Source organism: Astatotilapia calliptera, chromosome 7 (genome assembly GCF_900246225.1).
Source record: "Astatotilapia calliptera chromosome 7, fAstCal1.2, whole genome shotgun sequence".
In the NCBI taxonomy this organism is placed as follows: Eukaryota; Metazoa; Chordata; class Actinopteri; order Cichliformes; family Cichlidae; genus Astatotilapia; species Astatotilapia calliptera.
In genome coordinates, this window is record NC_039308.1 from 112,682 (window position 1) to 332,500 (window position 219,819).

Consider the following 219,819-nt stretch of genomic DNA (forward strand, 5'->3'; position numbering starts at 1 on the left):
CGAAGCTTTTCAACACAGTCCTCTCCGGTGACATCTGGTGGTGAAAATTTTGAAGAACAGCTTGAATCTGCAAAATAAAACGGACTGCTCAATCATCACTGCTCACTCAAGAGTGGAGTTCTCTCTGATATTGGGCCACCGTTCCGTTGCTTTGAACATGTAATTGGTTTTGTTTTCTCGATTGGGGGGCTGAAAAAAATGTAATGCGTATTTGCGTAATACATTTTGATCAATAAACTTTCCCTATTTAAACATGCACTATGGTGGCCTTTCTTTGCTCATAACTCCTTGATGTTGGTAAATACAATAAGTGAGCAATATATATAATATACATATGAGAATGCACAGCACATTATGGAGTATGCCCCTGCTGTGAAGTCCTGCCTCCATCTACTTGTCATTTAATCACTGGACAGCTGGACAGGTTCATACAAAGTATTAGATGAGGCCAATTGTCCTATACATATTTTTGACCTAGGGGTGGGATTGATTGTGAACTGGAAAGGGAAAATGCTTAGGGAGCTGAGTACGGCTGCATCGTCACTGATTTGTAGAATCATTTTGATTCGATACAGGATCCGATTCAATTTGATTGGAATCTGGAAAGTTTTGCCTCAGTCAGAAATATTACAATTCTGATCATTTAACAGTATATATCCATAATTTCGTATCTAAAAGAAAGCTGACACATGTGAGACTTAATTAGAGATGTAAACAGAGAGTTATGAAACCTGCAGCTGCAGAAGCCAGCGGAAAAAAAGAGGCAAACACAGCGCGGACCCGACGACACATCAAAATCTGACTCTGACGCGTCGGGTCCGCGCTCTGTGTTCACGTTTGTATGCAGAATCCGTAAACCTGCTCCCAGTTACTGTTTTAGCTGTATGGTGTTTGACGACATGTTGTGAGGTTTAACCTGAGATGCTGGCGTTTCAGGCATAATAACGTTAATTTACAAATCGACACGGGATTTTAATGAATCAATATCACTTTATTCAATTTAGCATGGATTGTAATCAGAAAAGCGATAATCAAAACCCATCCCTAATCAAGAACTTGCAAAGTAAAAACATGATCAATGTAAGGTAGCCTTTTTGTTATTTACAGTTAACAAGAGGATTAGTGTTACTGTGCGCTGGCTGAGTCTGTTTCTTTTCTTAGAAATAGTTTCTCCTGCCCTGGAGAAAATCCACTTGCATGGAACAGAAGAGGCTGTGGAGTGCAGGAACTACACTGCAAGCTGGTAGATATGCAGGTATTCCTGGGTCCTGCAGACTATCACCTAAAAACAATAAACAAAATGATTTTCTAAACTGTAGCAATGTAATGTACGTATAGTGTCAAATACATTGTTGTAGTCTTCATCAGCTTTAATTCACATGGAAGTGTTCCTAAAGTCATATGCTGTAATGATATTTACATTATGAAAACATGATTTTGGACATTTCAGGTTTTTCACTTCGGCAGATAAAATAAATTGAGCAAAATCAACTCAAAATATTCCCACACGCCATAACGTCCTCTCTTCCTCGCTGGCTCCATATCTGTCAGTGGAATGATCACCTCGTCGCTATCTGTCACCCTCAACACACTCCACGAATCCCGTGGATGATTCACTTCCTTATATCCGTTTGAATCAGGTACCGAAGCAGTTACGTGCGTAACGAAGCTTCGGACGTCACTGGTCACGTGACTTTTGCCAAACGAAGCAAGCCTCGACACAGTGCTTCTGAACCAGTGTGTTGTTTTTTTCGACACACGCTCCGGAGCGTCAGCTTCAAGCGGGCCATCACTACCTGTCGTCATCCAATAAAGGATCACTTTTCTGTTCAAACTTACACTACTCGTCATCATCTGCTTTTGGGTCCTGTTTCCATTCACATCGGCGCACCCCGCCGTGACATAAAACTATGAATTGTAATTTTAAATGCTTTAAAAGCAGGTAGAATAGCATACGTAGAGAAGTATATTTCTCCTTTTTTTAATAAAGAAGCAAAGACAAAAAGTAAAAAAAAGAATCAGGGCAGGATTCGGTGGCTGAATTCTCCGTCCCCACCAACGCCACAACCAAATCTACACCCTTGCTGGATTGTATTTTTTCTTTTAAACATCATCTTAAGACTCATTTATTTAGACTAGCTTATAATTAGATTTGCAGGAGAGAGACCTAATATTTAATAATCCACATTTCACTGTTTTACTCTTTGGTTCAGATGTGGATACTGTATTGTTCTTTCTTTGTGATTGTTTATGTTTAAGTCGTTTTTTGCTGGTTTTTAGTTTGTTTTTTTTCTGTTTAGGAGCTGACACAGTCTCTATGGAGATGGGGTTTTGGGGGGGGGGGGGGTAACATAAACTGCAGAGAGGCGTGTAAGACTGCAACTCTGCTTCCTGCTCCCAACGCTGGATAGTCATATTTTGGGGGGTTTAATAAATTTGTCCATATTTCTAGAAATGAGAGCTGCTCCAAAGTGGGATGGATGCCGTCTCTCCTAACAAGACCAGGTTTCCTCCAGAAGGTTTGCCAATTATCTATGAAGCCCACATGTTGGAGTAAAAATCAGGTAAATACCTGAGCGGTGACCATGGCCCACTTGTCCGGTGAGTCCAGTAACAGAGGTTTGTTATCTTAAACTAAATACGGACAAGCATTCAAACTTTTGTAGGCATTCATATCTTCTCCAATATAATTTGAGGGCTTGTTGATAACATAATGATATAAGACAGACAGAATGCCAGGGTTACGCTCCACAGCATCAGTAAACACACTCGGAGGGCACAGATCAACGTCCATCTTCAGGCCTTCTTTGCCCGGTTTCTCCACATAATGAGCAAAATGAAAGTGTTTTACTTCCTCTCAGAGTATAAACACTCTTTTGTTTAATCATAGTTGCCTTAGTTTATTTAATTTACATGATGTTTAGTAGGTTGTTGTTTTTTTTAGCAGGATTATCAAATGTCCAAAATGGCCCACATGTTAATGTTAGGTGGTGACTGGTCACATGTCTGCAGAACCTCTGCAGGTTTAGGATTCCTTTCAGATCTCTTCATTTAACATATGGAGCACTAAATAGCCAGGGCCCACATCATTTATCTCAGCTCCCGCTGCTCACTGTCTACGTTCACAGCTCCAGGCTCGCCAGGCCAGCAACCATCTGTGTGGATGGCTCTGGGGCCAGCTCACGCAGCCCGGTCAATCTTCAGTCTCTCACTCCACCAACAGTTTAGTATTTAATGACGTGACATAAAATATTAATTTCGCACTGACAAGAGGAAGGAAGCAGAAAAACTTGAGATGTTTGAGTGACCTCTTCTCTTAAACCTCACACCCTCTCTGTCATTCCATTAAAGACAGTTTATTACCCCTGGAGGCCCTTCAAGCAACACTAATCACATCCCAGTGGCCAAGACCTTGAGTGGGTGGTACAATGACACTAATACCAGGTCCTGTTTTAGTACCTGCTTGGCCGGGGTTTATAGCCATCCGAGCAGGTACTAAAATGTGACGACGTTGTAGTGAAAAAGGGCTTTTCGTCTGCGACACCAAGGCTGTGCAACAGTCTAACACAACACTACGTTTAGCTGACTCTGTGGAGTCTTATTTTCTGTTTGTGCTGTTTTGGTATTAATGTACTTATTTTATCCTGGTGCACAGCTCTTTGTGACCACACCTCTGTGAAAAGTGCTTTATTATAAATAGACTCATCATTTCTCCTCAAAGCTTCATCGTGTTTCACATCGAGCTCCCGGAAAAGTCATCAGACAGAGACAGGAATGTTTTTGTTCTGCAGCAGAAATCACATGACAAGCAATAAGTCTGATCTGCTACTGAATTATCCTGTGTGGATATCATAAAAAACTTTATTTACATTGGGTCCTGTTAAAGGAGCATCGATAACATGAAACTAGGAGGAAGTGACTCTCCAAAAGTTGATTCTGTTCATCTGGACGCAGCGTTTTGTGGGAGAAACGTTTCATCACTCATCCAGGTGACGTCTTCAGTCTCAGCTGACTGCAGATTTCCAATCTTATAAACAGGACATTTACACAGTGACTGAAACCAGCCCACTGAAGGAACAATGGGCTGGGAGGTCAGTTGCGTCATCATTATTATGCAAATTCACATGACCATTGATCAACAACCACTGATCAAAGCTCATTGATCAATAACGGGAATGGCTGCAATCACAGCATTGTAAGATGGTGACAGATGTACCCTTAGGCCCCTCCTCCATTCAGAGATGGTCTTTCCCTTTTTTCACGTAAATGGCCTCCTTGACTCCGCCCTCAAACCAGCGCTCCTCCCTGTCCAGGATGTTACATCCTCATCCTTGAAAGAGTGTCCACTGGCCTGTAGGTGTGAATAGGCTGCAGAGTCCTGGCCTGACGAGGTGGCTCTTCTGTGTTGTGCCGTCCTCTTAGCCAGAGGGTGTTTGGTTTCCTTCGTTTCTGTCACACAAAGCTGTATGGGACGTTTCTCGCGGTTAGTATCATGGTTGCTAGGCAACCTGAACAGCGCGACGATGGCTAGACCGTCCCATTTCACAAGCCTCTCACTTCCGCACTTCTCGTACTTATAGTACGCACCGTACGTAGTACGCGTAGTGCGCATACTTCAAGCGCGCGACACAGCCACAGGCGTTCAGGTGGGGGGTCCGAAACACACACCCAGCCCTGCCCCCTGATTTCAATCCCACCTGCAACAACAAAGAAAATACGTGTGTGCTTGAGAGAGAGAGAATTGGGGGCAGGGGTGAGGAATTTCTTTTGTCTGTGGACCTGAGAGGGAGGAGGGGGAGAGTGGGGGGGATTTACCGAGTTTAAGATGAAAAAAACTTTTTATATGTTTCAAACAGCTGCAGAGACACCAATCAATCAGTCAAATAACGGCAATTAACGATGAGGAGGGCTAACAGCTGTTTACTCTGTGTGTGTGTTGGAATCACTTTATTCTGCTCCAACAGTTTGAACTCTTTAGTTCTTGGTGTTTTTCTTTCTGCGAGCACAACCACGTTACTCGGGCCGGATGTTTTAATTTGAAAGTCAGCCGGTCTGTTCGGAGGAGGAGTTTGAGGGGAGCTAAGGAGGTCCGAGGAGGTCCGGGGGGTCTTCAGACTGTGAGGATTTGCAGCATGTTTCAGCTTCAGCTCGCGCTGCTGCTCGGTAAGTTAAATAAAGTTGAACTTTTCCAATTTCAAACTTTCCTTAAACACGTCAGGGTTTGATTTCAAACATCCAGAGTTGTATCTTCGTGTTTCTTTGTTGAAAATTACAAAATGCTGCTGCTTCCTCTCAGCCGCTCGTTTCATTCATGATGAAATAATCTAACATGAAAATAAGTGTTAGACACTTCGGGAAACTTTCAGAATAAAATGGGCTCGGAGGGCTTTTGTAATGAGTTCTAGTGGAATAATCTTTAGGAATTTGTCCACATGTTTGATGTGTAAAAGAATTCAGAAGCTGATGATCATGAAACTCAAAGCAAACGCACACATTTTGTCAATGTGTGATAAATAAAGTTTAGTTGAAATCTGTGCAGTTTGTTTGTAACATGTGACTTTAAACATGTTTGGTCCTCTCAGAGATCAGCTTAGTGATGATCAGTAATCTGCAGATAGTCACTCGTGAAGGTTTGACTCACTGATTTTTCTCTCCTCATGATGTCCTCCAGAATACAAGCCCAGGAGAAGCAGCTCTGAGTTTAGTTTCCAATCAGCTGCGCTTTGTCTCTTTAATCAACAAATGTGGGCGGGGCTTCGTTAATCCTGTGCTCAGATTTTTACCATTAAAGCTTTTTCTCTCAGGTCTGCAGGTGTTTACCTGTGCTCAGGAGGGTGGGGCCGCGGACGACATCAGCCAACCCGAGCTCAGTGATGTGTGCACTGAAGGCAGCTGTTACCCAGCAACAGGAGACCTTCTGATTGGCCGAGCCCATCAGTTGTCATCCACCTCCACCTGTGGAATGAACCGACCCGAACCATTCTGTATCGTCAGCCACCTGCAGGTAAATTTAATGGTTAACAAGATCATGACTGAAGGTCTCAGAGAGAAAAGTCCAGAGAGACCCAAGAAGAACACAACTGGGCACCAAACGTCTTATAAAAGGAGGTAAAGGCAACACAGGGGGCAGCTGTGGTTAAAGGGGCACATCGCCCAGCAGACTCCGCCCCCAGGCTCGGCCTCTCCGTGCGCCTCCGTGCTGCATGCCGGAGTGTACCAGTCTATTTAGCTCAACAATCAGGAACTCATCACTGCTTAGTCTTTAGCTTCTTTCAGAAATACTGAAAGTACTGTAACTTAAAAACTGAGACAAGTCGTTGGTGACCTCTGACCTCTAATAAGATCCTATATGAAGGATTCAGGATGAATTTTCCATCGAAGTCCAAAGAATGGGACATTTATGCTATGAGTGCTCAGGTAGTCTTCATACATGGATGAAGTGTAAGCGATCACTTCAGATGTCTTTATCGGATTAAACGTTAGGTGGTCTAATTAGGTCTGAGTATCGCTAAGAGTTCAGTGCAGCGCTTTTATCAGGGGCGTTTCAGTACCGGAGACGCAAGCGACGTTACCGGAGAATCCAGTATCATCAGACAAACTCAGCCATCCGGTTTAAACGACCTTCAGCTCAGTCCCACTCCGTGTGTGTGTTACAGTCTGAAGTGTTTCCTGTGCAAAATGAGCTCCCTATAAGGAAACCATGAGCGCTGGCTGCAGACAGATGTTTGTCCAGATGTTCCTGTGGAGAAAACACAGCAAACTCAAAGGTCACGCTGTTTTCATCCAATCAAAAGTCAATAAACCACACAGGCTGATTGTAAACATCAGGTTTTAATGTTTGAGGCAAATGTGTGTGGACATGTGTCATCCGTAGCTAATAACAGCGTGTTCGCTCCGAGTCGCCTACATTCTTCCGTCATGTGACTTTGATTATACATCCTCTAATTCCTTCCTTTCATTCAGTCCTTCGTCCCAGATCCTCGCTCTGTGGTTGCTGCTTGAACATCAAAACTATAAAATGTATTGGTTGTTTTTATAATTCTGTCCAGAGGCAGCAGAGAAACAGGGACGCTTCAGTTCTCAGTCGGACTTGATGTGTCTGTTAGTGCTCCTCTATGTAAGAGCGGCGTGCAGCTTTTTGTCTTGAGTGGCTAGTAACACTGTTTCACTGTAAAAGCCCTCATCTGCCCCCCTTTGTAACCTCTGCACTGCATCGCTCGGGTTTGGTTTCCCCCCTGAGAGAAGCTGAAACACGTTGGGCTGTCCGGGAATCAAGCAACTTTCTGACATCTCTTAATGACTGAGACGTTCCCGGAAGGAAGTTTTCCAAAGTTTTGTCACTAACTCTAAAAACAAAACCAGTGAGAAGCTTGCATTATTTCAGGTGAAGTCAGACTTTTCTTATGTGGGAAGTTTGTGGTCAGAAAGTTTCCTCTTATCTGCAGTAACTTACGGCACTGAGGAATCCGAGGAATTCACCTCCTGTTAACCTTTTCCTCCCCCTCTGTCTCATAAACCAGGAGGAGAAGAAGTGCTTTGTGTGCGACTCGTCAGAGCCCTACAACGAGCTGGCCAATCGCACCGACAGCCATCGCATCGAGAACGTCGTCACTACGTTTGCCCCAAACAGACTGAAGACCTGGTGGCAGACTGAGAATGGTGAGGAAGAACATTCAGAGAGGCCAAAGGTCAGACGTGTCGTTACAGGTTTAAAGACTGAGAGCTGCAGACAGGTTTTCACTGTCAGAAGAAAAGATGTTTGTGGCTAGGCTGTGTTTTATCACCCTCTATCCTCCACTCCTCCATGATTACAGGTTCTCAGGTTGTGGGGCGGGTCCCTGCTGGAGGCCATGTAGTTATTCCCAGGGGTGGGGGATGTTCAGCTTTAAAAAGCCCCGCAGTGAGGAGGCAAACAGCCGACCTGCCATTTGTCCAGGTTCATCAAACAGATAGTTTAGTTTTACTGCAGAACAAACCTCTTACAGGTTCATACAACACATTGTGCTCTTCACCACAAACCCAGTGTGGTAAAGTAACGCTAGCCAGGCAGCTTCATGTCTTTGTTAATTTTCCATTACTCGCTGTATCTGTAAGTCTGCGTTGATTGGCTGATGGTAGGTGCTGTGAGCTTGTATTGTTGCCTCGGCCGAGCTCTGCTGCCCAGATGAACTCGCTGTTCCCGTGATGAATCAGAATCAGAATACTTTATTGATCCCTGGGGGAAATTATTTTTTGTTACAGTGCTCCATTTTAAACCAACAAGAGCGAGTGCGTCTGCGCCGCGGTGTTTTGTGCAGAACCAGGTACTCGCTGCAGTGTTTGAGCTGTGGACTCCTTTATGGTGTCATCCTCTGACAGTGGGCATGTTAACACAGATGATCTGCTGTTACCTTTGGTCGTCACTCTTTGGAGTCCTGTTGTCCAATATAAAGCACCTTGAGGCGACTGTTGTTGTGATTTGGCGCTATATAAATACAACTGAATTGAACTGTAGGTTCTTGGACACAGATTTAGTTCTTTTCTCAGGTCCGATCATGTTAATGTGCAGCGACTGCAGCGTGTTGTTGATTTCTGGGCTCTTTAACCGATGTGGCGCACAGAGTCTGATCTACAGAGTGTTGGTAACTGATGATCTGTTGTCTGTAGGTGTGGAGAACGTCACCATCCAGCTCAACCTAGAGGCTGAGTTTCACTTCACGCATCTCATCATGACCTTCAAGGTGAGTTCTACACATGCAGCAGGGGATTCTGGGTAGTTGACAGGTGATTCTGGTCTCTATTAATCTGAAGAACCAGGTGCACACAGTGATTGAGGAGTTGTTGTGTATTGAAAGGACATAGCAAGTACTCCATAATGGGAAGGGTTACGACCAGGGCTGGACTGGTCGGGCATTACACAATGCAACTGTCTTCTCCCATACCTTTGCTGTGTGCTCACGTAGCTTGTAGAAAAAGTTTAGTGTGGAAGAAAGTGGAGCTGAAAGTCTGAGAAAACAATAAAATAATGAATTAAAGTGAAATTACTAACATGTTAGCTGCTGCACCGTGAACAGCAGTACCAGTAACAGCCAGTAACCAGACCTCACAATCACAGGAGGCTACAGCTGCACCAGCTGAGGAGAAGTGAGGAAGAGGAGGTGAACATGGTAAGAAAACAGATGGAGGGAATCGGGAAGACAGAGATTCAAGGATTCAGGCTGCTTTGACCATGAGTCACTACAAACAGCTTAAGTGTAGACTTTAATTATTGTCACATGCTGCAGTGCAACTAAGGACAACAACACCTGCACCAACCTGATTATGTATCAATAATCTGAAATCAAACAGAATGAAATGTTTGCATATGACGCCTCTGGTAGAGGACTGAGCTTGAAGGATAAATCCTGCCCACAGCGCCAGAGGGGAAATCTAATTGGGCTTTTGTCAGTGATCATGGTGCATAAACCAGATTTGTGCAGTCCAGCCCGGGTCTTCACCACGCCATCATCCTCACCACACGATCCTCAGTTTGCCCACTTTTGTTTTTATTTCCTCAGACCTTTCGACCTGCTGCCATGGTGATTGAGCGGTCAGCTGACTTCGGGAAGACGTGGCAGGTTTACCGTTACTTTGCTTATGACTGCGAGTCGTCCTTCCCGTCCGTTTACCGGGGTCCAATGAGAAAGGTTGACGATGTCATCTGTGACTCGCGTTACTCTGACATTGAGCCATCCACTGAAGGAGAGGTACATCTGCTGCTCCTGCTTCTGTGAATAATACTAACATCAGTATTATTCACACTGCTGCGGGTAATGCTGTTTGTTTTGTTTCCTCAGGTGATTTTCAGAGTTTTGGATCCAGCATTCAGGATCGATGACCCCTACAGTCCCCGAATCCAGAGTACGTCTCCTTCTCTGCGTCACGGAGACTGAATAAGCGTAGGGGTGTTAACCAGTTATTGATGAATTTTACTGGTTCTTTGTTTAGACATGCTGAAAATCACCAACTTGAGGGTGAAGTTCACCAAACTCCACACACTTGGAGACAACCTTCTGGACTCTCGTATGGAGATCAAAGAGAAGTACTACTACGCCATCTATGACATGGTGGTCCGAGGAAACTGCTTCTGCTACGGACACGCCTCTGAGTGCGCCCCCGTCGAGGGAGCTGGGCAGATAACAGAGGGCATGGTGAGGACAATTACGGACTGTATTTATATGGCCACGTTGCTATGACGACAGCCATGCGCATTAGGAGGTACCCGATTGTAACAGGAAGCCCAGTTGGTCTGAGTGGGTGCTAATGGGAAAGTGGCTCCAGGGAGCGTCACGCAGATACCTGCCAATTAGTGTCTGTAACATCCAATCAAATCAGGGACTCTAATTAGCTGAGGTGAGGCCTAGCAGACACCTAGCATCTACGTCCACCTGTGAGTCAAAGAGGCCACGCCCCTAGTAATCAACACTTTAAGCTTAAAGCAGTTTAAACATGTGAGCAAACAGCATATCAAGTTGTAAACATGTTGACTTCTGCTGTGAAATTCAACATGGCAGTCTGTGGGGACCGAAGTGTAGGCTTTGTGCTTTGGCGTCGTTGTTCTTTCATAAGCAGCTGAGCCGGTGGTGAAAGTAAACCATCACCAGCGTAGAAAAATATAAAATCACACAGACACTGGAAGAAACGGTGCAACAGGCAACTGACTACATGTACAAAAAACCCCAAACCCAGCTTATGACCAGTAATGTAAGCGAACGCTGATTGATTATTTGTGACTGTGTTTCAGGTTCATGGTCACTGCTTATGTAACCACAACACTAAAGGTCTGAACTGTGAACAGTGCCAGGACTTCTACCACGACCTCCCCTGGAGACCCGCAGAGGGACGCAACACCAACGCCTGCAAGAGTGAGTCTGCACCGGTCCATACTGGGCAGGGCCCATAATCACTACTGGGAGTAGTTTAACTGTCCCCCTTCTTCTTCTGTGGTGTCCTCAGAGTGTAACTGTAACCAGCACTCGGACGCGTGTCACTTTGACGGGGCAGTCTTTGCGGCTTCGGGAAACGTGAGCGGAGGAGTTTGTGACGACTGTGAGCACAACACAGCTGGAAACAACTGTGAGCAGTGCAAACCGTTTTACTACCAGCATCCAGAGAGTGACATCAGAGACACCAACATCTGCCAGCGTGAGTTCATGGCCACTTTGACTCTTTTTTTTAGTGTCAGAGTTTGTAAACCGTTATTTTACTGGTGCCAGGCTAAAAGTTAAAAGCATCTACCCAAAACTTCCATCGAGGTTGTTTTTTATGGCTCTTTTGATCATCTTCTTTGTTCTTTGAGGACTTTTTGTCCTCAATCTTTGCTTTCACATCAACAAAGAATTGTTGGCTGTTTTCTGAGGAAGTTCATGTTTCATGATGACACAGGCAGACACGGATAGGAGGTTGTTTTGTCAACAGGAAGTAGATTAAAGGCTGGATCTCAGACTAAACATGGAGGTGGGTTTTTGATGTGACACATGAAGGTTTGTGGTTTCCCTCAGGCTCAGACCTGCCCTCCTCACAGAGGATCAGTTCAACTTAGCTCGCACATCCCTCTCTGAGGGCTGAATAAGCAGCACCTTCTGTTATTACTGCCACTGCATTTCTTTAAAGTAGCAAAGGATTGTGGGTGATGTGACTTCAACGTTGTAGAGAGTTAAAATGTGCTCCAGAGATCAAAGATGGAGGCGGGAGTTTAATTTCCAGGATAGAAACGAATCTTATTTTGGGTCAAAGTCAGAAACGTTCACGGTTTTTATGATGATGTCATTCCACGGCACTTATATGTCCATCATTTAACTTATTGAATTATAAAATGCTTCAACATATCAGAGAGGTGCCTGCGTCTGGGCTGGTGGTGGCGCTGTAGAGAAGCTCACAGTGTGTGAATCATGTCCTCACCTGTCTGTGGATCCGTGTCAGTCTCACACCTAAACACGCCCTGTTGGCAAAATTGCTCCTGTGGTTCTGGTTAAGCTGGCTAAACGTCCTGTTTCTGCAGCCTGTGACTGCGACCCCGTGGGCTCTCTGAACGGAGGACTCTGTGACGGCACGACGGACTTCCGAGCCGGGCTGATCGCCGGTCAGTGCCGCTGTAAAGCCAACGTGGAGGGAGAACGCTGCGAGCGCTGCAAGCCGGCGCATTTCGGGCTGAGCGATGAGCCTGAAGGCTGCAAAGGTACAAAACGTAACGAAACACCTGCAGGACCAGCTGATACCAGATTACTCCCACACAGACACCTCACGCTGTAAAGCACCTCGAGGGGGCGTGGCTGGGACTTAACATTGTTGTTATGAATGAAGCTGCGTTGCCTTGGTGATGTACTTTTGTGTGTTACTGTGTTGGACAGCGTGTACCTGCAGTCCTCTGGGAACTCTACCTGGAGGAAACCCCTGTGACAGAGAAACAGGAAGTTGTTTCTGCAAACGTCTGGTGACCGGGCGAGACTGTGACCAGTGTGTGGTGAGAAACCCATTCAGACCATTCATTCTGGTTAGACTGGAGTCAGACCAGCAGCAGAAGGAACATTCGTGTCGTCTCACACCTCACTCTCAGCTCCCGTCTCTGTAAGGCTGCGCTGTTTTCTGATTGGCTGGTTTTCACGAGTTGAATCTGTTGCAGGGGCAAACGGGATCTCTTCTAAAGAAAGATCCCGTTCACACTGCAGTGAGTGCGACAGGATGAAGAAGGACCAGTTCATATTAAACAAAGCTCCCAGTATGTCATACAGAGCTGCTCCAGTCCAGTTAGAGGATAACCAGTTCACACCAGCAACAGAAGTCTTTAAAGGCGGCTGGCTTTGGGAGGGACGTTTAATGCTGCAGAGCCTTTGTTGTGGAGCCACATTCATGCTCTCCATGAAGTCATCGGGTTAATGTTTGCTTTTGGCTCTCTGCTGTTAGTCAGCCTGAGCTTTGAGCTCTCAGACATTTACCCCGACGTAAACAGAAGACACATGTCAGGACGTGAGGCGCGCGCGCACACACACACACACACACACACACACACACACACACACACACACACACACACACACACACACACACACACACACACACACACTCTGTAAGATCAGTCTTGTTTAATGAGATTTATGCAAAACACACTATACATCACATTAGTGCAGAGAGATGACTGTAAACAGTGTGTGTGTCCAGCCTGAACACTGGGGTCTCAGTAACGACATGGACGGCTGCAGACCATGTGACTGCGACCTCGGAGGCGCCATCAACAATCAGTGAGTTAGGTATTATGTCACATTTGCTCCGTCGGGAGTTGAACCAACAATTTTATTTTGTTGTGATGTTTGTATTTCCTGTCTGCGTGCAGGTGTGATCACGTGACCGGTCAGTGCATCTGCAGAGATCACATGTTCAGCCGCCGCTGCGATCAGGTGGAGTCTGGATTCTACTTCATTGCTCTGGATCACTACACCTACGAGGCTGAGGATGCAAAGTTTGGACCTGTGAGTGTCCTTTCAGTGTCTGACCTTACTCTGGGTTACAGGGCGGCTGTTACAGGTGGACCTGCAGTCTGTGAGGATTAGTTTCTCCTCCTGCTGGCTCGCACATTTCATCTCCATGTCAGTTCAGCAGGATTATGTGAGGTGTTGAGGGTATTCATCAGCTTTGTGTCTGCATCTCATCTCTTTAGGGAGTGACGGTGGTCCAGAGGCCACACCCTCAGGACCGTAGTCCCACTTGGACAGGCATCGGGCTAGCCAACGTACCAGAGGGGGCCTTCTTGGAGTTCACTGTAGACAACGTCCCTCACTCAATGGAATATGACATCCTGATCCGCTACGAACCGCAGGTGTGAGTCTGCCATTGAACGTGTGCGTCGTCATGTCCCGAATCAGTGGGAGAATTTTGGCACTTATCTCGTTGTTGTAGCCTTTGTTGACCCGTGTACCTGCCTCATCTGTTAGCCTGAAAAAGAAGATAAACGTGCACGCGCCTGCTTATTTATGTGCATAGAGGTAACATCTCTGTGTGTCTGTCGGCTCTGCAGCTGCCGGACGTGTGGGAGGAGGTTCTGATGACGGTGATGAGACCCGGACCGATCCAGCCGGACAGCCGCTGCATCAACACGGTGCCCGATGACGACAACCAGATGATCTCGCTTCACCCAAGTTCACGGTCAGGAGAGAAGTTTCTAAATCATGACAAGTTTTCGACAAGAACCCGGTCGAAGTGTGAAATATAAGAGCACCGACTAGTTCCTGCAAGCCTTATCCCTTCTTCACCCAGCTGATCTCAGCCCATCATCCTGTCACGCTGACCCTCTGCGTGGCCTTTGTCTATCTGCTTATCTCGCCTTGCTGGGGTTTCAGTATCTAACCCGATCTCTCCCTACAGGTACGTGGTTCTTCCCAGACCGGTTTGTTTTGAATCAGGTCTGAACTACACCATCCGCCTCAGCCTGCCACTGTACGCTACCTTTGGGGATGTCCAGGTTCCATATACGCTGATCGACTCGGTGAGCGTGCTTAGATCTTCTACTTCAGGAAGTAGAGCGTGAAGTCAGTCAGTTTCTTCAGTGCAGATCAAAACCACATTCAGCCAGCCTGGTTACAGAAAGTGAAACATGCTCATTCCTGACCTGGTTATTTGGGATTTTTCTCAGATCGTGCTGATGCCTCACTGTAAGAACTTGGAGATATTCACAGGCTCAGAGGGCGGGGACTCGGGCGGGAATGTCGCCTGGGAGACTTTCCAGCGTTATCGGTGCTTGGAGAACAGCCAGAGTGTCGTCAAGACGCCGATAACTGACATCTGCAGAAACTTCATCTTCAGCATCTCCGCCATGTTGCACCAGGGAGCTAAAGGTAGCACAGCTTAGCACTGTGATTTCACTTTAATAACCTCGCTTCCTGGCTGGAGTTTAAAAGAAAAGGGCTGCTTGTGAGACACTCAGGGCTTAGAGCTCAGGGCAGTGTCTGTATTTATGGTGACTTTGGAGGGGTTGGGGTTTCCTCACGGAAACAAACCTCCCGGAAGAATCAGAGAGAGTCAGAAAGAGAAGGGGAAAATATTTCTGCTGTCCAACTCTGGACAGGAAGGACTCCAGGAAGGAGGAACCAGAATCAGATTCAGAGAACCTTCCAAACATTGAAGTTTAAAATCTGAAACAAAAACCTCTTCCTCATTCCAACGCCAACCTTTGATCCCTCACATCTTTATCCCCTTCCCCTCCTCCCCCGCTTCACGTTAATCTCTGTCACTCATCCTCTCACCATCGCCTTAGGCTTCACTTCCTCGACAGGACCCGGCAGGTTCCTCCTCCTCCTCCTCCGCATTCCTTGCGGTCATAAATCTATTGTCACTGAGGCTTTAGCGTCTTATCGTTATTCTGACGTGTCTCCTTGTCTGATGCCATTTCCCAGAATGCCAGTGTGACCCTCAGGGCTCGCTCAGCACCGTGTGCGACCCCCACGGCGGGCAGTGTGAGTGCCGCCCCAACGTGGTCGGCAGGAACTGTGACAGGTGTTCTCCGTCCACGTTTCAGTTTGGACCCAACGGCTGCCGAGGTCAAAACCACCTCCATCTATAATCAATGAAAAATCTGTTTACAGTCAGCGCTGAAGCTTTACTGACGCTGACCTCTGTGTGACCTCGTCGTGCGTGTCTTTCAGCGTGTGGGTGCGACCCTCAGGGTTCTCTCAGTGTGTTCTGCGATCAGTTGACCGGACAGTGTTCCTGCGTTCCGGGTGCGTACGGTCGGCAGTGCGACCGCTGTCTGCCGGGTCACTGGGGTTTCCCCGCCTGCCGCCCCTGCTTCTGTAACGGTCACGCCGATGTCTGCGACCCCGACAGTGGCCACTGCATCGATTGCAGGGACCACACGACGGGACGCGCCTGCGACAGGTAACTTACCCACCGTCCGTCAGCCAATCGCCATTGGGTTTATTTAGCAGGATGATGCCATCGGTGCTCTTGTCTTTCAGATGTCTGGATGGTTACTATGGTGACCCAGCACTGGGGTCAGGTGACCACTGTCGTCCCTGCATGTGTCCCGACGGCCCCGGCAGCCCGCGGCAGTTTGCAGGAAGTTGTTACCGCAGCGATGACTCTCAGCAGGTCACCTGTGTCTGCAACACAGGATACAAAGGTGAAAACTTTATTTACACAGACGCTGACACAGAGGTAAGACCTCATCACAGATATTTAGATGCAGATGCTTTGTTGGTCGCAGCGTCAGTCCAGCTGCCATGTTGGTCTGGTTGAGGCGGGGATTCTGGTGCGCATCTGTTAAAATCATTGAAAAGCATGCCAACACAACACCTGTTTCAGTCTACTGACGACAGCATCGGCAGTATTTCTGATACTTTATCATCAGTGTAAAATTCAATTCAATTCAATTTTATTTATATAGCGCCAAATCACAACAAAAGTCGCCTCAAGGCGCTTCATAGATACAGAGAAAAACCCAACAATCATATGACCCCCTATGAGCAGCACTTTGGCGACAGTGGGAAGGAAAAACTCCCTTTTAACAGGAAGAAACCTCTGGCAGAACCAGGCTCAGGGAGGGGCGGAGCCATCTGCTGTGATTGGTTGGGGTGAGAGAAGGAAGACAGGATAAAGACATGCTGTGGAAGAGAGACGGAGGTTAATAACAGATATGATTCAATGCAGAGAGGTCTGTTAACACATAGTGAGTGAGAAAGGTGACTGGAAAGGAAAAACTCAATGCATCATGGGAATCCCCCGGCAGCCTACATCTATTGCAGCATAACTAAGGGAGGATTCAGGGTCACCTGGTCCAGCCCTAACTATATGCTTTAGCAAAAAGGAAAGTTTGAAGCCTAATCTTGAAAGTAGAGATAGTGTCTGTCTCCTGAATCCAAACTGGAAGCTGGTTCCACAGAAGAGGGGCCTGAAAACTGAAGGCTCTGCCTCCCATTCTACTTTTAAATACTCTAGGAACAACAAGTAGGCCTGCAGAGCGAGAGCGAAGTGCTCTAATAGGGTGATATGGTACTACAAGGTCATTAAGATAAGATGGGGCCTGATTATTTAAGACCTTGTATGTGAGGAGCAGGATTTTGAATTCTGGATTTAACAGGAAGCCAAAACAGGAGAAATCTGCTCTCTCTTTCTAGTCCCTGTCAGGACTCTTGCTGCAGCATTTTGGATCAGCTGAAGGCTTTTCAGTGAGTTTTTTGGACATCCTGATAATAATGAATCACAGTCGTCCAGCCTGGAAGTAATAAATGCATGAACTAGTTTTTCAGCGTCACTCTGAGACAGAATATTTCTAACTTTAGAGATGTTGCACAAATGGAAGAACGCAGTCTGACATATTTGTTTAATATGTGCGTTGAAGGACATGTCCTGGTCAAAAATGACTCCAAGGTTCCTCACAGCGTTACTGGAGGCCAAGGTAATGCCATCCAGAGGAAGAATCTGGTTAGATACCATATTTCTAAGATTTTCAGGGCCGAGTACAATAACCTCAGTTTGATCTGAATTAAGAAGCAGAAAGTTAGCGGCCATCCAGGTCTTTATGTCTTTAAGACATTCCTGCAGTTTAACTCATTGGTGTGTGTTATCTGGCTTCATGGACAGATAGAGCTGGGTGTCATCTGCATAGCAGTGTAAATGTATGCTATGTCTTCTAATGATGCTGCCTAAGGGAAGCATGTATAATGTAAACAGAATTGGTCCTAGCACTGAGCCCTGTGGAACTCCATAATTAACCTCAGTGTGTGAAGAGGACTCTCCATTTACATGCACAAACTGGAGTCTATTAGATAGATATGATACAAACCACTGCAGCGCAGTACCTGTAATACCTACAGCATGTTCTAATCGCTCTAATAGGATATTATGGTCGACAGTATCGAACGCTGCACTGAGGTCTAGCAGGACAAGCACAGAGATGAGTCCACTGTCAGAGGCCATAAGAAGATCATTTGTAACCTTCACTAAAGCTGTTTCTGTGCTGTGATGAGCTCTGAAACCTGACTGAAACTCTTCAAATAAACCATTCCTCTGCAGATGATCTGTTAGCTGTTTGACAACTACTCTTTCAAGGATGTTTGATATGAAAGGAAGGTTGGAGATTGGCCTATAATTAGCTAAGACTGCTGGGTCTAGAGATGCTTTTTGAGTAAAGGTTTAACTACAGCCAGCTTGAAGGCCTGTGGTACATAGCCGATTATTAGAGATAGGTTGATCATATTTAAGATCGAAGAATTAATTAATGGCAGGACTTCTTTGAGCAGTTTTGTAGGAATGCTACAGTATCCAGAGTCGTACGTAGTGAGGAGGTGAAATTATTAACAAGATAATCGACCTCTGTTGGGGTAGCGTTCAGATAGCTGCTCTGCTCTGTGTTGGTACAGGGCATTGGAGATGATAACAGTGGGTGGATTATATTCTTAAACTTAGTTACAGCACTTTCAGAAAGACATCTACTTTGATAAAGTCTACTCTCCACCGCTGTGTAATCAATTATTGTAAATGTAAATGTTATCAGGAAATGATCAGACAGGAGAGGGTTTTCAGGAAACACTGTTAAATGTTCAGGTTCGATGCCATATGTTAAAACAAGATCTAGAGTGTGATTAAAGTGGTGGGTGGGCTGGGGTGGACAATGTTAAGCATCAGGCTTTCAAATGAATTAAAAATCTGTCTTGGTCTTTCATTAATTAATAGGCTGGTGTGAGAAATTGCTGCCACACCTCCCCCTCGGCCTGTGCTTCGAGATTTCTGGTAGTTAGAATGGCTCGGGGGTGTTGATTCATTTAAACTAACATAATCATCCTGCTGCAACCAGGTTTCTGTAAGGCAGAGTAAATCGATTTGTTGATCAATTATTAAGTCATGTACTAACAGAGACTTGGAGGAGAGAGACCTAATATTTAATAATCCACATTTCACTGTTTTACTCTTTGGTTCAGATGTGGATACTGTATTGTTCTTTCTTTGTGATTGTTTATGTTTAAGTTGTTTGTTGCTGGTTTTTAGTTTGTTTTTTGTCTGTTTGGGAGCTGACACAGTATCTATGGAGATGGGTTTTTGGGGGGGTAGCAGGAGGAGAGAAGCTGCAGAGAGGCGTGTAAGACTGCAACTCTGCTTCCTGGTCCCAACTCTGGATAGTCATATTTTGGGGGGTTTAATAAATTTGTCCATATTTCTAGAAATGAGAGCTGCTCCATCCAAAGTGGGATGGATGCCATCTCTCCTAACAAGACCAGATTTCCTCCAGAAGGTTTGCCAATTATCTATGAAGCCCACATCGTTTCTGGGACACCACTCAGACAGCCAGCGATTTAAGGAGAACATGCGGCTAAACATGTCACTCCTGGTCTGATTGGGGAGGGTACCAGAGAAAACTACAGAGTCCGACATTGTTTTGGCAAAGTTGCACACCGATTCAATATTGATTTTAGTGACCTCCGATTGGCGTAACCGGGTGTCATTACTGCCGACATGAATTATGATTTTACTGAATTTACGTTTACCCTTAGCCAGCAGTTTTAAATTTCCTTCAATGTCGCCTGCTCTGGCCCCTGGAAGACAATTGACTATGGTTGCCGGTGTCTCTAGCTTCACATGTCTGAGAACAGAATCACCAATTACCAGAGTTTGACCCCCTGCGGGTGCGTCGCCGAGTGGGGAAAAACGGTTAGACACATGAACGGCTTGGTGGTGTACCTGGGGCTTCTGTTTAGGACTATGTTCCTCCTCACAGTCACCCAGCCACCCTCTTTCCCCAGCTGCTTGGGGTCTGCCGGGGAACAGCTAGCGGGGCCTACGCTATCTTCGGCTGCACCAGCTACAGGGGCCTGGCTAGCTACGGGTGAATGAAGGGTGCGAAGCTGAGTCTCCAATTCAGTAATCCTGGCCTCCAGAGCTGCAAATATGCTACATTTGTTACAGATATCATTACTGCTAAAGGAGGCCGAGGAGTAACTATTTTAAATGGTAAATGGTCTGTATTTGTATAGCGCTTTACATATCCAGTCATCCACCCATTCACACACTGGTGATGGCAGCTACATTGTAGCCACAGCCACCCTGGGGCGCACTGACAGAGGCGAGGCTGCCGGACACTGGCGCCACCGGGCCCTCTGACCACCACCAGTAGGCAACGGGTGAAGTGTCTTGCCCAAGGACACAACGACCGAGACTGTCCAAGCCGGGGCTCGAACCGGCAACCTTCTGATTACAAGACGAGCTGCCAACTCTTGAACCACGATCGCCCCCATTAATACCACATATATGTTATTGAAAGCACAGTACATATTTTAGCACAAACATGTCTTAACAGCCGGGGTTCCCTTAAATAAGCATGAATCTCTGGCTGCTGATTGGCTGTTAAGTTTAAAACTGTATTTAAACAAAGTCAAACCTGAGGATGAAGCTCGATGTGAGGCATGTTGTTGGTTCAGGTGATGATGTCACACCTGAGGAACGATCACCTGTTGGTCATAAATGGTGTCTAGCTCTCACCTGGGGTGGCTGTAGCTGAGGAGCAGGTCACCTGGTCTCACTCAGAGCGTGGTGGTTCGATCGCTTGCTGCTCCAGCCTGCCTCCCAAATATCCGTGGGCTAACCCCATGTTGCTCTGCGATGCGTCCAGTATGAATTGGCGTGTGATTGTTATGCTCCCTGTCTTTATAAGAACCATTTACTTGTCCTCTGCAGGTACTCGCTGTGACGAGTGCTCGCCTGCTTACTATGGAAACCCCGAGGAGGCGGGTGGGCAGTGTCAGCCGTGTCAGTGCAACAACAACATTGATATGCTGGACCCCGAATCGTGCGATGCCCGGACCGGTGAGTGTCTGCGCTGCCTGTACCACAGCGAGGGTGCCGCCTGCGAGAGCTGCACGCTGGGTTACTATGGCAATGCCCTACTCCAGGACTGCAGGAGTAAGTATGCTGGGGTTACCATGGTAACCACATTCACAGAATCAGGCGAACGATCGTCGCTGAACCTTGACGGTTGTGTACCCGCAGAGTGCGTTTGTAACCGGCTTGGCAGCGTTCCCTCCAGCTGCCCGTCCTCTGACTGTCACTGTGACCGCAGCAGTGGTCAGTGTCACTGTCTACCCAATGTGGTCGGCCAGCATTGCGACCGCTGCGCACCTGACACCTGGAATATGGCGACGGGCACCGGTTGTCAGACCTGCGACTGCGACCCCAAACACTCATACGGGACATCCTGCAATGAGGTGAGCAGCCCCTGGCGATTAACGGACCGAAAGTCCTCGAGGTGAAAACAAATGTTGTATTTCATTAAAGGTTTGTTGTGTGAGCTTTATAACCGCAGATCTGATGGAATTGTACTTCTGTGCTCCGTCAGACCACACGTCTGACTGTAGTTTATTTGTTCACAGATCAGCGGTCAGTGTTCCTGTCACACCGGCTTCGGAGGAAGAATGTGCAGCGAGTGTAAAGAACTGTTCTGGGGAGACCCTGAGATCAAATGTCACGGTAGGCTTGCCATGCCATGTGCTCGTGAGACGGCGTGATAGATGTGATGGTGTAATAAAAAATAAAGCGGACTCTTTTGAGTTGTCAGTGAAGCTCTGAGACCTGGAACAGAGTCCCGATCTGTCAGGCCCCAGGTCAGAATCCGGTTCAGAGTTTCGGTGCAGAGTCTGGGACTTGTTTCTGACTGAGATCAAACTGCAGACGCTTTTATTGTGGGATCCTTTCAGCTCCCAGCATCCTCGGCTGCTGCAGCTCAAATTAAACCCAGATGTTTTGAGGCCCAGCTTCCACAGAGATGGGACCGGTCTGTCCGTCTCAGCCTCCAGAAGTCCACAAAGACGCTTTGTTCAGTAAAGGTGAAGGTCAGGAGGAGGAGGTCTTACAGAAACAAGGAGAAGAGAGGAAGAAAAGCAGAACTGAGACAGCAGCCTGGAGGAACACAATCAGTCCCTTTGTTTGTTTGTTTTTTATCAGTTCACATGAGAGAGTAGCGCCCTCTGCTGGAGATGAATTAAACAGCAGTGTAGACATTATGTTTCCTTCAGGTTCTTGAACTCGTCTCCTGTCAGAGCCGTCGGGCAGAGCTCCACATCAGTCATCCAGACTAACCCTAAACCCTGTGACTCTCTGGCCTTTGAGGGCTTGCCTGGTCAGAGTGAATCAAATTTAAAAAAACAAACATTAGCCTGAATTTGTTGTTCCTGCAGCAGAATAAAGCTTCAGATGTTTGATTGGAGCCAAATGCTAAACACATGTTCTTAATGTGCAAACAGGAAGTCACTGTGAAACTGTGCTGGAGTCAAGTGTGTTTTTGTACTTGAGTGCGTCTCCTGTAGTTGGCCCGGCAGACTCATTGGTTATTGTTCTCGTCTCCTCAGCCTGTGACTGTGACCCTCGTGGGATCTCCGAGCAGCAGTGCAACAAAGTCAGCGGTCACTGCATGTGCGTGGAGGGCGTGTCCGGGCCGCGCTGCGACACTTGCGCTCGCGGATTCTCAGGAACTTTCCCCAACTGCAGCCGCTGTCACCAGTGCTTCGCCGAGTGGGACAACATCGTTGGCCAGCTGACCAATCAGACACACCGCCTGGTCAACAAGGTAAACGCCCTCAAAGCTAGCGGCGTCAACGGGCCGTACAGGAAGTCCATTGAAAGCATGGAGAGGAGCGTTGCCGACATCCAGACCATCCTAGATGGGAATCCGGCATCACAACCGCTAACGGAGATCCAGGAGCTGCTGCAGGAGGCCGGGTGGGATTGCATTTATTCTGATTAATCTGTTTCTCTCAGACTCAGTCACCAAAAAGGTCAGGAACACCTTCTCTAAGTGCAGTCTGACAAATTTACACCAGAAAAACAGATACGCTGTTCGAGTGTCTGTCGACCACTCTGATGATCTCTGACCGTGCTGATGAGACCTGAACATCAGCAGAGGTGATACAAGTACAGACAATCTGTACTTAAGTAGAAGTACAAATACTACTGTTAAAAAATACTGCAGTAAAAGGTGAAGTACTGTTTACCCTCCTTACTGTTGTCTGTTTTCATGATTTCAGACATCGCAGCTGGAATTCAATCAGTTTTCTTCTCTGACGTGAGCTAATAATCAGCTATGTACCACAGGCCTTCAAGCTGGCTGTAGTTAAACCTTTACTCAAAAAGCATCTCTAGACCCAGCAGTCTTAGCTAATTATAGGCCAATCTCCAACCTTCCTTTATATCAAACATCCTTGAAAGAGTAGTTGTCAAACAGCTAACAGATCATCTGCAGAGGAATGGCTTATTTGAAGAGTTTCAGTCAGGTTTCAGAGCTCATCACAGAAACAGCTTTAGTGAAGGTTACAAATGATCTTGTCTCACTTATATTTCCTCTGTATAACTGAGACATGGTTAAGGGCAGGTGAGTCCAGCGCTTTCACAGATCTCTTACCGGAGGACAGCTGCTTTTTAAACTCTCCTCGAATATCAGGCAGAGGACGACTAGCGGTTGATTTTAAGAAGCAGTATAAATGTAAACCACGGTCCTCATCAACTCAGCTTTGAACTGAGTGTGTTTGAGCTGGGTCGCTCTCACACAGTGCTCTGTGTCGTGGTTTACAGACCCCCAAATACAATCAAGACTTCTTAAACGACTTTTCTGATCTGTTGGCTGAAATTATGCCAAAATATGATCGTGTCTTTATTGGTGGGGACTTATTCACGTGTGCTGCCCCGACAAGCCAATGGCAAAGGACTTTTTAAATCTTATTGACTCTTGATCTTGTGCAACCTGTGTCTGTGCCTACACAAAAATATGGGCACACGTTGGGTCTTGTTTTAACTCAGGATTTACCTGTCTCTAACCTCTAGAGGTTTGTGACATTGTATGGTCGCATCATAAGCCTGTCTTGTTTGAGGTTTCCCTTGTACCAAAGTTAATCCTCCTCCTGTTGTTGCTCGGTGCTGTCCTATTTTGAACCCTTCCTCTGGTTTTACTCAGTCTGCCAAACCGTTTTAGATTCAGTGGCCCCCTTTAAGCTTAGGCAAGTTAAAGCCAAATCTGAACCCTGGCTGAATGAAGTGTAGGAGAGCTGAACGTAAATGGGAGAAGGAAAAACTTCAGGTGTCGTACCAAATATTACATAATTACTGGAATTCGTATCAGAAACATTTTGCTGCTATTATTCAGGCAAACTGCCGTAAGCCTCGTGCTTTATTTAAGACTATTGACAGGGTCCTTCATGCTCCACAGACGGTTGGTGTCGAGTCCTCTCAGGAAATTTGTGAAAACTTCCTGCACTTTTTTATTGATAAAGTGCTATCTGCGCAGACTTCCCGGTCCGTTCTCGACCCTTCTGTCCTTAGCTCTGCTGTCTTTGACAGGTTTGAGCCCGTTTCTCACCTGAAGCCCTAAATTACTTCTCAGTAGACCCTTTGCTCAGGTGTCTTGATGAAATAAGGGCCTGCATGGCTTTGAACTTTGTACATTTTAATGAGCAGAAAACAGAAGTGATGAGGCCACTACTATAGATCTTGGTTCGCTGGCACAGTCTGTTAAACCAGTCATCACTAATCTGGGAGTTAAAATGGAGGCAGATCTTAAACTTGAAAGCCAGCTCAGAGCTGTTGTAAGATATAACTTTTTTCATTTGAGGCAATTAGCTAAAGTAAGGCCCATCTTATCGAAACGGCTTTGTGAGACAGTAGTCCACGCCTTTGTTACATCTAGGCTGGATTATTGTAACACACTTTATTGTGGGGTTAGCGATGCATCCATTAGGCGTCTGCAGGTTGTGCAAAATGCTGCAGCACGTCTTTTGACTGGGACAAAAACGTCTGTGCACATTACCCCCATTTTAATTTCACTCCACTGGCTACCTGTACATTTTAGGACTGTTTTTAAATCCCCCCACCTGTTGGGTAACAGGCATCTCTGAAAACATTAGAGCACGTTTGGAAATATGTGATGTCTTGATGAACCGAGCAGGTATTTGAAGTTCACACAGAAACATTCTCACACGAAAATATCTTAAAAGTTTATTTTGTGACCCAGAAAGAGTAATATTTCAAACTCCGCCACGCTGTGTTCCTCCGCCACTGCCTGGTTTGAGTTTTGGACAAAATGCATTCTGGGATATTGCATTTCGTCATTTCGAGCTGATTGGAGACCAGAACAGCCAATCAGATTTTTTTGCACAAATATAACGGTGTAGAGAAAGAGTTGAGCAGAAATGTTGAGAGCGCGAGCAACACATTGCGAACAAGTGCAAACGCAAAAACTGAGCGAGAGGGGCTGCTGTGTGTGTGTGTGTGTGGATAACAGCAAACACTGAAATACAGTTTTTGCACGCAGCAATGAATTTTGTTCATTCAAATTTAGCTTTTCTTCGCTCAAAATAAATTTCTCCTCAAAATGCAACACTTGCACCTGCAAACTTTTTTTAGGTGCGCTCAGAATAGCGGCACAAAAATAACGCCATATGCATGAAGTGTGATTTTTATCGTGGTGAAAGCAAAACTAAGACGATGTTTACGTGAAGCGTAGTTTGGATCTTCTTTTGCTGCTGGTTCGGTCAATATTGTTCGGAGAGAGATCAAACCTGCAGCTTCTGAATCGAGCGCAAAAAGGGCGTGAACACAAAGCGCGGACCCGCCAAAACATCAGAATCGGCCAGCTGTCGGCTTTCAGCCTGACCGTGTCCGTGCCGTCGGGTGAGAAAGCCGACAGCTCGCTGATTCTGATGCGTCGACGGGTCAGAGCTTTGTGTCTGTTCTCATTTACTGTTTTAGCTGTTTGGTGGTTGTTGAAATTTTGTGAGGTTTAATTCGAGATTCTGGCGTTTCGAGCAAAATAAATTAATATTTAAAAATTGATTCAGGATTTTAATGAATCGATATCACGTTATCCAAGCCAGAATCGATTTTAATCGAATAATCCACCCCTAGTGGAAGCCTATCCTTTTCCAGATTAAAAGTGAAATAATCTAGAATATTGTGTCAATTAAATTAGGTTAATATTTCAAAATATAACAAAACCTTTTTTACAAGCCAGTAAAAATATAGATGGGCCATTAGGTCATAAGAACTCTTAATTTGGGCGAATCCTCACCACCTCTCATTTAAACTACATATGTGCTCTCAATCTCATCTCCTTAAAGCTTGGGTTCTCTAAGTGTGGCCTGCGGGTCGTTAGTGGCCCGTTCAAACATTGTTTTTGGCCTGTGGACTTTGAGAACTCCTGCCAGCAGAGGGTGAGAGTCTGCTGAGCTGGTAAAGGCGTGTGGCGATCTCCGGTTAGCACTTCATCAGAGTGTTTTGGTGTTTTATGAGGAATCATTAATCTTGGTGGTCCAAAGATCCAAAGGCCGTTTGCTGAGAACACTTTTGTTGCAAGAACTCTGAGCACTAAAGCAGCTCATGCTAACCTCGGACCCGTGTTTGTCCCTCAGTGACCTGATGGGAGCCCTGAGCCACACATTGAACCTTACTGAACAGACTCTGGTCCAGGTGGAGGACTTGGACTCTGCTGCAGGAACTAAACTGGACACTGTGATGTCAGAGGCACAGAAACTGGAGGGGACAGTCCAGGAGCTCCTGGACCAGGTCGAGTTCATCAAGAACTCCGACATCAGAGGTAAAGGGTTAAAGGTCACAGGGAAACTAGGTGGGCCAAGGAGTACTAAAATAGGTAGTACAGGGATTTCAGAATTTAAATAAAGTTGCCTTCAGCTGATTTTGACTTTCTGTGTGTTGCTAGGTGCCACAGACAGCATCACTAAGTACTTCCTGCAGTCCCAGGAGGCCGAGGCCCGAGCTAACGCCTCCACCATCGACAGCGGCAGCCCGGTTGAAGCCTCTGCTGCTCTACGGCAGCTCACAGAAGACAAACTGAACCAGACCCGAGAGAAGTTCATGAAGAGACAGTCTGAGCATGCTCAAAAACTGGATGACCTGGCAGGAGAACTGCAGAGTCTGGACCTAGCAGAGCTCAGCAGCAAGGTGGGAGAGCGGCACAGGTCAGGTTGTCAGAGTTCGGTGTATTACAAACACAAACGTTTGTTAGTTTCAGTATAAACGCATGAACACTGAGTGTTGTCTGTCCTGGTTCTGCCAGACCTGTGGCAGTCCATCTTTGGGTCAAGACGCATGCGGGTCTTCTTCCTGCGGTGGTCTGGGCTGCGTGAATCCCGAGGGCAGGGCCAGGTGTGGAGGAGAAGGCTGTAGTGGTGCGGTAGCAACGGCCAACAGTGTCCTGAGGAAGGCTCGGGACTCTGAACAGGAAATTGTCCATGCCATGGAGGAAGTGGAGAAGCTGTCTAAGATGGTGGGTGTGAGCCCTGCTGCTCCGTGTTCACTCCAGGTGAACTGTGCTGGGTTTTCTCACCTGAGTTTTGTCCTCAGGTGTCAGAAGCAAAGCTACAGGCGGACAAGGCCAGGCTGAGTGCTCAGAACGTCCTGATGAAGACTAACAGGACCAAACAGAAAGTTGACCAGAGCAACGAAGAGCTGCGCAGCCTCATCAGACACATCAGAGACTTCCTCACCCGTATGTGTCACTTCCTGTTTGGTTCAAATGCCTCCGTAGTTACGGTTACATCAGTTTTCCCTGAGACAATCAGGAGAGATCATTGGAAGGAAGTGAAACTGATTCATTGACATAAAGACTTCAGTTAAGGTATTTAGCGATTAGGTTCTGATGACCCATTGAAGCAGAGTTGCATGCAAGCTGTGACAGGGACCCCGTAGAGTCTAGACATCGGTGGTGGAGATGAAGATGGAGGCTTGGATGGAGCCTGAGCAACATGGGAGAGGGTTAGGGGGGTGGGTTGCACAAAGGTGCACTGAGACTGAAAGTAGAGTCCAGGCTGATTAGACTGCAGATGATTGGACTAGAGCGGTAACGTTGTGTCACTGTGAGAAAGTGATGTAATCGTAGATGAACCACCAAACAGCTGGACAGCAAACAGATGTGTGACTACAGATCTTCCTTATTGAACTTAACTATAAGCTTCTTTTTATGAACGCCATGTCTGATGGTGACCATTATGCTCCCCGCCCTCTTCTCCTGAATGGAACGCGTTTTTATTTCAGGAAAAACTAAATCAGTCTTAAACTGCTTTCATTTCAAAAGCAAAGATCACATTTCATGTGGAACAAACAGCCCTCTTACATAATATTAGCAGGCTTCTTACAGCCTGCTCAACCGTCACATGACATTACGGGAAAAAAATCAATCCAGGTTATAGCCGACACCTGGATCCAAAGCTGCTTCTAGTGCATGATACAACCAAAACTCCCTAGCTGATGGAAAAGCAAATCAATGTTGAGTTTTGTTCTTGTATTTCTGCAGGTCTCATAGATCCTGTTTAACAAACATGAACTCAGAAGCTCTCTGTCTGTCTGTGCAGCAGCATTAAAGGATCCTAGATCGTGTAGTGTACATGAAATCATCAGAAACTAAGCCATCTACTCTTGTGTGTCTGGGACACTCTCAGAGGCCGACGCGCTCACAGACTCGTTCCTTCGTGTCATCTGCTGCGTACGGCACATTAAAGAAACCGCTAACGAGCTGAAATTATTTCTGAAAACTGGTTTCTGATAACTTGACAAGCTTTCAGACACGGTTGGATAGACTGAGAATAATTTCGGGTATTTATTTTCATTGATCGGAGATTAAAAGTTCTTTTTAAAGAGGCTGGCTGCAGATAAACTGACTGCATTTGTGGCACTTCAGAGGACGCTGCAGATCTTGAGAGCATTGAACTTGTGGCAAACGAGGTTCTGGACATGCAGATGCCAACCACGCCGGCTCAGCTGCAGAACCTGACCGACGAGATCCGGCAGAAAGTGGGAGAACTGGGACATGTGGAAAACATCCTGCAGGAAAGTGCCGACGACATCCAGAGGGCCGACAAGCTGCTGGACGAGGCTCGCCAAGCCAGGTGAGATTTACCTGTCCATCAGTAATGTTTGCCTGGTTTGCTTTAGCTTCAGGGGATGATATCTTACAAGTTCTCCAGACGGAAATCTGTCTTTCTTTCAGAAGGGATGAATGCTGTTGCAGCTCAACAGGATGCTTTTGGTAGCCAGTAATAAGCTTCTGTCTGATATCTGAATTCATTCGTTCATAGTTTGTCTTCCTGGCACGGACCCAGCCTTTAAGTATACTCCACAAACTGATCCTGTTCTTGAATATCTTACCCATTTTGCTCTCTTCTGTGACAACTTGGATCTTCTTCCAGACCTCTGCAAATCAGTTGCATATCGGAAAAACTCGTGCTTGCGTACACTTGTTTCAAATTATTGTCTTGAAATATGCTGTTATTTTCTGTTTGTTTTTGGTAGTGTTTGCATGTAACCCATTTGTGTCTGTGATGAGTGAATGGATGAACCTTCTGCCCACAGCTGTACGCGTTTCTCTGCTCACACACAGCTACATTTGCTTTCCTTCCTTTAACCAGCGGCTTCTGAGATGAAGAATCTCTTCTGTGTCAATGCCCTGAGTGGACACGTGTAAGAGTGGCCGAGCTGGGTTCAAGCCAGGAGACCCTGTGAGGCAGCGGTGCTAACCACTGAGCTACTTCACTGTGGCCAGTTTGGATTCAGGAGACAGACACTATCTCAAGATTAGGCTTCAAACTTTCCTTTTTGCTAAAGCATATAGTTAGGGCTGGACCAGGTGACCCTGAATCCTCCCTTAGTTATGCTGCAATAGACGTAGGCTGCCGGGGATTCCCATGATGCATTGAGTTTTTCCTTTCCAGTCACCTTTCTCACTCACTATGTGTTAACAGACCTCTCTGCATTGAATCATATCTGTTATTAATCTCTGTCTCTCTTCCACAGCATGTCTTTATCCTGTCTTCCTTCTCTCACCCCAACCAATCACAGCAGATGGCCCCGCCCCTCCCTGAGCCTGGTTCTGCCGGAGGTTTCTTCCTGTTAAAAGGGAGTTTTTCCTTCCCACTGTTGCCAAAGTGCTGCTCATAGGGGGTCATATGATTGTTGGGTTTTTCTCTGTATCTATGAAGCGCCTTGAGGCGACTTTTGTGATTTGGCGTTATATAAATAAAATTGAATTGAATTGGCTGCATTTAGCTACGTGCAGTGAATTAAAGCGACCCTGCCTACCTTCCTGTCCTGTCGGCCATGATCAGAGAGCTCCGGCTGCCTTTTTGTCAGAGTTTCTCAAAGTTTTAACAGCTGGTACAATGAATTAATGATTAATAAATATTGATAGCAGCACAGTTTGTCTTATCAATACTGCTGTACTTACTAACAGGTCAAATTTATTGATTAAAAGACCTGAACGTAGGGATGGGAATGGAGGAGAACTGGTTCCCAGTAGTCCAATTCCTTGTTCCTATCGATCACGCTTATCGGGTCTTGCAACCTCGCTACAATCAGCTGATTTCAGTTTGTGTGTCAGAGGAAAATAGTGGTGCCGTCTCCAGTGGAGACATGACTTTTATTTTTATTGCATTAAAGGATGAGAGCACGATGGTACAGTGGAGACTGCTCCAGGACAGAAACGGCTGAGTGTGTGCAGACCTCAGCACCCAGAGCCTGGACTTCAACAGGGAACAAACTGTTGAGCAGTCAGGCTGCAGCCTCTGTCTGTTCATGCTTCTACAGTAGAATCACCATGACGACCGCTGTGTTCATACCTGAACACTAAGAGAAAGATGATGTGTGTCCTCATCAGGACAGGCTTTGTGTCTGTGTGGGGCTGAAGCCTCAGGTTTATAGTGTTAAATGATGAGTTTCAGTTTATTTTACGGAGAAACTTGAAAATAATGTAACAAATTTCTTTCTCCTGGGTGTAACTAAGTAACGTACTGCATTACTTTAAAGAAAAGTGTTCTGTGTAATATGTGCAATAATTACTTTGTTGAGTAACAGCGCTGATCACAACAAACACCTCCAACATGCACAAACATGTGACCCGCAGCAGGGGCGATCGTGGCTCAAGAGTTGGCAGTTCGTCTTCTAATTGGAAGGTTGCCGGTTCGAGCCCCGGCTTGGACAGTCTCGGTCGTTGTGTCCTTGGGCGAGACACTTCACCCGTTGCCTACTGGTGGTGGTCAGAGGGCCCGGTGGCGCCAGTGTCCAGCAGCCTCGCCTCTGTCAGTGCGCCCCAGGGTGGCTGTGGCTACAATGTAGCTGCCATCACCTGTGTGTGAATGGGTGGATGAATGTTGTGTAAAGCGCTTTGGTGTCCTTAGGGACTAGTAAAGCACTATACAAATGCAGGCAGTGTATGTGACCACAGATCACAGTGAATGTCCATGAGTGTAATGTCTTTGAGATGGTGGAGCCAATGAAAATCAATAGGAATCTTATCTATTCGATTAGGAATCGAATAGATAAGTGATTTTGATAATGGAACTGGAATCACTAAATTCAGATTCCCTGGCCTACCTGAAAGTTTCACCTGTCCACTGAACCTGATCAGCTGTCTTCCTGCATTCCTCAGCGAGGAGGCGCGTGATGTCAGAGACTCTGTGGAGAAAGTGAAGCGAGCACTGGAAGAAGCTCAGAGAGCTCAGACGGCTGCCAGCAGTGCTATCCAGCAGGCCACGGCCAACATCCACAACACCAGCCACCTGTTGTCCTCGGTGAGTCTCACGGTTACTGCCTGTTGACTCTGCACACGGCTATTTCCTATCAGAAACATGCAGGTAACATGTCAAATGCCCGTGTTGTGTTCAGGTGGAGTCGGAGACGGCAGATGCTGAGTTAAAGCTTTCAAATGCCACCCAGAGGCTGCAGAAGCTCGAACAGGATGTGACGCTGCTGAAGGACAAAGCTGTGAACGTTACTCTTAGTGCCAAACTGACCAATCAGGAATCAGTGAGCGTCAGAAGCACGGCAGAGGAGCTGAAGAAGGTGAGCTCACCTGTGTGATCATTAGAGGCTTTCAGGTTGGTCTGTTTCCTTTGTAACATTAGGTGTTTGTGTTAGGAGCTGGACGGCGAGCTGAAGGAGAAGTATGCCACCGTGGAGCAGCTTATTGGTCAGAAGACGGGAGGCATGGTTGACGCCAAGAAGAGGGCACAGTCACTTCAGCAGGAAGCCAAAGAGCTGCTGCTGCAGGCCAGTGACAAGCTGCAGCTGCTGAAAGGTGACACCACACTGTACAGAAAATGTTTCAAGCTGAGCAGGCGGGACATCCCTTCATGTATGCTCTTCCCATTTCAGATTTGGAGAAGTCTTATGAAGACAACGAGCGCGCTCTGGAGCAGAAGGCAGAGCAGCTGGTGGAGCTGGAGGCAGCAGTGAAGGGGCTGCTGCAGGAGATCAGCCACAAGGTGACCGTCTACAGCACCTGTGTGTTTTAGGATCGAAGGTGACCGAACGTCTCGAAGACAAGAACTGCTCCACTTGTATTTTCTTCTATAGTTTTTACTTCCATGTTTAATCCTCGTGTTAATCTCAATAAAAAGATCAAATCAGACTCAGTTTGCTGCTCATTTATTTCGACAGGTAATTTTACCTGATTGTCACCAGCAGTCGGTAAAACTGAACTCCTGGTTAAATATATAATTCTGCATATTTCCAGTTTACAGCAATGACACGTGAAGGGGTGAAAGCAAAGTATTCTATATATTGCACGCCCTTTGTTAATTTAGATTGTAAGATTGGTCAAAATCTTTGCTTCTGTTACTTCATTGTTACTTCATTTTCAGGGGCGATCGTGGCTCAAGAGTTGGGAGTTCGTCTTGTAATCGGAAGGTTGCCGGTTCGAGCCCCGGCTGGGACAGTCTCGGTCGTTGTGTCCTTGGGCAAGACACTTCACCTGTTGCCTACTGGTGGTGGTCAGAGGGCCCGGTGGCGCCAGTGTCCGGCAGCCTCGCCTCTGTCAGTGCGCCCCAGGGTGGCTGTGGCTACAATGTAGCTGCCATCACCGGTGTGTGAATGGGTGAATGACTGGATGCGTAAAGCGCTTTGGGGTCCTTAGGGACTAGTAAAGCGCTATATAAATACAGGCTTTTTACCATTTTCATTTTGTTTCTTTTGCAATATTTTATTTGACAATTCCTGTAACTGTGAAGTCGTGTGATCCGCAGCTGAGATTGGATTAATTTAATAAGCTTTGTTTTTCCAAAACTATGGCCATTACCACTACTGTGCTGCCTGTGCAGGTCAGCGGCCGGCCCGGGTTCGAATCCTTTGCCGCATGTCTTCTCTCTCCCTCTGTTTTCCTGTCACTCTTCACTGTTGCTATCAAATAACACCAGAAAAAAGGGCCAAAAAGAAAAGGTTAGCATCAATTAGCACAGAGCTAGCTAATGTCAATGTAACTCAGGGGGCTGTTACTGAGATTGGAGATGTAGACTGTTGACCAACAGGTGATGAAAGTGGAGAAATGGGCCCTGTACTGAATAAAGATGCACTCAGCTGCCTGGTTAACTCACTACAGACTGTTGTGCTAATGTTAGCACTGTCCTGATAACAGTAATTAGGCGTGTTATGGTTACAGTAGCTTTGTAGCATCAGGTAACATTAGCGGGTCGCACAGAATGAGGACCCAACTCAAACTGGGAGAGAGAAGACAAAACTGAATGGTCGGCAGTAGTGTGTGTATAAACACCTGGGGAATGAAAAGAGGCGTTCAGTGCATTCATCTCTCCATAGCCTGAGGTTACAGCTGCATGGCTTAGAGCGGTTAAGGGTCATTCACTTCTCCATGTGATGACAATGATCTTAAATGTAATTCTGGATTTAAAAGAAAACCAGTGAAGAGAAGCTAATATGCACATCTGTACACTGAAGGACATATTCTGGTCAAAAATGACTTTTCCAGCGTCGCTCTGAGACAGATATGTTTCTAGAACATATCTGGAGCTCCATGACTAGGCTTCATGTGTGAACAACACTCTCTGGTTCCAAAGGGTTCTGCAGCTGGGACCAGTTGGTTTACACTCCGACGACATCTTTTTCATACCATTAAGAAACAAACACTCAGAGCTGCAACTACCAGAAACTGGCATTGTTGGCTGTGTGGCAGGCAGGCAGGAAAGAGCGGGACTGGAACTCAAAACAGCTTTATTGCTGGCAAAACTCACAAAAGCAAAGCAAAAACAAAACAAGACTTTGAACCGAGGTGCAGGAAAACTGGACAAACACACAGCATGTTGAGGGTACGACGCAACAGAGAGCAAAGGCAAACACGGGGCTTAATTTCACCTACATTATATAATTCACCAAGTAATCCTCCTCAGTCACTGCTCTGTTTCCACACAGGAAGCTTCTTTCTCACCACTCATTTCAGCTAATTTGCATACTGAGTCATATCTCAGGAAGTTACCGTGACAAGAGAAAGACAGATTTAAATCTTACCACATTATTAAATTATTTTGAATTTTCTTCCTAGAGTAATCACTTGTTTTGCTCAATCGCCACAAGAGCACTTCCAATTCACTAATTACTTCAAGCTTTAAGTGTGTTAACTTCACACTATTCTATCCCACCACAGTTTCTCCAAAAATTACATAGTTGTTTTTTTTTTCCTGTGGATATCACAATAGGAAAGTATGCAGTGAACTTTTTTTTTATAATTTTGTCAAATTCACTCTATTTATTATGGAAATCGTGGAAATTGCCAGCAGCTGTTTGATGAAGACAAAGTTTGATGTTTAGGATGAAACACGACCTAAACATACTTATTAACCTAAGCAATAATAAGTAGGTGATGAGGAATGTGAAGCCAAAAATGAGTTAAAAAAAAGAAATCTAGCTGAAAGTGTGCAGAGTTAGTCAGTCAGATGGGTTTTCAGGGTTTTCAGATGTTTTTATCATCTGTGAATAAAAACATCTGTGGATGTTTTTATCCACAGATGAACAGAGTTCTTATAAAACAACCAACAGCTTCATTCCTGTGTTTGTGTCTCTGTGTGTGATAGAGAGACTGTTTCCAGGAAATCAGGATGTGGGAGTCTCTTTGGGAGAACACGGTTCCCAATTCTGTTCCTTTGTGTGTGTCTTGTAACTAATGTGGGAGGAGCCATTGACAAACAGCTGGAGCAGAGAGCTGATCACTGAAAACAGATTCAGACAGAGAGACAGACAGAGCTGTATCAGTGAGAGGTGGGACGCCGAAGACAGAAAAATGTCTTTTTTTGATTTCTGGAGCAGCACGAAGGAGAGAGGTGCGCTGCTGAGGAGAGCCAATCAGCTGAGGCTGAATCCTTCACAGCTGTAAGTCTGATTTAAACTGGTTTTCAGTGAAACGTGTGGGACAGTGATAGACTTTGGTTCACAAACCTGCACTCCTTCCTCTGTGTAGAACTGCACTCCTAAAATGCTATTACTATTACGATCGTGGCTCCAGAGTTGGGAGTTCACCTTGCAATCGGAAGGTTGCCGGTTCGAGCCCCGGCTCGGTCAGTCTTGGTCGTTGTGTCCTTGGGCGAGACACTTCACCCGTTGCCTACTGGTGGTGGTCAGAGGGCCCGGTGGCGCCAGTGTCCAGCAGCCTCGCCTCTGTCAGTGCGCCCCAGGGTGGCTGTGGCTACAATGTAGCTGCCATCACCAGTGTGTGAATGGGTGGATGACTGGATATGTAAAGCGCTTTGGGGTCCTTAGGGACTAGTAAAGTGCTATACACATACAGGCCATTTATGACAATGGAGGATATTTTTTAGAAGCATTGCTTTAGCAAAAAAAGTAAGAAAATACTAAGAAAAATAATACCACAAATAAAACTGTGTTATTGGCACATAAAGTAGGTGGTTTATGGTTATATGGATCAAAATTAATGCTTCATATGTTTCTTTTACGGTTTCTTCTTTTTTACTTTTTGCTTTATTTGAGAGTTTTAGCATCTGAGAGTGGAGAGGAAAGAGGGGCAAAGTGTGCAGGGGACAGGCCTCTCTACTTTTACAATTAGGCTTAAAACTTCCCTTTTGATAAAGCATATCGTTAGGGCTGGATCAGGTGGGCGGCACAGCATTTCAGAAAGGATTTGTATTGAGTTTGTATTGAAGACAGCCTTTGTTCTTTATCATTCACATCTCTGCAAAGTTTTCCTCAATGAACACATAAAAAACACACGTACAGCTACGCACTCTAGGTACAACTACACGTCAAGAGTCCTGAATGTGTGAAGAGGAAGCCTTACGTAACTTACAGGGAGTGCAGAATTATTAGGCAAATGAGTATTTTGTCCACATCATCCTCTTCATGCATGTTGTCTTACTCCAAGCTGTATAGGCTCGAAAGCCTACTACCAATTAAGCATATTAGGTGATGTGCATCTCTGTAATGAGAAGGGGTGTGGTCTAATGACATCAACACCCTATATCAGGTGTGCATAATTATTAGGCAACGTCCTTTCCTTTGGCAAAATGGGTCAAAAGAAGGACTTGACAGGCTCAGAAAAATCAAAGATTCAGCAGCTCCTAAATCTATTGTCACCTGTTTAGCAGGAGTGGGGCGGGTGGAGGTTTGCCCACAGTGGTCATGTCATGGGGGGATCCGGTGGTTTGTCTGTGAATGTCACATTCCCGTGGCAGCGTGCTCTCTGCTCGCTCAGATTTGAAGTTTCATCTTTTGCTGTAGAAAAGAGTTTTCTTCCCACGCAGAGTGTACAGCAGACGCTAATGTTTGTGTCCCTTTTTACGGATTTAAACTGAAAGTAATGTGATTACTTCCACGCTTTAAACGCTGCGTGGTCTTACTTTCTCCATCGCTCCATATTATCCATTGTTGATCTGCACACGTCTGTTACCAAGAATGTCGCACACGCTTATGTCATTCTCATGAGACACTCTCACAAACAAAATCACGGTTTAGTAGCACAGTAACGCAGCGTGCTTATGGGAAAGTAACAGTAATCTAATTACTTTTTTTGCAATAGTAGTCCCTTATATTACTTGTTAATTTAAAAAAAACTAATTGGATTACAGTAACGCATTACTTGCCTATCTCTGGTGTCTTAAATCTGACAAAATTAATTTCACACAAATACATTTAACTGATTTCTAAACGTGTGCGGTCTGTGGCGCCCCCCTAAAGTAAACCCGTTTAGTGCTTTAGCTCGGGCTTATATCCCAGAGTGCTCACGACTTAATGAATGTTTTCTAAATAATCGGACTGTCATGAGACAGGTTAGTTTCAAACAGTGAAACTAACCTGTCTCATGATGGTCCGATCAAAACATCAAAATGCCACCCCTATTTTCCCCGTAGAACCCTGCTGCTAGGTGACAACAAGATCCGGGCAGCACTGCAGGATGACAGCATGGTGTCTCTGCTGCCACCTGTGGGCACGGAGGTCTTCAGACACTTCACGACGGCCTCACAGGAAGTCCAACAACAACATGTAACTGGGGCAAAGGAGCGAAAGACGTGGAAGAATAAATGGGTACTGATCAAACTTTCAGCTGTCAGTAACTGATAACTAATAAGTGCACTCGATAACGCTGATCAACGGCATGACGGGAAGGTCCTGTGTGTAACCTAGGTAACTCAGAAAAACCTGCCCAAACCAGCTGCTCACCTGGAGACTGGAAAGTCACTCCCCTTAATCTATGGGGACCTGCCCCCTCAGCTTCTCAACATCCCATTGGAGGATCTAGATCCCTTCTACCAATCACGCAAGGTCTCTGACCTGTCTCTTACCTGTCTGTCCCTCACCCATTTGTCTGTCTCTTACTTGCCTGTCTCTCACCTGTCTGTCTCTCACCTGTCTCTCTGCAGACCTTCATGGTTCTCAGTAAAGGAAACATCATTAACAGGTTTAGTGCTGACTCGTCTTGTTACCTGCTGAGTCCATTCAACCCGTTGAGGACCCTCGCCATCAAGACCCTTCTTCATCCATATCCTTTATGATGTCATAGTGTCAGGAGCCTCTGTGTGGTCAGGTTTTAGCTCTCTGGACCAGGTGAGCTGAGTTTTCCCTGAACTCTCACACATTCTTCAGTATATTCATCCTACTGGCGATCCTGGGCTTCGGTGTTCTGGAGTTCAAATTTCCTGTGGTGAAGTAAGACACACACACACACACACACACACACACACACACACGAACACACACACACACACACACGAACACACACACACACACACACACACACACACACACACACACCCACACACACACACAGATCTTTCATCTGGAGCAGAAAAACACGACTAAGTGATGAACAGGGCTGTTGATGGCAGCATCGATGAGTCACAGCATGAGAATGGTTTTAAAGTCTAAATCCATGCTAAGGCTCAAAGACAAAGAGCCAGTCTGTCCTCAGTCTGTCCTCAGTCTGACAGCAGCAGCACACACAGGTCTGTAAAGGTCAAACTGACTTTGCTCGCTGTTGTCGAGACAGGAAATGCTCAGAATGTTCTGATATGTGAACAGATTTGTCATACAGACAATTAAGAGACGGCTTAAAAGGCCTGTTGTGGCGTTTGTCCATCGAGGCAGCTTTTGTGTGACTCGTCCATTTAGGAGAGATCTGCGGTGGAAGTGTTTGCCTCCTCTTCAGTACAGGGAGTCCAGAATTATTAGGCAAGTTGTATTTTTGAGGAATAATTTTATTATTGAACAACAACCATGTTCTCAATGAACCCAAAACACTCATTAATATCAAAGCTGAATGTTTTTGGAAGTAGTTTTTAGTTTGTTTTTAGTTTCAGCTATTTTAGGGGGATATCTGTGTGTGCAGGTGACTATTACTGTGCACAATTATTAGGCAACTTAACAAAAAACAAATATATACCCATTTCAATTATTTATTTTTACCAGTGACACCAATATAACATCTCCACATTCACAAATATACATTTCTGGCATTCAGAAACCAAACAAAAACAAATCAGCGACCAATATAGCCACCTTTCTTTGCAAGGACACTCAAAAGCCTGCCATCCATGGATTCTGTCAGTGTTTTGATCTGTTCACCATCAACATTGCGTGCAGCAGCAACCACAGCCTCCCAGACACTGTTCAGAGAGGTGTACTGTTTTCCCTCCTTGTAAATCTCACATTTGATGATACCAGCCCAAACCAGTACTCCACCTCCACCTTGCTGGCGTCTGAGTGGGACTGGAGCTCTCTGCCCTTTACCAATCCAGCCACGGGCCCATCCATCTGGCCCATCAAGACTCACTCTCATGTCATCAGTCCATAAAACCTTAGAAAAACCAGTCTTGAGATATTTCTTGGCCCAGTCTTGACGTTTCAGCTTGTGTGTCTTGTTCAGTGGTGGTCGTCTTTCAGCCTTTCTTACCTTGGCCATGTCTCTGAGTATTGCACACCTTGTGCTTTTGGGCACTCCAGTGATGTTGCAGCTCTGAAATATGGCCAAACTGGTGGCAAGTGGCATCTTGGCAGCTGCACGCTTGACTTTTCTCAGTTCATGGGCAGTTATTTTGCGCCTTGGTTTTTCCACACGCTTCTTGCGACCCTGTTGACTATTTTGAATGAAACGCTTGATTGTTCGATGATCACGCTTCAGAAGCTTTGCAATTTTGAGACTGCTGCATCCCTCTGCAAGATATCTCACTATTTTTGACTTTTCTGAGCCTGTCAAGTCCTTCTTTTGACCCATTTTGCCAAAGGAAAGGACGTTGCCTAATAATTATGCACACCTGATATAGGGTGTTGATGTCATTAGACCACACCCCTTCTCATTACAGAGATGCACATCTCCTAATATGCTTAATTGGTAGTAGGCTTTCGAGCCTATAAAGCTTGGGGTAAGACAACATGCATGAAGAGGATGATGTGGACAAAATACTCATTTGCCTAATAATTCTGCACTCCCTGTATAATGGAAGCACTTTACTGTCTCAGACCCGCTGTGTTCCCGAGGAGGGAGCAAGCATCGAAGCCGTTTGGAAAGGGCGGGGGGATGTGTGTGCATGTCCAGAGTTCAGATGAGACAGTGTCCTTCGCCCTGCCAGGCTAAATAAACAGTCTTCCAGCCAACCCAGGTGGCCTTGTAGGGAATGGGAAGGAACAGACTAAACACAGTCGTTATCAGGGTGTTGTTGTTTGGCTCCAGCCTTGAGCCCACAGCTGGCGCCGAAGGGACAGCTGCATTATGATGGTGATTTTTCTTTTATGCGGACAACTCATGAGAATTTCAAAGCTGTTCTTTAACACTCCGACACTGGTCTCTCAATCTCCCGTTGCAGAGCCGCGAGCTTCTCCATGATGTTATCAAACTTGCGCTCCGTGGTCTTGTCATTCTTGTGCTCAAAGAGCAGATTCTGAGACCTCACGACCGCAGAGAGCTTCTCCAAGATGTGATCCAACTTTCGCTCAGAGGTCTTATTCTGAGTATTCATGGCAGCCATAAGATTCTCCAAGCTCTTAACCGTGCTGCACTCAGTGAGCCCATTCTGAGACGTCGCGCCTCGTCCCATTGTTTCAATCCCAGCGGGCAGCCTTGGGGGGGTTTGAACAGCCGGTTCCACTTTCTTAATTCTCCGATAAGCCAGGGCCAAGCCAGCTCCGATCAGCAAGAACCCTGTTTTCATGGTTCCGAATAGGTAGATATCTTCAGCGTCCTCGATCCACAGTCCTGCCAGGCACACGATCCTCCATGTCTGCCACCCGTCCATTGTGTATCCGGCAGGGAAGGTCCCTCCAGGGCACTCGGGCTCTCCCGAGCCCAGACTTCTCTGGTGTGAAAGCTCTCTGTCTCACGTTTATGTGAACAGGTACGTGTACATGGCAATCTTCGTGTTTGAGGCTCTGGTGAAAGTCGTGGCAAGAGGCTTCTGTGTGGGACGCTTCACCTTCCTCAGAGATCCCTGGAACTGGCTGGACATCATCATCATCAGCACCCTGTAAGGCTCAATAACACACCTCACACTCTCACACAGACTGTATGTACAGCCATGAATCTGCATTCTTTCTAATGACCAGCAGGGGGCAACTTCAGGTTGCACAAACAAAATTCAGTGTAATCGGTTTTAGATTTATTGGAAAACGGCTGACATGAAGTTGGTGAGACTTATTTCTCTGCCGTGATTCTCCGACACGTACAGTTATTGGAAAAGAAAGTTTTCACAGGACGATCCTGAGAAAAAAACAAGTCCGGCCTTATTGCCTTCATGGGAATTAAGAGGGTAAGCAGCCCCAGCTCCTAATCGAGCCAGACTGATTAGTCATACAGAAAATGATCACATCAAGCTGTTGCTGCTGAAGGTGTCTCTGCAAGCTCATTGATGAGGTACAATTAGGACTGCTTATACTGTGAGTTTGTTAATGGAAGAGCTCCTCTTTGTTCACTTCTTTAACCTCCTAGGACCTGGCGTCCACGTGTGGACATCACATTTTGGGTTATTTAGACCGAAATACTCAATTTCGCTCTGCAACGGCCTGATATCCACTCACGAGGACATTATACTCCTACTGTTCTATTGAAATTTTAAACAAATATCCTCATATGTGGCTTTCATTTTTCTTAGAAACAAAAATTAGGTAAAAAAAAATAATTTGGTAATTCTTTATTTTTACATTCATCAGGTCCCAAAATGCCCAAATATCAAAGAGAAATTAAAAATGCATGCCGAGGAAGAGTTCGGATCTTAGGGGGTTAATGTTGGTTACAGATTAACGTGATCCAAAAAACAGGAAACAGTATAAAAGAGCTTTCACAATAAGAGCCTCTCAGTCCTGAATAACAAGGCTCACTGCAGCTCAGAAAATACTCAAGAAATGTGATCCACCGATTGAATCCCCTCAATGCTGGACGTGACCTTTACAGTTACACCAACACAGTTCTTGTCAGTGTGGTCTCATATCCATAGATCCATGTCCGTGCAAATAAGGTGGGCTTTTTCCAGCTGTGAAGATGAAAATTATCTTTTTGCTGCTTTCACATCCATCCATCCATCCAGTTTTCTTCTGCTTATCTGAAGCTGGGTTGCAGGGACAGCAGCCTAAGCAGAAAAGCCGAGATCTCTTCACGATGTCCTTGGCCTGCCCCGGGGCCGTTCCTTTGTTATTACCCTTATATTTCGAGTTTAGTTGTTCCTTGGTTCAGGCACTGAAACTCCTTGTTTAGGTCTGGGACTCTTTCAGTGTTTGAATCCAGGATGACATCAAACACTGTCCCAGCAAACTGACCACACAGAGACTCTTGATGTTTCTTAAGGCTTGGTAACAAGCTAACCTCCTGTAGCTGAACGCTCGCTGTGCTGCTCTGCTTTCCTGTGTAGCTTTCCTGTGTACGTCTCCTCTACCTTTGTCACTGATAAAGGTTTTAGATTTATATTAGGACACTAACTGTCACGTCCTCATCACCGGCTTTGCTTCTGTATGTTCTGCTCGACACACTTTGGCTTTTTCCTGCTCGGCTGTAAATGTGTCTTTATGTTTTACAGCTGCTTTAATCACTGCTTCATAATGATGATGATGATGAAGGTGGTGATGATGACTCTGTGTCTCAGATTGGTGTCACAGTTCGTAGATTTGGGGAAGTTTGCTGTGCTGATGACGATTTCTCTGCTGCTGAAGATCTTCACATGCAGCCGAGGTGTGTGTGTGTCTGTATGTGTGTGCGTGTGTGTGTGTAGGTGTGTGTGTGTGTGTGTGTCTGTGCATGCACATGCGTGTGTGCGCATGCATGTGTGTGTGTGCGTGTGCATGTGACTTGTATTCACAGCGTGGGGCTGTCTTCACAGGTCTGAAGAAGACAGTCGAAGCTCTTGTCCAATCGGTGAAGAGGCTTGATTGTGTCATCATCCTGACGTTGTTCTGCCTTAGCATCTTGGCTATGATTGGTTTACAGCTCTTCATGGGAACCCTGAAGAACAAATGTGTCATCTGGTCGATGAACACAAACACGACAGAGTTCGATTTCCACAACGACACCACCTCTCCAGGTATGATGGTCGTACCACGTCCTGATTGGCCGGTTAGCCTTTTAAGACAGTTAGATGGCTGACTCGCAGGTCTTCTTCCAACATTACAATGAAAGCAGTGGAAAGAGATCTCATGTGAGATAAATGGTAAATGGCCTGTATTTATATAGCGCTTTACTAGTCCCTAAGGACCCCAAAGCGCTTTACACATCCAGTCATCCACCCATTCACACACTGGTGATGGCAGCTACATTGTAGCCACAGCCACCCTGGGGCGCACTGACAGAGGCGAGGCTGCCGGACACTGGCGCCACCGGGCCCTCTGAACACCACCAGTAGGCAACGGGTGAAGTGTCTTGCCCAAGGACACAACGACCAAGACTGTCCAAGCCGGGACTCGAACCGGCAACCTTCCGATTACAAGGCGAACTCCCAACTCTTGAGCCACGATCGCCCCACGATCAGGTGAACCTCTGAGGAAAAGTCTTCAGGTCCAAAAACAAAAAGTCCAAAAACAGTTTTATTTGTTGTTATCAGATTTTAAAATCACCCACAATAATGTAGATGCTGAAAATTGCGGAGTAAATGTGACCTTGAATCTGTCATTGAGAGTATTTCCTGGCTCAGTGATGTATTAAACATGTCCGTGAAGACAGCTCTGCAGCACAGTCCCTCAGTGCCCGTCCAGGGATGTTATCAGGACCTGGGGCTCTGCGAGAATTGATCCTGGTATTAGAAAGTTTAGAAATGTTCAGCTGGCTTTGTAGTGCAGACTTCAGCACCTGTCATCGTTGCCACCCCTGCCCTTAAATTAGAAAGGTGAAACATGATCTGTTTGTACGGTTTGGATGTCTGTCTGCCTTCTAGAAAACTATTACTACATTCCTGGACATCCTGATCCTCTGGTGTGTGGAAACCAGTCAGACGCTGAGTAAGTAAACATGAGTCTCTTTCATTCACTGACAGCAACAACAATAAAAACAAACTGTTTTTTATGTGTTCAGGTGGTGTCCAGATGGTTTCAACTGTGTGAAAGCAGGAAGTAACCCAAACTTCGGATACACCAGCTACGACTCGTTTTTCTGGTCTCTGATGTCACTTTTCAGACTCATGATGCACGACTTCTGGGAAGGCCTGATGCAGTTGGTCAGTAACTCACCGATGACCACATGCAGGCTCCTCCCAGTACTCCGGTTGTCTCATCTGTTTCTCTCACCTGTCTGTCCCTTTGCAGACGTTGCGAACTGCAGGAAAATCCTATCTGATCGTCTTTCTGTTCGTCTTCTTCCCGGGTTGTTTCTTCCTGCTCAGTCTCATTTTGGCAGTGGTTGTTGTGACACGAGCGGAGCAAGAAGAGACTCAAGATGCCGAGGCCATACAAAGAGAAGAAGAGTTCGGACGGATTGTGGAGGTGCTGAAGAGGAGAGAGGAGGAGGAGGTCAGTAAGGACTCATTGCTTCCACAGGAATTAGGAGGGCAATGAGCAGCCAAATACTAATCAAGTCTAATCAGATTTAGTTCATTGGTTGGTCATCAGTAAGTGTGTGCACCTCTTTAACAGCAGATTTTGTCAGTTTGCTGTGGAGCATCCAGGTGTGTGCTAACACAATACCACATTCTCTCCAGGACTGGGTGCTGCACCTTCAAAAAAACAAAAGCAGGAATCAATGATCCACACACGGGAATAAAGTTGCTTCTTATTTGCTGAACCTTGTGTCACATGTTACAGGTGCAACTTTTTTACGTCTACCTAACTTACAGCCCTCTCTTCTTCTGAATTCTTACATTTATCTCGACTTCTGGAACAGACTCAATACCGCTGTTGGGTCTGCGCTACAGCAGGCCCGCTGGTTCAGACTGATTCCCGTGAAGAAATACAGAACAGCAATCGATCGGTTTTCACATGCTACAGCAAGGGGAGGATCTCGGAGCAAACCTTCTGCGCTCGAGCTCAGATTACTCCAAAGAACCAGCCCCCGCTTGCAGACTTTTTTTGTGTGACACACAGTTTACACAAACACCCATTGTAAAAAACCCTATGGTCACAAAAGGTTAAAACACTGTGTGTGTGTGTGTCCGCATGTGCACGTGAGTGAGTGTGTGTGGATGGGGGTACGTTTGTGTGACTTCCTGCTGAGGATGTGCCTACAGTTACACTATAGCCCCCCTCACCATTCAACAGGCTGGGGAGGGCAACAGAAACAGAAGGATGTCTCTGAGCATACAGTTTAAGGCCAGGCTTACAAACTTAAGTACAATAATGGCAACATTTAACAATTTCAGCCTAACAACCACCTTTCCTGGCCTCGCCAGTATAGCAACACACAATGCCCTATCTCAACAATCAACCTACTCTGTGCGCTTCTCCAGAGAAATAAACATGAACTTAAGACGCCTGTACTGATAATAACTGTTATGCATATATAAACAAATGATTCATTATGATACAAACTCCGTCCCAAACTCCACCAACTGGGACTTAACTCCTCTCTGTGCAACTGGATTGTGGACTTCCTCACTAACCGTAGACAGAGTGTCAGAGTGGGTAAGAACACCTCTTCCACCCTTGTGGTCAATACCGGTGCCCCTCAGGGGTGTGTCCTGAGCCCTCTGTTATACACTCTCTTCACCCATGACTGTACTCCCTCCTGCCCGTCCAATCTCATTGTTAAGTTTGCTGATGACACTACGGTGCTCGGACTTATATCCAACAACGATGAGACAAACTATAGGACAGAGGTACAACAACTAGAGTCATGGTGCCACGACAATAACTTGGTCTTAAACACCAAAAAGACCAAGGAGATCATTGTAGATTTCCGGAGGAAGGGTCATAACAACCATCTGCCTCTCTTCATTGGCAGTGAGGCGGTGGAGAAGGTGAGCAGTTTTAAATTCTTGGGGGTAACTGTGACCGAGGACCTGTCCTGGGGCAACCATATCACTTTAGTTGTACGGAAGGCCCAACAGCGCTTCTACCACCTGAGGAGACTGCGGAGCGCACACATTCCCAGATCTCTGATGTTGAACTTCTATAACTGCAGCGTTCTGACGTATGGATTTCTAGTGTGGTTCCCCAGCTGCACCAAGGCCGATCAGCAAGCACTCCAGCGGGTGGTGAAAGAAGCTGGCAGAATTATTGGAACAAGTCTGCCAGAGATCAGTAATATCTTCCCCACTCGCTGTCTGAGGAGGCCAGAACATCCAGACTGGCCAACAGCCTGTATCCACAGGCTGTGAGGCTCCTGAATTCTCTACCCCCCCCCCCCCCTCTCATGGACAATAACCATATTCAATTTCTTAATAGCACTGAACTGGTTTAAGGATTGTCTTGTTGTACTGGAGTCACACTGGGTTAAATACTTATACTTGGGCTTTAAGGGGTATTTATTATTTTTTTCATTATTTTATTTACGGGTTGTACGGAAGCCCCAAACGTAATTTCATTGTTCTCTGACAATGACAATAAATAAATAAATAAAATAAATAAATAAATAAATAAAAATACCACACTGGGCATTGCAGCAAATTCACGGCAAGAACTGATGCTCAGAGAAACCACAGAGAAACCCCAGTTACTGTGGCTGAGGTCCAACAGCCCCACCTCAGACTCTACAGGCCTCATTGAGCAGGTTGATGGGCTCCATGGCCACGACAAAAGGGAGATCAGAATCGCCTTTATTGGCCGTGTATATGCGCAGACACATACGAGGAATTTGGTTCGGGTAGATGACGACTCTCAAGCACAGCAATTTAAATCACAACAATATGTAAACAACACAATAGAAACAATATAAAATAACCATAAGGTGTGTGTCTCTAGGAGGAGAGCCACACCAACAGCTGAGCTCTGACAGCTTGGAGCACTGGCACACTAGGCCCAGGTGTTGCCAGTGTTGCTAAAACATTCCACACCTGTACAAAATATACTGGAATAACACGAGTAGGTCTATTATCGGGCTTTAGTTCTGTTCATATATCAAACACGTCCTATTCTTCATCTAAATATCCTTCCTTCTGTGTCTAGCATGTGACCAATCCTGCAGACCTGTCGGCAGTGTGCATTTAAAATCCAGCTGTTCCAAAGACCTTTCACCAGCTTCTTCTCAACTTATTGTGTCAGCCATGACCTTTCTGACACAAAATAACCCTGTTTGGAAACTGTTCAGAGTACTGTGGGATGGCTCTGCTGAAATCGTCATTTAGCATAACTGAATTTGGGTGTTTTGTTATGGACAGCAGGCTTCCAGCAGGGCAGAGACTCCAGAGCAACAGGACTCACTGCAGAAGAAGAAATCAGCTGGTATACGAGCTACTAAGCAAGAATACGTTGAAGGTAAACAGATATTTACCTCCACCTCTTTAATCTCCACCTTCTTTCATTGGGACAGGACAACACGCTCCGTTACTGAGAGCAGTCACAGGTACACAAACACGAAGAGCTGAGGCTCTGCAGACAACTTAATGCTGACACAGTTTGTGGCCTCACAGAGTAGCTTTGTGTTGCAGAGGCAGAGGAGCACCACCGGCCTTTGTGCTGCACCTGCACTGACGCCTTCCTGAAGGGGGACTGTTGTGGCTGCTGGCGATGGCTCAAACAGCAGTTTCACACTTTTATCACGAACCCTTTCTTTGACCTGGTCATCATCATCTGCATCATTGTTAGCACCATCTTCACAGCCATGGAACATTACCCTATGATGGTGGAGTTCATGGAGACCCTGGCCATCGCTCAGCTGGTGAGTGTTGAAGAAGTGTCTGCAGACCCTGTTATCTCCTACTTGGTTAATTTAATGGCAGCTTCTTCACTGCAGGCTAAAATCAGGACTTTTCCATTCTGCTCCCTTAGTTTGGTGTAGACTTGATCAGTCGGAGGGACCATATGTTCTTCTTCGATGTGCCTCCATGACCAATTTAGTGATGAATGCTTTTAGCGGGTTCTTCAGCCACCTAGCAAGAGTGGTTTAAAATGTCCACTCAGAGCAACTACATCACAAATGGTAACAAACCAACGGTACAAACCTGTAAACGACCTGCATAACTGAGAGGAAAAGCAGCACAGTGAGGTAAAAATGTAACGGGGGTACAGTATAAACCTCTGGCAAGTCTCGAGAAAAGTAAGGATCAGCTGGGATTCAGAGGGAGCTTTACTGAGGTTTATTTACATCGTGAGTCTTTGCAGTAACAGTGATGCCTGGTCAGAGTGATCTACCTTTACATGGGTGACATTTCACAGGAAAATTATTGTTTTGTTGGAACTTCTACTTCTGCACGGGACTCGGTGTGTTCGAGGTTTTTCGTCCGCCTGTCTGCCGATGGTTGGATGAATTGGATGCAAAACATGCTTCTACCCTGTGACCTCTGACCCCTTTGAACTGTGCAGGTCTTCCGTGTGATCTTTGCAGCTGAGATGATCATCAAACTTGTCGCACTGGGCCTGCATGGATACTTCCAGGTCAGATTTGTAGTTTCTTCTCAACAGTTCAGCGATCTGCCATTTTCAAAGAAACATTTGTGATTGTTTGTTGTCGTGGTTACAGGTGCGCTGGCATATCTTCGACTTTATCCTCGTCATCATTTCTCTGGTGCAGCTGGGACTGGCTGACGTTGAGGGTCTATCTTTGCTGCACAGTTTTCTTCCGGTTAGTATAACATCACCATTACCGTCACCATCATCATCTGTTCTCACGTATCTTTCTGTTTGTCCAGTTTCGAGTGTTTCGGCTGGCCCGTTGGTGGCCGATGCTCCACATGTTTTTGAAGATCGTCTGGGCCTCAGTGGGGAACCTGACTCTGGTTCTCTTCATCACGGTCTTCATGTTCTCTGTGGCGGGCGTGCAGCTGTTCCAGTCAGACTACAAAGCTAACGTCTGTCGCATTTCTCATGACTGCCAGCTTCCTCGTTGGCATATGGAAGACTTTTTCCACACCTTCATGCTTGTCTTCAGGGTCTTGTGTGGACTGTGTTTAGAGTCTTTATGGGATTGCATGGAGGTCTCGAATGATGGCATGTGTGTGACCTTCTTCATGATTGTCCTGATTGTTGGAAAGCTGCTGGTGAGTCTCTTTACACTCAACAACCTAGAATGACCCAGTCCACCTTAGTCCATCAGGAGTTTTTGAATGAGTTCCTGGTCTGTTTGCAGATCCTACATCTGTTCCTGAATTTATTGTTCATCAATGTTCAGCTGGTGGATTCAGAAGACAAAACAACAAACATTCTGCAGAGTACCATGAAACAGACCAGAACCTGGATCCCCAAGAGAATCTGGACTTTGTGGGGGAAGAACTACGCTGACCAAGATCACAAAGGTGGTTTTTGTTTGTATATTTGTCTTTGTAGGTTCTCAGTTATCCAGGTCACAGTAATCCAAGGAGCTTGTTTTGTGCCATTACTTTATTGCTGTTTTGGGGGTCTGCATTATTAACATGGAATGTAGATATAACACTGGCACACCCACAACGAGGTAACATATTAGTCAAAGTCAAACTTTATTGTCATCTCCGCTAAATGGCAAATGGCCTGTATTTGTATAGTGCATTACTTAGTCCCCTATGGTAATGGTAAATGGACTGGTTCTTATATAGCGCTTTTCCACTCTTCTGAGCACTCAAAGCGCTTTACACAACTTGTGCATTCACCCATTCACACCCATTCGCACAAGCACAACTGACATTCACACACATTCGTACTCCGATGAATGCGTCGGAGAGCAATTTCGGGTTAGTATCTTGCCCAAGGATATTTGGCATGCAGACTAGGGGAAGCCGGGAATCGAACCACCAATCTTCCGATCAGTAGATGACCTGCTCTACCACCTGAGCTACAGCCACCCACCTATGGACCAAAAGTACTTTACACTGCATTCAGTCATCCGCCCATTCACACACTGGTGATGGCCAGCTACATTGTAGCCACAGCTGCCCTGGGGCGCACTGACTGCTACAGCCAGTGCAGCATATAAAGACAAGACAACGAGGGTCCGGTTACATCAGTGCAAAAAAAACCCCTAATAAATGGATATAAAAGGAGTAGAAAAATAAATATACACTTAAGACTAAGACTTAGTGAAGCCCTGTCTTGAAGCCTGAAACTGGATGTTTACAAAATGTATGTGTTGAGTGAGGGTTAGATCTGACTGCGACAGTGAGGGACTCTGCTCACTACTCATTGGTAATAAGATATAAAGTGGATTCACACATAGCAAAATCCGTATGGCCCAGATCTGGCCCACACAATGTGTTTACACATGGCCCACTTACCCAAAGAATGATGGCCTAGATTTGGTGGCCTAGATCTGGTTTGCCAGAGGTGGCCCACACATGGGCCAGCACAAGACCAGTTGCAGACACACTTGTGGTCCTGATCTGGCCCATGTGTGGATTCCCCCTGATCTGGGCCACAAAAAGGGACGTCGTTCTTTGCGGTATATGGGCCATGTGTAAGTTGTGTGCAGCCACGGGCCAGTTGAAGACACACTGCTGGCCCAGAACAGTTTCAGCTCTGGCCCCAGATGTCAGCCTAATGTGTCCCTTAATCAAGCCATGTAATAACAACATAATGGTGTGAAATGAACATGGCAAAACTCTGTTCAGATAGTGAATGGACTGATTCTTATATAGCACTTTTTTACTCACTCATATTACTCAAAATGCTCTATACAACATGCCACATTCACCCAATCACACACTTTCTCTAAACTGAGTGCTTCCTAACTACATTCCTACACATTCACACTCTTGACATGCAGACTGGAGGAACCAAGGGTTGAACCACTAACCTTCGGATCAGTGGGTGACCTGCTCTATCTCCTGAGCTGCCGCCACCTAGTGGTAAACATGAGTAAACCCTCACTAGGTTTTGGATAAAGTGTACACTCACAAACCTGTCAAACCTGCATTTGAAACGTTGGCTACCATAGCAGTATAGCATTGCAACATGGGTCTTCTAACTAAAATAGGAAATAGGAACATAAATAGTGCCATCATTGCCAGACCTGGCCCACATCTGGTTGACACACACCCTGCCATGACACCAGTCAGTCAGAAGTGCCAGTTTGATGCCAGATCCGGGCCAGACCTGTGTGCTTTGTGGGTTGTAGTTCCAACCTAAATCCTCCCGTGCTTCCTTCTCGTCAACAAGACTTCAAACTAGTGACTGAGACCATAAATTCATTAGTGAGCTGAGAGATGAGGTGAACACGAGGCTCATTTTTATGGGCTCAAATTGTGGTCATAAATATTTTGTACTTGTAAATCAGGATTTGTATATGTAAAAAGAATTTGTGTGTGGACAGTCTTGTCCTGTGGAGGTGGCTCTTCTATGTTGTGCCATGCGCTTGTGAAGTGGCTGTTCGGTCTCTGCGATGTAGAGGTCTGGGCATTCCTCGCTGCACTGTACAGCATACACCACATTGTTAAGTCTGTGTTTTGGAGTTTTGTCTTTCGGGTGAACCAGTTTTTGTCTGAGTGTGTTGCTGGGTCTGAAATGTTTCTGATCTTCTTTTTTGTGCCTCTTTGCTGACTTTAAGAACGCCCAATTAGCATAACCGCATGTTTTGAGTGCTTGCTTTACATGTGTGTGTTCCTTCTTTTTACCTTCAGGCTTAGAGGGAACATGTTCTGCCCGGTGGTGTAGGGTCCTAATTACTCCAGGTTTGTGTTCCAGAGGGTGATGGGAGTCAAAGAGGTGGTACTGGTCCGTGTGTGTGGGCTTCCGGTAAACTTCGATGTTGAGGTTGCCGTTCTCTTCAATGTGCACAGCGCAGTCCAGGAAAGGCAAACAGTTATCCTTTGTGTCTTCCCTGGTGAACTTGATGTTCTTATCCACGGCGTTAATGTGCGCAGTGAAGGATTCCACTTCTTGTGTCTTGATTTTGACCCAGGTGTCGTCCACATATCTGTACCAGTGGCTGGGTACTCTTCCTTTGAAAGAGCCAAGAGCCTTCCTTTCCACTTCCTCCATGTAAAGGTTGGCTACAATAGGTGACACGGGGGAGCCCATGGCACAGCCATGTTTTTGTCTGTAGAAGCCTTCGTTGTATTTGAAGTATGTTGTGGTGAGGCAGAGGTCTAACAGGGTGCAGATCTGGTCGGGTGTGAAGTTGGTCCTGTCTTCCAAGGAGCTGTCTTCTTGTAGTCGTTTTCTGACAGTCTCCACGGCCTCCGTGGTGGGTATGCAAGTGAAGAGAGAGACTACATCAAAGGACACCATGGTTTCATCTGGATCCAGGGTAAGTTTCTGGACCTTGTCGGTGAAGTCGGTGGAGTTCTTGATGTGGTGTGGGGTGTTCCCCATGAGAGGTGCAAGGATGGTAGCAAGGTGTTTAGCAATGTTATAAGTGGTTGAGTTTATGCTACTGACTATGGGTCTGAGTGGGACAGCTTCCTTGTGGATTTGAGGAAGTCCGTAAATGCAGGGTATGGCATCCCCTGGGTAAAGGCGGTGATATGTAAGGCGGTCAAAGGTTTGTCCTTTTCATGGTCTTGAAGACAAGCTATAACTTTCTTTTTGTAGCTGCATGTGGGGTCTCACTTTAAGGCTTCATAGGTATTGTTGTCACTGAGGAAAGTAGTGATCTTTGTGTGGTAATCTGTAGTGTTTAGGACCATGGTGCATCTTCCCTCATCAGCTGGTAATATAGTGATGTTGTGGTCTTTGCTCAGGGAAGCGATGGCCTTCTTTTCTTGTATTGTGAGGTTGGACGGAGGGACTTTGGCACTGGAGATGGTGGCTGAGACTTTCATCCTTATTTGCTCTGCTTCTGTCTGTGATAATTTATTAATCCGTATGGCAGATTCTGTGGCTGTGATGAGGTCCACTATGGGCAACTGTTGCGGGGAAAGGGCAAAATTGAGTCCTTTGGCTAATACTCTCTTTTCAGGTTCAGTGAGGTTCCGGTCTGAAAAGTTCTTAACCCATTTCTCCTGACTGTCTTCAGTTGTGTTTTCTCCGAGTTGTGTAGGTTCAGAATGAGGGGTGTGTGATTTTGAAAGCAAGATGTGAAATTTCCTGCGTTGTCTTTCTTTTCCTTTAGAGTGTTGGGCCCGCTGAGCCTTGTCCACAAACTTGTAAACCTCTTCTAAGATTGGAGAGGGTAGAAGGGTTTCCAGTTCCTGCAGAGTCTGGCTGATCTTGATCTGGAGGGCATCTAAAGTGAAATGGACCTGTCTTATCCTTTCACTTTAAAGCTGACTTTGTGCTCTCTGTAGAATCAAGTCTGCTCTGTATCCCCTGACAGTGGATCCAAGGCGCAAGCTCTTAGGAACAACTTTGCTTTGTCTGCATCTTAGGTTGAAATGGAGATGGTTCCTATAATCCGCTAGTTTCCTTGATTCCCTTTCATACTCCCGCACCAGTTGAAGGGTGTTCCTCCCAAAATGTACGGCAATATGTCTGTGAAGGTTCTCAGTCATGCAGGTCATCGTAGTCTAAGGAGCTTGCAAAGAAAAGCGTCTGGAATTCTTTAAGTTGCTTGAAGACTTTTCACCTCTCATCCAAGAAGCTTCTTCAGTTCTAAGGTCAAATGACAAAAATGATAAAAAACTGGTTCACCCGAAAGATAAAACGCCAAAACACAGACTTAACAATGTGGTGTATGCTGTACAGTGCAGCAAGGAATGCCCAGACCTCTACATTGGAGAGACCAAACAGCAACTTCACAAGCGCATGGCACAACACAGAAGAGCCACCTCCACAGGACAAGACTCAGCAGTCCATCTGCATCTAAAGGATAAAGGACACTCTTTCGAGGATGCCAATGTTCACATTCTGGAAAGAGAGGACAGATGGTTTAAAAGAGGAGTGAAAGAAGCATCTATGTCCACTGTGAGCGACCATCTTTGAACAGAGGCGGTGGTTTACGACACCAACCAATGGAAACCAACAAAAAACAAGGAGCAAGAGTCCAGAAAAACTGACAAAATCAAACTAAATCCAACACGAGCCCTAAAAAGTTCTGGGGGCTGACCGTGCGGGCGGCAACGGTGGCGACGGGCAAGCAGTTCTGGGGGCCGACCGTGCGGGCGGCAGCACAGGAGTCCAAAGTAAAACAGTTCCGGAGGCCGGCCGTGAGGAAGAGACTGCGGTAACAGAGATCAGGAGGCCGTCCACGACACCAATGACGTCCGGCGGCTGGCCTGGAAAGTGGCCGGCGATCCCGAGGTGGCGTGGCAGCCGCAGGACCAGGCGAGGCAGAAGAGGAAGCCGGAGCTGGACCAGGCGGAGCAGGAGCAGAAGCCGAAGCTGGACCAGGCGGAGCAGAAGCAGAAGCCGGAGCTGGACCAGGCGACGGCATAGGCGGAGCGGGAGCAGAAGATGGACCAGGCGACGGCATAGGTGCTGCAGGCGACGAAGCCGCAGGTGGTAGAGCAGGTGGTGGCTGGACGGGCTCCTCGGGCCCTCCAGCCGACGTGGCATGAGGCTGGATGGGTTCCTCGGGCCCTCCAGCTGACGAGGCATGAGGCTGGACGGGCTCCTCGGGCTGTCCAGCTGACGTGGCCTGAGGCTGGACGGGCTCCTCGGGCCCTCCAGCTGACAAGGCATGAAGCAGCGTGGGTGCTGCGAGGTGCCGAGGTGGCACACCCAGGCATCCAGCTACAGATGCAGGATGAGCAGTTATGGAGACCCCTGGCAAAACAGAGAGCTGAACAGGGGGCTGAGCCGTTACTCTGGCAAAAGAAAGATGCCGCTGACTCTCTGGGAAATTTAATGTAACATTACACGATTCATTTCCCACCACTTTCAGTCACCAAAGGGGCTAGTTTGACCACATGAGCTGCATTTATAACTGAACCGTTCATAGAAACATGATTAATCAGTTCATGGCTAGGTTCCTGGACATCCATTAAGTCGGCACAACTGGTCAAAGAAGACTCATTCACGTTCATTTTGCAGTCATGTGGTGAACCTGTAACCTGATCAGAGTCTGTGCTTACACATACAGCAGTTACACTTATTTCTGATGGGACGGCTGGCACTAGGTTAACGCCAAGAGTCTGAATAAACTCTTCTGTGATTGGTTTGACAGAGCCATTAGCTTTAGCAGTGACCACATTAGTCACAAACAAATCAAAAGTGACGCTGTCAGAGGGGATTGAAGCCTCATTACGCTCTGACTGACAGGAATCATGCGGCTTGGCCTGGTATTTGGCAGTCTCAGTACTGCATTCCCCAGCTAGCCCCCCACCAGAAGCTGACTTAGACAGAGCCTCTGAGTCATCTATGAATGGAGGTGCAGCTAACACAGTGTCTAATAGAGCTGTGGCTGCCAGTGGTGGTGCAGACTGTGAGCTTACTACATCAGTAGTACTCCCAACCAACACCCCATCTTGAAATGATTTAGAAGAAACAAAAGAACATGATTCCAAATTTACACAAACGGAAGGTAAAACATGATCATTAGAGACAGTATCGGAGGCCCAGATCTCAGCCTCAGCATTCACTGTGCCCTGAGGGGAGCTGGAGCTACATGGTTCAGACATGTGTCCCCCATCTTCTTCTGGGGGGCACAATTCCCTTTTAGAGTTCAGAACATAGACCACATTGCCATTACTGTTCTCTGGACCTGGAACACAAAACTCAGGTGAATTGTGCTTGTTGAGTACAGGAGTGAGAGCATCACTCAGAGGTCGCTTTGAATTGTTTTCCTCTGGTTTACACAATAATTTGGTCTCACACAATTCATAACAAGTGTCACGGCGACGGATGGCCGGTACTGAATAGGACTCAGGTGCAGAAACCCAGAGCGGAGACAGTAGATGATTTAACAGTTTATTACGGTTAAGTGCAAAGGGGAAAAAAGAAACGTGGCAAAGACAGAAAATGACGAGACGTGGAGCCTTGGTGTGGCGTGCCCAGGGGAACGTGGCTAGGGCGAGGGAACGAGGCCTGAGAAGCGGAACGGAGCTGAGTGGGGAACAGTCACACTGAGGGAAGAGGATATAGGAGTTAGGCAGGTAGTGAAGGCAGCTCAGAAGTGGCCAGTATAAGAGCAGCAATTCTTACTTGCAGTTTAGGGACCTGGAGTGTTTGAGAGGGGGGTGATGAAGATCCAGGGGAGGCTGAGTGGCGTGGAAAGGCTGACCTGAGATCCGGGGCTCCAGATGGAGTGTGATGGCAGGAGGGCAGGCAGGTGAGGCACAGAGGGATTTCCAGAACGATCACTAGGTATCCCGAGTCCGGAGGTGGAGTGTGAGCCAGGGTGGGTACAGCACTGTAGTACAAAAGAGTCTTTGTTAGTAAGATAAATCACAGCGAGAATTTGAAGCACAAGACCTGTTACCAACATGGGTTGAAGACGAACTGGCAGTGAGTGAACATCGATGTGTGGTTTAAATCCCTCTGGCTTGATTGCCTGCAATAGGCTCCAGGTGTGCAGGAGCTGGAGTTGGCCCTGCCCAGGGGCGGATCCCAGGTCAGTTCAGGAGCCTAATGGAAACCCCAGCCACCCACCGTAGACCATGACAACAAGTAGTAGAGTCACAAGATGAATGAGCTAAGGAACAGTCAAGTTGATCACCGGGTACAGACAGGGTGTCATTATTTAAGTCACACCGCTCATGACCAGAGGTTATATCACCACCCTTCACACCAAACATGAGTTCTTGATCAACACTTTCATCGTTTATTAAGAGAATGGGTGGTGTTGAGGAGCACTGGGTCGCTATCGCTCCTCCAGCACATGTAGAAATTGTCTTTATCTCTGGAGCGTCTGCGAATCCTTCATGACAGTCACATTCCTGCAACTTAGGAAGACTTTGAGGCGAAAATTGTCACTAATCTCTATTATTAACGGAGTCCAAGAGGAAACGAGAGTTCCACCAACCTCCAGCTGCTGCGTGGTGCTGTGGCGACGTGGATGTCGCCTCTTCTTTGAAGAAACCACTGAGGCTGAAGCATTGGCTGTTGGGGAAGTGAGGGGTGGCAGACCCTGGCAGCTCCGAGGGCCCCCGAGAGCCAGGCGTGTTCCCCAAAAGATGTGCTGACAATCTGGGGTGAGCCACGGCTTTCCCCAGAGCTCCTCCTCTACGTGGGTGCAAGCTGCTTGCTGCCGCTCACAGAGGTCGGACTCCATGATTTCCGTAGTAGGTCTTTCTAAACAACTAAACACTGTACTTTCAGTCTCAGAACACAATTCAGTCATAGTTTCCGGCCCCGGCGAATCTATGCACATCTCGCTCTTCTCTATAGAAGGATTATGAGACACAGACACACATTCACTCACCCCCGGGGGTAGAGCGGTGCGACGGCGGCGCCGGTTCTTTCTGGAAGTGGGTACGATGGATGCTGAAGCCACCGAAGCAGAGGGTGATGTGGCGGCGATGTCCTCGTCGTCCGCCCACATCCTTGCCAGAAAAGAGGCAGGAGAAGTAAAGTCCAAGCGGGGTGGAGAGGGCGAGCGGCTGGTCCGAGGCGGTGCAACAGGTGTGAGTTCCTCCTCCGAAATGAGCCAGGGCTTCCAACGAAGCTCGTCCTCCCGTAAAGCTAGCGATACCTGCTGTCGCTCATCGTCGTCGAAATCTGTGGCCTCCACCATCTCGGTGCGCTGGGCTGTGCAGCTTGACAGTGGCGGAGACAAACTGTGAGTCGATGGCGGTGCAGCGGTGAGCCTCAGAGTCCTTACTCTGACCGCCAACCCAGTGGACACTACTCTGGGGTCCTTGCACCCACAGATGCGCGTCATGAGCCGGCTGATCCGTTGTAGCTCCTCCCCAATCTCGTCCGGACTGTCCGCTGGGTCCGACATGGTCAGATCGCACTGTCACGGCGGGGTGCGCCGGTGTGAAGAATGAGGTAGACCCAAGAGCAGACACAGTGGAGACAGAACTAGGTTTACAAAATAAGGCAAGCCTTTATTGTGGCTGGAGGCATGACAAAAACACTAGGGAACACTGAAACTGGGACAACTAAGAAGACAGAGAACACTGTGTAAACTAAAAAGGCTAAGACACTCTGTGAAGGAACTATGGAAAAAACTATAAACACAGAGCAACTCAGCAGGCTATGAAACACAGTGTCAGGAGGATAACAGACGATCTGACACTGACACAAAGACACACTGGGCTTAAATACACTGAGGAAGTCATCAAGGAATTAGAGACAGAAGTGGAACACAGCTGGGAGGGACAAGACCTAATGAGACAGGGGGAACAAAGCTAGAAACACTGACATAAGACAGGAACATGAACCTTCAGAGTAAAACAGGAAACAAGACACCACTAAACAAAAACGCAGACACGACACAGAGAGATAGACTAGACACTGAACTAAACCTGCAATAAACATGAGAACACAAAAACCTACGAACTAGTCCCTAAACAAGAATAACTGAAACACAGAGTCATAATCATCATTATCATCATAATAAGAAAATAATCCAAAATGCAAAAACACACCAAAACATAACAACTCAAAATACTGGGTCAAACTGACCCAGAACCATGACAGCCAATACATTTTCCCATATACTTCCAAATGTTCAGGTTTCTTTTACAACCAGAGGAGTCGCCACCTGCTGGACATTAGAGAGACTGCAGGTTTGAGGCAGTGTTGCCTTTATGTTTCAGGTCATCCTCATACATACTCTGTTGTTAGTGGTTTATTTTTTTTTCTGTGGATCGTATTTGGATTTCTGTGTCTTTTTTAAGTTTTAGATTTAGAGCTTTTAATTTGAAAATATTTTCATGTTTTCCTCATTTGCAGGTGACACTGAAAAAGACAACAAGGAGGAATATCTGGCCTTAAGCTCTGTGAGCTCAGATCAGCTGACCCTCGATGATAACCACACAAACATGGCCGCCTGGGAGGCCCCCGTCGCTGTGGCTGAGATCGAGTTTAGGACGCCTGAAAATGCAGAAGAAAAGGAGACGCAGCATGTAAAGCAGATTCTACTGTTTTTGATCCTAGAGCAGAATTTCATGTTAAAAGTAAATACTGATGTGTGACGCAGCTTCGGCCTCGAGTATGAACAGCAGATAAACATGTTTGTGCATTTATTATTACACAGTGCTATTTTCCTCACTGTGATCCCTGTGCATGAAGAACATCTCTCCACCCTCGATGTGACCGCAGCATCATCAGAGCTTCAGCATAACTGCAGTTGTCTTTATGATGAATTGAGTGAAACACAGCGATGAGATGCTTTCACACACACATCCACAGCACACAGGTTTAAGGCAGACGACTGGACCGTGTAAAGTTCAGGTTTTTGTTTGAAATTCATCAGCAGCTGCTGATGTTAAAATCACTGCAACAGCTTAAAGAAGGTGATCATCAGACTTTTACAGGACTGAAATCAGCCATCCTGAATTCACAGACACAGTAAAGACCCGAGACATAAACCGCGTGAGCTTTCAGAGTGTGAACACTTAGTCCGGTGACAGTATTTTAAAGTAACTAGGACATTAAAGTTTATTTATGTTTGTGAACTTCTGTGTCTGCAGTGTGACGTCATGCAGAAACGTAAAGATGAAACTCATCCAGAACCTGAGGACTGCTGCTGCAACAGTATGAGCACACACACACACACACACTGTTATATCAAATTATTATATGTAAAATAGTTTAAACCTGCAGTGACAAACCTTTGTCTCCCTCTTGTGGCAGTGAGAGTAATTACGTAAATGCTGAGCTTTGGTAAACGTGTTCATGTTTCACCATATTTGGATCACACAGACTCGGATACCTGCTAATTAGTGTTCAGTAACATCCAAATAAAATCCTCAAGTTTCAGTCCCTGAAACTGGACCTCAGACTTCTTGAATGTCTGTTGGTCCAGTCAACCTCACAGCAGCCATATTATTGGTCAGATGATTGTAATAAAAATGATCCAAAAGGCTCCAACAGCACAAACATGGTCCAGAGGTCCAGTTCAGGGACTGCAATTGGCAGACAGCTAGCAGCTACACCCGCCTGTGTCACCATCCACCTGTTAGTCAAAGAGGCCACGCCCCTAATAATGCCAACTTTAAGGCTCAATACAAACCTTCTCTCACTCTCTTACAGTTGTCATGAAAGGGGGAAATTATGGATATGGATTTGGTCTCAGGCTGTAAACATGTTTATTTGTGCTGTAAAGTTTTAACATAGGGACATGTTAAATCTATGGCGACCGGCTCACTGCTGGAGCCTCTGCAAGAGGAACTGCAGCTTTTGGTTCTTCTGTGCATGATTTAGTTTTCAGTGCCTCAGTTTGATGGATGATGTAGACCCAATTTAAAAGTTCAACAAACTGTGACATACAGAGATGATATCAAAGTTCCTTCACTGCAGCTGTTTCCGTTACATCAAGAGAACAGAAGCCAATCAGTCAGCAACGCCTCTGATGTGTTTCAGGCTGTTACATCTGCTGTCCGTTCCTGGAAATAGACACATCCCAGGGTACCGGCAGGGTCTGGTCTAACTTCAGGAGAGCCTGCCTCTGCATCGTGCAACACAAATTCTTTGAGGGCTTCATCGTCTTCATCATCCTGCTGAGCTGTGCAGCTCTGGTAAACAGACATTGTCAATACATATTTGACAATATACATCATGAATTCATGTCACATTCAAACCCTGGACTCACTTGGACATGTTTTATCTTCCTGGCTTAACTCCACACTGAAACCACTAAGCTAAACATATGGCACTGATAGCGACCTGCATGAACCCACAGACAGTTGATTTTGTCTTTGAAATCACTTTTGGATCAGTGTCTTGATGCATGCTCAATCATCCAGGTAAGTAAATCCCAAAGGTTGAATCTGTACACCTGGTCGTAACGTTTTCAGGAGAAACTTTCATCATCAGGGGACGTCTTCAGTCTCAGCTGACTGCAGGTCTCCAACCATATAAACAGGACATTTGCACACTGACTGAAACTAGCACCACTGAAGGAACAATGGGCTGGGAGGTCAGTTCCTTCATCGTTAATATGCAAATTCTTTTGACCATTTGATCAAAGACGATTGATCAATTACCATGAGTCCCATTCACAGAGAGTTGGGGAATGGCTGCAATCACAGCATTGTAAGATGGTGACAGATGTACCCTTAGGCCCCTCCTCCATTCAGAGATGGTCCTTCCCTTTTCACGTAAATGGCCTCCTTGACTCCGCCTTCAAACCAGCGTTCCTCCCTGTCCAGGATGTTACATCCTCATCATTGAAAGAGTGTCCACTGGCCTGTAGGTGTGAATAGACTGCAGAGTCCTGGCCTGACGAGGTGGCTTTTCTGTGTTGTGTCATCTGCTTGTGCAATCTACTGTTTATAAGGTTGGAAACCTGCAGTCCGCTGAGACTGAAGAAGTCACCTGATGATGATGAAACGTTTCTCCCACTGAAAACGTTCAGATGAACTGAATCAACCTTTTTGGGTTTTGGAGCTGTTGGGGTGGTTTCCTGTTCATGGGTAGAAAAGTTATGTCTTATTATTGCAGAGGTGCTGCTCTGAAAGACACAAAACATCCCCTCACTAAAGCGCCAGAGTTGCAGATGATCACAGTCTACAATATTAGAGAGAGGATCACAACAATCAGATGACAAGAGCAGCCCTTGGTGATAGTGGGAAGGAAGAATCCCTTTTTTAATAGAAAGAGACCTCCGTCTGAACCAGAATCAGGGAGGAGCAGCCATCTCCTGGATGTGTCGGAGGGTGGTGGGAAAAAACACAGACAGAAAAGAAGAGCTCATGAAGAACAAACAGGACAGCAGGTCGTCTGTTAAACCAGAAGGTCACACTGCTAGAATGACAGTGGTTGTCCTCAGATCGTCTCATATGCTGCTTGTTGTGAGTAAACAGGCGTGTGTTTGTGAACAGGTTTTTGAGGACATCTACCTGGGGCATCGTCCAGTCTTGCAGAGAGTTTTGAAGATGGCAGACCTGGTGTTCACCTTCGTGTTTCTGGTGGAGATGCTACTGAAGTGGATCGCTTTTGGATTCAAGAAATACTTCACAAGCTTCTGGTGCTGGCTCGACTTCCTCATCCTAGATGTAAGAGCACAATCAGCAGCACCGATTATTGGCAGTATTTTACAAAGCCAGTCACGGAGGGACCACAAGCCAGTGTTGTCCTAGTGCTGGTCCCAAGCCTGGGTAAATGGGGAGGGTTGTATCAGTAAGAGCATTCTGACTAAATCTTGGAATGAACGAAAAATGATGTGGGGCATTTAACCATGTGTGGAGCTGGGGATCATAGACCCACCTCAGCATTGGTGATGGCACCGAAGCTAAAGGACGGGCTGTTCATGTCTGAGATGTGGGCGGCGTTGACAGGATGTCAGTATTTGACGTTGTAGTAAAGAAATGGGGTTGTTTCAGTTTGAACAGATAAACTAACAGCACACAGTCAGGCTGGGTAAGATGAACCTGCTGCTTCACTACTCTCCTGTACAATGAGGTCAGTTCAATTTAATCGAGTTCAATTCAATGTTATTTATATAGCACCAAATCACAACAACAGTTGCCTCAAGGTGCTTTACACTATAAGGTCAAGACCCTACAGTAATGTTAAAGAAACTGAGAAAACCCAACAATAATATGACCCCCTATGAGCAAGGGCTTTGGCAACAGTGGGAAGGAAAAACTCTTTTAACAGGAAGAAACCTCAAGCAGAACCAGGCTCAGGGAGGGGCGGGGCCATCTGAGGCGGGGCCTGATTATTTAAGACCTTATTGGTTTAAGAGTATGTGAGGTGCAGGATTTTGAATTCTGGATTTAACAGGAATCCAGTGAAGGGAAGCCAAAACAGGAGAAATCTGCTCTCTCTTTCTAGTCCCTGTCAGGACTCTTGCTGCAGCATTTTGGATCAGCTGAAGGCTTTTCAGGGAGTTTTTTGGACATCCTGATAATAATGAATTACAGTCGTCCAGCCTGGAAGTAATAAATGCATGACCTAGTTTTTCAGCGTCACTCTGAGACAGGATATTTCTAACTTTAGAGATGTTGCACAAATGGAAGAAAGCAGTCTTACATATTTGTGCGTTGAAGGACATGTCCTGGTCAAAAATGACTCCAAGGTTCCTCACAGCGTTACTGGAGGCCAAGGTAATGCCATCCAGAGTAAGAATCTGGTTAGATACCATATTTCTAAGCTTTTCAGGGCCGAGTACAATAACCTCAGTTTGATCTGAATTAAGAAGCAGAAAGTTAGCGGCCATCCAGGTCTTTATGTCTTTAAGACATTCCTGCAGTTTAACTCATTGGTGTGTGTTATCTGGCTTCATGGACAGATAGAGCTGGGTGTCATCTGCATAGCAGTGTAAATGTATGCTATGTCTTCTAATGATGCTGCCTAAGGGAAGCATGTATAATGTAAACAGAATTGGTCCTAGCACTGAACCCTGTGGAACTCCATAATTAACCTCAGTGTGTGAAGAGGACTCTCCATTTACATGCACAAACTGGAGTCTATTAGATAGATATGATACAAACCACTGCAGTGCAGTACCTGTAATACCTACAGCATGTTCTAATCGCTCTAATAGGATATTATGGTCGACAGTATCGAACGCTGCACTGAGGTCTAGCAGGACAAGCACAGAGATGAGTCCACTGTCAGAGGCCATAAGAAGATCATTTGTAACCTTCACTAAAGCTGTTTCTGTGTTGTGAACTCTATGAGTAGTAAGCAAAGTTTATTTATTAGGTTTATTTATTATTAAGCACTTTTCACAGAGTTGCTGTACACAAAAGGGTCAAATAAATCTGAACATTAAGTGCTAAAATATTCAATAAAAATATTTGATAAAATAAAATAAAATAAACAGGTAGTTTTAAAATAAATAAATAAACCTATAATCATTCCAATAAAAATCCTGAAGCCTGTTTAAAAAAAGATGTTAGTCCACAGAGTCCACTAAGTGTAGTTGTGGTGGTAGACTGTTCTACAGCCTTGGTGCCACAGACTGAAAGCCTCTGTGCCCCCTCGTCTTTAGTCATTTACAGGGAACAACCAAAAAATCCAGAGTCTGTGAATGAAGAAAGAAAGCAATGATTTGTCCAAGCTGGAAAACAGGTTATTACAATAGTCTAAAAATAACTTAGAAATGTTACTTAAATGAAATGAACAGCGATATGATGAAGATTTTATATGCAAGTCGAAGCCAGAGAAGAATCCAATATTACACCCCGTACATGGCTCAACTCCTTGAACGGTCCACCATATACAAGTACAGGTGAGCCCATACATGGCAGGAAGTAAACATTCTTTACTAAATAAGGAAACCAGAATCTTACATGCAAGTGTGCCTGCGGTTAAACACTATAGCTAATAGCATCCCCCACCATGCTAGATCTAGGGGAGGAAAAATATCTGCACGCAGTTCAAGAAAAGGTTTACAGTTTTAAACACAACAAGGACAACTTTGATCAGAATGACTTCAACAGAGGCAATGGTTTGTTCTAACAGAGACAGTCCTGTCAGATAAGTAAGAAGAAAACCAGTCTAAGGCAGAGCCACATACACCAGCCTAAACCTCAAGCCTGTCAGGCAGAATGTTATGGTAAATGGTATGAAAGGCTGCACTAACACTGGACAGAATGATAGCAGAACAGTCCTCTGCATCAGAAACCATTCAAAGATCACTACAGATTCATTATACAAAAGACAGAGCAAAGACCTGATTTCCTACAGTTGAAACCTGACTGAAACTCTTCCAATAAGCCATTCCTCTGCAGATGATCTGTTAGCTGTTGACAACTACTGTTTCAAGAATCGATAACATGAAGGCTGGGGATTGGCCTATAAGTAGCTAAGACAGCTGGGACAAGGGGTTGTATTTAAGTAATGTTTAACAACTGCCATCTCGAAGGCCTGTGGCTTGTAGCCGATTATTAGAGACAGGTGGATCACATTGTCACCGCTGTGCTGTCTTCTAGGTGTCTCTGTTCTCCCTGATGGGCAACATGCTTGGATACACCAGCCGGCCTCTGAGAGCTCTGAGGACTCTGAGGGTCCCGTCTCGCTTCAAGGGCATGAGGGTGAGGCAGGCACTCATACAGATACAGACATTGCCGAGCAGGATGTAGGTGTACTCTTCTGCTAGAGAAAGAAGATCAAATATTTATAAAATTCTTTGCTTGTTAAATGATTTGTAGAGTTCGTGTGACTTTCTCTTTTGCTCTACTCATCATTGTGTTCCCTTTTTAGGAGATTTGACTCCTTAGGGTGTGTCTGTTATTTCCCATAGACACTGAAAGTTTGTCCTATCCATCATCATTCTCCTTATTTGCAGGGTATCTGTCCCTAAACGTTTCTTCAATCTCACCCAACTCAGGGAGCGTTCATCAAACAATCTTTGTTTTCTTATTTCTCGGTTGTCCATCCTACAGACGTGGCCCAGGTATTTTAATCGCTGGTGTAAGCAGAAGGACTTTATCACTTTTGTCTCAGTAATGCGTGCAGGTCTGCATTTGTGAGTTTTAATCGCCAACCCGTTATTCAGCCTCCCAAATCTGTATGACCACACAAAAAGAACACACTGTCCTTTGACGTTCAGAGGAAAGTTTGTCCATACTTGAGGAGGTTACTCCACAGACTGGCGGCTGTGCTCCGTTTGCTCAGCCAGGCACAAGACTGGGTTCCCCAGGGTGTAGCTGTCCTAATGACGGAGGTGTGAGAGGCGACTGGTCTTACCAGGACTTATCAATGCCTTGTAACCCTAGTATAAAGCCAGTTGCATGTCACACAATTTACACCCCAAGTTGAATGATTGTTTACGTTGTATATCATTTGCTTAGTTTTTGTTTACAGGTTTTCAGGTCTTTCAGTAGCTAATAGTGAACTTTCCTGGCAGAACTAAAGTCCTGTTGGATGGAGAGCCAACGTGGAGGCAGCTTATTAACTGGATGTGAGCTGATTCACAGCAGAGACCTTTTTGTCTCTGTCTGTGTGCAGGTGGTGCTGAAGGTGCTTGCCGTGACGCTGCCCTCCATGTTCAGCATGCTGCTGGTGATTCTGGTCATCTGGCTTGTCTTCAGCATGATAGGAGTGAATCTGTTTGCAGGAAAGTTTTCTTACTGTTACAATGAGACTTCAGAGGAGCTTTTCTCCTTTTACGTGGTGAACAACAAGACTGAATGCTTTTCACTGATGGATCAGAATTTCTCTGAGGTCAACTGGAAGACGTGGACGTTTAATTTTGACAATGTGGGGATGGGTTTCCTGTCGCTGCTGATCATGGTCAGTGTGAACACTCTAACTTGTTAGTTAGAATGCATAAAACCATCAACTGTGTGGAAAAAACATAACCAAGCTAACTAAAGTCAGTATCATTTAGTAATAGAGCTTGAATTCATTGTTTTTCTAATGAAACTCTGTGTTGATTGTGGGTCAGGGGACGTCTTCAGGCTGGATGGACATCATGTATGCAGCTGTGGACTCCAGACAAGTCAGTATACACGCTGGATCAGTACTATTACTGTTGCTGTTATTGCTGGTATATTACTACTGTGTGTGTGTGTTAAAACCACTGTATGTGTGTGTGTGTGTGTGTAGGTGGAAGACCAGCCGCACTACGAGATCAATGTGTACATGTACCTGTACTTCATCTGTTTCATTATCATCGGCTGCTTCTTTACGTTGAACCTCTTCATTAGAGTCATCATTGATACGATCCACCAGCAGAGACACAAGATAGGTCACGCACACGCACACACACACACACACAGTTGGGCATCAGTCTGTAGAAGCTCCACAGTGTTGGCTGAATTCGTTCTTCCTGTTTCTGTCAGTTAACTTTGCTCTTGTCTCTCATCTCTACTTCGGAGGGAAACATGTTTTTGTGACGGACCAGCAGCAGAAATATTTGAGGACCATAAAGAAACGATTCTCTGAAAAATGCAACAAAACCGTTCCACGACCTCAGGTCAGTTCAGACATAGTTCTTCAGTCTTTGTCAACTGCTGGCTGATTTTCATTTTCAGCCCAGTCCTTGTACCCGACCACTTTCAGAAGATTACCCAACTCTGACCCATTCTGTCACGGCGACGGATGGCCGGTACTGAATAGGACTCAGGTGCAGAAACCCAGAGCGGAGACAGTAGATGATTTAACAGTTTATTACGGTTAAGTGCAAAGGGGAAAAAAGAAACGTGGCAAAGACAGAAAATGACGAGACGTGGAGCCTTGGTGTGGCGTGCCCAGGGGAACGTGGCTAGGGCGAGGGAACGAGGCCTGAGAAGCGGAACGGAGCTGAGTGGGGAACAGTCACACTGAGGGAAGAGGATATAGGAGTTAGGCAGGTAGTGAAGGCAGCTCAGAAGTGGCCAGTATAAGAGCAGCAATTCTTACTTGCAGTTTAGGGACCTGGAGTGTTTGAGAGGGGGGTGATGAAGATCCAGGGGAGGCTGAGTGGCGTGGAAAGGCTGACCTGAGATCCGGGGCTCCAGATGGAGTGTGATGGCAGGAGGGCAGGCAGGTGAGGCACAGAGGGATTTCCAGAACGATCACTAGGTATCCCGAGTCCGGAGGTGGAGTGTGAGCCAGGGTGGGTACAGCACTGTAGTACAAAAGAGTCTTTGTTAGTAAGATAAATCACAGCGAGAATTTGAAGCACAAGACCTGTTACCAACATGGGTTGAAGACGAACTGGCAGTGAGTGAACATCGATGTGTGGTTTAAATCCCTCTGGCTTGATTGCCTGCAATAGGCTCCAGGTGTGCAGGAGCTGGAGTTGGCCCTGCCCAGGGGCGGATCCCAGGTCAGTTCAGGAGCCTAATGGAAACCCCAGCCACCCACCGTAGACCATGACACATTCAGGCATAAAAGAGGCTCCTAACTCAAGGGATGAACTAATGTTGTGTCCACACATGATGCACAACTCAGGAAACAGCCAGTTTCAAGTTGTATCGTTGAGCTCTTTTGCTGAATTTGTGAAAAATGCCAAAGAAATGGGAATCTAAGGAGCTTGGAAAGAGAACCGTTAGTTGTTTGAAGACGTTTCACCTCTCATCCGAGAAGCTTCTTCAGTTCTAAGGTCAAATGGTGGAGAGTCCCAGATATAAACCTAGTGGGAGTTTCCCCCCAAAGAGATACAAAGGACCCCCTGATGATCCTCTACCTAATCACATGAGCCAAGGTGTGAAAACGGGTGTGGGTCACAATCAGCCAGGGTTTCGGGTGAGCTCATTGTGAAACCTGGCCCCACCTTATCATGTGATTTCCTGAGGTCAGATGCCTCAGGATGTGAGTGGATGTTAAGTGGATTATAGATGGCAGAGAGTTGGTGTCGTAAACCCCCGCCTCTGTTCAAAGATGGTCGCTCACAGTGGACATAGATGCTTCTTTCACTCCTCTTTCAAACCATCTGTCCTCTCTGTCCAAAATGTGAACATTGGCATCCTCAAAGAGTGTCCTTTATCCTTAAGATGCAGATGGACTGCTGAGTCTTGTCCTGTGGAGGTGGCTCTTCTGTGTTGTGCCATGCGCTTGTGAAGTGGCTGTTTGGTCTCTCCGATGTAGAGGTCTGAGCATTCCTCGCTGCACTGTACAGCAAACACCACATTGTTAAGACTGTGTTTTGGCGTTTTGTCTTTCGGGTGAACCAGTTTTTGTCTGAGCGTGTTGCTGGGTCTGAAATACACCGGGATGTCATGCTTGGAGAAAACTCTCCTGAGTTTCTCTGATACACCGGCTACATAGGGGATGACAATGTTGTTGCGTCTGTCCTTCTTATCCTCCCTCGCTGGTGTCTGGTCTTCTTTTCTGTGCCTCTTTGCTGACTTTAAAAACGCCCATTTAGGATAGCCGCACGTTTTGAGTGCTTCCTTTACATGTGTGTGTTCCTTCTTTTTTCCTTCAGGCTTAGAGGGAACATGTTCTGCCCGGTGGTGTAGGGTCCTGATTACTCCAAGTTTGTGTTCCAGAGGGTGATGGGAGTCAAAGAGGAGGTACTGGTCCGTGTGTGTGGGCTTCCGGTAAACTTCGATGTTGAGGTTGCCGTTCTCTTCAATGTGTACAGCGCAGTCCAGGAAAGGCAAACAGTCGTCCTTTGTGTCTTCCCTGGTGAACTTGATGTTTTTATCCACGGCGTTAATGTGCGCAGTGAAGGATTCCACTTCTTGTGTCTTGATTTTGACCCAGGTGTCGTCCACATATCTGTACCAGTGGCTGGGTACTCTTCCTTTGAAAGAGCCAAGAGCCTTTCTTTCCACTTCCTCCATGTAAAGGTTGCTACAATAGGTGACACGGGGGAGCCCATGGCACAGCCATGTTTTTGTCTGTAGAAGCCTTCGTTGTATTTGAAATATGTAGTGGTGAGGCAGAGGTCTAACAGTGTGCAGGTCTGATCGGGTGTGAAGTTGGTCCTGTCCTCCAACGAGCTGTCTTCTTGTAGTCGTTTTCTGACAGTCTCCACGGCCTCCGTGGTGGGTATGCAAGTGAAGAGAGAGACTACATCAAAGGACACCATGGTTTCATCTGGATCCAGGGGAAGTTTCTGGACCTTGTCGGTGAAGTCGGTGGAGTTCTTGATGTGGTGTGGGGTGTTCCCCACGAGAGGAGCAAGGATGGTAGCAAGGTGTTTAGCCATGTTATAAGTGGTTGAGTTTATGCTACTGACTATGGGTCTGAGTGGGACAGCTTTGTGGATTTTAGGAAGTCCGTAAATGCACGGTCACCTCCCTCCAGGACATCTACAGGAAGCGCTGCCTGAGGAAAGCGGGGAGGATCATCAAGGACTCCAGTCACCCCAGCCATAAACTGTTCAGACTGCTTCCATCAGGAAGGAGGTTCTGCAGCATCCGGTCCCGTACCAGCAGACTGAGAGACAGCTTCTTCCATCAGGCCATCAGACTGCTGAACACGTCATAGATACCTCAGCTTCACTACTGGAACTTCAACATTTTGCACTCCACACTGTATATAAATGCCACTTGTTTTGCACATGTCCAACTGCCAACCTCTGTATATTTTATATATTTTATTTATTCTATTTAATTTTTAAAATATGTATAGACACACACACATGTAGATATTTATATTTAGTATACACATTCAGTAATGCGCATACTCTTATATTGTACATATATTTATTCATATAATTCTCAGATTTACCCATTCTTATATTTTGCTTGTTCTTATGTTATTGTATTTTTGCACACCTCTGTTGCTTGTGAAGCTCGCACACAAGAATTTCACTCGCATGTACTGTACCAGAGTACCTGCACATGTGATGTGACAATAAAAGTGATTTGATTTGAAAGTTCATCTCGCTTCCATCAGCCCAAAGATGTTTCTCAGACCTGTACACGCTCCTTTAGATGTTTTCTGGTAAAATCTATTCTAGCACTTCTTGAGTGTAACCAGTAGTTTGCATCTTGTTGTAAACTCTCTGTATTGATCGTAGACTTTCAAAGAGTTTCACCAACCTCCTCAAGAATCCCCTTGACTCAATTAGATGCTCTGATCCTAAATACAACACCTTGAATCAGTTTCAGGTTTTGTAACTGCTCAAACTTTCATTGAATAATGAGGGAATGGGCTTTACTGTTTGTCACCTTTGAGCCTCTGAAAACGGGGGACTGCATGAAACAACAGTTGATGGAATATTTTTACAAACCTTTAAAACTCACGGTGTGCAGACACTAAAATACGCATCAGAGTCCAGATACTTATGGATATATGTTCATATGTAGCACGTGAAGGCACGTATGGAGGCGTTGCAGTAATAAAGGTAATGAATGTTAGAGCTGTCAGATTAATGACTGTAAGGACGAGTCTCATTTTGTGCAGTAGAGAGAGTCATCAGCTGTCAATCAGACTCTTACACCAGCCTTCATATATTAGCCTGTTGCCTCCTACTGTGGAGGTGAAGAAACAAATTCTGTTTCAGCAGTGATTAAGATAACATTGAATCACAAAGTTTCTCCTGTAAGAGGGTTTTTACTGAAAACTATTTGCAGTGTCAGCAAACCGACTGACTGCCGGAGTGTTTAAAGCTTACGTCTTTGTCTCCAGAATTGCTGCCTGGCTTGGCTGTTTGACCTGGTCACCGCTCTGTACTTTGAGATCTTCATGGTGGTGGTTATCTTCTTCAACATGGTGGTTCTAATGGTGGAGACTGATGATCAGAGTGAGGAGAAGTCACTTGTCCTGAACTGGATCCATCTCATCCTTGTGGCCATCTTCCTTGTTGAGTTTATCCTGAAGATCATTGCACTCAGACAGCATTACTTCAGAAATGTCTTGCACATTGTGGACTTTGTGGTTCTCACTTTGTCCATTATAGGTGAGTCCTACACACAGAAACAATCTTCTTTTCTTATCTGATCTCAGTTTGGTTAGTTACTGCAAATGTCTGCGGGCTGTAACAGGAAGTACAATGTTCCCTGTTTTTACTCTAAAGTCAGTCCGTGTCATGGTTTCTGCAGTTTAAAATGTCTTTGCCCTCTTCCTGATTTCCTGATGTTTGTCACACTTACATGTTTCAGATCAAACAATGAAAATATTTGTCAACGATAACACGTGTAAACGCAAACTGAAGTTTCTAAATGAATGTGTTTATTATTAAGGGGAAAAAACCCCAAATCCAAACCTGGCCTGTGTGGAAAACCTCCACTTATGGCATCAAAAGCAGAAGAAAGAGTGTGGTGTGTCTGTGTTATTTCCATTGTTGTCTAAAGCATTGGAGAAGATGGTCCTCTCACAGACGCAGGCCTCCTTGGATGCAAATAATATCAGTGATAAATTCCAGTCTAGCTTTAAACCACGCCATAGCACCAAAACAGAGTGTTTGAGAGAGGTCAAAGATTGGCTCTCTGATAACTCTCTTATATTGAACAAGAAGAAAACAGAAATCGTGCCGTTCGACAACCATATTTCACAGGGCCAATTTGCTGATACTCTTGGACCCCTTGGCACCTTTCTTTCTGGCACTGTTAACAACTTAGGTGTCCTCTTTAACAGCTAAGTTTGACAAACAAGTATCCTCAGCAATGTTCCCTCTAAGCTGCACGCATGGGCAATTGTGCACTGCTGGCACCTGAATTGAAATTAAAATGAAAACTTTAACAATTCTGTTTTGCAGTGTGAGTCAGTGACTGGCTGCTCCCGTATGGGATCAGAACGATGCCACCTTATCCCAAAGTCCAGCCAATGATGCGATTCACATTCGTATATACACAGCTAATCAACGTCGCTGACAGGCTATGACAGCGTCCTTATGTGCCGACGCCGGTGTTTTAGCGAGCAAAGCGGCTGATGTGGAGTGAAGCCACGTTAATGACAACGTGTACAACCATTGGAGATGTGAGCAGGACAGACGGAACAACTGACGGACAAAGTGTGGACTTTATACCAGTTTTTAAATTGTGTTGATCGGCCACGTAAAACCAGAGTTATGATAAAATATCTGCAGTGTTTGTTTTCCTTCCTGAATACTGTCGTTTTTATATTTACTGCAGGAAGAAACAGTAAAAACGGCGTTTTATAAGGAAAACGCTCAAAAGCCTGTTAGCAAAAACAACACCAAAAAAACCCACCCTTTCCTATTGGTCGAAAAATATACCATGTCAATCAAAAAATGATATGGCAACATGGCCTTTAGTTGTTTAGGAAGGAGGAAGTTTTAGGAGTGATGGCGAGAGAGAGAGAGTTTTGAGATGTGAGAGATTTGTGACGTTTAGTGTGTTGTCGTGTGTTGCGACGTTTAGCTAGTGTGTAGTGTAGTCAATAGTTTTGTTGTGTGTGTCAGAACAATGAGGCGACTGCTGAGCACCTTGAGGCGACTTTTGTTGTGATTTGGCGCTATATAAATAAAATTGAATTGAATTGAATTGAGTGTTACAGGTGTTACAGCAGTGATACATCTGCTGCTGTCAGGCCTGCAGGTATCAGGCTGTTGTTCTCCTTCATCTCATAGTGGACACAAATTATTTTTTGGAGCGGCACAAATAATTTGTGTGGCATCAGATTTGATGCAGAACAGCTGATTGTTCTGTAAATAGTTTGAAATGTTTGTTTAAAAAATGCCTTTGCTGCATTTTTAGGTAAACAGCTGCAAAAAACTTTGTTGTTTGCAAAACTTAGTTACTTTTTTGAAGAAGTAACTATATAATTAATTGCCCAACATTGGTCATTATTCACTGTATTTTGCAGACAGAGTTACAGGACTCTCTCCCACAGAGTCATACTCATAATACAAGTCAGAGCTTTATAAAAATAAAAAAAAGAAAGTTGTGTTTTCAAAATTGGAGTTCAAGTTATTTTTACTTCCAATACAGGGAGTGCAGAATTATTAGGCAAATGAGTATTTTGTCCACATCATCCTCTTCATGCATGTTGTCTTACTCCAAGCTGTATAGGCTCGAAAGCCTACTACCAATTAAGCATATTAGGTGATGTGCATCTCTGTAATGAGAAGGGGTGTGGTCTAATGACATCAACACCCTATATCAGGTGTGCATAATTATTAGGCAATGTCCTTTCCTTTGGCAAAATGGGTCAAAAGAAGGACTTGACAGGCTCAGAAAAGTCAAAAATAGTGAGATATCTTGCAGAGGGATGCAGCAGTCTCAAAATTGCAAAGCTTCTGAAGCGTGATCATCGAACAATCAAGCGTTTCATTCAAAACAGTCAACAGGGTCGCAAGAAGCGTGTGGAAAAACCAAGGCACCAAATAACTGCCCATGAACTGAGAAAAGTCAAGCGTGCAGCTGCCAAGATGCCACTTGCCACCAGTTTGGCCATATTTCAGAGCTGCAACATCACTGGAGTGCCCAAAAGCACAAGGTGTGCAATACTCAGAGACATGGCCAAGGTAAGAAAGGCTGAAAGACGACCACCACTGAACAAGACACACAAGCTGAAACGTCAAGACTGGGCCAAGAAATATCTCAAGACTGGTTTTTCTAAGGTTTTATGGACTGATGAAATGAGAGTGAGTCTTGATGGGCCAGATGGATGGGCCCGTGGCTGGATTGGTAAAGGGCAGAGAGCTCCAGTCCCACTCAGACGCCAGCAAGGTGGAGGTGGAGTACTGGTTTGGGCTGGTATCATCAAAGATGAGCTTGTGGGGCCTTTTCGGGTTGAGGATGGAGTCAAGCTCAACTCCCAGTCCTACTGCCAGTTTCTGGAAGACACCTTCTTCAAGCAGTGGTACAGGAAGAAGTCTGCATCCTTCAAGAAAAACATGATTTTCATGCAGGACAATGCTCCATCACACGCGTCCAAGTACTCCACAGCGTGGCTGGCAAGAAAGGGTATAAAAGAAGAAAAACTAATGACATGGCCTCCTTGTTCACCTGATCTGAACCCCATTGAGAACCTGTGGTCCATCATCAAATGTGAGATTTACAAGGAGGGAAAACAGTACACCTCTCTGAACAGTGTCTGGGAGGCTGTGGTTGCTGCTGCACGCAATGTTGATGGTGAACAGATCAAAACACTGACAGAATCCATGGATGGCAGGCTTTTGAGTGTCCTTGCAAAGAAAGGTGGCTATATTGGTCGCTGGTTTGTTTTTGTTTTGTTTTTGAATGTCAGAAATGTATATTTGTGAATGTGGAGATGTTATATTGGTTTCACTGGTAAAAATAAACAATTGAAATGGGTATATATTTGTTTTTTGTTAAGTTGCCTAATAATTCTGCACAGTAATAGTCACCTGCACACACAGATATCCCCCTAAAATAGCTAAAACTAAAAACTAACTAAAAACTACTTCCAAAAACATTCAGCTTTGATATTAATGAGTTTTTTGGGTTCATTGAGAACATGGTTGTTGTTCAATAATAACATTATTCCTCAAAAATACAACTTGCCTAATAATTCTGCACTCCCTGCAGTGTTAACATGCTACAAAACCAATTTTTTTAAAAACATTTTCATTGTAAGTGGCCTAAAGCAGTTAATTAAAAGTCGTCTAAGATAAATGTAAATGCTGTAATTTGATTATTTTAATTAACAATGTAAGTTGGATGGATTAGATGCTGGCGTGACCACAGTGCACACGTCTGCTGGTGCTCACAGTGGTCCAAGAGACGCTCAGGGAGTTTGTGTGTTCGCTCAGACACGTGAAACATTAGAGGGAACATTGATCCTTGGTAGTTAAATCTAGTTTTTACCAACTGCGTCAAATATCCAAGGCCAAGCACTACATAGGACCTTGAGAACCTATCCATGCATTTCTGACCTCTAGATTAGACTACTGTGATTCCCTTTACTTTGGTCTCTGCCCTTCTTCATAGATTGCAGCTTGTCCAGAATGCTGCGGCACACCTTTTGACTGGAACCAGAAGGTTTGCCTCTATTACCCCAGTCCTCGCTGACCTGCATTGGCTCCCTGTCAAATACCACATTGAGTTCAAAATTCTCTTGCTCACCTTTCAAACCATAAACAATACTGCGCCGTGCTACCTCATTGAACTCCTTAATCCGTATATCCCCAGGAGAGCCCTAAGATCATCAGGACAGTTACTCTTGGTGCAGCCTAGATCCCAGCTAAAGACCAGAGGTGACCGTGCTTTTGTCCTGGCAGGCCCTAGCTTCTGGAACAATCTTCCTGCTGCCGTTCACGCCTCTGATTCCATCCATTCATTTAAATCACAGTTAAAAACTTAGCTGTGTGGCCGAGCGTTTTCGGTTAGTCAGTGCACATTCCCTATATTTCATCCAGCTGTTATTTATCTTCTATTGATGTACCACTGTATGTATACCCCCACTTTATATTTATGAATACTCAGTGATTTTATTTTCTAAAATACACTCTGATGTTTTATTTCTTATTTTATCTGTATTTTTGTTTAACCAGCTTTTCTCAATTCTTAGCTTATTTGTACTCTGTTATGGTCTCATATCTGTTATGTTTGAACATTTTTATGACGCACTTTGGTGTACCTTCGGTCTTAAATGTGCTATACAAATAGTTGTTGTTGTTGTTGTTGTTGTTGCAGGTCTCTTCTTAGCTGACATCTTGGAAAAATATTTCGTCAGTCCCTCTCTCTTTTCTGTTATGCGATTGGGTCGTTTGTTCACCTTATGTGGAGCATTCCCTCACATTCGGTTTGCCAGAAGGATCTGGATGCTGATTATGGGCTTTGTGATGTCACTTCCTGCCCTTTTCAACATCGGCCTGCTCTTCTTCCTAATTGTGTACACATTCTCCATCATTGGGATGTTTAACTTTGCCTACGTGAAGCATGAGATGATGATCGATGACATGTTTAACTTCAAGACATTTGGAAACAGCATCATCAGCATGACTATGATCACCACGTCCTCGGGGTGGGACGGCCTGTTGAGTCCCATCATGAACACGCCTCCAGACTGCGACCTGCGATTACCTGAGCCTGGTAACTGCGCCAACCCGACGGTGGGGATTGTTTTCTTCAGCTCCTACATCCTCCTCTTCTGCCTGCTGGTGATCCACCTGTTCATCGTTGTCATCCTGGAGCTCTTCAACACAGCGAGCCCTGAGGACGCTGAGATGCTGAGTGATGATCACCTCCAGATGTTTTATGAAACCTGGAGGAGATTTGACCCCAGTGGCTCGCAGGTCATACAGTACAGGTGAGACTGAGCTCGGTGACGGTTTCTAACCTTAACACTAATCAAAAATGGTTCTGCACTATAATGGACTCCACTGTAACAGTCTAATAGTCTCTAATGGACTTTAATATTTTCTAATGTGTTCCCCAGTGAGCTGGCAGACTTCTGTGATGGTCTCCAGGATCCTTTGAGGATTCCCAAACCAAACACCATAAAACTGACTCACTTGAATCTGCCTCTGTTTCCTGGAGACCAGATCAGCTGTTTGGATGTTCTGCGCACAATTACTACACAGGTAAGGTCACCTGGGACGGGCTGCCAACATTTTGATATGTTTCTTAAACTCTGTTTGCTTAAACTAAAACCACTCTAAAGTCTTCTCCTTAAATGTTTACTGAAGAATTTTAGGTTTCCTCTTTATTTTCATCTTGTTAATCAACCAAAGACCCAGACATTCATTTGAAAGCCTGATGCTTAGCCTCGTCCACCCCAGCTGTAAAACTCAGAAACCAGTCTTACTTGTTATCATCTATCGTCCACCTGGGCCTTACACAGAGTTTCTGTCTGATTTCTCAGACTTTTTATCTGATTTAGTTCTCAGCTCAGATAAAATAATTATTGTGGGTGATTTTAACATCCATGTAGATGCTAAAAATGACAGCCTCAACATGGCATTTAATCTGTTGTTTGACTCAATTGGCTTCTGTCAAACTGTAAAAGAACCCACCCACCACTTTAATCACACTCTAGATCTTGTTTTAAGTGGGAAGAAAACCTCCGGGCCCAAACAGGCTGAGGGAGGTGTAGCCATGTGTTGCTACCAGGTAGGCATGACTAAAGATACGCTGAGGAAAAGAGTCAGAGATTATATGCCTACTGAAGGATATACCCTGGTCAAAAAAACAACACCAAGATTCCTCACAGCATTACTGGTGGCAAAAGCATTGCCCTCCAGAGTAAGAATATGCTTAGATACCATGGTACTAAAATTTTTTGTATAACGTACAATACCCTCAGTTTAATCTGAATTTAGAAGCAGAAAATTAGAGGTCATCCAGGTCTGATGAAGACCCTCGAGAGGTTGGTTCTAAACCATCTGCGCCCCCTGGTGTTGTCTTCATTGGATCTGCAGTTTGCTTACCAACCTGGCATCGGGGTGGAGGACGCCATCATCGACCTCCTGCACCGAGCTCTGACTCACCTGGAGAAGCCTGGAAGCACTGTGAGGATCATGTTCTTTGATTTCTCCAGTGCTTTCAACACCATCCAGCCACAACTTCTGAGGGACAAGCTGGAGCTATCAGGAATGGACCACCACATGTCCCAGTGGATACTGGACTACCTCACAGGACGCCCACAGTATGTGAGGACACAGGGCTGTCTCTGACACGCTGGTCTGCAGTCCGGGGGCCCCACAGGGAACTGTGCTGGCACCGTTCCTCTTCACCCTCTACACTGCAGACTTCTCCATCAACTCCCCACGCTGCCACCTACAGAAGTTCTCTGACGACTCTGCCATAGTCGGCCTCATCACAGGTGAGGACGACTCAGAGTGCAGACAGCGGACTCTGGACTTTGTGGACTGGTGCCAGCAGAACCACCTGTTGATCAACGCCGGGAAAACCAAGGAGTTGGTGGTGGACTTCCGGAGATGCAGACCCACCACACTGACACCGGTGAACATCCATTGGGATAGTGGACTCCCACCTGGTGGGAGTTATGGGGTGTCTGGCCCATTGTGGATAGGTACCTAGGTGTTCACCTAAATAATAAACTGGACTGATGCTCTTTACAGGAAGGGTCAGAGCAGACTCTACCTGCTGAGGCGGCTGAGGTCATTTGGAGTCCAGGGAGCGCTTTTAAAGACCTTCTATGACTCTGTGGTGGCATCTGTCATTTTTTACAGTGTGGTATGTTGGAGCAGCAGTTTATCGGCAGCTGAGAGGAAGAGGTTGGATAAACTCATCAGGAAGGCCAGCTCTGTTCTGGGATGCACCCTGGACCCAGTGCAGGTGGTGGGAGACAGAAGGACTCTGTCCATCAGAGATGTTATTTTGGCCAGAGTCTCCCAGCCCATGCATGTAAATGTTGCTGAACTGCAGAGCTGCTTCAGTGACAGACTGCTGCATCCTCGATGCATGAAGGAGCGTTTCCGCAGGTCCTTCCTCCCTGCAGCTGTCAGACCCAGCCAGGCTTGTTTTCTATGAGCCTGGGCCACATAAACCAAACCACAATCGAGCCAGATATGGCATGCCATCGCATAAACAGTGCCAGCTATGCCAAGCCTGGCCCATATCTGGATGACACACGTCTTATCATGCCAGAAGTCAGCCAGCAGTGCCGGCTTGATGCCAGATCCGGGCCAGACCTGCTTGCTATGTGGGAGGAGGATCACACTCCTCAGCCTCCCTGGGAAAGTCTATGCCAGGGTGCTGGAAAGGAGAGTTTGTCCGCTAGTCTAACCTCAGATACAGGAGGAACAATGCGGTTTTCGTCCTGGTCGTGGAACACTGGACCAGCTCTTTATCCTCTGAAGGATACTTGAGGGTGCATGGGAGTTTCCCCAACCAGTCCACATGTGTTTTGTGGACTTGGAGAAGGCATTCGACCGTGTCCCTCGGGGTGTCCTGTGGGAGGTGCTGCGGGACTCTGGGGTGTCTGGCCCATTGCTACGGGCCATTCGATCCCTATATAACCGTTGCAAGAGCTTGGTTCGCATTGCCGGCAATAAGTCGGACTCGTTCCCGGTGGGCGATGGGCTCCGCCAGGGCTGCCCTTTGTCTCCGGTTCTGTTCATAATTTTTATGGATAGGATTTCTAGGCGCAGCCAAGTGGCGGAGGGCTTTCACTTAGGTGGCTTCAGAATCTCATTTCTGCTTTTCGCGGATGATATACGACGAGGGTATACGACTGTGGAACTCTCTTCATTATAATTTAAAGAATTGTATAAGTTTACATTGTTTTAAAAAGTGTTACATGCTTAAAACGATAACTCAATATGAAGAATGCGAATGAAATTGGAGTTCATTGAAAAAGGATCCTTTATAATTTTTTGTTTTATTTATTTAATTTAATTTTTCTCCCTGTTACTATGTGGAGTGGTATATTCTGATTGTAAATTTGTTGTTTGGTTTGGGTTAGGACCGGAGAGAAATGTTAATATTAGTTTGTTCCCTGATTTTTGGTGCCCACTTGTAATATAAGTTGGATTGTAGATAGGGGGCAGGGTTTAATAAGAATATTTTCTTCTTCCTGCTCCTTTTCACACATGGTTGTAGTGCTTTGTTGATAGAAAGTGTGGTTGGTTTGTTTGATCTGTTATACCAAGTGTGAAATAAATAAATAAAGGAAATGAAATGAAATGATGTGGTTCTGTTGGCTTCATCGGGTGATGGCCTCCAGCTCACACTGGAACGGTTCGCAGCCGATTGTGAAGCAATGAGGATCAGCACCTCCAAATCTGAGGCCATGGTTCTCAGCTGGAAAAGGGTGGAGTGCCCAGGATGAGTTCCTGCCCCAAGCGGAGGAGTTCAAGTATCTCGGGGTCTTGGTTGCGAGTGATGGGAGAAGGGAGCCGGAGACGGATTGGTGCTGCGGCCGCAGTGATGCGGGCGCTGCACCGGTCCGTCGTGGTGAAGAGAGAGCTGAGCGTAAAAGCGAAGCTCTTGATTTGCCGGTTGATCTACGTCACTCATGCTCATTGATCAACAGCCACTGATCAATGAGTACCTTTCAAAGAGTGCTTGGAAAAGGCCGCAATTGCACCTAAAGGCCAGCGGCCACCCTTTCAGTGATGAGGATGTACACATCCTGGACTTTCCTTTTTAATAAATAAATTTTTCCTTCAATACAGAAAACTTTAAAGGCCTTCTTAACCTCACCTAAGGACAAAAAAGGAATCATACTTATGGTGGCCCAGGTGGCCTGTTGATAAACTATAACTATTGCTTGTATTATTCTTATTGTGATTTTTGATGTTGTTGTGTTTGCAGGCGTTTGATGAACCAGCAGAGGTGGATGCCCTCAAAGCCAAACTGGATGAAATAGTCAGGATTCACAGCCAGGTTCTATTCTATTCTATTCTATTCTATTCTATTCTATTCTATATATTAGTGAACTTTAAAAACACATCATTGCAACAGATTTTTTGCAACAGGTTAATGAGAGAAAATAAATTAAAAGTCAGAGCTTCAGGTTTGATTTTATTCAGCATGAAAAAAATAGTTGTCTCAAACTTTTCAGCTGGACTATTGAAACACTTCAGTGATTATTTTTTGGATTATTTACATTTACGCATTTTAATACTTTTTAAGTTGTTTTTTAAGAATACTTTTAGACACGCCTTTTCACGTATTTGCTGTTTCCCAAAACCTAGGCCGCATCCTTCGGAGGACCCGGCCTTTGTGGGCTACGTGGGCTTGGTCCTCAGGAGGCCGGTAAGCTGGAAATGAGCGGCTGTGAAATTGGACAGTCTAGCCTTCTTGATTTGTTCCCGCCCTTACTTCCGCATATTTCTGGTCGCTAGCACCACAGCGTGAAAACGTTATAAAAATGGGCCCAAAAATGTTGCTCTTTTTCCAGGCACTTTCTAGAAAGATTATTTTAATTATAAAAAAAACTCTATGCAAATGCCCAAAGCCCTTCAACACAACTGCTATAAAAATTTAACTTTTGCTCCACTAGATTTTCAGAACCTACCATAAAAATAAGGGACTGTCCTTTTTTGTAAGAAATCTTATAAATCCAGCAGGGGATCAAATAATTATAGCCCCACTGTATTTTAGATGGTTGCTGGGTCTCAATAAAGCTTAAGGAACACACTTGCAGAGAGGTCACAGACACATAACTTACCACTATTTTTTTTAAATCAATCAGGCCAATTGAATCTTTAAATAACTAAGGACACTGTGCCAAAACTAACTAGGTCAATAAAACTACATGAAGCAGAGATTCTAACTGGTGAGTCCCGTTTTCCACAGGTGTCACGTGAATCAACCACCACCTCGCCAGCACAGGAGGAGACAGACATGATCCAGAAACATGTGCAAGGTGGAGATGCTGAGCAAATGGTAGTCCAGGCTGTGGGCAGAGAATTACAGTGAGATGATAATCTACTTCTACCTCCTTCCTTCGTTCTCCTGTTAGTGAACTCGACTCTTCTTCTGCGAGGACTCAGTGACACCAGATCAGAGCAAAATGTGTAAGAAAAATGTGCAAGTGTGCTTCTTCTCATTCTCGATGATGCCAAAGATTTTTCCCTTCTGACAGTTCGGTTTGTGTGGGGGCAATTACCTGAGACCCACATAAACACCAGTTATTTTACTAACACTTATTAACCCTTATTATGAGTTATTATTGTGACAGGAATAAAACCAGTTCTGCGTATACAAACAAACATTATGTTAAACTACAACAACAAAACTACCAAAGAGAGGAGAAGAAGGAGCTGAAGCTGATTTTATTACATTACGAACTTTGATTATATGATTTATAGTGAAATAAAAAATATTTCCATCCATCCATCCATCAGTCCATACTCTACTGCGCGTCCTCCCCACCCAAACCTCAGCCGAGAACATTTCTGAAACCTGAGAGCAGTGTTGCCAACTCCTCAGTAAGGAAAATCGCTATTGGCGGTCCTAAAAGTCGCTAGAAGTCGCTAAATGACGTCATTGCCTAATTTGCATAATTGGTCATGCTAATGTAATTGTAACCTACACTGTTGGAGAGAGAAATAACATTGTGGAAGAGACATAAAGTGAGTAAAAAACATCCTAAAGGCATTTAGAGTTTATTTAGAACTACAAATTAAATTTATTTTAGCAATTATTGTTTTTTTAATGTCACAATTCCAACCCTGCTCCTTTACCCGGGCTTGGACCGGCAAAAGTGACCCGAAATGGGCGCTCTGGTGGAGTTACTTTGTGTGTGTGTTTATAAGTAGTTTTAAACCTTGTGATCCACAAAACAGCATAAGAGTAAAAGAGTAAAAGAAGAACTGACTGCGTTACAGCACCCGCTGCTTGTTGAGAGTAAAAGCGATATGCGACTTTTTTTAGAAAAAAAGTCACTAAGGGGTCTGAAAACTCGCTAAATATAGCGACAAAGTCGCTAAGTTGGCAACACTGCCTGAGAGCACTGCGTCAGGTTTCTGGACTTGCTGAAGCCCGTGCTCCAGCTCCACCCACGGTTTGCCTGGTTTTAAACAAAACTTTTATTCTTCGGGACTTTTTCAGTTCCTGTGATCTGGATTTTCTGTGACTGAGATGTGTCTCAATGAGTCCAGTGCTATATCTGAACTTTTACCAGTCGATTGTTGCTATTTTAACTCACCATGAACGTCGGGCAGAGGTGGAGGCACAGGATTACAAATGGAAGCAGTGCTATTATTAAATTCTGTTCTTTTGAATTCTTTTGGCAACAGAGAAAGACTGGACTCAGAGTGGTCAAGCTCCAAAAATGATCTTTATTTTACATTTCTGGAAATGGAGACCCGTCACACGAACACACACACTCTGGTCTGAATTCTTTGCCAGCTAAATCCGTATATATATTTCTGCACTGCATCACACCGACACACAGTTTACTTAATACGCCTGTGCAGCTCTGCACTAAAACTTCCTGTTCTCTGCAAAAGCATGCAGTTTCCTGTCAGTACTCTGTGACATTGTGCTCAAACTGGCGTTCTCCTAGTCTGGCCTCTATAAAACAATATAAACAGAAAATAAGCATTAAGAATATATATTTATATCGTAACACTTTCTACAGCCTTCGTTCTCCAGCTTTGAACTTACCTCGTTTGAGGTGAGTCGCACAGACCCGGTTTTCTGCGCTGTCATCTATCGCCCCCCGAAATACACTAAGAATTTCATAAATGACGTTTCTGATTTTTTTTAGCTGGGATTATGCCCAAAGTGTTCTTATTATTGGAGATTTTAATATACATGTATGTTGTCCTGATAAGCCACTGGTAAAGGACTTTTTAAGCCTTATTGACTCTTTTAGCCTGGTACAGTCCGTGCCTGGCCCTACACATGAGCACGGACACAAACTGGACCTTGTTCTGTCATATGGTCTGCCTGTCACTAACTTGGAGATTTGTGACTGTGCACTCTCATATCATATGCCTGTGTTATTCAACATTGGTTTTACACATACTGCAGTTAAATCTGGCGCTCCTGCTTGGCGCTGTCGGGTTATTAACCCCTCCACTGCTGCGCAGTTTTTTTGCTGCTTTTAATCAGCTCCGTGGCCCTTCTGACTTTGTTTCCTCTGACACAGAAGAGCTTAATTCCTGGTTTTATTCTTGCTGTCAAACAGTCTTGGACTCTGTGGCTCCTTTAAAAACCAGGCAGCCGAAGGCTAAACCTGAGCCTTGGTTTAATGAGAGCAGTCGGGTTGTTAAGAGGGAATGTCGTCGAGCAGAACAGAGATTGAAAAAGGATAAACTGCAGGAGTCATTTCAAATTCTCAAATTCTGCTGGCATCGCTACCAGAACACTGTTAAAGAGGCAAAAAGGGAATATTTTGCAAATATTGTTTCTTTCGACAGTCATAACCCACATGTGTTGTTTAGGACCATTGACACTGTTCTTGATACTCCACTGAATGTCTGTTTGGAAGTTTCTCCTGATATTTGCAATACTTTTCTGAGTTTTTTTCTTGAACAGGTTGGCACCACCAGGGCTCTGGTCAAAGCTCCTGACTCTGACCCCTCTGTCTCTGACATTCTCCACTTTAGAGGATGTGGTTCACCATATTAAGCCCGCAGGTTCCCCTCGGGATCCTGTCCCCCCACAAAGACATTTTTCCTAGTATAGGCAGTATGTCCTTGACATTATTAACAGCAGTTTGTCTTCTGGTGTGGTTCCTGCAAATTTCAAACATGCAGTAGTGCAGCCACTGCTTCAGAAACCTGGCCTTGATCACAAGGTATTAGCTAATTATAGGCCTATTTCCAAGCTGCCTTTACTTTCCAACGTTTTAGAGAAAATTGTTTTTTGTCAACTGAAGTATTTTCTAGATGAAAACAGTATCCATCCTTAGAAGGCATGGGACCTCTTTTCATTGTTACGCTGATGACTGCCACATTTATTTGCCACTAAAGCAGAAGGATGGCCTCTCCATTAAACCTCTCTTGGCATTTCTAGATAACAGTAAAACCTGGTTGGCCTTAAACTTTTTATTATTATTATATTAAACAATAATATTTTAAACCTGTTATTACTGACAGCCAAATTAGAGCAGTGAAGTCCATTTTTTATCATGTAAGGCGACTGGCAGGTGTGAAATCTTCTTTCTGGGCAGCACACTGATCCATGCTTTTATTTTATCCTGTCTGGACCACTGTAACTCCCTTTATGTGAAGGTCAGGCAGTCGTTGCTCTCACATCTGCAGCTGTTTCAAAATGCCGCTGCATAAAATGCATCGTCACATAATCACCAGTTAACAATATGCACCTGAGGCTACAGTCTATCCTGTTGATTAGCACACACATATGATCTTTCGTTCACGTTTTCTGACTCACTGACCTTAGGATTTTAGGTTGTTTAAGTTAAAACTTCAAAATAACTGCCTGTGGGGATTTCCAAATGGACTTTAGTTCAACTAATGTGTTTCTCAAAACATTCAAATGTTTAATATCTTTCTCAGAATTTTATTGTCTTTGTCCTTCAAACGCTCCTCAGTAACAGAACATATGGCAGTGTGCTTTTCTGGTCCCAATGTGCTCATGTGGCATGTCTTCACGTAGTCTACTAACACAACTCACCTTCAGGAAGTATCCAATCCGATTATATGAATAACACCTACATAGCAGACTGCATGATTATTCGATTGATTGGTTATTCTTCATGTAACTGTTGCTTTTTTGTGTCTGTTGTGAACCATCATCTTATATAATAATGTTAATAAAGGTATATATTAAAATATTCTAATATACTAGTTATTAAAGCATTTGTATTTCTCTACATCATAGGTGTCAAACTCTGGCCCGCGGGCCAAATTTGGCCTGCAGCCTAATTACATTTGGCCCGCGAAGCCATGCCAAATTACAATTAGAGCTGGCCTACTGGTATTATACAGCTAATATATCTATTGTTTAGTATTAAGCTTTGCTTGTTCCATATTCAGTTTTTCAGCAAAACGTGTTTGAGTCCATAAGAAAAGATTCATTCTTATATCTGGAGGAAGATTTTTTTTCAATAAATATTAATGTTAGCCCGCGACTTTGTTCCAGTTTTGAATTTTGGCCCACTGTGTATTTGAGTTTGACATCCCTGCTCTACATTTACATGTATTTTTAAAAAAATGTTTGTAAACACAAGTCTAACTCACAATAAACACATGCATATGAAAACACGTGCTTTGGATTTTGTCTGAACTGCCTGCCCCGCTCTGTGGGTTCCAAGCCTCGACTGACTGCTGAAAGTGTCAGGGTGGGAAACACACGGAGAGCAGCAGCTCAGGTTTGTTTAGTTCAAACTAAAGCTTAATAGATTTATTCTGGATTTCCTGTTATGGCAGCTGCCATGTACTATAATAAGTAGACAGTCAGCTTATTCAGAGAAAGTGCAGCAAGTGTTAAATGTGAAAGTTCATGACGGCACGATAAGAAAAAGACTGAACAAGTATGGTATCTTCCAGTGTTGGGAAGGTTACTTTTAAAATGTATTCCATTACAGAATACAGATTACATGCCCTAAAATGTATTCTGTAACGTATTCCGTTACGTTACTCAATGACAGTAACGTATTCTGAATACTTTGGATTACTTAATATATTATCATGCTTTTTACAACTACGTGAATGTACTATTGCTGTGTGATTTATTACTATTACTGAAGGTCCGCGACTCTGAACTGTAGTAAAGGGACCTCTGACTAATACGGCGGGGTCCCTGTCGGCTCGTAGCCAAAAAATAGCTTTACTTTGTTGTGTGGGTCAACTTTGCTAGCAGAGACAGAGAGAGGCGTTGAAAGACTGCTCCAACGGAACTTATTGTTTTGGAGGAAAACACGAACACGGTGTACAGTCGAGTCTTAATAGCTTACTTACAACTGGGCTCGTCAGGCTCTCTTCTTGGCTGAAGTGGTTATTATTATATTTACATGCTTCCAGCTCCCGTTTTTCCTCGACGACAACTCGTACCTTTCCACTCCCCTTTTTCTCCCTCCTCGCACTCACAGACACATAACGTGTATGGCAGTCCATTCTCCCTGCAGCACGGACTACACTACCCATGATGCTACATTCTTTAGAGCTATGCTTGTAGCATTCTGCCTGTTAGCTTAGCACAACAACAACAACAGCGAAAAGGCGCTCTCTCACCCAGGAAACACACAGTCACAGAGAGAGAGAGAGCGTCGCCCTGTAACCATGGCAACTGTAACGCTGCCGCCTGGAACAACAGAACGTAGCTGTCAAACAAAACCCAAACAGTCCTGACCCGCGACAATATGAAACAGGAAAGTACCGCAGTGTAATCCATTTATTTCAACAAAGTAACTGTATTCTGAATACCACCTTTTTAAACGGTAACTGTAACGGAATACAGTTACTCATATTTTGTATTTTAAATACGTAACGGCGGTACATGTATTCCGTTACTCCCCAACACTGGTATCTTCTCTCTAAAAGAACACGACTTAGGTTTGCAAAGCTGCACCTGACAAATCCCAAGACTTCTAGTACAACAAAACAGCCTTACGGACCTGGGATTCCCATTTCTACAGACGCTTGACAACACAGTGAAAGGGAGACTGCGCCTGAGATGGCAGCTAAAAAATGTTGTCATAAAAAATGTCCCATGTTGTACTCAAAGTCAGGGCCGGGACAGAAAGGGGTGAGAGAAGCCAAGCTACTGGAAGTTTACCACCAGAAACAGTGTTTTGGAAAGTAGAAGCATGCAGCACACAAGCATGCAGCACACAAGCATGCAGCACACAAGCATGAGTGGTCGTTCTCTTTGCTTAAGGAATCCAGGTGAGTGACTGTCTTTTAAAAGATTGAAATCATTTCAGCAGTTGAAATTGCAAGTTACAGCTGTCTGCTTCACATGAAGGATGACCCTGTGAGCAGGTAATACAGTTTTATAACACAACAAAAACAAGTATTATTATCTCCTCTTGGGAATGACGCAGCTGGTCCTGCAGTCAGCCGATTGGATCTTCTCCTGCACTGCATCCACCACTGATGTCGTCTGCATCTGCTCCTTTTCCTGGAAAAAGGAAAAAAACACCTCACTCCCTGATATCCAGCCTGTTGTTTCTACTTATTTTCCAAGTCCGGGAAGTTCTGGCCCAGAAAAATATCCCCCTGACTCTAACCAGTAATGATGTTTGCAAATCCCTCTGCAGCTCAACATGTCACTCTCAGTAATTCAGTTTAATCACAGCTCTGAATGGACTTTTGACCCTCATTGCACAGTGCCAACTCTTAACGAGCACAATTCCAATGTTTATATAAAACTCACACAAAAACAGCTTTATTTAACCATTTTATTCCTAACAGCCTACAAGAAAAGTGTGAGACTACTTAGTCAGAAAAGAAGAAAAACAGCCAACGAGAAGTGACGCAGAGTCCAGTTCAGCTTTATTTATATTGATCCACGTCACAACAATACTCGTCTGAAAAAGCTTCACCCAGAGCCGACAGTATTAGAGACACGAGACAGAAGGACAGCTGACAGCTGGGTTAAAGTCATGAAGAGACCCAGTTCACATCCATGTTCGACTGAATATGTGTGAAGGTAGAAAACCACAAACAGGAGCAGCAGCTGACCTTCCTTCATTAATGAGTAAACAGCAAAAACACTCTTTTTAGTTTATGTTTTGTCTTGATTTACTGAATTTAGTCTAGTTTCCATTTGTTTCCACAGTGAGTTTGATCCTTTCAGTTTAGATTCTTGCACAGGGACAGTTTCCAGTGACCTGAGGGTCATTTATAAAAGCAGGAAGGAGCTGACAGAGCTCTTAAGATCTTTGTCTATGAGCTGTATTCATGTTTGTGTGAATATAAAGTTAGACTGCTGTAATGGAGGGTTCCAAGCAGAGGGGGCATACTTAATTCATTTTTATTTTCAAATCATTTGCATTTCTCTTTGTTTTCATCTCTCCTAAATTCTAGTTGTTTTTTTTTTTTTGTTTGAACATTATTTATTCATTTATTTTATTTGTTTATTTTTGAATGCAATTTAACAGTTCAGCAGGTTCAGGTGGTTCTAATCTCGGTGTTTCCAGGTGACTTCTTCAGTCTCGGCTGACTCCAAGTTTCCAACCTCATAAACAGTAATGACTGACTATTGCACCACTGAATGGACAATGGGCTGTGAGGTCAGTGTCTTGGTCATTAATATGCAAAATGTCATGGCCATTGACCAGGGGTGGAAAGTAACGAATTACATTTACTTGCATTACTGTAATTGAGTAGTTTTTTCTGTATTTGTACTTTTTAAAGTCATTTTTCAAGTCTGTAATTTTACTTTTACTTAAGTATATTTTTTTAAAAGTTTTGTAGTTCGCTACGTTTTCAATCACACCCTCTACTGAGTAAATTAAAAATAAAAAAAACATTGCGCTTCGGAAATACTGCAGGGAATGATGGGTAGTAGAACAAATTGGCGTTAAGGTCACGTTAAAGATGGAGTTTAACTGCCACTGCACTTTAATTTGTAAAGTTTTTCTTTTCACTAAAAAAGAACTACTTTGAGATTTATATCCCACTGTCTTTTTTTGCACTACTCAGAAGCGGCTGTCCTCCTGCTGACAGAAACGTAACTATGTAACTTTTACTCTGAGTACATTTTAAATGAGCTACTTTTTACTTGAGTACATTTTTAGACAGGTAATTTTACTTGTACTTGAGTAAAATTTCAGCAAAGTAATAGTACTTTTACTTGAGTAAAATATTTTAGTACTCTTTACACCTCTGCCATTGACAATGGAGCAATGGTAACTGGTAATTCAGGGTCACCTGGTCCAGCCCTAACTATATGCTTTAGCAAAAAGGAAAGTTTGAAGCCTAATCCTGAAAGTAGAGATAGTGTCTGTCTCCCGAATCCAAACTGGAAGCTGGTTCCACAGAAGAGGGGCCTGAAAACTGAAGGCTCTGCCTCCCATTCTACTTTTAAATACTCTAGGAAGTAGGCCTGAAGAGCGAGAGCGAAGTGCTCTGTGGTTAAGTCAGTTTATTCATTGAGGGCAGGGCCGGCCCGTGGCATAGGCCGTATAGGCAAATGCTAAGGGCGCCGTCCATCAGGGGGCGCCACGCCAGTGCCACAAATGTTGAAAAGAAAAAAAAAAGTTGGTACTATTATTTCTAAATACAAAAAATAATCCCACGTTAATTAAAATGCAAAGTAAAGCTTATTTAATAGAAATATTATTTGTGACAACATTACGCCCCCCCCCCCCTCCCGGCACGGTGCGCCCCCTCCCTTCCCGTATCATGGTTCCTTTGGACGTCACCACATCAAAAAATCAACACAAGATGTCAAAACGGCCAAAACTGTCAGGTGGCCAGGGAAGAAAAAAGAGAAAAGAAGAGGAGGAGAAACAAGAAAAAGACAGAGGTAGGTAACGTTAGCCTACATGAAATTATTTGTCTGAATGTGATAGTAACCTAAATTTTTAGCATTAAGCTAATGTTACATGATTCGCTAATTGCTAATCAATAAATAGCTAGTTAACTGTTTTAACGTCAGTTAATATTGTGGAGGGGGCTAAATTGTTATGGAAAATAATAATGTAACGTTAGGTAATTACAGTACTCCCACCTTTCCCACCATTCCTCATTTGTATTCATCTTTTAACCAGGTGTTTTTTGTTTACATTGTTATTGCCTTCTGGTTAGCTAACGTTTACCCTGCAGGTAATAGTCACTTTTCCATCCATCCATCCATTTTCATCCGCTTTGTCCGGGGCCGGGTCGCGGGGGCAGCAGCCTAAGCAAAGTCAAAGCTAGTCACTTTTCCACCCCTGTATATATTATAGTTGTAAGCCTAGTTGTTAAAGCGCACATCATTAATGTTAATTAAGCAATATCACATGAGAGGGAATGCTGTTTTTTAATATGAGCACTGCTGTGATTCGGTCAAAGATAATCATAACATAACATTCTCATATGATATTATACTGTTACTTTGCATTCTGCTATTCAGCATTTCACTGTAATGATGACAATAAATTGAATCTAATCTAATTTGCATAAGAGTTAACATCATACATATATCTCTTTGGTTTTTCATTTATATTATATCATTTCATTTTATTCCTGGAATCATATGTTTTTATTATTAGACTTTAATACTCAGTGGTGTCACATACTCCTCTCTTCAGATGCACTGTTGAAGTTTCTAAATCCCACCCCTGGGCCATCTACCACATGGATAGTGTCAGGAGAAGACATACCACAAGTTAAAGAGCATTTCCTGGGCTTTCTTGTTGCAGAGGAATCAACAGGAGATCATTTGTCAACTCTCATGCTAAAACGGATAGAGGAGCTTAACATTCCTTTTGAAGACTGCAGAGGACAGTCCTATGACAATGGGGCCAACATGAAGGGAAAAAATAAAGGTGTTCAGGCAAGGTTGCTTCAAAAAAGGAGCTTTTTTGGTCCCATGTGGTGCCCACACTTTAAATCTGGTAGTAGCTGATGCTGCAAAAAGCTCACCAGATGCCCTTGGCTACTTTGGGCATTTAGCAAAATTATTCAAGCTCCTCTCAGCCTCCACCCATAGGTGGGATGTTCTCCTGAAACATGTGAAAACCACCTTGAAATCATGGGCTGAGACCAGATGGGAAAGCAGGATAAAAAGCATTGAGGCAGTCAGATATCAGGCTCGGCAAGTCAGAGAGGCTCTTCTGGAGGTGAGGGAAACAGCTACAGACCCTGTGGTCAGTGTTGAAGCCCAGTCTTTGGCTGAGGAGATTGGATCCTATCGTTTTTGCATTTGTACAGCCATCTGGTATGACATTCTCAGCAAGATCCAGTATGTGAGTAAACTCATGCAGTCGGCCTCCATGCAGCTAGATGTGGCTGTCGACTTGCTAAAGAAAACCAAAGATTCCCTCACCAGCTACAGAAACACTGGATTTTCTGATGCACAGACAACGGCAAAGGAGATGTGTGAAGAAATGAATGTGGAGGCTGAACTCAAACAAAAGCGATTGAGAACCACCAAAAGGCACTTCGGTTATGAGTCTCCAGATGAGCCCATACAAGATGCACTTAAAAAAATGGAAACCACATTTTTTTAATGTGGTAGTGGATACAGCCATCTCTTCACTTGATGAGAGATTTCAGAACCTTGGAGAGGTGAATGACAAGTTTGGAGTACTCCTCAATTTCCACAACTTACAAAATAAAGGGCTGCTACAGCAGTGCCAAACACTGAGTACTACTCTGACCCATGACAGCCAGCCGGACATTAATGGCACAGAACTTGCAATGGAAATGCAGAATTTCCCACCATTGCCATCAAAGAACATGAGAAACATGGAACTCTTGACCTTCCTGCATGAGAAGAAGCTGGTAGAAATTTACCCCAACATGTGGGTTGCTCTGAGAATCTTTGCCACTCTTCCTGTTACAGTACCTGCTGCTGAAAGAAGTTTCTCTAAGCTCAAACTCATTAAAACCTACCTGAGATCTACTATGATGCAAGAACGTCTCAGTGGACTTTCCATCATAAGCATAAATCATGTGGTCTCAAATCAGTTGTCATATGATGATGTTGTAGATGACTTTGCTGCAAGAAAGACTAGGTGTCACGGTTCTGGGTCCGTTGGACCCAGTATTTTGAGTTTTATTATGTTTGGGTTTTAGTTTACATCGGGGATTGTTTTCTTGTTCTCTTGTTGTGTTTATGATGATGATTATGATGTTTATTATTAGAGTTCCATGTTTCTGTTTATCTGGGTTTAAGATGCGGGTTTAGTTTCATATGTTATTTCCTGTCTGTCTCTCGATGTCGAGCCTGCGTGTGATGTTTTATTGTGAAGGTCTGCGTCTCATGTGAGTGTGTTCAGTTTTACCTCTGTCTCGTCTTACTGATTGTTCCCAGCTGTGTCCACCACCTGTGTGTAATTCCCGTATTTCTCTGTGTGTATTTAAGTCGTGTCCTCCGTCATTGTAGTTGCTGGTCCGTCTGTGTATTCCACCCTGCCTCATCTGTGTATCTACCATGTCTCACCCGTGTGTTCTCCCTGCTGTCCGTCATCATTCTCCTCTGCTCATTTTCATTCAGGTTTGTGCTTTGTAGTTTTAGTTGTTTCCCAGTATAGTTTAGTTCTCCGTGTTGCCGTTTGCCTCTCCTTTTGTGTTCAATAAATCACCTTTTACACCTTCACGACTGCCTGCGTGTGGATCCTCCTTTTCCTCCTCCACACGGCTCCTCTCACTCGCCGTGACACTAGGAGAGTAAGGCTGTAGCAGGTGATGTGAGGTTGATGAGGGGGTGGTGTACAGTAATTTGTAAGTCATTCTAGTTAATGCAGTATTAAAAAGCACAACTAGAGAACTCTGTAGGATCCCCTTTTTTGTAATATAGTTGTTAAAGTCATACTGGTTTATTTACAGTAATATCTTGTTTTGTGCAGTGCCTTATTTATATTGTATTTTTAATTTATTTTATCCAACTTGTTGACACGTTTTATTGTGTTTATGTATGTAAAATGTATTGTATTTCATATATTCATTTTTTATTTTTTGTATTCATTTATTTATTCATATATTTTTTTATCTTGTTAATTATTCTGATTGTGAATTTGGTTTCTTTAAGTAAAAAAAAAAAGGTCAAAGACAAAGCTATTCGGTTTCTTCTGAGTACATACACTACACTGCCAATGTAGGGTGGCGCCACCTAAAATCTTGCCTAGGGCGCCAGATTGGTTAGGGCCTGATTGAGGGTGTCTGTCTATGCTGCTGTATTATTCTTTCTTTGTGAGTTTTTGGTAAATTTTTTGTCTGTTTGGGAGCTGACACAGTCTCAGTGGAGATGGGTTTTAAAAAATTTGTCCATATTTCTAGAAATGAGAGCTGCTCCATCCAAAGTGGGATGGATGCCGTCTCTCCTAACAAGACCAGGTTTCCTCCAGAAGGTTTGCCAATTATCTATGAAGCCCACATCGTTTCTGGGACACCACTCAGACAGCCAGCAATTTAAGGAGAACATGCGGCTAAACATGTAACTCCTGGTCTGATTGGGAAGGGGACCAGAGAAAACTAACACCAATTTAAAAAAGACACAGAGGGTGTCCTGACAGAGAAGAAGAAAAAACGTTACCACACATTACATTTGTTTTTTTACTTTGATCTGAGTCTTTACAGAAGAAGACTCAAGTTTACTGACAGGAGGATGAGGCTCCGCCCACAACCTGGAGTAGCGTTCCCTCGGTGTCTCCATCACGCACGTGTTCCTGGATCAGGTCTGCAGCACACTGTGTTGATGAGGTGAAGCTCACCTGTTCACATGACACCTGTAGGAAACAGGACTCACCTGTGAGATTTGTCACCTGTTGAAATCTTTGAAGTGTCCATGTTATTCATTTACAGATCAAATGTCACCCAACAACCACCTAAAATAAGGTCTGAAACCTTAAAGGCAAAATCCAGGGGAACACTGGATGTAAGCAGTCCATAGAATAATCACTGAAGTGTTTCAGCATTTCAGCTGAAATGTTTGAATTGCTCATTTAATCAGCTCAAATAAAATCAGTGAATCAGCAGCAGTGAAATCATCACTGATGACACCATCACAAAGCAATCATCTGTGCTTAAAAGCCCACTAACAACGAGAAGACAAGAACCTGGCTGTTAATCCTGAATATTTCATCCAGTTTGGCTTTGTCCACCCCTCCTGATTCACCAAACACCTGCAAACACAACAACAACATCATAACAAGGTTGTAACTACATTAAGAATAATACCAGCAATAGTTGTAATTTATCAATAGATTTCTCACACAAAGACACCGTAAGTATGATTCCTGTTTCATCGTTAGTTGAGGGAAAGAAGGTCTTTAAAGGTTTCTTTAGTAATGGAAAACCAGAGACCAAAAATCTTCTTCAATCAGTGAAGAATAGTAAGATGTTCTGGCTTTACGGAGGGCTTTCTTATAAAGCAGCAAACTGTTTCTCCAGACTCCAGAAATCTCTGTCAGAACATGCTATGTCATGTTTAGGCGGAAACTAGCGAGCTAACTTCCTGCTAACTTCTAACTCCATTAAACTTCATAAATACTGTTTTCATGGATGCCTGGATGTTAAACTTAGTTGTTACACCTGGTAAAACAGCAACGCTGATCATTTTATTACAGATGAAAGAATTTAGTGCAGGGGTCGGCAACCCTGGGCACGCGTGCCAGCTGTTAACTGATGGCACGATCATAGCTGGACTGGCCATTGGGCTTACCGGGCATTTGCCCGGTTGGCCGATGGTTTTGTTTGTTTGTTGTTTTGGTTTTTTGCAACGTATAATCATTGAAAGGTGGTGGATTGGCCAGTTGTTGGCTGATGTGTAAATGTAACTCAGTTGTTTGGTGGTGGCTGTGGTGGAGCTTCCACAGAGGCCAGCAGGTGGATGAGGAAAAGGGGAGGCAGGAGGAGGAGAGACCCGAGGCGGCCGCCGGTCCGAGTGTCAGGTGATCTGAACTTCAGAAGTTATGACCTGCAGTCTATCTGGGTCAGATATAAACCAAGTTTAGGTGGAGTTTATTTTCGTTGTGCTGACTTTTTACAGTCAGTTACAATAACTCGTACTGCGTTCTAGCATGACGGAGTTTCTATACTTGGGTGGTGCTATGATGTTACTGATGGTGAACTTTATTTTGTTCATAAGGTTAGTTAGTAGAGTTGCCAACCGTCCCGTACAAACATAATCACCCCGCATTCAGAGAAATTATTACGTTTCGTGTTGAGCTGAGAAGGAACAGTTTGTCCCGGACTTCAGCTACAATGAAAAAAGACACAAAGCTGGAGTTATTCTGCGTCTTCTCTCATTCTCTCCCCTCCCTCTCCTGTTTCTACTTCAATCATGAAGCTGATCAACAATCAGCTGATCGGCACCAGAAAGAGGAAACCAGCAGATGTCGCACTAAAGAACAGCAGCAGGTTTAAGCTTGATCAGCTGTTGTTAGAATTTATTTAATATTACTTTCTATCAGCTGATGTTTGCTGGAGCCACAGCTGTAAAGCTGCTGGTCATGATGGTTTGGTTATGTGGTGAGAGGGAAACATGAAGATGAAACCAGGAGATGTCCTTACTGAACCATCAGAGCTGAACAGGTGATGGAGAAACAGGTTTACCTTTTAGGTGACATGGATGAGTTGAAGTTATGAACTGTTTCTGAGAGACAAATAACACCAGGATCCTTTTCTTTGTAGACCAAAAACCAAAGTTTTTATCTGATGTAAAATGTATAAAAATCATATCAGCAAGAGAGTGTACAGCACTGTCACAACAGCATTTGTTTTCATTGTTGTGAGGAGACCATAAACAGCATTTGCATTTTCTGCTGTACCGTTCATTTGCTGTTATGGATAAAAAGTGTCTTTTTTTTGTTTCAAAATAGCTGATAACTATTTGCCAACTGCCAACATCTGCAAACAAATATAATTCTGTAAAGTACTGTTAATATAGAGCGTTATTAAATGTATTGCTAATGCAGTCATATGGCACACTGACTTCTGAGGAAATTTTAGATGCACTCATCATCAGAAAGGTTGCCGACTCCTGATTTAGACAGTTTGTAACTCTGAGTGATGCCGCAGAGTTCATTTGACTTTGGGACCTGAAGCAGAGTTTGGACCAGACAGGAGAGGGTTTTCAGGAAACACTGTTAAATGTTCAGTTTCTATCCCATACGTTAAAACAAGATCTACAGTGTGATTAAAGTGGTGGGTGGGTTCTTTTACATTTTGTGAGAAGCCAATTGAGTCTAATAACAGATTAAATGCCATGTTGAGGCTGTCATTTTTAGCATCTACATGGATGTTAAAATCATTTATTTATTTCATTTTCATTTATAAAGCACTTTTAATAACAACAGGGTGTTGACCAAAGTAAATGGTAAATGGCCTGTATTTATATAGCGCTTTACTAGTCCCTAAGGACCCCAAAGCGCTTTACATATCCAGTCATCCTCCCATTCACACACTGGTGATGGCAGCTACATTGTAGCCACAGCCACCCTGGGGCGCACTGACAGAGGCGAGGCTGCCGGACACTGGCGCCACCGGGCCCTCTGACCACCACCAGTAGGCAACGGGTGAAGTGTCTTGCCCAAGGACACAACGACCGAGACTGTCCAAGCCGGGGCTCGAACCGGCAACCTTCCGATTACAAGGCGAACTCCCAACTCTTGAGCCACGATCGCCCAGTGCTGTACAACATAACAATTAAACAGTGGCATTAATAACAACAACAGATAAAAATTAAAAATTAGAGCAGCAGTCCCCAACCTCCGGGCGTCGGACAGGTACCGGTCCGTGAGTTATTTTGATACCGGGCCGCGAGAGTTGAGGCTTAAACCGGTCCATGGTGCAAAAAAGGTTGGGGACCGCTGCTCTAGAGGGCGTATACAGCTGCACAAGGTCAGACAAATAGTCCGGTGCATGGCCATTTAGCACTTTATAAGTTAAAAGTAAGATTTTGAATTTAATTCTAAAACGCACTGGAAGCCAATGAAGGGAAGCAAGCACCGGAGTAATATGTTGGTGTTTCTTCACACGAGTGAAAAGGCGAGCTGCAGCATTCTGTACCAGTTGGAGCCGGGCCAAGCTGGACTGACTGACACCCACATATACAGGGAGTGCAGAATTATTAGGCAAATGAGTATTTTGTCCTCTGCATGCATGTTGTCTTATTCCAAGCTGTATAGGCTCGAAAGCCTACTACCAATTAAGCATATTAGGTGATGTGCATCTCTGTAATGAGAAGGGGTGTGGTCTAATGACATCAACACCCTATATCAGGTGTGCATAATTATTAGTTATTATTAACATTATTATTATTAACAACGTCCTTTCCTTTGGCAAAATGGGTCAAAAGAAGGACTTGACAGGCTCAGAAAAGTCAAAAATAGTGAGATATCTTGCAGAGGGATGCAGCAGTCTCAAAATTGCAAAGCTTCTGAAGCGTGATCATCGAACAATCAAGCGTTTCATTCAAAATAGTCAACAGGGTCGCAAGAAGCGTGTGGAAAAACCAAGGCACAAAATAACTGCCCATGAACTGAGAAAAGTCAAGCGTGCAGCTGCCAAGATGCCACTTGCCACCAGTTTGGCCATATTTCAGAGCTGCAACATCACTGGAGTACCCAAAAGCACAAGGTGTGCAATACTCAGAGACATGGCCAAGGTAAGAAAGGCTGAAAGACGACCACCACTGAACAAGACACACAAGCTGAAACGTCAAGACTGGGCCAAGAAACATCTCAAGACTAATTTTTCTAAGGTTTTATGGACTGATGAAATGAGAGTGAGTCTTGATGGGCCAGATGGATGGGCCCGTGGCTGGATTGGTAAAGGGCAGAGAGCTCCAGTCCCACTCAGACGCCAGCAAGGTGGAGGTGGAGTACTGGTTTGGGCTGGTATCATCAAAGATGAGCTTGTGGGGCCTTTTCGGGTTGAGGATGGAGTCAAGCTCAACTCCCAGTCCTACTGCCAGTTTCTGGAAGACACCTTCTTCAAGCAGTGGTACAGGAAGAAGTCTGCATCCTTCAAGAAAAACATGATTTTCATGCAGGACAATGCTCCATCACACGCGTCCAAGTACTCCACAGCGTGGCTGGCAAGAAAGGGTATAAAATAATTGTTTGTGCCTTAGTAAGTCGAAGATCAATTGCTGTTTCCAGTGATCTTCCCACGTGTGAATTAAAATCTTCGTTTGACTTCACCCGGCCGGACCAGTGTGGTTATTTTTCGATCACCTCTTGTACCCTTTCTCAATTTTTGAATCTTAACAGTTGCCTAATAATTATGCACAGTAATAGAAAGGCAGCAGGCCCAGACAAGGTGTGTCCTAGGATGCTAAAGGCGTGTGCTGCTGAACTTGGGGAGCCGCTACAACGAGTCTTCAACCTCAGTCTGCGACTGGGGAGAGTGCCCGCCCTCTGGAAGACATCCTGCATCGTCCCGGTCCCCAAAAAGAACCGGCCCAATGAGCTGAATGGCTTCCGACCGGTGGCACTGACGTCACATCTTATGAAGACTCTAGAGCGGCTCTTCCTCAACCTCCTCCGACCACAGGTACAACATGCCCAGGACCCACTACAGTTTGCATACAAGGCGGGTGTCGGAGTGGAGGATGCCATCCTGTACCTCCTACACAGAGCCCACTCACACCTGGATGGGGGAAAAGGCACGGTCAGGATACTGTTTCTTGACTTTTCCAGTGCCTTTAATACCATCCGGCCCTGTATGCTTCAGGAAAAACTGAACAGGATGGAGGTGGACCCCTGCCTGGTGGCTTGGATCTCCGACTACCTCACCGACAGACCACAGTACGTCAGGCTGAAGGACATCACGTCTGACACTGTGGTCAGCAGCACAGGAGCACCACAGGGAACTGTGCTGTCCCCTCTTCTCTTCACCCTGTACACCTCTGACTTCTGCTACAACTCTGAATTATGCCACATTCAGAAGTTTGCAGATGACACAGCCATCATGGGGTGTATCTGGGATGATCAGGAAGAGGAGTACAGAAGTCTGGTGAGGAACTTTGTCGCATGGAGTCACACAAACCACCTGCAACTCAACACCTCAAAGACTAAGGAACTGGTTGTGGACTTCGGGAGGTCCAGAGAAGGTCCACTGCCGGTTCAGATAGAGGGGGAGGAGGTGGAGGTGGTCAACAAGTACAAGTACCTCGGGCTGTGGGTGGACAATAAACTGGACTGGTCATGCAACAAAGAGCACCTGTATAAAAAAGCCCAAAGCCGACTGTACTTCCTCAGGAGGCTGAGGTCTTTTAACATCTGCAGGAAGCTCCTGAGGATGTTTTACCAGTCGGTGGTTGCTGGAGTACTTTTCTATGCTGTGGTGTGCTGGGGGAGCAGCACAGCAAAGAGGGACTCATCCAGGCTGGAGAAACTGATCAGGAAGGCTAGCTCTGTGGTCGGCATGAAGCTGGACACTCTGGTGACAGTGGCAGAGAAAAGGACATTAAAGAAACTGATGGACATTATGGACAATGCTGGGCATCCTCTGCACACGGCCATTAACAACCAGAAGAGTCTGTTCAGTGACAGGTTGCTTCTCCCAAAGACAAGAACTAACAGACTTAAAAACTCCTTTGTCCCACATGCCATCAGACTGTTTAACTCCTCTCTGGAGGGGAGAGGGAGGGGAAACAGGAGGACAAAGGAGGGGGGAACAACTAAGCTGTAGTGCCTCTGCACCTCACTGTGCAATACCTTTTGTGCAATACTTTTGTAAATAGTCAACAGTGCAATAGACCTCAATACTTGAAATGTGCAATTCACTTGTATTTTTATTTTTTATTCCTATTTATTCTATTTATCCCCTTTGTATATTTTATTTATATTGTCTCTGTATTTATATATGTGTGTGTGTGTGTGTGTGTGTGTGTGTGTGTGTGTGTGTGTGTGTGTGTGTGTGTGTGTGTGTGTGTGTGTGTGTATATATATATATAATATTCTGTAACTCTGTAACTTCTGTCGGTGCTGTGCTTTTTTGGAAATCGAATTTCCCAGAGGAACCCACCCGAGGGATTAATAAAGTTCTATCTTATCTTATCTTATCTTATCTTAATAGTCACCTGCACACACAGATATCCCCCTAAAATAGCTCAAACTAAAAACTAACTAAAAACTACTTCCAAAAACATTCAGCTTTGATATTAATGAGTTTTTTTGGGTTCATTGAGAACATGGTTGTTGTTCAATAATAAAATTATTCCTCAAAAATACAACTTGCCTAATAATTCTGCACTCCCTGTAGTGAATTGCAGTAATCCAGTTGAGATAAAACAAACGCATGAATGGCTCGTTCCAAGTTTCTAAAGGATAGAAAAGATCTCACTTTGGATTGGAGCCTTAATTTAAAAAAGGACCGCTGGACAACTGAATTAATTTGTTTCTCAAATGTAAGTTTGCTATCCAAGAAAACCCTCAGGTTTTTTACATGCGTTTTAACAGCACATGTTAGGTTGCATGAGTCCAAATCTGGGGCATTGAAATTACCGCTTGGTCCAAAAATAATTACCTCAGTTTTATCCTCGTTGAAGGTAAGAAAATTTGAGGCCATCCAGGTTTTGGTAAATGGTAAATGGACTGGTTCTTATATAGCGCTTTTCTACTCTTCTGAGCACTCAAAGCGCTTTACACAACTTGTGCATTCACCCATTCACACCCATTCGCACAAGCACATCTTTCTCAGTAACATTCACACACACTCATACTCCGATGGATGAATCGGAGAGCAATTTGGGGTTAGTATCTTGCCCAAGGATATTTGGCATGCAGACTAGGGGAAGCCAGGAATCGAACCACCAACCTTCCAATCAGTAGATGACCTGCTCTACCGCCTGAGCTTTAACTTCGTCGAGACATTTGACTAACGATTCCATGGGCGTAGAGGTGTTTCTATTAAACCGAAGATAAATCTGGGTGTCATCGGCATATGAGTGAAAGCAGATGTTATGCTTCCTAAAGATTAGGCCTAGGGGCAACATGTAGATTGAAAAAAAGAATTGGGCCTAATACGGATCCCTGCGGGACACCACAAGTAAAAGGAGCTGGGGAAGAAATAAAATCATCAAGGCTCACGGAAAAAGTCCTCTTGGAGAGGTACGACCTAAACCGTTCCAAGGGGATACCTTTGATACCACATTGCTCCAAACGGGAGATCAGAATGCTGTGGTCAACAGGATCAAAGGCTGCAGTTAAGTCTGGGAGCAGGAGCACAGCTGGGTCTCCTGAGTCAGTGATTAATAAAATATCATTAAGTATCTTTAGGAGGGCAGTTTCTGTGCTGTGGTGGGTTTTGAAGCCCGACTGGAACTTCTCAAAAATATTATGACTGTTTAGAAAGGTTTGTAGCTGCTCAAATACAATCCTTTCTAGAATTTTTGACAGAAACAGTAGCTTGGAAACAGGTCTAAAATTAGCAAGAACAGAGGAATCAAGATTCGGTTTTATAAGCACTGGCTGCACTACAGCGTGCTTATATCCAGTTGGTACTACTCCAGAGCTGAGACTGCTATTAAAAATAGTTAAAATGTCAGGACTGACTACCTTAATTATCTTTTTTAGAAAATGGGTTGGGACTCCATCTGAGGGGCAGGATGATGTCTTTATGCTATTGCAAAGCTCTTCTACCTGCTTAAGACATACAGCCTCAAACTGGTCAAAAGCAGTTGAGGGGGTATATGTTGATGAGACATTATACAGAGATGGGGTAGATGTAGATCGAAGCCTTTCTATCTTATTAATAAAAAACTGCAAGAATCTATCGCAAGTTTCAATGGAGCTATCTATATGGAAAGCGGGGGAGGTATTCAAGACCGAATCAATAACTGAGAAAAGAGTTCGGGGGTTATTAGAGTTGGTCTCAATAATGTTGTGAGAAACTTAGATTTTTCGGCTTTTACGATGACTTGATATCTAGATAGGCTCTCTCTCAGCAGCAGGAAAGACACTTGTAACTTGTCTTTTTTCCATTTTCGTTCAGCCTTCCTGTACTGTCGCCTAGCTGATCGAGTTGAGTCGTTTATCCACGGGTCTGAGTACGCTGTTGATCGCACTGATTTAAATGGGGCGATCTCATCAAGAATAGTCTTACATTTATTATTAAAATTCAAATCCATCTGCACAATGCCATCACCAAGAGAAGAATTCGACAGTCCTTCAAAGGCAGTGGAAAACTGTTCTGTGGCCGTTGGTTTAAAAACACGATAACATCGTGTTGAGGATGTAGGTTTAAGATGGCAATGAGATAAAAGTATATTAAACACTAATGGACAGTAGTCGGAAAAGATTGCATCAATTATTTCCAAATTAAAAATTGGTAATCCAAATCCATAGGATCGTCAGATCCAAATCGCTGTGAGTAAAAAAGTCCTTTAAAATAAAGGTTTTATTAGCTAACGAGCGGACATTAGCAAGGCTACTCCTTAGTGAAGTTGAAGGCTTAGTAATGGAAATAGGAGCCCGTTGAAGTGTCCGCAGGTTCTGGAAATTTATTCCTCTTCGACGATGTCGCGGAGGTCGCAGGCGTGGGATCATTGTAGTAATCCCAGCGACAGGAACCATACAGGGGTAGATCATGGTCGGGGAGGTCCAGTGTTTGACGTAGTCAGATCTGGCCGCCTCAAAGTATTGATCATTCCCGGGACGTAAGAAGGCAGCCTTCAGTCTCACCAGTCGACTGCTTCGTCTTCCCCAGCGCCGGCGGTGCCTGGTTGATTGGGGTAGCTTCGAGATAAAGCAAAGGCTGGCAGGGACAGAAACGCCGGGCAGAAATGGTGGAGGGAGAAATTTCTGATTTCCGTAGTTCCAGCAGGATTCACGTCTCTAACAAGGTAATGTTAAATCTAAAAGCGTTTGGCGATCATAAAAACACAGAGAGTTAGCATCTTTTGAAGCGAGTAAAACAAAGGCAAACAATAACACTGGGAGGGACAGACGGCTGGCCGTGAACACTGGCGCCATCTTTGGAATTTGGATCCACAATATCACCCACAATAATTATTTTATCTGAGCTGAGAACTAAATCAGATAAAAAGTCTGAGAAATCAGACAGAAACTCTGTGTAAGGCCCAGGTGGACGATAGATGATAACAAGTAAGACTGGTTTCTGAGTTTTACAGCTGGGGTGGACGAGGCTAAGCATCAGGCTTTCAAATGAATGTCTGGGTCTTTGGTTGATTAACAAGATGAAAATAAAGAGGAAACCTAAAATTCTTCAGTAAACATTTAAGGAGAAGACTTTAGAGTGGTTTTAGTTTAAGCAAACAGAGTTTAAGAAACATATCAAAATGTTGGCAGCCCGTCCCAGGTGACCTTACCTGTGTAGTAATTGTGCGCAGAACATCCAAACAGCTGATCTGGTCTCCAGGAAACAGAGGCAGATTCAAGTGAGTCAGTTTTATGGTGTTTGGTTTGGGAATCCTCAAAGGATCCTGGAGACCATCACAGAAGTCTGCCAGCTCACTGGGGAACACATTAGAAAATATTAAAGTCCATTAGAGACTATTAGACTGTTACAGTGGAGTCCATTATAGTGCAGAACCATTTTTGATTAGTGTTAAGGTTAGAAACCGTCACCGAGCTCAGTCTCACCTGTACTGTATGACCTGCGAGCCACTGGGGTCAAATCTCCTCCAGGTTTCATAAAACATCTGGAGGTGATCATCACTCAGCATCTCAGCGTCCTCAGGGCTCGCTGTGTTGAAGAGCTCCAGGATGACAACGATGAACAGGTGGATCACCAGCAGGCAGAAGAGGAGGATGTAGGAGCTGAAGAAAACAATCCCCACCGTCGGGTTGGCGCAGTTACCAGGCTCAGGTAATCGCAGGTCGCAGTCTGGAGGCGTGTTCATGATGGGACTCAACAGGCCGTCCCACCCCGAGGACGTGGTGATCATAGTCATGCTGATGATGCTGTTTCCAAATGTCTTGAAGTTAAACATGTCATCGATCATCATCTCATGCTTCACGTAGGCAAAGTTAAACATCCCAATGATGGAGAATGTGTACACAATTAGGAAGAAGAGCAGGCCGATGTTGAAAAGGGCAGGAAGTGACATCACAAAGCCCATAATCAGCATCCAGATCCTTCTGGCAAACCGAATGTGAGGGAACGCTCCACATAAGGTGAACAAACGACCCAATCGCATAACAGAAAAGAGAGAGGGACTGACGAAATATTTTTCCAAGATGTCAGCTAAGAAGAGACCTGCAACAACAACAACAACAACAACAACTATTTGTATAGCACATTTAAGACCGAAGGTACACCAAAGTGCTTCATAAAAATGTTCAAACATAACAGATATGAGACCATAACAGAGTACAAATAAGCTAAGAATTGAGAAAAGCTGGTTAAACAAAAATACAGATAAAATAAGAAATAAAACATCAGAGTGTATTTTAGAAAATAAAATCACTGAGTATTCATAAATATAAAGTGGGGGTATACATACAGTGGTACATCAATAGAAGATAAATAACAGCTGGATGAAATATAGGGAATGTGCACTGACTAACCGAAAACGCTCGGCCACACAGCTAAGTTTTTAACTGTGATTTAAATGAATGGATGGAATCAGAGGCGTGAACGGCAGCAGGAAGATTGTTCCAGAAGCTAGGGCCTGCCAGGACAAAAGCACGGTCACCTCTGGTCTTTAGCTGGGATCTAGGCTGCACCAAGAGTAACTGTCCTGATGATCTTAGGGCTCTCCTGGGGATATACGGATTAAGGAGTTCAATGAGGTAGCACGGCGCAGTATTGTTTATGGTTTGAAAGGTGAGCAAGAGAATTTTGAACTCAATGTGGTATTTGACAGGGAGCCAATGCAGGTCAGCGAGGACTGGGGTAATAGAGGCAAACCTTCTGGTTCCAGTCAAAAGGTGTGCCGCAGCATTCTGGACAAGCTGCAATCTATGAAGAAGGGCAGAGACCAAAGTAAAGGGAATCACAGTAGTCTAATCTAGAGGTCAGAAATGCATGGATAGGTTCTCAAGGTCCTATGTAGTGCTTGGCCTTGGATATTTGACGCAGTTGGTAAAAACTAGATTTAACTACCAAGGATCAATGTTCCCTCTAATGTTTCACGTGTCTGAGCGAACACACAAACTCCCTGAGCGTCTCTTGGACCACTGTGAGCACCAGCAGACGTGTGCACTGTGGTCACGCCAGCATCTAATCCATCCAATTTACATGGTTTATTAAAGTAATCAAATTACAGCATTTACATTTATCTTAGACGACTTTTAATTAACTGCTTTAGGCCACTTACAATGTTTTAGAAAAATTGGTTTTGTAGCATGTTAACACTATTGGAAGTAAAAATAACTTGAACTCCAGTTTTGAAAACACAACTTTCTTTTTTTTATTTTTATAAAGCTCTGACTTGTATTATGAGTATGACTCTGTGGGAGAGAGTCCTGTAACTCTGTCTGCAAAATACAGTAAATAATGACCAATGTTGGGCAATTAATTATTTAGTTACTTCTTCAAAAGAGTAACTGAGTTATGCAAACAACAAAGTTTTTTGCAGCTGTTTACCTAAAAATGCAGCCAAAGCGTTTTTTTAAACAAACATTTCAAACTATTTACAGAACAATCAGCTGTTCTGCATCAAATCTGATGCCACACAAATTATTTGTGCCTCTCCAAAAAATAATTTCTGTCCACTATGAGATGAAGGAGAACAACAGCCTGATACCTGCAGGCCTGACAGCAGCAGATGTATCACTGCTGTAACACCTGTAACACTCAGCAGGCGCCTCATTGTCCTGACACACACAACAACACTATTGACTACACTACACACTAACTACACACTAACTACACACTCCAAACACGCTAAACGTCACAAATCTCAAATCTCTCTCTCTCTCTCCCTCCCCCCCTCCCTCTCCCCGCCTCTCTCTCCCCCTCTCCCTCCCCCTCTCTCCCCCTCTCCCTCTCCCCCTCTCCCTCTCCCCCCCCCTCTCTCTCTCCACCCCTCTCCCCCCCTCTCTCTCGCCGTCACTCCTAAAACTTCCTCCTTCCTAAACAACTAAAGGCCATGTTGCCATATCATTTTTTGATTGGTCGACATGGTATATTTTTCGACCAATAGGAAAGGGTGGGGTTTTTTTGGTGTTGTTTTTGCTCGCAGGCTTTTGAGCGTTTTCCTTATAAAACGCAGTTTTTACCGTTTCTTCCTGCAGTAAATATAAAAACGACAGTATTCAGGAAGAAAACCAAACATTGCAGATATTTTATCATAACTCTGGTTTTACGTGGCCGATCAACACAATTTAAAAACTGGTATAAAGTCCACACTTTGTCCGTCAATTGTTCCGTCTGTCCTGCTCACATCTCCAATGGTTGGACACGTTGTCATTGTTGTGATATTTTGATACCATGGTAGCATTTACAGGATATTGTTTTATAGTGATATTATACAGGAAAACTGTTACTCAATAAGGCCCATTTACTAGTTGTTTTTCTCTTTCTCTGTGACCCAAGAATTAATGTGTAAGAATCACAGGCTGGTACCTCAAGGTCGAAAATACCACAGAGATCACTTCCTTACTCCCATCCTCCCTTCTTTATCTCTTACAAAAAGGCTTGTTAAAGGCCAGGTGGTTTGTTTCAGAATTCACTAATGAAAGAACTCTGTATTCTATGTCTAGGAGTGTATTTTGCTGGGATGATCATAAATTGTAGCTGAACTGATAAACTATACAAAGGATACTTCTTTGCTCAGAGGGCAGGAAGACGCTTCCTTATTTGGTCTGTACCGGTTTGAACTGAGAATCTGCTGACACATGAACCTTTTTCCTCTATATAAACTGTTGTCTGATGAATAAACCTTTGAGTTGATTTTGGGAAAGCAACCTGAAGCAGTCTGTGTTTCCTTGTTCTCCCAAGCTACTCCCGACGTCGTAACTAACCTGCTGAACGGCATACCTGAGTGTTACTTTGAATAATTTTGAATCTTATAGGGTAAAGACAAAACTCTGCTTATAGGTGCCCACGCCTCGGAGGAAACCCGATCCACGGATGACCCGGGACGGAGATTTCTTTCAGTCATTAACGTGGCTTCACTCCACAGCAGCCGCTTTGCTAAAACACCGGTGTCGGCACATAAGGACGCGTCATAGCCTGTCAGCGACGTTGATTGGCTGCGTATATACGAATGTGAATCGCATCATTGGCTGGTGTTAGGTTTTGTATTGTTGATTGTCATTTATGCTTAGAAACATTTAACCATATATGCTTAGAGGTGTATAATCAATTGTGTAGTGATAGGATGTGTGATCTTTAACAGGCTGCAAAGGCTTGGTGTGTATTCCACACTAGAATGCACACCCACATCCTGGGAGCACGAGAGAGGTCGTACCTTCTCTTATTATTTTATGGTAGGATTAACGTAGCTACGTCTGTTCTAGTCTAAGTGCTTTTTGTTTAGATGAACTGTTGGATTTTCCAGACCAGCAGGTTAAGGAAGTCGTTTATGGGGTCACACTCTGACCCCACACACACACACACACACACACACACACACACACACACACACACACACACAGTATTCTTTGTTTACATGTATACCTATGTAAGATGTTATATGTTAATGACCCTATGCATATTCATGTAACCACAGTAAAAGGAGTGCTATGGGGAACCTGGCTGAGAGTCTGATGGAGGTCAAGTGGTGGAACGACACTTGGCTCCAGGCAGGTCTCCCTCATGCATGAGTAACATGAAGAACTTTGCCTACTTGTGTCTTGCTTGCTGTGTAATTATATTGTCTTCAGCGTTCCAGCGAATAGGTTCAAGCTACAAACCTATCAGCTGGACTATGGGATAAGGTGGCATCGTTCTGATCCCATACGGGAGCAGCCAGTCACTCACTGACTAACACTGCAGAACAGGATTGTTAAAGTTTTAAATTTAATTTCAGTGCAGGTTAGATTTTCTTTTTTTTTTGTGCGCAGATACCATGCCAGCGGTGTGCAATTGCCCATGCGTGCAGCTTAGAGGGAACATTGCGGAGGATACTTGTTTGTCAAACTTAGCTGAAAATGTTTTTTAAAAAATTGGTTTTGTAGCATGTTAACACTACAGTATTGGAAGTAAAAATAACTTGAACTCCAGTTTTGAAAACACAACTTTCTTTTTTTGTTTTTATAAAGCTCTGACTTGTATTATGAGTACACTACACTACAGACTAGCTAAACGTCGCAACACACGACAACACACGACAACACACGACAACACACGTCACAAATCTCTCTCTCTCTCTCTCTCTCTCTATCATTTTTTGATTGGTCGACATGGTATATTTTCCGACCAATAGGAAAGGGTGGGGGGTTTTTTGGGTGTTGTTTTTGCTCGCAGGCTTTCGAGCGTTTTCCTTATAAAACCCGTCAACAACGACAGTATTCAGGAAGGAAAACAAACACTGCAGATATTTTATCATAACTCTGGTTTTACGTGGCCGATCAACACAATTTAAAAACTGGTATAAAGTCCACACTTTGTCCGTCAGTTGTTCCGTCTGTCCTGCTCACATCTCCAATGGTTGTACACGTTGTCATTAACGTGGCTTCACTCCACATCAGCCGCTTTGCTCGCTAAAACACCGGTGTCGGCACATAAGGACGCTGTCATAGCCAGTCAGCGACATTGATTAGCTGCGTATACACGAATGTGAATCGCGTGATTGGCTGGACTATGGGATAAGGTGGCATCGTTCTGATCCCATACGGGAGCAGCCAGTCACTGACTAACACTGCAAAACAGAATTGTTAAAGTTTTAATTTTAATTTCAATTCAGGTTCGATTTCTTTTTTTGTGTGCAGAGACTGTGCCAGCAGTGCACAATTGCCCATGCGTGCAGCTTAGAGGGAACATTGCCGAGGATACTTGTTTGTCAAACTTAGCTGTTTAAGAGGACACCTAAGTTGTTAACAGTGCCAGAAAGAAAGGTGCCAAGGGGTCCAAGAGTATCAGCAAATTGGCCCTGTGAAATATGGTTGTCGAACAGCACGATTTCTGTTTTCTTCTTGTTCAATATAAGAGAGTTATCAGAGAGCCAATCTTTGACCTCTCTCAAACACTCTAGCAGACAGTGTACTGATGACCAAACATCACCAGAGAGCCGAAAGTAAATTTGAATATCATCAGCATAAAAGTGACAGGAGATATTATACTTCTCTAAGACAGAGCCTAGGGGCAGCATATACAATGAAAACAACATAGGGCCCAACACAGATCCCTGGGGCAAACCACAGTAGAGGGGAGCAACAGAGGAAGAGCAAGTAAGTATGTAAGACCTGTCCGACAGATACGATCTAAACCAGTTCAGGGCATTACCCATTATGCCTACTGTGTGCTCAAGCCTCAATAGGAGGATATTATGGTCAACCATATCAAAGGCAGAGGTCAAGTCCAATAAAACTAAGAACGTAGAGCACTCTGAGTCGGCAAATAAAAGAAGGCCATTAAGGACTCTCAGCAGCGCTGTTTTGGTGCTATGGCGTGGTTTAAAGCTAGACTGGAATTTATCACTGATATTATTTGCATCCAAGGAGGCCTGCGTCTGTGAGAGGACCATCTTCTCCAATGCTTTAGACAACAATGGAAATAACACAGACACACCGCACTCTTTCTTCTGCTTTTGATGCCATAAGTGGAGGTTTTCCACACAGGCCAGGTTTGGATTTGGGGTTTTTTCCCCTTAATAATAAACACATTCATTTAGAAACTTCAGTTTGCGTTTACACGTGTTATCGTTGACAAATATTTTCATTGTTTGATCTGAAACATGTAAGTGTGACAAACATCAGGAAATCAGGAAGAGGGCAAAGACATTTTAAACTGCAGAAACCATGACACGGACTGACTTTAGAGTAAAAACAGGGAACATTGTACTTCCTGTTACAGCCCGCAGACATTTGCAGTAACTAACCAAACTGAGATCAGATAAGAAAAGAAGATTGTTTCTGTGTGTAGGACTCACCTATAATGGACAAAGTGAGAACCACAAAGTCCACAATGTGCAAGACATTTCTGAAGTAATGCTGTCTGAGTGCAATGATCTTCAGGATAAACTCAACAAGGAAGATGGCCACAAGGATGAGATGGATCCAGTTCAGGACAAGTGACTTCTCCTCACTCTGATCATCAGTCTCCACCATTAGAACCACCATGTTGAAGAAGATAACCACCACCATGAAGATCTCAAAGTACAGAGCGGTGACCAGGTCAAACAGCCAAGCCAGGCAGCAATTCTGGAGACAAAGACATAAGCTTTAAACACTTTAAACAGTTACAAAACCTGAAACTGATTCAAGGTGTTGTATTTAGGATCAGAGCATCTAATTGAGTCAAGGGGATTCTTGAGGAGGTTGGTGAAACTCTTTGAAAGTCTACGATCAATACAGAGAGTTTACAACAAGATGCAAACTACTGGTTACACTCAAGAAGTGCTAGAATAGATTTTACCAGAAAACATCTAAAGGAGCGTGTACAGGTCTGAGAAACATCTTTGGGCTGATGGAAGCGAGATGAACTTTCAAATCAAATCACTTTTATTGTCACATCACATGTGCAGGTACTCTGGTACAGTACATGCGAGTGAAATTCTTGTGTGCGAGCTTCACAAGCAACAGAGTTGTGTTAAAATACAATAACATAAGAACAAGCAAAATATAAGAATGGGTAAATCTGAGAATTATATGAATAAATATATGTACAATATAAGAGTCTATGCGCATTACTGAATGTGTATACTAAATATAAATATCTACGTGTGTGTGTGTGTCTATACATATTTTAAAAATTAAATAGAATAAACAATAAATAAAATATATAAAATATACAGAGGTTGGTAGTTGGACATGTGCAAAACAGTGGCATTTATATACAGTGTGGAGTGCAAAATGTTGAAGTTCTCTTAAGTGAAGCTGAGGTGACTATGAAGTGTTCAGCAGTCTGATGGCCTGATGGAAGAAGCTGTCTCTCAGTCTGCTGGTTCGGGACCGGATGCTGCAGAACCTCCTTCCTGATGGAAGCAGTCTGAACAGTTTATGGCTGGGGTGACTGGAGTCCTTGATGATCCTCCCCGCTTTCCTCGGGTACCGCTTCCTGTAGATGTCCTGGAGGGAGGGAAGCTCACCTCCAATTATCCGTTCAGAGCACCGCACTACTCGCTGGAGAGCTTTGCAGTTGTAGGCGGTGCTGTTGCCATACCAGGTGGTGATGCATCCAGTGAGGATGCTCTCAATGGCACAGTGATAGAAGGTCCTGAGGATGCGGGGGCTCATGCCGAATCTTTTCAGTCTCCTGAGAAAGAAGAGGCGCTGCTGCGCCTTCTTCACTGTTTTGTTTGTGTGTACTGACCACGTAAGATCCTCAGCCAGATGTACCCCAAGGAACCGGAAGCTGCTCACTCTCTCCACAGCAGCGCCGTTGATGGTGATGGGGGTGTGTACTTCTCTGCACCTCCGGAAGTCCACTATCAACTCCTTTGTCTTTGCGACGTTGAGGGTGAGATGGTTGTCTTGACACCAGTGGGTCAGGGCGCTGACCTCCTCCCTGTAAGCCGTCTCATCACCTTTGGTGATAAGACCCACCACTGTAGTGTCGTCCGCAAACTTCACAATGATGTTGGAGTTGTTAGTGGCCGTGCAGTTGTAGGTGTAGAGTGAGTACAGGAGAGGGCTCAGTACACACCCCTGTGGAGCACCAGTGTTCAGTGTGATGGGGGATGAGGTGATGCTGCCCAGCCTTATTCATTTTATTCACCCCAGTTTGAATAACACCTTGGGACTTGCGCCAGAAAATAAAAAAGTCAGTAATTCTAATAGGTTTTAGGTTCAGGGGATTTACGCAAATTTGCGCAGGGTTAGTAAATCTAGTGTTAAATTAAATAAAATTAACTACAGCTAAGAGGCAAACCAGGTTGCTGTGCGAATCGGTTGATTAAATTATTGCAGTTACAGCGCAGACCTATGATTGTTGGGAGCAGTTCTGATTGTACAGTCTGACAGCTGCAGGGAGGAAGGACCTGCAGAAACGCTCCTTCATGCATTGAGGATGCAGCAGTCTGTCACTGAAGCAGCTCTGCAGCAACATCTACATGCATGGGGTGGGAGACTCTGTCCATCAGAGATGTTATTTTGGCCACAGTCCTTCTGTCTCCCACCACCTGCACTGGGTCCAGGGTGCATCCCAGAACAGAGCTGGCCTTCCTGATGAGTTTATCCAACCTCTTCCTCTCAGCTGCCGATAAACTGCTGCTCCAACATACCACACTGAAAAAAATGACAGATGCCACCACAGTAAGAGCTGCCAGTTTGTCTACCATGGTGGTGACCATGGTGGCCATTTAGAAGTCGGCCATCTTGGATACAACTTTTGTTTTTTCAATAGGAAGAGAGTTAAGTTGGCTACAATAGGTGACACGGGGGAAAGGACGCTCTTTCGAGGATTCCAATGTTCACATGTTGGACAGAGAGGACAGATGTTTAAAAGAGGAGTGAAAGAAGCCATTTAAGTCCACCTGGAGTTTACAACTCTCTGCCATCTATAATCCAGTTCTGAGATCCCTCCCCAGACGCCTTAACACCCACTCACATCCTGGGCCATCTGGCCTCAGGAAATCACATGACAGGGTGGGGCCGGGTTTCACCATGAGCTCACCCGAAACCCTGGCTGATTGTGACCCACACCCGTTTTCACACCTTGGCTCATGTGATTAGGTAGAGGATCATCAGGGGGTCCTTTGTACCTCTTTGGGGGGAAACTCCCACTGGGTTTCAATCTGGGACTCTCCACCATTTGACCTTAGAACTGAAGAAGCTTCTCGGATGAGAGCTGAAACGTCTTCAAACAACTAACGGTTCTCTTTCCAAGCTCCTTAGATTCCCATTACTTTGGCATTTTTCACAAATTCAGCAAAAGAGCTCAAAGATACAACTTGAAACTGGTTGTTTCCTGAGTTGTGCATCATGTGTGGACACAACATTAGTTCATCCCTTGAGTTAGGAGCCTCTTTTATGCCTGAATGGGTCAGAGTTGGGTAATCTTCTGAAAGTGGTCGGGTACAAGGACTGGGCTGAAAATGAAAATCAGCCAGCAGTTGACAAAGACTGAAGAACTATATCTGAACTGACCTGAGGTCGTGGAACGGTTTTGTTGCATTTTTCAGAGAATCGTTTCTTTATGGTGCTCAAATATTTCTGCTGCTGGTCCGTCACAAAAACATGTTTCCCTCCGAAGTAGAGATGAGAGACAAGAGCAAAGTTAACTGACAGAAACAGGAAGAACGAATTCAGCCAACACTGTGGAGCTTCTACAGACTGATGCCCAACTGTGTGTGTGTGTGTGTGCGTGTGCGTGACCTATCTTGTGTCTCTGCTGGTGGATCGTATCAATGATGACTCTAATGAAGAGGTTCAACGTAAAGAAGCAGCCGATGATAATGAAACAGATGAAGTACAGGTACATGTACACACTGATCTCGTAGTGCGGCTGGTCTTCCACCTACACACACACACACACACATACAGTGGTTTTAACACACACACACAGTAGTAATATACCAGTAATAACAGCAACAGTAACAGTACTGATCCAGCGTGTATACTGACTTGTCTGGAGTCCACAGCTGCATACATGATGTCCATCCAGCCTGAAGACGTCCCCTGACCCACAATCAACACAGAGTTTCATTAGAAAAACAATGAATTCAAGCTCTATTACTAAATGATACTGACTTTAGTTAGCTTGGTTATGTTTTTTCCACACAGTTGATGGTTTTATGCATTCTAACTAACAAGTTAGAGTGTTCACACTGACCATGATCAGCAGCGACAGGAAACCCATCCCCACATTGTCAAAATTAAACGTCCACGTCTTCCAGTTGACCTCAGAGAAATTCTGATCCATCAGTGAAAAGCATTCAGTCATGTTGTTCACCACGTAAAAGGAGAAAAGCTCCTCTGAAGTCTCATTGTAACAGTAAGAAAACTTTCCTGCAAACAGATTCACTCCTATCATGCTGAAGACAAGCCAGATGACCAGAATCACCAGCAGCATGCTGAACATGGAGGGCAGCGTCACGGCAAGCACCTTCAGCACCACCTGCACACAGACAGAGACAAAAAGGTCTCTGCTGTGAATCAGCTCACATCCAGTTAATAAGCTGCCTCCACGTTGGCTCTCCATCCAACAGGACTTTAGTTCTGCCAGGAAAGTTCACTATTAGCTACTGAAAGACCTGAAAACCTGTAAACAAAAACTAAGCAAATGATATACAACGTAAACAATCATTCAACTTGGGGTGTAAATTGTGTGACATGCAACTGGCTTTATACTAGGGTTACAAGGCATTGATAAGTCCTGGTAAGACCAGTCGCCTCTCACACCTCCGTCATTAGGACAGCTACACCCTGGGGAACCCAGTCTTGTGCCTGGCTGAGCAAATGGAGCACAGCCGCCAGTCTGTGGAGTAACCTCCTCAAGTATGGACAAACTTTCCTCTGAACGTCAAAGGACAGTGTGTTCTTTTTGTGTGGTCATACAGATTTGGGAGGCTGAATAACGGGTTGGCGATTAAAACTCACAAATGCAGACCTGCACGCATTACTGAGACAAAAGTGATAAAGTCCTTCTGCTTACACCAGCGATTAAAATACCTGGGCCACGTCTGTAGGATGGACAACCGAGAAATAAGAAAACAAAGATTGTTTGATGAACGCTCCCTGAGTTGGGTGAGATTGAAGAAACGTTTAGGGACAGATACCCTGCAAATAAGGAGAATGATGATGGATAGGACAAACTTTCAGTGTCTATGGGAAATAACAGACACACCCTAAGGAGTCAAATCTCCTAAAAAGGGAACACAATGATGAGTAGAGCAAAAGAGAAAGTCACACGAACTCTACAAATCATTTAACAAGCAAAGAATTTTATAAATATTTGATCTTCTTTCTCTAGCAGAAGAGTACACCTACATCCTGCTCGGCAATGTCTGTATCTGTATGAGTGCCTGCCTCACCCTCATGCCCTTGAAGCGAGACGGGACCCTCAGAGTCCTCAGAGCTCTCAGAGGCCGGCTGGTGTATCCAAGCATGTTGCCCATCAGGGAGAACAGAGACACCTAGAAGACAGCACAGCGGTGACAATGTGATCCACCTGTCTCTAATAATCGGCTACAAGCCACAGGCCTTCGAGATGGCAGTTGTTAAACATTACTTAAATACAACCCCTTGTCCCAGCTGTCTTAGCTACTTATAGGCCAATCCCCAGCCTTCATGTTATCGATTCTTGAAACAGTAGTTGTCAACAGCTAACAGATCATCTGCAGAGGAATGGCTTATTGGAAGAGTTTCAGTCAGGTTTCAACTGTAGGAAATCAGGTCTTTGCTCTGTCTTTTGTATAATGAATCTGTAGTGATCTTTGAATGGTTTCTGATGCAGAGGACTGTTCTGCTATCATTCTGTCCAGTGTTAGTGCAGCCTTTCATACCATTTACCATAACATTCTGCCTGACAGGCTTGAGGTTTAGGCTGGTGTATGTGGCTCTGCCTTAGACTGGTTTTCTTCTTACTTATCTGACAGGACTGTCTCTGTTAGAACAAACCATTGTATCTGTTGAAGTCATTCTGATCAAAGTTGTCCTTGTTGTGTTTAAAACTGTAAACCTTTTCTTGAACTGCGTGCAGATATTTTTCCTCCCCTAGATCTAGCATGGTGGGGGATGCTATTAGCTATAGCGTTTAACTGCAGGCGCGCTTGCATGTAAGATTCTGGTTTCCTTATTTAGTAATGAATGTTTACTTCCTGCCATTTATGGGCTCACCTGTGCTTGTATATGGTGGACTGTTCAAGGAGTTGAGCCATGTACGGGGTGTAATATTGGATTCTTCTCTGGCTTCGACTTGCATATAAAATATTCATCATATTGCTGTTCATTTCATTTAAGTAACATTTCTAAGTTATTTTTAGACTATTGTAATAACCTGTTTTCCAGCTTGGACAAATCATTGCTTTCTTTCTTCATTCACAGACTCTGGATTTTTTGGTTGTTCCCTGTAAATGACTAAAGACGAGGGGGCACAGAGGCTTTCAGTCTGTGGCACCAAGGCTGTAGAACAGTCTACCACCACAACTACACTTAGTGGACTCTGTGGACTAACATCTTTTTTTAAACAGGCTTCAGGATTTTTATTGGAATGATTATAGGTTTATTTATTTATTTTAAAACTACCTGTTTATTTTATTTTATTTTATCAAATATTTTTATTGAATATTTTAGCACTTAATGTTCAGATTTATTTGACCCTTTTGTGTACAGCGACTCTGTGAAAAGTGCTTAATAAATAAATAAACTTAATAAATAAACTTTGCTTACTTCTCATAGAGTTCACAGCACAGAAACAGCTTTAGTGAAGGTTACAAATGATCTTCTTATGGCCTCTGACAGTGGACTCATCTCTGTGCTTGTCCTGCTAGACCTCAGTGCAGCGTTCGATACTGTCGACCATAATATCCTATTAGAGCGATTAGAACATGCTGTAGGTATTACAGGTACTGTGCTGCAGTGGTTTGTATCATATCTATCTAATAGACTCCAGTTTGTGCATGTAAATGGAGAGTCCTCTTCACACACTGAGGTTAATTATGGAGTTCCACAGGGTTCAGTGCTAGGACCAATTCTGTTTACATTATACATGCTTCCCTTAGGCAGCATCATTAGAAGACATAGCATACATTTACACTGCTATGCAGATGACACCCAGCTCTATCTGTCCATGAAGCCAGATAACACACACCAATGAGTTAAACTGCAGGAATGTCTTAAAGACATAAAGACCTGGATGGCCGCTAACTTTCTGCTTCTTAATTCAGATCAAACTGAGGTTATTGTACTCGGCCCTGAAAATCTTAGAAATATGGTATCTAACCAGATTCTTACTCTGGATGGCATTACCTTGGCCTCCAGTAACGCTGTGAGGAACCTTGGAGTCATTTTTGACCAGGACATGTCCTTCAACGCACATATTAAACAAATATGTAAGACTGCTTTCTTCCATTTGTGCAACATCTCTAAAGTTAGAAATATCCTGTCTCAGAGTGACGCTGAAAAACTAGGTCATGCATTTATTACTTCCAGGCTGGACGACTGTGATTCATTATTATCAGGATGTCCAAAAAACTCCCTGAAAAGCCTTCAGCTGATCCAAAATGCTGCAGCAAGAGTCCTGACAGGGACTAGAAAGAGAGAGCAGATTTCTCCTGTTTTGGCTTCCCTTCACTGGATTCCTGTTAAATCCAGAATTCAAAATCCTGCTCCTCACATACTCTTAAGCCAATAAGGTCTTAAATCATCAGGCCCCTCCTCAGATGGCCCCGCCCCTCCCTGAGCCTGGTTCTGCTTGAGGTTTCTTCCTGTTAAAAGAGAGTCTTTCCTTCCCACTGTTGCCAAAGCCCTTGCTCATAGGGGGTCATATTATTGTTGGGTTTTCTCAGTTTCCTTAACATTACTGTAGGGTCTTGACCTTATAGTGTAAAGCACCTTGAGGCAACTGTTGTTGTGATTTGGTGCTATATAAATAACATTGAATTGAACTCGATTAAATTGAACTGACCTCATTGTACAGGAGAGTAGTGAAGCAGCAGGTTCATCTTACCCAGCCTGACTGTGTGCTGTTAGTTTATCTGTTCAAACTGAAACAACCCCATTTCTTTACTACAACGTCAAATACTGACATCCTGTCAACGCCGCCCACATCTCAGACATGAACAGCCCGTCCTTTAGCTTCGGTGCCATCACCAATGCTGAGGTGGGTCTATGATCCCCAGCTCCACACATGGTTAAATGCCCCACATCATTTTTCGTTCATTCCAAGATTTAGTCAGAATGCTCTTACTGATACAACCCTCCCCATTTACCCAGGCTTGGGACCAGCACTAGGACAACACTGGCTTGTGGTCCCTCCGTGACTGGCTTTGTAAAATACTGCCAATAATCGGTGCTGCTGATTGTGCTCTTACATCTAGGATGAGGAAGTCGAGCCAGCACCAGAAGCTTGTGAAGTATTTCTTGAATCCAAAAGCGATCCACTTCAGTAGCATCTCCACCAGAAACACGAAGGTGAACACCAGGTCTGCCATCTTCAAAACTCTCTGCAAGACTGGACGATGCCCCAGGTAGATGTCCTCAAAAACCTGTTCACAAACACACGCCTGTTTACTCACAACAAGCAGCATATGAGACGATCTGAGGACAACCACTGTCATTCTAGCAGTGTGACCTTCTGGTTTAACAGACGACCTGCTGTCCTGTTTGTTCTTCATGAGCTCTTCTTTTCTGTCTGTGTTTTTTCCCACCACCCTCCGACACATCCAGGAGATGGCTGCTCCTCCCTGATTCTGGTTCAGACGGAGGTCTCTTTCTATTAAAAAAGGGATTCTTCCTTCCCACTATCACCAAGGGCTGCTCTTGTCATCTGATTGTTGTGATCCTCTCTCTAATATTGTAGACTGTGATCATCTGCAACTCTGGCGCTTTAGTGAGGGGATGTTTTGTGTCTTTCAGAGCAGCACCTCTGCAATAATAAGACATAACTTTTCTACCCATGAACAGGAAACCACCCCAACAGCTCCAAAACCCAAAAAGGTTGATTCAGTTCATCTGAACGTTTTCAGTGGGAGAAACGTTTCATCATCATCAGGTGACTTCTTCAGTCTCAGCGGACTGCAGGTTTCCAACCTTATAAACAGTAGATTGCACAAGCAGATGACACAACACAGAAAAGCCACCTCGTCAGGCCAGGACTCTGCAGTCTATTCACACCTACAGGCCAGTGGACACTCTTTCAATGATGAGGATGTAACATCCTGGACAGGGAGGAACGCTGGTTTGAAGGCGGAGTCAAGGAGGCCATTTACGTGAAAAGGGAAGGACCATCTCTGAATGGAGGAGGGGCCTAAGGGTACATCTGTCACCATCTTACAATGCTGTGATTGCAGCCATTCCCCAACTCTCTGTGAATGGGACTCATGGTAATTGATCAATCGTCTTTGATCAAATGGTCAAAAGAATTTGCATATTAACGATGAAGGAACTGACCTCCCAGCCCATTGTTCCTTCAGTGGTGCTAGTTTCAGTCAGTGTGCAAATGTCCTGTTTATATGGTTGGAGACCTGCAGTCAGCTGAGACTGAAGACGTCCCCTGATGATGAAAGTTTCTCCTGAAAACGTTACGACCAGGTGTACAGATTCAACCTTTGGGATTTACTTACCTGGATGATTGAGCATGCATCAAGACACTGATCCAAAAGTGACTTCAAAGACCAAATCAACTGTCTGTGGGTTCATGCAGGTCGCTATCAGTGCCATATGTTTAGCTTAGTGGTTTCAGTGTGGAGTTAAGCCAGGAAGATAAAACATGTCCAAGTGAGTCCAGGGTTTGAATGTGACATGAATTCATGATGTATATTGTCAAATATGTATTGACAATGTCTGTTTACCAGAGCTGCACAGCTCAGCAGGATGATGAAGACGATGAAGCCCTCAAAGAATTTGTGTTGCACGATGCAGAGGCAGGCTCTCCTGAAGTTAGACCAGACCCTGCCGGTACCCTGGGATGTGTCTATTTCCAGGAACGGACAGCAGATGTAACAGCCTGAAACACATCAGAGGCGTTGCTGACTGATTGGCTTCTGTTCTCTTGATGTAACGGAAACAGCTGCAGTGAAGGAACTTTGATATCATCTCTGTATGTCACAGTTTGTTGAACTTTTAAATTGGGTCTACATCATCCATCAAACTGAGGCACTGAAAACTAAATCATGCACAGAAGAACCAAAAGCTGCAGTTCCTCTTGCAGAGGCTCCAGCAGTGAGCCGGTCGCCATAGATTTAACATGTCCCTATGTTAAAACTTTACAGCACAAATAAACATGTTTACAGCCTGAGACCAAATCCATATCCATAATTTCCCCCTTTCATGACAACTGTAAGAGAGTGAGAGAAGGTTTGTATTGAGCCTTAAAGTTGGCATTATTAGGGGCGTGGCCTCTTTGACTAACAGGTGGATGGTGACACAGGCGGGTGTAGCTGCTAGCTGTCTGCCAATTGCAGTCCCTGAACTGGACCTCTGGACCATGTTTGTGCTGTTGGAGCCTTTTGGATCATTTTTATTACAATCATCTGACCAATAATATGGCTGCTGTGAGGTTGACTGGACCAACAGACATTCAAGAAGTCTGAGGTCCAGTTTCAGGGACTGAAACTTGAGGATTTTATTTGGATGTTACTGAACACTAATTAGCAGGTATCCGAGTCTGTGTGATCCAAATATGGTGAAACATGAACACGTTTACCAAAGCTCAGCATTTACGTAATTACTCTCACTGCCACAAGAGGGAGACAAAGGTTTGTCACTGCAGGTTTAAACTATTTTACATATAATAATTTGATATAACAGTGTGTGTGTGTGTGTGTGCTCATACTGTTGCAGCAGCAGTCCTCAGGTTCTGGATGAGTTTCATCTTTACGTTTCTGCATGACGTCACACTGCAGACACAGAAGTTCACAAACATAAATAAACTTTAATGTCCTAGTTACTTTAAAATACTGTCACCGGACTAAGTGTTCACACTCTGAAAGCTCACGCGGTTTATGTCTCGGGTCTTTACTGTGTCTGTGAATTCAGGATGGCTGATTTCAGTCCTGTAAAAGTCTGATGATCACCTTCTTTAAGCTGTTGCAGTGATTTTAACATCAGCAGCTGCTGATGAATTTCAAACAAAAACCTGAACTTTACACGGTCCAGTCGTCTGCCTTAAACCTGTGTGCTGTGGATGTGTGTGTGAAAGCATCTCATCGCTGTGTTTCACTCAATTCATCATAAAGACAACTGCAGTTATGCTGAAGCTCTGATGATGCTGCGGTCACATCGAGGGTGGAGAGATGTTCTTCATGCACAGGGATCACAGTGAGGAAAATAGCACTGTGTAATAACAAATAATGGATTGGATTTATATAGCGCTTTTCAAGGCACCCAAAGCGCTTTACAATACCACTATTCATTCACTCTCACTCATACTCGAGGCCGAAGCTGCGTCACACATCAGTATTTACTTTTAACATGAAATTCTGCTCTAGGATCAAAAATAGTAGAATCTGCTTTACATGCTGCGTCTCCTTTTCTTCTGCATTTTCAGGCGTCCTAAACTCGATCTCAGCCACAGCGACGGGGGCCTCCCAGGCGGCCATGTTTGTGTGGTTATCATCGAGGGTCAGCTGATCTGAGCTCACAGAGCTTAAGGCCAGATATTCCTCCTTGTTGTCTTTTTCAGTGTCACCTGCAAATGAGGAAAACATGAAAATATTTTCAAATTAAAAGCTCTAAATCTAAAACTTAAAAAAGACACAGAAATCCAAATACGATCCACAGAAAAAAAATAAACCACTAACAACAGAGTATGTGTGAGGATGACCTGAAACATGAAGGCAACACTGCCTCAAACCTGCAGTCTCTCTAATGTCCAGCAGGTGGCGACTCCTCTGGTTGTAACCTGAACATTTGCAAGTATATGAGAAAATGAGCTTCGTGTTCACCTCATCACTCAGCTCACTGATGAATTTATGGTCTCAGTCACTAGTTTGAAGTCTTGTTGAGGAGAAGGAAGGACGGGAAGATTTAAGTCGAGACTACAATCCACTTTACATTTTACTACCAATGAGTAGTGAGCAGAGTCCCTCACTGTCGAAGTCAGATCCAGTTTGTAAACATCCAGTTTCAGGCTTCAAGACAGGACTTCACTAAGTCTTAGTCTTAAGTGTATATTTATTTTTCTACTCCTTTTATATCCATTTATTAGGGTTTTTTGCACTGATGTAACTCGTCGTCTTGTCTTTATATGCTGCACTGGCTGTAGCAGTCAGTGCGCCCCAGGGCAGCTGTGGCTACAATGTAGCTTGCCATCACCAGTGTGTGAATGGGCGGATGACTGAATGCAGTGTAAAGTGCTTTTGGTCCATAGGGGACTAAGTAATGCACTATACAAATACAGGCCATTTACCATTTGCCATTTAGCGGAGATGACAATAAAGTTTGACTTTGACTAATATGTTACCTCGTTGTGGGTGTGCCAGTGTTATATCTACATTCCATGTTAATAATGCAGACCCCCAAAACAGCAATAAAGTAATGGCACAAAACAAGCTCCTTGGATTACTGTGACCTGGATAACTGAGAACCTACAAAGACAAATATACAAACAAAAACCACCTTTGTGATCTTGGTCAGCGTAGTTCTTCCCCCACAAAGTCCAGATTCTCTTGGGGATCCAGGTTCTGGTCTGTTTCATGGTACTCTGCAGAATGTTTGTTGTTTTGTCTTCTGAATCCACCAGCTGAACATTGATGAACAATAAATTCAGGAACAGATGTAGGATCTGCAAACAGACCAGGAACTCATTCAAAAACTCTGATTGGACTAAGGTGGACTGGGTCATTCTAGGTTGTTGAGTGTAAAGAGACTCACCAGCAGCTTTCCAACAATCAGGACAATCATGAAGAAGGTCACACACATGCCATCATTCGAGACCTCCATGCAATCCCATAAAGACTCTAAACACAGTCCACACAAGACCCTGAAGACAAGCATGAAGGTGTGGAAAAAGTCTTTCATATGCCAACGAGGAAGCTGGCAGTCATGAGAAATGCGACAGACGTTAGCTTTGTAGTCTGACTGGAACAGCTGCACGCCCGCCACAGAGAACATGAAGACCGTGATGAAGAGAACCAGAGTCAGGTTCCCCACTGAGGCCCAGACGATCTTCAAAAACATGTGGAGCATCGGCCACCAACGGGCCAGCCGAAACACTCGAAACTGGACAAACAGAAAGATACGTGAGAACAGATGATGATGATGACAGTGATGGTGATGTTATACTAACCGGAAGAAAACTGTGCAGCAAAGATAGACCCTCAACGTCAGCCAGTCCCAGCTGCACCAGAGAAATGATGACGAGGATAAAGTCGAAGATATGCCAGCGCACCTGTAACCACGACAACAAACAATCACAAATGTTTCTTTGAAAATGGCAGATCGCTGAACTGTTGAGAAGAAACTACAAATCTGACCTGGAAGTATCCATGCAGGCCCAGTGCGACAAGTTTGATGATCATCTCAGCTGCAAAGATCACACGGAAGACCTGCACAGTTCAAAGGGGTCAGAGGTCACAGGGTAGAAGCATGTTTTGCATCCAATTCATCCAACCATCGGCAGACAGGCGGACGAAAAACCTCGAACACACCGAGTCCCGTGCAGAAGTAGAAGTTCCAACAAAACAATAATTTTCCTGTGAAATGTCACCCATGTAAAGGTAGATCACTCTGACCAGGCATCACTGTTACTGCAAAGACTCACGATGTAAATAAACCTCAGTAAAGCTCCCTCTGAATCCCAGCTGATCCTTACTTTTCTCGAGACTTGCCAGAGGTTTATACTGTACCCCCGTTACATTTTTACCTCACTGTGCTGCTTTTCCTCTCAGTTATGCAGGTCGTTTACAGGTTTGTACCGTTGGTTTGTTACCATTTGTGATGTAGTTGCTCTGAGTGGACATTTTAAACCACTCTTGCTAGGTGGCTGAAGAACCCGCTAAAAGCATTCATCACTAAATTGGTCATGGAGGCACATCGAAGAAGAACATATGGTCCCTCCGACTGATCAAGTCTACACCAAACTAAGGGAGCAGAATGGAAAAGTCCTGATTTTAGCCTGCAGTGAAGAAGCTGCCATTAAATTAACCAAGTAGGAGATAACAGGGTCTGCAGACACTTCTTCAACACTCACCAGCTCAGCGATGACCAGGGTCTCCATGAACTCCACCATCATAGGGTAATGTTCCATGGCTGTGAAGATGGTGCTAACAATGATGCAGATGATGATGACCAGGTCAAAGAAAGGGTTCGTGATAAAAGTGTGAAACTGCTGTTTGAGCCATCGCCAGCAGCCACAACAGTCCCCCTTCAGGAAGGCGTCAGTGCAGGTGCAGCACAAAGGCCGGTGGTGCTCCTCTGCCTCTGCAACACAAAGCTACTCTGTGAGGCCACAAACTGTGTCAGCATTAAGTTGTCTGCAGAGCCTCAGCTCTTCGTGTTTGTGTACCTGTGACTGCTCTCAGTAACGGAGCGTGTTGTCCTGTCCCAATGAAAGAAGGTGGAGGTTAAAGAGGTGGAGGTAAATATCTGTTTACCTTCAACGTATTCTTGCTTAGTAGCTCGTATACCAGCTGATTTCTTCTTCTGCAGTGAGTCCTGTTGCTCTGGAGTCTCTGCCCTGCTGGAAGCCTGCTGTCCATAACAAAACACCCAAATTCAGTTATGCTAAATGACGATTTCAGCAGAGCCATCCCACAGTACTCTGAACAGTTTCCAAACAGGGTTATTTTGTCTCAGAAAGGTCACGGCTGACACAATAAGTTGAGAAGAAGCTGGTGAAAGGTTTTTGGAACAGCTGGATTTTAAATGCTGCCGACAGGTCTGCAGGATTGGTCACATGCTAGACACAGAAGGAAGGATATTTAGATGAAGAATAGGACGTGTTTGATATATGAACAGAACTAAAGCCCGATAATAGACCTACTCGTGTTATTCCAGTACATTTTGTACAGGTGTGGAATGTTTTAGCAACACTGGCAACACCTGGGCCTAGTGTGCCAGTGCTCCAAGCTGTCAGAGCTCAGCTGTTGGTGTGGCTCTCCTCCTAGAGACACACACCTTATGGTTATTTTATATTGTTTCTATTGTGTTGTTTACATATTGTTGTGATTTACATTGCTGTGATTGAGAGTCGTCATCTACCCGAACCAAATTCCTCGTATGTGTCTGCGCATATACACGGCCAATAAAGGCGATTCTGATCTCCCTTTTGTCGTGGCCATGGAGCCCATCAACCTGCTCAATGAGGCCTGTAGAGTCCGAGGTGGGGCTGTTGGACCTCAGCCACAGTAACTGGGGTTTCTCTGTGGTTTCTCTGAGCATCAGTTCTTGCCGTGAATTTGCTGCAATGCCCAGTGTGGTATCATAATGAATCATTTGTTTATATATGCATAACAGTTATTATCAGTACAGGCGTTTTAAGTTCATGTTTATTTCTCTGGAGAAGCGCACAGAGTAGGTTGATTGTTGAGATAGGGCATTGTGTGTTGCTATACTGGCGAGGCCAGGAAAGGTGGTTGTTAGGCTGAAATTGTTAAATGTTGCCATTATTGTACTTAAGTTTGTAAGCCTGGCCTTAAACTGTATGCTCAGAGACATCCTTCTGTTTCTGTTGCCCTCCCCAGCCTGTTGAATGGTGAGGGGGGCTATAGCGTAACTGTAGGCACATCCTCAGCAGGAAGTCACACAAACGTACCCCCACACACACACAAACATGCTCGCACATGCATATACACACACACACACGCAGTGTTTTAACCTTTTGTGACCATAGGGATTTTTTTACAATGGGTGCTTGTGTAAACTGTGTGTCACACAAAAAAAGGCTGCAAGCGGGGGCTGGTTCTTTGGAGTAATCTGAGCTCGAGGGCAGAAGGGCTGCCCCGAGATCCTCCCCTTGCTGTAGCATGTGAAAACCGATCGATTGCTGTTCTGTATTTCCTTCTTTACAGGAATCAGTGTGAACCAGCGGGCCTGCTGTAGCGCAGACCCAACAGCGGTGTTGAGTCTGTTCCAGAAGTCGAGATAAACGTAAGAATTTAGAAGAAGAGAGGGCTGTAAGTTAGGTAGACGTAAAAAAGTTGCACCTGTAACATGTGACACAAGGTTCAGCAAATAAGAAGCAACTTTATTCCCGTGTGTGGATCATTGATTCCTGCTTTTGTTTTTTTGAAGGTGCAGCACCCAGTCCTGGAGAGAATGTGGTATTGTGTTAGCACACACCTGGATGCTCCACAGCAAACTGACAAAATCTGCTGTTAAAGAGGTGCACACACTTACTGATGACCAACCAATGAACTAAATCTGATTAGACTTGATTAGTATTTGGCTGCTCATTGCCCTCCTAATTCCTGTGGAAGCAATGAGTCCTTACTGACCTCCTCCTCCTCTCTCCTCTTCAGCACCTCCACAATCCGTCCGAACTCTTCTTCTCTTTGTATGGCCTCGGCATCTTGAGTCTCTTCTTGCTCCGCTCGTGTCACAACAACCACTGCCAAAATGAGACTGAGCAGGAAGAAACAACCCGGGAAGAAGACGAACAGAAAGACGATCAGATAGGATTTTCCTGCAGTTCGCAACGTCTGCAAAGGGACAGACAGGTGAGAGAAACAGATGAGACAACCGGAGTACTGGGAGGAGCCTGCATGTGGTCATCGGTGAGTTACTGACCAACTGCATCAGGCCTTCCCAGAAGTCGTGCATCATGAGTCTGAAAAGTGACATCAGAGACCAGAAAAACGAGTCGTAGCTGGTGTATCCGAAGTTTGGGTTACTTCCTGCTTTCACACAGGTGAAACCATCTGGACACCACCTGAACACATAAAAAACAGTTTGTTTTTATTGTTGTTGTTGTCAGTGAATGAAAGAGACTCATGTTTACTTACTCAGCGTCTGACTGGTTTCCACACACCAGAGGATCAGGATGTCCAGGAATGTAGTAATAGTTTTCTAGAAGGCAGACAGACATCCAAACCGTACAAACAGATCATATTTCACCTTTCTAATTTAAGGGCAGGGGTGGCAACGATGACAGGTGCTGAAGTCTGCACTACAAAGCCAGCTGAACATTTCTAAACTTTCTAATCAATTCTCGCAGAGCCCCAGGTCCTGATAACATCCCTGGACGAGCACTGAGGGACTGTGCTGCAGAGCTGTCTTCACGGACATGTTTAATACATCACTGAGCCAGGAAATACTCTCAATGACAGATTCAAGGTCACATTTATGCTGCAATTCTCAGCATCTACATTGTTGAGGGTGATTTTAAAATCTGATAACAACAAATAAAACTGTTTTTGGACCTGAAGACTTTTCCTCAGAGGTTCACCTGATCTCACATGAGATCTCTTTCCACTGCTTTCATTGTAATGTTGGAAGAAGACCTGCGAGTCAGCCATCTGACTGTCTTAAAAGGCTAACCGGCCAATCAGGACGTGGTACGACCATCATACCTGGAGAGGTGGTGTCGTTGTGGAAATCGAACTCTGTCGTGTTTGTGTTCATCGACCAGATGACACATTTGTTCTTCAGGGTTCCCATGAAGAGCTGTAAACCAATCATAGCCAAGATGCTAAGGCAGAACAACGTCAGGATGATGACACAACCAAGCCTCTTCACCGATTGGACAAGAGCTTCGACTGTCTTCTTCAGACCTGTGAAGACAGCCCCACGCTGTGAATACAAGTCGCACACACACACACACATGCATGCGCGCACACACACACACACCTCGGCTGCATGTGAAGATCTTCAGCAGCAGAGAAATCGTCATCAGCACAGCAAACTTCCCCAAATCTACGAACTGTGACACCAATCTGAGACACAGAGTCATCATCACCACCTTCATCATCATCATCATTATGAAGCAGTGATTAAAGCAGCTGTAAAACATAAAGACACATTTACAGCCGAGCAGGAAAAAGCCAAAGTGTGTCGAGCAGAACATACAGAAGCAAAGCCGGTGATGAGGACGTGACAGTTAGTGTCCTAATATAAATCTAAAACCTTTATCAGTGACAAAGGTAGAGGAGACGTACACAGGAAAGCTACACAGGAAAGCAGAGCAGCACAGCGAGCGTTCAGCTACAGGAGGTTAGCTTGTTACCAAGCCTTAAGAAACATCAAGAGTCTCTGTGGTCAGTTTGCTGGGACAGTGTTTGATGTCAGCCTGGATTCAAACACTGAAAGAGTCCCAGACCTAAACAAGGAGTTTCAGTGCCTGAACCAAGGAACAACTAAACTCGAAATATAAGGGTAATAACAAAGGAACGGCCCCGGGGCAGGCCAAGGACATCGTGAAGAGATCTCGGCTTTTCTGCTTAGGCTGCTGTCCCTGCAACCCAGCTTCAGATAAGCAGAAGAAAACTGGATGGATGGATGTGGTGGTGAAAGCAGCAAAAAGATAATTTTCATCTTCACAGCTGGAAAAAGCCCACCTTATTTGCACGGACATGGATCTATGGATATGAGACCACACTGACAAGAACTGTGTTGGTGTAACTGTAAAGGTCACGTCCAGCATTGAGGGGATTCAATCGGTGGATCACATTTCTTGAGTATTTTCTGAGCTGCAGTGAGCCTTGTTATTCAGGACTGAGAGGCTCTTATTGTGAAAGCTCTTTTATACTGTTTCCTGTTTTTTGGATCACGTTAATCTGTAACCAACATTAACCCCCTAAGATCCGAACTCTTCCTCGGCATGCATTTTTAATTTCTCTTTGATATTTGGGCATTTTGGGACCTGATGAATGTAACAATAAAGAATTACCAAATTATTTTTTTTTACCTAATTTTTGTTTCTAAGAAAAATGAAAGCCACATATGAGGATATTTGTTTAAAATTTCAATAGAACAGTAGGAGTATAATGTCCTCGTGAGTGGATATCAGGCCGTTGCAGAGCGAAATTGAGTATTTCGGTCTAAATAACCCAAAATGTGATGTCCACACGTGGACGCCAGGTCCTAGGAGGTTAAAGAAGTGAACAAAGAGGAGCTCTTCCATTAACAAACTCACAGTATAAGCAGTCCTAATTGTACCTCATCAATGAGCTTGCAGAGACACCTTCAGCAGCAACAGCTTGATGTGATCATTTTCTGTATGACTAATCAGTCTGGCTCGATTAGGAGCTGGGGCTGCTTACCCTCTTAATTCCCATGAAGGCAATAAGGCCGGACTTGTTTTTTTCTCAGGATCGTCCTGTGAAAACTTTCTTTTCCAATAACTGTACGTGTCGGAGAATCACGGCAGAGAAATAAGTCTCACCAACTTCATGTCAGCCGTTTTCCAATAAATCTAAAACAGATTACACTGAATTTTGTTTGTGCAACCTGAAGTTGCCCCCTGCTGGTCATTAGAAAGAATGCAGATTCATGGCTTTACATACAGTCTGTGTGAGAGTGTGAGGTGTGTTATTGAGCCTTACAGGGTGCTGATGATGATGATGTCCAGCCAGTTCCAGGGATCTCTGAGGAAGGTGAAGCGTCCCACACAGAAGCCTCTTGCCACGACTTTCACCAGAGCCTCAAACACGAAGATTGCCATGTACACGTACCTGTTCACATAAACGTGAGACAGAGAGCTTTCACACCAGAGAAGTCTGGGCTCGGGAGAGCCCGAGTGCCCTGGAGAATTAAGAAAGTGGAACCGGCTGTTCAAACCCCCCCAAGGCTGCCCGCTGGGATTGAAACAATGGGACGAGGCGCGACGTCTCAGAATGGGCTCACTGAGTGCAGCACGGTTAAGAGCTTGGAGAATCTTATGGCTGCCGTGAATACTCAGAATAAGACCTCTGAGTGAAAGTTAGATCACATCTTGGAGCAGCTCTCTGCGGTCGTGAGGTCTCAGAATCTGCTCCTTGAGCACAAGAATTGACAAGACCACGGAGCGCAAGTTTGATAACATCATGGAGAAGCTCGCGGCTCTGCAACGGGGGATTGAGAGACCAGTGTCGGAGTGTTAAAGAACAGCTTTGAAATTCTTATGAGTTGTCCGCATAAAAGAAAAATCACCATCATAATGCAGCTGTCCCTTCGGCGCCAGATGTCGGCTCAAGGCTGGAGCCGAACAAAAACACCCTGATAACGACTGTCTTGAGTCTGTTCCTTCTATTCCATGCAAGGCCACCTGGGTTGGCTGGAAGACTGTTTACTTAGCCTGGCAGGGTGAAGGACACTGTCTCAGCTAAACTCTGGACACGCACACACACACATACATCAACACTGATATGCACACACTCATCCCCCCTCCCTTTCCAAACGCCTCCGATGCTTGTTCCCTCCTGGAGAACATGGCGGGTCTGGGCCCGCGCTGGAATAATAGCGCAGGGCAGGATGGCTGCTGTGTTTGCTTCGGATTACTCCTCACCCCCTACTCAACCCTGTGGCTTGTCACGTGCTCCATAATGTTGTGCTGTGGACATTTATGTGCTTTCTGTGCAGAGGAGTTTTTTTGTTTCCTGTTCTCATGCTGTCCTCCCAGGAGCCCAGCATGAGTAGAGGTCTCTTTTTTTACTCTTGTACTTTCCCATTGTAGTGTATATTTCAGTGTTTTTCTGTAACGCTACCGATCTCTGACCTGTATCCCCATGTGATGTCTGTGTTGTGTGTGTAAGGTCGGGGAGGGGGGGATCCCATTTCACTGCAGGGCAACCTGTGTGTGGCGAATAAAGCCTTGATTGATTGATTGATTGATTGATTGATTGATTGATTGATTGATTGATTGATTGATTGATTGATTGATTGATTTATTGATTTATTGATTGATTGATTGAGAGCTTTCACACCAGCTCAGGGTTCTTTCCAAAGGATACTTTGGCATGCAGACTGGAGTAGCCAGGGACTGAACCGCCAAACTTTCAGTTAGTTAGTTTGAGTTGGCTCTAACTCCTGAGCTACAGCCAGCCCAAGACAGTAAAAGTGCTTCCATTATACTGAAGAGGAGGCAAACACTTCCACCGCAGATCTCTCCTAAATGGACGAGTCACACAAAAGCTGTCTCGATGGAGAAACATCACAACAGGCCCTTTAAGCCGTCTCTTAATTGTCTGTATGACAAATCTGTTCACATATCAGAACACTCTGAGCATTTCCTGTCTCGACAACAGCGAGCAAAGTCAGTTTGACCTTTACAGACCTGTGTGTGCTGCTGCTGTCAGACTGAGGACAGACTGAGGACAGACTGAGGACAGACTGGCTCTTTGTCTTTGAGCCTTAGCATGGATTTAGACTTTAAAACCATTCTCATGCTGTGACTCATCGATGCTGCCATCAACAGCCCTGTTCATCACTTAGTCGTGTTTTTCTGCTCCTGATGAAAGATCTGTGTGTGTGTGTGTGTGTGTGTGTGTGTGTGTGTGTGTGTGTGTGTGTGTGTGTGTGTGTGTGTGTGTGTGTGTGTGTGTTCGTGTGTGTGTGTGTGTGTGTGTGTGTCTTACTTCACCACAGGAAATTTGAACTCCAGAACACCGAAGCCCAGGATCGCCAGTAGGATGAATATACTGAAGAATGTGTGAGAGTTCAGGGAAACTCAGCTCACCTGGTCCAGAGAGCTAAAACCTGACCACACAGAGGCTCCTGACACTATGACATCATAAAGGATATGGATGAAGAAGGGTCTTGATGGCGAGGGTCCTCAACGGGTTGAATGGACTCAGCAGGTAACAAGACGAGTCAGCACTAAACCTGTTAATGATGTTTCCTTTACTGAGAACCATGAAGGTCTGCAGAGAGACAGGTGAGAGACAGACAGGTGAGGGACAGACAGGTGAGAGACAGACGGGTGAGGGACAGATAGGTGAGAGACAGACGGGTGAGAGACAGACGGGTGAGGGACAGATAGGTGAGAGACAGACAGGTGAAGGACAGACAAGTAAGAGACAGAGAGATGGATGAGAGACAGACAAATAAGGGACAGAAAGGAGGTGAGGGACAGACAGATCAGAGATAGATGAGTCAAGACCTTTTTTGTGACTAGCAGGATTTTGAATTCTGGATTTAACAGGGAAACAATAAAGATGAAAGTATAAAAGTCAAATCAAAGTAAAAATGCACTAAGACGGAGTCATAATGAAGGGTATGCAGTGCTGAATAAATAATTTTAAGAAAGTATTTAAAAGTGAAGAGACGGTTTGTGGTCTGGAGATCTGGTGGAAGTGTGGCCAAAGTCTCAGGACAGAACAACTAAAGGCTCTGAGTCCCATGGTAGTCAGACGAGCAGGTGGAACAGACAGAAGGGAAGCTGAAGAAGAGCAGAGTGTACGAGGGGGTGAGTATGTGTGGAGAAGATCAGATAAATATGGAGCGAGGTTATGAAGGGCTTTGAAAGTAAGAAGCAGGATCTTGAAATTGGCACGGAGGTGAACCCGGAGCCAATGGAGCTGTTTAAGAACAGCTGTTATATGTTCAGTGGATCTAGTTCTGGATACAATACGAGCAGCTGTAATTTGAACTAAATGCAATTTATGGAGGTGGACCATAGAGAAGAGAATTAAAGTAATCTGAAAGAGATGTGAAAAGAGCATTGACAAGTATGACGGTACTGTTTGGAGTGAGTGAGGGATGAAGGCGTTTAATATTACGGAGATGAAAATATTATATGTGCTGTGAAGGAAAGAGTGCTATCGAGGATGACACCAAGACTCTTAACCTGAGGGGAGGGTGTGACAAAACAGTTATTAATGGATAATGAAAGACATCTGGTTGGAACTTTAGTCAGTTTTGATTTGGTGCCTATTAGAATTAATTCTGTTTTATTGCCATTAATTAATTAATTTTTTTTTTTTTTTGCCTGTCCCGTTTGGCTCTTTTGCATCAAAATTGTTGTCTAAAGGCAAAGAAAGATGCCCAACGGATTTACTTTACCAAACTGACCATCCCAGCCTTGCCGTAATGGTCTATTTGATTCACCTTTCATTGTTTATTTTATTTTTTATTTTCACTTGCTAGATACGGGACAGACTTGAATGAGGAAAAGAAAAGGGAGAAAGGAAGAGGGAAAGAAAAACAGCGGACAAGAGGGACTGGGATAAAGGGCAAAAAAACAAAAAACAACTAAATAAGCAGACAAAAAATGCATATATCAACCACCTGGATCACCTGTTGAGAAAGAAAAAGAAAACAAGAAAATGAGAGCAATACAACAAACAACATCACAATGATATATGGGAATATGACAGTAAATACTAAATGTTAAACATTATTGTGCAGCACATAAGATCAACAGAACACAGTGTGCTTTGAGGTAGGAGCCAAAAAGGGTGTAGTTTGTGGGTGTGATCACCCGTGTGTACACCTGTGAGCATGGACGCGCTTGTTTTTTTTAAAAGGTTCCTTCATGTAATGATCTGCTAGAGGGTGTGGGGGGGCCACAGCCCCGTCCTCCAGGGCGTGAAGCAGGTATGGAGGAGATCAAAACTCCAGACATCCAGAGGCCCCCAGAACACAAGAGACCAAGGAAGACCAACAGAGGGGCAGCCGCGCCACTGTCCCAGAAAGAGCTGAGGAGAGTCCCAGATGAGGGGTCACTCAGCAGCCGCGGAGCAGAAGCCAGCTGCGCCAGAGTGACCGAGCCCCAGGCCGAGAGGCCGGGGGCACCCCACCTCCGAAGTGGCCCGAGCGAGCCCCAGGCTCCAGGCCCGGACAAGAAGCCACCAAGGAGTGCCATTATTGCCATTGATTTTAAGAGAGTTGTGGGTAAACCAGACCTTGATTTCACTTAAACAGTCAGAAACTGATGTGGGTGGGAGAGTAGTTGTGGGTTTGGAGGACCGGTAGAGCTGGGTGTCATCTGCGTAGCAGTGAAACTGGATGTTATATTTTCTGAAAATATTACCTAGGGGTAGGAGATAGATAATAAAAAGGACCCAGGACAGAGCCTTGGGGAACACCGGAGTTAACTGGAGTAGATACTGATCTGTGAGTAACTGAACAAACTGTGAGTAGCCAGAGAGATACAAGGTCAACTAGGCGAGTGCTGTACCACTGATCCTAATAGATGTTATTCTATAAAGAAGGATGTGGTGGGAAATAGTATCAAAAGCTACTGCAAGGTCAAGGAAAATGAGGATGGAGATGAGTCCAGAGTCAGCTGCAAGCAGAAGATCAGTAGGGATTTTTACTAGAGCTGTTCCTGTACTATGAAAAGAACGGACGCCGGACTGAAACAAGTAATTTCCAGTGAGGTGTCTATGAACCTGTGCAGCCACTATCATTTCGTTAGCTTCATAGCATAATTGCCTAAGTCATTTGACTTAGTCAAATGACTTAGGCAATTATGCTATGAAGCTAACGATTTCATGAATTTTGGCTAGGAAAATTTGAAATGGACGTTATTTAAATGGGAAGGGTCTGAAGCATTCTTTTTCTTTTTACAGTAGTCCAGCCTAGAAGTAATGCAGGAACTAGTTTTTCACTCAGGATGTTTCTAAATTTAGAGACATAGCAAAAATGCAAGAAAGCAGTCCTACATAGTTGTTTAATATGTGCACTGAAGGACAAAATTTGATTTGTATCATCTGGCTTCATGAATAAATAAAGGTGCGTATCAGCTGCATAGCAGTGAAAACGGATGCAGTTTTTTACTAAGATTATCTAAAGGAAGCATTTATAATGTAAATAAAATTGGTTCCAGCACAGAAGCCAGTGGAAGTCCACGAAAAACTTATATGTGTGAAGAAGGCTCCAAGTTTACATGAACAAACTATTGTTTGACACAGATATGTTTCAAACCACTCCAGTGCAGTACCTTTAATGTGTTCTAATCTCTGTAGTAAAATATTGTGCTCAGCAGTATTGAATGGTGCAATGAGATCTGACAGGACAAGCACAGAGATGAGTCCACTGTTAGAGGCCATAAGAAGATCATTTGTAACCTTCACTATTCTTTTTCTGTGCTGTGATGCACTCCAGATCCTGATTGAAACTCTTATAATAAATCATTACTCTGAATGGGTCGACTAGGCACATTGACGAGCTAAAAATCATTGATGTTAACCTAAAACGATCAGACAGAGACATGAAGATCACAAAAATCTCATACAAAGTTGGAGAATTCAGAAACCCAGAGTAAGGCCCAGGAGGACAACAGACAACAACAATAAAATAAGTTTTTGAGTTTTCCAGCTAGGGTGGACATGACTGGTCACAGAGAGAAGGTCAGAGGGAGACGGGTCCAAGAAAGACAGAGAAAGACAGGTCAGATGGACAGACACATCAGAGAGACCAGGGGATCAGAGACCTTCTGTGATTGGTAGAAGGGATCCAGATCCTCCAATGGGGTGCAGAGAAGCTGAGGGGGGGGGGCACCATAGATGAAAGGGAGGGACTTCCCAGTCTCCAGGTGACGAGCAGGTTTGGTCAGGTTTTTCTCACTTGCCTGAGTTACACAGAAGAGCTTCCCCTCATGCAACTTATCAGCAGTATTAATTTTACTGATTGATTATCTATCACTGATTCCTGAAAGTTGATCGGTACCTTTTGGTGCTTCCACGCCTTTCGCTCCTTTACCTCAGCTTCGTGTCGTTGTTGGACCACCTCCTTTGAGACTGCTGTGAAGCATCTGAAAACCTCCATACCTACAGGTGGCAGCAGAGACGCCATTCTCTCATCCTGGAGAAGTGGTCGAACCTCGCTGTTGCCTAGCAACAGGTTTCTGTAGGGAAGAGAGGTTTTGGTTTGGTTTCCTTGAAGCCACTTACAGAGGTGCAGCTGTCTGTAGGGCTGTTATTAATCATTATCAGATTTCTCAGTGTTATTCGGTTCAATTTTATTTAAATAACACCAATTCTGTCACGGTCTGGCTGGCAGACCGTGGGGATGTGGGGAATGAGGACCCAAAATGCAGGTTTCTGCGATGCAAACAGTGCACTTTATTTACAGTGAAAGCTGTAAACACAATAAATCCCCGTTGCTCCCTTGACTCCTGTGTGTGTGCTCCCCTCCGACGTCTGTGCTCGTGCTCCCCGCTGTCGTGCTTCCGCACACCCGTGCGTGCTGCCTTTCTGGTCCACTCTTCCACCTGCAGGAAAACCACAGAAACAGCCGTCAACACTGACCCCCATGGGCATATACGAACTGCGCTCTTATACACTGCCACACACTAACTTGGGATGACAACGCAATGATCCCGCGTCGGTGAGAGCTCCAACACTCTCCTAAGTAGCTCCCCTGACGAGGCCTGCAGGTGGCTGTCCTCCATCCTCCAGACACACACACATGTACACACCCACACCCTGCCTATACATATAATGAGTGAAACACAGAATAACACAGCATTTTGCAGAAAAACACACACATCACCAAATAATAACGATAATAATAATAATAATACGCGTCCCACCAAGATCAGGAAACATTGAACAAAATATGCAAAACAAAACTAGAATTAAATGAAACTATTAATAAAAAAACACAATTCCTCATACAAAGACTTCGCTTGCAGAATTTTGAACACAGTAACAAATCAGGTCGATTTCTAGCTAACCAGCTAAAAATAAATAAAGAAAAAATAACTATATGTGCTGCTAAAGATTTATCGGGGAACACAATATATGATCCTGGAAGAATAAACAACATTTTTAGGGATTTCTATGAAACTTTATACTCACCACAAATAAACCCATCTAAAAATGAAATTGATCTGTTTCTTGACAACGTAACTCTTCCAAAATTACTAGACAGTCAAGCAATGGAATTGGATTCGCCACTGACGCCAAGTGAACTCCAGGAAGCCCTGATAAGTATGCCCAATAATAAGGCTCCAGGTCCAGACGGCTTCCCTGCAGAATTCTACAAAGAATTCTGGACAATTTTGGCACCAGTATTCCACAGCATGTTGCAGGAAATCGAGGAAAAGGGCAGACTACCACCAAATATGAATTCTGCCAACATTAGTCTCCTGCTAAAACCAGGCAAAGACCCTTTATTTCCCTCAAGCTATCGTCCAATTTCTCTTTTAAATGTAGACCTTAAAATAATCTGCAAAGCTCTCTCAAAGAGATTAGAGAAAATGACCCCCCTCTTAATTCATCCTGACCAAACTGGTTTCATAAAAGGTAGGCACTCCTCAACAAACACTCGTAGATTACTTAATTTAATAGACTACTCATACGATAAAAACATCGAAACCATAATATTATCTCTAGATGCAGAAAAAGCATTTGACAGAGTTAATTGGAAATTTTTATTTGCAACTTTACACAAATTTGGTTTTGGAAACTCTTTCATAAACTGGATAAGAATATTATACAATTCCCCAACAGCTCGTATCAGAACAAATGACCAGACATCCTCCAGCTTCTGTCTCCTGAGGGGCACCAGACAGGGATGCCCACTCTCCCCTTCACTTTTTGCAATTTTTATCGAACCTCTAGCAGCAGCATTTAGACAGGCTACAACAATTAAGGGCATAAAATGTAAGAACATAGAACATAAAATCAGTCTCTATGCGGATGATGTGTTGCTTTTTCTGCAAAACACACAAACCAACCTCTCTGAGGTAATTACTTTAATAAACTGGTTTTCAAGAGTTTCAGATTATTCAATTAACTGGCCAAAATCTACAGTTCTCCCCATTAACTGCTCCTTCCATAATTCTTCCTCTGCCCCACTGCAATCCGGAAATATTAAATATTTAGGTATTAATGTCTCTCCTAAGCTTTCAGACTTAACTAAACTAAACCACATCCCACTTCTAAAGAAAGTAGAAGGCGATCTGACTAGATGGAAATCTTTACCCATATCACTCATGGGAAGGGTCGCCACTATAAAAATGATGATCTTGCAAAAAATAAATTACTTATTTTTGATGATCCCTAACAAACCATCACAAGATTGGTTCAGATCTCTGGATTCATATATTTCCAAATTCCTTTGGAAAGATAAACCCCCGCGTATTAGCTTAAAAACGCTACAAAGAACCAAGGATAGAGGAGGATTAGATCTGCCTAATTTTCACCAATACTTCTTAGCCAACAGGCTTCAGTTCATCTCAGAATGGTTAAAACATACCTTCTTAGTTGAGCCCTGGCTAGATGTTGAACAGGCACTATGCAAGGATCTAGAGATTTCAGACCTACCATTTATTAGCTCAAACATCAAAAGACATGAATGCTTTAAAAGTATCAACATCAGCTTTTCTCTAACAGCATGGTGGGAGTTTCTAAAAATAACGGAGTCTTCATTAATCCCATGCAAACGTACACCTATCTGGAATAACCCTGACATATTACAAAACAATAATATGATTAATTTCCCAGAATGGAGTTGTAAAGGAATTAAATACTTAGAACATATATTAGAGGGAACAGAATTTATTCCATTTGACAGACTAGTTGAACAATATGGGATCAACAAGACAAGGTTTTTAGAATATCAACAAATTAAATCCATAGTAAAAAAGAAATTTAACCTCAGTCAAGTTGAATTACAAACACCACTAAGTGCGGCACATTTTCTTACTCTTAAATCCCCCAAATTATTATCTAAAATATACAGAACACTTTCTAAATTAGATGAATCAATATCCCTTCCTACTGCAAAGTGGGAAGCAGATTTATCAGTCAACCTAGACCAAAACTTCTGGTCTCAGATTTGCTTAAAAACTTTTAAATTAATTAAAAATCCCAGTCTGCAATTAATACAATACAAAATACTTCATAGAGTGCACTATACAGGTCATCGGATGTTCAAGATGGGCTTTACATCTTCCAACAACTGCTCACACTGTCAAGGCGATACACCAGACAATTACATCCACGCTCTTTGGTTCTGTCCACCAGTGCAAAAGTTTTGGCGCGAGATATGTGAAGACTTATCAAAGTGTCTGAAATGTAACATTCCAACTTCCCCCTTAGTGTGTCTACTGGGCAGCTTAGATAATGTCACTTCAGAAAAGAATATAGCCCATATGGTTTTCACTGCCCTATGCATAGCCAAGAAAACAGTCCTCATGAACTGGAAAAATAAAAATAATCTTAATTCTAACCAATATAGAAATTATCTATTAGATTACATTAGTCTTGATACAGCCTCTGCCACCACATCAGATCAATTGCTCTGGGCTCCTTTGATCAGCTCCATCACCTAGTGGGGGTGGGGGGTCATAGTTTGGTCCCGCCTTCACTGTTGTGATTGGTGAGGGGGTAGGGACAGGCTTAGGGCGTCGGGGGGTTCCCCGGAGGCATCTTCCTTGGGGGGCTCAACCCGGGGTAGCGGTCATGTCCGGTTAGGGGCTCTGTTGGCTCTCAGGTGACTGTTTCCTCGCGGCTGCGTGCAGCGGGGCTAGGGGAGGGTCTGTGCTGATGGACGTGGATTACTGACCTGGTAGCCTGGCTGCCCCTGGGTGGGTCCGGGATGGGCGTGAGGTTCTGGGGGCGCTCCGTCTCTGGGCTGGGGCCCGGGCCGGGCCTCGGGGGCTTGGTTCCTGGTTGGTGTGTTGCCGGGGTTGTGGGCGGGTGGGTGCATGGGGGCCCGGCCCTGGAGCAGGGTGCCGCCGGTGCGTCGAGCCGCCTGGGGGGCTCTTCAACTGGTGGGGGGGATGGTCACATCTTGCAGGAGCTTTCTTCTCTTCAGGAACTCTCTGCAGGAGGGGGAGATACAGGAGAGGTGGAGGAAGATCTCAGCCTGGGTGTTTATTGTCTCATGCAGTCTGGAAGATGAGTGGATGGTGGGGTGGGTGCAGTTTTCTCTGTGGTGGGGTTGGGTGGACTGTCCAGGGCTCTGTGGAGCCGGGGGGCGCTACTGCACTGGGCCCCGGTCTGATGGGCCTGGGCCCCCCTTCCCTGGCGGGTCGCGGAGGGTGGGAGTGCCTACTGGGGTCAGCGGGGGAGCTGGCCCCAGGGAAGGGTTACCTGCCCCTCCCTTCCTTCCCTCCCCATCTCCAGCTGCCTCCCTCTTCCCGCTCCTCCACAACCACCCACACATGCAGGGCCTTGGAGTGGGGGTATGTCACCAGGGTGCAGAGGAGGCTACCCCCCCCCCCCCCCCCGTCCCCCGTCCCCTTCTGGCTGCCTCTGCCTCAATTTTATCCCACAACTTAGACATTCACATTATTCACACTCTCATTACACATACATATAGGATCTTGGGGGTGGGCACAATCACGGAGTCCAAATTACCATCAGGGTGTACACCCCACCCCTGACGTCGTTGCCCACCTCTCAATTTTAAATGCACTTAGTCATTGAGGGCTAGCAGGAGGGACTATGCGCTTACCTGCTGCTCCTTGGCAGGTAGCTCCAAGCCCTCCTGGGTTTTAATTGCACCTTAGAACACATATGCATCAACACTACAATGAGCGGGTGGAGGGAGGTTTGGAGTCTTCTCCCACCCCCATTCTCTGCGGCCTGCTGGAGCGGGAGGGCTAGTAGGAGGAGTTGGCCGTCCGACTGCGGTCTGGGGTGTGGGGCCTCCCTGCTGCTGCGGAGTCGGGGTGGTCTGCCTCTCCCCACCGCAGGGAAAAGGGTAACACCACCTGGGTCTGGGTGCAATTCCCCCCTCCAGGGGCAAGGGTACCTAGACCCGGTTTGTAGAGTACGCTTGGGGAGTGTGATTGTGTGTACAGCGTCTCTTTATGTCTGTCTCCACGTTGGTTGAGTGTGGAGTGAGTGCATATGAGAGCATGAGGGTGGGAATGGATGTTTGTGTCTGTGTGTGCCTGTGTGTGCCTGTATGTCTGTGTCTATATGTCAGGTTGGGTATCAGACGCCACCTCTCTGGGGACACCTCAGGCCCTCCAAGGTTTGGAGGCCTATCTCCACCCACCACCACTTCCCCTGCCGGTGGCGGACTCCCTCAGGTGTCGGTGTGTTGGTGGTTCTTTGTGTCTGGGGGTGGGCGTCCGGGTACACACCGGCTCACTCCTTGGCGGCCGCTTGTCGGGGCCTGGGGCCTGGGGCTCGCTCGGGCCCCTTTGGAGGTGGGGTGCCCCCGGCCTCTCGGCCTGGGGCTCGGTCACTCAGGCACAGCTGGGGGCCGGCGGAGCTCACGGGCGCGTCACTGCAACTCCCCCTGACTTCTGCTCCGCGGCTGCTGGGCGAGCCCTCATCTGGGACTCTCCTCAGCTCTTACTGGAACAGTGGCGCGGCTGCCCCTCTGTTGGTCTTCCTTGGTCTCTTGTGTTCTGGGGGCCTCTGGATGTCTGGAGTTTTGATCTCCTCCATACCCGCTTCACACCCTGGAGGACGGGGCTGTGGCCCCCCCACACTCCCTAGCAGATCATTACATGGAGAAACCTTTGGAATGCAAGTATGCTGATCCACACAGGTATGCACACATGGGTATTCACAGACGCGGACTAAAGCTTTCTTGGCTGCTGCCTCAAAGCACACTGTGCGCTGTCTATCTTGCGTGCTGCACAATATCGTTTATTATTTAGTAAATATTGATATCTATGACTAGCTAGTTTATTGTGATGGTGCTTTGTTTTCTCTATTATTATGTTGCTCTTTGTTGTTTGCTGTCTCCTCTGTTTGTTTTTTTTGTTTGTTTTTTTTTTTTTTTTCTCCATACAGGTGACCCAGGAGTTCTTTTTTTTTTTGTCTCTCTTCCCCCCCCTTCTCACCATCTCTTCTCCCCTTTGGTTTTCTTTCTTTCTCTCCCCCTCTTTCTCTCATTCATTCCCCCTGTCCTATTTATTTAAAAAAAAAAAAACAAACTGGATGAACTGAAGCTCTGCCATCACGTAATGTCGCATACTGCTGTTTCTGATGTCATTTAGAAAAAAAATAAATAAATAAAAATAATAATAATAATAATAATAATAATAATAACAACAACAACAGTCAAAACTGCTCATGGACCCCCGAGTCCTCCAGAGCCGGGTCCGGTCCGTGAGTCGTTTGGTGCCGGGCCACGAGAGTTGAGGCTCAGGTGTGAAATGTCTGGTTTTCAGGGTTTTTATCGGTTTTCAGCGTTATTTTGTTATAGTTTTTATCGTTAACTCGGTTTTCCTGGGTCTTTCCACGTGTGTTATGAATAAATCTTCTTTTTTTCAGTACTAGTTTTATTTTGCTGTATTTATCCGCGACACCTTAAAGGCCGGTCCGTGAAAATATTGTCGGGCATAAACCGGTCCGTGGTGAAAAACAGGTTGGGGACCGCTGCTATACAACACTCACCTAAAGGTGCTTTATATTGTAACTGTTGAGATTTAAATATATAATAATCTGAATGCGTATTTGCTGATTATATTGTTTTATATAAAAGGCCCAACTCTGAGTACAGTCTGTGCCACAAAGTACTGACAGGAAACTGCATGCTTTTGCAGAGAAAATAGGACCTGCAGCCAGAAAGTGAAACTAAGCAGAGTCTTTGATCGAAGCTTAAAGTGTGTGTGACGTCTATATAAATGACTAGGCTTTCTGTTTGTGCTTCAGACCTGAGCTTGTGTGTTCGTGTGTTCAGGTCTCCATATTCCGGAATATGTAAAATTAATGATCATTTTTTGAGTTTGACCACTTTGAGCCGTGTCTTTCTTGGCCGTTCAAGAATACAAAGAACTGAAATTTAATATAACCTAAAGACCTCCAATATTGGAGAGAAAACCCAAAAATCACATAACACCGTATGAGCAAGCACTTGAAACTAACTTTTAGTTTCTTTCTGCTAACTTTTAGCAGAAACGTCCTTTTCTTGATGTCATTGGCTTCTATCTACTCATTTGCCCAGCTTGTTATCCCAGGAGGTTATCTGATCACCAGCAGGGTGTAGGTGTTGATTTTCCATTTAGTTGACTCCTCAGGACTTACCTCATCTCTACAGGCACTTGGTGGTTGCAGCTTTCCTAGCAGCCTCTTCATGGTTCCCGTTTGCCTTTGGGATACCCAGGTAATTGTAGGTGTCCTCAATGTCTGCAATGTTGCCTTCTGGTAGTTCAATCCCCTCAGTTCTGAGTACCTTCCCTCTCTTTGTTATCATCTGACTATATTTCTCCAATCCAGCTTTCTCCATACAGCTTAATGTCATCCATGTACAGGAGGTGGCTGACGACTGCGTCACTCCGTAGTCGGTATCCGTAGCCAGTCTTGTCAATGGTCTCACTGAGGGGGTTCAGGCCTATGCAGAACAGCAGTGGGGACAGAGCATCTCCTTGGTAGATCCCACACTTGATGGTGACTTGTGCTACGGGCTTGAAGTTGGCCTCTAGTGTTGTCCGCCACATCTCAACTGAGTTCCTGATGAAGGCTCTTGGGGTCCTGTTGATCTTGTGAAGTTCTAGGGATTAAGGTTAGTAAGTCTGGTCTTGCAGTCTTGAGCAACTGTAGCTGGTGTTTCGTGCTTCTGGTGTTTCTGCCAATCCCTGTTGTTGCTCCTCTTATGTATTGAGCTATTTGCCTGGTCATCTTAGCTGCTCTGACGCCTGACAGAAGCTTCCAAGTGGTACTAAGCCAGGTTATTGGCTTACAATTGGATGGGACCAGTCTGTCCTGGGGATCCTCGGGGATCAAGACTATCCGGCTTCAGTTAGTCATTGCAGGTGTGTCTAATCCATTTGCAGTTAGCTTCCCTAACCAGCTGGTGTGAATCCTGTGAGGATCTGGTGGTGTCCAACTCTTCATGCTAGAGTCTCTACTGGATCTGGTTAGTGCAGAGCTTCCCAAATTGCGGGGCCCGCCCCCTAGGGGGGGGGGGGGGGGGGCGCAGAGCCATTGCAGGGGGGACGTGGTATGAAAAGGGGAAAAATCCAAAAAAAAAACACTTGGACACTGTTAACACGGGGCGCCAACACAAACGCAAAGCAGGAGATGAAGCATCGCTGAATATGTTTCCAAACCAACTTCATTCTAAGCCAAAGACTAGAAAATATGGTGAAGCAAATCTTCCCTTCGGCTTCACCTGCACAAGTGCCGAGGTAGGTCTCCCTGCAGAATTGGTTTTCCCTTCGTCTGGAGCAGCGCTGGGCTGTTCAAATCATGGACAAACAGTATACAACATTATTGATTTTTAGTTCACAAACACTTGTTGTAGTGACTAACTACTCCTGACATGTTGGAGATGTTTGCTCTTTATACAGTAAAGTTACAGCGGGATACAAATAATATCAGGCTGATCCTGCCACGATTTGTTCCCCCCGTCTAAATCACAGACAAACAGTATCCCAGTTTTTTATGTTTTTAAACCCATTTGGCACAGAGAGGCAATTTTTGAAAAATGTATTGATAGCAATGTTGAATATTATTACACAGGAAAACTACACGTAAAATAATCACACCGTGACGCCTCTGCCTTTGTAAATGGAGGGACAGTAACTGCGTGTGTACAGGGTGGGCCATTTATATGGATACAGCGTAATAACATGGGAATGGTTGGTGATATTGTGACTGTGGCTCAGGGGGTTGGGAAGCGTATCTGTAACCAGAAGGTCGCCAGTTCGATCCCCGGGCTCTCTGTCCTGGTCGTTGTGTCCTTGGGCAAGACACTTTACCCTACTTGCCTACTGGTGTTGGCCAGAGGGGCCGATGGCACGATATGGCAGCCTCGCTTCTGTCAGTCTGCCCCAGGGCTGCTGTGGCTACAACCGTAGCTGCCTCCACCAGTGTGTGAATGCGAGAGTGAATGAATAGTGGCATTGTAAAGCGCTTTGGGTGCCTTGAAAAGCGCTATATAAATCCAATCCATTATTAAAGTCCTGTTTGTGGCACATTAGTATATGTGAGGGGGCAAACTCCTCAAGATGGGTGGTGACCATGGTGGCCATTTAGAAATCGGCCATCTTGGATACAACTTTTGTTTCTTCAATAGAGATTGAAAATGTGACGTCACTCAGGGGTAAAACCGCAAGGAATTCTGGGAACTCGTGGCAAGAGGTACTAGCGCACGCAGGCTTTCAATTAAAATCAGTTATACAGCGATAAAAAGAAACACAAAAATGTCAAGAAGCCGTTGTATTATTAACTGCAATAGCCGGTCGCATGACAGCCACGGAAAGCCGACGGGTAAAGAGATCAGTTGTTATCGGATTACGTCGTTGAAGAGAAATTGTTCGAGCCATGTTTCCGAAGTAACAAAGAGGCGACTGGATTGCAGCCATTCAAAGACCAAATATAACGTCCCAGAACACTCCAGCTCACAGGTTAGTCTGCTCCAAGCATTTACACAAAGGTCAGTCTGCTGTTGTAGTTAATGCGTCATTTTTCTTAACATAATTGGTGATATAGGTTACAAGCAAGTCTGGCGCTGAACAGAAATTGTCGTGCTATGCTCCTTTGTTTATTGTGCATAAATAGTGAATTTTCCTGACACAATATTGTGTTTCGCTTCTGTTATTACCATGGTACAGTGACAAAAACATATACTTTTATTCACAGGATAAAACAGTTGTTTTGTATCAGCACTTCCGGTATGATGGCGCCTGTGTTTGGCTTCGCCGCTGCCGGGTGCAGTTTGTCACGTTCTATCGTCGTGTTTTTTTCTCTACTCTGCTGTTTTTTATTTGTATCAATGATGTTCTGGCTGCCTTGGTTTATGATCGTTTGATGCTGTTATCAATCCGATCTTCAATGATGGCCGAAGATGTTTCATCGTCCTCCTCCTTTGGCACTTTCCATTCTCCGCACTTTTCCCCGCACTCCTTTGGCACTTTCCATCTACCGCCAGTGGCTGGATCCTCGGCCAGCGTTCTCAGCGTTCCCCGTAGATCACGGAGAAGAAGAGGAAGGAGATCAGGTATCCAGGTGAAGCTTAGGCTTTTCTGGCGACGGGGGCTGATTGGAAAGCGATGTCGTGCGTGCTCTGTTACTTACGCTCAAAACAGCTCCATAGAGAGGAATTTGTTCTCCACGGCCCTGCTTGGATATACAGGGCCTGGCTCTCCGAGACCGTGCTACCTCAGAAGGGTTCATCCAGACTCTCCTGCTGACTCGCTTTTCATCCCCTCGGTGAGTGGAATATACGAACGTGAAGGCTCTAATCTCGAGTATTTACGTCCTTTAACTCGAGCTTCTCCCAATAATGATGCTCTCACCCCGCTGACTATGGCGCTCTTTAATGCCCGATCTTTGACTAATAAATCGTTTGTGCTTAACGATTTTATTGCTTCTAAAAATCTGGACTTCTTGCTTCTGACCAAGACCTGGCAGCGGGGCTTGGACTATTCGTCTCTTATTGAAATGTGCCCAAATGGCTTTTCTGTCATCAGCCAGCCTCGGGGATCTGGTCGTGGAGGAGGTCTCGCGGTGGCATTTCAGAGCCGTTTCAACTGCCGTTCAGTGAAAGTTGGACACTTTCTTTCTTTTGAATTGCAGCTCATTAAAATCGGCAGTAAGGATCCTTTTTACTGTGCTGTGGTGTATCGTCCACCCGGCCCAAACAGCTTGTTTTTAGCGGAGTTTAGCGACTTCCTGTCCTCTACTATGAGGTTGTCCAAATTGCTTTTAGTGGGGGATTTTAATATACATGTTGATGATGAGTCCGACCTCTTTGCCAGGGGTTTTATCAACATTATGGATTCTTTTCATTTTATCCAGCATGTGTCCGGCCCCACACATAACAAAGGTCACACACTGGACCTTGTCTTTACCTTGGGTTTGAATATTGATTGTATTTGTTCTAAGGACATTTTTATCTCTGACCATTATTGTATTCTTTTTAACATGTCTTTTCATGAGCCTATGTCTCCTGTTCACCGGGCAGTTATGTCGTGCATTATAAATTCCTCCACAGCGCAGAAGTTCTCAGATGCTTTTAATTTAACACTATCCCCACAAAACGGTGTTGATTTCTCAACAGATCTATTTAATCATCATTGTCTTTCGATCTTAGATGAAATCTGTCCGGTTAAAATGAGACCTGTGCCTGTTTCCAAGTCCCTACCTTGGCTAAATGACAACATCCGCTCTATAAAACATAATTGTCGTAAAGCTGAGTGGTTATGGAGGAAAACTCATTTAAATGTTCATCTCCTTTATTTAAAGGATCTTTTAGCCTCTTTTAACAATGCTATTAGAGATGCAAGGGCTGCTTACTTTTCTCAGTTGGTTGCAAAGAGCAGAGGTAATCCTAAGGTCTTATTTGATACTATTACTGATATCATTACTCCTGCTCCACCTGCTGCCATTATTTCTTCTGCTGAAGACTGTGAAACATTTCTTGCTTTCTTTTTAGAAAAAATTAGCAATATAAGGAAAAAATTGTCCCCATCAGCATCTGCACTGTCAGTTCCCACGCCAGTTCGGCCTGTTGTTTTAGAAAGATTTTTACCTGTTTCACTATCCGAGCTGGGAAAAATAGTTAGTGCAACAAAAGTATCCTCTTGTTCACTCGACATTTTACCCGCATCGTTATTCAAAAATGTCTTTTACTCTATTGGTCCCTGTATGCTCACTATAATTAACACCTCTTTGGGATCTGACAAAGTCCCTGCTTATTTTAAAACTGCTGTTATATACCCCCTGTTAAAAAAGCCTATGCTGGACCCATCTCTCACTAGCAACTACAGACCGATCTCAAAAATACCGTTAATTGCTAAGATTTTAGAGAAGATTGCGGCTAAGCAGCTTACAGAAGTTTTAGACAAATATAATATCCTTGACAAATTTCAGTCTGGCTTTCGTAAAGCTCATTCTACTGAAACAGCCCTTCTTAGAGTTTCCAATGACATTCTGATGCAAAACGATGCAGGTAAGTGTTCTGTTCTCTTAATGTTGGATCTCACGTCGGCCTTTGACACCGTTGACCATTATATTTTGCTTGATAGGCTGAAATACTGGGTCGGTGTATCTGGGTCTGCCTTAGAGTGGTTCTCCTCGTATCTTTGTGAACGATACTCTTCTGTGGCAGTTTCTAAGTACAGGTCATCTTCTACGTCCCTGTCCTTTGGTGTGCCACAAGGCTCTGTGCTGGGGCCATTATTGTTTTTAATTTATTTACTTCCTCTCCAGCATATTTTGAGCCCTTTTGAGGATATTTGTTACCACTGCTACGCAGACGACATCCAACTCTATATATCTTTTAAACCTGAAGATGCTTCTAAGCTGCGGATTTTAAATGTGTGTTTGGAAACCATCAAAGGTTGGATGGCCGACAATTTCCTCCAACTAAATGAAAATAAAACTGAAGTCCTTTTATGTGCTCCAGACAGACATGTACCCAGCATAATGAATGCTCTTGGTCCCCTTTCAACATTTGTGAAACCATCTATCAGGAACCTAGGGATAACCTTCGATCCTGCTCTTACATTGGATATTCACGTCAAATCTCTGGTTCGGTCTTGCTTCTATCATTTAAGAAATATTTCTAAATTGAGCCCCATAATATCTCATACTGAACTGGAGATTGTTATTCATGCTTTTATTTCATCACGACTGGACTATTGCAATTCACTGTTCACATGTCTAAACAAAAGTTCCCTGGAGCGTCTGCAGACTGTCCAAAATGCTGCAGCAAGGCTTCTGACGAAAACATCGAAATACTCACATATAACACTGTTGCTTATACAGTTACACTGGCTCCCTATCGAATTCAGAGTCCACTTTAAGATTCTGGTTCTGACATTTAAGGCTCTTCAAGAACAAGCACCATCATACATCATTGAACTTTTACAGCCCTATGCCCCTAGTAGGTCTCTGAGGTCTTGTGGTCAGGGATTACTTGTTATTCAGTATACGAGACTGAAAACTAGGGGTGATCGAGCTTTTGCTACTGTGGCCACCAGACTGTGGAATTCTCTTCCTCAGAACTTAAGATCTGCTGATTCACTGATTACTTTTAAAAAACAGCTAAAAACACATCTTTTTAAAATTGCATTTTGTTAACTTTTGACTGTACTTTGTCTTTTTAATCTGTTCCTATACCTTGTAAAGCACTTTGTGATCTTTTATCAAGAAATGTGCTATATAAATAAAATTTTACTTACTTACTTACTAATTGCCCAGTACGATTACAGCATACAATATTATTGTCACTGCTACATTTCTGTGATGCTACCAGAAATTATTTCCACTACTAATTAATTACCGTTGAGCTCAAAGGTTATATTAATAAACGGTTAACGAATGTGTATTTATGAAGACGATTTGTGAGACTGGTAAACTTATGATACGTACGATGGTCTTTCGTTCTACACGGTGCATTTCAAGGTCCTGTACCCATCCGTCGGTAAACTGTACCTGGGCTTGTTGCAGTGACCTGAAGTTACTAAACTTCACGAGTGTATGCACTCACTCCAAGAACCGTATGATTATAAATATGAGCGTGGTGAAGTTGGGCAGCACGCTAACGTATTTTGTCCCTCTGTGTGCTCGTGAGGGTCTGACCCTTTCACTGGTTTGATTTTTTTCCTCGTATCTTTTCTTTGACTTTTCATCAAGTCTGTCTTTATACAGACCGGCATTGTTCTCCTTCATTTTGTACATACCTTTTTGGGGGGCAAAGACAAAGACAAAGCAAGAATTTATTGGAACCGAAGAATGAACGTTTTGCGGTGCTGCAAATGCTTGCATTTGATGCAGGTACTTGGATTGTTTTGCCACGAGTTCACGGCATGCAATGCGTGAAAGTCATGTGGTCTGTCAATCTCTATAGGAAGAGGGCCATGTGACACATCAAACTTACTGGTAATGTCACAAGAAAAACAATGGTGTGCTTGGTTTCAACGTAACTTTATTCTTTCATGAGTTATTTACAAGTTTCTCTTTGTTCACAGCCATTGACATGTTGAAGAGGTTAACACGTGAGGAGCGGATCGAAATTGTGTTGATATCTGGTGAATGCAGTAACCGGGTCATTGCAGCAGATTTCAATGCAAGACACCCTACGAGACCACCCATCTCCCACGCTACAGTCAGCAAACTGCTTGCTAATAGTGATGGGATTTCCGGCTCTTTTTAGAGAACCGGCCCTTTCGGCTCCCAACCAGCTCTTCAGGTTGTTTTGTTGCTTTAATTAATTTATTATTAACAATAATATAAAATTATGCACAAAAGGAATTAGTAATGTAAAAAAACTTGGTTTTCTTTATGTATGTTTATATATAAATATTTATGGGGGCCCCTAGAGACGAAACACGTACAAACTCCAAAGCACTTAGAAATTCCAAAGCACGTAAAAACTCCAAAACACATTTCTAACTGAACTTCCAAAACAGAGCTACCTAGATCATTTAAATTACACAATCGAATGCATGTCTATTGTTTTTGTATTAATACACAAACAATCATATATATATATATATATATATACAGTGGGGCAAAAAAGTATGTAGTCAGCCACCGATTGTGCAAGTTCCCCCACTTAAAATGATGACAGAGGTCAGTAATTTGCACCAGAGGTACACTTCAGGCAAACTACAGTTGTAGCCACAGCTGTCCTGGGGCAGACTGACAGAAGCAAGGCTGCCATATTGCGCCATCGGCCCCTCTGGCCAACACCAGTAGGTAAGTAGGGTAAAGTGTCTTGCCCAAGGACACAACGACCAGGACAGAGAGCCCAGGGATCGAACCGGCGACCTTCCGGTTACAGATGCGATTCCCAACCCCCTGAGCCACGGTCGCCCACAATACCCCACAGCTGGATACTGGAATGCCTAGAATTGTACAAGATCAACAGGACCCTATGAGCCTTCATCAGGAACTCAATGGGGATGTGGCGTACAACACTAGAGGCCAACTCCAAGCCCATAGCACAAGTCACCATCAAGTGCGGGATCTACCAAGGAGATGCTCTGTCCCCACTGCTGTTCTGCATAGGCCTGAACCCCCTCAGTGAGATCATTAACAAGACTGGCTACGGATACCAACTACGGAACGGAGCAGTTGTCAGCCACCTCCTGTACATGGATGACATCAAGCTGTATGCCAAGAGTGAACGAGACATCGATTCACTGATCCACACTACCAGGCTATACAGCAATGACATTGGAATGTCGTTCGGACTGGAGAAGTGTAGTCGGATGGTAACGAAGAGAGGGAAGGTAGTCAGAACTGAGGGGATTGGACTACCAGAAGGCAACATTGCAGACATAGAGGACAGTTACAAGTACCTGGGGATCCCGCAGGCGAATGGGAACCATGAAGAGGCCGCTAGAAAAGCTGCAACCACCAAGTACCTGCAGAGGGTCAGGCAAGTCCTGAGGAGTCAGCTGAATGGTAAGAACAAGATCCGGGCCATCAACACGTACGCCCTGCCCATGATCAGGTACCCTGCTGGGGTAATAGGCTGGCCAAAGGAGGAGATAGAAGCCACTGACATAAAGACAAGAAAGCTCCTTACCATGCATGGAGGGTTTCACCCCAAGTCCAGCACCCTGAGGCTGTACGCTAAGCGGAAGGAAGGGGGCCGGGGACTGGTGAGTGTCAGGACCACAGTCCAGGATGAGACAACAAACATCCAAGAATACATTGGGAAGATGGCTCCAACTGACCGAGTGCTCAGTGAATACCTCAGGCAGCAGAAACCCAAGAAAGAGGAGGGAGACGAGGAACCATCATGGAAGGACAGGCCCCTGCACGGTATGTACCACCGGCAGATAGAGGAGGTGGCTGATATCCAGAAAGCCTACCAGTGGCTGGACAAAGCTGGACTGAAAGACAGCACAGAGGCACTAATCATGGCAGCACAAGAACAAGCTCTGAGTACAAGATCCATAGAGGCTGGGGTCTATCACACCAGGCAAGACCCCAGGTGCAGGCTGTGTAAAAATGCCCCAGAGACAATCCAGCACATACAGTGGGGCAAAAAAGTATTTAGTCAGCCACCGATTGTGCAAGTTCCCCCACTTAAAATGATGACAGAGGTCAGTAATTTGCACCAGAGGTACACTTCAACTGTGAGAGACAGAATGTGAAAAAAAAATCCATGAATTCACATGGTAGGATTTGTAAAGAATTTATTCGTAAATCAGGGTGGAAAATAAGTATTTGGTCACCTCAAACAAGGAAAATCTCTGGCTCTCACAGACCTGTAACGTCTTCTGTAAGACGCTTTTCTGTCCCCCACTCGTTACCTGTATGAATGGCACCTGTTTGAACTCATCATCTGTATAAAAGACACCTGTCCACAGCCTCAAACAGTCAGACTTCAAACTCCGCCATGGCCAAGACCAAAGAGCTTTCGAAGGACACCAGGAAAAGTATTGTAGACCTGCACCAGACTGGGAAGAGTGAATCTACAATAGGCAAGCAGCTTGGTGTGAAAAAATCAACTGTGGGAGCAATCATCAGAAAATGGAAGACATACAAGACCACTGATAATCTCCCTCGATCTGGGGCTCCACGCAAGATCTCATCCCGTGGGGTCAAAATGATCATGAGAACGGTGAGCAAAGATCCCAGAACCACACGGGGGGACCTGGTGAATGACCTGCAGAGAGCTGGGACCAAAGTAACAAAGGTCACCATCAGTAACACACTACAACGGCAGGGAATCAAATCCCGCAGTGCCAGACGTGTTCCGCTGCTGAAGCCAGTGCATGTCCAGGCCCGTCTGAAGTTTGCCAGAGAGCACATGGATGATACAGCTGAGGATTGGGAGAATGTCATGTGGTCAGATGAAACCAAAGTAGAACTTTTTGGTATAAACTCAACTCGTCGTGTTTGGAGGAAGAAGAATACTGAGTTGCATCCCAAGAACACCATACCTACTGTGAAGCATGGGGGTGGAAACATCATGCTATGGGGCTGTTTTTCTGCCAAGGGGACAGGACGACTGATCCGTGTTAAGGACAGAATGAATGGGGCCATGTATCGTGAGATTTTGAGCCAAAACCTCCTTCCATCAGTGAGAACTTTGAAGATGAAACGAGGCTGGGTCTTCCAACGTGACAATGATCCAAAACACACCGCCCGGGCAACAAAGGAGTGGCTCCGTAAGAAGCATTTGAAAGTCCTGGAGTGGCCTAGCCAGTCTCCAGACCTCAACCCCATAGAAAATCTGTGGCGGGAGTTGAAAGTCTGTGTTGCTCGGCGACAGCCCCAAAACATCACTGCTCTCGAGAAGATCTGCATGGAGGAATGGGCCAAAATACCAGCTACTGTGTGTGCAAACCTGGTAAAGACCTATAGTAAACGTTTGACCTCTGTTATTGCCAACAAAGGTTATGTTACAAAGTATTGAGTTGTATTTTTGTTATTGACCAAATACTTATTTTCCACCCTGATTTACCAATAAATTCTTTACAAATCCTACCATGTGGATTCATGGATTTTTTTTTCACATTCTGTCTCTCACAGTTGAAGTGTACCTCTGGTGCAAATTACTGACCTCTGTCATCATTTTAGGTGGGGGAACTTGCACAATCGGTGGCTGACTAAATACTTTTTTGCCCCACTGTAACAGCAGGATGCAAGATGCTAGCAGGCAAGGCATACATGGAACGCCATAACCAAGTGGCCGGCATAGTGTACAGGAACATCTGTGCCGAGTATAACCTGGAAGTCCTGAGCTCAAAATGGGAGATGCCCCCAAGGGTGGTGGAGAATGACCGAGCTAAGATCCTGTGGGACTTCCAGATACAGATGGACAAAATGGTGGTGGCTAACCAACCGGACATAGTGGTGGTAGACAAACAGAAGAAGACGGCCGTAATGATCGATGTAGCGGTTCCCAATGACAGCAACATCAGGAAGAAGGAACACGAGAAGCTGGAGAAATACCAAGGGCTCAGAGAAGAGCTCGAGAGGATGTGGAGGGTGAAGGTAACGGTGGTCCCCGTGGTAATCGGAGCACTAGGTGCGGTGACTCCCAAGCTAGGCGAGTGGCTCCAGCGGATCCCGGGAACAACATTGGAGATCTCTGTCCAGAAGAGCGCAGTCCTGGGAACAGCTAAGATACTGCGCAGGATCCTCAAGCTCCCAGGCCTCTGGTAGAGGACCCGAGCTTGAAGGATAAACCGCCCACAGGTATATATATATATATATATATATATATATATAAAAACACCCAGCACGCCCCTGCGGGTGGTTTATCCTTCAAGCTCGGGTCCTCTACCAGAGGCCTGGGAGCTTGAGGATCCTGCGCAGTATCTTAGCTGTTCCCAGGACTGCGCTCTTCTGGACAGAGATCTCCGATGTTGTTCCCGGGATCTGCTGGAGCCACTCGCCTAGCTTGGGAGTCACCGCACCTAGTGCTCCGATTACCACAGGGACCACCGTTACCTTCACCCTCCACATCCTCTATATATAACTGTCTAATATATATATATTAGTATATTAATAATATGAATGTACAAGGGGCAGTACCCTCCATGGAGAAGGAGGCTAGAGGGCAAGATCAAAGTAGCACGGAGGGAGGTTAGCCAACTAACGGAGTTGCAGAAAGGTGCGACAAATAAGGTGCCTAAGAAATACAGCAAGCTGTCCATACCTGAGGCCTTGGAAACTGCCAAGCAAAGACTCACAGCCTTGGCCAGCCGCTTGAGGAGGTACACCAGAGAGATAGAAGGCAGGAGAATAAACCAGCTGTTCTCCACAGAACCAGCAAAGGTGTACTCTCAGTGGCAAGGGAACAATAAGAGAACAGCACCACCAAGGCTGGAGACGGAGCAATACTGGAAGAGCATATGGGAGAAGGATGCAACCCATAACGGCAATGCTCAGTGGCTAGAGGATCTGAGGGCAGACCACAGCGACCTCCCTAAACAGGGTCCAGTAACCATCACAGTGGCAGATATCCAAGAAAGGGTCTCCAGTATGAAGAGTTGGACAGCACCAGGGCCCGACATGGTTCACGCCTACTGGCTGAAGAAGCTAACTGCACTCCACGAGCGTCTGGCAGCACAAATGAACCAGCTGCTAGTTAACGAGAGACACCCGGAATGGCTAACTGAAGGCCGGACGGTCCTGATCCCCAAGGACCCCAAGAAGGGACCGGTCCCCTCCAACTACCGACCAATAACCTGCCTCAGTACTACATGGAAGCTCCTGTCAGGCATCATATCGGCTAAGATGAACAGGCACATGGGTCAATACATGAGCGGGACACAGAAAGGAATTGGTAAGAATACCAGAGGTGCAAAACACCAGCTACTGGTAGACAGAACAATCAGCCGAGACTGCAAGACCAGACTGACCAACCTGTGCACTGCCTGGATTGATTACAAGAAGGCCTATGACTCAATGCCCCACAGCTGGATACTGGAATGCCTAGAATTGTACAAGATCAATGGGACCCTAAGAGCCTTCATCAGGAACTCAATGGGGATGTGGTGTACAACACTAGAGGCCAACTCCAAGCCCATAGCACAAGTCACCATCAAGTGCGGGATCTACCAAGGAGATGCTCTGTCCCCACTGCTGTTCTGCATAGGCCTGAACCCCCTCAGTGAGATCATTAACAAGACTGGCTACGGATACCGACTACGGAACGGAGCAGTTGTCAGCCACCTCCTGTACATGGATGACATCAAGCTGTATGCCAAGAGTGAACGAGACATCGATTCACTGATCCACACTACCAGGCTATACAGCAATGACATTGGAATGTCGTTCGGACTGGAGAAGTGTAGTCGGATGGTAACAAAGAGAGGGAAGGTAGTCAGAACTGAGGGGATTGAACTACCAGAAGGCAACATTGCAGACATAGAGGACAGTTACAAGTACTCGGGGATCCCACAGGCGAATGGGAACCATGAAGAGGCCGCTAGAAAAGCTGCAACCACCAAGTACCTGCAGAGGGTCAGGCAAGTCCTGAGGAGTCAGCTGAATGGTAAGAACAAGATCCGGGCCATCAACACGTACGCCCTGCCCATGATCAGGTACCCTGCTGGGGTAATAGGCTGGCCAAAGGAGGAGATAGAAGCCACTGACATAAAGACAAGAAAGCTCCTTACCATGCATGGAGGGTTTCACCCCAAATCCAGCACCCTGAGGCTGTACGCTAAGCGGAAGGAAGGGGGCCGGGGACTGGTGAGTGTCAGGACCACAGTCCAGGATGAGACAACGAACATCCAAGAATATATATATATATATATATATATATATATATATAAATAATTGAAGAAGAACTTAATTTACTACCACACACCCAATTCGATTGTTGGTACTTGCTGGCTTGTGTAGCCACTAGGTAACAAAAGCTCAACACGGCCCATAGCATCCTGGAGCACTTCCGTTGTGTTTTGGAGTGTGTACGTGCTTTGTCTCTAGGGGCCACTGTAAATATACTTTTATTTATTCACTCCACATATAATGTAATAAATAAATTATAAAATACAAAAACAACTATTTACATTTCATACATTTCAACTTTTAACTTCTTAAATTTTCAGCTTTTTCCTTTTGAACAAATTTAAAGTGAAACAACACAAAAAAACTGCAAACCACAACGCAATAAATTATGGAGAAAAAAAAGGGGGTGGGGGGGGGGGAACGCCCAGATCTTTAATTAAGGGAAACGTTGGCATTCAGAAATATTAATGTCACACTCAACTGACTGCGTTTTATCTTCCCATTGCACTGATGGGTGGACAGTTCTCAGGTGACTGTGCATGTTGTTTGTGGAGCCGGCTCTATATGATATCCTTTTCTTGTAGACTCTACACTCTGCCTTTGTTTTGTCAATAAGATTATGTACCTTGTACTCAGATTACTCAACTGGGTACAAGGAAAAACTAATAAATACTGAGTCTGCGATCGAAGAAAGCAAGCGGCTTTATAATAGCAGTAATGTGGGCTCGCTTACTAAAACGTGTTAACATCCTGGCTGTAGCACTTTGTATAGCTTGGAGGTATGAGAGAGAAGAGCCAGTAAACAAGATAAAAGGTCAAATCGCAGTGATACCGTACGATCAGTAGGGATGGGTATCATTTAGGTTTTATCCAATACCAGTCCCAAAGCGGTACTTTTGAAACGGTGCCGGTGCTTAAACGGTGCTCAAACCGGTGCTTAAAGAATGGAGAACACACACTTTGTCCAAAAACCTCTCATGTTAGTTGCTAGTTCACCTTACATGCATTAATTTAATAACGTTTAATAACGCAGAGAAGAACGGGTGCTGCTGCCATCATCATCCTCATCATTTCTGCTACACTGGCAGGGCTAGGGGCCAGGACTCTGCTCTTCGGGTTTTTGGGGGATGTTGCTAACTCCGGGTCCGATAACAGGCACCACACCCGCAGTAGATGTGCTCGGTGTGAGGTCTCGCAGCAAGCTATCAAATATGGTGCATTTCTCGGCTTTTTTAAAAGCGCTATGCGCCGCCAGGTGTTTCATCAGATTCGAGGTGTTACCTCCTTTGCACATTATCACAGTATCACCTTAAAGCACTTGTTGCAGGCTGCTGAGTTTGCATCTTTTGCTGTGAAGTACAGCCAGACTATTGACCACTTCGCCTTGGGCATTTTTAATCTGTAGCTCTGCTCTAAAAGAACGTACGTACCTGGACCCGCCTACTATCCTTGGAAAGGTAAAATGATTGGCTAGAATCCAAAGTGTGTGACATCTCATGGGGGGAAAAAGCACCGAAATAAACACCGAAATGTGCGCTGCTTTTCGGTCTGGTTACTACCGTTTATGTCAGAACCGGTGCCATTACCGGTACCCATCCCTAACGATCAGTGGTAAATAGACCTGCACCTGCAGGCCCCACACAAAGGACAGCTACTCCTCTCTTTCTGTTTTATTTTGTTCAGAGTTTTCTGCAGAAATCTGAGCAGTCTGTGCTCGAACATGTGCGTGTCCTTCTACTGCTGCAGGTTTGTGAACCAAAGTCTATCACTGTCCCACACGTTTCACTGAAAACCAGTTTAAATCAGACTTACAGCTGTGAAGGATTCAGCCTCAGCTGATTGGCTCTCCTCAGCAGCGCGCCTCTCTCCTTCGTGCTGCTCCAGAAATCAAAAAAAGACATTTTTCTGTCTTCGGCGTCCCACCTCTCTCTGATACAGCTCTGTCTGTCTCTCTGTCTGAATCTGTTTTCAGTGATCAGCTCTCTGCTCCAGCTGTTTGTTAATGGCTCCTCCCACATTAGTTACAAGACACACACAAAGAAACAGATGTAGGAACTGTGTTCTCCCAAAGAGACTCCCACATCCTGATTTCCTGGAAACAGTCTGTCTATCACACACACACACACACACACACACACACACACACACACACACACACACACACACACACACACACACACACACACACACACACACACACACACACACACACAAAGTCTTCTGATTTTTGTTTGTTTGTGAAGAAACACAGTAATCACGGGCATAGAGAAAAAAAGTTGCTCACACCCATGCTACCCTGACGTCATGCCAGTGCTTTTTGGGGATTGCATTGCGAGGAGCACCTGCTGCTTGCTGCACAGGGAGCAGAGGGGCGTCTAATAACCAGCTTGCAAAATAAAACAAAATAAAAACAAACCAACAAACACAAAAACACCAGACATCATGCTATACACTTATAATTTGCACGGATGTGTTTTCTGAATTCTATCACACACATATACGCGGAAAAGTGAGCGCGAGAGCCCTCGGTGCGCCTGCGTGCAGCTGTGTCTCACACACAACCTGTCGAAAAGGGAGGGGGTGGGCTGCTTCCAAATAAAGCATGTTTCATTCATGATATTGTCAATCCAAGCCCATAATGTATTAATTAGTTTTTCCAGGGTTGTGTGAAATCCTGGAGAAAATACAAACTGAATCTGTGGTGTGGTGATTGTGGTAATTCTCGGGTTGGGACGGGTGAGGAGGGATATTAACCTCCTTATGTCAAACGATATAAGGGGGTTGTGATTTATGACCTAGGAAGTAATAAAACAAAGGGTAGCCATAAAAATATGATATTAATAAACAATATTATATTAATATTATTATTATATTTCATAACTCATCAATTCAATAATTCAAAAATTATTTAATTATTATAAATATACAATTTTTATCATCAATAGCAGTTTTCTCATTTTAAACCAAAAAAAGTTGGATTTTTTTTATGGCCAAAAATGGCATCTGTTCGCGGGTGTCACGGTCTGGCTGGGGCAGACCGTATGTGTTGCAGGGAAGGACTCAAGCGCAGACCAAAACGTGGTGTGGATTAACAAAACAAGCCATTTAATAAGGCAAGAAACAAGGGTACAAAATAATAGGGCATGGGTGAAAACTAAACAATAACCTAAACTGGGTGAACTAATAACAAAACATGAAAAACCTTAACCATAATGAACTGACATGGGTACCTGGAGATGAGACATGGATGAGCAGACGACCTGACCAAGAATGGCTGAGAGCACACAGACTAAATGGACACAGGAGGATAATGAGGGAAGTGGCAACACATGGGGAACCAGCTGACACACATGAACATAACGACGTGACAATGGGGGAGTAAAACTGAACACGATGAACACAGACACACCAGACCTCTTCACAATAAGACAGGAAACAGTGAGATATAAACATGACAACCTGGACTGACAACATACGCCACAGACATAAAATACATGAAAGCAGGGGAGACTTAACATAGTGGAAACACGAGGGGAAAATAACTAGTAACACCTAGGCATGATAATGATAAACTTAGGAAACCTGAAGGCTACATAAACTAAACACAAAACGCTGGGTCAGCAGACCCAGGATCATGACAGAGCCCCCCCTTCAAGGGCGGATTCCAGACGCCCAAAACCCCGAAAAGACAAAACAAAAAGACAACCCACCAAGGGCGGGCGGCGGGGGCCCAGGACGGAGGGCCAGAAACAAGGCCACAAAACCAAAATGTCCACCAAAAGCAAAGGAGTGCAGGGAACAGTTCACGACTCCTCAGGGGGCCGGCCCGGAGGCCGACGGCACAGAAGTCCATGGTCGAACAGTTCCGGGGGCCGTCCGTGCGGACGGCAATGGTGGCGACATGGAAACCGTTCAGGGGGCCGACCGTGCGGACGGCAACGGCGTAGAAACAGTTCAGGGGGCCGACCGTGCGGACGGCAACGGCGTAGAAACAGTTCAGGTGGCCGACCTCGACGGCGGCGACGTCCAGCAGGTGGCCGAAGATTCCCGGGTGCAGAGCGAGGCTTGGGCGGCGGCATAACAGCCGTAGGACCAGGCGACGCTGAAGCAGAGGCCGGACCAGGCGAGGCAGAAGCAGGAGCCGAGGAAGACTCGGATGAGGCCGGACCAGGTGGAGCAGGAGCAGCTGATGCAGAAGCCGGACCAGGCGAGGACGAAGGCTCTGATGCAGAAGCCGGACCAGGCGAGGACGAAGGCTCTGATGCAGAAGCCGGACCAGGCGAGGACGAAGGCTCTGAGGCTGCGGCTGACGAAGCACAGGCTGGAGCTGCGGCTGACGAAGCACAGGCAGAACCAGGTGACAGTGAGGCAGCCACAGGTGGTGAAACAGAAGGTGGCCAGACGGGCTCCTCAGGCCCTCCAGCTGACGAAGCATGAGGCTGATGTGGTTCTCCCGAACCTCCAGCAGACGAAACATGAAGCTGGCTGGGTTCTCCCGAACCTCCAGCAGACGAAACATGAAGCTGGCTGGGTTCTCCCGAACCTCCAGCAGACGAAACATGAAGCTGGCTGGGTTCTCCCGAACCTCCAGCAGACGAAACATGAAGCTGGCTGGGTTCTCCCGAACCTCCAGCAGACGAAACATGAAGCTGGCTGGGTTCTCCCGAACCTCCAGCAGACGAAACATGAAGCTGGCTGGGTTCTCCCGAACCTCCAGCAGACGAAACATGAAGCTGGCTGGGTTCTCCCGAACCTCCAGCAGACGAAACATGAAGCTGGCTGGGTTCTCCCGAACCTCCAGCAGACGAAACATGAAGCTGGCTGGGTTCTCCCGAACCTCCAGCAGACGAAACATGAGGCTGGCTGGGTTCTCCTGAACCTCCAGCAAATGAAGCATGACCAGCAGGTGTAGAGACCACCGGCTGGACAGAAGGCTGAGCAGGTGATGGAGCGCATGACTGAGCTGAACAATGGGGAGCTGGCCGAGCTGCACAGTGGGCTAAGGGCTGAGCTAACGGAAACACAGGAAAATGAACTATTGACTGGGCTGCTAACAGAGCTAATGACTGAGCTATAGACTGAAAAGCATGCAGTAGTGATGGTGGTGTTGGTTGCGGACTGAATTCTCCTGAGCCTTCAGTAGAAACAGGAACGGGTGCAGGCACCTGCTGGACACTAGCCACTCCCACCCGAGGAGTAGGTACGGGTGCGGAGACGGGCTGTATCCTGGCTGACCTCACCCTGGGGACCGGCATGGGTGCAGGGGTGGACTGGTTCACAGCCCCCCTCACCCCGGAAGCCGGGACAGGCACCGGCAACGGCTGGGCAACTGCCCTTCCCACCCGAGGAGCTGGTACGGGTGCAGAAACCGACAGAGCCTCAGCTGGCCTGGAAACTAGAGCATGGACCAGCTGGGCCTCAGACTCCCTCACCCGAGGAACTGGTACGGGTGCAGGGGTACGCTGGGCCCGAGCTGCCCTGGCAGCAGAAACACGAACAGGCAAAGGAGCAGGCTCAGAAAAAACAGTCTTAGAAACGGCAGGCTTAGGGTTAATATGTATTGGGTCGACAAAAACAGACCTAGCAAAAATGAATCCGCCGTCCACTTCATGTTTAGCAGTCTTAGTATTAGCAGTCCTTGGGTTAATAGTTTTCGAAATCCTTGGGTTAACAGTTGTAGAGTGAGCTGACTTGGGGATGACTGAACCAGACTTAACAAAACCTGAACTGACAGAACCTGAACAGACGGAAGTGGAACTGAGTGTGTTTGTCCTGGTAACATAATTAACAGTCTGTCCTTTAACCCTATGTGCAGGCTTAGGCGAGCGGGAATTGTCTTTCATCCCTCCCCGTGTAGAGGGAGTAAAACAAAACGGATCCTCCCAGTCCACGTCGTCATCCATAAGGGAAATTCCCCATGGATCGGAAGTGAGCCGATTGTTGTTAGCGTCAGACGGGACGTGAGAATAAAAGTCATTTTCACTCACCACCGTGAGCTGCTCAGCGATGTCCGGTTTATGGCGGCGTGCGCGCCGCTTCCTGCGAGTGGAGGAAGCCGGCGGAGCGAGCGACTGAGCCCCTGGTGCACAGAATGGTGACACCGAGGCTGGAGCGTGAGCGCCTGAAGCCACACGGAGGACTCCCACCTGAAGCGAGCGAGGCTTAGATGCAGGCAGCGCAACAGGCGGGGACTTTCGGCAGCTCTTGGGACCTCCGAGAGCTAGCCGAGTCCCGTGGAAAATGCGCTCGTAGTCGGGGGTACGCCACGGCTTCCAGCGGAGCTCCTCCTCCAGCTGGGCGAAGGCTGCCTCCCGACGCTCGTAAAGCTCGCGGTCTGCTGAGTCCATAGTGGTTCAGGTCGTACTGTCACGGTCTGGCTGGGGCAGACCGTATGTGTTGCAGGGAAGGACTCAAGCGCAGACCAAAACGTGGTGTGGATTAACAAAACAAGCCGTTTAATAAGGCAAGAAACAAGGGTACAAAATAATAGGGCATGGGTGAAAACTAAACAATAACCTAAACTGGGTGAACTAATAACAAAACATGAAAAACCTTAACCATAATGAACTGACATGGGTACCTGGAGATGAGACATGGATGAGCAGACGACCTGACCAAGAATGGCTGAGAGCACACAGACTAAATGGACACAGGAGGATAATGAGGGAAGTGGCAACACATGGGGAACCAGCTGACACACATGAACATAACGACGTGACAATGGGGGAGTAAAACTGAACACGATGAACACAGACACACCAGACCTCTTCACAATAAGACAGGAAACAGTGAGATATAAACATGACAACCTGGACTGACAACATACGCCACAGACATAAAATACATGAAAGCAGGGGAGACTTAACATAGTGGAAACACGAGGGGAAAATAACTAGTAACACCTAGGCATGATAATGATAAACTTAGGAAACCTGAAGGCTACATAAACTAAACACAAAACGCTGGGTCAGCAGACCCAGGATCATGACAGCGGGCCTGTGTGTGTGTGTGTCTGGGCCCATGCTTGTGTGCGTGTGTGTGTGTAAAAATGTGTTAAACCATACTAAAGTGCTTAGTTAAACTCGTGCTTTTGTAACAGTGAGTATGGCGAGAGATAGAGGCTGCATGTATGGGCAGAAATCTGTGCCATCAGAAACTGAATTTGAATAAGTTAAATTTGAATTTGAATTGCTCAGATTGAATCTGAATTGTAACTTGAATAAATGCTTTTGAAAACTAAATTTGAATTAGTCTAATTTGAAATTGAATTTATGGTTTGAAAATGATCATCACTAAATTGAAATTGAATTTTATATTTTGAAAATGAATTGATTTGCTTTGAAACTGCATTTTATCCTTTAAAAATTCAGCTCTCGAATAATTTCAGTTTCAGTTCCAAAATTCAGTTTTTTGGAACTTACATCCGGTTCCGGTTCAAGCGCAGATTAATAGAACTATGTTTTACTAGCGGACCGAAAGTGTTACCGACGGGAATCTACAGCGTCTTGAGCTGAATTAAGACTTCAGAAGTCATTCGTCATGTCGAATGACCAGCGGATAAACTCTCAGGTTGGTAATAAATGTATTACATGTATAAGAACAAGCGTCATGTTAACAAAAGATAGCCGTACGGTAACTTTTATGCTTATTGTAGCTGTTAGCTAAAAACGGTAATTTAGCGTAGTTTGCCTTGAATTCAGCTTTGACAACAAATATGATCGACTGTTTCTAGTAGAATTCCAAAGTTGTCATCTTGGACCCTCTCAGAGTACCCCCTCTGTATGCTTGCAGAGACCCCTACAGTAGGGAAACATGCAAAACGGTGTCCAAACCTTTGTGTTTTAGCTTTATTTATGTCTTACACAGCATCCCAACTCTTTAGCTAACTTAATAACTTTAGCTAAAGTGAATAGTCAGTCTAATTCATTAGTGCAGCATTACTGGGTCACCTCTGTTTGAAGTGATATAATATGATATACAACTATCTGTCAGGGTCCTGAGACTGGGCGACCCAGGACCCCTGGGCAGTCATGGACCTGTGTTGTTATTATTAAGTATTTTTGGTGTTGCTTCCCCTTCTCTGTGCTTGTACATATGTGTGTATGTGTGTGTGGGTGGCTGTGTGTCTGAGTACTTGTTTATAGGCGCCGTCAGGCCTGCGGGGTGTGGCCCTGCTAGGGGACTGGCCACACCCAAAGCCACACACCTGCTGCTGGTCAGGCCTCGTCGGGGGAGCTACTTAAGAGAGTCTTGGAGCTCCCACTGACGCGGGATCATTGCTTGGGACGCCACGTTAGTTACCCAGTCTAGGCTTTGTCACAAAGTGTATGCCTGCCATTACTGAGTGTCCTGACAGCTGCCGCTATTGTTTCCCACAGGAGGAGCGTGGAAGGCTTGGAGAGCAGCGAGCACCGGGGGGTGCTGACACGGGAGCAGAGAGCACTAGGAGGACACGACACGGGAGTCTGGGGATAACACTGGGATTCATTGTTGCTTTCTACCACACTGTAAATAAACGCACTGCTTGTAATTTGAGCTCCGCGCCTGGGTCCTCCTTTCCCACATTCCCCCACGGTCTGCCGTCGCAGCCCGTGACACTATCACTGAAACAGCAAACTTTGTAAATAAGCAAACACCACTTCTCATTCTCTAAACGTTTGGCCACAGCTGTAGATTACACTATCAGTGCTTGTTCACTCTTGACAATAATAACATTTCTAAATTTACTTTGTGCATTTACAGGTAAACAATATCTAATATTTTATTTAAATGACTGCTTTGTCTTTGAAAAGGGTGAAGAGCCTGAGGCCGGTGACAGTCCAGTTCTACTCTAAGTACATCCTTACAGTGGCTCACAGGACAAGGCCACATTCCTGTCCTGCCAGAAGAGAAGAGAAACTTCAGAGTCTTCATGCAGTTCAACCACACCTGTCATATTCCATATGACAGGGGTCTCAAACTCCAGTCCTCAAGGGCCAGTGTCATGCAACTTTTCCATGCCCTCGAGGACTGGAGTTTGAGACACCTGCCGTATGGTGTTCATGCTATTTTCTACCCCACAGTTACAGCATGTCTGACTGCCTGTTCAGCATATGCAAAAATATATGATGAGTTTAAGCATGTGATGACTAAGGCCTTCCATTACGGTGTTTGTCATCACATGTCACAGACATCTGGATGATCATTTGGAATAAATAAAATACTAAAAACGTGTTACTTAATCTTTTATCTTTATTATTATTATTATTATTGTTCTTATTTTACACTTTTCATTGTTAGACATTAGGTTTATTTGTAGTAGTCCTTTCCAACTTCTTTCCCTCTTCCATGTTACAGTGTCAGCTTGTCAGCATCTATTTGGGTTTGGAAGTGGAACAGAAAGTAAAGAAATCCAAAGTGCCATTAAAACCAGGAGAGGTTCTTATATTTCAGAAGAAGGGATTAATTCAAAAGACCTCAATGCCATATTTTATTTAGGAACACTAGAGAGCACTTTGCAAAATAACACATTCTTATAATTTCACCCTCAGATGAGCCAAGCTACGACTGTCAGGGAAGGTGATGTAGGTACAGAGCATATGAGAGTGGTTAAGTTAATGTCTCTTGAAGGCACAAGAAGGATCAATGGCAAGGCGTAGAGATTCAGTATCTTCAGTCTTCAGTGGACACTCCATTTCTGGCACAAAACACCTGTAAAAGATGGTCAATTTAGGAGGTGACCCGACAACTTCAGCCTGTCAAACATAGTAATGGAGCAGTATGCTTTAAAAAAAAAAATCTAATTAAGCATGCACTCAGTACCCTAAGAATTATTATGGTAGTTAAACACAGTGATAGTTGTATATCACATTATATCACTTCAAACAGAGGTGATCCAGTAATGCTGCACTAATGAATTAGACTAACTATTCACTTTAGCTAAAGTTATTAAGTTAGCTAAAGAGTTGGGATGCTGTGTAAGACATAAATAAAGCTAAAACACAAAGGTTTGGACACCGTTTTGCATGTTTCCCTACTGTAGGGGTCTCTGCAAGCATACAGAGGGGCACTCTGAGAGGGCCCAAGATGACAACTTTGGAATTCTACTAGAAACAGTCGATCATATTTGTTTTTCAAAGCTGAATTCAGGGCAAACTACGCTAAATTACCGTTTTTAGCTAGCAGCTGCAATAAGCATAAAAGTTACCGTACGGCTATCTTTTGTTAACATGACGCTTGTTCTTATACATGTAATACATTTATTACCAACCTGAGAGTTTATCCGCTGGTCATTCGACATGACGAATGACTTCTGAAGTCTTAATTCAGCTCAAGACGCTGTAGATTCCCGTAAGTAACACTTTCGGTCTGCTAGTAAAACGTAGTTCTATTAATCTGCGCTTGAACCGGAACCGGATGTAAGTTCCAAAGAACTGAATTTTGGAACTGAAATTGAATTGTAGAACTGAAACTGAATGGTGAGAAGTGAAACTGAAATTATCCGAGAGCTGAATTTTTAAAGGATAAAATGCAGTTTCAAAGCAAATCAATTCATTTTCAAAATATATTTTGAAAATGAATTGATTCAAAACAATTTCAATTTAGTGATGATCATTTTCAAACCATAAATTCAATTTCAAATTAGACTAATTCAAATTCAGTTTTCAAAAGCATTTATTCAAGTTACAATTCAGATTCAATCAGAGCAATTCAAATTCAAATTGAACTTATTCAAATTCAGTTTCTGATGGCACAGATTTCTGCCCATATGCATGCCCCGGTGGGGGCATGCATATGGGCATTTCAATTTATTTGCATTTGTCTAATCCAAACTAGGAAATTCAGAATCAAAGTCCGAGTCACAAACTCTCACAATCCCGACAAAACCCCGCGTCTCCCCTCTATCCCCAAAACCTTAGATAAGTTAACAGGAAAAAAGTCCTGAAAAAACCCTTCTGCCGAACTCACACCACTCCTAACCTCGATAGGATAGCTTGATAGGGACTCGCCTGTATCCCCAAAACCTTATACGTGTTAACAGGAACAAACTCCTGAAAAGACTTTAGTCTTTCTACACAGGACCCCTGCGTGCCTAACTTCGCCCACTGCCAATCACATATCAAATGGGCGGGTGCCACAGCACCCCAGATATCCAATCGGCTACAGGTCCGATTTTTATGATCTGCCGCGGAGGTTAAGACTAGCACCGCGCTCCCACATGACTCCTGTCTCCAGCCAGATCAACGACTGGTGTTGCTTTCCCTCTGTGCATATCAATAGGTATGTAGGTAGGTTAATCTTCCTGTCCTGTTTTTACATTTCCTTTGACCTTTTGTCAATCTTTTCATTTCAAAAGAAGACCACAATGATTTGTAACACCTACAATGCACTTTTTAAAAATATTTATATAAACTCGGCTTTAACACGGGCTAAAGTACTTACATATCATATCACAACATCAGCTGTCATGGCCTACTCGGGTAACTCATTTCATCTTGATCATCTTATCTTATACTCCTTTCACATTTTACTAGTTTGCGTATTTTAAAACTCTTCTTGTTTTTCTTTTTCTAGACTCTGAAATCAGCCAGCTCTGCTCCAGCCCTGTTTCTCTCAACAAAACTGGTAAGTTTTTCATTCTCGATCTCCCTAATAACAGCTAATTGTATGCAATAACATTAACACTTAGACCCCCGGAGAGCAGTCATTTTGGTTTTCTACCTTAGACCCCTGCGGAGTCATCATTTTGCGTTTCTACCTTTAAAAGCCGGAGAGCAGTCAGTCAAATGCTGGAGTCATTCATATGTATATTAGGTCGTTACCTAGAATTCCTAGGTAACGACCTAAGGTAACGACAAGGTACCACATGTGTACCTGTAGCAGTGAACACATCGCACAGTGGCCTGATTTTTTTTGCATCTGTGTACTTGGATTTTAGGTCGCAAGCCACCCAAAACTTGCTCCATGCACCACTCAGCAGGCCATTTGTAAATATGTGTACAAATGGTTGGTTTTTTGTACTGTTTTTATCAATAAATGTCAGCAACAAAGGACATACAAAGGACATGTGTTGATTTCTCCCTAAGATGGCAAACTGAAACACTGAAACACTCCACTCCCCCACCCCCTCAATCACTCACTGAGTGATTGAGGGGGTGGGGGAGCTGCTAAAAGCGGTGAGCTTCCTTTTGTGTTTCATCTTGATGCATTCTCAATCATCCAGGGAAACAAATCTCCAAAAGTCACCAACTTGGAGTGTTTCAGTTTGCCATCTTAGGGAGAAATCAACACACATGGGTGTATGTCCTTTGTTGCTGACATTTATTGATAAAAACAGTACAAAAAACCAACCATTTGTACACATATTTACAAATGGCCTGCTGAGTGGTGCATGGAGCAAGTTTTGGGTGGCTTGCGACCTAAAATCCAAGTACACAGATGCAAAAAAAATCAGGCCACTGTGCGATGTGTTCACTGCTACAGGTACACATGTGGTACCTTGTCGTTACCTTAGGTCGTTACCTAGAATTCCTAGGTAACGACCTAATATACATATGAATGACTCCAGCATTTGACTGACTGCTCTCCGGCTTTTAAAGGTAGAAACGCAAAATGATGACTCCGCGGTCAATTTAGCCAATTTAGCTTCCACTTCCACCATTTGACTGCTCTCGGGTTTTATAGGTAGAAAGGTAGAAGCCTGGGGATGCTAGTGTTAACCGTGTTTCATTTTGAAACTCTTTTTAGACATCTCCGACTTGGATGATTATCTATTCCCTCGCAGTCCGAATTCCACACTACAGCCACATACCACCAACACCAAGGGAAAAATATTCTTCTGTCCAACAGGGACAGACATGATTTGTTAACCAAGCTAGGCAGTCCGGCCCGCAGTTCCAGAGCTCCACGCTCCCTCCCTCCACCCCGGCCTGCGCGGCTTGCCAGCCATCAGGCGCTCGAAAGCTGGCGCGCCTGCTCTTGCAAGCCAGACACGGTCATTCTCTCCACGGTCTCATAATTTGCCATTTTAAACTATCGTTTTTATTTACCATAACTTTTTCTTTTTACCCTCTAATTGTCAGGTCTAGACATTAAACGCCTCAGAGCATTCAAGACAGCGAGCACCAGGACCATTAAGTCGAGGACAAAGACAAAGCGCAACCGACAGCAGCTTGTTTCTCTTGCTCTATGTCTCATTGTTGAATTAATGTCCTTGATGAAATAAGAAATAAATAAGCTCTTTTGTTTTTTAAACATTCTCCTTTTACATTCTTCTGTGTGAACAGTGAATAACTAGAAACAGGATATAAGTGACCCATGTTTAGCACTAAACCTAGCTCTAGCTATGTCAAACCCAATATCGATCCTAATGTTGGTGAATCTCAAAATACATTTTCACAAAGCAGTGAGCACCCTGCTGCGATCATTGATAATGACCCTTTAGAATTGCTCAATTTAGCTCTTGCCCGATTAGCACATAGTGAAAGTCTTTTGCAAAATAGCTGTCACAGTTCGGGCGTGGAGTCTGGTGACATCAGAACACAGTCAAACGTTGCTCATTCTCAAAGCTGCCTAACACAAAACATTTCTTCTGAGCCTTTTGCAGCTCTTACCATGTGTTCACACCGAACGCGATAGACGCGACCAAACGCCAGAGGCCCCTAGCTTGACGCATGCACGTTCGCACCTCGATGCATGTCCAACGCGAATTATTCACGTGTCAAAATATCCAATTTTGACGTGCGTGAAGCAGAAATGTGGGAGGAAGTAGTGCCAGACGGTATGTTTGCAGGATGGCAGCTGTCGATCTACCATTTGAAGAGAGAGTCTCCCTTCTCTATTTACTGTGGAGAGCAGAGCAGCGGCGTTAAGGACGTCCTCGCCGTACCTGGGTCCATCAGGTCCTCCAGAAGTGTGAGCAGTTTGGTGAGTTTCACCACTTGCTCCAGGAGCTGCGCCTGGACTTTCAGCGATATCACCATCTTTCAGTTTGAGGACCTGCTGTCCTGTGTCGGTCCAAGCATCGCCCGCCTAGACTAGAGATGGCACGATACCACTTTTTTATGTCCGATACCGATACCGATATCATAAATTTGGATATCTGCCGATACCGATATGAATCCGATATAGTGTTTTTTAATCAACAAAACTGTTTTTTTAAATATCTTGCTGCATTTTGTATAAGTTCATACTCAAGTTTAAAACAACAACTACACTAAAGCTATTCTGTTATACCTGTATGCAAAAAAAATGTTTCATAGTTCAGCAATACTGATCAATCTAATTGTCAGGATGAGGTCGTGGACGAAAGAAGGAGGACCCAAACGCTGGACTCACGGTGCAGAAACGAAGGGGATTTATTGGAGGGCGAGTGAACAAAGCAGGACAGATGGAGTGACTGGCTGGCTGAAAGACTGGAAGAATGGCTGGCTGACTAACTGAACATACAGACGGAGGGACAACATCAACATCAACATCAATGACACGACAGAGAACTGGTGAAACCGAGGAACTTAAATACACAGGTGGATGATGACAATGATTGGAAACAGGTGAGTACAGGGCTGAACATAATCTGACTAATGACACGGGAGACAAGCTGACACGGGAAAAAACAGGAAGTGAGAACATTAATGTGGCGAACCAAACTGAACATGAACAAACTGAAATCACTGGGTCAACGACCCAGGAACCCTGACAGTACCCCCCCTCCAAAGGCCGGCACCCGACGGCCAAAAGAGAAAGAAAAAAAACCAGAACAGGGCGGGCGGAGGGGGCCCAGGACGGAGGGACGGAGTCCACACCAAGACAGTACAGGTGGGCGCCCCCGTGGCCGAGACGAGACAGTTCAGGTGGGCGTCCACGCGGCCCGTGGCCGAGACGAGACAGTTCAGGGGGCCGACTGTGCGGACGGCAACGGCGACAGCACCGGTCCGGGGGCCGACCGCGCGGAAGGCGACGGCGGCGACGTGGACACAGTTCGGGGGGCCGGCCGCGCGGAAGGCGACGGCGGCCACTCAGGCGAAGGCGGTCCGGGGGCCGGCCGCGCGGAAGGCGACGGCGGCCACTCAGGCGAAGGCGGTCCGGGGGCCGCCCACGACGGCGATGGCGCCCGGCCAGTGGCTCAGCCAGCGGTCTAGAAAATGGCCGTTTAGCTCCAGACCCAAACGAGGCTGGGCCAGGCGAGGCTGAAGGCTCTGAGGCTGCAGCAGACGAAGGCTCTGAGGCTGCCGCAGACGAAGGCTCTGAGGCTGCAGCAGACGAAGGCTCTGAGGCTGCCGCAGACGAAGGCTCTGAGGCTGCCGCAGACGAAGGCTCTGAGGCTGCCGCAGACGAAGGCTCTGAGGCTGCCGCAGACGAAGGCTCTGAGGCTGAGGCCGGGCCGGGCGTGGGTGCAGCTGAGGCCGGGCCGGGCGTGGGTGCAGCTGAGGCCGGGCCGGGCGTGGGTGCAGCTGAGGCCGGGCCGGGTGTGGGTGCAGCTGAGGCCGGGCCGGGCGATGCAGGCGCGGAGGCCTCTGGCCGGAGACAGGCAGGGCCAGTAGGCGCGGAGGCCCCTGGCTGAGGAGCGGCCGGGCCAGCGGGTGCGGAAACCCCTGGCTGAGGAGCGGCCGGGCCAGCGGGTGCGGAAACCCCTGGCTGAGGAGCAGGAAGGCTCACAGCTGGCTCTGGGTGCTGTGGCTGCAGGTCCGGGAACTGGACGGGATGGTGGACAGGTGACTGGGAAACAGGAGGCGACTGGACTACAGGGCACTGGGCGGCAGACTGGACTACAGAAGAGTGGAGGACAGGTGGAGACTGGACTACAGGTGACTGGAGGACAGGTGGAGACTGGACTACAGGTGACTGGAGGACAGGTGGAGACTGAGCTACAGGTGACTGGAGGACAGGTGGAGACTGAGCTACAGGTGACTGGAGGACAGGTGGAGACTGAGCTACAGGTGGCTGAACTGACTGGAGGGCAGCAGGAGACTGGACAGCAGGTGAGGGAACCGAATGAACTAAGGAGACTGACGGATAAACAGAGGCCGGTGAGGCTAATGGCTGAGCTAAAGAGTGAGCTAGTGACGGAGATAACATTACGGCTTGGGCTCGTAAGGCTGGTGCCTGGGCAGGGGACAGTTCAGCTAACCTAACTAGGGATACTGCGAGGGCGTGAAAAGCCGGATCAGGAGGTGGATGAAAGGGTGAAGTAGTAGGTGGACCGGTTAGCTCTTCCAAGCCTCCAGGGAGGTCAGGCTGGGTTCTGGCTGCCCTCAGCCTGGGCGCTGGGACAGGCACAGAAGGTGGCTGGACACCAGTCACCCCCACCCGAGAAACAGGAGCGGGTGTGGAGGTAGACTGGGTCGCAGCTGCCCTCCTCCTGGGAGCTGGCACTGGAGTGGGTGTAGGCTGACTGATAGGAGTGGAAATAACGACTGGGTGAGTGACACTGACAGGTCTATTGGGATTTGTTCTGGTCCTTCTGCCACCACTATTTACAGTTTTTGACTGAACAGTCTTTGGGGGAGCAGAGCAGAAAAAATCCTCCCAGTCCACTTCATCCTCTAGGAGGGAAACGTCCCATGAATCAGAGATGGGTTTACTATTGGTTTGAAGTGGAGAGTCAAATGAGGGTGGAAAACAGTCGCTGGAATTCACCACGGGGAATTGCTGCAAATAGTCCATTTTATGGCGGCGTGTGCGCCGCTTTCTCCGGGAAGAGGAAGCGGCCGGGATAAACAGCTGAGCCTCTGGCGCGGTAGCCTCCGTTGAGCCGAGGTGGGAGGCGTAGCCGTTGTGCCGTGGCGATGGTGGAGGTCCGGCGAATGAGGCGGCAGGTGCGTGAGCGAGGAGCGGAGCGGCGAGAGAGGGAGCGGCCGCAACGCGGCGTGAAACGTCCACTCTCCGCGGCAAATGCTCCGGTGCAGGCGAGGCAGCAGGTGGGGGAACGCGGCGTCTCCGAGGCCCGCCCAGAGCCAAGCGAGTGCCCTCGAAGACGTGCTCTCGCTCCGCGAAGAGCCGCTGTCTCTCCTTGAGTTTTTCCGCCCAAATGGAGAGCGCTGCGTCCTGCCGCTCGAAGAGGTCCGAGTCCGCTGGGTCCACATCGTGTCTTCGTGGCACGGGTCGTGTCATTCTGTCAGGATGAGGTCGTGGACGAAAGAAGGAGGACCCAAACGCTGGACTCACGGTGCAGAAACGAAGGGGATTTATTGGAGGGCGAGTGAACAAAGCAGGACAGATGGAGTGACTGGCTGGCTGAAAGACTGGAAGAATGGCTGGCTGACTAACTGAACATACAGACGGAGGGACAACATCAACATCAACATCAATGACACGACAGAGAACTGGTGAAACCGAGGAACTTAAATACACAGGTGGATGATGACAATGATTGGAAACAGGTGAGTACAGGGCTGAACATAATCTGACTAATGACACGGGAGACAAGCTGACACGGGAAAAAACAGGAAGTGAGAACATTAATGTGGCGAACCAAACTGAACATGAACAAACTGAAATCACTGGGTCAACGACCCAGGAACCCTGACACTAATAAACTTAAACCTACACCATCCTCCCTATTCTGGTATTTTAAAGAGTACTTAGCGTAAATATTAAGCAACCTAACTAATAGGGTTCCAACTCCCAGCAACAAAAATAAATAAATAAAAAATAGGGAACCACCCCTCACGCTCCACCTCATGATGCTTACTCGACGTAATCAACCTTAATTTGATGCAGTGTGAAAAAAACTGCACAGAAATCAATTATTTTTCAAGAAATATTAAATAGATTCAACATCTTTCTTCAACAGAGCTGCAGACTGCACAGATGGTACCTTCCCAAAGGAAAAAGTGCTATAGCTTACTAGGGTATATATACAGTGGGGCAAAAAAGTATTTAGTCAGCCACCGATTGTGCACGTTCCCCCACCTAAAATGATGACAGAGGTCAGTAATTTGCACCAGAGGTACACTTCAACTGTGAGAGACAGAATGTGAAAAAAAAAATCCATGAATCCACATGGTAGGATTTGTAAAGAATTTATTGGTAAATCAGGGTGGAAAATAAGTATTTGGTCAATAACAAAAATACAACTCAATACTTTGTAACATAACCTTTGTTGGCAATAACAGAGGTCAAACGTTTACTATAGGTCTTTACCAGGTTTGCACACACAGTAGCTGCTATTTTGGCCCATTCCTCCATGCAGATCTTCTCGAGAGCAGTGATGTTTTGGGGCTGTCGCCGAGCAACACGGACTTTCAACTCCCGCCACAGATTTTCTATGGGGTTGAGGTCTGGAGACTGGCTAGGCCACTCCAGGACTTTCAAATGCTTCTTACGGAGCCACTCCTTTGTTGCCCGGGCGGTGTGTTTTGGATCATTGTCATGTTGGAAGACCCAGCCTCGTTTCATCTTCAAAGGTCTCACTGATGGAAGGAGGTTTTGGCTCAAAATCTCACGATACATGGCCCCATTCATTCTGTCCTTAACACGGATCAGTCGTCCTGTCCCCTTGGCAGAAAAACAGCCCCATAGCATGATGTTTCCACCCCCATGCTTCACAGTAGGTATGGTGTTCTTGGGATGCAACTCAGTATTCTTCTTCCTCCAAACACGACGAGTTGAGTTTATACCAAAAAGTTCTACTTTGGTTTCATCTGACCACATGACATTCTCCCAATCCTCTGCTGTATCATCCATGTGCTCTCTGGCAAACTTCAGACGGGCCTGGACATGCACTGGCTTCAGCAGCGGAACACGTCTGGCACTGCGGGATTTGATTCCCTGCCGTTGTAGTGTGTTACTGATGGTGACCTTTGTTACTTTGGTCCCAGCTCTCTGCAGGTCATTCACCAGGTCCCCCCGTGTGGTTCTGGGATCTTTGCTCACCGTTCTCATGATCATTTTGACCCCACGGGATGAGATCTTGCGTGGAGCCCCAGATCGAGGGAGATTATCAGTGGTCTTGTATGTCTTCCATTTTCTGATGATTGCTCCCACAGTTGATTTTTTCACACCGAGCTGCTTGCCTATTGTAGATTCACTCTTCCCAGTCTGGTGCAGGTCTACAATACTTTTCCTGGTGTCCTTCGAAAGCTCTTTGGTCTTGGCCATGGCGGAGTTTGGAGTCTGACTGTTTGAGGCTGTGGACAGGTGTCTTTTATACAGATGATGAGTTCAAACACGTGCCATTCATACAGGTAACGAGTGGGGGACAGAAAAGCTTCTTACAGAAGACGTTACAGGTCTGTGAGAGTCAGAGATTTTCCTTGTTTGAGGTGACCAAATACTTATTTTCCACCCTGATTTACGAATAAATTCTTTACAAATCCTACCATGTGGATTCATGGATTTTTTTTCACATTCTGTCTCTCACAGTTGAAGTGTACCTCTGGTGCAAATTACTGACCTCTGTCATCATTTTAAGTGGGGGAACTTGCACAATCGGTGGCTGACTAAATACTTTTTTGCCCCACTGTACATCTTATGCCATCAGCTTGTCCTCGGTCACGGTTTCCTTCCACATATAGCTTTGCAAAAATTGCATAAAAAGCTCTTGCAGGAACAAAAACATAATATTCCAGAAACACGCTTTGCCGATCCGATCAGCTGTTCGTAACACTTCCCACAGTGAAACAGACGTCAGCGCGAACTATCACATGTCGGCCATTTCCTGGTCGAAACCGGAAGTGACGTCATTTTCGCGGAAATTGTAGTTTTTTACTTGTAGGCCTTAAAAGCCTATACTGGTCATGTTTGACTTTTCTGAATAGTTGCTGGGATGCTTAGAACTCGAATTGCACTGCTGGAAATAGTTTGTTTTGATGCACCTGCTGTTTTCTTTGCAAATTTGCATCATAGGATTGTTTTATCGTTTTTCCTGCAGTATATAAAAATTGGTGTATCTCCAAAATAAAACTATGAAGACACTCAAAATAAATTTCCTGTTGTTGTAAACTATTTTTTGCAACTTTTTTGTATTTAAAGCGTTGAGGGATAAACCTCTTAAATTTCTCCAAGTAGAAATATATGTAAAAAATACAAAAAACGATTTTCAATTTTTTTGTAGTTTATTGCACTTTTTTGCAATTAATGTAGTTACTATGGACTTAATGCATACATATTATTAAAATATGGGCTATAACAGTTGTATAGCAACTTGAAATGCTCCCACAAATGGCACTACAGCATGTAAAAAAATAATATAAGCTCTGGCGGACTTGGTTCTATAGTAGGTCTTAAAGGGTTAAATAAATATCGTCAAATAATCGAGATCTCAATTTCAGTGAAAATAATCGTGATTATCATTTTTGCCATAATCGAGCAGCCCTAATTTGATGCTTGAAAAATAACATCATGCAGTACAATGAGATGACTCTGGTGTGAGGGAAACAAACTCTCATCTTCAAAAGAATCAGGGAGACCTTCAATGAATTTAATGCTCTTATTTTTCTCTTGAAGCTCACAATACAGAGGCTGAAAGGATGTATAAACCCACACATTTTCAACAAGCTTATTCAAAACATGTACACAGTTTTCCAATACAGATTTGACAAAAACGTTTTTCCTGAGCCACTAGGCTTAAAAGGTGAAGTCAGACCTCCTGGTAGCATTCTATGTTTGTCAACAAGGTTCTTTACAGATTCAAAGTTGACCCTCTCGCAGACATCATGTGTTTCTGTGAAAATGAAAATGTAGTAGCAGCCTTCTTATTTCTTTGTGTTGTTTTGTGCTGTTTTACAGGCCCACAGAGGAGGACAGCTCCGAGGCGGACGAGGGACGGGTCCCAGGACGGTCCATCGGCGGTGGAGCTGGCCATCCTGGAGTCCCAGAAGAGGCCACGCCAGTCTCCAACTGAGCATTTCCTCCTCAGCCTTGTTCCTGTTCTGGAGAGCATGCCGCCTCACACGAGAGTATTAGTGAAATTTCAAATTTATAAATTAGTTTTTGAAAACAGCACAGCTGTCTTAAACTTGGAAACATTGGACCCGAGCGCTCAGTAGTTTTCTGATGAGGCAGCAGGTCTCCAGGGCGGAAACAATGTTCTTATTTTTCTGCTCCTTCTCCCTGAGGCTCTTCCACTCTTTTATTCCTGTCTCTCTGTAAATACTTATATTTTATATATCTATGTTTAATGTTATTCTGTTTGAGAATTTTAATATTATTTGAAATTATTTTTTGTAATGACTAATGTCTCAGTTCTACTACACAGCAAATATCGGCACACAACTTGACACATGTAGAATTTATTTCCTATTATACTAATGAAAAAATATACTAATATATAGCAACATAGTGAAGACCAGTTATTAAGAGAATAAAGAGAGGTTAGTTTATTTTGGAGTAGAGCTCCATTTATTAAGAACATTTTAAAAAGGCAGGAACGCTCTTCAGAGGTTTGTGGGTGGCTCAGAGCCGTTGTGGGGAAGTCGCTGGGACTTCAAACAGGCTGTTCTTTTGGCTGCCAAGACGCTGCCCCCTCCTCTGAGAAGTGGGCCATGAACTTCTCCCTCACCAGGACAGCCTCTCTGGAGGAGTTGTTGGTTGCTACACGACCCAGGCCTGTTTGGAAAATTAGCCTGTAATAAGACAGCATATCAAGATAGAATTGTTATTATCATATAACTGAAGATGAACCAAACTGTTCACAATCCTATCTAGCTCTCAGTTTTAAGAAAGGCTGCTGACCCCTGTTATAGTCTGACAGCTGCAGGGATTATATACAAATATTCAACTATACCAGAATTAAACCAGGTCTAATTTTTAAAAAAAAAGGACTTTATAAGATAGACCTTCTGAGTATCACTACAAAGATTAACCCACAGTGGTCCTCACACCACAGTTTGCTATCAGTAAACACCGACGGCATTCACTGATAGCATACCATATCCATGTTATCAGTGTATAAATGGATGGTTTAGCACATACAGTGGGGCAAAAAAGTATTTAGTCAGCCACCGATTGTGCAAGTTCCCCCACCTAAAATGATGACAGAGGTCAGTAATTTGCACCAGAGGTACACTTCAACTGTGAGAGACAGAATGTGAAAAAAAATCCATGAATCCACATGGTAGGATTTGTAAAGAATTTATTGGTAAATCAGGGTGGAAAATAAGTATTTGGTCACCTCAAACAAGGAAAATCTCTGGCTCTCACAGACCTGTAACGTCTTCTGTAAGAAGCTTTTCTGTCCCCCACTCGTTACCTGTATGAATGGCACCTGTTTGAACTCATCATCTGTATAAAAGACACCTGTCCACAGCCTCAAACAGTCAGACTCCAAACTCCGCCATGGCCAAGACCAAAGAGCTTTCGAAGGACACCAGGAAAAGTATTGTAGACCTGCACCAGACTGGGAAGAGTGAATCTACAATAGGCAAGCAGCTTGGTGTGAAAAAATCAACTGTGGGAGCAATCATCAGAAAATGGAAGACATACAAGACCACTGATAATCTCCCTCGATCTGGGGCTCCACGCAAGATCTCATCCCGTGGGGTCAAAATGATCATGAGAACGGTGAGCAAAGATCCCAGAACCACACGGGGGGACCTGGTGAATGACCTGCAGAGAGCTGGGACCAAAGTAACAAAGGTCACCATCAGTAACACACTACAACGGCAGGGAATCAAATCCCGCAGTGCCAGACGTGTTCCGCTGCTGAAGCCAGTGCATGTCCAGGCCCGTCTGAAGTTTGCCAGAGAGCACATGGATGATACAGCAGAGGATTGGGAGAATGTCATGTGGTCAGATGAAACCAAAGTAGAACTTTTTGGTATAAACTCAACTCGTCGTGTTTGGAGGAAGAAGAATACTGAGTTGCATCCCAAGAACACCATACCTACTGTGAAGCATGGGGGTGGAAACATCATGCTATGGGGCTGTTTTTCTGCCAAGGGGACAGGACGACTGATCCGTGTTAAGGACAGAATGAATGGGGCCATGTATCGTGAGATTTTGAGCCAAAACCTCCTTCCATCAGTGAGAACTTTGAAGATGAAACGAGGCTGGGTCTTCCAACATGACAATGATCCAAAACACACCGCCCGGGCAACAAAGGAGTGGCTCCGTAAGAAGCATTTGAAAGTCCTGGAGTGGCCTAGCCAGTCTCCAGACCTCAACCCCATAGAAAATCTGTGGCGGGAGTTGAAAGTCCGTGTTGCTCGGCGACAGCCCCAAAACATCACTGCTCTCGAGAAGATCTGCATGGAGGAATGGGCCAAAATACCAGCTACTGTGTGTGCAAACCTGGTAAAGACCTGTAGTAAACGTTTGACCTCTGTTATTGCCAACAAAGGTTATGTTACAAAGTATTGAGTTGTATTTTTGTTATTGACCAAATACTTATTTTCCACCCTGATTTACCAATAAATTCTTTACAAATCCTACCATGTGGATTCATGGATTTTTCTTTTCACATTCTGTCTCTCACAGTTGAAGTGTACCTCTGGTGCAAATTACTGACCTCTGTCATCATTTTAGGTGGGGGAACTTGCACAATCGGTGGCTGACTAAATACTTTTTTGCCCCACTGTAAGTACAACTCCTCCGGTTTCATATGCAAAACAAATTATTGCGCTAGCTTACACGGTTCAGGTTCTACAGGGATTTAAAAATAGTTACGCAAAACGGAGCGTGCTGGTCTGACCGGCTTTAAAGGGTTAACAATGACTTTAAAAAATAATATAACATAGTGTGCAACACCACTGAAGTTTTTTTACCTCTCTTTTCAACCAGCGGCAGTCACTCTCCTCTCCAAATAACTTCTGCTTAGCTTTCCGAGCTTCCCTCGGGTCCTCTTAATCAGCGGTCTCCAACCTTTTTTGCGCCACAGACGGTTTATGCCCGACAATATTTTCACGAACCGGCCTTTAAGGTGTCGCGGATAAATGAGGGAGGGGCTAATAATTGGCTCAGTCATTTTTAATGATCGTTGAAAGCCCAGATCGTAATCATGATTAAAATTCGATTAATTGAGCAGCCCTACATCAAATCATCGAGAAGTGGTTTCACGCAGTACAGACACCATAAAAATATGAGTGTTGACTCAGAATGTGTTTCTACAGGGAAAACACAGCAGAACGATCAGTCTGAACAGTACTTATATGGTCTTATTTAAGAAACCCTGTGATAAATTACAAGTTAATACATTAGCTAGACAAATTTGTCCAGGACGTCTGCAGTCAAATACGAGAGAAAAATGTCTGTAAGACTGAGAAGAAACTTTGCTTTGTTGAAAACACTAACCACTAGCTCACCAAAAATGCGTAAGGTTTTAGATGAATGCTCACCTGTTTTTATTGAGGCTGTAAGCGAGATTGGGATGAATCTTTTAAGAAATATTCCTATCACATAATGCCAGCATAAGAAATTAAAGCAACATAAAGAGAAAATCAGACAGATGACGGGATGGAGTGAGGAAGAAGAAAACGCTAATGACTCAAAAAGGTGGTTTCCTGTTACCACTTCTCACAACCATGCTACCCATCGCTGCAGATCTAGCTATAGGTGGCATTCACAAATTAAAATGCATAAAATGTATTTGATCTCACCTGAGCAGATCAAACACTTACATGAAACGCATGGAAATGCGTCTCGGACAAACATCAGAGAGAAGGCTGAGGCTGATTTGGATAATGAAATGAGACGGGTATTAGAGACTGAGGGTTTAAACCTGGATGAGAAAATCAAAAGGTATAATATGCTTTTACAAAAGTATCTTGTGCTCGAGAAACAGAAACTGGATGAAAGCAAGCAGATAACGCTAAGGCTCCCCGCTGAGCTTGAGGGGAGACTTAGTGACAGGTCATATGATAGGCGCCAGTACCAGGAGGAAGAGAGCGAGGAGGGGGAGCAGCAGGAGGGTGTCAATATAGTTTTGCATGAAGTTTTAACCAACATAAACCCTCGCTCAAAGAGGAACACTGCATGCGTAGAATATTAGCATCAAAAGGTCACAGCGGATGGACCGAAGACGGTGAACCGATGCATAGAGAGAAGTTTTTAGCAAAGCCCTCGGACAAGCGTCAAACCAACAGGCTGGACTTTGCTTGCACAAACCTTGGCGGACCTAAAAATCCCCCTTTCCACAATCGATAACATATCAGCTCGAAGGGAAATAGCAGAGCGAGAATACCAGGCATCATCAGATGTTATTGATAAGAAAAGAAGAAAAGCAAGACATTTGCCTGATCACCCACCTGGTTACATTTCTGATGTAATCAAAGCCAAATAAAACATGTTTTGTTATTTTTAAAGTTAATTATCGCTGCTGTTTTTATTGAGCAACAAAAACCCCACACATTACACCACTTTTTTGGCAAAATGTTTTTACCCTTTATTAAAAATAATTTTTAACACAAGAGACAATCATGAAAAGCTTTCAGAGAGCATGAAGTTTGGTTAAAATTGCTAGCTTTACATATTAATGCACAGCTGATAAATCGTTTTACAAAACACGACCACGGCATCATTTTCCTTTTGATTAGACCCATATAAAGCAAGTACATTATCAGAAGTCTTTCCACACGATCTCTGGGCTAAAACAAATATACAGTGCTGACCGCATTATGTAGACAGCGTGGCTTGCAGCTGTCTTTGATGGAAAGATACTCGATCAGCATGCTTTTTCAAAAACGTTACAATGCTTTGGGGTAAAATGAATAATTCGCACAAATCCTAAAAACTTGCACCTCCATCTTCATCTAATGAAATCGCCAGCCAATGAGTTCCAGGTTTATTCCTGGGATCTGTATTTATGATCAGATATGCAGGCCGTTTAAACAAACGTTTGAGCAGCAGCAGTAGCTCGTCTGAGGCCCAAACCCCACAGAATCTGTCGCCGACTAGCAGCCTCATGATACTCTCCAACTGATGATTGTTCATGATTCAAGAAAAAACGGAAACCTGTCAGTAATAACCATAACTTGTCTTTTGGAATTGATCTCGAGAATTGAATCGTAACAAGCATAAATGATCAGCGTGGTTGTGTGATTGTTGGTTGTTGAACACGAACAGAGTATATCCTCGTTTAAATTCCTGTCTGTCAATGCACAAGGACAGATCTTTCAGGTTTCTTCAGTGTACAGGCTGTAAAACTCTCTCACAGACTGTCAGCGAGATTGGGTTGAAACGCTTTGGCTGGTATCTGTTTACTCTCATGACACAAAGCCAAAAACTCTAAATTGTTATGCTGGAAATTGAAAGGGCATAAATCACATCACCCTGTAAAAGCTTCGTGGTTTATCATGCCTATGACAAGATATCTGGGCAGTGAACCCACAAACAGGTTCTCGTGATGTGATATCAATTCTCAGACATTGAAAATGTTTTTACATTAATCCGCGAGATCGGATATAATGCATTGGCATGCATGAGAGCGGATGCGTGACCTACGCGCATAACGGGAGACACTGCCACTTTTCTTACAAACATGGAGGCGCCTAGAATATTCAGACGGTAACTGGCATTTTGAGGTGCCATGAGGCTACACGCGTCGCTGGCTTTCGTGAGCTTAACCCTCAAATCCACATTATTGAGCAACAATCTTCCACAGAAAAAAATGTCAGAGTGCAAGGGGCCCATGACATGAAGCAATAGCATCAATAGCATAGAAAAATGCTATTGATGATAAAAAAAAAATTGTATATTTATAATATACATCACCAGTGTGTGTGTGTGTGTGTGAATGGGTGGATGACTGGATATGTAAAGCGCTTTGGGGTCCTTAGGGACTAGTAAAGCGCTATATAAATACAGGCCATTTACCATTTGCCATAATAATTAAATAAATTTGAATCATTGAAAATTAATGAGTTATGAAATATAATAATTATATTAATACAATATTGTGTTAGGTGTGGCTGTGTGCAGGCAGGAATAGGACCCAAGGTGCAGACTCCGGAGACAGACGTGAACTCAAAAAAGGCTTTAATTTAATACTCAAAATATAACAAAACTAAAAAAAACTCAAAACAAACTTAAACTAGAGAAATGACAGAACACACAGCTAAGAAAACGGTAGATCGCGACACAGACACAGAGAAACACTGGGCTTAAATACACAGAGGGAGCAATCAGGGAATGAGTAACAGGAGGGAAACACAGCTGGGACAAATCAGAACTGACGAGACCAAAGAAGCGTAAACTGAACACACTGAGATAAGACAGAGACCTTCAAAGTAAACAGGAAACACATAACACAGACTGAACAAAGACACAGACTCACATGCAGGCACTACAGAGGGAACAGAGACGTGGGAACAGGGCAGACACAAACACTGACTGAACACGGGGATATAGGAACTTAAGATACACATAGACGCGAACTAGACAAGGGGATGCAGGTGATAGGGGAGACAGAGCAACTAAAGAAGACAGAGACCTAAGCCATAAGACAGAACTCAAAGAAACCAAAAACTAGACAGTATAAATAATATCATAAACTCAAAAACCCTGGGTCAACGACCCAGGCATCCTAACATATTGTTTATTAATATCATATTTTTATGGCTACCATTTGTTTTATTACTTCCTTTATTACTTCCTAGGTCATAAAGCATTTTATTTGGGGGTCATAAATCACTCGTTTTACATAAGAGGTTGAATATCCCTCCTTGGGTGTTGATACTGAGTGCTAAATTAACACCAATGGTAGATGGACAAGAAAAAGTGAAAGCCACCAAGGGCTTTGTTTAGGGAAACAACGAGTAAAAGATAAATGTAAGCAGATGTGTCTTTGGCAGGCATTATGTATGACATGTATCCTGAAACAAGATAACATTCATTAGTAGGGATAGTGAAAACTTCTGTTTACCTTTGTCAGCCACTTGGCTATGATATCAAACAGTAGGCAGACAGTAGACACTGATGTGGCTCATTGAATCTTTTGGACCGTGTTCAGCACAATATTAATTACCCATCAATTGGAAGAGCTGTAAGCTGCGAGAGGCGCTGACTCCTGGCTCAAGTTGTGCTTTAACCTGAAACAAACTGGTGAACAGAAATAAAGAAGCCCAGAACACATCGGTGCACTGCGCGGGTCCGATCATTGCTACAGTGGTGCCGAAACCTTGGCAGAGATGTCTGATTCTCAGGCTGCCCCTGCGCGTGCAACCGCTCCGGTTTCTGGCCCAAATGTCGGCTGAGATGGCAGCTATGACCGTGCAGCGGGCCAGAGACCACACCCACTCACTCACACCAACACATTCACTGAGTTTGTCCAGTTCAACACAGAAGCATCAAAATGGTGTAATGAATGAGACTGCAAGATCTGAATCTTACAGTGTATAAAATACTGACTTTAATAAATGCACATTACACTGCAAACAGGAAAACAGTGTGCACATTCATGCACGACACAGTCACTGTAACTGCAGCATGTGGACGGGTCAGGACCCGATGGTACATCCCGTTCAGCATACAGGTCAGCTGTTTGTAATAAAGCAGCTCTGCTCCGGATGATTTCAACTCTGACTGTAACCCTGAGAAAGACCCACAGGAACGACTGAAGGAGACATGAGCGAGGGGAGCTCTGCAGGAGCAGCATGTGATGGAGTTTCCTGGATTTACCTGTTAATTATTTATAACAATGTTTTATGCTCTCCATCAGAGTCACAGCAACAACTGGACACAAATGTTTCTCTATTTTCACATTTACATTAACATGATGATTTTTTGATCTATCGATTTTGCACAGAAATCTTTTTCCAATTTGAAGAGAGAAATTGCATTTGGAGGCCTTCACTCTCAGCACGCTCAGCACTGAGAAATCATTCATCACAGCAGCATCTTTACGAGTCACTCAGTGTGATGGGCCGACATAATGCAGAGCACCTACAACTTTACTTCCACGCAGGTCGATTATCTTGTTAAAAGTCTTACATCCTCGCTGCGCACAACTCTGGAAATGAAGCCAAAGAAATCTATGGAGGCTGTGTGGCAGGCAGGAAAGAGAGGGCAGGGTGTAAAACTCAGGAGGCAACTTTACTGCTGAACGCCAAACAAACATAAAGTAGTTCAGGAGGAAACCATCTGTGGCAGCTTTTGTGTTGCTGATACGACACAGAGGCACTCAGTTTGGTGCAGTTTCACTTTTATTGTTTCACACACGTGTACACTTCTTGGTCTGCACTCCAGTATAGCTGCTACCTCACCCCACACCCCTCATCCCCAACAAGGGGGGGCACGATTAATCAGCCTCCCCACGATCTGCCCCTGAACCCACCGGACCCACGGGACCTCCCCTGCAGCTGAGCCACAGACCACAACCCAGAGCCGGAGCACAGACGAGGAGGGATGCTGCATGAGGACAAACAAGACAAAGAGCAAAGACTGAAACAATATATGCACACAGGATAACAAGGGGAAGGGAACATGTGGGAGCACAGCTAATTAGAGACAAAGTAGAACTAGACACACGAAACAAGGAAGAAACAGACGACAGGAACCAAAACACAGACTTGATACAAACACAGAAACACTGCGATCCATAACAGAGAACAGGACAGCAGAGCATACAGAACCATAACACAAAGATAACCAATAACCAGAAAAACCCAAAACGCTGAGTCCTGAGATTGCTTTGCTGTGCCTTCGGGTCGGATAACGAGTGCTGACTGTCTTTTGTGGGCCAAATGGAAGTTTAGAGTAGCCAACCCTTCTTGAAGTGCTAAAGGTGCCTCTGCCGAAGAGCCATTGTCCCGATGGGGAACCTCAACACTCACCAGCGAGACCTGGACGGGTCATTGAACCACCAAAGTCCAGCCAATATATAAAAACCGCCACGTTCAAACTATAGGATGTCCATAGGTTCAGCTTTCACTGAGAAACCAGCGATCGAACGATGAAGCCCAAACTAAAGGAGCCATGCGTGCAACAACAAAAGCTTGCCAGTTTTTGGCACCGCGTTCTTTTCAACATGCTGCGGCTGCAGTATACATGCACATACATGGGCTTTGGGCCCTATCACAAAACCGATCAGAATCAGAATGTCTTTATTGTCATTGTCACAGGTACAACAAATTTAAAAACGGTCCCCGATCAGTGCATCATCCCTAACAATATCAAGATATAAATAAAACAATAGAATTCAATATAAATAAAATACTTAAAGTGCTAATAAGAATAGTCTTAGCAAACATTCACATACATTCCCACATACATGCTTCAGTCAGGGCATAGATTAATACGAGAGTGGCGTGATGGACATTTTCTTGTAGCAGTATTCAGACGTGTTATTACAGTTGGATAAAGCTGTGTTCGAGTCTATCAGTCCTTGCACCGTCTGCCCGAGGGCGACAGTTCAAACAGGGTTTGGCCAGGATCTGAGGTGTCTTTTATAATGTTTTGAGTTTTTCTAAGACAGCAGGTGTTTTGTAGATCTTCCAGCGTGGGGAGAGGGCAGCTAGTGATCCTTTGGCGTCTTGATGCATGCTCAATCATCCAGGTAAGTAAATCTCCAAAAGTTGATTCTGCTCATCTGGACGTAGCGTTTTGTGGGAGAAACGTTTCGTCATCATCCAGGTGACGTCTTCAGTCTCAGCTGACTGCAGGTTTCAATCTTATAAACAGGACATTTGCATAATGACTGAAACCAGCCCACTGAAGGAACAATGGGCTGGGAGGTCAGTTCCTTAATCTTAATTATGCAAATTCTCATGACCACTGATCAACAACCACTGACCAAATAAATAATAAATAAATAAAATTATATTTATGTAGCACCTTTCTAGACAGAATCACAAAGCGCTGCACATAAGATAACAAATAATAAGAGGGTAAAACAGACAATATGAAACAGGCAGAAATTTAACCAAAAACAGTTTTAAAAAGGTGAGTTTTGAGTTGTTTTTCTAAAAACAACTCCCGAGTCCACAGTTCTTAATGTCTGAGGGAGAGCGTCCCACAGTCTCGGGGCCACAGAGGCCAAAGCTCCGTCAACCTTAGTTCTCATCTTAGTCTGTTTCATAGCAAGTAAGCCCTGATCAGATGACCTCAGGGACCTGCTAGGGATGTAGGGAGGTACTAGTCCATGCAAGGCTCTAAATGTCAAGACCAGGATCTTAAAATGAACTCTAAATTCAACAGGAAGCCAGTGTAGCTGAAACAGCAACGGTGTCACATGAGAATACTTGGAGGATTTTGTCAACAGCCTAGCTGCAGCGTTTTGCACAACCTGCAGACGATCCAGAGAACCTTTGCTTAGACACATAAACAGTGAGTTACTATAGTCCAAGCGTGAGGAAATAAATGCATGTATAGTTCAGGGCGAGATAAAATAGGGCTTAACTTAGCCACATTTCATAAATGATAAAAACAAGACCGAACCAGAGATTTCACATGCCCATCCAATGTGAGACTCAAGTCAAAGGTGACACCTAAATTCCTGATAGAGGATTTAACATAGAGTGAGAGAGGACCAAGGGCTTTCACTATCTGGGATACAAATCTGTCCAGAGCACATACGAGGACTTCAGTTTTCCCCTCGGCGAATTGGAGGAAATTTGCAGCCATCCAACGTTTGATGGAATCTACATAAATCCTGGGGCTTAAAAGAGACGTACAACTGAATGTCATCAGCATAACAGTGATAAGAAATGTCCTCAAAAGAGCCCATTATGTGCTGGAGGGGGAGAAGATATATTAAGAACAATAAAGGCCTCAAAACCAAACCCTGAGGGACACCACAAGTAAGGGAGGTAGAGGATGACCTAAAACCGGAGACCACCACAGAAAAAGATTGGTTACGTAGATATGAGGAGAACCACTCCAAGGCAGTACCCTATACACCAACCCAGTGTTTAAGCCTTTCGAGGAGAATGTGATGGTCAACAGTGTCAAAAGCTGATGTGAGGTCCAACATAAGGAGGACCAAGCATTTTCCTTTATCATTACTCATCAAAATGTCACTTGAGACCCTAAAAAGGGCTGTTTCTGTGGAGTGAGCTCTACGAAAGCCGGACTGAAACTTATCAAAAATGCTATGTTTGTCCAGAGCCGCTATAAGTTGCTTAGCCACAACCTTTTCTAGAAGCTTAGTGATTAACGTACTTTGGAGATTGGTCTGTAGCTGCTCCAAACAGAGGGGTCAAGCTGAGGTCTTTTTAAAAGCGGGAGAATAGCAGAATAAACCGGAACTATACAAGACGCCAGTGAAGAGTTGAGTAGAGTGAGCACAGATGGACCAATAACCTGGAAGACATTCTTGAATAATGATGCAGGTACAGTGTCAAGAGGACAAGAGGATGCTTTCACTGAATTCACTAGTTTTACCAGCTCAGGTAGTGAAACAGGAGAGAAAGTATCCAAGATGACAGGGCGTGATGAGGTGGAGATCGAGATAACAGGTGCTGAATGAGAAAAATTCATTCTTATGTTATTAATCTTTGCAAGAAGAAAAGAAAGAAAACGGTCACAGTCCTCATTAGATGAAATAGGGGCCGCGGGAAGAGCAGGAGTAACAATGCCACTAATGGTGTTGAATAGCACTGCTCTTTGCAACCAAGTGTGAGAAATGGGCAGCCCTCGCATCTCTGATCGCATTATTAAAAGAAGCTGAAAGGTCCTTTAGGTAGAGGAGATGAACATTTAGGTGAGTTTTCCTCCACCTGCGCTTTACGACAATCACGTTTCAGACAACTAATACTGTCATTTAGCCAAGGAGGAGATTTGCAAGCATAAACTCTCCTCGTTTTAACCGGACAAATTTCATCTACAATAAAATGGCAGTAACTTTTCAAAAGATGGTTGAAGAGTCAACATCATTATGAGGAGATAGCTGTAGGTTAAAAGCATCCGCAAATTTCTCTGGTGTGGAGGAGTCTAAGGTACGAGAGCTAACCTTCCATTGAACGGGGGACAAAAGCTCATTAAGAGACAGTTTAAAAACAATAACATCAGAAATGAAAATGTCCTCAGAGCAAATAAAATCAATATTTAAACCCAATGTAAAAACAAGGTCCAGTGTGTGACCTTTGTGTAGGACCGGACACATGCTGAGCAAAATGAAATGAGTCCATAATATTCATAAAATCTCTGGTGAAAGGGTCGGAGTCATCATCAACGTGTATGTTAAAGTCCCCAACTATGAGCAACCTAGACAGCTTTACAGTCGAGGATAAGAAGTCACTGAGCTCCCACAAAAATAACCTATTTGAGCCAGGCGGACGATACAACACAGCACAGTAAAACAGATCCTTGTTTCCAATTTTAAGCAGCTGCAGCTCAAACGAAAGAAAATGTCCAATTTTCACGGAGCGGGAGGAGAAACGTTCCTGGAAAGCCACAGCGAGACCACCTGTGGCTTTCCAGACAAGGCACGACCAGAAACCCGAGGCTGGGTAATAAAAGTACAGCCATCCGGGCAGAGTTCAACAAATGACAAATAGTCTACGTCCCGCTGCCAGGTCTCAGTCAAGAATAAAAAATTCAGTTTTTTAGATGATATCATTCAACAAGAATGATTTATTAGACAGAGCTCAAGCGTTAAAAAGCGCCATATTCAGTAGAAGCCTCCGTATTTGCGGAGGCTTGAGTTAAAGGACGTAGAAACTCAGGGTTTGAACCATCACGCTCGTAGAATCCGCTCACCGTGGGAAGAAAAAGCCAGCCGACAGAAGAGTCTGGATAAACCCTCAAAGAGCCGGGCCCAGCGTATCCAAACAGGGACGTGGGAAACAAGTCCCCCTCCATGGAGCTTCTCTGACCTCAGGAGACAAGGCACGCTCTGTGTCGCTTACCAGGCAGACCTCGCCGCCAGTAAAGCCTGAGCTTTACCTGAATACCTCCTCTTCTCCCTCTCCTTCTCCGTGGTCTAGAGCAGGGGTGTCAAACTCAAACACACAGTGGGCCAAAATTCAAAACTGGAACAAAGTCGCGGGCTAACATTAATATATATTGAAAAAAAAAATCTTCCTCTAGATATAAGAATGAATCTTTTCTTATGGACTCAAATAAGTTTTGCTGGAAAACTGAATATGGAACAAGCAAAGCTTAATACTAAACAATATATATATTAGCTGTATAATACCAGTAGGCCAGCTCTAATAGTAATTTGGTATGGCTTCGCGGGCCAAATGTAATTAGGCTGCGGGCCAAATTTGGCCCGTGGGCCAGAGTTTGACACCTATGGTCTAGAGGATCCGCCGAAAACGCCCGACAAAGATCCAGCTGATGGAGGAGGGTGGAAAATGCCGAAGGAGGACGAAGAGACATCGTGAGGCATCACAGAGGATCGGATGGATAGCAAAGACAGACAATCATGCACCAAGGCAGCCAATACATCGTCAAAACTAAATGAGAGCAGAAAATAATACAAAAGTGGTGGAGCGCGACAAACTGCACCCGGCAGCGGCAGAGCCAAACACAGGCGCCATCATACCCACCCACAATCAAAGCCCACTGATCAATGGCCATGAGTCCCATTCACAGAGAGTTGGGGAATGGCTGCAATCACAGCATGTAAGATGGTGACAGATGTACCCTTATAAAATATGTGTCTCAGCTGCTCCAATACTCCTGACTCGTACGGGATCACTACAGGTTTTCACTTAGGCAGCGGTTGTCCTTCTCTCCTGGGTCGGCTGGAGCTTTCTTTAGGAGCCTTTCCAGCTCTGACAAAAGTCCAGCTGGGATAACCACATTTACTCAGGGCCTTCTTGATGTTCTTCTGCCTCCCTGGCTGCTGTGTCTGTGGGGATGGTGTTTGCTCTGTGTTGTAGCGTCCTGATGACCCCCAGTTTGTGCTCCAGTGGATGATGAGAGTCAAACCTTAGATACTGATCCGTATGTGTAGGTTTACGGTACACGTGAGCTTTTAGATGTCCCTCATTACTGATGGAAATCTCACAGTCTAAGAAGGCTAAGCTGCCACTTTCAATATCCTCCCTGGTGAATTTGATGTGTCGGTCCACCGAGTCATTATGCAAATGTACTTTTTATAAGTTTGGGGAAACCTGCAGTCAGCTGAGACAGGAAGTCACTTGGATGAGTGACGAAACGTTTCTCCCACAAAATACTACGTCCAGAATCAACTTTTGGAGATTTGGCGGTGTTAATGATCCCTCGGAGTGCTTTCCTCTGCGCCACTGTGCAGCTAAGATAAGCAGATAGCATATGCAATAGGTTGGTCCACTCTTGATGGTGGCTCTGTAGAAGGACACCAGCAGTCTCTGTGTGATGTTACTCCTCCTGAGAAGTACAGTCTCCGTTGGGCCTTTTTCAGCAGCTCAGAGGTGTTTGCACTCCAGGAAAGGTTCTCCTCTATGTTGACTCGCAGGAAGCGAAAGTTTGCCACCCTTTCTACTCAGTCAGGCTTTGGATGGACATCCGGCATGGGAAGTCTTACCAGCAGCCCATTTTTCCTTTTCCTTTCTTTTTGTTTGTAAAGCTGCCCAGCTTTTATATACTTTCTGATTATAATAAAAAAGTTGTGCCTGTCCTCTTACCTGCACCTCAATATAATCCCTTATTTTGTGACCTTGCTCTAAATTGCATGACTCATAGCATATTGGACATATGGTAGTGAACTGAGTACACCTGTGCTTTACTTTTGTAAATCGGCTCTACATTAGCTCTATTTGGGGGTTGTACTCGAGCCATTCGTCCCCACTTTTTGCTGTTATTTAAACGGATGTTCTCATCTCCAATCTCAATCCTGCTTGTTTCTCTTTACTTTCTCTTAAACTCTTTAGTTTACTTTTCTTACTTTTTTCTTTGTCCTTTACTTGGTGTTTTACAGTGTTTGTTTGCTTTAATAGCTTCCATCCATCCATTCGCTTCCGCTTATCCTTTTCAGGGTCGCGGGGGGCGCTGGAGCCTATCCCAGCTGTCATAGGGCGAGAGGCGGGGTCCACCCTGGACAGGTCGCCAAGCTGTCACAGGGCCAACACACAGAGACAGACAACCAGTCGCGCTCGCATTCACTCCCGCATTCACACCTATGGGCAATTTGGATTAACCAATTAACCTACCCCACTAACTGCATGCCTTTGGACGGTGGGAGCTTTCTTTTGTTTCCTTTTTTCTGATTCTGATTGACGGCTTGATTCAAGTATTTTTTTTAGAGAAATCGTCTTTCGCTTGCCTTCGCTGTGATGAGTGCGTGTCCTTGCAGCTGTTGTTCTCTGTAAGACTGTCACAAAACAGAATGAAGAACCGTCTCAGGATGTGATTTTGATAACTTTGTATTATTGTAGGCTCTACCTGACAATACAGAGCACCTTGGGACAACTGTTGTTTTGTTTTGGCGCTGTATAAATAAAGTTGAATTGACTTGAACAGCTAGGCCTACATCACGAAACAACATCATCCTAAACTGCTGAACGGCAGATCCACACTCATCCCAGCAGGACAGAGGGACTGCACCAGGCTTTAAACTTCTCCATCAGACGTTTTCATCGTCTCATTTCCTGTTTTCTTAGTTGTATTGAATCATGAATAACATGCTAATGGATTAATGGAAGGACACTAGAATTAGTTTTACGGACCGCTGAAAGCACTGCATTATTCTAGACACTTCAAGCACTTTATCGACCCGCTCGTTTAAGGACAGCTGGCCATGCAACCGGCAGAAGAAGCTTCATAATGCAGCATGAGTCAATAAACCCTCTGGACACTGTTACTGTAGATTTAATCTGACCCAGCATGTGTGCATAACTGAACGATACAGGACCGTGAAGCGAACATACCGTTGGGGGTCCTGACTGCATTGCCCCAGATGTACGGTGGCTTATAATAGACCAATAGTGCCCAGTGATCACCAAACGGGCCACACAAACTTCAGGATGATCAAAGCAGCAAACCTGACGGTGGCTCGGTGATGTGGCCCGTCTGTGCAGAGCTGCAGTGAAAGCTTTTACATAATGTGTTCTAGACCCCAAACTGTTAATCCTGACTTTTAGGGCCTCTAAGCTCAAGCTCGGTTGTTATCTTCATTATCACTCACGCCCCTCTGCATCCTTTTCCTCTTCTTCTTTGGTGCAACCCTATAAATTTGGGGTATCCCTTTGGCCTCTTTTCCCCTTTTCTACAATTCCCCTGTGGGAGAGCTCGGCGTCGTTTCTTTTCCAACACTAATAATATCTTTATTCAGCCTCATGTGTCTGATTGTGTGTTTTAGCTCATTATTGTTGTGATTGTGCCCGTCTTTACTAGCTGCTGTGAATGCGTTTCACGTGTGTGCTGCATATGTGTGTTGGCACTGTTAATGCTAGCATGAACAGATAAGTCTTGCTAGCTTGTAGCGGTTTGAGCTAACTCTCCTCACAGCTGTTTTTATTTGGTTATAGGAGCTGGAGCAATTTATTTACTTGAAGGTCATTCTTTTGACCTTTCGTTGTCAGACACAACGCAGGAACACGCCGCTTTCACATGAAAACATCTGCATCACTGGCTCTCCATCCCTGGGCTGTTGTTTGCCTTCTGGTGCACACTTCTCATCAGATGTTCACCCCCCTATTATTGTTGAAGCTCTTTAAACCATCACTCTGACTAGTTAAACTAAAAACAACCACCAAGACTCAAGGGCAATGTCAGAATTAGTAAAAGTAACAGTTTGATCCCAATGGTAATAAATAAGCTAAAACTCCCAAATGTATGTTTTTTAAATGCACGGCCAGGTGAGGGCTGCGAGGGAGAGCGTGGACGGAGGTCTCGACAGCAGGGACGGTTGCTCTGGACTCTGTGACGATCTGACCCGATTCTCTGGTTTAGCTCGTTGGTGCATTGGACTGCACAGTCCTCAGCCAGGATCGTGCAGTCCAACTCTGCTTCTGCTGACGTATTGGCATCAACACCCACGGTACCTGTGGGTGAACTGCTGTTCATCTCTAATCTGGTGGAGGGCGGCTGAAGTCTAGTGAAAGTTGGCCGACTCTAGAAAAGAGGAGTCACATTTAGTTAGAAGCAACAAGGCCAGCAGGTCAAGCACATCTTCAGAAACCAGCCAGAAAGTACCGTCCACGTCTGCGGTCAGACCCAAGGCTGCAGACACCACGCCCCTGCCACAGATCATGTTCAACAAAGACACAGACTCGCTCAGTTCATTCCAGCTGTATTTATATCAATCCAGCTCACAGCAGTCATCTGAAGGAGTGTTATCCTGTCAGGGCAACAGCAGCTTCCAGACACGAGGCAGAAGGACAGCTGTGAGCAAATCTAAATCATGTGATTTCTTTGTGTGCGCCGTTTATCCAAGGAGGTGATAAAAGTACAGACATTCTGAACCTAAGTAGAAGTATCTGACTCACACTTGTAATTAATCTCTCTCTCTTCCACAGCATGTCTTTATCCTGTCTTCTTCACAGCAGATGGCCCCGCCCCTCCCTGAGCCTGGTTCTGCCAGAGGTTTCTTCCTGTTAAAAGGGAGTTTTTCCTTCCCACTGTCGCTAAAGTGCTGCTCATCCGGTCTTTAAGTCTGACATCATCAGCTGTGTCTGGGCCCTAAACTCCAGTTCAGGTCCCAAAGTCAAACGAACACTGCAGCATCACTGAGAGTTAAAAACTGTCTAAATTCTTTCATCTTTAATAAAATGATCAGCGTTGCTGCTTTACCAGGTGTAACAATTAAGTTTAACATCCAGGCATCCATGAAAACAGATTTATTTAATTTAACGGAGTTAGAAGTAATTTGAAATGCAGCATTTCTGACAGTTAAAAACTGTTACTCCTGTTATGCTCCTCTTCTGTAGAGCTAGCTAGAAGCTATATAGTACACCTACACCTGCACTCCACCCACTTTAACCCATTCAGTTATGTTGTTGAAAGCAGGGGCGATTATAGCATCAGAGCTTTGGGGGTGCTGAGCACCCAGAGAGCTGCCCAGCCAGGCAAGATAAACTTTACTCGTCACGATGAAACTTCTTCCCCGTCTCTGTCAGTCCCTGCATCCTTAAATGTCTGCAGTTGTCCCGAGTTCTCTCTGTCTTCTTGGTGCATTTAAACCCCTGTTCCTCCCTGTCCTCGTCGTCTGTTGTCTTCAGCTCCGCTATCGGTCATCATAATTTTACCATCTTTGTGCAAGTCTGCAAATTTCTTTATTAAATCATAAGATTTTTGAATTCATCAAGTCTCTCTGTGCCTGGGTCCTCGTCAGAAAACATGACATCACTGTTTTGTACATTTTAACAATTTAATCCCACATTTGTGAAAGAAAAGCAAAACACTATTTTAAAAGTCTGTAACAAAACCATCAAATCTGATAAAGGTTATTTAAATGCTGCCAAAGAAGAATGGATTGGAATAAAAAAAACTACATATCCTAACCTTAATTACTGCGGGAGAATAATGAATGATGCTCATAGTGAGTAAAAAGTAAACTGAGAGCATTTTTTGGAAAGAGATTCACTTTTAATGTGTATGTGTAATATAATACAGATATATAGAAATACACTCCAAAAACAGAAAGGTTCTTGAAAAGTACAAATGTACAAAATATTAATTAAAACATTGTAAAAATGGAGCCAACTTTGCCTGTTGTACACATACAATGTATGAAAAAATCTTTACTGCAGATACTAATTTTACTAATTTAATAAGACCAATTTTGTGTTGTAAGATTTATGACTTTCATGCTTTCATGGTGGTGCTTGGGAGAGCTTGACCTTTTCTCAGGTGGTCCACACTGTAAAAAGTGTGAGAAACACTGATAAGTGTCTGTGTGCTTTTGGAAAACATTTAAAGCTGCAGTACAGAATCTTTGAAACAAGCTTAAAACATTTTTAGAAACAGAGCATCTGCTTCTCTTTACAGCTGCTCGCTCCACCAGGGCTGTTTGGCACTGATAGTGAGCAAATGTGATGCACGTACTGCGGCAGTCATACAGACAACTGGACGGTCCAAAAGTTGGCCGACCTGTTACTGGCTGAGGTTTCAGTAGAGTTGTGGCTGAACCACATAAAAATATATCATTAACTTTAATCTCCCCGATCAATGATAATGTTATTGTAGGAGCCATATGAGTTGTTCCTTTTTGATTAAGTGGGTTGGTTTAAATGGACTCACTGTATTGGTGAGTCCATTTAAACCAACTCTACCAACATCTACCACACCCATGAGACATGTGTGGGGCGCGTCTCATGGGTGTGGTAGATGATAAATGTGGTTGCACTCACCTGTTCACAGCACCTGATGTTGATGGGCAGAAAAGTAGGGTGAGCATGAGGCAAAACTGTCTGTTGACCGCAGCTTGAATGATTTTGATGTATTTTGACTGTAACTTGATGGTTTTTGTATATTTGTGCACTAATTGATGCCATAGACCAAGTTGTAATTTGACATAGTAGTTAGTGCAGTTATTTGTTTGTGCAATCTGTGCATTTGTTTAATAGTTAATCCCATGTGCTGATTTATATACTGGACAGTTGCATGTGGAAATAAAGGAGCAAATTGTACAGAAGTGTATTTTATGTGTCTATTGTTGCGCGTCATCTGTGTCCTCATGTTTAGCCTGCCGCGGCCGTTGGTTAGTTGAGCCGCAACAGTTATGTTGAAATGTTGTTAAAGAGGGTCAAAATGTTTCAGCCCAGTTTGTTTTGCAGGTTCTGTACAGCAGCTTTAATATAGGGAGGACACAACTTCCAGATTGTGAGTAAAATCAGGTTTGTTTCTTTATCAGTTTAACAGTTTCTGCCTGTCACTGTTCCCTGTCTGTTTTCTTACCTGGTTCTTCCTGACCTTGTACTTTCTCCTCATGTTCTCTCTTTCCTCTCTCCCTCTTTGGACTGACAATCATACACAAATAGAGTCAAAGGAGCTTGCAAAGAAAAGCGTCTGGATTTCTTTAAGTTGCTTGAAGACGTTTCACCTCTCATCAGAGAAGCTTCTTCAGTTCTAAGGTCAAATGGTGGAGAGTCCCAGATTTAAACCTAGTGGGAGTGACCCCCCACAGAGGGACAAAAGGACCCCCTGATGATCCTCTAATCGCCTGAGCCAAGGTGGGAAACTGGGTGTGGGTCCCAATCAGCCAGAGTTTCGGGTGTGTTCATTGTGAAACCTGGAAACCCTGAGAACTGAGAACCTTCACAGACATGTCTCTGTGTTATGTTTCCTGTTTTACTTTGAAAGTCAGTGTCTCATGTAATTCCGACCACCTGCGTGGCGGGAAAAGAAGTTCAGTCTGAGAACTACCTGCTGTCATCTGACCACAGCTTATGATGTTTAAATTGATCTGCAGTCGTTATGTATGTATGTATGTATGTATGTATGTATGTATGTATGTATGTATGTATGTATGTATATATATATATATATGTATATATGTATATATATATACGTATGTATATATATACGTATATATATATGTATATATGTATACGTATATATGTATATACGTATGTATATATGTATATACGTATGTATATATATACGTATGTATATATATACATATATATGTATATATACGTATATATATATGTATATACGTATATACGTATGTATATATATATATATATATATATATATATATGTATATACGTATGTATATATATGGCTGGACAAAGCTGGACTGAAAGACAGCACAGAGGCACTAATCATGGCAGCACAAGAACAAGCTCTGAGTACAAGATCCATAGAGGCTGGGGTCTATCACACCAGGCAAGACCCCAGGTGCAGGCTGTGTAAAGATGCCCCAGAGACAATCCAGCACATAACAGCAGGGTGCAAGATGCTAGCAGGCAAGGCATACATGGAACGCCATAACCAAGTGGCCGGCATAGTGTACAGGAACATCTGTGCCGAGTATAACCTGGAAGTCCCGAGGTCAAAATGGGAGATGCCCCCAAGGGTGGTGGAGAATGACCGAGCTAAGATCCTGTGGGACTTCCAGATACAGACGGACAAAATGGTGGTGGCTAACCAACCGGACATAGTGGTGGTAGACAAACAGAAGAAGACGGCCGTAGTGATCGATGTAGCGGTTCCGAATGACAGCAATATCAGGAAGAAGGAACACGAGAAGCTGGAGAAATACCAAGGGCTCAGAGAAGAGCTCGAGAGGATGTGGAGGGTGAAGGTAACGGTGGTCCCCGTGGTAATCGGAGCACTAGGTGCGGTGACTCCCAAGCTAGGCGAGTGGCTCCAGCAGATCCCGGGAACAACATCGGAGATCTCTGTCCAGAAGAGCGCAGTCCTGGGAACAGCTAAGATACTGCGCAGGACCCTCAAGCTCCCAGGCCTCTGGTAGAGGACCCGAGCTTGAAGGATAAAACCGCCCACATGGGCGTGCTGGGTGTTTATGTATATGTATGTATGTATATGTATGTATATATATGTATGTATATGTATGTATGTATGTATGTGTGTATGTGTGTATGTGTGTGTATATGAGAGTATGCAAACGGCTAACAAACAGCCATCACAATTCATCATACAATGAGAACAGGACAAATCAACAACTGACAATGACTAATTAATATGCTGAACACAGTCCAAAAGATTCAGTAAGCTACATCGTGTTTACTATCATAGCCAAGTGGCTAACACTTTATAATCACCTCTGTTAATCCTTGATATTTATAACTGAGTGGTCTGTATGTATTAGTGCCATTTCTTAAATGTGTAAAATCTGTAACATAATGTATTGTTTGGAGTTTAGTCTGTTACTGTTACTATTTTTACCATTTCTTCTTGGAGCAGCTGTAACCCACATTATTTCCTTAGGGATTAATAAAGTGTTGTGGAAGTTTTCCATTCAAATAAAGCCTGCAGACAAGCGGTAGCTAACATTCTTTAATCAAAGCACACCAAAAACAGTCAACCAAGCTTGATGAAGTCCCTGCATGTCCACGGGACAGACGGTCAGCAGAGTCTGAGCCTAGCATGGCTCTCAGTTAAATACCTTCTCCAGGAACAAAAGGCAGTGCACAGCTGTTTCAACCTTAAGGTTCACACTCCCTTGCTACTTCCCAGAGTCCTTGAAGAGACAAAAGACTCTTTCTGTGGAGTGGCCTGCTCCCCCCAACTTCCTTACTACACCCCCACCATTTCTCTTACTGTATGGGTGTCAGACATGTTAAACTCCAGTGGCACCAAGGCATTATACAATAAAATGTGATTAATACAAAAGTAAAAGAAATTCCTATACAAAAGTATTCTGGTTCTTCAGGATGACCTGCCATTATCCAATCACACGTCTGCTTACCTGCATCTGTTGCTCGTTTCTCCTCCTCTTCTTTTCTCTTTTTTCTAAACTGAGCACCTGATGGCTTTGAACTTTTCTTGTCCATCTTGGTTTTAATTTTGCACTCCAGCATGAACACAAATCCCCCAACCCGAGGATCACAACATGAGCTAACAGACCCTAACACACCGACACCTTAGTTCACAGACTCCCTTTGTCTAAGGTGCATTTCTGGGATTTCACACAACCCAGGATTCAGATCATGAATCCATGATGGGCTTGGATTTACATCATTATGAATGAAATGTGCTCTATCTGGAAGCAGCAGGGCCCCTCCCCTTTCCACAGGTTGTGTGACACTTTAAATCATCAAACTGTAAATTATAAATTTTAAATTGTTATTGATCCTTTACCCCGAGTCCTAAAGTGTATATTTATTTTCTTACTCCTCTTTGTTTCCTTGCACTGCTGTAGCTGGAGCCTCGTCGTCTCGTCTCTATATGCTGGACTGTCTGTAGCGGAGATGACAATAAAGTTTACTTTGACTTCAGCAGCGAGCAGGCGCACCGAGGGCTCTCGCTCACTTTTCATGTATAGAATTTAGAAAAAACATCGGCGCAGATTATACGTCTGTATCAGGATGTCTGGTGTTTTCGTGTTTGTTGGTTTGTTTTTATTTTGTTTTATTTTGCGAGTTGATTATTAGATGCTGCTCCAGCCACCAGAGAATCCCCGCCGCCCCGCCCTCTCCTCCCTGTGCCGCAAGCAGCAGGCGCACCTCGCAAACGGAGGGCACCCTTACTCCCAGCAAATGAAACAAGGATTAATTACATTATTTCCTAAACCAAACAAAGATAAACGACAATTGGATAACTTAAGGTCCATAACTTTATTAAATACAGATTATAAAATTTTCTCTAGCTCAGTTGCAACAAGGCTCAAACGAGGGGTTTCAAGTATAATTAGTGAGACACAATCAGGGTTTTTGAAAGACAGGAACATTCATAATAATATCAGATTGGTTTTAGACTTACTGGACTACAATGATCTAAGTAGTGATGACAGTTTTATTCTTTTCTTGGACTTTTATAAAGCTTTCGATTCAGTAGAACATCCTTTTATTTTAGAAACACTAACTCGATTTGGATTTGGGGATAAATTTAGGAAGATAATAGATATACTGTATAATGATATAAACAGCTCTGTGTCATTAGGCCATGGTACTGGTAAAAGATTTAGCGTCATAAGAGGAATTAGGCAAGGGTGTGGAAGCTCTCCGTTGTTGTTCATAATGGTTGTGGAGATGCTCGCAATTCTAATTAAAAACAGCAGCGTTGCCGGAATTGAGATTATGGACAATTCTTTAATAATTAGTCAACTTGCAGATGACACTACTCTTTTCTTAAAAAATGAACATCAGATTCCCCTGGTAAAACAAATACGATATAAAGGTGAAGAAGGGGGTAAAATATTTGGGCATCACAATTTCAAAAGATCAAAGTCTTAGAAAAAGTAAATATTTTAGATAATGTTGACAAATGTAAGACAATCTTAAATAAGTGGTTACAAAGAGACATCACAATTTTTGGAAGAATATTATTAACCAAAATGGATAGTTTATCTAGATTTATATATCCAGCTTACTCTTTATCAATATCAAATAAAGTTATTAAAACAATTAATAGCTTGAATTTTAATTTTATTTGGAGGAATAAGTGCCATTATATATCTAAAGATGATTTGGTTAAACCATACATTGAAGGCGGTGGAAACGCAATTGATTTTGACATAATGAATGGTGTTTTGAAACTTAAATGGTTAAAATCCTTCCTAAATAATCCACACTCCATTTGGTTTTTTATACCAAGTAAGGTCTTTAACACACTGGGGGGTATCGACTTTCTCCTAAAGTGTGACTTTAGCAGGTAGCTTAGTAATTTCAAACTCTCTGAATTCCATAAACAGGTCCTTCTTTATTGGAAAATGTTATTTAAACATAATTTCACTCCACATAATAGCCCAATTTGGAACAATAGATATATACTGATGAACAGAAAATCTATTTTTATTCAAGATTGGTTATCAAAAGGTGTTTGGGCAATTGCCCATTTTGTAGATGAGGAAGGACATGTTCTAGGACATCAAGATTTTTGCCAAAAGTTTAATATCCAATGTTCTAAAAGTAAATTTAATCGGGTTATAAAATCCATTCCATTGTCACTTAAAAACATAGTTGTAAATGATATAATATATTCTGACATCTCCCCCAAGTTAAGGCAATTATATATAGATGGTATTCGATTTTGTGATGTTAAATGCAACAATAAGTTTCTTAGATCTTCATTAAGAAGTCTTTATTCTCCAAATTTACTTAGACGTAATTACATATTAAAAGATTTCCAAAGGGAAGAAATTTAAAAAATAAGAACTGATTATATCACCTTCCCTATCCCTCCTAAAGGGAAAGAAGTCCAATTTAAAATCTTGAATAAAATTTACCCGACAAATAGACTCCTTGGTGCTAGATTCAAAATAGAAACGGGTAATTGTGTATTTTGTGGAACAGAAGAGGAGGATTTGGACCATCTATTCTTTTTGTGCAATTTTATACAAATATTTTGGTTGGATTTTCATACCTGGCTTTATTCCAGTGGGAGTCAAATTACCCCATTTACCTTAAATATGATAATGTTTGGAGTGTTTTTGAAAGAAAAGAAAGCTAATTATGGTGTTAATGTGTTATTAATCTTGTGCAAGCAATTTATACATAAATGTCGTTTTTTTAAGACCAAACCAACACTAGCTTACTGGAAAAACGATTTAAACCTGTTGGTTAAATCTTTGACCTTAGTTAAAAAGAAAAAGGCTGCTTTTTTTGTTTCCTTTGTAGAAGATTTTGATTTAGTGAGTTAATAATCTGTTAAATTATGTGACCCCATCTTTATATTTTCTTTTCACTATGTATGAAAGTTGTTAATATATAAGGAATGTTTATTCTCCGTAATATATGGTGCATTTTGTTTGTTTGTATGTTAATTTTACTAATTAAAAAAAAAAATCGAAAAAAACAAAACAAAACCTCCCAGCAAATGGGCGATAGAAAACCGATCGGTGCCTGTGACATTCCCAGTATGCGCTGGCTGATGTCTGTGATGTCCCCACCACAAAGCCGCGCATATCAAAGACCGCTACTGCCTGCAGGCCATCGCCTGATCCACCTGTCTGAGGAAAAAGTTAAAGTATATTTTATTTGTATCTTATTGGGTGTAAGGTAGGGGAGACCTGGGATAGTTGTAACGTGGGTCAGTTGTAACACTTCCAATTTCTCCAATCAGGGCTAAGTTTCAAATGATGTGACTCATCCTGTGCATGCCCAACTCAGTTCTGCTATCACATGTGAAAAATCAGCACATTTTGTCAAACACAGACAATTTAACACGAAAAAAAGTAATTTGTATACCAAAAATTAAGTTTTTCTACTTTATTTCAATTTCTAATAGCATTATCTGCTTTGCAGTTAAACTCATCAAACCTAAATTATGTTATTTGTATGTCTATGGGGATATATTCTGTGTAGGTCTTTAGTGCTAATGTTTTAGCCGTTGACTGTAATATTAGCTAGTTCATGGCTATAGGAGTCTGGGTCAGTTGTAACAGCAACAGTCTGGGTTAGTTGTAACAATAATGCAGATGTTACCACACTATTACTTTAACTTATATTAAACAAGTTGGGGCAACGACATCAGCAGAGAGGTTCACTGGTCACCTTTGTATATGCAGTTAATGCCACTGGCAACACAATTCCTCCACTGTTTGTGTTCCCACACATACATTATGCAGACCACTGTGTCAGAGATGGACCAGTAGGAAGCACTGGTAGTGGAAATAAGTCAGGATGGGTGCAAGAAACAGATTTCCTCATCTTTCTGAAGCACTTTGCAAACCTCACCAAGGTAAGCCAGGATAAAAAGTAATGGAATTGCGATGCTGGTGCACAACTACATTTTTTCAGCTTCATTGTTATGTTCAAAATTGGTGCAAGAGTTGTAAGTTATAATGCCCACTGAGCCAATGAGGCCAAACTCAAGGAAGACCAACCAAAATTAATGAAATATTCAGTTGCAGAAAATTCCATAATTTGTCTTTTTTGGGGGGGTTGGAATATGTTCAAAGTTAGATTTCTGCATTCTGTCACACACACACACACACACACACACACACACACACACACACACACACACACAGCTACATAAATGGATGTAAGTGCATTCATGTGTTGAATAAACAAAGATTACATGTTAATGTTTTGTTAGTACCCTTATTTCATTGTGTTACATTTCACCCCAGGATATGTTACAACTAACCCAGACTATGGGATTAATTGTAACATTTCACTCTTCGTGTTTGAGACCACACCATGCAATGGGTAATTGTGCTGCAGAGAAAATAGCTGCACTATTTAATAGCCGAGACATGTAAATACTTTGCATTACATTTTGAATCCACTACCTTAAAAGAGCTTCAATTTACAGACAGAAATGTCAAAAATGTTACAACTATCCCCGGTCTCCCCTACCAATCAAACTCCGACACACACACACACACACACACACACACACACATAAAATCTAAAAAGAACATCTAATAATGTTAATTTCCTTCTGGGCTCTGATTGGTCAAAGCAGACATACAAAAAAACCGGACTGTCAGATTTGTACTGTTTAATGATGACGTCAGTCATCCGATCCGGCAGGTGGCGCGCCTCGCAGTGGTTCGCCTACCTTAAATGAATCGTAGAAGAAGAAGCTGGAGGCGAAAACAATTTAAATTTTTGGGATTGTGTTTGATGAAAGGGTGACATGGCCTATACATATTCAGAAAATAATAGACAGATGCAAGAAAGTGTTGAATGTCATGAGGTGCTGAGTGGGAACTGACTGGGGGCTGATATGAAATCTTTAAAAGCTATATATACTGGGTTGATTAGGTCAGTATTGGATTATGGGTGTGTAGTATTTAATTCTGCTGCCAGAACAAGTCTTCGTAAGTTGGATAGTATCCAATATCAAGCGTTAAGACTTTGTTCAGGTGCATTCAAAACAACATCTGCAGCAGCACTCCAGGTAGAAATGGGGGAGATGCCATTACAAATAAGAAGAGAGCAACTGACACTGAATTACTGGGCAAATTTGCAAGGACATGGTCAAAATCATCCGACAAAAACTGTTTTCCACCCATGCTGGGAAAAAGAAAAGACGGAATTGAAGAGCTTTGGGTGGACAGTGGACAGCAGCTGACCTTAATCTGGACAAGATCAACATAAGTCAAACAGGGTGGCTGTGGCTACAATGTAGCTTGCCATCACCAGTGTGTGAATGTGTGTGTGAATGGGTGGATGACTGGATATGTAAAGCGCTTTGGGGTCCTTAGGGACTAGTAAAGCGCTATATAAATACAGGCCATTTACCATTTACCATTTACCAAACAGCACCGTTGCCTACAATACCACCATGGATGCTCCCTGATGCAGTAGCATATTTCACATTGTTAAACAAAAAGAACAAGGAGAGGGGGTTTATCTTACATTCACATACAGCACAGGAATATATTAATCAGTATTGTAGTCAAAATCTACAGGAAGCGCTGCCTGAGGAAAGCGGGGAGGATCATCAAGGACTCCAGTCACCCCAGCCATAAACTGTTCAGACTGCTTCCATCAGGAAGGAGGTTCTGCAGCATCCGGTCCCGTACCAGCAGACTGAGAGACAGCTTCTTCCATCAGGCCATCAGACTGCTGAACACGTCATAGACACCTCAGCTTCACTACTGGAACTTTAACACTATGCACTACATACTGTACAGTAACGCCACTGTTTTGCACATGTCTCACTCTGTATATTTTATTTTATATATTTTATTTATTGTTTACTCTATTTAATTTGTAAAATATGTGTACACACACACACACACACACGTAGAAAAATATTTAGTATACACATCCAGAAATGCATACACTATTATATATCGTACATATTTATTAGTTTCAGATGTAGCCATTCTTGTATTTTGCTTGTTTACATTATTGTATTTTGCACAACTCTGTTGCTTGTGAAGCTCGCACACAAGAATTTCACTCACATGTGCTGTACCAATGTACCTGCACATGTGATGTGACAATAAAAGTGATTTGATTTGATTTGATTTGATTTGAGATGCATCAAAGAATACAGCCAACCAAAGCGGGATAGCATTTATTGTTCCTGAATTTAATATGAAGGTAGGGAAAAGGATCAGTGACGATTTATCAGTGTGCACAGGAGAAATGGTTTCATTATTGTTAGCAGCCCAGTGGACTGAAGAAACAAAACCACTAAGTTCTGTGATAAGTTCAGACTCGAGCTCATCACTGGCCAGTTTGCAAGACTGTCACTCAGACTGCAGACTGACATTCTGATAGAGATCCAGCAAACATTGTTCAGACTTGTTATGATGGGGCTTATGGTCACATTCTTATGGTTACCAGCGCATCATGGAGTTAAAGGAAATGAAACGACAAATAGGACAGCAAAAGAAGCAACAAGGAGACCGATGGTAGGTGTGGATATTAGTGTTAGTGGGACGGAGCTCAAGAGTAGAATGGGATACAAAATGAAGGAAAGGTGGCAAAAGCAATGGGAGGAGGAGAGGAAAGGGCGATGGTTGTACAACATCCAAAGGAAGGTGGGGGAAACGAGAAGTACAGGACAAAACAGGAGAGAGGAGACGATTATATCTCGACTGAGATTCGGACACACTGGTTTAAGTAGCACATTATTTTAATAGGTAAACACTGTGCAGGGGAGTGTGACTGCATAGGGAACAGGAAACAATCGAACATGTTCTGTTGCATTGTCAGCAGTATGATGCTGAAAGGAGACAACTGATCAAAAAGCTGGATGATATGAAAGTGAAGTTGGACTTGATTTATTTCGCATGAGCTCTATAAGTGAAAGTTATCAGGCTGTATTTTGGTTTTTAAGGCAGACCCATTTGTTTCGGGGGGATTTGAATATTTTCTTTTCTTTCTTTCTTCATTTCGGTCCTCACTCCACACCAGTTGGTGGCGGTAATGCACCATTTTGCTGTTTGCCAACTGCCAATAAACCCTACACAGAAGAAGAAGAAGCTGGAGCGGATTTGAAAGCGCAACGCGCGGCCGCAGCGGCACGAGGACAAGATGGCGGCGGCGTTGGAGCGTAGCTACATCGAGATCTGCGGGTTCGAGAGAGAGGCCGAGCGGAGGCCGCGCGAGCTCACCGCGAATCTGGGTAACACGTGCACTTCACCTGCGCGCCGCTGTCGGCGGCTAGCAGGGAGCTAACAGCCTGACGGCCCGTACCTGCCGGCGTTAGCGTGTTAGCTTCCTGCTAGCCGCGCGCGGCCTGGGGGTGTTTCTGTTGTTGTTTTTACTTCCGAACTCTCACCTGACCAGGTGAGCGCGTAAATCTTCCTCTGTCTCCGTTTAGTGTCAGCTAGCTCCGTTAGCTGCTCACCTGTTGCGCACCTGGTCACGCAGCTGTCACGGTGAACCTGCGCTGATCACGGGGCCTTGACCTGCAGTCTTTGTTGTCTGCGCCTCCGGAAGCAGCTGATTACTGATCTGAGAAACACTGTCACCTGCTGATCAGAGCTTCAGACACCTGCAGGTCAAGAACCTGTTCAAACCGGACTCACCTGTTCTCCCTCACCTGTCTTTCCGGTCTGCAGGTGTGAGCGTGCCACCTGGCAGCCTGAAGTTTCCTGACAGCGCGGGAGCGTTTCACTATGAGGAGAGCGGGAAGCTGCTGTCGGTCACCAGCAACAGGTTCATCCACTGGTGGGTACCAGCTGCTCTCCAGGTGCTCTGCAGGTGCTGTCAGCCGTTCTCTGCTAACACTCTCACTCATGCAGGTCCACGTCCGGGGACTCGGTGGTGCTGGTGGAGCAGTCTCTGGACACCAACTTGCTGAACAATGCCGTCAGGCTCCGCTTCACCCACTGTGCCGTCCTGCCCGGAGGAGTCACCATCCAGGAGACGCTCAGCAACGTCGTCATCCTCATCTCCACCAATCACAGCGTCCACAGGCTGCTGCTGCCCCACCCCACGCGCATGTACCGCAGCGTGAGTAGCTGACGGTGACCCTCAGCCTGCACGCTGTCCTGTGGTGGGTGGAGAAGCCGCACCACCAGCTGCAGGACAGTGTGCGGTTGTTGATTACTGATTACCGTTATCAATTGATTAATGAAAGTGTCACTATGGACACGACGGATGAGTCAGACTTTAAGGTCTGATACCAAACTACCAACAGCCCTGTGAGATTACCATGGTTACCATAGAAACAGTTATCTGTTACTGACCTCGAACACTCCTCTGTGCATGTGTAGGAGCTGGTCACAGAGTTGCACATGCAGTCCATCTTCACTGATGTGGGGAAGCTGAGCCTGCAGGACCCCGCCCACAGCGCCCTTATCCCCAGCTCAGTGGGAACCACGGCGAGTCCCGGCACTGCCTTCGCCTGGCTCAGTTACCACGGAGATGCACACTTCGCTCTGGCTTCTCCTGCTGGAGGCATCACAGTGGTCACCCTGCCGTCGCCCGATTCTCAGGGTGAGGAGGAGTTTCTATGTTTAATGTGGGCGTGGCCCGTTGGGCGGTTTTTAAGACGTGTGCTCACCGTTTCCAGGCAACATGTCAGTGCTGGAGTTGAAGAGGAGCTCTGTGATGCAGCGGCTGTCTGGGTGGATGCCCACGGCGATCCGCGGCGAGCACAGCCCGGCCGACCTCGTGCTCAGCCTCGCCGTGCGGGAGCTGGAAGAAGACTCCTTCATCTTTGCGCTGTGTCAGGACCACCGCCTGCGCATGTGGTCGCTCAGGGTGATGACATCGCACACATGCACCCAAACACATTGTTGACGTTTAACGTTTGAGTTGCCGCGTGCTGACGTGACTTCCGCCCCCTCAGGAGCATGGCTGCCTGCTGGAGGCGGACATGTTGGAGTACATGCCGGCGTGTAAGGGTGTGAAGCGCCTGCCGGGCCACGGTCACCGCCTGCGCCTGGCGTTCTCCTCCACCACAGGCTTGTGCGTCTGCGTCTACCTCGCTGTCCCTCAGCGGGGGCAGTTCACCGTGCTGCAGCTGGTCGCCACAGACAACAACCGCTACAGCCTCGAGCACATCTCCACGCTGTTCAGCACACAGGTGAACGCACGGGCGGAGCCAGGGGGCTGGCCTCGTTTTTCTGTTTGTGGTTACTTCCTGTATTCTGAACCGCTCTCTGTGAGCAGGAGACGCTTGTAGACTTCACGCTGACCTCCTCGGACATCTGGGCTCTGTGGTTGGACGAATCCAACGCCACCGTGGTCAAATACATCAGCTTCGAGCAGTGAGTTGAAATGCCAGCGTCCTCCTGATATGTTCTCCACGCGTTTCCGCCGTCTGTCTCCGCACATGTTCCTCACCTGTCGGCGTGTTTCACAGCAACACGGCGGCTCAGTGGAACCAGGTGTTTGTTCAGCCTCCACCCGAAGAAGAAATCCACATCGGAGTGGACCTGGACCCCCGGGTGAGACCAGTTCAGACCAGTAACCAGTGTTTTAATGAACGGGTAGTGCTGACCATGTGATCTGACCCCTGACAGGAGACGTATCTCGAGGTTCTCTTCTCTCCTCTTCGCTTCACAGCCTCGGCCATCGTGAAAGCCCTGCAGGTGAGAACCTAGCTGTGTGTCTGATTCACTCTGATTGGTTCGCTGATTGATAACTGATTGGATGGTCTTTGTGTGGGTTGCTCAGATCTTTCGGCGAGGCTCGGAGAGGATCTGGGACCTGTCCTGGGAGGCTCTGAGGAAGGAGGTGACGCTGGCTGTTGAGAGCGAGGTAACGCAGAGCGATCTGAACCAGAACAGGAACTTTTCAGACTGTTTTTTTAACAAGCTTCGTCTCTTTCCCTCCTGCAGCTGCAGAGCAGCATCACAGAGTTCGAGTTTTCTCAGGAGGAGTACCGACAGCTGCAGGTGGAGTTCTGGTCCCGGTTCTACTCCTGCTGTCTGCAGTACCAGGAGGTCCAGGCATCTCCTCTGGGTCTGACCGTGAGCCAGCACACCGGGATGGTCTGTCTGCTCCGGAAGGTGAGTGGACCGCCTGCAGGCGTTGCTGCGTGCCTGTGGTTGTTGGCAAAGAGGTGACGCCCGTTTTCGTCCCGCTGTGTTTCAGGGCTTCCTGTCATACCTGCTGCCGTGCTTCGCCGTGGATCACCTGTACCTTTCCCACGACCAGTACCTGCTCTCAGAGGAGGAGACGCCAGTCGCAGAAGGTAAAGAGACAGCCAGTGTGTTGGTTTGACGATTGCTGCACATCCTGATCTCACCTGTGCTCACCTGTGCTGTCAGACCCGGAGGCGGGGCGGGATGTCCTGCAGCTGGTTCAGTGCCTGCGGCTCATCAGCGACACCGTTTCTGCAGAGATGGCGTACGAGATGGAGAAAGCTCTGGAGTACCTGCAGGCGCCCGAGAGAGCGGCCGAGCTCGTCCTGGAGAACCTGCTGTGCAACGACAGGTGGGTCACATGACCCCCGACGTACTTGTTTTAAATTTAGGTTGTACGTTAAAGAAAAGCATCCTGATGGTTAATGAGCAGGAGCTCAGGTGTGCTCACAGGTACAGAGAGCGTAGAGACACTTTGAGGAGATAATCACTGAACATCCTCAGGAAATAAAAGAACTGGATCCTTCAGTGAGCGCCGCACTTCCTGTCGGTCCTTCGGTGATGATCGGGGGGGGGAGGAGCTAAGTTTCCTTTGAAGTCATAACCACAGGCAGCAGTGTAACTTTGTTTTCACGCGTCAGACTTTCAGAGGGTCGCAGGCTGAATTTACCGGGGTCGCTGCTGGTGATTTAAACACGTGGCGTCTGTCCTCCACAGTGATAACGTGATCGTGGATGTCCAGAACAAACTTCAGGATGTCAGAAACCCGATGGCCGCCATGATGGTCCTGTTGAGAGAGATGGACCTGGAGACGGACTCCGAGGTCGGCGGGGACGGACTCGTGGCGCCCGGTAATACCCTCTCGGTGAATGAAAGTGCGACCCCGCTGTCAGTCGCTTCAGGGTGCCCTGCGCCTTGTCTTGCAGGTCAGAGCCTGAATTTAAGGATCGGCCTGTCTCAGCTGTACAGCGGCAGCACGGCGGTCTCTGTCGTCTCCCAGGCCGTGTGTCACATGGCCATGACCAGAGCGCTGTTCTGCAGAGACCTGCTCATCCTGCAGAAGCTCTACCTGCGCTTTGGAGACAATGTACGTACACACACACACACCGTCACCTGCTTGGTGATGATGGGAAGGGAGAACTCCCTTTTGACAGGAAGAGGTCTCGGCTTGTCTGTATGAGACGGTCAAGCCTGAATCAGGGGTACAAGGGGGATTTGAAGGGCTTCTGATTGGCATGTGGTAATTTTGAGAGGTTACCTGGGGGCCGAGGACCTCTTTCATGTGACAGCGCACTGCTAGAAGCTTCTTGTATCCAAGCAAACGCTGTCCGGAGACATCCGAGAGCTTCTCACCATCACCTGATCGTCTTTCTCCTCGGTGTGTTTATGAGCCACACGTGTGCAGCTCAACAGGTGTGTTTGTGTCCAGGTGTTTCTGGGTGGGGGGGCTCAGCTGCTGCAGCTACAGCAGGACCTGATTCCTCGGACCTCCCAGCTCCTGTCCTCCTATCATCTCCTCAAACATGTCAGTCAGAGCCTCGCCTCCTCCGTGCCCATCAGCACCATGTGAGCACTAATACACGCAGCACACACAGCTCTCAGGTCCGTAGCAACCACACTGAGCACTTCCTGTTCTGATGTTTCAGAGACGCCAACCTGCAGCACCTCACCGTGTTGGAGCTGTCGGACACGCCCACCATGACCTCTGGACGATCAGGTCTGCTCTGTTTGCGTGTTTAGCTTTGATTTGTGATGTGACGTCAGGGACGACGGTCCTGGTCCGTGTGGTTTTTAAAGCGTGTGCGTTTCCTGTCCCGCCCCCGCAGCTCTGAACCCTCAGACCGTTGTGGAGCTCTTCTACCAGACGGCGGCTCGCCGACTCATCGTGTCTCAGCTGTTCTCGAACCAGCAGGGCGGAGCTCTGCTCGTCTGGACTGACGTGATCTCTAGTGTGGTGCAGCTGCTCGCTCAGCTGCTGTATCCTTCATCGTGCCCTGATTGGGCTCCGCCTCTTCACGTTAAGTGAAACTCGCCAGTGGTCTGTGGTGTTTAACTTCCTGTTGTTCCCTAACTGGTCTCTCTCCCAGATGGCCCAGTAACCCTGGCTTCCAGTTCCCAGAGTGTCTGCTTGCCAGCTGTCAGTACACTCAGCTGCAGGTGAGGATTCCTCCTGCTCCTCCTCCTCAGGTTCAGAAGCTCCTCTTGGAAAGGTGTTTGTAACAGGGATCGTACGGGTGCTTGAAATCCTTGAAAATGGCTGATTTTTGGGTTTGGTACTTAAAATGGTTTCATTCACACAAATAACAATTAGACTGAAAAGAGTTCTCATCACTGTAATTCCAGTTTTGTTTTTTTCCCGGCGTTGTGGGAGTTTCTCTAACAAGCCGATTTGTTCACATTTGCACACCTGAAAGTTTGCGATGTGTTGAGTTCATGCACTACATGCATGTAAGGCAACCTTTTAACAAAAGGGGAACAAAGGTGTCGAAATCAGCCGAGGATGATTTGCTTGTTACGTCACTGAGATCAAACATGTGCTGGAAAAGCTTGACCTTGTAAGTGCTTGAAAGTCCTTGAATTTGACCCTGGAAAGACACGTGAACCCTGTTAAATCCAATAACCTGCTGCCGTGTGATTGGCTCATTCGATATTGTACAAGAAGCAGTTGAACAGGTGTGCCTAATCATGTGGCAGAGTGGCTTTAACAACAGTCCAGATGTGCACAGCTGTAACCGATGAACAAGTCCACGTGTTGTCCCCCTGCAGGAGTACGTGCGTCTGATTGGTCCGTGGTGCCAGGTGAACATCGCCTCTTGTCGTTTCATGCTGGCTCAGTGTTACCTCGCCAACGGTGAAGGCCAGAAGGTGGGTCACCATGGCAACCTCATGTCCTACAGGCAGAGTTGCTCGCCATAACCTCACTTCCTGTGTGTTCTTTTGTTTTGCTCCTTTTGTCAGGCTCTGCGGTGCTTCCAGGAGGCAGCAACGGAGGTGGAAAAGGAGGAGTTTCTGATGAGGTTAACTGGTAGCGAGGATGAAGACGCCGCAGTCGCCCCTGCTACACCCCGACTGCAGTACTACAACAAGGTAGAAGGCGGAGATTCTGAGGTTCCACCTGACGCTGATGGTCAGAGCCGGCGAGGACAGGAAGCAGCAGCATGGCGTGTTTTAACGACTGTGCATTTTCCCCTCAGGTGCTGCGTCTGCTGGAGGACGTCGGTCTGCCCGAGCTCGTCATCCAGCTCGCCACTCTGGCCATAACGGAGGCCATCGGCGATGTCAGCAGTCAGGTGAGACGTGGCGGTCTGACGGCAGCATGCCGGCACGCTGTCGGTGCGTAAACTGATCTGATGTCTGTGTTCAGGCGGCGCTGTGGACGCGGATATTCAAACATCACCTGGACCTCGGACACAACAGCGAGGCATACGACGCTCTGACACAGAACCCCGACGGCAGCATGTACGCACGCACGCACACACACACACACACACACACACACACACACACACAGGTGGAGGTAAACGCTCTATGTTGGCAGTCAATGCTAAAGGTCAAAGGTCGCGTGTCTGAGCAGGTGTCTCCCTGTATCTTAGGCAGTTGGACTGCCTCCGTCAGCTGGTGGTGGTGCTGTGTGAACGCTCGCAGCTGCAGGATTTGGTCAACTTCCCCTACGTCAACCTGCACGACGAGGTAACGTGACCTCTGACCTTTTGACCCTGAAGTTTTAGTTTTACAGTTGTTTACGTGAAGCTAAAACAGAAACCAGATGGAGCGGCTGGGTTAGGTCGAGGACGAGTGGTGGAGTTGTCTCTTATGAGTGGAGGTGGAGGTGGGAGTTGGTGTAAAGGTGAAACTACGTATTCACCCTTGCCTGAGACCATGAAACGAGCTTCCTCTGAAGGACGTCCTCCTGGCTGAGGAGACAAGAGGAGATCCGAGGGTGGATGCGGAGGAGGTGAATGCATGGATCCAGAAAAGGAATATGTGGATCAAAGGATGATGGTTTTACTTTCAAATAAGGACGCAACTGAGCTGCAACACATCCAGGCTTAATTAATTATTGTAAAAGTTCACCACTGCCCACCTCAGCGGCTTCTTCACTTGGGCCTCCACCCACTCTGCTTCTTCTCAGTCTGCAGCTTTACCTCCTCCGGCCTGAAACAGCTGCTCTGCGCATGTTGATGACTCCATCAACATGCGCCATAGCGGTTTAGTCAAAATCTCTACCGTTGTCCAAATTTATATTGTTATGTTGCTCTGCGCAGCTGGTTTCTCCACCCGCGCTGCGAGCTGTACTGGCGAGTCAGAGTGAGGCTTTGGTGGCCCTCGCAAACGAAATGCATCCATGTGTGATTGTGACGTCTGAGCATGTGCTGTGTAGCGACATCGTCACCTCGGGGCTGAATCCTTCGAAGGATCCGGCCCACCTGGTCTGCGTAGCCGCAAAGACCGGAAGTGCGAGGCCGTTAAATTGGACGGTCTAGCCTGCGATGGGTGGCTTCTGTTGCCTAGCAACTGTGACATAAGCAGCTACAGCTGTGGTGGACGGCATGTTGGAGAGAAATAGAGAAAATCTTTATTTGACATCATTTGTTTGACTTTTTCTTTCACCTCAGTGTGATGCATCTGGGAGAACGTCACAGCCGTACAGGAGTCCTCTTGGCCAACAGTCATAAGTTTAGTTCGTAAAACCGTTTGCTAGTGTAGCCCAACACTAGTCTCATTCATTCTGATGGTACAAATCAGGGGTGGGCGGTGTAAACGGTACAAACAATATGAATTTGGCCAACGGTAGAGATTTTGACTATACCGCTATAGTGCATGTTGATGATGTCATCGAGCTGCGCCTGTTTTGGTCGAAAGCATTGCAGCGGCTGCAAACAACATCATCTGTAAATTATGCCAGGCGACAGCCACAGCAAAGAGACTAAGCACTTTTGGAATATGAGGAGAGCCACAAACTGCGCTTCCTTCACTTCTGTGCCATCGATTCATTAATGCTGAATTCTCTCGCAGCTGCTCTGTTCCCTATATAGCAGCTAGCCCAACTTCAGTAACCCTACAAACGTCACTGCTGTTTAGTTTTCTGTCTTCATTTATGTTGGAAGTGATAGCAGAGCTGCACGTTTGGATTCTTTCAGAAATCTCTCAGTCAGAACATGCTATATCATGTTTAGGTGGAAGCTAGCGAGCTAACTTCCTGCTAACTTCTAACTCCGTTGAATTTAATAAATCCTGTTTTCATGGATGCCTGGATGTTAAACTTAATTGTTACACCTGGTAAAGCAGCAACGCTGATCATTGTATTGCAGATGAAAGAATTTAGACAGTTTTTAACTCTCAGTGATGCTGCAGTGTTCGTGTGACTTTGGGACCTGAGTGCTGACCTTTGACCTCTGCTCTCAGGTTGTCAGCATCATTGAGTCTCGGGCCCGGGGACTCGACCTGCTCACCCACAACTACTATGAGCTGCTGTACGCCTTTCACATCGCTCGCCACAACTACCGCAAAGGTCAGTCTCCCCCCACACACACACACACACACACACGCACACGCACGCACGTCTGTCTCGTTTATCCATGTGTTGTGTGTGTGTGTGTGTGTGTGTGTGTGCGCTCAGCTGGGACGGTGATGTTCGAGTTTGGGATGCGTCTCGGTCGGGAAGTTCGAACCCGCCTCGGCCTTCAGAAGCAGGTGAACTGTTACTTGGCTGCTCTCAACTGTCTACGCCTCATCAGGCCGGAGTACGCCTGGATCGTCCAGCCGGTCTCCGGGGCAACGGTACACACACACACACACACACACACACACACCGACTGAATCTGTGTGACCTGTCCAACAGTGTTGTGATTTTGTTTTTTGTGGGGGTTTTTCCTGCAGTACGAGCGTCCAGGTGCGTCTCCGAAGAGAAACTCTGACGGAGAGTTTCCTGCTGAGCCAGGTGAGTCTTAAATCAAACACACCAGGGCCTTTAGACTTGAAGTCCCACCATTTTCAGAGTGGATAAGGCTTCTGTCCAGGCAGGTGACGCCCCCTGGTGGCGAGCTGCTGTAACCCTTGCTCTGCTTCCTGTTCAGTCAAGCGACAGGTGGATATCCTGGAGGTCAGAGACCTGGAGAAGGAGTACATCCTGTCTCGCAGCCGGCTCACCCTCGCCCAGCACCACCCGCCCTCCGCTGCTATCGCAGGTACGCTAATGCGCGCACACATGTGTATTTATATCCTTGTGGGGACGTCTCATTGACATAATGCTTTCCCTAGCTCCTGACACTGACCCTTACCCTAAACCTATCCATAGCCTAATTGTGACCCTGACACTAAAACCACATTCTGAGTCTCAAAAATGCTTCATACTCGTGAGGACCCACGAGGGCTGTTTGTCCCCACAAGTATAGTAAACTACCAACTTTTGGTCCCCATGAAGATGTTAATATCCGTATATACACATATACACACACACACAGGCGGAGCTTTACAGTAAACAGGTGACCATGTAACTGTGTGTAGGCGGAGCCTCGGCGGCAGAGCTGCTGGTCTTGCTGGTTCAGACGGGACTCTTTGACTCTGCGCTGGTTCTAAGTCGCACCTTCAACCTGAGCCTGACACCCGTCTTTGAGGGCCTCGCCTTCAAGTAGGTCCACCACCGCACGCCTCAGCGGCGCTCTCCGTTTACGGCTTTGTCTTTTTCACCTATTTGTTTACCTCGCACTGTTTTCAGGTGCATCAAGCTGCAGCTTGGAGGGGAGGAGTCTCAGAACGAAGCCTGGAGCTGGTTGGCTGTTAATCAGCTGTCAGTTGTCAACACCAAAGAGTCCAGGTGTGCTTCCAACAATCACTTACTGATTGACACTTCTTTGTTTATCTGCAGGAAACAGACGCCCGTGGACCTCCATATAACTAACAACAACCTCCTTCTGTTCGCAGCACCGCAGACGAGGCGTGGCGTCTCCTCGCCTCCTACCTGGACAAGTATCCTTCCACCAATGGGCAGCATCACCGCTACGTCATCCACAAGCTGCTGTCACATGGTGTCCCTCTACCCGATTGGCTGGTCAAAGGCTACAAGGTGAGAGCTCGGCTGGTGAAGAGGAGTGGGCGGGGTTACAGGTAGTAGGGCTGCACGATTTTGCATAAAATGAGAATCACGATTTTTTGGCTTAGAATTGAGATCACCATTTTCTTTTCCAGTATAAATATTTATTGCACTTATTAACTGCACATCAACTTCGTAACAGTTGAGCCTGAGCATAAAAACAATAAATAAACACAAAAACAACAAAATGTTGTACTGCTTGAAATTCCGTCTCCACTGTTGCTCGACGCTGCGTGTACAGAGCAGGTAGTGCAACAATAGAAAAATAGTTGCGGGATGGCACTGTGTAGCGTTTGTCTAGGGTGTTGATCGTTTTCCTAAATCCCTCGTTTTGCAGTGTTGATGGAGCCATATCTGTGGTCAGGTGATAAGTAATAGCCTCCGTAATGTCTTTGTGCCTGCGGGAGGTCGACGGGTATAGGGAAGCGCTGTATAAGGTTCCCGTTATTGATGTTTGGGTGGTTGACCCGGACGGATTTTCTCCTGTCACTTTCTCGTCATCCCTGACGTGCTCTCCGTTGTTTTTTCCTGCTAATTTTAGCATCACACGGCACAGCTTCTGTATCACGTGGTATAAGGCTCCGCCCTTGTCATTTGTTGAGCAGGAAGAGTGAGCGCTTGTTTTCATGCAGAGTACGTCCCGGATCAAAATGCGCTACAATTGTCTTTTTTTCTTTTTTTTAAAAATCGTTGTCATTTGGAAATGAGATCGCACATAAGTATGAATCGAGATCGCGATTTTCTAACGATTAATCGTGCAGCCCTACCAGGTAGGGTTTGTTTTTTCCCACCATGCCACTCTGTTTCAGCGCGTGGACGCTCCGTCTCTGCTGCGCCTCCTCCTGAATTTTGACCTGCTGGAGGCAGCGGCAGAGCTCGTGTTGGAGTATGTGGACGCCGTCCTGGGGCGTGGTCACCAGTACTTTGGAATTGAGGTAAAAGTCACGCCGACATGCGTATCTGTGACGTGTCGGTGCTGTTTTAACGCCTTTCCTTTTTACTCGCCTTTTTCAGCGGCCGCTCTCTGCCACGTCTCCCCCGGCATGGCTGCCGTACACGTCCATCGACCAGCTCCTGCAGGCGCTGAACGAGACGCAGACCCAAGGCGCCGTGAGTCACTTCCTGTTTCCTGTCAGTGCACTTGAGTGAATTGAGACGCGCACATGTGACCTGACGCTCTGCACTTACTGTTTTGTTTTTCCAGCTTTATAACAGAGTCCGAGACAAATTAGACGAGTACCATCGCACCGTGGAGCTGATGAGCAGGCGGAGACTCGCCACGCAGGGCCGGCACTCGGAGTGAGGCGGCCGTGTAAATATTTTATAATCTGTCATCAGTTTTGTACTGTTGTGTTTTTCAGATGTAAATGTGATGAAATAAAGTGTTTTCTAAGTTTGAGTCTGTCTCACACATCAATCATGTGACCTTTAGACCAATGGGGTCGATCAATATTCATCATATTGATCACCTATTACCAACAGTCCTGTGGAGGGCTAAAGGTGTAGATCTGCAGTGCAAAGCGTGAGCAGCGAGATGTACTTGAGTATTTGATACTGGGGTCATGTTTAGGGTGTAGGGTCAGATGTGTGGGGTGGATGAGTAACACACCTGTAGGTTACAGGAAAATAAAAGCAGGTGAATGACAGATTAGCGCAGTAACATAAACATCTGGATTCCACCGACTCTGTACAGCTTCCTGTCCCACAGCCAGTGAATGGATGTGATTGGTTGAACAGGTATTGTCAGCACACGTTTTCAGCATTCTCTCCTAAACCTGCTGCGCTGAGGTCATACAGGAAAACACCTGTGTGCTCAGGTGCAGTGATGCTGACGAAGGCCAGGTTTCATAGTTCTTCCTGTGTAAGAACCAGGATGGGACTGAAGGGCAGGGTTTCATTAAAGTACTACACCGTTCTCACAAGATAAAAAGTAAGTGGACAGACTGTCTAAATGTAAGAGTTGCTTTTAACACTGCAGATCCCACAGACAGCAAAAAGTAAATCTGTAAAGCTGCTGAGCAAAAGCTGAAAGTCTGCACTTCAGTCACATGTGGTGCCTTCATCAGTCATCGCCAAACTGCAGATCTTCTCTCACTGCTGCACCAGAAACCCGAGTTCAGACTAGTGATGCGCGAATCATGAACGAGTCGTTCAATACTCATGATTCACAAGCCCAACTGACTCACTGACTCATCCCTGTTGCTGTTAGCAGCAATGTATTAGCTTATAATTAAAATTGTGGTGAAAAACACAACATCCAGTTTCTTAACAAAAAGATTTCTGCTCTGAACTGGAAGAAAAAACCCTGAGTAGAAGCTCACATCAAGACAATAGCTCTTCAGTTCACAGTAGCATCGCTCTGCTAACATGCTAACAGCACATTTGAGCTACTCACCCCCTCCCTCCTGGCTCACAGCTTCTTCTTCTTCTTGGTTGGCAACCAATGTTAAGGCGCATTACCGCCCCCTGGCTCACAGCTCAGTGGACATTTCGATGAGAAAATATATATTTAACACATTTAAGGAAAATACTAATAAAATAAAAATAAACAAAATAAATGTTTATTAAGCAATTTTGATAGGAAATTGCTTAATTTTAGAAATGTCTTTACTCTTTTTTGCTCTGTAAAATAGTTGTTTTCTTTTAGAATCACTCATCTTAGCAGTAGGATTTACATGAAAAGAGAAACAAATTAAGTTTGAGTGAAAATGTACAATTTTTGCACTCTCTGGTCGACTGACTCAGTGAATCAAATGACTCAAAAACCGATTCACTTTGGTGAGTGACTCATTAAAACTCGATTCAGTAAAAAGAATCAAATTTACCATCACTAGTTCAGACATTTAAATGAGCTAAACAGACTCCTCCCCAAACAGGCTCTGCAGTAGAAATAAAACCAGACTTTTATTGTGGCACATCTACTGTACATGTAGAACATAAGTGACTTACAGCAGCACGTAGTGACTCGTATAAAAGGCTAAATGGAATGCTTTGTTCAGTAATACTGATTTGTACCATATAAGGAAGTCTATTACATCATCAGCACGCCGCCTCCAGCAGAGGTATGTCATCATCAGTCTGTCTGCAGGAAGTGTCCGGCTCATGGAGTCCGTGTGCGGCTCGGCGTGGAGCCCAGAGTAAAAACGGGGGAGGGGGGGTGTCACGCCGTGCTTTTGGTGGGCAGCTCCGTGCTGTTGTGTCTCGTCTTGCGTGACGTGCCGTCGTCCCGCGGCCGCGCCTTCTGTAAGTTGGACATGGCAGCGGTGCGCTCGATGTCGATGAGGGCATAGAGTTCGGTGCGGCGGGTGGGGGTGGTGGGGGGCAACGGCGAGGAGGGGGTGCGCGGTGTGTGGGGATTGCTCCCGTCGGAGGTGCCTTTGTTCCCGGCCCCGCTGTCCATCTCCACCTCGATGTAGTTGAGCGTCTTGGGCGGCTCGCTGTGGCCCGACACCAGCGGCCGGCGGAAGTCAAAGTTGAAGATGGTGGGCCCATCAACGCGGCGGCGGGCCGTGTCAGGCCGATGGGCGCTGAGCGGCGCCGTGACGTTCTCTGTGTTGACGTAGTTGTGCGAGGACTCGAGCGCAGCGGACAACGGGTGGGAGTAGGAGTGGTGCAGGTGGTGGTGGGCATGGTGGTTGTAGCCATTGAGCGACGGCGTTTTGGAGCCGCCGCAGCTCTTCTCCTCGTCCTCGGAGCTCGGCTTCCTCGCCTCCCACACGGGCGGAAGCGCTGGCAGGTTCTCATAGTCCAGCAGGGCCGTGCGCCGCTGGGCCGAGTTATTGACATTCTGCAGGTCGGGTGTGAGGGGGGGCGGGCGGTGGCGGCGAGGAGCCGACGAGCCGTTGGAGTGCGTGGCGGCGGGTTCAGGCTCGGTGGGCTTCTCGCCGTGGCCGTTAGTC

General features: G+C 45.1%; 5 protein-coding genes across 9 annotated transcripts in view; 3 read left to right on the plus strand and 2 right to left on the minus strand.

The window, feature by feature from the left end:
- Positions 1–4,817: 4,817 nt before the first annotated feature.
- lamb1a (laminin, beta 1a) lies at positions 4,818–32,398 on the plus strand. The gene is made up of 33 exons (XM_026172282.1): positions 4,818–5,163; positions 5,805–6,004; positions 7,521–7,659; positions 8,647–8,720; positions 9,537–9,725; positions 9,816–9,879; positions 9,967–10,169; positions 10,763–10,883; positions 10,975–11,163; positions 12,020–12,196; positions 12,369–12,481; positions 13,177–13,256; positions 13,349–13,484; positions 13,673–13,831; positions 14,030–14,157; positions 14,377–14,497; positions 14,645–14,846; positions 15,405–15,548; positions 15,654–15,885; positions 15,966–16,129; positions 20,677–20,901; positions 20,989–21,203; positions 21,369–21,465; positions 22,344–22,713; positions 26,391–26,575; positions 26,699–26,940; positions 27,056–27,265; positions 27,343–27,487; positions 28,676–28,883; positions 31,418–31,559; positions 31,654–31,830; positions 31,906–32,065; positions 32,143–32,398. The coding sequence occupies exons 1-33, from the start codon at positions 5,133–5,135 to the stop codon at positions 32,280–32,282; spliced, it is 5,382 nt and encodes a 1,793-aa protein (XP_026028067.1). The 5' UTR covers positions 4,818–5,132; the 3' UTR covers positions 32,283–32,398.
- Positions 32,399–34,852: 2,454 nt separating this feature from the next.
- Positions 34,853–81,868, plus strand: LOC113024982 (sodium channel protein type 4 subunit alpha B-like). Of its 3 annotated transcripts, none has more exons than XM_026172283.1 (31): positions 34,853–35,142; positions 37,134–37,308; positions 37,408–37,545; positions 37,644–37,762; positions 37,858–37,929; positions 40,611–40,739; positions 42,348–42,433; positions 42,582–42,782; positions 43,629–43,692; positions 43,766–43,907; positions 43,996–44,199; positions 47,001–47,097; positions 47,271–47,500; positions 48,145–48,216; positions 48,302–48,403; positions 48,471–48,818; positions 48,908–49,073; positions 58,465–58,637; positions 59,205–59,268; positions 60,097–60,251; positions 61,557–61,730; positions 64,617–64,718; positions 65,635–65,919; positions 66,074–66,127; positions 66,235–66,372; positions 66,500–66,604; positions 70,696–70,966; positions 75,630–76,245; positions 76,375–76,519; positions 80,217–80,288; positions 81,204–81,868. In XM_026172283.1, exons 1-31 carry the CDS (start codon positions 34,937–34,939, stop codon positions 81,324–81,326), a joined length of 5,028 nt encoding a protein of 1,675 aa, XP_026028068.1. In that variant the 5' UTR covers positions 34,853–34,936; the 3' UTR covers positions 81,327–81,868. The 3 variants fall into 3 exon arrangements, with proteins under 3 accessions (XP_026028068.1, XP_026028069.1, XP_026028070.1); XM_026172284.1 differs by having other exon boundaries at positions 47,004–47,097; XM_026172285.1 differs by lacking the exons at positions 75,630–76,245; positions 76,375–76,519; positions 80,217–80,288; positions 81,204–81,868 and adding an exon at positions 74,925–75,386.
- Positions 81,869–86,818: 4,950 nt separating this feature from the next.
- On the minus strand, positions 86,819–157,479 carry LOC113024983 (sodium channel protein type 4 subunit alpha B-like). Of its 3 annotated transcripts, none has more exons than XM_026172286.1 (32): positions 157,341–157,479; positions 135,124–135,301; positions 134,888–135,025; positions 131,254–131,372; positions 131,088–131,159; positions 129,078–129,206; positions 127,384–127,469; positions 127,107–127,307; positions 126,540–126,603; positions 126,325–126,466; positions 126,033–126,236; positions 124,191–124,287; positions 123,788–124,017; positions 123,072–123,143; positions 122,885–122,986; positions 122,470–122,817; positions 122,215–122,380; positions 121,113–121,285; positions 120,431–120,494; positions 119,448–119,602; positions 117,969–118,142; positions 114,969–115,070; positions 113,768–114,052; positions 113,560–113,613; positions 113,315–113,452; positions 113,083–113,187; positions 109,926–110,196; positions 103,528–104,143; positions 103,254–103,398; positions 94,033–94,098; positions 93,601–93,702; positions 86,819–87,443 (listed from the first exon to the last, which is right to left on the minus strand). In XM_026172286.1, the coding sequence occupies exons 1-32, from the start codon at positions 157,427–157,429 to the stop codon at positions 87,342–87,344; spliced, it is 4,989 nt and encodes a 1,662-aa protein (XP_026028071.1). In that variant the 5' UTR covers positions 157,430–157,479; the 3' UTR covers positions 86,819–87,341. The 3 variants fall into 3 exon arrangements, with proteins under 3 accessions (XP_026028071.1, XP_026028073.1, XP_026028072.1); XM_026172288.1 differs by having other exon boundaries at positions 87,412–87,443; positions 93,576–93,702; XM_026172287.1 differs by lacking the exon at positions 86,819–87,443 and having other exon boundaries at positions 93,516–93,702.
- A 48,261-nt stretch (positions 157,480–205,740) lies between these two features.
- nup160 (nucleoporin 160) lies at positions 205,741–217,319 on the plus strand. The gene is made up of 34 exons (XM_026172289.1): positions 205,741–205,913; positions 206,353–206,461; positions 206,536–206,746; positions 207,010–207,232; positions 207,309–207,499; positions 207,588–207,824; positions 207,911–208,008; positions 208,104–208,188; positions 208,264–208,332; positions 208,418–208,501; positions 208,582–208,752; positions 208,838–208,937; positions 209,014–209,179; positions 209,545–209,678; positions 209,754–209,914; positions 210,257–210,393; positions 210,474–210,544; positions 210,654–210,804; positions 210,915–210,984; positions 211,594–211,692; positions 211,786–211,914; positions 212,022–212,117; positions 212,192–212,286; positions 212,421–212,517; positions 214,234–214,339; positions 214,448–214,608; positions 214,708–214,768; positions 214,905–215,015; positions 215,335–215,458; positions 215,546–215,644; positions 215,752–215,893; positions 216,730–216,855; positions 216,935–217,030; positions 217,125–217,319. Exons 1-34 carry the CDS (start codon positions 205,823–205,825, stop codon positions 217,221–217,223), a joined length of 4,200 nt encoding a protein of 1,399 aa, XP_026028074.1. The 5' UTR covers positions 205,741–205,822; the 3' UTR covers positions 217,224–217,319.
- A 1,481-nt stretch (positions 217,320–218,800) lies between these two features.
- LOC113024985 (fibroblast growth factor receptor substrate 2-like) overlaps positions 218,801–219,819 on the minus strand; it is a 10,038-nt gene continuing 9,019 nt past the window's right edge. The window contains exon 7 of the mRNA XM_026172290.1: positions 218,801–219,819. This exon is cut by the window's right edge and continues 287 nt beyond it. Coding sequence (XP_026028075.1) covers positions 219,081–219,819 — 739 coding nt within the window. The 3' untranslated portion in view covers positions 218,801–219,080.

Bases quoted from the DNA above. Each gene is read 5' to 3' on its own strand.
- lamb1a (XM_026172282.1), top strand. From the start codon at position 5,133: ATGTTTCAGCTTCAGCTCGCGCTGCTGCTCG. The intron at 9,880-9,966 runs GTACGTCTCCTT...TTCTTTGTTTAG, and splicing joins CTACAGTCCCCGAATCCAGA to ACATGCTGAAAATCACCAAC. The intron at 20,902-20,988 runs GTAAGTATGCTG...GTGTACCCGCAG, and splicing joins CCTACTCCAGGACTGCAGGA to AGTGCGTTTGTAACCGGCTT.
- LOC113024982 (XM_026172283.1), top strand. From the start codon at position 34,937: ATGTGGGAGGAGCCATTGACAAACAGCTGGAGCAGAGAGCTGATCACT. The intron at 35,143-37,133 runs GTAAGTCTGATT...TTTTCCCCGTAG, and splicing joins AGGCTGAATCCTTCACAGCT to AACCCTGCTGCTAGGTGACA. The intron at 59,269-60,096 runs GTATGAGCACAC...GATGTGTTTCAG, and splicing joins TGAGGACTGCTGCTGCAACA to GCTGTTACATCTGCTGTCCG.
- LOC113024983 (XM_026172286.1), bottom strand. From the start codon at position 157,429: ATGTCTTTTTTTGATTTCTGGAGCAGCACGAAGGAGAGAGGCGCGCTG. The intron at 122,987-123,071 runs GTCAGATTTGTA...TCGTGGTTACAG, and splicing joins GCCTGCATGGATACTTCCAG to GTGCGCTGGCATATCTTCGA. The intron at 113,614-113,767 runs GTCAGTGTGAAC...ATTGTGGGTCAG, and splicing joins TCCTGTCGCTGCTGATCATG to GGGACGTCTTCAGGCTGGAT.
- nup160 (XM_026172289.1), top strand. From the start codon at position 205,823: ATGGCGGCGGCGTTGGAGCGTAGCTACATCGAGATCTGCGGGTTCGAG. The intron at 207,233-207,308 runs GTGAGGAGGAGT...CACCGTTTCCAG, and splicing joins GCCGTCGCCCGATTCTCAGG to GCAACATGTCAGTGCTGGAG. The intron at 215,894-216,729 runs GTGAGAGCTCGG...ACTCTGTTTCAG, and splicing joins GGCTGGTCAAAGGCTACAAG to CGCGTGGACGCTCCGTCTCT.